Source organism: Heliconius melpomene, chromosome 20 (assembly GCF_056956725.1).
Source record: "Heliconius melpomene rosina isolate 202511_hmr_F chromosome 20, ASM5695672v1, whole genome shotgun sequence".
Lineage (NCBI taxonomy): Eukaryota > Metazoa > Arthropoda > Insecta > Lepidoptera > Nymphalidae > Heliconius > Heliconius melpomene.
Genome location: NC_140408.1, coordinates 266730 through 542286, shown reverse-complemented (window position 1 = coordinate 542286; position 275557 = coordinate 266730). Strand labels below are relative to the sequence as shown.

Here is a 275557-nt window from a genome sequence, read left to right as displayed (position 1 = left end):
TTTTTTATAGCTTGAACCTATAAAAAAATAACAATTCCACTCTAGTATAAAATTCAACTTATTACCCGCAAATGATGCCACAGATCTTTAATTTAGAACACGTCAATCAAATCTAACAAACAAATTCAAACATCGCTCATCTTTCCCCATACAATCTTGTTTGAGAACATACAAAAATACAAAACAACGCTAAACCTATACAAATAAAGCTTATTTTCCCATAAAAAATAGTTCAGCAACATAATTTTTCTCATACTATATGCGTAATTTAGCATCGTAAAGTGGGCAATTTTCGCGGGCGCCACTATACCTAGTGTCATCGGGCTTTATGGCTTGAAATTATACGCTGCGAAATGTTCGCGAGCGATCGGTCAATCCAAATTATGTTCACTTTATGGTGGCACTAACCGCGGCCTTGGTGTTCTCGTGGTGTAAAACACCCATGGGCATCTGTGGGTACCTAATATATCTATAAACGTTTTAAATTTAAGTGGTTCGAGAGTAATTGTTATTAGAATTGAAATTCCGGTCATTTTTAGATATATTGAATGTTGAGGGGAGCTCTACGCAGAGATTTGCTCTGGTAACAATCAGAGCTAAGAGAATAAATCATTCCTCCGAGTGCTAAATGAATCTACACCCTACAACAACAAACAGTACAGATACTGTGCCGCTGCGCCACGACGGTCTCGTACATCTAACAAAATAATTTACTGTTTCTTTCTTTGATTTGACATTGTTAGTAATATTCAAAACGCGATGTCTTGGATTACCGAAATAGGCGAAAATTGAATAAGAAAGTCCCAACCCAACTTTACTCTGGTTTCTCTACGCCTACCAAAGAAGCAAAATGTAATAAATAGTAATTAATTGTAAGTATTCCATAAATTGAATGGTTTAGAAATTTGAGCATAGATATTTTGATTTCTATTGAGATAACACACTATATTTCTATTATGAGAGAGTGTAAATACAACTAGATAATATTTATCAATAACGTTGAATGAGCATATTTTATTATTAATAAAATTTACGTACATATGTTTACCAGTAATAGTTAAGCAAACTGACACACATCGCTAAGGTCAATGTCCGCATAGGTCCTTTTATCCTCTCATAATCCATAAACTACAAACATTACGATAGGATTGTAACAGAGATTGCATATGTTATTTATTTATTATTCCTTTTTAGCACTGTAACCTACACATAGCAAGGTGGAACAAGAGGGGACCTGGGAACCTAGTGACACTCCGTTCCCATTAAGACATTTCCGCTCCCCACTTTCCTTCGAATTCTGGGCACAAGTTGTTGGTTTGATTCCCACTCGAGGAAATATTTGATATTTTTATTTCTTCGTTCTGACAACAAGGCAAAGCGCGGCGTTGAGTTGCAGTACTCAACAAGCAATGGCTCCAGAATTCGGTGGAATCTGGGGAACAGGAATTCTTAACACTAGGTTTCCTTTGCCTATTCTGCTGTGTGCGAGATACAGCGTGAAGCTGACAGTAATAATAGCTGCTTGCGGGAAACAACTCCACGTGAGTTCCAGAAAATCATAATTGTTACAGAATAATAGATTAAAGTAATTTATTACAGCTTTTAAACTACATAGAGATATTTTATAGGCTTAGGTCTATTAATCTTAGCCTAGAGCTAATAGGTTAGGCTTAGACCTAGGCTGGGTATTTTATAATTACTAGGTGAGTTGCAACAAGAAGAAATTAGTTTTGACCGTCCATCATAATATCAATATAATATTGTAGATTTTGATATTGCAGTATCCTGCATAGGTATAGCAAAGGTAACCTGGTATTACAATCCATACTGCACGCGCTTTAAAATATTCCAGATATTACGTGTTGGGTAGTGGAACTCAACACTGGTTTCTTTACCAAAGCGAGGACAAGATCAAACCCCCGGTGTATTCAGGTAGAAGTCGCCCCAGGTCTCGATGCCTCAATACATAATACTTACGCGTTATTATATAAGAGCATAATTAAAAAACAACGCTAGCACAGGCATGGTGGGTAATTAAAGCGGGGCACCAACTTTGTCCGTTCCCGTCGTCGTTTCCCGTTGGTCCGTTGTACACACTATCTAAAGGAAGCACGCGACGTCCCCGGCGCGGCGACGCGCGGACGTCACATTGTTGTGTCGATAACTATTAATCAGGGACATTAAACTTGTTGGAGGAATTGTAGGGGATATGTGGAATACTAGCTTTTGTATACGGCTTCGTCTGTTCGGTTAAAGGATAATAAGTAAGAATTGTATATGACACGGTCTAATTGCGAGGGATAGAAGCTAATGTACGGTGGATAACATGAAAACAAAGTGGGTATAGCGAATCTGTGTACCTAGTGTTAAGACACTCCGTTTCCGTTAAGACACTTGCGTTCCCCACTTCCTATCCTACACACAAATGTTTTATTTATTTTGAGTAGCGACAATTCCTGAGATTTACGCGTTGAACCAAAGAAACTCATCAGCTTATTATAATATAAATCTGTGATCAGCTAATCATATAATATATAATTATAAATAAATATAAATATTAAAAGTCATTGTCATTTTAGTTTATTTGTATAAAATTAGTATTTGCATATAAATTTTGATTTCATTTTTATATGAAAATTATGATTAAATTATGCAAATATTTAAATGCTGATACATATCTAGCTATGTTTAATCAATTTACAATTAATTTATTGATCAACGAAATTTTCTATAATAAAATTTTGGTAATAAAATATTTTGTTGTGTCCACAAGCGTGTGAGTGCAAACGCGACAGTTATGTGTTCGCACTCAGAACGAGGCAAAGCGCAGCGTTGAGTTCCGCCACTCAACTCACAATATGTCAAGAGTTTGGCGGCAAGTGGCAACGTTACGCTGTATCTCACAAATAGCAGCGGAGGAAAAGGGAACCTGGGAGCCTAGTGTTGAGACACTCCATTCCTTAAACACCCTGCTCTACTGGAAAAGATGTGAAACTGATTTTTTTAAAGCATAAATAAACAAGCATATAGCGTAGGCTGTACTGTAACAGTATAACGTTGAAATTTATGAATGGATCGTAAATATACGCGGCGTTCATTCACACCTCGCTCCAAGGTCTCGTGTTTTGGTGGCCTTGTTACGTCCTTAACTTCTTGTCTAACATACAATATAATAATACTAAAGCGAGGCCGCGTTTCACTGTAAGCGCGACAGTTCACGGGTGATAATGTGGGTTCGATTCCCGTTGAGGGGTGCCGTTAAATTTTCCAAACTCAGCAGTGTGTTGGGAACGGAGTATCTCAACGGAAAGGGAAACGCTCCTTTTTTTCCTTTCTGTTGAATTATCGAGACATTGGTATTGAATGGCAGAACTCTACCAGGCCTTTTTAATTAAAAAAAGTATTAAATAAATTAATAGCAAAAACCAAAAACTATAGCAAGCTTAAGTACTAGATTCATATCCAATACATATTGACTGGCTGTCATATGAATGTCACGTAACGAGCAGTGCTCGACGTGTGACCGAGTGAAGGCCGACTGTCGTATATTTTATACAGACTTATTTGGAACTCTGGTTATTCGATTGTGAGTTTATTGTATAGCAAATACTAAATGAAATATGCGTGATAGTTGTAGCGTCAAATCTTAGTTGAGGGTATGTTTCTGTAAGCGCAATGGTTGTGAGTACAGTCCTCGGTCAGGGCAATATATTTCCATTTTCTCGGTGTTAAGTTGCGCCACTTAACGCAAGAACTTAAACAAATTCAGGCTTTTTCAATAACCTAATGTTAAGACACTGTTTCTGGAAATTTGTAAAAGATTTCCTTCAAAAAAATAAGTAATAACAAGTATATTATAAGAATTTCGGCATAATAGTTAAACAATACATTTTTGTTGTGGAGTATTGGCGATGTGTGCTTCAACAGTATCCAATAAGGTCATCATCATCATCATCAACATCAGCCTGTCCTCGTCCACTGCTGGACATAGGCCTCTCCAATGGCACGCCACTGTATATCCAATATTATATCCAATAAGGTGCGGATTCTAATTTTATATAGATTTTCTAAAACGTTTTTCTTATGTTAATACGATTCCATATTAAAATTCTAAAAACTGGTACAAAGCTCTTCGAAAACACAATACAGGAGGGTTACGTAAAGTATGAGGACCCCCAAGGGCATATATTGGCGCTCTACTCTCCCTGACTACCCCGCTAGGGATAAAGCGTGAAGTTACAAAAAAAAATCCTTAAAACACTATCCTCTCATAAACATCCAGCTCAAACGTATTATTTAGATAAACTTCATTAACTAAGACATCGGCTTTTAAAAACGAAATTAACGTAAAAGTTTACGTAATTTACAGCAAGATGGCGTCATTTTTATCAAAGTGATTTAATTCTTACTTTTGCCGAAAAGGAGTTAATTCAGATTCAATGGCTATTAATGTTCATCTTATATAATTAAAATGTTTTTAGTTATTTAAAAGTAAAGCTTTGCTGCCTTATCATTTTTAATATATTTAATTTTCTTAGTTTCACGTTGTGTCCAGCACATGGCAGAGTAGGCAGAGGGAACCTGGGCAACAAGTATTATGTTCCCGTTAAGACGCTTCCATTTACGTTCATTTCCGGGAGTGAGAATAGAACTCACAACCTGCCACAGTTGCACTTGCACGCTTCGCTCTTGCACTTTAATTTTGTTATTAGATTAAATTGTAATTCGGAGGAAAGTGGAGAACGGAGTGTCTTAACACTGGAATTCAGGTTCTCTCTACCTGCTATTCGGGATACAGTATGAAACAAAAAACAATGAGAAAAGAAAGGAAATATTTTAACAACTATTCTTGTAAGATACAGTAACAAGAGGATACATTTCAACTAACCAAACTTAAAAGCTGTTCAAGTGTTTCCTAGAGTTCAGTATAACGAAAGAAAAAAAAATAATCCAAATACGTAAATTACTAGTTATTTATTATTTTAAAATATATATACCATATAATGGCACTAGTATATTCCTCGCTAGTACATCCACTCTATCTCGACGCTATCCTGCGCCCGCGCGTAAACGACCGGCGATGCCTTATTCGATTAATTTATGATAATATGTTAGTATTGAGATAGCCGGTGCGGAGTTACGATTAAACTGTTTTTATGTTAATTTGCCATCTTTGTTTAGAGCGATTTGTGCTGGTGCAAGGTGAAGTCAATACAAAGTTAGTGTAGAATAGATGTAAAGTGTATAATGTATTTTCATATATTATACTTAGATATTGTACGTATATCCATAAGCTTAATATAAATAATAAAAGATACAATAAAAACTTTATATAGATTTTTTATACATATATTGAACGTTAATGTATATTTTAAAAGGGCGCCTCAAATCCAAACTTTGATCGGATCCTATTGCCACGTTATAAGCAACGCTCCACGGCGTATCCCGCATATAGAAGAGCAGTGCCGGTTTTAGCACTACCGGCGCCCTGTGCGAAATTTTTTCGGCGCCCCCTAACTATATTTCAATAATATACAAAAAAGGGAATGGTACAACGAAATAACCATCTATTTAAAAAAATAATGACAAAAACTAATAATATTTCACTTCTTCTAGCCTTTCTACCTGCGAACTCTTTTATTAGGCATTCAAAGTCTATGTTTTCTGCAATTTTGTTTTCAAAGTTAAGATCACTTTGTTTTTCTTTTTTTGAGATCAAAGACGACGATGATTTTGTTTTTTTTTTTTTAGATCTTAGACCATTTTAAAGGGCATCAAGTCCCCTAAGCCGCACCAGGCAGCAAATACCCTAGCTACGCCACTACAGCGAGGAAACATCTTTGCGCAAAGCGCCCTGTACGGGCGTCTACGGCGCTCTTTTTATCCGGCGCCTCTGGGCGATCGCCCAGCCTCGCCCTACCCTAACGCCGCTAGTGTAGTAGAGTAGACAGTACAGTAAGACACTCCGTTCTCCACATTCCGGCCTAATTTTCGAGAGGTTGTGTATTGAGTATTGAAACTCAATATCGCGCTTTGTCTTATTACGTACCAAAAATAATGTATTACCCCAAGTGGGAATTAAGCCCACTACCTTTGTTTACAGCGCCACGACCATCTAAAGTTACATTTAATATTTTTAATATAAATGTCACTTGTCCTATACTAATATTCTTGTATATTGTATTTGTCATTATTTCAAAAAGGTTATGACATAAAATAAACTGTCAAGTAATAAATAAAGTGATAATATGCACTTGTCAGTAATTTTTTTTTTCAGTCGTGTCAATAAATTACTTGCATTAAAATAACAACAGACAGCTGTTGTTGAGTATACAGTTTCATACAATATTTCAATGAAGTTACCTGACGGAGCTTTGACGTGTTTGACCTTACACGAATGTGCCATTTCATACATTTTTTGGAAAAGGTTCTTTTCCTCGCTCAAAGAAATTAGTAAATTAATATTATTATCTTTCAGGCCAGTTGTGGCGCAGTGGCACAAGCGCGTGACAGTAAATGCGACAGGATGTGGATTCCATTGTTAGTCGAGGAAATGAAATATGGAGTATCTTATTCCCTCTGCCTACTCTGCTGTTCGCGGGATACAGCGTGAAGGTAAAAAAAATATATTATTTTAAATTTCACTGTAACAAAAACCGTGCTTTGAAGATCAACTCCGGAACAAGCAATGTCTTGAAATTGGAAAATTAAAATGTCTATTTTGTCGAGGCTCGAAGTTAGTACACCTGTGTTCACTTTGACACCACTACCATAGCTACACCTATACATAGTAACTATATCACCCCAACAACCCAAATTGAATACTAACCAAAAAACACAAAAAACCTTAGAAACCTTTCAAGAACAAAAATATTCAAGAAAGTTTGCTCAATAAACAAGAAGGCAGGCACTCCGAGCGGCGGCGCGCTCGCGGCACATCGGGAACATTTTATACAAACGATGACATAAATACTCATTTGTGAGAACAATATCCGATATTGAGTGAGGCCTGTCTTGGGAGTACACTGCATGCCACAAATAGTATACGCTGGTGCAATTTTAATGGGAATATTAGGTAAGATTAAAATTTCATGATAGTTATAGAATTTAAGTTGTATTTAGAAAATTTATTTCATAAGCTAAAGGTAAATGTTATATTTTTTATAACAGTAAGCAGAGAAAACTTAAGAGTTTAGGCATTCTGTTTTACTCTTTCCTAATTGTTGAAACAATGACTTTCGAGTAGCGAAACTCAACATCCCGCTGTCTTTTGTTGCCAGAACGAAAAAAATAAATATGTTTTCTTCTCTCTCTCTCTCTTACAATTCAACACTTTGGAAAGATAGAACATCCCCAATTCCAAAATATAATAAAAGCTTAATAAAATATTAACATTTTAAATCAAATATCTATTACGTATGAATCACTGACTTTTATAATACCAGAAAACAACGTGTGCTTAATCCTCGTAAAAATCGTAATAGCAATATCTTAACTTAATTGAGTTTTAAATACTGAGCAGAATACTGCGAGAGGCCTAAAAAATTAAATTTCACCAACACTAAAAATGTAACACAAAAAAAGTATTTACTTTCACTATCCAAAATTCAAAAACACAGCCTGCAGTGTACTGCGTGTAGACATTCATGTTTATCCACCGTCCTGCCACCCCCCACCCCCACCCCCTCTACCGATATATTTATTGGTTTGCATCCGAAACCTACGTGGAATTTACGACAAGAACAACTCAAAATTCGTCTTACACTTTACAGCCGTATGCAGATTGACTAGAAGTTATGAAACCTCCAAGTCGAGTCGTATATTCGCCAGGTTATGTAGCAGTATCTAGACGACTGTCGGACATATCTTGTAGAGTTAACGTTTTGATAAGCTCTCGATACTAAATATAGTAACATATTAGTGTTGTCCGGAGGGAATCTATAAGTGATGCTGTTGAAAAATGTTTACTTCAAAATGTTAATGGTTATCATTTTTTTTGCATTGAGCAAAAAATTTCATATTTAAAAAAATATTATTTAATAACATCGTATTGAATTATGTAAATGTTAAAAAATTGAATTGTTTATCTGTCGTGTTAAAGATTGTTTTTTGTTATGGCCTATATGTAAATATATATATATATATATGTAGAAGCATCAGAAGGGGCCTCAAAGCGGTCTTGGCTATCACTATTCATTTGTGGGCGTTGTAGCAACAGAGATGTTTAAATAAAAGTCACACTTATATTCTACAATGTCTTATTACTCGTTTACATAACAGTTTTACAATAAATCTCACAAGATTAACAAAATTACAATAGATTAGGAGCCAATAGGTTAATTGGTGAACATCTCACGCCATAGCTGTCAACCAATGACGTCTGCTATTCTTCGTGGCTACACCTACTACCCTATTCGGGGTTACCCGCTCCATTTTAAATATTCTTCTAATATAATCCATTACATAAATCAATTAAAATCGAAACGTAATAATTGCGAAATTATAATTAAAACTAATACATAGCAGCGCGCCGTCACGGCCGCCCTGCATCGTCACACGCCCTCGTGTGCATAGGTCCAATCTGTGAACAATAAACATAGTGATTTGCAATACTTCCCGTTCGGTCTTCCTGACCACACAATATCTCCCCTTAGTGGATGTAACAGTGAACTCATAGTGATTACAATTTTATAAGTGTATTACAAATACTACGAAATGTTTCGTATAAGGCAAACATAACAATCTTACAAATGTCACATCCGTTAGTCAATACCACATAGGTTAACAGTCACACAGACAAGTCATTGCCACAACGGTTAGTAATTGCCACACAGGCCAGTCATTGCCACACAGGCTAGTTTCTGCCACACAGGCCAGCCATTGCCACACAGTCTAGTACTTGCCACACAGGCTAGTCATTGCCACACAGGCTAGCTGCTGCCACACAGGCTAGCTGCTGCCACACAGGCTAGCTGCTGCCACACAGGCTAGCTGCTGCCACACAGGCTACTCGTGGCCACACAGGCTACTCGTGGCCACACAGGCTACTTGTGGCCACACAGGCTACTCGTCGCCACACAGGCTACTCTTCGCCACACAGGCTACTCTTCGCCACACAGGCTACTCGTCGCCACACAGGCTACTCGTCGCCACACAGGCTACTCGTCGCCACACAGGCTACTCGTCGCCACACAGGCTAGTCGTTGCCACAAAGTCTGGTCGTTGCCACAAGGGCTAGTCGTTGCCACAAAGGCTAGTCGTTGCCACAAGGGCTAGTCGTTGCCACAAGGGCTAGTCGTTGCCACAAGGGCTAGTCGTTGCCACAAAGGCTAGTTTTTCTTTTTTTTTTTTTTGGTTTTTTTTTTTGTTTGTTTTGTTTGTCTTAGCCACACAGGCTACTACAGGGTAAAAGGGGTATGTAACTATTTTACATGGCCGTCATCGGCACATTCTGACTTTATTTTGTTGATTGCAATCTCCCGCACTACTACGGTCTATTAGAATTGAAGGCCGTAGTAATTATAAGGGTCTTTAAAATTTTGGGTCAAGCTTGATTTGGCTACAGCACTCGACCACTCAACACTTTAACTTTGCTTTACGTTTATCAAACTAAACTTTCTCAGAAGAAGCATTAGCTTCTTTTGCTCGTGTCGATTGCTCGATAATAAGATTAAAATCAAATTTATCCGTGGCTAATTACATTAAGTTTAGAGGCATAGAAACCTTTACTACTAACAATTCCAAAGGACTTGCCCTGGTTATCCTACTCATAATAGCTGCGCTAATGGCTAGCTGATTGTCAGGTAGTACATCTTGCCACGACTTATTATTATCTATCTTGACAGAGCTGACTTTATTAAAGAGCATTCGGCAACAGAGCCGAAACAAAATGAAAACTTCTCACCAGATTCATCTAAGAACTGATCCATAGCTGGTTGAAAGGAGCAAACATTCACCCATTGTTCAACCCATTCATCGCTTGCCGTGGTTACCATACTGGTGCAGCGCAGTGCGATGTGGCCGCATTCACCACCCGTGAAGCAAGTTGGAGTAATCACCTCCATATGCACACCAACTTCCTTAGACTGTAGAGATGAAGTAGTATCTGAAATCTCACAACGTAAATAAGAAATTGATATTACAACTACTATTGTTACAACAATTACTGGGTACAAGACCCTGCTTGTCACAGTTATAGCATCGCTGTGATAATTGTATTAGTGGCTTTTTCACTTCCACAGTCGGAATAGTCTTCTCACCAATCGGGTGTCCTCTTTTTCTTTGAAACAGACTGGAGCGAGCATTTCATTCACAAGGCGTGTTATCATTTATAACACCATTAAATTGGTAATAATCTTAGCTGGCAGCTATCCTGCATGACATTCAATAGACATTATTTCCATACATGTTTATCCTCTAAATATTTCTGAACAGTGTAATAAGCTGCGCCCGGCATACGCAGATAAACAGTCGTCCCTCCCTGGACCACCTTTGAGTACTCGCCATAAATTTGCAGCTGGAGTCTCAACAGTATCAAATCTAGCTAAGAACCGATCTCTAAATTGTAGCCATTTAATTCCGGGAAAAACTAGATTAAGCAAGCCAAGATGTCGCCGATCCCTTGAATGCCTGAGCATTATAAAAGGCTTGTTCCCAGGTTTCTCCTTTTACCATTAAAACTGTGTCATCAGCAAAAACACGACTTTTCCAAAGTTTATAGGTAAGTTACACAGGTCATTGATAAATATTAAAAATCGGGTCGGTCCCAATATACTACCTTGTGGAATGCCATATTTGATAGGAAGGTATATGCTGGTATATTCTTTTATTTTAGTGCATTGCCTTCTATCCGTGAGATAGCTTTCGAATAGTTTGTGTTCGTTACCCCTTACACCACAATAACAGTTACATTTTAACGAATTTATAATTCTTACAACTTCAATTTCATTAGTATCTAGTAAAACGAACGACACTTTAATGTTATCTATTTGTGGTTTTCTACTGATATTAGGAGATCTATTTTTTTATCTTCTCAGCAACATTTCCACCATTGCTGACGAAATATTCATTAACTATGTCAATTGAATCCTGCGGGAACTTGAGTTCCGCGTTAAATCAGAAGCGATATTCTTATTGTCGCGAATACTTAATTCACTAATAATACTTAATTGTTCATTCAATTAATACTTAATTCAATTAACTTATTTTTTAATACTTTCCATAATTTCTTATTATTTGATTTTTCTTTCACAATCCAATTTTAATTCCAATCAAACTCGGATTTGTCAAATTCTCTCTTAACTCTTTTTGTACCTTGCTCATTGTAATTATCAATCACTGCCAAAAATAAGTTTTTCTTGTAAACATATGTCACACCAAGTGAGAACGTTGTGGTCTGCAGCATCAGAATTAAACTTTCGTAACATTATTTTTTAAATGTCAGATACTAATGGCTCCCGTAAAATTTGGTCTGCATGTCAAAAATAAATTTTCAATTTCACATTTTTTACAATTTTCACATCTTGTGAAATTTTAACACTCTGTTCTGTATTTTGTTCCTTATTCGTTGCTGGTAATCCCACTTCTGATGTAGAAGCATCAGAAGGGGCCTCAAAGCGGTCTTGGCTATCACTATTCATTTGTGGGCGTTGTAGCAACAGAGATGTTTAAATAAAAGTCACACTTATATTCTACAATGTCTTATTACTCGTTTACATAACAGTTTTACAATAAATCTCACAAGATTAACAAAATTACAATAGATTAGGAGCCAATAGGTTAATTGGTGAACATCTCACGCCATAGCTTCAACGTCAACCAATGACGTCTGCTATTCTTCGTGGCTACACCTACTACCCTATTCGGGGTTACCCGCTCCATTTTAAATATTCTTCTAATATAATCCATTACATAAATCAATTAAAATCGAAACGTAATAATTGCGAAATTATAATTAAAACTAATACATAGCAGCGCGCCGTCATATATATTGTGGTGACAACCATAAAATATTGTGCAAATATCACATCTAGTAGAAGAAACACGAATGACATTAAGTTTAAAGTAAAAAAAATCTTTAATATATTCATATTAAAATGAAAATTACATTCTCAATCACTATTTTTAAAATTTAGGATCGTTCACAGCAAGTAAAAATCATAATTATTTAAGAAATAACAAATATAACAAAGAAAAATTAAATTTTACTTAGACCTTAAAAGGCAACAAAAACATCAAAATCCGGCATCTTCATGGACCCAGAAGCTAATAAATTCACAAGTGGTGTATCAGAATTCGTGTAATGAGGCCGGCGTCGATCTACTGTGCACTCTATTAATTATTACCTGTATAGCGTGTTGTTTTGTTTTTTGGATGTGGTAGTCAACGTGTCAGTTACTTTAGAAGATGAGGCCGTACGGTCGTGGCATCGTGGTCGGGGTCTGTCTTTAAATGTGATGGTTGTGGGTTCGATTTCACTCGGGGGAATGATTTATTTAAATTATTTTAATTTCGTCGATTTGGTAGACAATTAGTGGCGTCGTGTTCCGCCGCTCAATATGCAATGTCTCGAAAATTGGCTGGATGGTGTATGCACTCCACCATTATGGTGTGATGGCCATCTTAGATTTACAATTTTACTGAAAGCGTAGAACATTAAATCAATGATTGTTCACTTGTCTTCCTCATGATGAGTCCAGAGATAGCTTTCACACATCACTTCATTTTGAATTTTTATTTTAAAAAAATACTATTCAACCAAACCATCAACAAAAAAAAAATTTTATATAGATTTTTTTACGGCGTTGAGTTCCGCTAGTCAAGACTAAGAAGTAGTAATATCACGATTTTCCTACCTGCCTGCCCTGCGTTGCGAGACATTAAGTGAAGCCAAGAAAATACATCACATTCAGAACGGAGCCCACAAACAAATGCATAAATTAATACAAAATTATACTTGTATCTTCAAAATAATAATTTTGATACATAACCTTTAATATTTCAACAATCACAATAAATAACTATATTTATTATGCCACAGTGACAGGAGTCAAGTATAAAAATAAAGGTATAAAAGCGTATGTCAGAGGATATTGAACTAAAGTCACCTTTCCCATTGCATTTGTCACATATCACAATTAAGACGAAAATTTGATATTTTAAAAAACAGGTAGGTAGATGGATTTATTTAAGTGTTTTTGCTTAATTTTTAAATTAAACTAATGTGGTTTGAGATTAGAAGGTCCTAGATTCAATATCGGGCAAGGTCAATTCGAGGACTTATAACATATTCGTGAGGCTTTAGTCGTGACGCAATGGCGCAACGTCTGTCTGTAAGCGCGATGGTTGTCTGTTCGATTCCACTCAAGGATTGATTTATTTCCGTTTTCTCGCTCTGGTGACAAGATCAGCCACTCAACACGACATGTCTCGAAAATTTTTGATTTTTTAACAGAGTTGTAAGTGTTACAGCGTGGTACTTTATAAGAGACCAACGTAACTTAATCTCTCCGTTTGATATTTTCTAATACAATGATAATATTATTGTATTAGGAATAACATGGTCTTAAATTTTATATACAAAAACAAAAACGAAAAACTCAAACAAAAACACCAACATATTATTTTATCTTTATAATATTCGTAAAAGACCTCTAATTATATAACGACATAGATATATCATATTGCATTTTTTACATGTTAATCTGCTTTACTAATAAACACCCAAAAAACTATACTTTTAAAATATTCCTATCACATCCAAACATTAGCACGACTCCACACCATCTATCAAACACTAGATTGATGAGTTACACCGTGCCTACATCACACGGCGTTGTTCACTTCCGTGTAAACGCCAGTTCATTAAGATACTATAGCTACGGTGTAAATGCACTCCGTTCAATATGAATTGTTGATTGGTTGTAGTGGCGTAGTGGCAAGCGTGCGACTGTAAATGCGAGGGTTGTGGGTTCGGTTCCAACTCGGGGAATGGAATATTTAATATTTCTATTTTCTCATTCTGCTAACAAGGCAGAGCGCAGCGTTGTACTAAATACTCAATGCTGTATGTACATGATACAGCGTGACGCTATACTAGCAATTTGAAATATGATTTATGTCTGGTTTAAGTAAGAATCGAATTGGGAATCGAACCCAAAAAAATCACGTAAAATTGAACAATTGGTACAATGTTCGATACTCGTGTGGTGTAAATAAAGTGAATTAAATACTACGTTTAATAAAATTGTTCTTCCATACTAAAGATCCACCGTCACGCTCTAGTGATATGAGAAGGGGACGACTGTCTCACGATGTTATACACCGCATATATTAAACTTAATATGATTCTGTTTAAACAATTAGTAACATTTTATATCATAATTCTTAGAATCTTTAAATATTTGTTATACAGTTTACTGTTGTTTTTTTGTTCTTAATTTTTATTAAATTTAGAGGCCGTCGCGTCGTGGTGTATCGACACACCGTCTGACGCAATCTCTGTCTCGAAACGGTTGTTACAATTCCCAAAGCAATTAGGGGAATAAATTATTTTCATTTCCTCGCTTTGATAACAAGGTACAACGCGGCGTTTAGTTCCGCCACTCAACACGCCAAATCTCGAAATTTGGGCGGAATGTCGAGAACGAATTGTCTTAACACCACCCTGCTGTATAGGATAAAGCCTGAAGCATTTTTTTTAATATTTTTTTATATGCGTAAATATAGTCTATTGTGTGCAAGAATTTAATGTTTTAAAGTCCACGCAAACAACACATGCTGACTAAGACTCCTTCTCTTATAAATTAAATATATAATTCAAAAGATAATGTTTTCTATCGGATTCTTGCCACTGTGCCTCCAAAGCGTCAAACCATTTAATTCATTAATATCTATCTAACTAATTTCTACAAAAAATTACATCATTATCTACAATCTACACGAATCCTTAGAAAAGAGCTATCATAATTTTCTGTAAGACCCTCGAGGAGTTGAGTTCCGCCAAAATGCAATACCTCAAGAATTCGGCGGAAAGTGGGGAACAGAAGTGTCTTAATGAGAACTGAGTGTCTCAACACTAGGTTCCCAGGTTCCCTCTACCAACTACGTGCGAAATACAACGTGAAGCGATAAAAACCATTTCTGTGACATGGAAAACTGTTGATATCCATAAATACTTGTTCATAATAACTAGGTAGATGCCTGTGTGGTCCGCAGGTGTTTAAATGTCACGTCCCTACATTAGCGGAACCTTTGATCGTAGATAGTGGTGAATGAATTAATTCCTTTATTTTTCATAATATTGTAGCAACTTGTTAGTATAATGAGGATTTGTCTACGTTGCTCAGTTACTATTGAAATTATAAGTTTTGACGTGTTGGTAGAGTGTTTAGTTTGTAACTTGCGTATGTATCGAATGGTATTTAAAGGTAGTACGTAAAAAAAAGCAATTGCACTCTCTTGGCTGCATTGCATGCAAGCATGCTAGCATGCAAAACCTTGTGTTAAAGTACTCCGCCCCCCACTTTCCTCCTTTTTTCGAGACTGCTTGTTGGGTGATGGAACTCAACGCCGCGCTTTATCTTGTTAGCAAAGCAAGGAAATGAACATTAAGTATTTTTTTAACTTTACGTTGTATCCTGCACGTACCAGAGTAGGCATAGAGAACCTGGGAACCTAGTGTTAAAATACTGCGTTCCCATTAAGCCACTTCCGTTTCAGAATTTCTGATGAATTCTTGTGGCATTGCATGTTGAGTAGCAGATCGAAGCCTGTCCTGTCGCGTTTACAGCCACACGCTTGTGCCACTGCGTCACGACGATTTCATTAAAATGAAATAGCACAAAATTAAAAGATACTACATATTAATATTTAAATTTAAAATAATGAAAATTTCATATATCAATACTTTAAAATGATACGTAGTCGAAAGCATAATTAATAAACGTTACAGTCAAATAGCTGCGGGCGTATCAAAAATAAAATAACTAAATACCGGGCAGGTAGGTAGGTAGGTAGGTAGGTATCCTACATTGTATAAATAAACCGTAGAGTAACAACATGCGAGTACCAACATACAAATTTCATACTTATTACACGTCAATTGCAGAAAGCTCGGTTTTAAACTATCCACAGTTTTACCGCCGTACAATAGGATGAGGAAATATATTTTAATAAATATCTGTTATGCGTTGGGTTTTGATTTGTTTTTGCTGTGTTGCGATTTTTTCCATACTAGCCTTTACCTGTGGCTTCGCCTTCGTGTACTCATACATATTATATATGTACGAGTACACTACTTAATTAAGTAGGTACCTTATATAAATCTTATATTTAAAAACCTAAAACCACATGAATGTTTAAATACCAAAATTAAAACATATTTTTTAACTAATTACAGTAATAACTCAAGAAATCTTATCTTAATTCAATTTACATCAAAACAAGGAGCAAAAAAAGCATAAGAGCTTTGCCAATATAAAAATCAATCTTAACAACAGACAAGGATATGCGCAGATGCAGAATTTAATTTCAAAATTTTAAATTTTGTTTCGTGTAGATCAATATTAGACAGAGAAAACCTATAAATAGTATCTAGACACTCCTCCTTCTGTTTCAAAAATAGATTAATTTGCTTTCAGAATAAGTTCTAACTTACAACAATTGCCGAACTAAATCCCTCAACTACATCCCAAACTATGCTACGATATTGTTTTCACACTCTTTTTTCACGCGTTATCTCGCATATAGCATTATTTTAACACACGGTGAAAGGGTGGAAATCAACGTTTTATTTAAATTATTTAATGCAAAAATCAATTAACAAAGTTATCTAAGCTGTGATAAGTGTATCTTAAAAATCAAGATAAGTAATGCTGTTTTTTATTTCTTTTTAAATAAGTGGTTTCTTAATAAAGTTAAGCGTTACATATTAAATTTCAAGTAATGCCAACATTTTTTTTATTTATTTTCCTTTACGAAGATATTTATTTGTCATTACGCAAATAATGTTTCTATAAAATGAATTTAGTCTTATTTCGCCATCTAATATTTTATATTAACCATGAACAGAGGACAGTCTTGGTGCACGGGCGTGCTGCAACTGTAAAATTGACAGGTTATAAGTTCAATATAATTAATGTGAAAATAAGAAATATTTTCATTTCCGCGCTCTGGTAACGAAGTAAAAGCACGGCGTTGAGTTACGGCATTCAACAAGCAATGACTTCAGAATTGACGCCTCTGCCGCCGACCCCATCTTCTTAAACATCCACATAGAACTTGCACTCTCTCAGGGACAGAGTAACCTCTTACCTGCCTAAGCGATGTCGCTGTGAAGGCTATTGGTCTTTACAGAGTTAACAGCATTAGTATATCCTCAAGTAAAGAAAACCTGCGTGCATTACTTCGAAATAATTAACGTAATGTTATATAGGCTATATTATAAAAGGACTATCCAACACATATAGAACATTGGAATTCAAAGTTCCAGTTGTTTCTGAGATAAGCGAACTCTACCAAACAAACTGTTTAGCTTTATGTTTAGTATAGATACAAGTAATTTCAAATTACAACTGGGCGTGTACTATTATAACAAAGACAATTAATTGATGGCAATAAGAATAATCAATCAGTAATTTGCTTTGGGTGCGCGGGCGCATATCGATCACGGGGACGGGAGCTATTACTTACGAAGTGCGCGGGCAGAGCCGCGGTGTAATTATACACTACTAATTGGATAACGCTATAGAAAACTTTAATATAATGCAATCTTTAATTAAATAATTATGTTGATTTTTTTTATTCTAGACGCGATGGTTGTGTTGTTTTTAACCGACTTCTGTAAGAAAAGGAGGTTATCAATTCGACTGTATATTTTTTTTTTTTATTTTTTTTTTTATTTTTTTTTTTTTATGTTTGTTACCTCATAACTTTTAACTGGGTGGACCGATTTTGATAATTTTTTTTTTATTTGAAAGGTATAGCTTCCCGAATGGTCCCATTTTTTTTTGGTCCATGTCTGACAATGGTATCCCCGAGAAAATCACATAAGTCTTAAATTTGCATTATGCATGTGCGCGACTAATAGCCGAATAACTCAATGTCGCGCCAACCGATTTTGATGATTCTTTTTTTATTTGAAAGGATACACTTCAAGGATAATTTGGGGAAAGTTTGGTTAGGTTTCGATTATGGAATCCGGAGAAAATTGAGAAAGTTTGTTTTTTTTGGTCAAAAATTAATTATACTGTAATAGTTACAAGCAAAAACTTTTTAAATTGATGTCAGAAGTGAGATTCCTGATCGTTGCATTTCTTTTCAACCAATCTCAAAAAAGAGGATGTTCTCATTTTCAACCAACTTCAAAAAAGGGAGATTCCGAATTCACCCGAATACTCTTTATGTTTGTTCTTGTCAATATACCAAAATGTAACTTTGCACAAAAATAATAGCTAATTAAATGAAGTTTTACATAGAACAATCACAACCACTCGTTGACAACCACTACCACCACCATCACCACTCGTTCAAGAAGCATCATTTTAAGATCTACCCATCACTAAAAATCGTAAAATAAATTAATTTTAACAAAAACAAAAACCGACTTCTAACAACGAACTAAAAAGTGAATAAATTAATTTTTAACAAAAAAACAAAAACCGACTTCTAACAACGAACTAAAAAGTGAAAAATAATTATATAAAGATTTTGTAATTTTGAAGTCGGTGTCAAATCTAATTAATTACTAAGCCTGTTTGTTTTACTTTGCACCGACTTCAAAATTATAAAATCTTTATATAATTATTTTGTTGTTAGAAGTCGGTTTTTGTTTTTTTGTTAAAAATTAATTTATTTTACGATTTTTAGTGATGGGTAGATCTTAAAATGATGCTTCTTGAACGAGTGATGATGGTGGTGGTAGTGGTTGTCAACGAGTGGTTGTGATTGTTCTATGTAAAACTTCATTTAATTAGCTATTATTTTTGTGCAACGCCAACAAGTCGTTTTAAACACTGAATATTCAAATATTTTCTTGATTAATTTGACATAATTTTCTAGAATATAACTACTGGCTAAATATATTGCTTTACTTTTAAAACTTTTAACGGTAACATATATACATACATGAAACTTTTATTTACTATTGAATTAACTGACAGAGAATGCAGAAACGAAAGTACGTGGCGTAGAAATATAAAACTTAGCATGTAGATTAATTGAGGAGTGGAGTGGAGTGGATTAGGTATTAGGAATAATGAAAAAAAAAGGAATGCTATTGAGACCAGACGTAACGCAGGGGCATAAGCGTGCGACTGCAAACGCGACAGATTGTGGTTCGATTCATACTCGAGGAAATAAAATATTTCATATTTTCAATGCCTACATAATTCGGTGCAAAGTGAACACAAATGACTTTATTGCAACGGAGTGTAACACTGTAACTCTAGGTTCCCTCTGCCTATCCCTGTGCGGGAAACAACGAGTAGCTCATATAAATTAATTTTTAACAAAAACAAAAACCGACTTCTAACAACGAACTAAAAAGTGAAAAATAATTATATAAAGATTTTATAATTTTGAAGTCGGTGCCAAGTAAAACAAACAGGCTTAGTAATTAGATATTGTAGTAAAGGTGTTGTAGCATTAGTTTGACACCGACTTCAAAATTATAAAATCTTTATATAATTATTTTTCACTTTTTAGTTCGTTGTTAGAAGTCGGTTTTTGTTTTTGTTAAAAATTAATTTATTTTACGATTTTTAGTGATGGGTAGATCTTAAAATGATGCTTCATGAACGAGTGGTGATGGTGGTGGTAGTGGTTGTCAACGAGTGGTTGTGATTGTTCTATGTAAAACTTCATTTAATTAGCTATTATTTTTGTGCAAAGTTACATTTTGATATATTGACAAGAACAAACATAAAAAGTATTCGGGTGAATTCGGAATCTCCCTTTTTTGAAGTTGGTTGAAAATGAGAACATCCTCTTTTTTGAGATTGGTTGAAAAGAAATGCAACGATCAGGAATCTCACGTCTGACATCAATTTAAAAAGTTTTTGCTTGTAACTATTACAGTATAATTAATTTTAGACCAAAAAAAAACAAACTTTCTCAATTTTCTCCGGATTCCATAATCGAAACCTAACCAAACTTTCACCAAATTATCCTTGAAGTGTATCCTTTCAAATAAAAAAAGATTCATCAAAATCGGTTGGCGCGACATTGAGTTATTCGTCTATTTGTCGCGCACATACCTAATGCAAATTTAAGACTTATGTGATTTTCTCATAGATACCATTGTCAGACATGGACCAAAAAAAAATGGGACCATTCGGGAAGCTTCACCTTTCAAACAAAAAAAAATTTTTCAAAATCGGTTCACCCAGTCAAAAGTTATGAGGTAACAAACATAAAAAAAAAAATAAAAAAAAAAATAAAAAAAAAATAAAAAAAAAAATAAAAAAAAAAATACAGTCGAATTGATAACTTCCTTTTCTTACAGAAGTCGGTTAAAAATAATTATATAAAGATTTTATAATTTTGAAGTCGGTGTCAAACTAATGCTACAACACCTTTACTACAATATCTAATTACTAAGCCTGTTTGTTTTACTTGACACCGACTTCAAAATTATAAAATCTTTATATAATTATTTTTCACTTTTTAGTTCGTTGTTAGAAGTCGGTTTTTGTTTTTGTTAAAATTAATTTATTATATCCACGATGCAGCGTTGAGTTACATTTTAATGCCATCAATATCATGAAATCAGGCGATTAGATTAACACTGATCCTAGTGATAAAGAGACACCATTTTCAAAGTTTTTTTAAAACCTTTTTTAGTATATTTGTTTATCCGCATATAGCAAGGTAGTTAAACTTTCTAATTGAGAATTTACTTTTTTAAAAATAAAATACTAATTTAAATTAAAACTATTTAATACGTCTGATCGATTTGGAGATCACAACAATATTAATTCTTAAAGTTAAAAATATTTGTATTACAAAAGTTATAATGTATTGCGACATTTAACATGAATTTCACGAAACAATAAAAGTGCTTATAACAATAATGGGAATACTCCGGTGGTCTCGCTGAGCCAGCGGAATAATCTCGCTTAACCTAATACTGAGGGTTTGGGTGAGTGCATAACTAGGTAGTCAGAGGAATCTTGGGTTTAAGAAACTCTGTTACTGTCCGCCCGATTAAAAAAACATGGTGTGTTGAGTGATTAAACTCAACATAGCATTTTGTCTCACCAAAGTGAAGCAGTGGAAATCATCCTCTTCACAGTGCCTTCCTGTCGAACCCACGACTATCATTCTTACAGTTACATTATCCCACTGCGCCATGAAGACCTCATAAAAAATTAAACAATAAAACTTATATTTATAAACTATATCATTATGCCAATTAATATTTATTATTAAGTTACAATAACTTCAACCTCACCTGCGCTTTAAAGGAAATTAAAGTGTAGACCAAAATTACATTGTCAATATCCTACTAAATATGAATCCACTACCTCGTTACATGTAACGTATTACTAACTATTTTATTGCGGGCTGTATAATATATGTATATTACAGATTGAGTCGCTAGTGTTAATTAACATATATCAATTTATACGAAGGCAGCGCAATGAGTCTTACGTACGGTACAGGTACACAGGTACATAGTGGCTACACAGAGGGAACCTTGGAACCTAGTGTAGACATAACATTCTCATTAAGAAGAGTTCCGTGCCCCATTTTCCGACGAATTCTGGAGGCATTGTATTAAGTTGCGGAACTTAGAGCCACGCCTTTGCTTCGTTACGAAAGCGAGTACCTAAATGTTTTTTTTTTTAATATATAATTTCCTCGAGTGGGAGTCGATCTTATAACCTGTCGTGTTTACAGTCTTACTTGTGCCCCACGATGCGCCTCATTTTTTTTTATAATGGATGTGGGCTTGATAAACCTTGAAACTCATGTTACACTCATCAAGGGATTCGAACCCAGGTCCGTTACAACGAATCACGCAAATACGATTAAACTATTTTGAAATTATATTTACTGTAAAACTTAGATTAATTGAACAATTCAAACTCAATTTTCTAATTATCCGTAAACTAGGAAGCATAATTTATGACTATAAATAACTAATGAGTAAGCAAACAGTTTTTGCGTGGCTTAGAAATTGATTAATCTGTCTATTATTCAGAATTGGCTAGTATATTTCGCAATGGACCTGCCGGTTCAGTGGTCACGCGATCACCTTGTTACAGGTTCGATAATTAATATGCTAATAGTTTGGTGTTGAACTCGTAAGTGAGACGAACACTTCCGCGGCATAGATTACGTTTTATTTAGACTTGACTTAAGTGGTCATTTACGTTAATGAGATAAAACAATAATATTGCGGCGTTAAGATGTGTCACTCACCTACTAGTGGTTTGAATTTAAACGAAAAGCGGTAAACGGAGAATGTTAACACTAGATTAACACTAGAAGTATAAAAGATAAAGTAAAAAAAGGATAAAGTTAAAGATAGCTATATTATATATATGTTACACCCATCTTTTTAGGGAGAACATAGTATTATGTTCTTGCATAGAAGCTTACAAAGGCAATTGAAAGACAGTCAGAAAGCAGACTCATAATTTAGCTTACTGTACAAAGAAAATTTTGTCAAAACGACTAATCTAAACGGAGAACGTAGTATCTCTACACTAGATTCACTCTTCCTATTCCATAAAAAAAAAAAGAAAAAAATGTTTACCGCATCTGCATACACCACCTACCAACGGCTTATTTGCGTGCGCGGGCGCAGGCGCAGGCGCACAAAAACGTCATAATTTACGAGGCACTTTGACGTTTGACTGACAGCGCGGGGTAGTGAGCCGTGTACTATAAATCGTATATCGTGGTACGAGAAGTTCTTTCTTTTTATTTAGCATATCGCTTCTAAACATAGCATTTCATTTATTCAGCCTTAGAGGGGAATTAAATTATATTGTATCATAGGATAAATAGTTGTATTTTATGTGTGTATGTAAATTTAACTAATGAACATATTGTATGTTGGTTTTTAGAAAGGTTATTTTAATGAATTTTCAAAATATACAATTTCGATAATGAAGGCGACCACAATAAGATTTTTCATTTCATTTTTTTTCATACGGTTAAAGTATTATAAAAAAAGATAAAAATATTTCGTTTCTTAAGTCCAGTCCGGTCCACTGCAAAAAAGAAATAAGAGGGTAATGCTTAGGCGGAACGAAGTCCTTTTAACTAAAATAGGTTTACATTTCTACCAAGAAAGTTTTTGAAAAATCTAGGATCCAATTTCGAAGTGACTAGGTACTAGTACCACCTACGAAGTACGTCCTAGAAATGAATCAACGATAGTTCTAGACGGGCTGAGAGAATTTGAGAAACTATAAAAAGATTTCGTTCTTTCACACTCTTCCGTACTTCTAACGCGTAGAAATTACATCTAAACAATTATAATACTTCAATATTTATATATAAATAAAGAATATATATTATAAACATTTTGCACCCCTTCGACCGTATCAATAAACAGGCATTCACAGTCAAACGTCTATTATTAGATTCTCATAGAAACATACTGCTAAGACTCAACTCAACGTGTATAAACCTACACTTTTTGTAAAGTACAAAAAAGATTGAAGACATTGTAGCTCAATAGAAGTGCATGGTTAGATACGACGGTAGTTGTGGGTTTGATAAATTCTCGAAGAAATTATTGTATCAGCTGTACGCTGTATCGTGTGACTGTAAGATTGTAGTGACGCAGTAGAGATGCCCTCTACCTACCCTCCTATTTGAAGGTTATCAAGGTGAAACTGAAAAATGCTGGTTTTAATTATAAAAGCAAGCAATACTTATATCTAAAGAATTATAAACAAAATGTTTTCATTCTTAATGCCAAGCCAAACGAACTATTTTCTGATGCTAATTACATACATTTCTTATTAAAATGTCTTTGTTGAAGTGTTAGTAAGGTGCCGGCCGTCACACCGTTACTTTTTTTTTTATTTTTCAACGTTCACAGCTAAGCAAGGGTATGTAAATTAACATTATATATGCGGTGTAATTAGAGATAATCGCAAATAATTATTAGTTCTCTCGTATCCTTTTATGGCTTATATAGGGGATAGATTAAATGATATTATTTTTTCCTCATATCAATGTAAAACAAAAACACAATTTAACTTCCACCAACAAATATAGGTACAGGAAATAGCCTAAATATAGCGCAGCGTTATCAGTATCGGCATGTCAGTCCCGTCAGTCATGTCGGTCACGGCGACAGCTGTCAAAACCAGCTGACGGCGCACGTCAAAGTCATTACTAAATTCGCGGATTGACGTTGACGCGATATGGAGCTGTCACGCCGCGCCGCCGCTTCCAGCCGCGTCACGTTGACGAGATATTTTGGCGAACAGAATCTGTTTATAGAGTTTCGATATTGGTATAGCTTGAAATAATGATGAAATAATTTTGTATAAATGTTTATAAATGAATATGTTGAGTAGTTTTGAATAATTATTAATTTAATATTTAATAGACAAAATATTAATACAATTAAAAATGTAAAAAGTATAATAAGTATATACTTTTTCGTATTAAAACGAGGTAGGAACATGTGACATTGCATGTTGAGTGACGAAATTCAAGGCAACACTTAGTTTCAGAGAGAGACAATAAATAAATAATATTTCTCAATGACGCTCATATCCACAACTATCGCGTTTACAGTTGGTCGCTGTCTTACTTTGCCAAGACGGACTGCTGCTACTTAACACAAAATTGGGCTGTGCGTTTGAGTCGTAGTGTCTTAACACTAGGTTTCCTCTGCCTCCATTGCTATATGTGAAATACAGAAAAAAAACTAAATTTAAATATACCCTTTAAAAGCACGGGAAAATTAGAAAGCATGTACGCAATTCTTATCTGCATCATTCAGCTATAATAAGGCAGGGCTCGGCTCGGATCGGCGATGGTGAGGGGTTCGAGGCCGGGGGAGGGCAAAGTGAAAGAACAAAACGATAGGGACACCGTGTTGATGTAGATTTACGTCGCTGGTGCTCTACTGGACCGTTGGGTTAACGGTGCTATGGACTCGGCTGTCAGTATGCATTGAAAAAATGAATTTAATTGTTTAATTTTTCTCTTTTATTGAATTATATTCTAAGTTATAATTTAGATTTTTTAAAAACATTATTCACATTGTTGTAGTTAATTTTTTTTTCTTACATCCTAAAAAGAAACAGCAATGCATGATTTAAGAAAAGCAAAAGAAAAGAAACCTATAAAAATGTTATGTAGCTGGATTTGACCTGCATCATCAGCGTTTTTGAAGGGAGTATTGCTAATTTTCGCTAGCCGAAAAAGCGCTTTAAATTATTCTTAAAATATCCATGTATTAAAACTTTAAGATGCCTTAAGAAAACATATCCAATAAAATTACTTCAATCAATCCTACCAATATTCAACGAAATTACAAACGAAATATACCCAAAATAAAACATAAATACTCTACTCCATATATTTCTCTGTGCCATTATTTGAGACAGGATCGCGGGCTGTAGATAGCGCGTCGGCAGACATTTTTTGTTTTACATTTTTTTTATTTCTGTCCTCTTTGTCCACATACTCGTACACTAGTACTAAGGGACTACTGATTTTGATAGCCTGTGTAGTTGTTTCTTTAAGGAATTTTGCTTATACATGTATGAAATATTTAGCTATGTTTATAAATTTGTATTTATTTTTAGGTAAAGATTTTTTTAGCTTCAAGCTATATCCCGCACATAGTAAGGATGATGGTGGTGGATGAAGCTGGACCCTGCATTAAGTTACTGCCCTACAGGGTAGGACACAAAAAGACAGTGTGAAAAGAAATATTAATAATTAATATAAATACCTATTAAATATTACTTAAATACCTTTATTTATACAAATGTATAAAAAACAAAAGCTAATTACTACCACTCGCCCAACGCGTACCTCTGTATGACAGGTAGCGTCGCGATCACCTGTTCATTATAGGATTTCGTTGCCACGACTGCGACAAGGATGCTTAAATTACATGGACTATTGCGATTTATAAACAAAAACACCTGTCTTTTTTACCTAATTATGTTAATTTCACTGAGAATTACGGTTGGAGGGTAAAGATGTATTTTAAACTGTATAGAAAATAGTTATTTTACAGAAATAATGATCATTAGTGCGTTTGTTATACAGTTTTGCGTATTGGTAATGCAAAAATTGTTAGGCATTATAATAATACATGCACCTACATGTTGCATATTTTTCATACCTACACATAAAAATAAAACCATTTTATTTGTGGTCAGACTTGTAGCACAAATGCCCGACTGTAAGGGCAATAGGTCGTGTGTTTGATTCTCACACGAGAAAATGAAAAAGCACGACGTCGAATTCCGCCTCTCTTCACGCAATGCCTCCAGAAATGTTAATGAGAACGGAGTGTCTTAACAGTAAGAGCCCAAATTCCCTCTGCCTTCTCTGACATGTACATGATACAGCGTGAAGGTAAGAAATATTTAATTTACATATAATTTGATATTTTAAGTGACGCCACAGCACCACAACTAGGCTCTTACCATCCATATTATAAAACACGTATCTCACATTAGGCTGAACAACAGTCACCCTCTCACGCACGTAAGCTCAAGTTTAAAAATGTTAAACGCATTTCGTCGCTATCTGTCATCGCGAGCGGACGCGTCGCCGATTAAATCTCGACGCGGTGGTCATTATATTAACCAGTAATATGTACTGATAGTGGCCGAAACGTTTGTTTTTTGGCCACAAGTACGCTGTTTGTTGTTTAATTCATTGTTGAAATATTTTATATTATGGAAATATGATGATTTATTATGTAATATTACAATATCTATGAGGCGTGGCGTACTGGGACAATGTCCGACTGCAAGCACAGAAAACTAGAAATGTGGGTTCAATTCTCACTTGAGGGAATTAATCATTTACACTTTTAAAAAAACGACAATTTATATAACATATGTACTCCTCATGCAACACTAAAAAAATTAATCCTTTAAAGTTAGTTCTTGAGATTAGTACCTATATCCAAGTATACAAACTCTTCATCTTTATAACATAAGTTTAGATAATAGTAAAATTACTATTATTATATAGAAAAGATACAAGAATCTTTATTACTAGTAGCCGATAACAATCGAATTTCATAGGTTAGGGTCCGTACTGATCGTCGTGGTATCTTAATAGCTCCACAGACTCCGTCATCTTTCTAGTTTGTTTGTTCTAAAACAACGAAAACCCGTTTGAATTCTAGAATGGTACATGTTATAGAACACATAATGTTATTAAGAGGCCATTGTAGCACAGCAGCACAACGAACGGAAATCGCGACAGTTGTGAATTCGATACCCAATCGGGGAATTAATATTTACAGTTTTTTGCTCTGGACAATTACTTTAATTATTCTCGCTCTGAAAAAGAGAAAGCAATTTGTTTAGTCTTAAGATATTTCCGTCTCTCACTTTTCGCCGAATCGCATTGCGTGAGTGGTGAACGTCCCGCTCCTTCCCTCATTTCTAGAACGGAGAAATTACAAAATTAAATATTTTTCATTCCATCCAGGTGTGAATCGATCCCACAACCGTCATGTTTACAGGCCTCACTACTAGCGACAGTGTTTCCAGGTTCGAAAAGGAATCAAAGTCAAACAAGAATAAAAATCAAAAAAACAGACAATGGCACGGAGAACGTATTATGTCCGTGGCGTGTTTTATTTAAAGTATTAAAGGGTCAAAATCAATTTCTTAGATTATATTATTTAGTCACAAAGTTAGACAAGTACAAGTACAAATTAGTTTTAATTTAGTTTGAGAGGCAGTGGGTGGGGAAAAGGAGGGATGCCTTGGTAGAGAGATCATATATAAAGCAATGAGCAAAAATCCTACTTGTAGCCTATGTTTATTCTGCTGTATAGGCTATGCTATGCTATGCTATTGTAAAGTTTTACCTAAAATAGTTCAATAATTTTTTATTGAAAATGGAATAAAAATTCCATCCTCACAAAATTTCATATTTTTAATTAATTTATAGTTCCTATCCTACTTTCTAGTAGGATATGTATTTACATTTTTAGTGCAGATAGAATTAAGTCTTACGACTCTGTTCTCCACTGACCTTCCAACTCCGACCCTATTCATATATCCCGCATTATATATAAAATGAGTGACAATAAAAACATAGATTAATATTCGTTTAACTAGACTAGAAGATTAGCATTGTTTGCCAAACGCCATCTTGGCCGTGACTAACTCCATCTGTCTCTATAACGTACGATTTATAGACTAAAAATGTAACCTAGTAATGTCTAGATACAATAAAATAAATCTAGGCAGAAAAATGTACTAAATAATGTTAGCTCTTATTAGCTTAGGGGCGACAAAATGTATTATGACGGCGTCGTGGCGGCGATACCACATTCGATGGTTAGGAGTTCGATTACCAGGTTCGATAACCATTACTTAAATATTTTAATACTTTGTATTTCTATGGTCGGTTGGCTAAAATATTATGGTGTTAAATTGATGATCCAAACTGTATGTTAAATAGGATATTTTGGAGCTTAAAGTTAAAGACCTGAAAGTCCTGGATTCCAATTTCTTAAATAACGATGGTTATGTGGACAGTCAGTCGTGACGCGGGTACCACCTTTAGTTTCTTTACCTTTATATTTTTATTCAAAATTGTTTGGAAATGTCAATTTGAGGAAACATTGAATGAAAATATAGATAATTTCGATTTATTTTTAGATCGCACAGTATTATTTGGCAGATAAGCAAAGTAACCTTGTGGCGATAGCCAGATATGGCAGGTATCAGTCACACGTCTTTATAGAAGCGATATGGTTGTCAAATGTCAATACAATCTTGTTGTGATCAATAAATTAATATTAGTCGTAGTAAATAACTATAACCAGCAGCTTCTATCAACATCTTCCCGGCAATTAATTTTCTAGAAATTGCATGTTGAGTGGCGGAGCTCAGCGCCGCTCTTCTTTCACCATTGCGTCCAGAACAAATAGAAATATTAAGCGAGAATATAATCCACAACTACCGCGTTTAAAGTCAGATGGAATACCACGGCCTAAAATATTATCTTGTAAAAATGTACAGGTATATTATATATATTTTTTCGCACATAGTAGGGCAGAGGGAAGCAGGACCTATGACACTTCCGTTTCTCACTGTCAGCCAAATTTTAGCGGGTTTGCGTGATTGCGTGTTGAGTATGCCTCGTTACCAGAAAGAGGAAATGAAATTGTTAAATATTTAATTCCGAATAGGAATTGAACCCACTGCCGTCGCGTTTACACGCTTTTGCCCTTACACCACTACTCTTCGACACTACTACATTATAATCTTATTATTTACATTTCCTTATACCTACAACATCTACGGCGTTGCGCCACGCAATCTAACTTGTCTCGTTCTCATCCCGTTAGCGAACACTCTACGGCCATAGCGGTCGTCATGGTGGAACTTTTAATGAATTGCTCACATTTTTGTTTTCTTTTTCGGTAAGAACATCTAATGTAGAATATTGTGATATATTTTTATAGTATCTGGAGATATATTTTTTTCACGTGTTTAGTTAGAAATAAATAAATAAAAATAAAAGCTTTTAAAAACCCTTACTTTTTTTGCTGCTTCTGTAAGTCTGACGACTTACATTTTCAATTAATTTTAGAAACAGAACGTTGAACGAAACTAGTAACATTAATGTAGTAACTTTCGTTCTTAAAACTAAAACGAGACTAGCAACGCCATCTATGATTCTAAGAAGTGAACTTTCTACTACATAAAATAATATTAAACCTTGAACTATTATAATTATACTGGCTATTCCTTTGAGTCCAGGCAGACGAAATTGCATGTCTATCCCTCACATAGGATAGGTAGAGGGAACCTAGCGTTAAGATACTCCGTACCCCATTTTCCGCCGCATTCTAAAGGCATTGGGTGTTTGTTGACTGGCAGAACTCAACGGCGATACTAGAGAGAAGAAATTAAAATAATATTTCATTTCGTCAAGTGGGATTCGAACCCACGAACTGTCGCGTTTGCAGTCGCACGCTTTTACAACAATAATATGAAAGGGTAAGTAGGTATATGTTTTTACTTAGATTTCCATATTAGTTTGTTATAAATGGTTTCCTCAACACCTGCAATGACCATGTGACATTGTAACGTGCGTTTTTCATACAATTTAATTTAATTAATTAATATTTTGCTCACGAGTTGCTGTTCAGACATTTAACGCTAGTCTTCTAGTTAATTTATTTATTAGTTTTTTATTTTGTTTAGTAAAGTGTTTGTTTATAATAAATTTATTTATTCCCTTTTTGTTAGGCTAAGTAAATAACAAGGCTAGGTAAGTAATTCGTTTTTTTGTAGCTTCACGTTTTTCTACATAGCAAAGTAAAGACTGTTAAAACACAAGATCTAAGGTTACGTCTATACTTAAGTAGGTACAAACAAAAATATTATATGATTTTAAGTAGGTACACACAAAACTCTCAATTTGCATTAAACACACGAATACCGGTGATAGCTAGTATCTATTGAACCCTTGGTGTTTTTTTTCAGCTTCACGTTGAATCCCGCATATAGAAGTTTAGGCAGAGGGAACGTGGGAACATAGAAGTAAGATACTCTTTCGCATTACGACACTGCCGTCCTCCACTTTCGGCCGAATTCTTTAGGCATTGTGTTGAGGCAGAGCGAGTAAATAAAAATATTAAATATTTCACTTTCCTTGAAAGAAAATAGAATCCACAAACTGTTCCGTCTACAGTCACACATAGTCGCTTGTAATTTATTTTAAAAACATACAAAACTAGGCATTTATCACACAAATACCAGTCTTAGCTTAAATTAGCCCATAGCATAACTATTACTATATTTTAGTATTTATAGTAAAATTAACTATTTATTTTATGTGTTTTTTAATAAAGAAACATATATTGCAAACTAAGTATGTCATTTTTTACAGAACAAGTGTCGCCATCTATTATCGTGTTTAAAAATGAAATTTGCATGTCATTATTGTTTATTTATGACCACAAATTATAAATGGAATTCACATAAAACAATGCTTATATACTGATATAAAATATTAATTATTATATATTAATTTTAATAAATGTTTTTTCGAACTTTACTTAGATAGAAAAAGTAGTTTTTACTTTTTAGATTATTTAATGATTGTACGTTGCTCATTTATTGGTAATATATTTTTACTATGACAGCTTGGGAACTGGAGATGGAATGATTTTTATCGGTGGTAGGACAATCAGAGAGAAACCAGTGTTAAGATATTCCAACCTTGCATTGAGTGGCAACACTACATTTTTTCTCACCAGAACGGTGTATAGTAATTCATTTCTCTGAGTGGGAATCGAACCCACACTCGTCAAATTTACAGTCTAATATGAAGATTTAGATGAAAAAACTGTGTGAATATTGGACTTTATATTCTCTATAATTTTTTTTATTAACTTAAATTATTATTATTATGTAGCTTTACGCTGTTTCCCGCATACAGCAGGATAGGCTGAAGCCGCAGAGGGAACCTCTTGTTAAGACACTCCGTTTTCCACTTTCTGCGAATTCTGGAGGCATTGCGTGTTGAGTGGCAGAACTCAACGCCGAACTTTGCCTCGACACCAGAGTGAAAAAATCGAGATATAAACGTAAATAAATATTTCTCTTCTTCGAGTGGGATCGAACCCACAACAGTCGCGTTGCAGTCAGGCCCTTGTGCCGCTACGCCACGACGGCCTTAAATGATAGTATGTATAATGGATATAAAGTAATCCTACTAACAAATGAAAACAACCTATCTGGAATATCTTACGTTTTTTATTTTGTTTATCATGTTTAATTAAGGGAATCGTGCACTGCCCATTGTCCGGCCTCGTATCTTCGACCAATTGTCAAGTTTTTTTATCCTATTAATTTATTGCACACTAATTTAGTACTAATTTTTTAGCTTCACGCTGTTACCTGTATATAATAAGGTAGGCAGAGAGATAGTGTAAAGACACTCTGTTCTCCACATTCCGTCGAATTTTCGAGATACTTCCTGTTAAATAGGGCTGCCCTATTAAATGCAACGTAATACTTTGTCTAAGTAAACAGATAACATAATTTTTTTATTCATTTCCCTGAGTGAGAATCGCACTTACGACTGTCAGACAGTATGCCACTGCGCCACGTCGGCCTCCTTCGTACACTTTTTGTTATATTTTTTTTAATAAAATTATTTTTAAATAATTTTTCAATTCCATGGATTATATTTTAACGTTTTCATACGTACAAAGCACTGACAGTGAGGTCTGTCTATCAGTACACCGCAGAGGGGCGTGCGGTGGGCCGGGCCTAACTTTGGCTAACTTCGCTACACACTTCACAAGGCGACCTGAGTCACAATTGCCTTGTCGTATTCATTTCGTGTTTTTGTCGAATATTTCACATTTACAACCATTGGTAAGTGATATTTTGATTTGTTTGCATATTAGTATTGCGGTGTTCGTGTAGTTTAGTGTATATTCTATTAAATTGAAGTAAAATAATGTTACACGTTGTTTTTTATAGCGTCTGTAGTACAAGTTTGATTTTGCTAGAAATAATATGTTGTTTAACAAAAATATGGTTATAAGTGAACAAAGAATAATTATTTTTATTATTTTTTAGAAAAACATTAACATGCGAGGGCCTATTTGCTAAATAATTTCTTATTTTGTTAAACATAACCTCAATGTTATAGATGTCAGTTTGATAGCGTCGCCGCTAGATGGCCTTATTCTAATGGGCGGAGTTTAGTGCAGGATGAAATAACGAAAGTGATTAACAAATATTAATTTAATATCTGTAATTTGTATTGGTTTTATTTATAATTTTATTTTTTATTTAAAACAACAAAAAAGATATATATTTTATGTTATTATTTTTCATGTCATTGATTTGATAAGGACAAATATTAGTCATTTCCAATATTACCTAGGTATGTGATATAAAATATAATCGCTTAAAATATTACGTAGATAGGTACTTACTATATTAGATATTATATTATAAATGAAAAATAAAATTTTATTTGGATTAAAAAACTCTATAAAAATATTACAAATCGTATTATAATAGATTTTAATAATTTTAATTATTATTTAATGCAGTATTTAAAGGTAGGTATGTACCTAAATTAAACTGGCAGCTTCGAGTCTCACTTTGAAATATTTTTATTCCATTTTTTAATAAAGTCTAAGACAATTAAAAAGCAGAGTGACATGTCACTAAATTCTTTATGCTTACTTGAAGTAAGAATCAAAAGTAAATAATTTTATTTAAAATAAGAACATTCCTGCTTCATTTTCAAAGTCCTATAATTTACCACCGGTTCACTATAGTTACTTCTTCAGACTTGATGAGAACCTTCGCAACACTGCTACTATTAACCAATTTATCTTATTTTAAGAAATGATAACGAAAAATATGAAATTTCATCTTAATTTTACAATGTTATGCTAAATAATAAAATAAATAAGTAAATACAAAAAACTCTTGAAGTATTGTCGGTTGTGGAGCGAGTTGTGACAGATTTATAGCGTGTAAGGCGGTTCTACGTAACTAGGGTTGGCAACCTTCAAATAAATATTTTAAATATCCTTTTAAATTATTATTTTTTAACTTAATGATATATTATACGAATTTCGTTATTTTTTTCGCTTCAATTTATTGTATTAATTCATTTCATTCATTATTTTAAAATATTGTATTTTATTTTATAAAATGAAACAAGTACCTATGAAGTCAGTCATGGCATAGGCACACTACACACGGACACGGTGACACGGTGTAAGGTGGGGAATCGAGCGATAGTAGGGAAGTGCGGAGTGTCTTAACAATAGGTTCCAAGGTTCCTTCTATGTACTCTACTGTGTGCGGGATACAGCGTGAAGCTATAAAAAATATCTTTTTTATCTTCTGTGAAATATCTTTCTCTGATTGAAATTTGAGCTTATGACTTATTACTACTACTTACTTTATTATGAACTTTCGAATTGCAAAAATGAAATTGGTAACACTATGTGGGACATGGCGTAAAATTATTTTTATAAATTTAAAGACCTACTTATATGGAAATTATTACTTATTAGTCAGAGAAACGAAACAATTTTTTTTTTTATAATTTTGCTGTTGCAATTAATAAGACATTTTTTATTAAATTAATTTAATTATTTATAAATTTTATTTAATTTATTAACATCAAATTTAATTTCCCACAAAACCCTATCACCCCGAGCCCTTCACGAAAATTAAAACATCCCCGTACTTTAAACTCGCACGAACGGATCATTTTATTTATCGCGTTCACCTGAATGCTGGTCGCGCGTTCGAATATTGTTCGAAAGGGAGCTTTAGATTTATATTGTCATGTCTGGAGGTGTCAGATTACGAAGATTTAGATATGTTTTTTTAGATACACGTAACTGCCGAATCGTTGGGTAGCGGAACAAAACACCGCACTTATTTTAACCAGATTAAAGTAATGAACGATTACTTCCCTATAAAGGTATTATAATCATTATCTCGCTCTGTGAAAAGATAAAGTACGGCGTTGAGTTCCGCCAGTCAACACACAATCTCTTGAAATCTAACCATTAGATTTCTTTTGACTATCCTACTAAAAGCTAAAAAAATATATTTTAATCCCACCATTACGTCATCACCGATCAAAAATTGTCTGATTCAAAAAAATATTTTATTATTTCAAAAAATTAAAAGAATCTATTGTAATTATTAGAAATTCCTTTGTTTTTTCTTGTATTTCAAATTTCAAAGAATAAATTGGACAATCACTAAATGAACCTTCCATTATTTAATGTTGAATACAGCATGTTTTGACATTTCTTTAGCTTTGATATTTCTTTAGCTTCACGCTATACCTACCCCGCATATAGCATATAGCAGAGGGAACCTAGTGTTAGACACTTTATTTCTCACTTTTTGGTCAATTATTGCCTATATCAACACCGTTCTTTGTCAACAAGACATGCCTTAAATTCCTTAACGTAAATTCCGAATTGAACTCACAACCTTCGCCTTTGCAGTCATACATTATACCAGGACGGAATTTATTACTATCAAAATATAAAAGAAACGCATCGAAACTCAACAAACACTTACCATCTCGCCTTTCCTACGTATTTACATGTTTAAGAAAACAATTTTTGCACAATATTCCAAAGAAATCTCTTAACAAGTATATTTTTTTATAAACTATTATTGATTTTGCGAACACCCCATGAGTTCCACACTATGAGGCTATGAGGTCGAAAAGGAACAAAAAAAAACTAAATTTACGAGTGTCAAACAAAAGCCGCTGCATCACTCATAAAAGGGGCAGATTACGCACGTCTCACTCGACAGATTTACGGTCACCAACATAATAGTAACATCGTGAGACGATCCTATAATACTATTAATAAATCATTTGGATGGATTTAAATAATAAATATTAATATTAATAATAAAATACTGTGTGATAATTGTTGAAATTGTGGTTCGGTCGAACTTGTTTTGGAGATATGTACAATCGTGCATACGCATGGATTGTAGGTCGATATTATTACAGTGGATGTGACCAAATATGACAGTTGTTAAATTATATCTCTGGATGGAGAGAGAACGGAGTGTTTTTTTTAAATATAATTATAACAAAACACAAAATAGTACAGGTATCTAATGTATTTTTAAAATATTTTTAATTTTTATCTTTAAGGAAGGATGTAAAGCATGTAAGTTGTCACTTTCATAGGAACCGATAGCGCTAATGTATATTCGCAAAGTAAATAAATACTCGAGGTCGTCGTAGCCCAGCGGCATAGCGTACCACTGTAGACGCGAAGTTTATGGGCTCGATTCCTACTCGGGGGATTAAATTAGTATGCCTATGTATTATACATTTGAAACGTTAGTAAAGCTAAAATTGACTTTTCTGACGCGCTCAGATCTATAAAACTTTTTTTGAGACTTACACTGTCTCCGTCCGCGTACCTACAGCAGGGTAGGCAGAAAGAATCTAGTGTTAAGACATTTCATTTCCACTCTTCGCTAAATTTTCAAGACATTGCGTGTTGAACGACCAAACTCAACCCCACATTTTGCCCAGTGGACAGAGCGAGGAAATTAAAATAGTTTGTATAATATATTCATTGTCCCGAGTGGAGAACCCACTACTTTAAATTTGTAGTACCTACTACGCCGTGCTCCTGTGCCACCACAGCCTCAAACACTGATTTCCAAACATTTTTTACAATATTTTCCTAATACTTAGTACCTACCTACATTTAAAATCTACTTTACTTTTATGAAAATAAAAAATAAAAAGCATGTACGCGTTATGAAAACAGCTAATTAATAAATAAATCAAACATTCAGGATTATCCCGAGACAAACGCTTCCGGTGCGGGACACGTTTCATTTTCATTATTTTTATTTACAAAAAATAATAATTTACGGTCGAAGAGACCGCCTTCCGTGAGATTTAGCGAGAGTGTCATAGACTTGGGGCCAGAGTCGATGTATGTTGAATTATGTCCAGGATATAATGGCTCTACGGCAAGTCTGAGCGGAATGATGATATATATTCATATTAATATTATTTTTTTTATGATTAAATTTCGTTTTGTCTGGATATGAATACAGAACAATGGTGGTTTTAAAGCGATTTTTAAATTGTTTGATGGTTTAATTCATTTTACGTATGTACCTACATATTGTGTTAAAGATTATACAGTTTGCATATTATAGCACTGTTACCTACAACCTAGTGTTCAGTAGAGTCAGTCAGTCAGAGTATTTTTGAGACGTTGCGTTTTGGCGTTGTAGGATTCATCCGCATTTTATTTTATTGTCAGAGTGAACAAATGTAATGATTAATTTACCCCAGCGTGAATCGAACCCGCAACTGTCGCGCTTACAGTCGCACCTTCGTGTCTGATCGACCATGTCTCGAAAATTAGCGAAAAGTGGGAAACGGAGTGTCTCAACAACGAGTAGTTCAATCTATCCCGCTTCCCGCCGTATCCCGCATATAACATTGTAATCAATCTAATGATGTGATGATACAGCATGAAGATAAAAAATGTCTCAAATGTGAAGTGTTTTCTTAAAGTAAGCACCAAGCAGGGCTCAGCGGGACATACTATAAATTTAAGTTTCAAATCATCCTTGTCCACTCTTCAAATTACTAACGTGAGGATATTTATTATAATTTCAATATATAATGGTTATACAATGTTAATTTTAACTAGCGTTTTTATTTGACTTGACATGCCCTTTTTAAAATAGATTTAAAAATAGATTTTTATATGATTCAAATTAAACTCGTGAGGCCAGGTTCCCTTATATTTTTAAGCTGTCCAGAAACCTATTAAAATATAAATAATGGGAGTAGCCCATGTATCTACAGACGAAATACTCGTATACAGCTACATATGATAAATAATAATAAAAAATATAGAAAAGCGTGCAATTCAATAGATAATAAATAAAAAAATATTATAGCGTTTTATGCGTTTAATTACGGAGAACATTAACCTTTTCATTATATTCTTAAAGGATTATAATTTACTAGCGGACCCGGACGCGGCTACGCCTGCTTGAAATATAAGAATATAATTTCTAAAGAAATATAATTTCAATCTAAATGAAATGCTAAAAGTGACTATTATATTTATTTTCATAAGGATGAATATCAAAATGACGCGGTAACGAACGCGGTCGCGTAGCGACGACGGTTGTTATTAACATGGCAGAATAAATTGCATGTCAAATTAGAAAGTATTTTAATTTATTAGTATATATAAGTAATGTAATATTATATAGCCTATAGCACTTCTGAAGAATGCAGCTTTCATACAAAACAAAAACAAAGTAAATCGATCCAGTAGATCCAGAGATCTTAGCGTTCAAACAAACAAACAAACAAACTCTTCAGCTTTATTATATTAGTATAGATTATAATATAATGTCACATTTATTAATTATAGATTAAATAGCATATATCTATAGTGTCATTATTTAGTGTCTTGCTAGACAATAAGAGGCGTTAGGTTTTGCGAAGTAACACGACATGTTTGTACTATAGTAAAAGAACCCTGCGAAAGAACATGTCCGAAAGAGACATCATTTTTTAAATACATATTTATAATGGTGTCGCTTATCTGGTCGATTCTGATACGTACCGCGAAAAGTAGCAAAAAATAGGTAAAAATTAGAAACTTAGTAACTCCTTTTCCTAACCCATTTGTTCTATCACGCAGGTGTTTTTATTATTCACATAAAAGAATACTTAGTGTTATGTCACAACACATTCCATTTAACAATTATAATCAATCGATTATTGCTATCGACTCGTAACTCGTAAGTATCGATTCGCATTCTACAATCGATATTACCGAGATATATACTATCTATTGCAATTTATCTCAACTCCACTTTATGTACACACATACACACACAAACACACACAGCAAACAATAAGTTGTAATACAAGGCTGAGTACAAATTTAGTCATCCACCCACTCCGCCGCCACCATTATTTATATTATAAAACCTTTTTATACATTTTGTTTCCGATTCAACGTGAATAAGATACGTTATTTAAAGTCAATATATCACTTGACAGGTGGTAGGCAACTTAGTTAACCTTGATATCGTAATGAACACCCAACACCCCAATGTTTAGAGGTTAAAACTGCGTGCCAGTATCGTTAGGTCGGCAGGTCGAAGCCGCTTCATAAGATTTATAAATATATCAAAGTTTAGCTTTGTGTGAATGTATTGAGAGATTTTAATCAACGTCTGACTGTACGGCAATATCTCGGGGAGTGGTGTTCAAATCCCGGATGGCACAGGATGGTTATTTGTTATTATGTATTTGAATTAATCATTGATGTTGCTTGAACACCTAATGTATTATGTAAGTAAAGCTATGTAAGAAATTCCAAGTATACTCGTATATATAATAATTATAGGTATATAGAAGGAAATGATTGACTGAAAATGTAAAATAAATGCATAAAACAAAAAGCTCCCTATTTAATAGCTGCATCAAGAAAGAGGGTAACAGTACCTATGCTCTTGATCTCTTTTATATTTTTTTTGACTTCAAGCCTAATCCCTATTGGGGTAGTCGGAGAGAACGGAAAGCGAAACGCTATGATCTCTGCATACTTCTTTCTACTCGTTCACTATTATCAACCCCTTCACACATGCCCCCCTCAGAGGGTCCTCATGGTTTTGACGTGACCTTCTTTATTTACGTCATCTTCTCTGGCTGTCAAAACCACCTGACCACGATCTTCTTCTTCACTGTGACATCTTCCTTATGAAATTAAAATATTTTTATTAAATTGGCCTTATAATTAAAAGTAAGAGAATCAAAAGTTATAATAAAGATGCAATAAAATATAATTTAATGTCTTATTGTGAATTGACTGCTGTCGGCAAGCGCGATTATAATGTGTTTTAAATCATCAGTATAGGTATACATATATAGGGAACACTTAATGTTGAGACTCTCCGTTCTCCACGTTAGTAATTTTGATATATTGCGTGTCCAATGGGGGAACTCTACGACGTACTTTATAGCACATTTATTAGGAAACACTATTTAAATTAAATTATGAAAGTATACGATTGTATGAAATTTTGTAATGATCAAAAACTAAGGCTTGGATATAATTTGAAAAGATAGATTTTTACATAAATGCCTTAAAAATATTCATAAATCCGAAACAAAAAAATATATCTAATTAATTCCAAAAAAACTCTATAAATATATAAAAACAAACGGCCTGTATAAATTTGGTTATAAAATCAGTTATTTGTTATTGGGTCTGAGACAGTCCTTCCACAATAATGATATTGTAATTTACTGCAATAATTCGTCACACGACGCACACTGCGCGAGGCCGGTCAGTAAATATTGCTTATGGAAATATATATGTTTACTTTTATTTGTATTCTTCAATATGATTTAGATTATGAGAACACGCGAATATGTTTTATATTTCATTGTAAGTTTACTTTACCCATGAGTTATAGTTATATAAAAAATTGGACATATAGGACTAAATTTGAATCTGCCTTTCTAGAGCGTATCTAATCAATTTTATTACCCTAAATTCATAAATGTTACTTTACAAAATAATAAATAACATTATACCTCAAAATTCATAATAATAAATAAAAAAATGGTAGTAATGATAAAGTTTAGCAGTTACGTACAGCAAAACAAATTAACAGACAACTAACGCCATCTATGGGGCGGCAATAAAAAAACTGCTTTGAATTTGCAGTAACCGTTACACTTCCCCAGTCGGCTGGTGCTAAACGCGAATGCAAAGTGAATTAGAAAAGACATTATATTATATGGAAGCTTAAGGCCGACTCCGAAGTCCGTTGCGTCGGCGGCTGACGGCGCTCGGCGCTAATCGATGCGCGGCTCTGCGCTGTCTTCCGACGTCGGCCATTACGCACCTTTATGACCAACCCCGCGCTCCCCCCACACACCCCCCACCAGCCCCGCCACCCCCTCCAAGGCGGCACATGACGAATCAATATGCCGCCAACCGACTCAACACTTATTTATTTGACACGATTTATTAGCCGAATGCCTGTAAACTTTTATGTGCCCCCTCGCAAGGGATGCTTTATGATGGACGAGGCCGTGATAAAATTCTATGTTTCTCCTCCTTTATTGCTATTCGGAGCAGATGTCTGGTGTTCGTCCTCGTCCGGGTGTCTGTGGGTGAGGTTATTCCTATATTTTAACGACGCGACGTGTCTGCCACCGTTTGTGTGATTTCTCTAGCGTGCAGTCCCCGTAAGTTAGGTTCTATTTAATTATCTCCTAGCGTCTTCCAGTTTTCTTTAACGGTCGCCGCCTTGGAATTGTTATTTGGGTAAACACAAAGGCTCTTCGTTTTTAAAAGGCAACGGCTAAAGCGACCAAGATGCAGCTTTTTAACTATTTTCTCTAATTTCCATAGACAATGTCGCGTGACCTCATCCTCTGTTCCTTTGTTCTCAGAAATATTACTTTAATTCAAAGAATATAACAGTTTGCATTGTAAACTTGTATTTTTATGTACAGGGGTCGGCCATGAAGTATCTACATAACTGATTAAGCATCAACTATTTATTTGAAAATATATTGTATGAGGGTATTCAATAAGGTTCTATATGAGAAAGCTGAAGCAAGACAAGGCCGAGTTATGTCACTCGACCTTAGAAGGAAATCGTCTAAAGCAATAAACTATTTAAACTCACGTTAAACATATTAACTGGCATAAACGTCTTTAAAAACAAAAGTTTTTCCCACATTTTTTCAGCAGAGGAAGCAAAGGGAACCGAATTTAAAGACACTCCGTTCCCCACATTCTGCCAAATTCAAAATTCAAAATTTCGCTTCGTTTTGTTACCAGAGCAAGTAAATGAAAATAATTCATTCCCCTGATCGGAAATGGAACACATAACCACGTTTACAGCCAGACGCTTTCCCATAGCGCCACAACGGCTTTGTATATGATTTTTTAGATTCATGATCTAATCAAGTCGAAGAAATAGTAAACTTCAAACAATTATTTCTCCACTCAACTCGCAAATTGAACGGAGTGTCTTAGCACTACGTTCTTCTGCCTACCCTCTTATGCAGCAAAGAAAGTTATATCGATTATATATAATCGTTCAGTCAATCCCAACCTAACTTATTTGTCTCTATATATTTGAACTTGCATCATAGCCATTGTTCTACATAGTATCTACTAAACAAAAGAATCCTAAGACGGTAGCACGATTCTTTCAAAAACTTTCATTTATAGGTTAAAGTTTTACTCGAACGGGTCCAGCAATTAACATTAGCTACTTTTGTTTGCTTGCGTCGAAATGACTTCGAGCGGAAGCTTGTAATTTTTTCCACAAATATAGCGGAAGGAAAGGCGACGGCTTCCGGCGGTCTGTTTAGATGGTTTTTATGCTAATCGCGGAGATTTGCTGGGTTTTCTTTTAGCACGACAATTATTTACGTAGCGTGGTCGCGGTCTCCCTTTAAGAAATTAGCAGTGCGGTGGCCAGAGTAACGCAGCGTTACGGACATATCCAGTGAATTTGTTTAGGCTCTCAATATGAATAATATATAATTTAAACATAGCGCGGCGTTGATTTCCGTATCTCAGTAGGAAATGACTTGAATACGCTATAACTTTCTAGTTCTTGACATTAGATTTTCTCTGCCAACCATCCTATACCTGCAGGAAAAAGCCATTTTAAAAAGTGTTAAGTGGCTAAAAAATTTTAAAATATCATACTTTTTTGTAATAAAAAATAAAAGATAAAATTTTATAGAAAAACATTTTTTTAATAATAAATGTATCTAAAACAATTTTGCTTTACTCAGTAGAATGTTTATGAATTTAAAATTTTTCGTTGATTCATGAAAATATCTTATCCGATTAGAAAAGATCTTTCCTTTTCACCTCGTATAGCCGGGTAGGCAAAGGGAACCTAGTGCTGAAAGACACATTGTTCTCCATTTTGACTCTTACGCTTGATTTTCAAGACAATGCGAGTGGCACTTTGTCTTACCAGAGCGAGGAAATGTAAAATTAATTAATTATTCCGACCCAGTATAGAATCCACAACTCTCGCGCTTACAATAAGAAAGAACCAATGGCTCTACACTAGAAAAAAGTAGAGAAAGGAAGAATGTACCACTACGTCCACTCATTCCGCTTGCACAAAGCAAAGAGATAAATAAAAAAAATAACAAACACATCGATTCCCAGCACAATGTGACGCACAGACAAAATATATGATAATTAAAAATTACAATCGCTCTCATAAAAGCGGCAATCTCCGCAACAGTGCCCGCGCCCGTACGGACATACACACACATACACACATACACGCAAAATGAAAAGCCTAGTTTATTCAACGACAATGATACTGAAAATTATTTGACAGTACACAAAATACAGCGTATCAAATCTGTCCCGCAGGGCAGGGCGCGCCGGTCGGCGTCCGTAGTTAATTTTTATGAAGCATGGTCGCAGTAACATTTAACTGCCATAGATGTGACCGGGGACAATGCAAACGACTTTGTACTCAAATTAATTTTACAATAAAACACCTTGGGTATTTCTTTTGTTTGTTTGTTAGTGTCGTAATGGCTCAGGATTTGGAGATTAGCATCAATCTCGCGTGCTTGTGGTAAGACCTGATGGATAGTGCCATCTTGGGTGACGGTGCTCAAGAAAAATGTTGATATTAGTTGCGTTTTAAATAACACACCGGCACATTATGTGATTGTGAGCGCTACGGTTGTGAGTTCGAATCCCATTAGGGGAATTAATTCTTTTCATTTTCCCGCTCTAGTCACAAGTCATTCGCGGCATTCAGTTCCAGCACCTAACAAGCTATCTCGAAAATTAGGCGGCAAGTGGGGAACGGAGTGCCATCACACTAAGTTCCCTCTGCCTACTCTGTCATGTGGAGAAGGGTGAACTTGTTTTTTAAATTAAAATGAGACAATTATGTATTTATCTCGTTTAATATAACAAACAAAGTTCAAATATACTCGTAGGTACAGCCGTAAGCAATCCACCGACCGTTGCCTAAAATAAACGCGCTCATGAAAAACCAAACTCCTCGCGCCCTGTAACATTATAATGCAAACTGAGAATACAAAGCTTAGCCATTTACATTTGGTTATCTAAAATTCACTTAACACCCAAAAAACAAAAGGCATCCCAGATATTTTAGTTTAGTTTCGGAAAAACAAACCTTTGATCAATCCCATTGAAGGTGCTTCAACTTGAGAATGCAAATGTGAAACAATTTCGCCTCCCTTGCCTCTCCCCCCCCCCTACTGCCCTCGCTGCCCCCCACCCCCTCTATCATCCTCCGTTCATACTCGGATGCATAACAGACAAACAGGCTAATCCGGGAGTTATCGTAAATTGTCAGTTTATGACGTGCGGAACGACAGCCGGGCAGGGAGGGGAAGGCGGGGTGTTTTCTAATTTCGCCCCTTCGCCCCTTTGACGCGCTAATTCGTGTAAGCAGTTTCTGAACGTGCTTGTTTCCAGCTCACTCCACACCGACATGGATGTTCGTTCATTCGCACTTTTCTTATCACGGCGGTATAGAGTTCGAAACCGTCTGTTCTTTTACCGACAACACAGAGCGAGGTTATCGCCGGCTTTTACATAGAGTTGCGCAATTTACATACATTCGTTTGTTCGGTTTTTAAATAGCGTATTAAGCGCGTTAATCGCGATGCTATTTCGCTAAACGCAAATTAAAAAGTTATGAATGTTCCACCGTTTTCATTTGCGCCGTCTCTTTGAGCTACGAGGACCAGCGTCGTCAGCTGGTGGTGGTGTGGAAGTGAAACGCGATAATTGTGTTTTGGGATGTTCATTTTGGGTTATTATTTACTTAATTATGTAGCTCTTTGTTATTTTATTATTGTGAGGGTAGTTATGAAATATATTTAATAAAGGAGTTAAGTATTTGTTTTAAGCTGTTAGTTTTTATTGAAAATTTTCTGCTATATATCTACCGTGACGCTGAATCCTTATATTCAAAATCAAAATCTAAGAAGAATATTAAACAGCTTTTTTACCTTTACGCTGAATCACTTATATATCCCTAAATAATAAAGTCCAGCCCCCTCCCCCCCAGAAAATATCTCTAGATACGCTTATGATTTTATCTTGTTACTAGGGCTAGGAAACGAAAATAAACCATTCCCCCCACTGCAAATCGAACCCACGACCGTCGCGTTAACATTCAAACGATGTGCCGCTCTCTTAATAACTAATAAATAATAATTAATTACATGTTCAAAAATAAGTTCTAGCCTCACTGGAGTTGAAGTTCTAGATCGAGATACGATATGTGGCACTAACACAGCGCGGATCAAAGGCGCGATGGGCCGTACCTGCGCCCGCGCAGCAATTAATATACTTCATATAATCGATTCCTTCAATTATAACCAGTTGATATACGTTAATCCCTCCGCTCTCTGGGATACCTACGGCGTATAATTACATGGGAGGCGACCTATATTGACAAGTATTGATGTTTTTAATCGTATTCAGGATAAGCATTCGTAAACTTTGATTTGTTGCTGTCTGTATCGTAATTATGGAATTCGGAGGTTAATTTATTGGTGTTGAGGCCAGTCGTGGCGCAGGGCACAAAGTGTGACTGGTTGTGGGTTTGATACCCACTCAAGGGAATCAAATATTTATTCAAATTTATATTTTCATTTCTTCTCTTTGGTGTAAAGGCAAACCGCGACGTTGAGTTCCGCCACTCTGCACGCAATGCCTCCAGATTTCAGCGGAAAGTGGAGAACTGAATGTCTTAACATTAGGTTCTTGCTGCCTACCCAGCTGTGTGCGGGATACAGCGTGAAGCTGATGTTTTTTTATTATAATTATGGAATTCGGCGATATATTTATTGGTGTTTCCTGTTGATTTATAGGTGTAAGGTGTTTTATTCTTCGTTTATTACCGACAGTCCCCTGGGTGTGGTAATACGTCATGCGTCGCTGCGTAGGACATATGATCACCTCCATTAGTGTCTCCCGGCGGATTAGCTCCGAGCTAATGAGATGGTGGAGAGGAAAATATTGGTTATATTATAAATAGGTTGGTTGGTATTGGAAGTGCGGAACGTTTCAATAATAAGGCTGTGATGTGATGGGATGAACACCTGATGTCATGTGGATGTTTATTGAATAATATATTTTCTAAATTTATTTTTTTAGGTTTACGCTATATCTCGCATATATGAGGGTGGGCAGAGAGGACCTGGGATCCTAGTGTTAACATTCCGTTATCTCATTCCTATTAAGACACTTCTCTTCGACATTTTCAGTGGATTTCCGGAGGTATTGTGTGGGAGGTGTGTTGAGCTGTGAATCTCAATGCCGTACATTGTCTCGTTACCAGAGTGAGAAAATAAAATGTTATAAATATTTCATTTTACTCAAGTGGGAATCGAACCTACCGCGTTTACGGTCGTACGCTTGTGCCCTTGTTCCCGACTGGTCTCAAAAGTTTATTTTTTGCCTTGTATATTATAAAACTGAAGAAGTTTGTTGTTTTGTTGAATGCTCTAATCTCAGGAGGTGTAGGTTCAAATTGAAAAAATCTTTTAGCATTGGATATACCATTACATGATTTTATTTTATATATTTATTAAAAGCTCTGTAAGTTATTCTCTTTATTAGATTATATGAAATTATGAACTCATGAATATTTAAACTTAATATGTATCTATATGATTTTATAACGTTACTCCTAACGCCATCTAGTGTTCGATTTTAAAATAGACTTAATATCATTGTTTAGATGTTTTATAAATTTAGTATAAAATGTAAGAAATTTTATTATTTACCTTATACCTATCATATATTATGTATTTATAGGTAGCTGTCTACCTAAATAAATGCCTTTAATACATAACTATATTTGTATGCCAGTAGGTACCACTCTACCAAAAACAATGCACAAACTACTGGACTCAAAAAGTTGAAATCTAAATTAATTTTCACACCTATACACGTAGATAGTTAATATAAGGGGCACTTTTTTATCTTTTTTTTTATTATAATATTTCAGCTTCACACTATAACCCGCTCATAGCAGGGTAGGCAGAGGAAACCTAGAAACCTAGAGTTAAGAAACTCCTTCCCATTAAGACACTTTCGTTCACAGCCTGTCCCGCCACGACTGGCACTCAAAAAACACAATTTTCCATTTTACTTAAATCCAACAAAACACAAGCAAATTTATTAACAACGCCTACTCTATCTACATAGACGAGAAAATAATTTCAAATTAGAAAGAAAAAAACACAATAAATATTCCCCTACCGTTAAAAAAAATGATGGATTAGCGTCACCCGTAGCCTCTTACCCCAACGTAAGGTAAGTCTCACTCTTTACAAATACAGCCTCGCTAATTCCCTTGCCAATCACCGCCAGTCAATTTTCAATTTGCCAGCTAATAACGCGTCGTGGCGACAATATCGTCGGGCTTTTTATTTTATTGGTTTTTCCACTATGAGGCTTAATCCATCTAAGTCGATGTTTTTTAGTATTTTTTTTAAATGGAAAATGTATTTTTTTGTTGATTTTTATTACCTTGAATTCACAGGTAGGCTGAGGGTATCTGAAAACTTAGTGTTATGACATTCGGTTCTCATTCAGACACTTCTGTTCCCTTGCTTATGTCGAATTCTCGAGGCTTTAGTGTTGAGTGGAACGCAAATTATTGAGATAGTTATTATATTATTGTATGAGTGTTAGAATTTTATGTGCACTATACATATAATATGTATTTGCTGTATTGTATAGATATTATGTGTACAAATAGGATTTTTAATTTAACATAATTTTATTGTTAATTTTCTCAAATTTATAATATGAACCTTGACTCTCGTTATCATCAACGTCACAATATGATAAACCACTGATAACAATTACAGACCCATATTTATCAGTAAATTGATAAGATAATATTTTGTAACAAGCTATGATGTATTTCGCAAAACGCATCAAGAGCAGAGTGGCGCAGTGGAAGCGTGCTGGGCCCATAACCCAGAGGTCCGTGGATCGAAACCACGCTCTGCTAAAACACTTTTTTGCTTTTATTTTGTATTTTACTATATTATAATACTTATACTTTTGTGATTTATTTTTTATTCTTTTTCTTTTAATAAATTTTGTTTGAAATCATATCTCTTGTTTCTATATCTTTATACACTCGTTTGTCTTGTCTTATACCTCATCCTGCATATTGTAGGGTTAGAAAAGGAATGTAGTGTTAAGACATTTCGATTTTCTCTCAGTTTTTGAAATATTGAGTGGCGAAACTCAATGTCGCGCTTTTTTTGGTTTTTACAAGAGCTAGAAAAAATATTTAATTAATTTCCCGAATGGAAATCGCACTACTGCACTACGACGGAATATGTTTGATATCTCATTCGTTGTAGGTACTATGCGGGAAATCTCTTTAAAACACTATAAAAAACTATTGCGTCTCCTGCAATATTTCGAAATGTGCAAATGCGTCATTCTTGCACCGAATGAGCGATTCTTATTATATTATTCTTCTTTTGTGTGACCAGTAGCGTCACTTAGCAATTTTTTAAAGCAATATATTTTAAAAAACTGATAATTTCATATGAATGAATATTGCAGACAATTAATTATTTATTTGTATTTTTCTGAGGAAATTATTATTAATATAATTATCGGATGGTTCGTAATTTAAAAATAAATCAGTTTTCCGCATTTCCCTATACTCTAGCAAGGTAGTCATAGGGAACCTCTTAGCTTGGCTTTGACACTCTCTGCTTCAAATAATCCGTCCAATTTTGTATGTACGGTACATTGTATGTTGAATGGCGGGACTGAACGCCGCGCGTCGTGCTTTGTCTTTGATTGTTGATTTTTTATTTATTTAAAGTGAATATTTTATCTTTTAAAAACATGATATTAATATATCACATCGATTATAAGACATATATGAAGAGGTTGATGTCAGTGGACGAAGCGGAAGAGGTACCTATGTAGAGACGGAGGCGTTTCCCGCTCCGTTCTCTCTGGGTACCCTGACAGGGATATAGTGTATACCTAAACAAAAATTTATGACAATTTACAAATATTTCCAAAAAAAATACCATAAAAAAATAAAGTAGCCAGCTATAACCGCGAGCAAAAGCTGAAGATCAAGCTACGAGTAGAGCGCGAGTTTCAACTCCATTAGCGTCGCGTCTGAAAAGATTTATGTTTAATTGAATCTTCGAGTTATTGTGCCACTCGTGATTTATACAGCGCCCTGCCGTCTGCGGGACATGCCTTCACTGGCTTACAACACTAAATATTATTACAACCAAAAATATAAATATATGAGCTTCACGTCGGGAGCCGAGTGTTAAGACACTCCGTTCCCATTAAATTACTTCCGTTCCTCATTTTCCACCGAATTCTGAAGGCATTGCATTGAGTGATAGAACTCAACACCACGCTTTGCCTCCTCACTATAGCGAGAAAATGAAAATGTTAAATAATAAATTTTCCTCGAATAGGAATCAAACCTACAACCTGTTGGGTTTACAATCACGCCACGACTGGCCTCCACTCCATGCACGTCGCGTCGCATCACATGATTGACTCTGCACACCACATTACTCAGGAACAAGATGGCTTGCGGCGATTCGTTTCGAGATCTGCCTGTTAGATTATATTGTATATAAATGTTAAGTTATATTTCATTGCAGTGTATACCAGTTTATAATAAGTTGTAGTTGTTGCGGGCGTGCTTTCGCAATGGTATAGCTTTCTAAGCTCACCTTGTGATTTTGATAGATTTGCTATGCTATTATTGATTGGTATGGCTGTGTGTGGTTCCATAGACGCTCAAATGGCATTAAGTTTGTATAAAAGAATTTATTGAATGTTAGTTAAGTGTTAATTATAATCTATGAGTGTATATCTAGCTTGTATATTATTTACAAATAGGTATGTTATAACAAAGTCAAATATTTACGTTCATTAGGGATCAACATTTTTTTTTTTGTGAATTATCATTTTTTGTCTGCCTCAAAATGCTGAATTTCCTTGGATTAATTGCTATATGCACTAAGTATATATACTTAGATTGAATGAGTTTATAACAAGTAAGTTTCATATAAATAAAATGTTCTTTTAAGGAACATCAAACAAAATTAATCTTTCTAGTAATTTACGAACAATTACTCTTCACTCCTCCCAAAATGGACCAGCTCGTACATCAATAATTTAACAACTAAATTAGAATCTTGACACATAAGTAATTTGTATACAATAATTAACCAAAAAAAAGACATCGTCTTCATACGTTTTCGGTACCAATCAGACTTGGCGATCTATACGTTGAAACCTCTCATACAATAGGTTGAGAAACACGCCTATCCGTCATTGGTTTAGTTGTAACCATCATTACTCCATGTCTGGAGACCAGAAACGATCATTTGGCGGCCAATCGCGTCGCTGCGCCTGCGCACCCCGCCGAGTTCTTTATGACGCGCGCGCACGGATATATGGTGCGTCAAGAGTAAAGGGCTTTTTACAAACGTACCTCTTATTCGTCATCGTTAAGAGCTCACTGGCTTACCAATAAATAATGGGGAACAGGTTATTTATATTATAATATTTAGTTTTTACTTTTTTTCTTTTGGTAATCTTGACACGGATTTGTTGAAATTGATGTGGTTTCCTCTGTTCAGGATTTTACATCTTATTATTAAGAAATTAAGATTTTAAATTGTTTTAAATGGTAAACGCTTATTTAGAAGTCTACTTCAATATTCATAGATAAGTTAACGACAAGATATATTTATCGTATCGCAGGATAAAAACTATTAAGTTGGACAAGTCCGAGAGAGTTATTGGGCAGGATGAGGACTTCCTGCGGTTATTTAATCATCTCTATTGAGTTTTAAGTTTTGTGTAGAGTTATATCTCTATTTCTCGTTGAGTGTTGTAATTAATCAAGTTGTAAGTAAATACTGCCTTATGTATGAGCTTCAGGGTATAACGTGATGGAACAAGTTATTGTTAGATGCAATGAATAATTGCCGGCTTTGGAATGATACAAGTAATCATTCAAGGTCCAGTCTTTAAATTATTTTTAGTATTTAATTTTGGCATGGCGTGCATACATCTTGTTATGCTTTTAGACTCCTTTTGGTCTTGTATCGTTCAAAATATATTTAAAATTAATGAGCATATTTTATATAATTAAAAACTCCTAATCGCTGTCCGCATGTTCGTTTGTGGACTTTAAGACAAATAGAAAATTCCGTATATTTTCTATTACTGACCGAATTTCGAGAAATCCTCTTCACTCATTCTCATTCCCACAACTATTATTTAATTTTAATTAACCTTTACATATTTATATACATACGAGTACAATCAGTATTAAATCCCACGGGATCCATACTCTGTCCATCGTCCAGTCGTTGACAGTTGACACACTACCAAAGATTGATGAAGTCGGAGCATTATCTTTATTAAGCTTTAAAAGCGTTAAATATATGCAAATTATAGTAAATATAAATATACCTAGCGTAGTATATTTATATTATATATACATTGTTTATATATTATTTAAGAACTGTCTTATTATATTAGACTAACTTTTACTTGTGACTTTGCCCGCGTTGAATTGTGTATGTCATATGGTCGGTTTAGAGTGTAAACCTGTAATAGCCTACTAAGCAAATTCTTAAGAGAGACAAAATATTTTTTAAAAAGTATATTGTATGGTTATACAATTTATACAAAATAAAATTAAAGTTCATTTTTTATTTTCCTGTTGTTTAAATATATACGTCACGTACTCGTACATAACGACAAAAAAGGGACTTAGCGGGGTTACATGACACACTCTCAGTGTCCGAGGTACCTTTTTAACATGATGAACAAATGAAGTTTTAGCGACGTTTGATTCAAAGTAGTATCGATGCACCTCCTGAGAAAACTCAGATTCGCTTTGAGACCTAAATAGTACCTAGATATGTAATTACTAGTAAATTATACTTACAGTTTCAAATATATATTTTTATCTTCACGCTTTATCCCGCATATAGCAGGACAGATTGAGAAAACCTCGTTACCCATTTTCCGTCCAATTTTCGAAACACTAGTGGTGGCTGAACTTATGGCAGCATTTTGGCTACCTGAACGGAAAAATGAAGATAGTTTGAATTTAGCCATTGTCCCGAGCGAGATCCACACTACAACCATCACGCATACGGTCCACCGCTTCGCGAAATGGCGTCTGAAACAAATGATGTCGTATCAAAATGAATAACTTCAAGTTGCATCGATCGGGCTAGTTGGGTGGGAATCAATTATAATTCCCATTAGATTCAGGCGTGGCGCTGGATTTATTGCCGGGAAAAATTTCAATGCAGCTTGCTTGCACAGGTACTGTTTGTGGGTAGGTAGTGGGTACCTATAGATATTGTATTATACCCCTGTAGGTATTTTTATATAGAGGTAGGTACCCTTAGGTTCATTGTCTAATAGTATTTTAAGCCTGTGCATTAAGCTGTTTTGCCTGTATTTTTAATGCATGTTTTAATTTATAGACCTTGAGCATCTTGTAAATGTTTTCACACCTAGAAAGAAACAAATACTTTCATAGGAAAATCATTCATATGTTTTATAAAAATTATGTTGTATGTGCTCTAATGAGGTATGTAGAGACCCTAGTAATTTAAAGTAATTTCAATATTCGGTTTTTCACTTTTCACCGAGCTACTCAATTATCATATTAGAAAACCTGCTATTAAAGATCCTACGTCTCACACGACCAGGAAAATATTTTTAAATAGGAAGCCCCACTCCTTGACGGCTAACAAATAAATAACAGGATGTATGCAGGTATAATTTTCCACTGCCCCACGAAGAGGGCTATTATGATTATCATGCAGGGTACGCAGATGAAACTTTATGTTAAGAGATAGGAGTACCATTCTCTACTTTTCGCCCAATTTTCAAGACAACTTGTTAAGTAAAGGAACTCATTAAGTAAAGGAACTATTTCTTAGTGAAACTCGAACCGGCAACTATCGTGCATCTATTACACAGTTACATCTACATCATAACTAGCAATATCAAAGCAACATATATATGTATGTATGAATATTCAATTCTATAACGACCTAACTGTGCGATGTACTCGTCGCTAATTGCGGTACTAAAAAGGCGATGTCTTAATTTACTATAACATCGCTTACATCTAGGCAGACATCTTGTTTATTGGTATTATTCGAAATAGGTTTATGTGAAATGTAAGGTTAATTAAGAGGCCGTGATAGGCATAGTGACTGACTGTATACGCGACGGTTGTAGCTTCGATTCCCACTCGGTGGAATGAAACATTTTTATTTTCATATTCTGATAACAAAAGAGAGCGAGCCGAGTCCCAGAATTTCTAAGCTGAACGGATTACTGTAGAAAAAGGACAATGTATTGGACAATGACAATTCGCATTCATAGTGTTAAGGTACGAGGTCTACGCAGTTTTTAGACCGTGTCTATTATGTGTATTTTCAATTTAAAATGTCTCTAAATACATGGCAAGTTTAAAAAGTCAGTAATACTTGCGAAGGTGACGGCGGGACGGATCGATGTCGACGCCGTTATTAGGGCGACAGCCTTTCACGACGCGGACTTGTCTCGATTCGTTATTTTTAGTTGGTTTTTCTTTTTATTTTATTGTAAATGTATTGTATTACTTTAAAAATGGTTTGGTTGATTTATTTTTAAAGTCATTTTCCACGAAAATATGGTTTTTATTATGGTATTTTTTTTTCTTTCTAAATCAAACAGAACTTTATTTTTGCTAAACTTAAATTTAACATATCAACCCTATAGAAAATAATATTTATGATTTTTTTTGTACGCATTTATGCGTCTTAATCTTAAAAATTGCATGGTTTAATTGAAATCACTTGCATTCTCTTGCAAACAATCGACAATCAATGTCCTTTTGATTAATTTGGCTGTGGATTATCACTTGAGAATACTGTTCATCAATAGTTCTAATTAAAATAATGAACGTATTTCTTAAAATACAAAAGTCTATTCTAGTATTTACAGAAAACTTAGCTAGACTTTATAAACAAAATCATTATATGTCGCATTTATCTACTTCAAACATAAAAAAACCGTGCAATTACAAAGTACCGAATCCAACATCCACCTTGGAGTGGAGACGGTCCAGCGGACACGTGACTGACGGACGTCACACACACAAACTCATATATACATACATGCATACATACATACAAGAATTCTAGGATTAACTTGTCTTATTTGCCTTACTTTGTTTTAGGTAAGATGAACCCTAAAGCGACCCAACATTTCGTTTGTATAGAGGGATTTAATTAAACTAATTGTACTTCAATTTATATACAGACATTTGGTTTTGCGATTGTCCCTCCTTAACGGAATGTCTGCACGGGGAGTGTGTTCGAATCAATAACGCATCTTAATCTTTTCCCGAGCAGAAGAGAATGGATTAGTAATTTATACTAATATTATGAAGCTGAAGACTTTGTTTGGTTAAATGCACTGATGTGTCATGTGTCATGGCATAACTAACTTTTTATTTTTTTCTATAAGACAATGCAGGTACAAACTATGGCAATATTTAATATGCTGTAGAAAATTCTATGTATATTTCATTAAAAAAATAATTATTATTGCAGGCCAATCGCGGTGCACAGGCACAAGTGTGTACGCTCGACAGATTATGGGTTCGATTCCCCCTTGAGAAACTAAACTATTTAATATTTTCACTTGATTCGCTCTGGTAACGAGACAAAGCGCGGCGTTGAGTTTTCCACTATTCGGCGGAAAACGGGGAACGGAAGTGTCGTAATTAGAATAGAGTGTCCTAACACCAACCCACTCTACTTTGTGTGGGATACAGCGTGAAGCCCAAAAATGTAACTTTTAATGTAAAAGTTGCAAATAGTTAAAACTTCAAAAAGCGTGTCTATCTCCACCTTGAAAGCCGGCTACTCACCTGTAGCTCCTCTGGTGTTGCACGGGGTTGTGGGCGGCGGTGATCACTTATCATCAGGTGACCGGTACTCTCGTTTGACTTGTCTTTTTCCATAAAAAAAATTTAAAAAAGAGCTGTTGAGATTCTTGTCGGCTCTTCTCAGCAGCACTGCCTTGCCTTGCACCGGCTCGGCCTGTGAGCTTTATTCATTGACACGCAAATGTCTAAATTTTAAAAATTCTTGCGGAAGTCTATTTGTTATTTTAATTTATTTTATTTTAAGCGGAAATGCGGGGTTTTGTTCCGAAAGGAAAGCGGAGAACGCAGTGACATATTTTTAGATACTCTGTGACGCAAATTCATAGTGCAGTGCGGAAAAAATATAAAAAGAAACCTGAAACTAAAATACAATCGCTAGTGTTGACAAACAAATAATTTAAAGATTTTCTTACCGTTAATATGACAGTAGCGAGTGATACGCGTCATATAACAGACACTGCCACTTTGTCTACGAGATGATGATTGATTATGTAGATGTGACCCTACCTGTGTCATATTTACTTAATATAATAAAAGATATACTTACAATTACATGAGGCCGTCGTGGCACAAGGGTGAGAATGTAACGCGACAGTTGTGGGTTCGATCCCCTCTCAAGGGAAGGAAATATTAATTTAAATTTATATTTCCATTTCTTCGCTCTTGTGTCTAAGCGAAAGGTGACGTTGAGTTCCGCCACTCAATACGCAATACTTCCAGAATTCGGCGGAAAATGGGAAACGGAGTTCCAGGTTCCCTCTGCCTACCCTGCTGTGTGCGGGATATGCGGGATCTCCTCGAAAAAAATGTTAAATTGAGATAGGTACATACAGTATATGAACAGCTTCTTGTATTTAGAGGGTATTTACTTTACATAGTAAATGAGTAGACATGTGCCTACGTATAAGAAGCCAATCGTAGACAATCATACTTACATACCAAACATGCATATGAAATTAATCACCATAACCAGATTCGAACCTATAACCTCTCAAGACTACCACTTCAAATTCCCAGAGTAATTCACTACAAAACTAACATTTTAAAAACTCAACTACAATCGCTACAATAAAAAAGAAAACAGCAAAATATTCATTTTAAAACGATCCGTAACATTTCATTCTTAACGTCGACGTTGTCGAGGTTAAATAACAAAAGTCATGACTGACAGCGTTATCATTTGTCAGTCGCTGTCAACTGTTTGTCAGACTCAGGCGGGGGCTCGTGTCAGTCGGCGCGGGGACGATTGATACGTGTCACTTGTACTATGGATTGTCGAGTTGAATTTGAATTTTTATTTTGTTTATATAGTTATATTATATTTAAATATAATGGTTAGTTATTAGAGGCCATCGAGGCGCATCAGTCCACTGTCTGCTGTGGCTGTGGGTTCGATTTCCACTTGGGGGTATAAAATATTTAAAATTTTCATTTCCTTGCTCTGGTAACGAGGTAAACGAGAAAAAATTAAACAAAATATTTTATATATAAATATAATAATACCATGATTTATTATTTTATTTACAACTTTTTTAGATTCCATTCCGTTTTTTAGAGGCCGTAAGTATAGGAAATTTGGGATCCTAGTATCCTAATAATAGGATCCCAGGTTCCCTCTGTCAGGTCCATTCGGATCGCACTCAACGTTGCTTCTTAATGGTATTTATAACTTTATATACAAGAAATTTAAAAAATCTTTGCGTATTGTGTAAATCATTGCTGCACAAGCAAGTGCTCTTTAAATTAGCCGCCGTCAGTTCTATATCAGGCGTACATTAACCAAAGTTTATGTATTCGATTGTAAAATTGTAAATGCAATCGAGTATAAATCAATTTCCGATCTAATTCCCGTACGACGTCGTGAAAGTGTAGTAGACTAGTAGAGCGGCGAGGTGGTCTGACTGCGGACAGGTGAACGGCATTATTAATGACCCACCGATTCGTACCTACGACTTGTCCTTCACGACGGCGTCACAGCCACCAAAAAACACCCTTTCACAACCGCATTCTGTAATCAACCCCCCTTTTTAATATGAACGGCCATACTGTAGTCCCGTTTATTTATTCCCTAGCCCCCACCAGCAAATCACATTCCTATTAAACTTAGTCTTTGAACTAACGCTAATGGAGTGATAGATAGCCTTATGCAAATGCCAGGTTATGGCGAAACAAAGTTTCTCGGTAATGAGACCGTAGTGACTTGCATATATTATCGATCATCACGAAACTACTATGTATTTCAGTTGAATAATTCGCAATGGAAACGTATTTAATGCCCCAGTTTGTTGACAAGCTCCGAGACGTCACCGCTTAATATCAAACCACCACGCGATTAACGAGTTATTTCCACCCCGCGACGATGTCACCACCCCACTCCACCCGAACTATCAATCTTTTCGGCAACTTCAAGACTTAAGATTTATGTTCTAATTTCAGATGCTGTCGCCGCACGACGACGACGATGACAGCCACCTTTGCATCAAGTGCAATGCCACCATCATTGGTCTCGATAACTATATTAAACATAGGAAGCAGGCCTGTGGGAAAAGAAAGAATGAAGTCAAGGCTGATCTTCCGCCTATCGATCCGTTAGAACCAACGTATAGTCTTGGCGCAGATGTATTTTTTCAATCGTTAGAATTGCAAAGTAGTGTAAAAAAATCTTCTCTGTCTCGTCTAACACCACCTACACCAATAACCAAAGCGAATTTGGCCACTATAGAAAAGAAGAGCGTTTTGACTGTTTCTTCAACATCACATCTCCCGCGTATGAGTCCTATAGAAACTAATTTAAGAGGAGAAGATTGGATAGGTGGACATAGTCTAAGGATTGGTAGCAATGAAGACAATCAGACAAAATTAATTAATGCCGTCGCAAGTATTAGTGGTTCTGTAAAAAAAGATATTCCAAGTACTTCTTACAATATAGAGACTTTTAATGATTTTAAGGGAGATGACGATTCAGAAGAATCAGAAGATTCAGATGATGATGAAGAAGAAGATGAAGTGTCACATGGAGGAAAATGGAAACCGCCACCGAGTCACACAGGAGGTAAGTGGCGACCCGCATCTCCAGAACGCGATGAGTGGGAAGACCAGGATCAACTTGACCGTGACTATGACTATGACGCCCCACCCCCTGGGCATACTAAGGGTAAATGGGTTCCAGGGGCTAATGAAAAAACACAAATAATGCAAACTACAATTCAATCAAAGGGATCCGTGCAGTATTGGTGTGGGCCATGTAATCGCCGACTAGGTTCAAGAATTATTTATGATAAACATCTCATGTCTAACTTACATATGCGAAAGGTTCTACCGGAACATGAATTAGAGTTTTCAGGGCACCTGGAGCCAATAAAAAACATAACTGAAAAAAGAACGACACGCCCCAATTTATTTGTAAACGAATCAGTTTCACAAACACCGCGAAAGAGACAAAAGTTAGAATCTAAAACAAATACAAAAGTTAAGAAAAAGAAAAGGAAAAGGAGGTCTTACTTTATACAATGTGCTGGTTGTAAGTCACGTGTCCGTACGCACTTAATAGGAAAGCATCTCATATCTCACTATCATTTTCGAAAAGCAGCTGATATTAAAAGTGACGTTTATCAACAATTTATTCTTGATAATATGGATGCCATAGTTCACCAAGCGCCTTTTCAATGCAGTCCATGTAAGTTTTATACTAATTTGCTACCAAACTTCTTGCAACATTGGTTTTCTGAAGAGCATATGCGCGTTACATCTTCAATGGATGGAAGGTACTGGTGTTCCTTTTGTAAATCTGAATGTGAGACATCACAAGACATGCTAAATCATATGTCCAGCTCCGAGCACAGTGAGGTAGTGGCTGTAATAAATAGATCTATGCCGATAATTATACGAAAGAAAACAGTACTTCGGTGCGAAACGTGTCAACAGGAATTTCGATATAATATGGAGATTAAGCAACATTGCCTTAAAACTGGTCATGATATTGCACATACAGCCACTGATCATTATCAAGAACTACACAGATGTCAATATTGTAAAGTTAAATTCAAGTCATCAGTTACTTTGGCAGCTCATTTGAAATCTAAACACAAACAGAAAGCGTTTTTCTGTCTTGTATGCTCAAAAACTTTTGCGTCTTCCGAAGAAGCTAAACGTCATCGACAAACTTCAGAGCACAGGATCAGAAGAAAGGAGATACTTTATGAAAGAGGAAACACGACAAAAGATCTGAGTAAGAAATGTCCTTATTGTACAGATAAAGTTGTGTTGAAGAATATTCTCGAACTCAAAGATCATATACGAAGTTTACACCCGAACATAAGGAAGAAGTAAGATATTATTAATATTTTATTTAAGTAACTTTATGCACTTTTTTATAAGTGGAATTAATTTAATTACTATCATTTTTCTTACTAATTAAATTAATAATTTTTCAATAGTCAAATCGAAACATAACAAAAACGTTACAAATTATATACATAAGACAATTCAGAAAAATAACGAAACTACTACCAACTATACTAATAGTACTTCTTTGAATAATTTCCAGGTGTCCAAAATGCGGCAAAGCCTTTATATTTCCACAAGAAGTTTCCCGTCACATTCGAGACAACGCGTGCCAGTTCCAAAAGAACGAACCGATCCATTCATCTATCTTGTGGAACTGCAGTCAATGTTTATTTACCACAGATTCTCAGGCAGAATGTTTTTTCCACGAGGTTCTTCACACAGAACCTATAGTAGACCAAAGAAGTGGAAATACCATAGCTATACAGAAGTACTCATGCCCAATATGCTCCAAGAACTTTAAGAAAGCTTCCTTACGACTTCATTTAAGGCAACATACGTTCGAAAGACCTTTCGTTTGTTCTACATGCGGTGCCAATTTCACGAGACAGTCCAGCTTAGCCAACCATTGTAAGATAGAACATGGGAGCTTGGACAGGCCGAAGTTGTCGTCGATTGATGCTGCTCTTATTAAAATGGCGGAGGAGACGCTTAAGTGTAATAAATGTAAGAAGACGTTTGGTGACAGGTGAGTTTTATTTGCATTTTTTTCTTTTTACTTATTTGAAGCATTAATTTGAAGCTGCGGAAATGGAAATAATTAATAGTTATTAATATAATGAAATTTGCCTTAGGTATAACCTTCGCCTATAAATCAACTATACGTAACAAAAATATTTTTTTACATTTATACAATAGTTCCTGAGATTGATAATTTTTAATTTTGACTACAGTTCGTTTACCGAAGAATGGCTTTAATTTTTTTTTATTTTTGTCACAATCATTTCCAGAGGAAGGACAGACAGAAAAAGAATGAATCCAGTTCGACTATTACACTTTTACAAACTAGAAACATATTGGACCATCGTGGCATTGCATCCAGCATAACTTCTAACTAAGAATGCATTCGTCATGTTTACACATGACGAATGCATTCTTTCTATGACCTCGCTCTGGTAAAAAATCAAAATGCGGTGTTGAGTTCCGCTACTCGACACCCAATTTATCATGGGCTAGTATAGTGTCTCAACACTAGATACTTTTGCCTATCCTGCATATGCGGGATGCAACCTAAGGCCAAAAAATACTTATTGCAAAAACACGACGCAGTCCAATAATTCAGAATCCGGGGCATCCACCTCGTTAGCAAGACAGTCATATTACACGCAGCGTGCAGTACAGCGTGTACCAAAATAACCCGCATCTACCGACTCCGCGTGTCAGCGGATGCGAGACGCGACAAATCCCTCAGAACATGAGGAAACATTCATAATTTGACATTCAACTCTTTGATACTACTTTGCTGTCGACAGTTTTATCTATTATAGAAGAAAGTGAGGCGCGAGACACGTCACTGAAGTGCGCCGGATCTCGGTCCGATCGTAACCTTATAGCGTTTACACATGTTGGTTATGATGAGTGCTAAATTAAATATTTATTGGACATATTTTAGGGCTGAACCTGTTATTATTGTAAAATAATTTGTTGGTTGACATTTGGATCCTTTTTATTAGGTACACCTACTTGCAGCATTGTTATTAATAATCAAGAAGCTATTATGGCGCAGTGGGTCCGATCCCTAGTCAGAGAATGTTTTTCAGCTTGACGCAGCATCCCCTATAGCAGAGTAAGCAAGGGTACCCGGGTACCGTGTTAAAATATTCCGTTCGCCATTAACACATTTCCGTTTCCCATTTTCCGAAATGTCTGAAAAAACGGACTCTAGCTTTCTCTCTCTTAGGCTCCCTCTGCCTTTGCCAGCATGAAGCCATAAAATAAATGAACGCTCCAAAGAAATTCCTAAATATAACTCAAGATTATGCTAAATTTATAACTGACAAGCATCACAAACACTTATGTTTTGACGGATCGAAGCTTAGACTTAAATTTATTCAGCAATCAGCTCGGCTATACACCGTCCGCTCGCAAAGATCATAATGTGTCACGTCGCGTAAATCTCAATTAAACTTCGTCTTCACGTGACGCGGCAGTGACAAATCATTTTGTTTTATTTTTACATTTCTGTTTGACAGCCACTTATTTGGGTGGTGATTAAGAGGTGAGTGACCCAACACTCTCGTTCCCTGATTGTTTTCAAAGTTATTGGATGATTATATTTTTGTGAAAACATGAAGAAAAGTACGTTTAGTAGTCATGGACAGCGATAGCCTAAAAAATATCAAATAAAAGTAATCGAAGTAAATTTTCTTATAAAAATATGTTACAAATTTTTCGTTATTCCACACCTTTTTAACAATTTTAAACGCTGTATGAACATGAAACTTAGAACTTAGAAAGGACCTGTAAACAAACAGAAGATGATTACAATGATTACCACAACCGCGGATAAGACCAAAGAGAGCCGCAGAGAGCTAGCAAGTACCAACGCGGATATGAATCAACTCAACACCGCGCTATTACAGAACTTGGAACGTATCTCGACCGCTGTAGGGACATTCTAGCCCCTGATGATGCAACTTATGCAATATCTTATGCGTTATGGCCTCGTTCTAGGTATTAATGCACTCCGCCTGTACAGCGTGCTCTGTGCAGTGTGCAGCGTGCAGCGTGGACTCCGGGATGCAAAGCGTCAATGGCTTCTAACATTAGGAATAATATCTTCCTTAAAATGAAGTTTGTAATTTCTGTTTTGGATTAGATCTTGTTTTAGTTGGGTGTAAGAAAATCTTCAATAATTATAATAAGTTAATTTTCTCTTTATTTTCTTATATAAGGCTATGTTTTTTGTTCCTCCAATATTGACACGGCGAAACTTAACGCCGAAACTGGAAATACCTCAGGAACTATGGGCTCAAATTGTTTTTTTTTGTTTATGTTGGGCACTTAGAATGTGTCACGTGTCGTACACAAATCTTAGACCCGTAATTAGAAAACGCTCTCAAATCTGAGATTGATCTTGAGAGGCCGTTTTCATTAATAAATTATATTTCTATGTATGAAAACAGCATCTGTAGAGCGATCTCGGATTTGAGAGCGAGTTATAAATACGGGATTATAAATATAGGCTTTAGTTATTATCATTTGTAAACACGGGCAAAGGGGCAGTTTAAAACTATGTAGTTTAAAACATTAAAATTTTCTATAAATGCATACACGAGTCTATAGCTAAGCCTTATATCAACCACACAGGTGCACTAACCTTGCATCGATGCAACTTAAACATCACCTAATTGAAAGGAACTGCCGATATCTCATAGGCTTCTAGTGAACGGCGAAATTCTTGAGTCCAGCTGCTATTGGGAAATTAAGCATATTTATGATATATTCGACGACGAATTGATGGAGATACTTTAAGGCTACTTGCTTCACCTGACCTACATATTATTTTATTATGATATATTATCCATGTACTGCGTTTTTAGGTAGACAAAGAGTGAGTAGAACTTAGTGTTAAAATACTATGTTCACAGTCATATATATGAGTCAGTCGCTGCGGCATTGGACCATGGAGGATCTCTTGTTATTTGTTGCTTTTAAACAAAGAAAAACAAATTTCCTTTCTCACACCACATTCATACTTCGCTATAATTTTAATTACACGTTTGTAATCCTCCTTATTACAATTTTTCAGACTGACTTTGGCTCATCATTCAACAAGTTGTGTTTCTGATGAGAGAAGGTGTCCGTACGAGCAGTGTTCTTATATTGCATCTAGTACCGCACAGCTCAATAGGTAAGTAAATGAAAATATAGTAAATGAAAATATTAAATATTTTATTTCCTCAAGCGGGAATCGAAGCCACAAACAGGCCCACTCTTGCGCCACTATGCCACGGCTGGCATCATGGTACTATCATTATTATTATTGGGTTATTTTTGAATTCGCGCCACTGCGCTACTACTTTTTGCTGTTATCTGTAGAGTGACATCTGTTACTCTCTTAAGAGATTACTTGGAACTTGGTTATGAACATATGATAAGTTTTTCTAATTGTCTTAACAGATGGCAGCACTTTTTTTACTATAAAATATTTGTACTGTCAATATTATTATATTTAATATGAATTGTAAAGTTACTTTTAAAAATTATAATTACTTAAGAAAAAGTTTAAAAAGCACACATATATATAAAAATACTTGTACACAAATACAATAAATGGAAAGACCTTCAGCCTTAATACAACATCTATTAGATATTATTTATTATTTAAGAAGACACATAAAAATACGGCTCTAATAAACAATTCCTTATAATTTCAGACACCGTCGCACACACGGTGATAAAATAAAGAATTATGAATGTCCATCTTGCGAGTTCAAGACTGAACAGGCCAGCCACATGAAGCGACACCTGCTGTGCCATAAAGGAGTCAAGCCGTATTCCTGCCCCCATTGCCCTTTTACTTGCGGCAGTTTGGTTAGTAATAAAAGTTTTATGCAATTATCTTTTAGTTAATTGTTATTATGTATGCAATTTTTTTATTCTATTAACGAAAGGTTACTGAATATATAATGTAAATATTATTAAAAATCTACTAGTACAGTGTGGTTAATGAATCGTGGCTGTTGTGAAGTTTGGTTTCCTGAATTATTCAATTGTTAATAAAGTAAGTAATCAGAAGTAAAATTAAATCTGCGCAGCCATTTACAGCTAATTTCAGATCGACCACGACTCGTTGGCCGTACTTTATATTATTGTTAGTACCAGTTATCATGAACTTAGTGTAAAATAATCAAAATGTCAGGTTAAAAAACGTACTTTTATATATAAAAAAATATATTTAATATGCGTATACAAATATTTACTCGTATAATATTCTTTTAATGTTTATGAAATGCTGTTTATTATTACAATTTATACGTTTTTAGTTTTACTGCTAAAACATCATATAGTATGTCGCTAATAAGCTGTTACAGACAGTATTATAGGTATTTGCTCAGTAGCTGTAGTAGGTTTTTTTTTTTTGGCTACGGTTAAAGTTTTTTAATTTCAGGTTTTTATATAATGATATTCAGCCTATCGCAATAAAGTTTAATTTATGATGCAAATTTATTGTTGCTATTAAACTGAAATTTAGATATATTATTTTTAATTATAATTACTAAAGACAATCAAGAGAATTTATTATAACAATTACATATTTTATTAAGATTATTAACTTATAAAAATTATATGACATTTTGAACAAATATGACGGTTACAACATTTCATTATTTTTTCTTTAGCAATAAATTTACTTATTTATTTTTAGGAAAATCTTCGCAAACATGTTCTACGTAGCGGCCGACACCAGGGTCTTTTTCTCTACACCTGTAATACTTGCTCTTTTCAAACTAACTTGGCAACTCAGCTTCGGTCGCACTACACGAGCTCGCATCAGGACAAGTACGACTCGAAATCAGCTCTGGAAGCCGTCAAGCGACACTTAATGAGGGATAATAATAGTGATTAAACTATTTCTTTATCGTTGTACTATAAGAAAATAAAATAAATAATTTTTATATTTTGATATGTTTTATTTTCTTCTAAATATATATGTACAATAAAATATTAAGTATAGACAAATTTTGGGTTATGGAAAATAAAATCGTTGTTATATTAAATTTTATTTTATGTAAGATTTTAATTTTCGTTACTTTTTATTCACTATCATTATAAATTTAAAATAAATTATATTTTAAAGAGCATAGCGTCATCTATGTCTCAGAAGTAAAACTAAGTATATATCAACAGATGCCGCTAGCTATGAAGATAGCAAAACAATAATATATAAATTATAAAAGTAAGAAAAATATCAAATATGAAACCCTTAACCCTTTAGAGACATAAAAGCTATTAAATATTAATACTTATATAACAATTAGGAAATTGAAAAATATGACACTTATTTAAATTTGTTTTTTGTAGTTTGTAACTTTGTATTATATGGCAACATTTTACACTTAATGTCACTTTGAAATCTGCTATCTCAATTCACAACGGAACGAGGGAAAAAATTATAAACCGATAGGACTTGCGCCGTGCGCTCGTATTTCTATTTATCAATTCACCAATCAAGTATTCGAGGAGCTTCGATCGCAACGCGACAATAAAAATACAGGACGTATTTTAACGTTGTTTCTAAAATAACATTATATAATCAGTGATATAAAAATAATACTGTGTAAACAAATATTTTTACTGTGCGGAAAATATTGTAATTGGACGATGTTTGTGTGTGACATCGTGTTGTAAATTCTTCGATATATCATCTAAGATGTCACTAAAAGTGAGTACAGTATATTATTTAAATAAATATGTAATGTGTGGGTAGATTTATGAGACAGCATTTTTATTACCGCTAGTAATTTTAAATGTGTGTGTCATTTTACCACGTGCATTTATAATTTAAGACAATTTACTTTATGTAAATGTAAAATATGTCCGATTTAATACATTTTTATTATCAGCATCCTGTTATGCCTTCATTAGGATACTCTATAATATTTCGTACTTCATGAATTTGCGTTAATAAAATAATGTATACACGTGTGTCTGTTCTAAAGCTATAATTATTTATAATTACATAACTTTGTTTACTTTTAACGATGAAAAAATGTCACTTTGAATTAGCTTGAGGTATTGTTTTTTATGAACTATTAAAATGTTTGCTGTTATAAAATTTGCTGCTGAAGAAAATAATTTATCTTAATGTATTAAGATAATTTTAATTAAGTATACATTTTTTTGTTGTTTTAATTAAACAACTTAACTATTAAACTAGTAGTTAAAAATTAATTTGTTAAAATTATTAGCTTTGTATAACAATTAAATATTAAATTGTTTTACAAAGCTATAATTTTAACATATCAGTTTCTTAAAATGCATGTTATATATATTTTTTTCTACATATATGTATAAAATTTAAATTAAAATAATATTTGTATATGAACAATATTAAAATAGTCATTCACATACTAAGGAAAGAAAAATATTTGAAAATATATAAAAATAGGAATGTAGTGGGACTTGAACCTACGCCTCATGAAATCCATTAACATTGTCTAAGAAGTTAGCAGGTTTCCTAAGATAGCAAAATTATACAAATATTATATTACTTCGAACCATATCACTTTTTATATGATATTTTATATGAGCAATTGAAAATTTTTTTTTAATTAAATTTCATATAACAAGCTTATTTCACTAAACTTATAGTTAATTTTGTAGTCTTGATGAAATTATTTTTAACATATAGTTTTATTAACACATAACATATTATTTTTAACATTAGTAAAAATAATAAACATAAAATCTTGACTTTGGCTTAATATTTCTTATAAAAACAAATGGGCTGCTGTATGAAGTAAAATATTTTAAAAACAAGTAAACCATTTTACTCATAGGCTAAAAGCATTATCTTTTTTAAATATAGAGTATATTTACAAAAATGTTGAAATAGAAATTTTAAAAAATATATATTAATGATTACTATAAAAATTCTTTAAAAAATGCATTTTGCTTGGACCTATAAGTGATTAACTTATTATATTGAATAATGAAAGATATAAGGGAAAATCCATATTTAGTACCCAGACCTGTTACCAGTTGCTTCTAAGTGAGTGAGCTGCAAAATCATTTATAGGTTAAACCAACTATGTAAATGAAAAAGGTAGCATTAAAAAGGTAGTCGTATTTATATACGAAAACGCGACGGTTGTGGATTCGATTGCCACTCGAAGGAATGACTTATTTTTTTTTAATGAGGCAACACATGGCGTTGAGTGGGGAAGGGAGTACCTTAACAATAGCTTCCTTTTGTCTATCCCGAAAAAGCTAAAAAAATAATTTAAAAAGTTTTACTTACAATTCTTTTTATTTTACATCATAATTTAATCAATGTAGTAACGTTTATCACATCGTATTTTGTGTCGTATCGTAGATTCACTTATGAAGTAACTTTTGAATGATGTAGGTATATATATTATTTTGTAAAGTTTTATACAAACAAATATTTATTTGTAATATTATTTATTTTGGTGAGATTGATCGATTGAGAATCGAACCCGCGTTTACGCTTGTACCCTTGTACGACTGGCCTTGTAAATTAAATTACTATATATTAAATTACTATACTATACTATTAAATTACTATACTATACTATTAAATTACTATATAATAAAATGAAGTAAGATTTAAAATTAAAAATAACATAAAAACGATTATAAAGGAGGGTGGCTTCCGTTTATAGCAGCGGGCGGACCTGTTCTCAACCAGTTTATGTATCAGTCAGTGAACCGTGCAATCTGCAAACCTGATATTGTGTAGACATTACTAGCTTTATACCGTGGATTTGTTTGTGTGTTTATAGCACAACTTTTAATTATTCTAATTAGACCCACTCGGGTGAAACCGCAATTAAAAGCTAGTACTCAAATAAAAGCATCTATTGACAAATTAACAGCCGTTGACTTTTCATTGTAGAGTTCTTCTACTCATATGTAAGTACAGACGACATAACTGACGTTAACGATTTTAAAATCTGTCCATAATATACGTTTGCCTGCACGGCGCCAGCCAGTGCTGCCCTCCTGCAGCACTGGCTGGCGAGTGAAGGGGAGCTTGGGCAGCTCACATTCGATTCAGATCTGGATGGTTGGAACTCCATTAGGTCTACCTTCAGCAGTGGAAGCTGAAAAAATGTGATTAGGATTATTATAGTTCTACATGTTGTGATTTTTTCTTTAAAGTTATACCAAAATCATAAAAAATATTTCTATTCTTTTTTACGTACAATTTAATACTGTATTCAGAATACATTACCATGTTAGATACAACGTAAGTACAGATCAATGTTTTAACAGTTATAGGTCACCTATAAATACTCCACCCACGCTAATTTACGTAGCTATATGCAAAGTGACATACGTATATCCCAGCCTCCTCGCCGCGTCTAGACAGATACAGTTAGTTATTGATTTAGATTGTGTTCTTATTAAATATCTATAACACTTGAACTGTTGACCGTGCCCATTAAGTCACTTCAGTTCTTCACTTTCCGCCGAATTCAGAAGATATTGCGTGTTCAGTGGCGAAACTGTGCCACTGGCTGACTGATTGACGTCTGATGGTGGTGGCGGAGGGGGTACATGTATCTTAGTGTGAACGTAGCGAAACACCAAGAAAAGATATTTCGTAAATCCCACGGGAACGTGAAAAACGGGATTTTTATTTTACGACCATAGCTCCATTGTAAAAATATCAAAGTATGGGTCTCAGAAGCTACAACGTACACTTTTAAACCAACTCTATAAGGTTTTATACTGCTTTATGTTCAATAGCGTAAAATGCACGGTCTTGATCAAAGTGCTCCACGACGGGACGGTCCCTGGATCAATAGAAAAACCGTGTTTCCGCATAAAAGGATATTTTAAAAAGCTTGTTGAGGCCGTCGCGCGTCGTGGTGCAGTGACACAGGATCTGATTGTGGATTTTATTTATAAATTTTATTTTTATTTTCCGATTATTACACATTTTAAAATTCTTTAACCGGATTAATCGTGTATATTTAGTATTATACATTTTTGCAAACCTGTAGTTTTGACACTCAACACGTGATACTTACAAAATTCGGCGGAAGTTGCGAAACGACACTTCGTCTTACCATTAGATTCAGAGGTTCCTTCTGCCTCCTGCTATGTGCGGGACAAAACATAAAGTAAAAAAAATAACAGGTAAAAAAACCTTTACTTGTTTACATAGATATGTCTAAATTAAACCAAAGTCGTGACCGACTACCGAAGGCTGAGTTAAGTAGTAGTAGGTAATTTATTACAAAGACCTTCCCAAGGTCACGGCCACGTGGCTACGAGATACGATCACTATTGTATAGGAGTTGCGTAATCGGTAGATGTGATTTATGTTGAGAGGGAAGTAAGTGGATATCATGTCCTGCCTGACCATTATCTTGTTTAATTGCTTTGTTGACTTGTATTCGCTTTGGAGGATATGGCAGGGTAGGCAGACGGTATCTGGGAACCAAGTATTAAGAGACTCCGGTTTTCCATTGAGACATTTCCGTTCTCCACTTTCGCTGAATTCTTGAATTCTGATTCTTATTCTCAATGCCGCGCTTTGCCTTCTTACCAGAGGAAATAAATAATATTAAGTATTTCATTCTCCTGAGTGGTAATTGAACCCACAACCGTTGCGTTTACAGTCGCACGATTATGCCACGACGGTCTTATTCATAGATGTCGAAAACCAGATACAGATTAGGTGTTAATTTGCACATTTAAAAAGTTTCACTAGCTTTATCTCCGGCTTCACTTGTGTTGACATATCTAATATATTATGTCAAAAATAATTAACGTTTATGTCATAGCGTTCCTCGTATGTAGTAAACTATCCAATACAAATAGAATTTCTCAATTTGAACCAGTAGTTCCTAAGATTAACGTGATCAACCAAACAAACTCTTTCGCAGTATAATATTTGCACACACATTTTTTCTGTATGTATGAACGTTACCAGTTAAATAGGTATATACTGTATTCGTAGATTAACGTCACGTGAGAGGTCTTTATGTAAATAAGCAGCGTCTGTTTATATGTTCTTACAACATAATGTGTTGCTCAGTGCCATCGTTAAGCAAGTAACATAGCTTAAGTAAATATCAAAGGAACACTACTGTCCTCGTATTATGTTAAACAAGTTATAGTAAACGCAAGCGGAGTTAAGGGATAACGTTTTTCCCGTTTCCTTATGATTTAGAGAAATTCTTCTCTTAGTGCTCCCTGCACTTCCTAACATAATTTAAACTTCTAGTAAATAAGGCCAGTCCGTGGCGCAGGGGCAAAAGCGTGCAACGGTAAAAACAACAGGTTGTAAGTTTGATTCCCACTCGAGGAAATGAAATATTTAATATTTTCATTTCCTCGATCTGGTAACGAGGCAATCCCGGCGTTGAGTTGTCTCCGGAGTTGCGGAAAGCGGAAAGTGTCTTAATTGGAACGGAGTGTCTAACCACTGGGTTCCCAGGTTCCCTCTGCCTATTCTACTATGTGCAAGGTACATTGTGAAACTAAAAGGCTCTTTGCCCACCCTGTCATTCGGCATAAATCGTTCATTTCGTATTGCTAAAATAACTAAAATATCCAAAGAATACAGTAAAAGAATACAATTTCGGCCTCCGTCATAGTTTCATTTGAACAGATGGTTTAATAAGTCACAATGTTCACGTGGTTTTTAAACACTAGGGGTTATTGTTCTATAGCATTCGAAATTATTCATACTGTATCCAGCATATGAGTATTCTGCAATTTCTTAAAAATATTTTTTACAAAAACAAGACAGATCGCGGCGTTGAGCTTCACCGCTCATCAAGCAATGTCTGAGGAACCGAGTGTTTTAACACTCGTTTCCGTCTGTCTTCCCTGCTGCATGTGGTATATAGCGTGAAGCTGACAACACAAAAAGACTATTATTGTTTCTTATGTGAAATATGAACGTGAACATCGCTAAGTGCGAAGGTATGAGAACTTTAACATTAAGAGTTGTTGACCTATTTGGCTGTGCTCACCTTTGCTACTGCCAAGAGATAGGTCATATAGTAAAAGTGTACTAGTGAAACTGAATACTTATATGTTACACTCTTCCGTTACTGAGTGAAAGACAGACAACATTTATATTGAGAAATATAGTAAATTTTATATAACAGATTATGCACTTGGTGATATATAATGTAGGTAATTAAATTATAACCTTACTGATAAACAATGGATGTCATAACAATACCCAACTAATGTGAGTTGCGAAGTCGTGGGAGTGCGTCGTTATCGTGATAAATACAATCCAAGGCGGTCGAGGTCGTTTCCTTCCTTCATACTTGCCTACTTAGTAAAGAATATATTGTTAGTTTTTTTTTAGTCTTTTTTTTACCTTCTCGGTGTATCCCGCATAGCAGGGTAGGCAGTGGGAGCCTGTGTTAATACACTCCGTTTCTCACTTCTTAAGACACAATTCTTAAGACATTGCGTATTGAGTGGACGAACTTAACGCCACGCTTTGACTCGTTATCAGAAGGGAAAAGAAAATATTAAATATTCCATTCCATCCAAGGCTGTGTCTGTAAACGCGACGTTTGTGGATTAAATTCCACTTGGGATAATGACATATTTAATATTTTCTTTTCCTCGTTTTGGTAACACGACAACGCGTTGAGTTCCGACTCCCAACAAGCAACGTCCTAAAAATTCGTCAGAAAATCGGAGGAAAGGGAGTAGTCTAAATATTAGATTCCTTTCCTGCAGGATACATTGTGAACCTAATGATAAGTAAATAAATAAGTAATACGAAACGACAAAACGTTAAAAATCCACATCGATGTCGTCATCTTTCTTGTAACTGGAACAATGCTATGTCTTAACCAACACAGCACTTGTCCTTTTAAAGAGTGAAAACCGTTTAACTTATGGCTAATGAATTTGACACATATGTATTTGTAGCTACATACGTCGTGACACAAATTTCTCATTCCTTGGACTGTTATTATTGCAATTTCTCTTTAATACTTAGAAGTATGTAATGCTATGAAAGAATATAAGTATGTTGTGAGTTCGATTCCTATTTGGGGATTGAATTGAGTTTTCATTTCCTCGTTTTGATACCAAGATAGCGCGGCGCTTAATTCCGCCACACACACAGAAGGTGAACACTGAACACTAGGTTCTCAGGTTTCCTCAGCCTACCCTGGTATGTGCTCCACATATAGCGTGACAACATTAGATTCGAGACCAGTACTCCATTATGCGTCACCAGGTTTTCTTTGCCTACACTAACTTTAAAAATGCATGAGTATGCAAATTTAAATGATAACCACGAAACCACCTATCACTCCATTGAAATCTTATAAAGTATTTTTTTTCATTTGAGCCTTGTAACCGTGCGTGAAAAAACACTTAATTTTGTTACCAAATAACGCTCATTAGTTCTAATGACCCGCCCACTGCCTCCCGTCACACGACGTGCTTGACTACTTCCGCCGATAGCTCTTATATGTGCGACACCAAAACAAATAAATATTGAGGCTGTTGTCGAATCGCACTACTTGTCTGATTGTGAATGCGAGGGGTGTGGGTTCGATTGTTAGTCAGGGGAATGAATCGTTCATTTATTCATATCATTCTAATATCCAGATTTTAAAAAATCGAGATACTACATGTATGTAAAGAACATTGAATTTCCATTATGTACCATGTTATATGCGGGATGCCATATTATTGGATATCTGCTACTTTCATGTTTATTGTGGTACTTCCCAATTGCATCACGAGACCTTTAAAATTAATATGACACATATTTTTATTAAGACTATTAGAATCCTCTTAAATATATTTTATAGTTAAGACAGTTAAGCGTAAGTATATTAAAATAATTAATCAGCATTGAACATAAAAATAATAAAGAATAATATAGAATTCATTATTAATTCAGTAACAAGCACAGTCTGCAATGACTACGGAGCGGTATAAATAAATCAAAATTATTATAAGAGCTAACGAAGCAACGTTACTTGCCAAAACCTTACTATATTCCAAGAGCAAGAGCTTTGAAAGAAAATATAATAATAGATATTATAACATAGCCAGTATCAGCACTCAACAGCAATAAGCTCTCCGCCACTCAACACGCAATACCTCCAGAATTAGGCGGAAAATAGAGAACGGAAATTACTTAATAGAAATGACATGTCTTAACCCTAGGTTCCCAGGTTGCCTCTGCCCTCCCCCGCCGATACGGCGTGTGTAGCTAAGAAAACATTATAACAACAAAGGCATATCTAATACCGAAATGATAGTTAAAGTAAAAGTGTACAAAAACCAAGGTTAAGCGCCGTGAACGACTTCCTAAACAAATAAATAAGCTTATCAGATGAATGTCTAAATTGTATTCGAGTCAAGGTCGTTTCTTTATGCTTAGTTTTTGCGGTATCGCGAATGACTTACACTTTTTTGTCTGTTATGCGGATATCTTAAGTTGAATGTTGAATTATTTTATATTATAATTTTAATTAAAAACATATATTTTGTGGCCATCCTGGCGCAGTGGCACAATTGATAATTGTAAAGGCGACGGTCGGGGGCTCGATTCCCATTCGGGGGTGTAAATATTCAATATTTTCATTTTCGTTTCTCTGGTAACGAGGCAAAGCGTGGCACTGAATCAATTAATTACTATAAAAAGGAAATTACATACAGATAATAAAAATTATACTATTGAACAAAAGAAAAAATATTACGGAATCAATAGACAACAGAAGAATCAAAGAAGATAAATACTGTTTCCCTTTGGTAGATTCCTCGTTGAATGGGTAAAAAGTGAGGAGGAGAATGATGTGTCATTATTCTCTTTCTAAATATTACGAAAATCTTAAGTAAATGTTTAGATTCTACCGAATGACAATAATAAGTAGCAATAAATATTTGCCTGCCAAAAATAGAGCATGGCATTTCTTATTTTCAATAAAAATATTTTTCTTCATTAGCATCTAACATTCCAGAACCAAACTCTACAACCATGCACAATTTGTACAATTGCTTCTAAATTATCAACTCATTTATACAATAGAACGTTTAACCTCACAGATAATTAAATAGCAACATCACAAAACATAATGTGACGATTTGTTAACCTGATTGCACAGATTCTATCTACTCTATAACGTCTGTCGGTATCGGTAGTTATACTCGACTGCTCGAATAGTGCATTATGCAACAGTACGGATGAAAAACCAAGGGCTCAGGGACGTTGACCCGGTGCAGCCTTTGTTGCTCTTGTTGGCGCGCAACGGTTGTGAAATAACGTCTTTGGTAACAGTGTAGAACCATTTTAGTGTAAAAAATTGATTATATATTTTTTGTTTTATGTTGTATTAGTAAGATATGTATGTAGTATCTATGCCTCTTTAAGTTCTCCATTCCCATAAAGACACTTCCGTTCTCTACTTTCAGTCGTATGTGAGATGAGAATTTTTTATTTAAATTCCAAAGCGGGAAACTTATTCACGTCTTATCCCAGCCATCTATGAAGCAATGTTCATATTTAAATCTAAATCTAATAATAATAATAGGTGGTCCATAAATGAAATAACAACTTTCCAATGAATCATTTGACCTCTAAGACGTTTGATTGAATCATACACCACGTTTTGAATATTTGTTACCTATATTGTCTCTACAAATATGAACCTATTAAAACATTTTTTTTTATCAATTTCACGCTGTATCCCGCACACAGCAGGATAGACAGAGGGAACCTACTTAAGACACTTCGTTCCCCACTTTCTGCCGAATTCTGGAGGCATTGCCTGTGGAGTGGCAGAACTCAACGCCACGCTTTGCCTCGAGACCCAAGCGATGAAATGGAAATATAAACGTAAATAAATATTTCACTTCCTCGAGTGGGGATCGAACCCACAACCATCGCGTTGCAGTCACACTCTTGTGTCGCTGCGCCACGACTGCCTCAACATATTTTACAACATATACAAACATATTTTTTCATTTAAAAATAACTTTTCACTTATTCTATTTGGGGGTATTGCTAAAATTTAAACTTACTTTACTACATTTTTTTATAAAATTTTCAGCGTCATACAAAGAAGGAGCCTAGTGTTTAGGCATGCATATATTTTTATCCCGATTGTCGAGTCATTGCGTGTCAGAAGTCAATGCTGCGATTTGTCTTGTTACCAAAGGGAAAAAATGACAAATTATTTTAGAGTGGGAATCGAAATTTGGAGTACGACGCTGTGTCGCTGAGCCAGACGACCTCATATTAACTATTAAGCGACCAAAACCCTTTTCTTATATTTTTCTGTTATTTTATAGGTAGGTACTCTTATTCTCCATTTCCCACTCAATTTTTAAAGATGACATCTAAATGTTGGAACAGACACATATATAATATTTAAATAATAATTCCCCTGATCAAACCTCCAACCACCGCGTGCACAATTTATTTTAGGTACTTATCTCAGAATATTGTAATACTTATACTTTATTTACTGTTTATACTTTATCTCAGAATATTTAAATATATTGTAAAATGAGTCACCCGACTTTCACACGGCATTTTATTAAAACAATAGTTCCTGAGTACGCGCCGGTATCACGTAACGGTCATTTAGGTAATCGCGGTTGGGAAAGGTCAGCTTATGTAACTCGATTAATTATAGATACGCCATGTTTCTATTCTGGTCTCTAATAGATAAGTTATCTATTTATAGATGTATAGTATAAAAAAACTGTTCCGTTACTTAGTGACTGACAGAAATGTTGATATTTGGCATATAGCTAGCTTTCTAACGGGATCGCTGCAGGAGCTCGAAATTCCAACAAGAAAAAGAAAACGGCATTTTCCATTTTGATGCTGCGCAACTATTGTTCAATACATTTATTAGTTTTACGTAGGTAATAATATTCTTAATATTTATAACTCTAATCAAATTCAAAATAAATGAACTTTAATTCGAAGTCCTTTCAAATGTGCCACGTAGGTGTCCTTGATGGATTACTTATTTGGAATTGTGTAGACTTTTACTAGTGACTAGTTAGTACCTACATACATTGACCGTTACTAAGCAGTTGTAAGTTTACTTTAAATGTAGTTAATGCGAAATGTGAACATGAAGGTAATGTCGCGTTTTAACAAACAAATAATTATTAGGTAGGTACTCATTTTATAAGTATCTCATGAAAGCCGGATGATCATGGGAAAGCTGCACTGGCTTCTAATACATTGTCTTTACTATAATTAATTTGCACTAAATTTTAGCCTTATTGCAAAAATTGTATGGGGGTAACAACCCTTAACGTTTCAGTAGATTTTCACGATATCCGTCAAATCCGATAATAATACCGAGTATATCAGTTATGCCGTTAATTTAGACAGCAAAAATGCAATATTCTTAAAACTAACCGTAAATGGGGAACGGTGTAGACACTAAGTTCTCTGCCTTCTTATATGTGGAAGAAACGAACAAACACATTATATTATGTAAGGACCATTCATTTAAAGCCAAGCTTGACTATAAGACTTTATTCATATATTAAATAGTTTGGGAGTATATTTTGCATATGAAATATGAAAAAAAAAAATTAAAATATGGGTTTGTTTAAGGGGCGCTGGAAAAGTATTTTCACTATTCCACAGGACCCTTGTGTTAAGACACTCCGTTCCCCACTTTCTGCCGAATACTCGATTCTGAAATATATGTTTTTATCTTTTTATACATTCAATGTCACGAAAAATTATCGGAAAGTCGGGAAAGTCTTATCACTAGATTCTTCTTATCTTGGTAGGCGGGGAAAAGTGTGCAGCTGCGTGTTTTGCTATATTGTTTTTTTTATCACTTTTAAAAAGTCTACGTGAGTGGGTTTTACATTATAAACATATTTGCACGCAAGAGAAAGTTCACATTTGACACCGATATCGCTCCTTTTGGGTCGTATGAATACCGCACCGGCACATCTCGCGTGCTTATCAGATTGTTACTATACAAGTATTTAGGTTAATCACTGTGTGCTTACGTTAAAAACATACTTATAGTACAGAAGATGGGAGGATGCTGTTGGTTTTTTTTATCTGTTTAAATTATTTTTTTTTCTTTTATTTTGATGCGAACAGTAACCTGTATATAAAATCGAAAGGTCACTCACTCATCACGAAATCTCAGAAACTACGAGTGCTAGGAATCTCAAATTTTGCATAGGAGTTACTTATAGGACGTAGGTGCTCGCTAAGACGGGAATTTGCAATATTCGACTTCTAAGGGGTTGTTTTTGGAGTCGAAAGTTTGTGTGAAACTTCGTTACTACAAATGTTACGAGTCTCAAATTTTGCATAGACGTCACTAGGATGTAGTCATGGAGACAGAAATTAATAATAACATAGTTCACGCGGGTGTAACCGCGAGCGGGCCGCTAGTCTTCTATATATATAAAAGGACTTGTCCTCACTGACAGAGGTAAGACGCACGCACTGCCGTAACCGCTGTGCGTAGAAGCGTGGAATTTGGACAAATGTTTACTTTCGTAATCTGGACATCCACTAAGAAGGGATTTTGAAAATTTTTTACCCTAAAGGGGTGAAATAGGGGTTCAAAGTTTGTATGGAAAAAAAATTAAATCGGCACCAATTTTTATAAAATTTGAAATTTAGATTTTTAAAAGTATTTAATTGAACACGTGTTTCATGGTTTTCGAGAATTCTTCCCCTAAGGGTGCAAATAAGGGGTTGAAAGTTTGTATGGAAAAATCTTTAAATCGCCACCGATTTTTATAAAATTTGAAATTTAGACTCTTAAAAATATTTCATTGAACACATGTTTTGTGGTTTATTAGAATTCACCCCGAATTGCGCAAGCGAAGCTGCGCGCGTCCGCTAGTTAAATTATAAAACACAAGCACTTTGCAATTGCTAAATTACTTAGAAAAATGTCAAACAAATGTAAGTCCTTCAGGAAGCATATGGATATAATCGCATTTCTTTATTACTTGTACATTATTTTTTTATGGGAAAAGCGCTTGCTGAAATCGAATCCACAATCTCCGGAACAGAAGCCATTACGAATATCTACGACTTCCTACTACATTGATATTTGATGTGTGCTATATCATACTTTACTGCTGCTATAAATAGATTCACGGAAGACAGATGTGAACTGGATCACTGGTTTTTCATTTTGTTAACTTTTTAAGCAAATTTCCCCCATAGCAAGGTAAGAACACTTTGTGCTAAAACACTCCTTTTCTCACTTTCCATTCAACTATCGAGAAATATCGTGTTGAGTGGCGAAACTCTCGAAACCAGAGAGTTTCCTTGCAATAAAGGTACGAAAGATTTGTTAAAGAAAAATATTGCAATTTATACTCGTATGTATCTTTTATACAGTAATTGAAAGTCCAGATCTGAACTTTAAAAACTGTTTTATCCCGCATAGCAGTGTATGCAAAAATCACCTAGAATCAAAATACTCGTATTTCGTTCTCCACATTCTACCAATTCCGAAGATTGTTTGTTGACTAGCAGAACTGAACGGCGTGCTTGAACCCACAGTCGGGATTGAAAGCACAATCATCGCCTTTACAGTTAAAGATGCCATTACAATAGTTATCTATACAAAAAAAACACTTGATGGATGTGTAAATTATTGAGGTTGCATGTTATTCTATTTGATAAACTATAAAAAAATCCATACTTTTCCTGACCGTTAACCGAAATTAGTCACGATAGCCGGTACTAAATATCCATTGAGAAATATATCGAATACCTTTATACCTACATATATGGGTACACGGAATGCACTCGTTAAAGAAAAAAATAATTAACACGTTAATTGAATGTCCATATTAATTTATTCGTTACTAATTATGAAAAACAATACGACTTGTTAATTATCATTGAATCGCTGTTTCAACTTTCATTGTTGAAACTGACAGAAAAAAACATGTTCAAAAGATAATTTCTTTTTGTTATAGTTTTGTATACTACGTTGGATAGTTTAATTTACATTTTATTTGCGTAGCAGAGTAGGCAGAGGGGATATGGGAACCTAGTGTTAAGACACGTCCTTCCCATTATGAGACTTCCGTTCCCCATTTTCCGAATTGTGAAGGCATGGCGTTTTAAATAGCGCAGAGCGCGGCGTTAAGTCCGCCCCAACACACTTGTCTTGATATACCCAAAAGCTAAAAATAAAGAATTTGGGTTCTTAGTATGTTACACAATTAGGTACTTGCTTTAGTTTAAGTTACGCTGTGAACGTTTTGTAATTATTAAGAAACTATAAAACAATGTTGAAGAAGGTACGATATGCTCCAGTTCTTCTAAACACGACTAAGTGTTATCTTTTCTACATAAAAAGTACTATTATAATATATTTTTTAACCGACTTCAAAAAGAAGGAGGTTATCAATTCGACTGTATTTTTACATGTAATTGAAGGCAATTGTTTAGGTATAAAATTATTAAAGATATAAAAAGTACGAGAATATTTTTTTTACAATTTTAAATATATTTTACTTATTTACTATTTTTTATTCCCCTTTTATTTAGTAGGAATAAGCCGAGAGAAATCACTCTCTTACGGTATTTTTTATTTATATTACAGAGTCGAGGCCGTCGTAGCGCAGCAGTGTCTGACGGTTGATAGGTAGACATTTTATCCCTCCAGGAATAAGACAAAGCACGGTGTTGAGTTCCGCCTCTTACCAAGCAATGTCCCCAAGGTTAGGTTTCTTGTGTCTACTCTACTATATGCGGTTTGTTTAAGAACATGCTGGACTCGTCGTTGGTATAAATCACAATATATTTATGATCTATAATTAATAGCTCCTACTTGAAAGTTGATTTTTTTTTAATCCCGTAATACGTAACGTTCCGTACGAAATGACAGTTATCAACTCTCGAGGGTGCCTTATAGCTGTAAACATAGCGGTTAAATTTAATTATTGTATATACATATACTTATAAACCAATTTACATACATTTGTATACATTGCATAATTATTGTGATACTTTTATAAAATAAGCTGTTAGCTTTTTACCGTCAATATTCAGTCAATAGTCGACACTCTTCTCCACTTTCCGCCCAAATTCAAGACAATGAGTAAATAGAACTCAACGGTTGGCGCTTTAGTTTTTTGCCAGCTCTCCTTAGCAGAACACCTTCCGAGCTGGTGATAGCGATATGCGCATTAGATTAAAGAATATTTAGAATTTGAAGACAGTAAGGGGAAAACCAATACCGTTATCCTTTATGGAGTGTCCTTTGAATCCTTTATTTTAGGATTTATAAAAAAAATAAATAAAGTATAGCAATCCAGTATCGAACGTTATGGATATGTTTTGGCAATGACGATGCTGAACTGCAGCTAACTTGCAGAAGACCATATGAGCTAAGGTCATATGACCACGTGTTACATAGTAACTGTTACGTGTTTCTGTCACATTTTCTTTTAGGGTTGTCGATCAGAAATTTATATTATTTTTTTTATACTGTTGTACTGAAATTATATAAAAAATCTAATTTTGATATATTACTGCGTGCGTTTCACATTCGCGGAACTCAACTCAACGTGCTTTGACTTACCACAGCAATGAAATAGAAAATATATTATAATAATAAATCTTTCCTCAATGATTGATATTTCGATATTTCGTCAAATACATAATTGTAAACGTGTAATTTATTCATATTATTTATTCCGCTGTACAACTTGGCAGCCCTGGTGTTTATCTTCAGATCATCTTAATTCCTTCCTTACTTTTCATCACCAAAATACCGAATAACATGCAATGTAGGTATGCCAAGTTACGTGTACAATAGCTGTTCTAAAGAAACTGTTTGTTAGAGAATTATTTAATAAACAAAATGTTGTTAGATTATTTATTGGGTATTAACCGAACGCGATAATTATGGGTAGAAATCCCGTACTTTATTTAGGTAAAAACGAAAAATACATACACACACATAGGCGGTGGCACCAGCGAGCTGCTGGAAACATATCATGTAGTGGGTTCGATTCCCACTCAAAGAAATTAAATATTTATTATTTGTATGTCCCCGAGTATGAACCACACTCAAGCGATATCTACATTTACAACGAAAAACTTCTAGAAACTAAAGCTTCTTAATATTATAATGTAAGTTCTAAAGAAAAAAGTTAAATATTCCTTTTACGGTTGCATTATATTATTCACGCGTGTCAATCACAACTTTCCAACTATTTGCATATTTTAATAGGAATTATAAATGATCCAGTAGTGGCGCACAAGCACAAGCGTGGGACTGTAAAAGAGCCAGGTTTAACTACTTGTCCTGTACGTAGATGGATGTAGTGTCCCTTGGTGTGGTGATGACAAAGCTGATGCATTTCATATGGTGATATGGTGACTCTTAAATAAAATATGTAAACTCAATAAGTGACATAGTTGTACGGTGGCATTGGATTAAAGTTTCTCACGATTGAAATATTTATTTCATATTTTAATTTCCTTGCTCTGGTAACAAGGCAAAGCGCTCCGCCACTCAACATACAATGCCTTAAGAATTCTGTTGCAAACGGGGAACTGTTGCAAATGGGGAACGGAAGTGATTGAATGGCAACGGAGTGTCGTAACACTAGGTTTCCAGGTTTCTTCTGCATACTCTACTTTGGGCTTCGATCTACCCCGGGCAGATTATATTTCGTATAAAAAATACTTCAACTTTCCCGTTTTTGACAAAACGCGGTATTGATAAAACATAATTAATTAAATATGTGTTCGATTCATAATCAACAAAATGTTAGTTTACGCAAGAAACCACACAATATTTCCTTATAAAACGCGGATACGGTACAGAATACAGATACGTGAAACTCAATACGCGAATATGACAGAGGCGCGCGGCGTGGTGCGCAATGATCGGATTGCCTTTCCTGTCTGATGCCCGTGACAGCGTGACACGCACCGGCGCCTTTGTATCTATTTAAACTTATGATATTTTATATATTTTTTATACCTGCTATATAGCTATATGATTTGTTTGTTTATGTTTCATTAAGCTATATAACAATGACAATGCCGCAAGAATTCCGAAACAAAATCATAAAAGAATAAGTTTTTTTAGCTTCTCGCTGTATTTTGCACATAGCAGTGTTAAGACACTTCGATCCTATTAACACTCTCGCAGTTCTCGAGACTTATTTAATGTTCAAAAATTGATATTTTTAATTGTTTTAACCATTTTAAAGAAGGATATTCTTTTAATGCAATTTTATTTATTTTTTAATTCTCACCTATTTCTTTTTTTTTTGCTAAAAAACCTGTCTAATCGGATAATTGTACTGTAATATTTTTAAGTTCTGCTTATACTTACGATGACCTATAGGATACTAATCTAATGGAGCTGGGAACGAACCCACAACCGTCGCATTTACAGTCGTCGTCACTAAATTTACTGGATTCCAAAATCCGTGAAATAGCGTGAGGGAATGACGAGCGACTGTTATTAGACCATTCCTCGGCATACCACTATTCTATCGGAATATCACGCGATACAAGCCATTTAAGGACTTGGATTTCTGGGTAATCGTGTTTGGTAAATGACCCAATCATAGTAAATAAACTACTTACTTAGGTAATACTTTAGGTAACTTTCTGATGTCTTATTTCTATTTTCTTAGTTTATTTTAGTTAAATAACTTTATAATTGAACGTGAAGTGAGAAAAGCAAATGATATATAACTGCGCCAGTTCTTCTCGGATATAAGACTTTATTAACTTTAGTGAACTGGTGGTTAATTATTTAGATGTCGCTTATACATATCTATACTTGTTCTAATTAATTTGTCCTGTGCGTCATACCAAAGGGGGACACGACCCATATCATTTATATGCATGCATCGTCATAGAAGTCAATTATTAATTTATTACAATCATAGAATTTACATATACCATCATCATTCATGCTTATATTTACTGGCAATGTATGGAATCAGCTTTCTCCAAGAAACATGCGAAATCTTTACAGTAGGTTAGTTCCACGGATTGGCTTACCACGGAGTTGCCTTTGCCTGCCGATTTTGATTTGCGTAATATGCGCGAAATAAGAAAATTCCTTTTTACAATGACTACCGTGGAAAATAATTGATAACCTTGTAATTTACCATCAATGTACTACAAATAGTTCCTTGGGGAGTATAGGGTAGCAAGCAACAAGGGAGCATTTTTCGAATACGGCATTGAAAAGATACGAGATTTCTATCTTATTTTATAGTCCACGAAGAAAGTCAGTTCATCTATTATAGATTCTCAGTTTGACATTAGTTCCCAGATTACATACGCTTGTAGCGTTTAAAATAAATGGTTGCCTCGCGTGAGCGCCACTTGTACGGTGTACCTACTGTGTACAGTTAGTTAACAGTTCACGCAGATTGATAACACGCAGCGGCAATCAGAGATTAGGACGGAATTTTAATTGATTAAAGATGTTTTTTTTTCTGTATGAAGCTAAAAAAATATTTTATAAACTTTTTCTCTTTGTTCACAGAAAGAATCTCGTACAGATGTACAGTTCCACCTCGCAGCGTTGCGCGGCGATTGTGAAAAACTGAAACAGCTTTTGGACACTGGAAAAGTACACATAGACTCTAGAGACCGGGTAAGATATCGATTTTAATATTATAGGGCTGAAGAGTTTGCTTGATTAAATGCTCTTACCTCAGGAACTACTAGGTCAAATACAAAAAATGGATTACGTAGATTTTTCTTCATAATACTTAAATACAGGCTATACATATAACGTCTTTGAAAGAGTAACGACTTCGAATACAACTATAACTTCGAAGACAACGAAGCCCGGCTCGGCCTCTTGTTCATATAGCTATTATGTATCTATCCATTCGCTTATATTGAATCGTTAAACCAATTTCACAGATTCACTATTAAAATTTAAAAAGCAAATAACGTCGGGGTGGATATCACACCGGCAAATGGCACAGCGTCTGAATGTAAACGTGATGGTTGTGGATTCGATTCCAGTTCCGAGAACTAATTAATAGGGAATATATTAATTACTAAGTACCCTCTGCCTACCCTTCTGTATGCGTGATATAGCGTGCAGCTAAAAAATAGAGTAAAACTGCAACTATCTGCGCTAGCCTCTGGACGTGGCAATCGATTACTTTTAAATTGCCAATCACAACTGACGGCTTGACGAGTGGAACGAATAAATAAACATGTATTATATTATATTTTCCATATTCTACAACATAACTGAGTTTTTTAAATCGGTGATGTTATTTACTTTTATAAAAAGACTTCAGGCTGTCGTGGAGCTATGGTCTGCCCCATTCGGACTATAATAACAAAGGTTAGGTTCCCACTTGAAGTGATTATTAAATCGGGGAAAGCTCTGATGTAGCCCACTCCATGTGCTGCTTGCTTAGCATGTGTTGTACAAAACTATTCGTTTTTTTTTCATATCTTTTATATATTAAGGCAAACTAGCGGCTAGTGGATCACCCGATGTTTAGTGACTAACCACTACCCATGAACATTGGCAGAACCAGAGGAACCATCAATGTGTTGCTGGCTCTTAAGGAGTTTGTGAATTCTCCACGTGAAAATTTCAATATTACTTTTGTGGGATCACATCAGGCGGTAGGTGGTGTGGTGGAAAGAGGGGTTTGGCTTACCGAGTAGATTAACTGACCAGAAACCCAAGTTGTGAGGATGATACCTGCTGAGTACAGTTGTAGAATTCAGAAATTTGACCACGGCAGCGGAGCCGTACGTAGCCACTAGAAATATATGAAAAAAATAATATAACAAACCCACGAATGAGGTCACGATCAATAAAATATTCGTCTTGAAATAAATTAAGGAAATAAGATGCCATTTCTACTGTGAATACGGATTTTCAATTATTTAAATTTAGCGAACGAAACTCCCGAGTAATTGAAATTACTTCGTTGTATATACATTTTATTAGAGACTTCTGCTTGAGATGTTCACGTATTTTATGACCATAAGTATATTTAATATTATTAACATTTTTAAAGCGCTATTCCATGAAAACGTGTGACAACTTGAACTTATCGGGAGTTGAACCCGCGTGTCTCGTCAGAGCGCTCTCTGCGTACCCTGCTATAAGCGGAATACAGTAATGCTATAAAGAAAAGAATTGAATTCTTCCCAAATATATAATAATCGTATTTCTTGTTTTTGCTGTTATATTGCAAATTGCCTACAGATAACGGGAGGTCCGGTCGATATGTAAAACTCGTGTGGAATAATACATTTTTACATTGAAAATCTAACCGATTCAACCATTCCTCTTTAACTTTTACAAGTGTTTAATTTGTTAAAACCACTATATTCAGCTTAATGAGCTTCTTAATGATGATTAATTGCTTAAATGATTTTATTGCATTTTTTTGCCGTAGTTAATTAATAAAGTATATACATACAAATTATATAATTTAAAATGTATGTATATAACCTCTAATGTAAATAACATTCAAGTTGCTATAATTTTTTTGTAGTAATATTATTTATGTTCACGCGTATGATAAATGCTTCTATTTTTTTTTAATAAACCAATAGTAATTTTTATAAATGTTTACCGTTTTAGTACGTATGTATGCTAGTGTATGTGAATTCTTGCTTCTTGCTGAATTTGAACCTCTTCCCAGTGTCCGCTTGAGCTAAAACTTTATTACGAATTCAAAAACGATTACTAATTAATAATTTATTTAACTTTTCGCCGAATTCTTAAGGCATTCGCCTCGTTACCATAGCGGGGAAATGAAAATATTAAATTGTTAAGCTCTACGAGTGGGAATCGAACTCGCAACAGTCGCGGTTACAATCCTCCTGCGCAACAACGAGGACGGCCTCAAACAAATATAAATAGTAAAATATACATTTTTATAACGCTGTACATATAAAACCTCATTTAATTATTTAATCTTACACCAACAAGTATAAAATAGGCATTTCTATTTCAGTTTCAACACACTCTGCAGTGTGTAGTCCACACAGACGGTGCAGTTTCCAGTTTTTTAGGTTAACGACGTGTTTGAGAGCATTAGGTGATGGATTGTAGCAACGCTTACTTCCTTTCGAATTACTTTTTATAGGTCTGTACTTCAGTACTACTTGGATGTTATGAAATGTTGGGCAATATTAAAGTTTATGATTACATTCTAAGTGCAAAGAAAGGTACATTTATCTCTATATCGATATATTATATTACATAAATAAATTATACACATTTACCGGTCCGTACGAACCCGCTCGAGTCTTATTTTGAATTAACATTATTCTTAGAGACACTCCGCTCTCCACCGCATTTGGAAACATTACTGGTAGAGATCGACGCTGCGCTTTGTTTTATTAGAGTAAGAAAATTAAACTAAAGATAATAATATAATCTAATGTCTTTCATCATATTATAATCTGTATTTATAATTATACTTCCTGTGGTTATAGAATCCACGACCATCGAGCACAACCAAACACTGCCACAGTACCAATAGCAACATACCCTAAAAATAAAATATAAATAAGTACGTTTACGCGAGCACGCAGCAGGCACTGACACTGTAAGTGTTTCGTCTACACGCGTAACACATCAGCTATGGGACCGCGTTTGCCCTACTTCCAATAATGTCCTTTTTTGTTTCCTCTGCGGGAACAAAGTGAATCAAATGTAGCAATGACTCGTTTTTTGTGTCCAATGTCAATTATATTTAAAAATGCATCTTCATTATAAAAATTAATATTTGGCTTTTCTTAGCTTCACACTTTATCCCTTTATACCCGGTTAGTTAGAGAGAATCGAGCACTAAAGGTTTTGTCCTGTCATGCCCTGGGCGAGTCCTGACGCTCTTTACGTCACCTTCCTCCAGTATCTTCGATGCTGTGTTTTCGAAGGTCAACCGAGTGTGTCTTACTGCCTCTCTTAACACTCACTCTCGCTTCATAAATCTTCTTTATTTTTCTTTTGTCCGTATGAATAAATATTATGTAATAAATAAATTGATAATTTAAATATAAATATTTTATTCGAATATACTTTGTGTATGTATTTGATAAAACTACCGGGATGTCCGTTAAGATAGTAAGTCACGGTTTTCATTTAGAAATGCAGTATTCGTATGATGACTCGTACTAGGTAGGTATATCTGTTTCACTTTTCGTGTGGGCTAAAGGTTTTATTTGGGGATTAATTTTACATTAAATACTATTCTTCAATTTATTGACTTTTAAGATTACCTTTTATAGAATATTTATGTACCTGTAGTAACACATAAATACACAGTTACTACTAGTCTATAAATTAACAGAAATGAAAGACTAAGTAGATTCTCATAGAAAAAGAAACTATCTCGTTCCACCGATTTTAGGATCGAACCCACAACCATTGCTTCATGGGAAACGGATTTGTGGTATAAAATTTTAAAATTAAAACAAAACTAGCAATATTTCTTTTTCTAAAAGTAAAAGGCGACCGTACTACCCGCCTACTGCAAAACCGATACGATATAACTTATTCTCTAAGATGTCTGCAGCAATCATCATTATTACTTTGTCTATAATTGTCTTCATTTAGATATGAGCTTTAAATGCATTAAATATAGACTATCATATATAAAGAGACATTACCTAAAATATAAAGTTTCTTATATGAATGTTCAGAAGGAGGAAGGTTTTGAAACCTGCATTTGCACCGACCTTGAACAGTAAAGAGACGAACGTGAGTATATTTGCATCGCTGTAAAAGCACACACTCGTGTGTATTGTTTTGCCTGCTCTGTGACTCATACGTTCTTTTGAACTTGATTCTTTTTTGTGTTCTGATACAAGAATATAGTTTGACTTTGTCTGTTTTATTTTATAAATATTTGTGTTCAAATAGGTATCTGACTTATTATATACATATTTTTAATATTACCTACATATAATAAAATCTTGAGTTTTTTTTAGGGTTTTTTTTAGGATGTACCTCGAAAGAATAAAACAGAACCATTATATTTTAATGTCTTTCAGGTTCCCAAATTCCCTCTCCCAAGGTAGGCCTTGCTTACGTGCGGGATGCATAGTAAAGCTAAAAGAAACCTAAAATAATGGAGGATTTACTTGTTCGTTAAAGCACATCGGATATTGTACTAAGTACCTATATAATTTTTGTTAAGTAGGTGTAGCTTTCACTTGTAATCATTATTAACGTGGGACGGTAAGAGCAGGATTTTCTATAAATTACTTTATGATATAATACCACCGAGACCGCCTGATTAACTGTTTGACGTCCGCGGCGGTTTAGGGTTCGATTTCCACACAGGGTTTTTTGACATTTGGGCTTTCTTGTTCTGGTAACGTAGGTAGGCTCCGTTTTTCTACCTTGCTAAATGCGGGATACAGCGTGAAGCTAACTTAAATCGCTAATTATGATCTAATTATATGTTAAATGTACACAGGTAATGATAATTGGTGATAATCTTTACACTGTACATGAGTGTTTTGTGTTCGCGGTCACTGGAGCGAGGCCCGATGCTGTTTCGTATTAATTACTATTTACTAATAACAATACATAGGTATAGTTTATTCAGTAAATAAATAATTCACATACACTCTTGGTTGGTTGGTTGTTTCTTTTTGAGCTACTCGCTGTTTCCCGCAGAAGCGTAGGGAGAGGGAACCTAGAGTTACGGTGTTACATTCCGTTGCAATAAAGTCATTTGTGTTCCCCACTTTGCGCCGAATTATGTAGGCATTGAAAATATGAAATATTTTAGTTCCTCGAGTATGAATCGAACCGCAAACTGTCGCGTTTGCAGTCGCACGCTTATGCCCCTGCGTTACGTCTGGTCTCAATAGCATTCCTTTTTTTTTCATTATTCCTAATACCCAATCCACTCCACTCCACTCTTCAATTAATCTACATGCAAAATTTTATATTTCTACGCCACGTATTTTCGTTTCTGCATTCTCTGTCAGTTAATTCAATAATAAATAAAAGTTTCATATATGTACATATGTTACCGTTAAAAGTTTTAAAAGTTCCTTCCACGCGCCACCAAACTATGGAATGGCCTACCCGCGGCAGTGTTTCCAGGTCGGTACGGTATGGGTACCTTCAAAAAGCGCGTCTATCTCTACCTCAAAGGCCGGCAATGCACCTGTAGGTCCTCCGGTGCTGCACGGGGTCGTGGGCGGTGATCATCATCAGGTGACCCGAACGCTCGTTTGCCTTTTTCCATAAAAAAAAAGTAAAGCAATATATTTAGCCAGTAGTTATTTTCTAGAAAATTATGCCAAATTAATCAAGAAAATATTTGAATCATCAGGGTTTAAAACGACTTGTTTGCGTTATTGCTCTCTTAATCTTGTCAGGAACTGTAATAGTGTTTCTATTATTTATTTAAATCTATTTTTATAAAATAGGTACCTTATAATTAACTTCCCGACTAGGTGGAAATTCCGTTGCATTTACAATTACATGTAGTGCCACTGCCAGTGCCACGACGGGGTCATAAATTCGGTTTTCCAAATGAAATTGTAATTAGTATTGTTGTTAAATTCCAGGATGGCACCACGCCTCTGATACTGTCAGCCGCGATGGGGCACACGGACTGCGTGTGGGAGCTGCTCGCCCAGGGCGCGGACCCCGCCTGCTGTAGGACGGTATGTCCCTACCCTGAAAACCTATTACGCGATATATATGTGTACGGTTGTAGCTTTTTGCTCCTAAGTTGTTTATAAGAATGTAATGATGTATGTCCCCTACATTAAAAGAACAAGTATTCTTAAAAATGGTGAAAATACTCATATTTTTAGAGCTCAAATTTCCGAAATATGTATCTACCCACCCTTTTGTAAACAACGTAGTAAAATCAATGGTTTAGAAACACATAGAAAACAAACAGTGATCTGATAGCTGTTCAAGTGTTCACATCTTTGTTCACATTCGGTACGATTACGATTTCGAAAATTTTAAATAACAAATGTTTTTAGAAATATATACGTATTTGCAAAGTCGCATACACACTAACGTCAAAAGCTCTCATTTTAACATATTATTGTAATATTCAAAGAAATAAATTACAGATATTTATATATAAAGGAATGTACGACGAGCTTTAGTTCATAATACAGTACGCCACCATTGTCAGTATAAGAGCCACGAACCATGCGGCGACCCACTCGGCTCTTTTATCTCAAAAATGCTTCATTTTCCCCTCTCAAAGAAATAGGAACGAGTTTCATTTATACATAGAATCATACAGAGTGAGCTTAAAGCCTTTTTTGTATGAAGTTCTGTTGACACAATAACATGTCGAGCTAAGTTATTAAATTTTTAATGTTGTTTTGTGTGGTCATTTTGTTTAGCAGATTTTTATTGTAAACTTCATTTTATAGGGTTATGGTACTCTGTTCCATATTTTTATATTGCGTGACATTGCGTGTTGAGTGGCGAAACTCAACCACTTAATATACACATTTTCTTATGAGCGAGGAAATGAAAATAATTCATTCTCCTAACTTGGTATCGAAACTGTGACCAATCCTCTAAATAAGAGGGTGGCCAGAAAGACCTAGTGTTAGTACAATACGTTCTAATTATACTTATTTGTTTCTCTAAGGTAATAAGGTATATTATAATTATGTTTTGTGTTGTTGGCAGACAGGAACAAGCGCACTTTTCTTTGCGGCACAAGGCGGGTTTTTAGACATTGCAAGATTATTACTAGATGCAGACGCTGCCATCGACGCACCGAGCACGGTAACCTATTATATTTATGTTATTCGGAGGGAATCTCGGTCGAATTCTGAAAACGACCGAAAATATTGCTTCCATTTTCAATATTTCATTAAAATGCAGTTATTTTCTTTTTTTTTGCACAATATTTTTGTATAGTATCTGCTTTTTATTCAGCTTTACGTTGTATCTTGTACATAGCCTTATTTAAGACTTAATATCTCTTGTTTTTGAATTAGGTACTAGCTGAAACTAAAATATATATGTGATATCTATTAAGTCTTATAATTTATCATTTCCAGGACGGCGGCACTCCACTGTTCGTGGCGTGTCAGTGCGGCCACCTGCCCGTGGTGGAGGAGTTGATACGAAGAGGCGCTAATGTTAATTCTTGTATGAAGGTATTTTAAAACTTAACTGTATTTAAATAGGAACTTAATTTTTATTTAATGTTGTAACAATGTTTATTTAATGTTGAACAATTATTTTAACTATATAATTTGTAAGTGTAAATTTGGAAATATTTAACATTACTCTTGGTATGGAGAGGCGATGTAATCTACACTGCACATGCATACTTCCAGGACGGCGCCACCCCCCTGTTCATAGCTGCCCAGAACGGTCACTCCGACGTGGCGCAGGCCTTGCTGCGCGCGGGCGCGGCCGTGGACTCCGCGCGCGCTGACCGCGCCACGCCGCTGTGGATCGCGGCGCAGTGCGGCCACGCACGCGTCTCGCGTGTGCTGCTGCAAGCCGGCGCCAGGGTGGACGCCGTGCGACAGGTGAGTAGCTTTGTCTATAGTGAGACGAAACGCTTACAGGATCACTTTTTTATCTGTCAAGACCTTTTGTCTTGAGATATCGAGTTGAAATTAATAACAAATATTTAAGGTCTATCCCTTGAGGTCAACGCAATCAAAACATACTAACGTTTTTTACTCGTTTTTGTTGCATTTTATATGAAATTGATTACATACTCAATACCACTACACATAGCTATATGGCACTACTTCTCATAAACATATAGCTATAAAATTTAACACAAAGTGTAACAATAAATAAATAAATAAATAAATAAAAATATCATTAAAAATATCTCTTTATATCCCATTGTTTGAAGCAATGAATTAATTAACCTATAAGTATTAGTTATTCTAAATATTTTATTATTTTCTTAAAATGACGAGGCACCTAATGATTATATAATATTATATTTTCCAGGATGGTGCGACGCCATTATTTAAGGCGGCGCACAAAGGACATGCGTCTGTCGTCGCAGAACTGCTCAAATACAGACCCAACCTTGGATTATTGCCTGTAAATTGTTTTCCATTTATCTAACAGATATTAAGCCTTTTTTATATTTTCACTTTATTAATGATATAATCTTAACTTATCTTAATTTTTTACTTACATATTGCTACAAAATATGTATGCGGCGGCACTATTTATCATGTAATGTCTCGAAAATAAGCGGAGTGTCTAACACTATTTTTTTTATCTACTCTGTTGTATACGAGGAGAAAAAATATAGATAGAGGCCCTGAATACCTGTATTCTCAATGTTGAAATTGTGTTAGGACTTTTATGAAAACATACTTATACAGATGGACCAGCATGTAGTATATGCATTATGCAGAATGCGTGAAGTACTTGTTTGCCTCATATACGCACCTGAGATCGATCGAACGACTAAAACATTAATTAGTATTTTCTTTATAATTTAGTTTCATAAGATTACCCTTTACATCTAATTTTAATATATAAAAAAATCTAAATATATATATTTTATTTTTGAGTGTGTATCGTTGTGTGTATGTGTCCTGCAGAACGGTCAGACAGCGCTGCATGGCGCGGCCATGTTTGGGCAACTGGCGTGCGTGCGGCAGCTGGCCAGTGCGGGTGGAGGGGCGGGGGGCGCGCGCAACGCGGCCGGCCTCACGGCGCTGCAGGCGGCGGCGGCGGCCGGCAAGCGCGACGTGGTGGCGTACCTGCGCCAGCTGTAGACGGTAAACCTGCCTGTGCCCCGAGCGTCCTCATGCTGTATGGATGTCTATGTTGTAAGCGAATGGATTGAGGTTTTAGTGTGACCGATAAAAATACATTTATTATAATAAGGGGTTTGTTTAGTTAGAGTGCCTCAAAAAAATTAAATTCTTATAAGATTTACACCTTGTTGCCCGACTGTTTGTATGTCTATTGAGACCGATTAATTTCAAAGTCTTGATATCATATCAAGTCAAAATAATACCAAATATTCGATCTGTTAGAACATGCAACAATTAAATTTAAACATTTAAGTATGTACTGCACTGTTTTTAACTAAATTTAATTCCGAAATTTACGCAGTACTCATTTCTATCTACAAACCATTGTTTATTAACTTTTATATACCCGGTTAGTTTACTAGTTGTTATGTCCTATATCCAAATATCCAGTCTCAATATAAATTTTGTTACAAAAATCTTTATTATATTATAAAAACATACTTCTACATAATTTCGTTTGTCGGTTACATTAAAACATCATTACCTTTTGTAATTTAACACCTAAAATCAGATTTTATTTTTTTAAGTTATACTTTTTTTTCTGTGCTTATTTTTATCTGTTTTTATTTTTACTACTAAAGTTCTATATATATTTAAGTCATTTTAAAATAGGTTTATTGAGAAATGTATACCTAAATACTACATTTTACATTTTTTATACAACATATCTCATATTTTATATTATAAAAGTTTTTTTTGAAGATTTTAAATAAATTAAGTGTTTTTAGTTTTATTTTCTAATAATACTTTTCTATCTTCATGTCTGTATTAAAATGGAAAAACAAGGTCAAAACAGTTTTCACTTTTAGGAAAAAAAAACATAATATAACATATTTTACATAATATATTTTATCACAATATATACCTACTTATATAGATACATACCTATCCTATATGTTAACCTGGTGCTTGGTATTTATGCACGAAGACTGTAAATAATCAAATTAATTTAGGAACATTCTGCAAAAGTAAATGCAATGGATATGGGTTCGATTCCTACTCTGGTGAGGGAGGTTTTTTTTAAAATCTCGTAAACTGAACTGTTTGTAGGGAATACACTGACCCACAGTAAAATAAAACTATTAAACTATAGCTTTATCTCTTTAGCTACACGCTATATCCCACACTTAGCACAAGGGGTAGGCAGAAGGAACTTCAAGAACTAGTTTTAAGACACTCCGTTCCCTTTGAAACACTGCCGTTTCCCACTTTCCGCCAAATTCTGGAGGCATTACGTAATATTTTAAGTGTTACGAATTATTTAAAAGTACATTATTAATGTCCATTGAAAATAAAGAATTTTTTGTTCTGTTCAAAAACGTGTAAATTGTCTTAGAAATATTATAATCTTTGGATGTCGTTAAAGGGTTTCGTCGAATATAACTAGTCAATTGTATAATATAACACTTGCGTTGAATCTTTAATTTAGAATCTCTATATATTGGTTTATTTTTTAATATCTTTTTTAGCGTAAAATATAAATGTATTGATTATATGTATTTATAGTTTATTTTACTATTTAAGTCCTATAGAAAATTTGAGTTTTAAATAAATAACAATGAATTTAACACAATGACTATAGAAATAAATATAGTGAACACTGACAACTTTTAAAGTGTATAATAAAATATATATTTGTCTATATACATATTTTACATAATATAATGAGTAATATATTTTATAACAAACAGTACATGCCTATATAAATATATACGAAACTCCTTATCTATATATATAAAAGGACTTGTCCTCACTGACTGAGGTAAGACGCACGCACAGCCTTAACCGCTGTGCGTAGAAACGTTAAATTGGGACAAAAGTTTACTTTCGTAATCTGGACATCCACTAGAACTCCGAAAAATATTTATAAAAATTTTATAAAATTTGAAATTTAGACTTAAAAATATTTCATTGAACACATGTTTCGTGGTTTATTAGAATTCACCCCTAATTACGCAAGCGAAGCGCGCGTCCGCTAGTATGAAATATATTAAACGCACTTAAATAAAACTTAATAATGAACACATAGACTCGTATAAATGTAATATCTTATTCAAATATTTGTTTAATTTACCAAATATCCTATAAGTTAACTTTGTAAATATAAACACTTTTGTAATTGACGCAATAATGAGTAATTTCTGTCATTGCGGATAACGTATAGCGTCAGATGTCAGAATATCACTTGGTTATTTGCTGTTAAATTGTTTTTAATATTAACAATAATGAACTAAGAACAAGTACGAAAATAACTTGTTGATACTAAATAGTGATATTGAATATAATAACTTGCTTTTCCAAGGTTTAGATATTCACGTTTGTAATTTTAGGGTTTTTTAAATTTTATTTTATTGTAAATGTCTTGTTAATAAGATTTATTATAAAAGAAAAACAAGATGGACAGATAAATGGCGGTATAATACACCGCACTTAGAAATATAATAATAAATACAAATATTATTATGATTATCAGCTTCACGCTGTATCTCGCACACAGCAGGGTAGACAGAGGAAACCTAGAGCTAAGACACTCCGTTCCCCAATAAATGTCAGTTAAATTGTAATTTACGCCTTTGAGAGCAGCAATCAGTTAATTTATAGAATTAGTTTTCTTACTCTAAACATAAATATGGAATTTTCCCATGCAACAATAATTATTTGTTTAACTAAGTACTGTCTACTATATTCTGTATTCCTATCCGTTGTAAATTGCATCCTAATAATGAAAGTGATCAAACTCAAAACATTTAAAAATAATTTATAAAAAAAATATTTTATATGATTAAATAGATATTACATGAACAGTTTTAAAAAAATTGTAAAGAATCTTTTTTTAAGTTAAATCAGTTGCATTATGAAGGCGTTATATATATTTACATATATAATATGTATACTGTACAGTGCAATGTGTATGTCGATGTGTTAAAGTTTTATTTATGTTAATAAAAACTTATTTTAAGATAAAAAGTGGTGTTTTTTTTATTTCATCCCAAAAATATTAGCTAGCGGGATTGAACCCACATCTTCGCTTATCACAAGTTTAATATGTACATAGTTTGTTTTTTTTAGTTTACTAAACTTTTTCCTTTATATTGTTTGGAATGTTAAGATTAATTTAGATTTTCAAAATATATATTAGACTATAATAATTATATTTATTTTAAAAAAATTGAGATCGTCGTGGCTCAAGGACATAAGCGTGCGACTATAAACTCGACGGTTATGGGTTCGATGCTCAGTCCAAAATTCCAAACCTAGGCGGTATGTTCACACAAGATTTCCTCGGCGATTGTGAAGTTAAAACCAAATTCGCGGAGTTGGGTAGTTATATTGAAACAAACGAAATAGACATGAAATAATAACAAGAAATTTAAGCTAATTTAAAAGCACGATAAGGAACCAAGACTAAGTAAATCATGGATATAAAAACTAGAAACCAACAAGGGAGGAACAAAATCAAGAAACAATGTTATTGAGCACGCAACAAAATTCGACAAAAAGTTAGTTGTTATACAGACAAAAAGAAGGCAACAAAATAGAAGTTGTAGAGGTATCGCAGAACAGAAACTTAACAGTAAACTCAATTGAAGAAAGAGAAGTGTTTGAACACATTAGAAAGCTCAAGGTTCGGAAAAGCCCTGGTCCTGATCGTTCGCAAAGCGATGCCTTCAAACTAGGTGCCCCAATTCTACTTCACCACCTAACGAAATTATTTAAGATGGTACTAGACTCTGAAAGAGTACCAGAACAATGGCGCACCACAAACTGTATACTGCTCAACAAAAAAGGCAATCCCAAGGACCTAGGGAATTACAGACCAATAAGTTTACTAGCAAGCATATATAAAGTGCAACATGCATTTACCATGGCTCTTAAGCTAAAGTGTAAATGGGCAGGACATTGGCTCGATATAAAGACGATCAATGGACGCTCCTGACAACCAGGTGGAGAGATCCTGTTATTATTATTGAAACAAATGTACATAGATATTTTAAAATTTTCAAGTTTATTATAACACTCTTACATAATAAAATATACAATTATTTTTAACTAGCAATACAAAGAATTCTAATTATGAATCTTCTTTTCTATTTAAAATCTATAAATAAAGAAAAAACAAATAATATTTAAGACATTGCAATAATTGTCTGTAGTGTAGAATCACTTTTTACACATGGTTTGCATCTTTTTTAAAATAAGTTTTTTTGACACCAGCGCTCAGACATTCCCTCGCGGCAGTGGCGATGAGCGCCGCGTCCGGTCTTCTTTCGGGGAGGGTCTCCGTGCACGCGGCGTAGAGAGAGAGAGAAGTGGAGTGTTCCAGGGTGCTGGTCGCTGGTAGTGGGGGACGAGTGCCTGTGACAAAACAGTTATATAAATATAGAACCATTTTTATATAGGAAACAACAAATATAATATAGGTTTATACCTAGAAGTCTTTATAGACTTCTTATGAACACTAGCTCAAAGTGTGCCCGTAAATGCAACTGGCTGTGGGTTCAAGCCCCACTCGACGTCTCTGGCGTCGAGGCAAAGCGCGGCGTTGAGTTCCGCCACACAACACGCAATGCCTCTAAACTTTTGAAAACAATTGCCAAAACATTTATGTGACTCCTTTAGAGTATATCTATTACCTATCTAATGAAAAAAAAAACATTATTAACCCATTTATTAATAAAAATATATGCTTGTTTAAACAAAAATAAAAAGTACTAGTAAAAAAAAAACGAATACCATATTTGTCTCTAAAAATATCTTCATCCCAACTCTGTTCCATACTTTCATCCAGTGTCTCGTCTAATGAGTGTGGAGCCATCAATGCCATCATCTCCCAGAATGTTAGTCCCAGAGGCCATATGTCAGTTTTGTTTGTTATTTGACCACCGTGAATCACCTCTGGGGCACTCCACGCCTCTGTGCCTGCAAATTAAAATTTGTTGAGGTTTTAATTTGATAATTTAATTATTACATATGTATAGTCACAGGTAAAAGTATTTTTTTTAGTTTCACACTGTAACCTGAATATATGAGGACAGGCAGAAGGAAAACTACATTCTTATTAGACACTTCGGTTCCTGCTTTTCACTGTATTCTTAAGACATTGCATGTCAGGTCTAGAAATAAAAGTATTAAATGTTCGCCAACAATTTTATGTTGCCTTTATAGTCATACACTTATGTCCCTGAGCCACTACTGGCCTCTAGTATAGTGGAGATCCTACAGGCAAACTGATTAACAGTTTTGTAGGACATAGCATAACTTACTATGTATCTTCTAATGTAATAATAAATTTAAAAAAAAGTCAGGTAAAAGCTAATAACTAGTAAAATATACAAACCATAATACACTTTAGTCTTATGGCTCTCTTTATCAAATACACCATTCTCATCTAAAGGCAAGGTCACTCCAAAGTCACATAATTTACAAGTTACAAAATCACCATTCACTAAAATATTATAAGATTTGATGTCTCCATGTAAAATTTGCATTTTAGTGTGCAAATAGTCTAGAGCTTGCCCTATGTCTACAGCTACCTGAAAAAAAATTAAGAAATGATTAAATTTAAACTGATTTTGTAAATATCTTTGTAAATGCACAACTTCAAGTCCTGGTGTAAAAAAAATGGTAAAAGTATTAGAAAGTATAAAGGGAGAAGGACCCTTGAACAGGTAGGAAGATAATATTATTACAATATCTAGAATAAAAGTAGAAAACTGAATGTAATAAAAATGTACATAATATTTTTCTATGAAAAATAAATGTTATGGTATGTTTTTTTGTAGAACATTATCAAGCAATCAATCATGCAAAGATGTATTCTTGGCTCTTCAGGAACACAATACACCCTTCCTTTATGTTTAGTATGATGTTGACAGAGTCAATGCTCTCTCAAAAATATAAACTTGATTTAGTTGATTGACTTTTACCAGAACAGAGAAACAAAAAAAATCATTTCTCAAGTATCTATCAAATGCACAAATATTAAACATATAGTCAGATGCTGTCCTACTGCTGTGCTTGCCATAGCATCAAACTTAAAATAAAATTATATAAAAAATACCTTTAAAATTTGTTTTTCAGTGAAGGGCTCACAACTATCCTCAGCCCTATTTTCAATCATATCTCCTAAAGACAAGTCACAGGCTTCCATACCCAAGTACAATATTTTCCCCTTACTAAATGCTCTAAACCCCACTATGTTTGGATGAGACATATTTTTCAGAAGTTCCGCTTCCACTTGCAATCTCTCTGTATACACTCTGTTAGGTTTTACACGTTTGTTCAACATTTTTAAGGCCCACGGAGAACGTATTTCTCCGGCTTTTGGTGACCTCACTAGCTGCATTACTGATACACCTAAATAAAAACCATTTTAAAAATATTTATAACTTATTTTAGCAGCAATTTTATTATATATTATGTTGGAAATAAAATAAAACAATACCTGTGCCATATCCAAGTCTATTTAAGAATGGTGAAGGCGGTATAGTTATTGTTTCACCGCTTTCAACTGTTTTATTAACTTTAACAGGTGTTTTGAACTCTGCCATTATTACTTTTTTATAAAATACACAAGGTCGTCTCTAGTTTTAGAGAAATTTAATATAATTATTTCACTATAAACCTATAATATAAATAAGTAGCAACTAGTAAGCGAAGCGTTTGCGAAAAGCTTGTTTTAAATTTGAAATTGACATTTCAACGGTATTCGGATGTTTTAATTTTTGACATTGACATTTCAATATCGTTTAAAAATAAAAGTTTCATTTTATATATTGCTTTTATATAATTGATTGATGGACCGACCGGGCGATGGTTGCTCTTTATAGACCTGTTAATGTTAAATTTAAATAATGTCATATGACAATAACATATGACAATAAACAAGTGATTTATGTTTGGCAGTCCCAGTATATTATTTGGTATTTAAAAAATGTTCTAGTGATCGTGAGCTTTTTTAGCCCAGCAAAAATTACTAAGTTAAACCTTGTGAAATAAAATATTGAACTATGAAGTGAGATTTAAGGGCGACCATATATTTTTTTGGGCAGTCAGAAATATTGGATTTATTTACAAGTATTTTAGGAAACGTAATTTGGTGACCATTTATCCATTTTGGTAAACGTTTCGAATTTTATTGGTACTAGGTAAAATAGGGCATTTAGGCGGCATTTAAACATAAGGCTAAATATTTCCATATCTTCGCTGTGGTGTCGAAGCATAGCGCGGCGTTGAGTTCTGCCGCTCAATAAATACGCAATGCCTCTAGAATTCAGCGGAAAGTGGGAACGGAGTGTCTTCACACTAGGTTCTCTCTGCTGTGTGCAGGATACAACATGAAGCTGATTTAATTTAATTTTGATTTTAATATAAAATATTTTTAATTATTATAATATATTGATATTGCGGGCAGTGGCGGACTAAGAGGGGGGCGGTGGGGGCGGTCCGCCCCGGGCCTTGGGTCCAGGGGGGCCTCCAAATGGTGCAAATTCCCTTGATCAAATCTAAATAAGCCCTTGAAAAAACGCATAGTATCTACATAACAGGAAGTTTGAGGTTGGAGGGGGCCTCCAATAAACAAATAAATACAGGGATTAGTGCAGCCTGTACCGGTAGTTTACATTATATTAATTAAAATTACTTTTATCTTTCTAATGTCCATTTAGGTTGCATGTGGTTCCAGTTTCGTAGTTTTTTACTTCAAGTTCCTAGGGCCTCCAGACCGACGTCATTTTATAAAAGTTTGCGTACTCACTAACCTGAAAGTGGGGCCCTTCCAGAAGTAGCGCAAAATAAAGGTACATCTCTATCTGGGAGGATGATTGAGCCATCAGATCGGTTTAGGTGCTTATAAGGGGTCTTAAAATAGTCCATAAATAATATATGTAAAATTATAGCGTAATTTTTCAAAGTGGTTTTGGAAGTTAAATGGCAGTTGCTCCATTTAAAAACCGCCATCCGCCGCTAATATGGAAAGCAACAACGTGTCAAGTACGAACACTGCTTAAAACGCTAGTACCCAGACAGAAACTCCGCTTTGCAACGTGGAATATTGGCTCTCTAACCGGACGACGCAGAGAACTCGCAGATGTACTTATAAGACTTCGGGTCCAGTGTGCTTTCCTCCAGGAAGCTTGCTGGAAGGGCAATAAGCCTCGCAATAACGGACAGGGTTACCGCCTTATATACACCGGGTCACCCTCAGGTAAAAACTGTGTGGCAGTAGTTCTTTCTGAAGAGCTTCAGAACTGGCTTCTTGAAGCTGATGGTCGCTGCAATAGCTTGATGCATAAGGGTGCTGATAACAGGGCGCGAACTAAGGGCGTAACTACAAACTAATTTAGTGCTTATGCGCCGCAGGCCGGCTATAGCGTGTCCAAAAAAGAGTCATTCTGAAAGCAGAATGAAGAGGTTCTACTTGCTATACCGTCTACCGAAATGGTTGTTTGTTGTTGGGGAAGATTTGAAAATTCACGTCAGTAAGGCTGCTGAGCCGTATGAACATGTTCACGGGGGTTTTAGATACTGACTTCGTAATACAGAGGGAGAAAATATTCTGAGAACCTATATTGCGTCTGATCTGGCCGTCGCGAATACGTTCTTCCAAAAGAACCCTCAGCACGAGATTAATGCCAAGAAGAAGTAGAAGAAGTATACGTATTTTGTCCCAATATTAAACAATCTTTAGGACGTCTGGCAAGAGTAAAGCCTACGTAAAGGGTTATAATATTTTTTTTTACATTTTTCTCAAAAATATATTTAAATACGTTTTTACTTTAACGTAGGTGAGCGTGTACCTTAAATTGACGCTATCTTTGAAAGGGCCTCACTTTCATGTTAGTAAGTACGCATACTACCACTCTTACCTACTTATTAGACTAGTAAGTAATCTTCAAAATTTCAGCTTTACTAAAATGACGTAGGTCTACTAGGGTCCTGGGATCTCAGTCTATTTTATTTTATACGCGGAACTAATATTACTATAGCGTGTGAACTTGCTCATGATGATAAATTATTATCTATATTGGAAGTAAGCTTATGATGGAAGCTTCAGATGACGCTCTGGCTGTAGTCCTAGATAATCTGGTAGAAATTTACAATGAATTTGAGAGTGATCAGGTTTTACATCTAGAGCAGATGATCTGCCTCCACCTGTACCTATCTATCGAATGGTAGTAATAGAGAATATCAGTGTTCGTAACATTCTTATTTCGGTTTTGATACAAATTTCTCTTTTCTTCCATACGTTATTTACACGGATGATAGCTTCTATTGTTATCCCAATTCGTCTTTTTATCTCGAGGACATGAGGATTTTTTTTGCTAAATTCTACTACATGTACTTTTGATATTTAGTATTTTAATGTTCTATGTGTAAGCAAGTCTAACTCAAACATTAATTACAAGATGTAAACTAAGTAAGCATACACACTAATTTGTACATTAAAAAAAAATTGATTTATAAAATTTTTTTACACGGGGAGGGGGGGGGGGGGGGGGCATTCGAGGGGCCTCATTCAACGACACCGCCCCGGGCCTCCGACGGGGTTAGTCCGCCACTGATTGCGGGAGCAACTTTGAGTTAGATAACATAACCAGCTAACCACTGGACGTTACATTTCCTGCATACACATTGCGAGAGATGCGCGCGCAATTACGGCATATGTTTATAATTAATGAATAATAATTACACTTTATAAATGTTAATGTTTTGAATAATTTATTTAATCGTTAGTTCCTATTTCTAATTATACTAGAATACTTATCGGATTTTACTTCGGATGGAAATCAAAGAAGGAAGGCCGACGTTCAAAGCCGCGTTATTAAGAAAACTACTGTGTTTTATGTTGTTTATTTAATTTCAATATTTTTAAAATATAGCCAATGATTATTAAAAATTAATGTATTTTTATTTATAAGTTCACCAAACAACCTTCAAAAAAAGATAAAGTTATATTTTTTAACTTTAATTAAACATGTTATCATAATTTTTCATGAAACGATTTTTGCATATAAATAAATTTGGCTAAATGTTAATTTAATTAAAATTATTTTAAAAATATAAATCTCCAATATAGATAGCAATACAGCTTCACACGTTTTCTCGCGCAACAGGACAGGCAGGTTGGACGTAGTGTTAAGACACTCCGTTTCCGACTTTTCTGGCCAATATGCGAGACATTGCGCGGTGACTGAGCAGGGTCTATCAGAGCAGGGAAATGGAAATAATGTAAATATTTAAATTTATTAAATTTATTTCCCCAATTGGGAATCGAACCTATAACCATCGTGGTTTTGGTGAGACGCCACACGACGGCTTTATATATGTATACAATGCGACAATTGTCACGAATATCAACTTATAAGTAAATTTTAGGTTTATTTTACTTATTTATTGCATAGTTAAGAATTAATTTGAACATCACTTTCAGAAAGTAGTGAGACATTAACCAGCGCTTATTGGGAGGCGCCAAAGGGTGCTACCCATTTAAACCATATACTAATTTGGTGCAAAAACGACGTAATTGTACTTTTTTAAAAATAAGTTAAATATGTATGCGGAAACGGGAAAGACCATTCAAAAACTTTGATTGTGTCTCTTGCAACATTTCAAAGTGCAAATGCGTTATTGTTGTATCGTTATCGATTATATAAAACATGATTATACAAAAAAATCCTTTACTCCTATGCTTCCCTAAGTTAAAGGGGGGTTAAATCTGGCTGCGCACAAACCTGGAGATATACAAAACCTACATGAGGCCACACCTGTCTGACCTTACCAGTCCTCGCCAACCCCTGATGCTGCAGTAAGTGCAGAACATTGCCCTGAGGCGTGCCATCAAGGCGCCTCGGTAAGAAACGTTGTTATCAAACGTAACTTCCGTGTCGAGGACATCGACGACCATGTAGTCTCCATCGCAGCCAAGATGTACAGCCGTACCGATGCCTCGCATTCCTATTCCTCGCACTCGAGTGCACTGATAGCCCTGGCAGCACATTTACTCGAAACACTTGCCTGAGCTGGAGCCCTACACAACTCATGCCATAGCCATATCAATGGGCAGGGATCGATTCCACGGCTAGAGGGTTACCCGTCTAAGATCTCTGTCTCTCGGAGGGCTGAGAGCAGAAAACATCGTCTTCGAAAAGAATATACTTATAAATCGTATATTAAAACAAGCACAGTATGGGGCCACAACAAGTATTATCGACTGTATTACATCGATTGTTCTGTTCTGTAGAATAGTATTGTATAGTACAGTATATCAGTGATCAGTGATCTATCGGGCACCGCCGCGAGCGCGCGTGATCGCCACTGTCATGTGATATAGTCTGTGATAGTGACCAGCCAAGATGTCACTGTGTAACACGTTCAGGTGAATAAGTAGGCCGTTACACTTTGTGTTTCGGAATTTTGTGCTTTTTTATGAAAATGTCCAACAGACTTTTTTATTTTAATTTTTGGTAGGTGAAGGGAACTAAGTGTCTAAAAAATATATTTACTTCATTGGAGTTCCAACATTCACGTTTCAGAATCGAGAAATTGATAAAGTCGGTTAATATTTGCGTGCAACTGGTGCAAAAGTACATATTCTATCTATACTTGTACTAATTCAAATCTGGCTACGTACAACTCTACTATTACTATTGGGTCATTGGTGTTACATATAAGTACTAAATATTTTTCACTTCATTAATTAACAGTTATTTATCCAAAATACTAACACGCAGTGTATGTACGTACATATGTAACAAACTTGTCTGAAACACTTGCTGTGTTAGAAGTTAGCTGAAAATGAAGAACGATGATTTAATAACCATTTAGCTTTTTTTATTATAATAAAAAAAACAATGTCGTGGCCAGTGCGGCTGTAAACGCGACTGGTTGTGGGTCCGATTCCCACTTTACAATATGGAATATTTAACATTTTCATTTTCTCGCTCCCGCTTCACCTCGTTACCAACGAGGTAAAATTGAGTTCCGCCATTGAACACGCAATGGTTCTAAAATTCGGCAAAAAATGGTAACAGAAGTGTCAGTGGCGTAGCCAGGGCATTGTTGCCCGGTGCGGCTTAGGGGACTTGATGCCCTTTAAAATGGTCTAAGGTCTAAAAAAAAAAACAAAGTGTCTTCTACTCTCACGTAGATCAAGTGTCAGACACTAAAATGTGACATTGACTACCTTTAAAAAAAATAATCGTCGACTTTGATGCCTTCAACGTGACACTGGCGAAGTGATTAGTGCTGAATTGGCACGCTCGGAACGCCATAAATAAAGAGCAACAACACTTTGATGCCCCTTTCCTTTTGACGCCCGCTCGCATCCCCCTAGCTACGCTACTGAGAAGTGTCTTAATGGTAACCGAACACTAGGGTCGCAGTTTCCCTCCGTCTACCGTAGTGTTTGTTGTAAGTTTTCCATTGAATGAATAGAACAAGTTCTTAAAATGAGAAGAAATTAAAAGAATGAGGTGATCTCCAGATACCACTTTTCATCCCCCGCTACTGACTGACTCACCGGCCCCGCACCGCTAATACCGTTGATATTTGAGAGAGTTGCACACCAAGCAGGGTAGGCAGAGGGAACCTGGAAGCCGTTCCTCACTTTCTGCCGAATTCTGGAGGCATTGCGTGTTGAGTGGATGGAACTCAACGCCACGCTTTTGTTTTGTTATCAGAGCGACGAGATGAAAGTATTAGATATTTCATTTTCTCGAGTAGGAATCGAAACTACAGCCGTTTGCAGTCGTACACTCGTGCCACACGACTTTACTTGTTTATATTTGTTTTACTTATAATATAAAAACTTGAATCGCCATTTAGACGATGGGCTCGCTTCACTAAATATGTAAGGTATGATACGAGGCAGGATGCATTCATTAAATAATACAATACGATTTCGATATTGTTTTCTAGAACACTTCAATTGTCTAGTAATAGTTGTAAAAAGTGTTCTTGAAGTGATTTATACTCCAATATGGATTTTTTCATAATTGAAATCGTTTGGCTGCATAGAGTACCTACTTATTTGTACTAGTTGAAAAGAACGTCCTTTTCTTAGCCTCACTGGCAAAACACTTCGGTCTCCACTTTTCACCGAATGCCGGAGACATTGCGTGTCGAGTGGCGGTATTCAACGCAGCACTTTGCCTGGAAACTAGAGCGAAGAATTCTTTGTTTAGCTTCACGCTGTATTTTGCATGTGGGCACTTCACTCCCCACTTTATGCCCCAGGTTGTGGGTTCGATCCTCGAGTAAGAATCGAATCCCAAACCGAAGTCACACGCTTGTGGACGACGTCTCCAAGTTGAAAGTTTTTTATGTTTCACTGGAGCAGAAAATATTTGTCTGATTTCTTATCACTGCGCCACTACGGTCTTTATACAATAACTAGCGGCCCGCTCGCGGTTTCACCCGCGTGAACTATGTTATTATTAATTTCTGTCTCCATGGCTACGTCCTAGTGACGTCTATGCAAAATTTGAGACTCCTAGCATTTAGTAACGAATGACAAAGACAAATGTCATTAGTAACGAAGTTTCATACAAACTTTCGACCCCAAAAAGAACCCCTTAGAAGTCGAATATTACAAATTCCCGTCTTAGCGAGTACCTACGTCCTATAAATAACTCCTATGCAAAATTTCAGATTCCTAGAATATGTAGTTTCTGAGATTTCGTGATGAGTGAGTGACCTTTCGATTTTTATATATATACGAGTAGATAGATTAGAAACACGATATTTTTGTGGTCAAGTAGATTTGGTTTGGTTCTCAAATATAAATACTAGAGTTGCTACCACAACTAAGTTATGTGAATATTTAGTTTCTATTAAACGACAAATTGAAGAGATGGTAGGCAGAGGGAACCTAGTCTTAAGACACTCTGTTCTCCGCTTTCCGCAGAATTCTGGAGGCATGGCGTGTTAAGTGTCGGCGTTTAAACACTAGGTAGAGAATCTGGTGCTTTCTCTCTGCTCTGCTATGTGTGGAATAAAAGAAAATTGAAATATTTTTATATTTTCCTATCAGTAAAACTGAAAAGCCTGGACAATTGAATTGACTCTCATGATTCACTTTCTGGTTAAACGTTAAAGCTTTAAGAAAGTTTTCTATTCCTTATTTACGATATGTAAGCGTACGTATTCTTATTGTAAGCGCGAAGGTCGTGAGTTCATTTTCCCCGCTTTGTTAAATGAAACGCGGCGCTGTATTTGGAGACACGCGTCAATGTCTCGAAAATTCAGCGGAAAGGAGGAAACCGAGTTTTAACACTTAACACTAGGTACCCTCTGTCTACTCTGTAATAGAGGAAAAAAAGCGAGAAGCCGCTTTCATATATTTACAACTTTTTCCAGTACCTATGTTAATATTATCATTTTGCTCTGTTATAATAAAAAACACGCAAGTAATGTTTGTGTAGCGTTTGTTATAACAACTGAGGACAATAGGTTTATTGTTATAAGTAAAGTATTATTTTATTATTCTCAGGCTCGCCGATGCGTATTGAAAAATGTATATTTTCACATGTTCATTTTTTCCCATCGGTGAGTTCCTTCTCGATACACTATGTCTCGATTATGTGGCAGAAAATACATGCGTCTTATGGCGTGGGTGGAGGGTGGCTTAGACATAAATATATTTACGTCTATTGTGTATTCAAATGTTCAGGTTTTTAAGTTTCACTGAAAATAAATTGTAAAAATATTTTTCAATTTATTTGATCCCGCACTCTGCAGGGAAGGCACAGAAAGAACCGGGTAACTTAGTGTGTCCGTTCCTCACCTTCTGCCGCACATTTCATATTAATTAATAGAATCTAAATTTTATATTTATCTAATTATTAAGATATTATTTACTTTTTTACCTTGCCTTGCATATACCAGGTTTAATAATAACAATTAATATTTGCTTTTGCCACTCCTCATGAATTCCTTTCCTCGTGGTTTGTCAAAGACAGAGAAATTGAAATTAATTCATTATTAAAAAAAGTAACAAAGTAGCATTAAAATTATATGAAATATTTACTCGAGCGATAATCGAATTTACACCCACCTTGTATAATTAGACACGTTCTTACTATAGCATAATATGGTATCAATGTAAAAGTAAAGCACTAAATCATCCATAAGGCAACTGAAGTTTCCATCCGGTTCCGCTGCACAATGATATCTATTAAAGACATCCTTAATTACTTAAATCAGATATATTTTTTGTGATTTGCGAAGATTTTTTTATTTATATATTTTTTATAAGATTATTATAATAATCATATAAAAAAATTAAACAGGATTTAACAGTGTGTTGTTTAAGAATAATTTAAAGACTAAGAATAATTCAGAGGCCATACGTGGCGCAAGAGCACAAGTATGTAACTGTAAAGGCGACTGGTTGTGGGTTTGATCCCCATTGAAATATTTTTATTTCTTCGCTCTGGTGTCGAGGCAAAGCATGGCGTTGAAATCAGTCACTTAATACGTATTGAGTAACGCCTCCAGAATTCGGCGGAGAGTAAGGAGTGTCTTAACACTAGGTTCCTTTTAGTTTTTAAAGATTTATCCAATGTATCGATTAAATAAGTATAGCTGAAGACAGTCGTGGCGCAGGGGTAGAAGCGTGTGACTGTAAACGCGACGGTTGTTAGTTTTCACACTCGGCCGAGTTAAATATTTAAATCATAATTCACCTTCACGCTGTATCCCGCGCAGAGGCAGAGGGAACCCGTTCCCTACTTTCCGCCGTATTCTGGAGGCATTGCGTGTTGAGTGGCAGAATTCAACGCCGCACTTTGCCTCGACACCAGAGCTATTTCATATCTTCGAGTGGGGATAAAATATTTATTATTTAATATCATCACCTCCTCGCTCTGCTAATAATGCTCAATAAGCAATGCCTCGGGAATATAGCGGCAGTGGGGAAAGGAACTGTTTTATCTTACTGGGAACGTAGTGTCTTGACACTAAAATCCCAGGTTCCCTCCGCTTATCCTGCCGCGTGCAGAATGCAGCGTATTGCTAAAAAAATATTTAACTATTGTTGTAATGATATCTAAAATAAAAAGAAAAATAAATAAACAAGTGACTGTTTATTAGCTGTCATTGAAAAGAGACGTTGTTTTATTATAGGTTATGGGCCCGCGCTCATAAATTTCGCGATTTTGTAATTTTAACAAGAATTTTGCATCGCAAGTGTTAAAGGATAATTACAAGTATTTTGCAGATTATAGCAGTGTATATTCCTATTGAAATTTAACAATGTCGACAAACTATTTTGTGAACGTACCAAAGCTAACGGGGCGTAATAATTATAGTGAATGGTGTTTCGCGGCAGAAAATTTTCTAATCTTGGAAGGCACTAAGCACTGCGTGTGGCCAGAAGAAGGAAAAGAAATAACTGCAGATGACGCAAAAACAAAAGCCAAACTAATAATGACAATCGACCCGTCTCTGTACGTACATGTAAAAAACGTTAAAACTTCAAGTGAATTGTGGAATAAGCTTAAACAACTTTTCGATGATAACGGATTTTCACGTAGAATAAGTCTACTAAGGAATTTAATTTCGATTCGCCGAGAGAATTGCAATTCGATGACGTCATACGTGACGCAGATTATTGATACTGCACAGAAGCTCAGCGGAACAGGATTTGAAATAAATGACCAGTGGACAGGATCATTGCTGTTGGCGGGATTGCCTGATCGTTTCTCCCCTATGATTATGGCAATAGAGCACTCAGGAATACCTATTACAGCAGATTCCATCAAAACGAAATTGCTGGATATGGATTTGGCAAGTTATGATGAGAATGAAGTTAGTGGTGCTTTTGCAATTCATTCTAAGTACAGAGGAAAACAAAATTCGAATTTATCTATGGCCAGAAAAAGTGACGTAGGCAACACTACTTTACCGACGTCAAACGTCAAACAGATAAAGTGCTATCGATGTAAACAGTTCGGCCATTATAAAAACCAATGTACAAATAATGAAAATAACTCGTCAAATAAGAAAATAAATAAGGAAAGAGTGCAGTCAAATGCTTTTAGCGCAGTGTTTCTGAGTGGAAATTTCTACAAAGATGAATGGTATATCGACTCTGGCGCGAGTATGCATCTTACAGCAAATGAAAGTTGGGTTATAAATGCACAGTATGAACAATGCAAAGAAATTGTTGTTGCAAATAGTGAAAAGGTCTCAGTATCGTGTACTGGCGATGTAAAAATAACGACAGTAACGGACAACCGTGAATACGACATCATAGTGAAAAACGTATTCTGTGTACCAAGTCTCACCACGAATTTGTTATCTGTAAGCCAACTGATTACGAAAGGCAACAGTGTATCTTTCACGGAAGATGGTTGTTCGGTATATAATCAGAAGAATGTGTTGGTTGCCACAGCAGTGTTGATGAACGGAGTGTACAAAGTCAATCTGTTAAAACAAGAATGTTTGGCAGCATCGGTGGTGTCAGGAATAACATGGCATCGCAGATTAGGACATGTAAACAAAGATTATTTGAATAAGATGAAGAATGCGGTGCAGGGTATGAAACTTGATGAAAAAGTTGACATAAGCAAATCTTCATGCACAACATGTTGTGAAGGGAAACAATGCCGGTTACCATTTAAAAGCACAGGACATCGAAGCAGTAATCTACTAGATATTGTGCATACAGACATTTGTGGGCCTATGGAAAATGTATCTATAGGAGGCTCAAGATACTTCTTACTGTTTGTTGATGATTACAGTCGTATGACATTTGTTTATTTTCTGAAACACAGGAATGAGACTTTAAAATGTTTCAAAATTTTTAAATCTCAGGTAGAAAATCAAACAAAGAAAACAATCAAAGTATTAAGAAGTGATAATGGTCTAGAGTATTGCAGCAAAGAATTTGAAGATTACTTGAACAGTGCTGGTGTAATTCATCAAAAGAGCAATCCATACACGCCACAGCAGAATGGATTGTGTGAAAGATTTAATCGTACAATTGTGGAAAAGGCAAGATGTTTACTTTTTGATGCAAATTTAGGAAAAGAATTTTGGGGTGAGGCCACCAATACTGCAGTGTACCTGCAAAATCGAATTGTAGCAACGGCATTGAATAATAAAACCCCATATGAGTTGTGGACTGGCTCCAAACCAGATATTAGTCATATCAGAATATTTGGAAGTACTGTGATGGTTCATGTGGCAAAAGAAAAGCGCAAGAAATGGGACAAAAAAGCAGATCAATGTATCCTGATAGGATTTCCAGAAAATATAAAAGGATATAGAGTCTACAATCCAGAAACTAGGAGTGTGACAACTAGTAGAGATGTGATCATCATTGAGAAGGAATCAAAATCTGAACATCTCATTGAGGTGCATAGTCAGAATATTGATTCAGTGGGGGATAGCACTGATGATACACAACTACAAGAAAGTGAACCAATCCCAAGAGAAGACAGCTCTGTAAGTTCAACAGAAAGTTTTCAAGATGATGATAAGACATACATGCCAAGCGACTATGAAGACGCAGACAGCTCACTGAACGATGATATAAAAATAAGACTGCAAGATCGGCCCCAACGGATAAAGAAGGTTCCAGAAAGATATGGGATATCAAACCTGTGTGTAGACAGTGAATTACGGGATGATGTGGCAGGTTTATCTCTTGAGGATGCTTTAAATGGACCAGAAAAGGAGCAGTGGAAGTTGGCTGTAAAAGAGGAGTTACAGTGTTTTAAAGACAATGATGCGTGGGAGTTAAGTGATGCTCCAAAAGATGGTAGGGTTGTGCAGTGCAAGTGGGTGCTTCGAAAAAAGTATGACAGTGAAAATAAAGTCAGATATCGTGCGCGTCTAGTTGCTAAAGGCTTTACACAAGTAGAAGGTGTAGATTTTACTGAAATTTTCTCTCCTGTAGTTAGACATACTACTCTTAGGCTACTTTTTGCATTGTCAGTACAACTAGGTTTGGATACGACACATCTTGATGTAACAACTGCTTTCCTGAATGGTTCTCTTGAGGAAACTATTTATATGCATTTACCTAAAGGTTTTACTGAAAGAACAGTAAAGGGTCAAGTACTTAAATTAAAGAAAGCCATTTATGGGCTCAAACAGTCCTCAAGAGCGTGGTACAGGAAGGTAGATGAATGTTTGTTAAGCATAAGTTATTTTAGATCTAAAATAGAACCATGTATGTATACTAAAATGCAAGGTCAGTTGAAAACTATTGTAGCATTGTATGTCGATGATTTTTTTATTTTTTCTAATAATACTAATGAGACTAAGTATTTAAAGCAGGTTCTTGCTAGTCATTTCAAGCTCAAAGACTTAGGTGAAATAAAAAACTGTCTTGGTGTCAATGTTACTGTTGATAAATGTAAGAAAACAATAACATTAAGTCAGAGAGATTATATTGATCAGTTGTTGCATAAATTTAACATGACACAATGTAAACCTGTTCAGACTCCAATGGAAATTAAGTTAAATGTATCCAAGAATGAACATTGTGTAGGTAGTTTTCCATATCAACAAATAATTGGAAGTCTTATGTATCTTGTAGTTTTAACTAGGCCAGATATTGCATATGCAGTTGGATATTTAAGCCAATTTAATAATTGTTATTCTTATGAACATTGTGCATATGTAAAGCGGTTATTGAGATATTTAAAATATACTAGAGACTATGGTTTAAAGTATTCTGCTGATGGAAACTCAGTAATAGAAGGGTTTGTTGATGCTGATTGGGGTGGAAACATTATTGATAGAAGGTCATATACTGGAGTTTGTTTTTCTTTATCTGGCTGTGTTATATCATGGGAGGCAAAGAAACAGAAAACTGTCGCCTTATCCAGTAGTGAAGCCGAATATATGGCGATAACTGAAGCATGTAAAGAAGCAGTGTATTTGCGAAATCTACAATATGAAATAACACATAAATTGTACAGTATTGATCTTTCTAATGATAATCAAAGTGCTCTAAAGTTAACTGTGAATCCAATTTTCCACAAGAGAACCAAACACATTGACATTAAATATCATTATTGTAGAGAATGTGTAGCAAACAATATTGTGAATGTCAAGTATTTGCCAACTGCTGAAATGCCTGCAGATTTATTTACTAAAAGTTTATGTTCCATTAAACATTATAAATTTCTAGAAAGGTTGGGTGTACAAATTGTTTAATGGTTTAGTGTATTTGTATTATTAGATATAGTGGGGGTGTTGTAATGATATCTAAAATAAAAAGAAAAATAAATAAACAAGTGACTGTTTATTAGCTGTCATTGAAAAGAGACGTTGTTTTATTATAACTATAAACCACAGTAGAGTGTTTTACATGTTAGGTCTGTCCCTACTGTCTTCAGCCACAAACAATCCAAATATTTCTGTTAATATTTTATAAAAAAGTTAAAATTCATAAACTTTCTAAATAAAACAAGAACAACGGTGCAATTGGTCAGTCAGTAGCAGTAGTGCGTGACCTAATACAAACATGCTTTACGAGACGTGCGTGGTTACTGGTTGCATACGATTGCAAGTCCAGTCAAGGATTAAGCAATAAGCAATTATGGAAATCAATTATCCCGTTTAGATAAGACTAATGTAATTGCTGTCATATTAATGTAGCTATTTCTATTTCAGGTTTTTCGTGTTGAGCTCGGTCATTGTGCTGTCCTGTATTGACACACCAGCCGCTTTTACGTTACGTCACAGCACCAGAGATCAAGTGCTTGTCCATGAAGAATCCTCTCTTGTAGAAGTTGTTAAAACAAACGTAACAAATAGCAATATAAAAGGGAATTTATCAGAAAACAATCTTAGTAAAAGTTATAATATAGACAAAAATAAATATGGAGATGACGATAGATCAAGTGTTAATTCTCTACAAAGTCCTCTAGATAATGTCTCGACCGAAAGGCTTATTACAACAAGCATACAGGGTATAGAAGATCGAGGATTTGATTCGATAGCTGTTAGTACAGAGAATTTCTCAGATAAATCTACATTCGTTACCGCATCTGTCACAGAGTTCCTGTTAACGAATCCAACGTCAGAAAGAAGTATAGATGTAAATGGTCAGCCGTCATCAGAGAATTATTCAAAATTGATTTTTAAAACAACGGAACCTGAAGAGATTACTTCAGAATTACCTCAATGGAAAAAATATACGACAATCGACCGAAAAGGATCATCGACTGTATCCGACGAAGTTACTATAACTAATAAAATTGAGGAGATGGCCAAAGCAGAAACTAAAGAGTTTAGCGTTTCTTTGCACGATGTAGTTACGTCAGATATACCTTCACTTGAAAAATTAAAAAATGACTTGTTAACATCCACACTTAAGCAAACAATCGACAAAAAGGAGAATATGGGAAAAGGGAAAGAGGGAAAAATTGATACAACTAAGTGGGATACCGTAGAATCAATGAGAGCTGGGTATTTAGACTTATCAGGTAAAACAACTCTCAGCGAACAATTAACTCCTATAGAAACTTTTGAACTTAATATAAATCCGAAAGAAAATTTACGAGCAATGTTCGATACTGAAACTGACATCCCAGAAGAAAAAATTGGTGGAAAAATGGAACCACAAAGTCAAACGGTAAGAAATTGACTGTATTTTTTTTGTAATATTTAAAACCATTTTAGAACTTTTATTAGGTGTTTTTATGTTATTCTTTTCGAAAGAAGCTAATATAACGTGAAAGATAAGGCAATAAAAACAATAACAGTTAACAATTGTTATCTTTTTATTTTACAGAATGATGACATTATTAAGGAAGAACTTCTAAAAGAAAAAATTATAGAAAACAATTTGAAACACATGAATTTGAGTGTTGCAACCATCAAAGAACAAGGGACATCCGAAGACCATAATTCCACAAGTGAAAAGATAAATGTAAAACCCCTCGGCGGAGAAAAATCTAAGGATTTTTCTATATATACAGTTAGTCCTAATTATAAACCATTAAAGAAAATTGAAGTTCTGCCTCCAAAGCAATTTGTTAGAGATCCTGATGACAACAGCTGGAGAAATGAAAGTTTAAGTTCTTTAGGAATAGTATTCAAGCCGTCAAATTCTTCTAAGCCTTTCACTCAAGTATTGAAAAACAAGACAGAGACCGAATTGAACAATTTATCAGAACGTGATAGTAAGAACGTTATACCTGACCTCAGAGAAAGATTACAGAAAATGGCTGAGAAAAGGAAATCTAAAAAGAAAAAGACAGATTCATTTGGCAACGTTGTATATGTTGATTATGAAGAAAATAGTAATTCAGTTGAAAATACAAGTAAAGAAGAACAATCTACTACGTTACTCCCAGAACTTACGGGCCCAGCACTAAGTTCATCTATAGAACCCTTAGGCTTCACGCCACCTGTGTCATCAACATCACAAAAAATAAATAAAGGCTCAGGTACTTCTCGAAAATACAAGAAGTTTTTCCAACTTCCCGAATATTATGATACAGATGAAGATGACACTGATTATTTAAATATGGCTAAAATAGACATTAAAAAATTCTCGACTTCAAAGAAGACAACAATACACACGACGCCTGATATATTCCCAAAATTCACCTTGCCAAGCACTAAGGCCCCTCTTACTAATCCACCCGGCAGAATAGCTACAATACAGTACTTCCCACCATTAACAACTCAAAAAGTTAACTTCAATGATTATGATAATGATTTTAAACACAAAGTTAATTCATTCACAGATACTGAGTCCCCAAACAACATTCTATCAACAGTGAAACCCACTACACCAGTTAAGAACGCGGTACACTATAATATACAAAATACTTTGAAAATGAGTAATGATGGTGTTACTTCCAAACCAAAGTTCGAGAATAGTTTATATCTCACACAATCCCCTCTCACGACTCGAACAGGCTACATTTTGGTTGCTGAAGATGGAGCTTTAGACAGGGACGCGTATGCCATAAGACATTATAAAGATTTTATAAATGTCGCGGCCAAGAATAGTGAATTTGATAGAAGTCTAGATTTTGTTCCGTACACTGCAGCCCCTACACAGGGTGTTACTAAAACGGAAGTTACTTACGAAGCTGAGAAGCCTAAAACGACTGCCGATGAAGGATTTGACTACGATTCACAATTCCGGAAGGACGTCCTACAGAGATTTGTTGATAACTTCAATCAAGACACTGACAGTTTTAAAACGGACTACCCAGTTCTGTTTAATAACAGTGTAATTCACCGTGACATGACTCATGGAGATGTCGCTTCGTCGAGAGCGTTCATGCGAGGTTTTTATAATGATATCAAGCCAAGACGTCCACAGAAGCCAATGTGTGATCCTCACTGTGAAAATATCAATGTAGATCTGTCACCGTCTTATGAGTTACACTATTATATGCCAGAGCAAGAGGAGAAGGAGGCGGCACAATCTGTTACGCTGCCATATCCATATAAGTTAGATAATTAATTAATATACTAGAATAGTCTATTTTAAAGTATCCATAATTTCAGATCATTTTAATTTGTCTTGTCCTCGTAACAAAATAACGGAAAGTGGTAAAAATTCAAATGTTAAAGTAATTATTGTGATTAATTTGAATTATATTTGTATTAAGTAAGTCGTAAGTCTTGATTTATTTTAAAATAATTTTCAGATTAACCGAATAGTAATAAGATGTTAACAAAAATTGATGTAAAATGTGTTGTAACATACATATAATGTGTTTTTAAATATGAAAATTTATTGATATAGTTTAAAGTATAATGTATGTGATGCTTATTATATCAAAAGTGAAAAAATTTATTAGTTTGTAATAACAAATTGATTGATTGTATGTGTTCTTCTAAGCCAAATAGTAAAATAATCAACACAAATACCTAATATTGACTATTGTATATAGAACTTAGCGGTTTCTTGGTTACTTTATAAATATATATTTGCAAATAAAATTTCACATTTCATCTTATTCTTGTAAAGTAGTGAATTATTTACAAATATATGTAAACTATTTTTATATTACTAAAAATGTTCTATTTTAAGGGTTGTGATTTTAGTTTCCTGCTAAATAATGAACTTTATACGGAGTAATGTTAGCAGCTGCGATATACATTCAGTGATGTGTGGTATCTGATTAAAATTTTATAATATTTTTTTTACTTATTGAATATACACCTTTAACCCAAAAGAACAATCTAAACAGTCATGGATATAATATAACGATGAATTACGGTGAATTACAAATGAGAATCTTCAAAAATCACAGTAGTTAATTTTAAATAATTTTTAGAATTAGTTTCTGTTGTTTAAGTAAATGTACAGTTAATATCATTATTATCGTGGTTAGCTTAGAAACATAAACATAGATGAACCTGAAGCTATTATAAGTTTAAATCTCTTGAGACACGATTATCTGTTCATTTTTTTTTAAATAAAATAAATCAGTTTCACGCTGTATCTCGCACACATCAGGGTAGGCAGAAGGAACCTAGTGTTAAGACACTTCGTTCCTCAAGCACCGACCATTTTTCTGAATCACTGTGTTGAGTGGGGATCTAACACGCTTGTGCCTCAGCGCCACGACTTATTATAACATATAACATACATGATGTAATACAGGGAACAAAAGAAAACCAAGCAAAGCCGTTTAAAATACCACTTTATTGACATTTTCATTAAATAAATATGCAAACATCACTCGATCCGTCCGTTTGTTTGAGCACAGTATATATATGTATGTATGTATGTATGGGTGTTCGTTAGTATATAATACGAAATATGTATAGCATTACAGGTGTTAGCGGACAGAAAGTGGAAATGCATATATTAAATATAAAACAAATCAAAAAAATAAAAAGACAATTTTCATAAATGAACACATTCCTCTTTGGATAACAAGCTCGGATATATATATATATACACGCGATAACAACATGTGTGTCCATTCGCAACAATTAAAACAAAGTACATTTTTATTCACAAATAAAAAAAAACATAAAAGAGGCAGGAAGAGGTATTAAACAAGTATATTGCAATAAACGATCCGTAGCTATTAGGAATATCTTATTTTTTTTAAACTCATAAAAGTTATTAATAATTGTAGAATATAGTGATAATATAGACAAAAATAATATTAATTTGTCGCAAACAGGTACGTTTCAAGGTAATTTTAGTGTAAAAAATTCGCTTAAAATTTAAAAAATCGATCTTCCAGTGTAGAAAGTCGTATCTGAATTCCATACATCCCATATAACCCATATTTTTTTACATCAAATACGACTTTATTCACCGTCAGTCAAATTATCATAACGTATAGAATGTATAATCTATATATTTATTATGGACTCAAGATCGCTAGAAGCAAAGTCTAGATATTAAACGAAGACTAAATGTATTTTTTTTCAATAATAGACCCTAGATATTTCAGTGGTCCACCTAGATACCTATTTATATAACCTGAGACTAACGTTCCTACTCACTAAAACGCCTCGCATTAGTTAGTAGATTGATTGTCGTACAAATGTTTAAAAAAATTAAAAATGAACCGTGAAAAGAAACGCAATTCAAATAAAATAAGTAAATAAATATATAAGTTAAAGCAAAATCGAGTCAACGGAACACTCGATTATTTTCAAATCGCGATATATTTCATATTATAATATATTAAACACCTGCGCCGATACCGATGGATTATTACCGGATAGTTACCAGAAAGGTATGGTTTGGTTACCACTTGGTTTTGTCAGTTACCAACAGATATCCAAGTTTCTAAATGGTTCCCGGATAGCTCCGCCGTTTCGCTCTATTACCATTACCGGCTATCCCAGTCGACTATACACCAGTAACAACAATGTTATAAGTCGGCACTAGACAGTTAGAGATTATTAGAAAGTTACGAAACGGTTACCAGCGTGTTACCAAACTGTTATTTCCGGTTACAGTCAACAACGCAGGTGCGTACAGATGTTTAGTACAAGTATACCTAAATATGTGTGTAAATCTACAAGCGATATATACACACCGCGCTTATCCCCTACACTATTACACAGTACGCGCCGCTGCGACACTCTCCTCTCTCCGGTTTCGTCACAAGTGCATTTTAAACGACAAAAATGTATATGTAAATATTGAATGTAATATAAAATACAAGCTTCGCTACTTCATAATATGAAGTTCATATATACATACATATATTAAAGACGGAACGTCGCTGACTTCTAACACCAAAAAATTAAAATAGAAATAAAAAGAATCGTATATTAAAAATATAATAAGTTAGGTAAAATAAATAAGTCCAATATAGTAAACATATCTAAAGCGCCAAATTCACGTAGAAGATGGTGTTAGAAGCCGAGGGCATGAGATAAGAAATAGAAAGCTGGAAGTGTCAAATCGAAGGTGGGAAATGGAGAACGGGAGTTGGGAGATTGCCGCCGCGTGCAACTATCCAGTCTTTCGTTTGCTCTACACTAAGCGCCGTCCATCCATTCCAACAAACCTATCAATAAATTCGTTCATCTTTGTATTAAAACTGAAAACGGAGTCAAACATCATAAAAAAAATCAAAAACAGCTGCTCTCTGAAACAAACACGTGATAACCCATCCCGAGTTGGCACCTCGCATTTGGCACCCGCTCACTGTACTACAAGTGCGACTACGTTAGGAACTTATGGAACTCCGCACCGAAGCATAGACAATAGACAATACAGTGGAGACTCGATTAGCAGGCCCTCAGTTCCACGAAATCCGGATTATTATATAATTGTATATAAGACGCGAATGAACAGTAATGATTGTACTGAATATTTTTAACAAAACATAGAAGTATTGTTTTTTTATGACAACAATTAGTCCGGTTAATCGGGTTTCTACTGTACATAACACATTACACATCGTAACGTGACAGACGGATATACGCCTATACTATTTAAATGCAAAACTAGTTTTAGGCTGAAATACAAGCACCTATTTATTTCAATTACTTTGAGTGGGAATAAAGAAAATAAAGAGCGATAAAAAACAATTTACGACAAAGCGAATTTGAACCTTATTACAATAGTGAGTATGTTCAATTTCCCGTATACTTACATAACCATATCCATAAAGCTCTAGAGGAAGCCTCACTATACATATATTAATTAGATAGATTACAATTAAATATGTTTTTTTTAATATTTAAATATCATTTGTTACATTTACATACACATTCATACAAATTACTAAAATCTAAAGCGTCCTCGGTATCCGCAGCAACCAGTGCACGTTGGAACCATTGGTGTGGTTACAAACCGAAATAACCGAAATCGTATATTTAAAAAGGTTTTTATTTTAACATAATATAATAAAAAATAATAGTTAAGAAAAGACAATAAATAATATTTAAGAAGAGTAAAGGCGCAGTGTAACAATAAATTACTGAAGAAAACGCGATTTTTGTGGGTTCTATTTCCACTTTGGAGAAAGAATGCTTTTCCATTTCCCTTGCTGGTCAGAAGATCAAGCGCAGTGTTGAGTTCCGCCACTTAATGAGTCCCTAAGGTTCCTTTTGTAGACGTGTATATCTCACATACCTTGCGTGAAATGTGAGAAGCTAGAAAAAAAATTGCATAAATACATAAAGATAGTGTACAAACAAATAACCAATAACAATGTTAGTTCGCAACCAGTTCCTTAAAAGGAACCATAACAACCAAACAGCTGTGGTTTCGGATTCGTTTGCAACCACAATAGTTAAGTACCGTGCAGTGGTTGTTTTAGGCTTAGATTCATTTTCGACTAGCAAATATTTTCCGTGGAGGTCGCATTTATTTATGCATAATTGCGGTTTATAAAAAAAAAATCCCAAGAAAACAAAAGGTAATGACCTTACCGTAATATTACGTATATAAACATAACAATTGAAACAAAAAAGAGCACTCAGAAAAAAAATAACGAAGATAAAAAATGGCATGTCCGACCTCCACTAGAAACGTTATCGTAACTCGCAAATCATTCCACTATATATGCAAATTGACGTCATTACACATTTACATACAATATTGTATCATCGGATTCGAACCCGCTTCGATCAATCGCTATCTAACTTCGATAACTAAGTTAACTATTATAATTAAATAATTAATTAATATTAACACATCGATACATTGCAAAAATATTTTAACTCTCTTTCATAAGACCGTTACCATATTTTATTTAACTGAAGTGGGCATATGTTCAACATTATTTTGCAATAAATATTACACAATAACTTAAACTATATACACCACTAAGTTATCCAAGACGGTTGCTAGCGCGTGGTTGCGGTTGTTGGTTTCTAAGGTAATGGTAATGGTTGCTGGTTTCTACGGTGGTGGTTGTTGCGGTGGTGGTTGCAACTAGCTGACGACTTGTTGCGCGCGCGACGTACCGAAGCTACTGCGTAATGATTCTTCCATTAAACGACAGATTTTCTCGCGATCCGCCTGAAATATTATAATGAATTGTACTTTCAATTATAGAAAAAACAACATCATCGCGATACATTTCATACATATATTTCACGTAATTAGAAAATTATGATGTATAATATAAAGTGCAATAGATTAATAAAATAAGTAGTCCAATCTCACTAATCTTTAACACTAGATTCCTTTTTGTTTACTTTTCCCCCCAGACTAAATAAAAGAGAGCAAATGTTACAATTGTTGGTTTTGTCATTATAAATAAAAAAAATGTGGTTATAAGTATTTGAGTGCGTGCGTGTGTGTGTATACGTGTGCACATACCTCGTGTATGAACCCGAGCTGCACGAGCTCTGCGGCGAGTGCGGGCGCGGAGTCGCGGCGCGTCACGGCGCACGTCAGCTGGCGGTTCATCTTGTCGTCCATGCGCAACAAGATCGTCATCTGGGGGATTGAGAGCGAGCTTTAGCTTTATGTAAAACTATCGTTGACGCTGAAGTCAGTTCTGCTGACAAGAAACTTAACAGATGTTGTGTTCAATTTGTACGTTATTTTTATATAATTTTATTACTCAATACAATAAAACAATTTCAGCAATATTGAGTGAATTGAATTTGAGCGAATAATGGTAATTCGAAATATTTTTTCTTTTAATCATTCCTGGACAAAGTAACAAATTAACTTTTCTAATAAACATTGTTTGTACGATTAAATTTTAAATAAAGTTAATATTTTAAATTCCAGTAGTAGACAAATATATAAAAATAGTGTAATGGACATACATACATACATAGTCAGTCCCACTTAAATTATGTTCATTTTGCCCGATAGTCTCTATTGAAACTAATTCCATTGCGTCGGTCTAGTATAGTTGAAGTCATTTTGATAGTAAATATCCAATAACCAAAAATCGCTAGGCTTACAAAAATTCGACAAAAAGCAAACGTTCAGACGACACGCCAGGGACACAACACTCGAGGCGAGTCACCCGACTGCAGCGGCGATCCCTACAGAGCGATAAGGCTCATGGGCAAGTCGATGACGCATAGTTAGTGTATGTTTTCATGGACAAGGTCATAATCTTCCAGTACAACAGCACACAGAAGCAGATATGATCCCACTCACAAGTACCCCAAGGTGGGGACGGCAGCCCCCACTAGTAAGTCAAATAATACTAATAATCTAATAAGATTATGATACTAATAAGGACTAAGACAACTACTACCTAGTAAATAGAAATGAGATACAAGTACCAGAGCTATATAACAAAAAAACAGTAGACTGTGATGAAATTGACCAGCTATGAACACGGTCATGACCCAGGTGAGCAGCACTCACAGACAAGCTGATGACAGAGCGTGGATACCAGGACAGGACTCACCAGCAGGTCGCAGGCGGCGGAGGGCGCGGGTGAAGGCGCGGCGGGCGCCGGGGGCGGCGCGGGCGGAGGCGGCGCGGGCTTGAGGCTGCACATCATGTTGACGACGCGACGCGTCTCGAGGTCGCGCGCGTGCGGCTCGGGCGAGGCGGGCGCGCTTTCGGAAGCGGCGCGCGCTCGCTCGCAGGGGGAGGCGGCACGCCGCGTCGCACCGTAGGCGGTCAGAGGGTAGATGCCGTACCTAGAATGCGAAATTATAATTATTCTAATATGCTTCAATTAACCATAATGTAACAAGTCCAAGCTTCTTCAGATATCGATTGTAAAAAAATACTATTTAAATTAAAATTTGTAAGACGCCTGATCATGCTAAGTGTACCAAACGTGTTGGCCGATGTAAACTATGACAAAAGCATCTCTCGTGGACATCTAATAAATAAGGCGGATGTGTTGATGCGGCGGATCACATATGTGAATGTGATCCTAGTGTAAAAGCGTCAACACATTGTCTCATAAACGGACTCTACGCAAATACGGTTACAGGTGCGATAAGTTTACGCCTATTTCTAGTATTAATTTTATGTACATCACCACAAAATTGGTAAAATCATTAATATTTTTCTAAACATACATAACATTATCATAAATGTATTGAGATGGAATATAATAATTTCTTTAATTTTTTGCCTTTCTTTAGGATGTAACTTACAGATTGCAAGAATAACATAACAACCGGTATTAATTCTTATCCCATTATCCCAAAGTAGAATGCCGTAGGACATAATACTATGAAAGTAGCTGAATAAACAAGGCGAGCCACATCGACATCACTTTGGCCATTTGGATTCAGTGGTGATGCCGAGAAATACTATATACTATATAATACTATACGTAGAATCAACAAGATCCACCATTCAAGACTCAGCTTTAAGTATTTTTGTAATAGGACCCAAGAATAAACCCTTGTGGGACCCCCATACTGATTAATGAACCAGGAGATATGTAACATTACACTAAAGTTAACGTAACACGCACACACACACGCGCGCACTACACTTACTTGACATCCTCCACAAACTTCTCTAATTTCTCCGCGTGCGGGAGGTCTTTGGCGGAGAGCTCGTGCCTCTCTCCGTTGCGAACGCACCAGGCGAGTGCGCCGCACACCTCGTCCGTTATTGTTTCTGATATATTTGCTGTCAAATAAAGATATATGTTTTTAACATCTTTTAAAGTGAAATATATATATATATATATATATATATGGGCCACTGTCTAGTGTAAAATGGAGGTAGAAGTAAAATGCTCTCTTTAATATCACTTATAAAAATTGTTTATAGTATAATATTAATATTTTACGCTCAAAATATATTTTATAATGAGAAAACATACAAAAATGTAATAAATGTTTAAAATGGCAAAGAAATATAAAAATGAAGCACTGAAAAGCAAGACCTTTCACTTTAAACGTTTCAAGGCTCCCTTAATTATAGGGCGGAAACCCTCAACCCTCACAGCGTAAATGCATACTTATGTTTATAAATAGACGAGTTTTTAATAGACTAAAATGTATTTTGAGTTTTAGTTTTACTTGTATAAAAATAAATTAGCATTCTTTACAGTTATGGGATTTTTTAAAAATTTAGAACCGTGTGACCCATCTCTAGGTTCCCTTTAAGCTGCAAAGTAAAAAAATAATTGCTTGACAATAAAAAAACTATATACCAGATGGTTGTGCGTTCAATTCTCATTATTCAGCTTCATTTTTGCTTACACTCAACATACACTAACGCAACGTATTGTATACACGACATGTGTAAAAGGAATACAGAGTGTCTTAAGGTCACTACCTTATATACGCGGGATATCATTTGAAGATGTGAATTATACAACGGCGTATAAATATGTAAAAATTAACTCACCACTAGTATTAACAAGCGTATGCGCAGCTAATAGCTTGAGGGAGTGAACTTCGAACAACAGCGGGTGGAAGAGGAGCTCGCGAGCCGTCGGCCTTAATGCTGGATCTTTGTTAATACATCTGTAATTATATTTTATTATATTTAATATATGAATTCCAATAAAACGGCGCGGAGTGACACTAGGTTCCATTTGCCCACCCTGACATATGCGGGATACGGCGTGAAGCTGAAAATAAAAGAAAAAAAAATCCAAAAAAAATATGGCATATTTTTTTCTTATCTAGATTGAGATCTAAAGAATATAATTTAGTAATTTTATGAAATCTATTTTGACTAAACCTTTGTTTGGCAGACCATTTGGCAAATTATATATATTATGAACTTAAATTTATCTTAAAGTAGAGAACGACATATTTAAATAGTAAATATTTTTAATAATAATAATAAATCCAAAAAAAACATTCTCATGCATTACGTCCGAATTCTAAACTTACCTATAAATAAAGTCCTTCTGTCGCGTTTCCTCCAGAGACTCCACGGTGCGCACGATGTGGTCCTCCGTGACGTGACTGCCAGAGTCGCCGTTGCCTTGTATTTCTAACGCGGCGGTCTCTAACGCGCACATACCGAAGGAGTAGATGTCCATTGCTGGTGTTACCATTTGGGATGCTGGTGAGAAAAGGACTCTATAAGTAAGTTTATGAATAATTATCGGAAATATAAAGAGGATTGATAGTGACTTATCTAAGATTACTTATTAAGTTATTCAACAAAAAAATATAAAAATGTCAGTTTACTGATACACGACAGGTATCACTTTCATCCTCATTCGGAAAAAGAAGAACAAAATTATTTTCATTTCTTTGATGTGGCGACTCACACATTACATATCCAAATTGAGCGGAAGTTAAAAATAAGTATGCAATACTTATTTTTAATGCAATACTGCGCAAAACAAATAACGAACAAATAAACTGATTTATGAAGATGTTACACAAATACAAACCAGGATAGGTAAACGTACAAAACATTTTAAGCGAACATTTTCTTTGGAAATAATAATAAAAGACATTTTAGCCTCAATTATCTTTACAAATGGTCTAAACTGTGTCCACTCATTTTCTATACCCATTTTCATAACCCAGTTTTGGCCAAATAAAGGCAAAATTTACTTCTATAAAATTAGAGCGACCGAGGCCGTTCAATTCCAGAAACTATATTGTTTTAGTTTCTTTTGAATAACTATAAAAACTTATTGTGCTTATAAGTATAAATATTTTTTAATAAAAATACTTTACTTTTTTTATTTAATCGTCAAATGACGTACGAGTCCAAAATATTGTCTCTTGTCGTATTTTTTTGAAAAGTCGTGTTCTGACTTATTGAAAAAATATTTATAATTTAGATGTCTTCAAAGTGAGTAACGTAACTCACATCCATACTCCGGCGCGATGAGATGCATATTCCGCATATTCTCACGGCAGGTCTTCACGTGATGATGTATGGCATCCGGCGCCACTGAACCTATTTTGACGAGGCCGTTGTGTTGTATGAAGATCGTATCGCAGGTTAGGTTCCCGTGCACTATGGGTGGCACGCAGCCGTGGAGATAGCTGCGGAAATAGTAATGTTTCACTTATTACGTATTTATGACAAATCTAGATGGCTCTTAAATGTTATTAGGATATTTAATTGACACGCCAACAGATGATGTGAAAAGATATATTAATCAGGTGTTTAGTACAGTGCATATACTTTCCAACTATCTTTTGATCTACTTTGCTCTTAGATGTTATATATGATATAATAATGTAGCCTTCCTCAATAAATAAATTAACTAATACAAAAATATACTTTCAATTTGAACCTTGATTGAATATCTTTTCAAATTGAACCCCTTTCTGTAATTACAGTGTTCAACCAAACAAACTATATGTTTATAACATTAACTTCCTTACCTGAGTGCAGATAGGATTTGTGTACACCATCTCTTCCACGCCTGCAAGGGCAATCGCTTCACGTTTCTTTTGGTACGTTTTAGGAACTGTTTCAGTGAACCGCACGACATGTACTCTGTTATAAATATTACCTGAAAATATAAACAACCATATAAATAAATATATAAGAAATAGACACAAAATTATATTTTTTAAAATCAAATTTTGTATTATTTCAAACTCGCCAATTGTGAGTTCGGTTCCCAGTGAGGGTAATTGTATTTTACATTTCCATTCTGGTATCCAGACTAAGGAGGGCGGTTGGAAAGAAAAGTAAGGAACCCAATATCCTGACAATAGTTCCCTCTGTCTATCCTACAATATACAGGATATACCATGAAACTGCTTAGTAAAATTTGTAATTTAAAAGAAGTACGATGCTATTTTCTATATAATGTACATATAAAAATGTAGGTCCATACATTAGATAATGAAAGCTCATAGCATATAAGCCTAGCGACCAGTCCATTTTCGACCCCCACTCTGGATAACGAATTATTTCTATTACTTTACTCTTGGTAGTACGCAATGTCCTAGACATTGGGCGAGAAGTGAGGAACGGAGAGTTAAACTAGATTCGCTCTGCCCACCCCTACCATATACGAGATATAGTGTAAATTAAAAAAAAACATACTCGGGGCTTATCGTTATGTGTATCCGTCCAGTATCGATGAAATTTGACGATGTTAGGGTGTTCGAGACGCGTTAGATTGTCGAAAACCATTTGTATTTTGTCCTCTTGGGCTTTGAAGTTCTTTCTTTCGGAGAACTGAACCTCGTTCCAGACCACTTCGACACCTTCTTCTGTGTCCATGGCGAGGTGGGCGCAGTCGATCCCGGGGACATCACGTTGCTCTACCTGGAAATACAAAGGTATACTTAGTAAATAAAGTAAATTAAGATAAAATGATAATTTTCACAGAGTGAAAACGGAAAAACAACTTCGAACGTATTTAACTTTATTCACTCTATTTTAAGACGTAAGACGTATATATGTATATATGTCCAAATGACATAACGACTTCAACTATACGGTCGCGAGTAAACGCAACTTTTGTAGTTTCGCTTATTACGTGAGTAATTAAATAATACTATTTACTGAAGTATTCGTTCGAAGAACTAGAGTATTTGCTTGCAAGGCCGACGCTGACTTCATCATTGTGGCTAAGATATGTGATTTTTCTTTCATTTCACGCTTTCTCGTATATGTAACGCCACAAGCAGAAAGAACTAGACATTATGTGGCGAACAGAGCGCCACGTGTTATTTTACCAAAGTATACCGTATTGGTATACTTTGGTAAAATAAATAGAAAGCAAATATATATAGCTAATGAATGAGCAAATGGGCACTGAACAGACAACCATCGCGTATATAATCACACACAACCCACTACGCCGGTAAGTAACTATTACTTATTTATATGCAAGTCATTAAAAAACTTCTCATTCAAATACTTATTCGTAGAACGAGAGCAAATGCGTGAAAGACCGACAATGATTTCATTATTACGGGTGTAAAACGTAATGATTTCGAATAATGAGTTATGTATGTATAAACAACTTTCCTTTTATAATTAAGTCAATGTTTTATAATGATTATTGAGGCCAGTCGAGGCGGAGGGTAACAAGTGTGCGCAACAGGTCGTGGGTTCGATTCCCACTCGAGGAAATGAAATATTGAATATTTTAATTTCTTCACTCGGAGTACTTAAATCACAACGCCTCTAGAATTCGGTGGACATTGCGTGTTGAGTGGCGGAACTCAACGCCGCGCTTTGTTTCTTTAATAAAAAAAATTGGTCATGTAACTGCGTTCAGCTCCACCGCTCACTTCTCGACACCTCAAAAGGTGTGGAAAGTGGAGACAAAATGCTTCTGTACATGGTAGAGATCGTGCGACTCTATCATCAACTTCTGTTGATGATAGAGTCTACATCAACAGACGAGATATAATATGTGGGAGATGCATAATTGTGTTTCCTGTCTACAAAATAAACATACCTATTGCAATTTCCATACTATTTATTAAAGGCAACAGAATATTTCGAAACAACAATAAAGCTTATTTTATACGATTTGCAAACAATAGTCGTTTATCTTAGCTGTAGGTACATGTAATATACCATACTAGCAACCCACCCGCGGCTTTGCCCATTTAAGCTTATTGTTATATTATAGCCACATTATACTGAATTTTTAAATTAATTGTAACCTTTGTGTTATTCTGATATATAAGCTATCTTACTGTAAAGTTCCACCTAAATCGGTTTAGTAGTTTTTGCGTGAATGTGGCTGAGCGCGCCGCATCAATTGGCGGCCCTGTTTCCTCCAGGGACCAATCATTCAATTCAATCTCCGCGCACTTTGCTGGTACTATTTATATTCGAGGACGTTATTGTCTCACGTGACGTGGACTTTTATGTAATGCTCAGATTGTGGATTAATTTTAAAATAAAAATTGTTTTAGTTACATTTGGTACCATTAAAAGGCTTTGATGACATAATAAAAAGCCACTCCGTCTTCCGTTTTTCGAACGAATATAGTAATTATTATTTTTAGATGAGTTTTTAGAATCAGTTTTACGCTTACTAAGGAGCAAAGGAGAGTAGGTTACTTTAAACATATTGTATAAAAGAAAAGTATAGTAAAACTTATAAGCCCACGCTACATAAATAATCGCGAAAGTGCATCTTTGATTTCTTTTAAGCTAACAGCTTTTAGATCTCAACACTTTTCAAAGCTTTGTACGTGGAATTCTTACCATTAGAATAAGATATTCTTTTCAGGGGACACTATTTTATTTTTATATGTCAATACTTTCTACATCTAGCATGTACATTTCATAAATATGGAATTTAAAGAAATAATACTTTATGTTATCCCAGCTTAAATAATTATAGGCTTAAACAAGGATGACATTATAGAAGAATATAAAATTGGAAAACAGAGAGCGCAGAGATATCGGCTACGACTCTTATAAAAAAAAATATGTATTGGTATTCTTACAAATTAAAATATAACCCTATGTAACTACGATGTAAGTTACCTCGGGTATTTAGAATGTGCCATGTGTCAAATGTGTCAACTCCAACTCCTCTTTTCATTTGACCACTCGGCTGACGCAGCAGGAGCGGATGGTAGTTATAAACATTATTTGAAGCAGATTAACAGGATTTGAATTACCGTCGCGGTAGCACGCATTGCTCGTCATCCTACAGGCATTTAGTTCGTGCTATCGCATCAATTACGAGTATTGTCGTGAATATTTCAAATTAATAACAGAGACATTCAGCTTGTTGTTGTGCACTTGCGATGATATTCTCTAGTAGTTTTAAGATATTAGAAGAATTTCAAAATGTTCACACTGTATCCGGCAATAGAAAAGTACCTAAAGTGAACTTAGCGTTAAGACACTGTTCCTCATCTTGCGCTCAATTATCGTAACCTTGCTTGATGAGCTGCGGAACTCAACGCTTTGTCTACCAGAGCAGGGCAGCGAAAATAAAAATAATCATTCTTCTGAGTTGGGATAAAAACCACTACACTATCATATTCACAGTCAGTCAAAGACTTATACAAAAAGTATATAAATATTGGGGCAATATAATATTATCCAATAAGAAGCTTAACTAAGAGCTTTATCTAAAAAAACATTTTGAAACCAGTGAGCTTAATACAACATTCCTCCGTTAGGGATTTGCTTCAACATCATCTCCTATATTAGGAGCTACTAGTCTTCTGTAAAGGTATTTTATTAATATACGAGTACTCGCTACAGAAATAGTGTCCAATCTATATTCCCTTAGGTATTCAGTCAGGTAAATATAGCATTAATATGAAAGTTTACAAATAGATATAACATCAATAAAATATGTAGGTACAACTTTCAAAAACTTTATCATATAGAAGCACACCTTATTTTCGAAAATTCTTTAATCTATACTAATATAATAAAGCGGAAGAGTTTGTTTGTTTGTTTGTTTGTTTGTTTGTTTGTTTGTTTGTTTGAACGCTAAGATCTCTGGATCTACTGGATCGATTTACTTTGTTTTTGTTTTGTATGAAAGCTGCATTCTTCAGAAGTGCTATAGGCACAGGCTATATAATATTACATTACACATATATACTAATAAATTAAAATACTTTCTAATTTGACATGCAATTTATTCTGCCATGTTAATAACAACCGTCGTCGCTACGCGACCGCGTTCGTTACCGCGTCATTGTGATATTCATCCTTATGAAAATAAATATAATAGTCACTTTTAGAATTTCATCTAGATTGAAATTATATTTCTATAGAAATTATATTCTTATATTTCAAGCAGGCGTAGCCGCGTCCGGGTCCGCTAGTATTATATAAAAGACAAAGCGCTGAGAAAAAGAAAATAAAACTAAATTTTCGTTTTGACTTTAGCCTCTACTTCGATTTAAGGGGTCATTAAATTTATTCGTACCAAATCTTAAGATCAAGTAGTCTCAAACATAAGTTTGTCACAAGTTTGGAAGAACTCTCAGATGAAGCTAACTAAGAGGAAAAGGTCGACCTTTAAGTTTTGTTTACATTTCAATTTATCAAAACTTCTACATATTATGATGTATAGTTTATACACTCGGAGAAATAAATTATTTTCATTTTCTCGCAATTTTAAAAAAACAAAACGCGATGTTGTTTCGCTGCTCAATACGCAATGTCACGAAATATATAAAAATAGGGAACGAAGTGTCTTAGGTTCAAGATTGCTTCTGCCTACCCTGCTATATGCGGTCTAGACTATTCTTCTACCTCTAAAGAACGTAGCTAATATCCAGGTGCCTACCTAAAACTGCCACAAGCAATTACTTATCAAAAGTTAAAAGTAATTTAACCGTATATTTAAATTTTCCAGTCGTATAATCCGATTTGGCCCCGCTCGTGTAGGTGTATCGCAGCGGTGGCAGCGTCGCTCTTGACGCCTTCTTGAAATGGCTACCCCATTCACGATTAACATTTTTATATAAATCCGTTTAGCTTTATGAAATATAGTTTAAATAAGGGGTATATTTACAGAAAATTATCATCATATTTCATTTCATAATATTTTAAAGTTTATCTTAATATAAAATTGGTTTAATAATTTTAATAGCTTTAAATAATATCTTTTATGTAGATTAATAAAAATAAACAGCATCTTTACAAAATAAGCTATATGAAAACCATTTTTTATGGCTTAAAGCGAACAATATAAGAAACGTATACAACTTAAAAAGAGTAGAGTTAAGGAGACAGACAGAACCTATCTAGCTTTAAGACACCATTCAACACTTTCAATACAATGAGCAAAATATAAATAGCAATGAAGAATATAACAATATATAAATAGTTTCACCAGAGCAAGTGCTAACCGCAATCAGTGTTTACCAGTACACGGGTACGGGCCTACTTAGTCGTAGGCGTTATCGGCGCACGCGCAGGGTTCGTTCACACAACTGCACGTTTCACATTGCAACTGCGACATATCTACCTTTACACCTACACCTACTTCGTGTGACGATGGTGGAAAATATCTAATGAGGTTTATGGCTTTTATTTAACTTCGAACTGCCTATATAAAGGAACATAATATGTACATATCGTGGGCTTTGAGTGTTGAAATTGACACATACGAGGTGTGTTCAAAAAGTAAGGTGACTTTTCAAATTTGGCGGGCAACGTACTTTCGATTATCGATTTTTTTATTTTGTTATGTTGGTACACTCTTCCCGAACATCTGTACCAAGTTTCAAGTGTATAGCATTTTTTGTTTGGTTGGGAGAGGCGTAAAGGTTATAAGTGTTTTGCGTGCTCGGCGATTTCTTGCTATCGAAAAATATGGATCAAAGGATTTGCATCAAATTTTGTGTAAAAAATAAAATAAAGTGCTCCGAAACACTTAAAATGTTGACAGTGGCATACGGTGAAACTGTTCTGAGTAAAAAAAATGTTTACAAGTGGTACAAACTCTTCCAAGATGGCCGGAAAGATGCCAATGACGAGCCTCGCTCTGGACGCCCAAGCACGTCAACAACTGATGAAAACGTTCAAGCAGTGAAGAAAATTGTTCTGGAAAATCGTCGAATCACTATCAGAGAAGTTGCTGAGGATGTTGGTATATCGCTTGGCTCGTGCCATGAAATTTTTTCTAACGTTTTGGGCATGAGACGTGTGTCAGCGAAGTTTGTTCCGAAATTGCTAAAATGCCCCTGCTCACTCATCTTTGCTGGTGAGAGATTTTTTGGCCAAAAACAACACCACAATCATGCCTCAGCCACCATATTCACCGGATTGGCCCCATGTGACTTTTTCTTGTTCCCAAAACTAAAGAGACCTATGAAAGGACGGAGATTTGCAACGATTGAAGAGATAAAGACTGCATCGCTGGAAGAGCTCAAGGCTATACCGAAAAGTGCTTATGAGAAGTGCTTTGACGATTGGAAAAACCGTTGGCATAAGTGTATTGTATCTGAGGGGGATTACTTTGAAGGGGACAACATAAATATTGATAAATAAATAAATATTTTTTCTTAAAAATACAAAGTCACCTTACTTTTTGAACACACCTCGTATATTATATTTCGTATTAAAGAAACAAATCAATTTTCTAAATTATTAAAACCTTCTGATAATATATTTAGTCTTTTAAACCGTTTTTTTTTTCTTTTAATTTACTTAGTTTTTTACACTCTAAGCCTACGATGTAGATGCAATGCATTTGCATTTCAAGTATTTGTTGGTCTCACGGCTTTACATTTACACGGCTGCCTACCTTCATTAACTTGATAGCAAAATAATAGATATTACTCATATACGCACGCACAGTGCTGTGGAGAAGTTAGCCGACCTGTGACGTAAGCGGTGCATTTATTTTATAATTCAAATATGTATTATAGCGTTCATTTTAAATTTATAAGAGTAAAAAGAGAAGATATATACATATGAAGGTTATTGTGGCGCAGCTGGCTGCTTCTACTCGTGACATATTAATAATTATCGATTTATTTATTTTTTCTTTTGGACTAGATTATATTTATTATTATTCAATACTAGCGGACGCGCGCAGCTTCGCTTACGTATTTAGGGGTGAATTCTAATAAACCACGAAACACGTGTTCAATGAAATATTTTTAAGAGTCTAAATTAAAAAAAATATAATAATCGGTGGCGTTTTAAAGATTTTTCTATACAAACTTTCAACCCCTTATTTGCACCCTTAGGGGGAGAATTCTAGAAAACGATGAAACACGTGTTCAATTAAATACTTTTAAAAATCTAAATTTCAAATTTTATAAAAATCGGTGCCGATTTAATTTTTTTTCCATACAAACTTTGAACCCCTATTTCTCCCCTTTAGGGTTGAAATTTTTCAAAATCCCTTCTTAGTGGATGTCCAGATTACGAAAGTAAAACTCTGTCCAAATATCACGTTTCTACGCGCAGCGGTTACGGCTGTGCGTGCGTCTTACCTCAGTCAGTGAGGACAAGTCCTTTTATATATATAGATATATTTTAATAGCGCTTCAAATGCTATCTCACAATGCTAGATCTGGTACTAAGCACAAATAAATACTGAACGGATATAACTAGGGTTGAGCGTTTTTCTCAGAAACGCGACATTTCATAGAAGATTGATTCATAACAAATAAGTAAATTAATATTTATAAACGTAAACAGAATATCAATAATAGTGTCCGTGACACAGTAAAGGAAGCCGTCGGATGAAGATGATTTAAAGTCATGCCGGACTAAACATTGCCAAGTCTTGTAGATTGTAAACATGATTAAAGATGATAATATTATAAATATTAACATTTGTCTAAACTTCAACAGAAACGTTCGGGTAACACCTACATATTATATATACAAGCATCTCTTGTGATATATGGTCCTATTTATTAAACAGAGATTTGAGGCCAGTGGTGGCGCAGGGGCACAAGCATGCGACTGTAACGAGACAAGTTGTAGGTTCAATTCCCACGCGAGGAAATGAAATGTTTAATATTTTCATTTCTCCACTCTAGCTAGTAGCGAGGTAAAACGCGGCGTTGACTAACGCCACTCAACACTCGATGCTTCCAAAATTTTGCGAAAAATGGGGAACGAAAGTGTCTTAATGGGAGCGAAGTGTCTTAACAATAGGTTCCCAGGTTGCTTACCCTGCTATGTGCGGGATATAACTGTGATGCTTTAACAATATATTATAAAGCAGAAGAGTTTATTTGTTTGAACGCTGTAAACTGTAGAACTACTGGTTCGAATTGAAAAATATTTTTATGTAGTAATGGAGGACCTACCTGTTTATGGAGGAAGGTATTAATTATTTCATTTTGACCACGCGGGCGAAGCCAGCATGACAATAAGTTATTAATTACATAAATTATAAACCGTATATCTACATACATAACGCTCTTCCTATATAAATATTTGCGAAAGGCGCCGCCGTCAAAATCATTCTCATGTTGGCAAATTGACAGTTACAGAGATATATTATACTAGCGGACGCGCGCAGCTTCGCTTGCGTATTTAAGGGTGAATTCTAATAACCCATGAAACATGTGTTCAATGAAATATTTTTAAGAGTCTAAATATCAAATTTTATAAAAATCGGTGGCGATTTAAGTATTTTCCCATACAAACTTTGAACCCCTTATTTGCACCCTTAGGGGGATAATTCTAGAAAACGATGAAACACGTGTTCAATTAGATACTTGTAAAAATCTAAATTTCAAATTTTATAAAAATCGGTGCCGATTTAAAAAAAATTCCATACAAACTTTGAACCCCTATTTCACCCCTTTAGGGTTCAAATTTTTCAAAATCCCTTCTTAGTGGATGTCCAGATTACGAAATTAAACTTTTGTCCAAATTTCACGTTTCTACGCACAGCGGTTACGGCTGTGCGTGCGTCTTACCTCAGTCAGTGAGGACAAGTCCTTTTATATATATATAGATATAGACTAGCGACCCTCTTGCGGCTTCGCCCGCTTTTACTACTAGATTATTCATGTAATGTATGTTTGCAAAGCACTTAAGATAATGTGAAAATTAATTAAACCTTAATGCAACTCGCAATTTCCAATTGTTTTACACAGCAAGGATTTTTTAGTAGGTACCGTAATTTTAAATCTGTGCTACTAATCTTTTCAAGTACTTATTAAAATATATTTAAATGACTATTTTTAGATAGTTAAATGACTATTTTTAAACGGAAGAAATTATAAACAAAAACCTACCTACTACTAACTACTACAAAAAATGTGAAACCAAATATATCGTGCTTAAATAATACATTCAACTCCAATTATCCAATACGTGCAAACGCTTCTAACTAAATCTTCGTTGCTATAGAGGCAGCCGGGTTTTTTTTTTTCGAGCTTGTGGTTAATGCTGAAGGGGGTATTCTTTCCCTGATGAAAAGAAAGCACGATGTGGCTGCCTGTGAGGAAAATTAAATAGAATGCATGGGCCGGGAATCGAACCCGGGCCGCCCGCGTGGCAGGCGAGCATTCTACCACTGAACCACCGATGCGTGTAAGGCAGGCGGGCACGGCGGACGCATGGCGAGTGGCGAGCCGTTTCGCAGCAAGGATTTTTTTGATATTGTAACAACTTGTAAAGTACTTATTAAAATGAAAAACAGTAAAAGACAGTTTTGGTCTACATTAAATGGCCAACGTAACTAATGTACTTATTTATATGCTGAGAGTAAGGGATAAGTGAAACTTGAGTAACGTACAGCTGATGTGTCAACAATTAAATGCGTTTTTCTGTAAAACTATTCGCAATTTCGAAATATTGTAAAAAGCAAATTTTATCTTCGTTTAACGTAGAAAATTAATAAAGTATTTTAAAGGATAAGGATTAATACCATTATGGAAAAGTATCCCTCAGAATAAAAAATATATTGAAATTATTATTTTTAGACAGAAAAATGATCACTACACGTTATTCTTAAAAGATACAAATATGCTCTCGCGGACTTTTTTGTAGATCTTATTAAGAGGAACAATACTCCAGTACATTTTTTTCATGTAGTACTTACCATTAGAGCAGCGCATGCGCGAAAGTGTCTCAACGGGTAGGACTTTATACACATTTATGGTATTTATGTTAATTTACATAAGAATGTACAAATAATAAACTATATATAAACCTTCTACGAAAAACACTCGACTTAATGGTGAAGACCGCATCAATATTCGTTGGGTGGTTTAGAAGAAGAAGAGTTAGAAACAACAGACAGACACGAAAAGCGACTTTGTTTTATAAGATATAGAATAGGATAGGATAGGATGAAAGCAGAAAATGAAAACGGATCACCTTAATTAACATTACGTTGGATATTTCGAATTCACTCATTCAATATACAACATAAATAAATTGTAACAAGTTCAGAGTATAAGAATTTCGACGCAACTTGTTAGGAACGTAGGTTAGTGGTCAAAAGGTGGGGGTTCGAATCTCGTTTTTTTATAAAAAAAAGTATTTCTTTTTATCTTCATTATTTCTACTCGTACATGTTACAGTCGTAGATTCAGTATGCAAGATAACTGGGGAAAATTGGGAGGAAACCTAACCTACCCTAGTTTAGGTTTAATTTGTCTAATAATAGTCTATCATTTAATAAATGAAGTAAAAACAGCGAAAAAATATTCATAATAAAGATAAAATATTGAACCATCGATCAGCAGCGATAAAGTCAGTGGAGGAAAGAATAACATAGCTCAGGGTCACGGCAATGAACCTTCCCGTAACAAATGGTCCCTCCCAGGGAGGCGCGCATCAAGATCAATGTCAAACTCTATCTATTCTTAATTTGTGGACGTCATCGATGCCGTCATTGCTGATGCCAGGCTTGTTACACGTAAATTATATTTTTTATGTTAGTACTCGGCGTGGTTATCGGTTTAACTCGGAAAATATATTTAGGAAAATCTGTTTTTTTTTACTAAACGAAACGACGAAATATTATCTTAAGTAAAAAATAAATACAATATAGTATAATAATATAGATAACCCATTTGAGTAAAGAATAAAATAGCTCAGGATCACGGCAATGAACCCTCCAGAAACCAACGGTACCTCCCCTGGAGGCACACACCAAGATCAATGTCAAGCCATATCTATTCTTAATTTGTGAACGTCATTGATGCCGTCTTAGCTCATAATTATATTGCTAATGCTAGGGTTGTTACACATTATTTGTTTTATGTACTTTTAAGCGCAGGAAAGATCTACGTCAAGTTTTTTGAGAGAGGCCTGTATCCAACGGAAGGCGTTGAAAAGCTGATGTCATGATGTTGTTTTCGTGATGGTTATAGGATCAATTGTTATCATTTGAGATTATTCTCGGGATCTACTGGTTCGAAATAAACATATATTTTTGTGTTATAATATTATATTTTTCGAGAAATGCTGAATTACGTAAGTTCGGATGTAACCTACTATACCTGTACTACAAACAAAATAGAAAATATTTTTTTTCCTAGTTCTTCATCGGGAAAATGAAAATAAAAGCGTACAGGAAATGGTGACAACCAGAGCTTATAATCAAATTCTTAATCGCACTCCTACACACTTGCACAAATAATATTTTAACGATTACGTAACACTAATGACTGACACCAGTGACGTAGTGACCAAATATTCCTACGCCTGTGAATACTTGGCCCTTCGCCTTTTGGTGGCGTCTAAATGTACTGATGAATGTTGGCTCGTAGTCGGAGATGCTGTCAGCGTAATGGAGAATGCAATAAACATTTTTGTATCATTTTATTATATTGCTGTATGTATATCGCCCATACGACTGTATGACATTGTTTCATTGATTTCAACGTGGGTTGTTATAGCGGATATCGATAAGCTATATATCGGTTATCACTATGAATTTGGACGGCGGTACTCAACTTCATATAGTTATAGATCATTATTATATTACCTAACTGAATACAGTTAGGTATTGCGTCTTATATGGTCAATAGACCATTTCGACTTCCCGAAAAAGAAAAAAAAAGAAGAAACTATATACTGTATAATACTATCGACATAATATATGATACAATGTGCAGTCATTGCGATTCTAGTGTTCGTATCACGACGCGTCCGGTGTCGTCGACCCGGCGCCGGCGCACTGCTCCGCGGCCTGGCAGGACTCCAAGCGACGGTGGACAGTAAACGGTTTGCTGATTTAACTAATTGGTAAGTGAGGTATAGGGGAAACATGTTTGTATATATCCTGAAATTTATGGAGAAATCAGGGGGAAAAAAGTGAGACATTATGTAGTGAGGACCCCCAGTCCCACAGCCTGGCATAGCGCTTGACTGTAAGTGCGGCAATTGTTCGTTCGATATCCATTTGAAGGAGTTAATTATTTCCATTCTTTGCTCTGATAACAAGACAATTGCGTTCTTGAATTCGTTGGAAATCGAGAAATTGAGTTTTGTAACACTATATTCCCTCTGCCTATTCTGGCATATGCTACCACGCAAGTTAGAAAAAAAATTAAATGAGTAGTAGAACCGATGGCAAATCCAGATCGTTTTCAAGATCGATCTCACTGTTGAGAGCAATTTATAAATACTGGTGTTAGACACGTAGCAACTGCGCCACGAACGATGTCAGTTAAAATTATTAACACAAACTATTTCGCTTTGATGTCGCTCTCTGTACCTATAGGAAACATATAGTTAGAACGTTTGAAATAGCCACGCTCATATAAATTCAAATCAACGTAATAGCATTATTTTAGAAGCCATGAAAATTAATGACAGTACAGCACTTATTTAATAGATCGATTTGTAAATGATGTCCAAGAAATAGCGGTGCTTTCGACCAGTCAGTCTTTAAGTTTTACGTTTAACTCGAATGTTTTACTAGTAGACTGAAGAGTTTCACTATTCAGGTTCTGCCTCCAGTGTCGTAAGCTGCGTACAACTGCCAACTTTCGCGATGAAACAAATATTATAAATGGGTCAACTTCAGGTTCTTTGATTTTACTACATAGATAGTTATAAGTTACAACTGACAACCCAACATAATAAAACACGCAGAAGTCTTACAATTTCTAAAGCCTACATTCTACATTCGAATCAACTAAGTTCCAATGTATCAGACAAGTATAGAAGTATAGCAGTGTAGGCAGTATATAACTATATTTTTTTCTTTTCCGCGATATAGCAACACAATGCGTGGCGTTGGATTCCGCCAATCAACACAAAAATGGACCAAAAGTGGAGATCAGACAATTTCAACACTACGTTCTCTTTGCATATCATGACAAACTTATGCTGTACACAATAGATGCGTGAGGCTAAAACAAAGTGAAAGAAACACCGGGCAATGTCAAAGCTATTTGCGAGCGTAAATGCAGTACAATAAAACTAAAAAGGCAACTGTCGCGTTGTCGGGTGCAGCGTGCACCGTGCAACGCGATCCCAGGACATCTATGCAGTAGGGAGTATGCCCGTATATGTGCACGGGGACTGGGGAGAGTGCGACGCTGGTTAGTAACAAATTCTATTTTAAAACTAAGAGATGTTACTTAAGATAACCATGTGTTGCTTGGTTAAGATAATACCTACCTATGTATTTTATACGAAAGGTAGTACGAATTTTTTGTTAGAAAATGTCATAACGTAGAGATATGTTATGTACCTATAGGTAACTAGAGGGTTAATATACGTTGCTAAATTTCAAAGATAAGTAACAAATATCGATATATAAACAAGTCTTCCGTTACTCATATTGACTGACTGATAGCTCCTTGGGGATGGTAGAGGAGCAGTAAAAGAAGGTATCCCAAAATTGTAACATGAATGAATTATAAACGGAAAATTCCGTTTCTCTAACCATACGGACTACAAATAGTACATGGTACGTTATATCCAACGAGCGCACTTTGACGGACTAAGTGAAGTCAGTCCATAAAGGAATACTGTCTCCCGATGACTCATCGTTATTTCGATACGATCCTTAAATTGACATAATGAGACCGTAATATAGTGTAACGCGACGGATGTGGGTTCGATTTCCACTCGGGTAAGTAAAGTGAGTTTTCATTCTCTCGCTCTCGTATGAATACAAAGCGCAGTGCCGTTACTGGTTGAACTGTCTCAAAAATTTGTTGGAACTTGGAAAGTGGGGAACGGAGTGGAAATACTACACCACACTATTTTCCCTTTTCCAACGTCTATGCTGCATAAAGGAAAACTATTAGATGCCAAATAGAGTTATGTTCCAATAATGTTCTTCAAATATGATTCATACATTCGCTCCTCGCTCGTTAAGAACAAAAGAGACTTATCAGAGCCGCTATAAATAGAGCATCCAATAAGGGGAAGACGGTCCCACTGTTACATATGTATGTATGTTTGTAGCTTATATCTAGAATTTATTTATATAAAAAATAAAAAAAATTCTATATAGAACATTTATCAACTAAATATGAACGAAACTGTTAAGAGTTACAGAAGGGCGCAAGTTCATATCCTTTTCAATATCGTTATATTGTAGGTAAATTCAATCATGTTAACTAAACTCTTGTAATACCATGTTTTTTTTTATTATAATATATTTGCTAAAAAAATATGCGTTTTCATAATTTCATATACATACAAAATCAATATTAACAGTATTCATAAACCAGAAAAAACCGTAAGTGTTACAATCAACACGACGAAGTGCTAAAAGTCAATTTAACTTCCCTATTATGCTGTCGATGGAAGTCACACCTGCGTGCGTCAAATCCGGTATTGATATCGAATAGCGAACTGTCGAAAATGCGCACTATGTAAAATATTAATATAAATATTATTCCTTGTATACTGTGCCGTCGACTATCGATTACGCGCGGTGTCAATTTCCGCCTCTCAACATGTAATGTCTCGAAAATTGTGCGGTGCGTCGGGAGCTCTTAATATTAAGTTTTCTCTTCCTACACTGCTATTATTTACGGGATACACACCTGAAGCATACTGTGATCGAATTATGATCCACTTTTAAATATCATTTCAACACTTCAACCCCTAGTTTCTTAAATAATAGGTGAATTGCTTAACTCAGGGGAAGTGAGCTTGACGTTCATTTAGACGACGACCGTTTAGTCGACATAGTAAATAACCATGCACATTCTTTATATTGATTTTCAAAAAAATAATATTTTTTACTTAAATTAATAATTTTATTATTATCATATCCAATATAAAATTCCTATAATTTAAAACATATATACATATTTAGTTTGTTCATTTCTATTTTTAATATTACGATGTCCATAATTAAAGAGCTGAACTAATTACTATTTGCACGCAAAATTATTGATTCCCTAAGAAAAGTATATGATTAGCACGATACTGTGCGATGTCGCCTAACATCGCTGAAGCAACACCTATTATAAATATTAAATGTCAAGTATGTAATACTTTGTTAGCGGTTTCACGCGAATTTATATGTGTAGGTAATATAAAGGCCAGTCGTGGCACAGTGGACATGTGACTGTACACGCGAAGGGTTGTGAGTTCGATTCCCATTCGAGGAAATGAAATATTTAATATTTTAATATCTTTGTTGCTGTTGCAACGCAATTGCTTCCAACGCTTAGAGGTAAACAAAATTTTAACACTCTACCCACCTTGCTGTGTGCGAGATAAAACGTGAATTAAAAAAATAAAACATTAAAAATACAAATATATACAGTTAAACATTTACAGTAAACTTAAATTATTTATAAATAACTTGGGTTGTTCCCGAACTATTATCATCAAAGAATCTCAATAAATTTTACATAATCTAAACTGTATAAAAATGGAAGTGCAGAACGATCATTAGATTATATTTTTTAAAATAAGTACATTAGTATGCTTTTCTAGATCTTTTGTGATATATTGGATTTGGACGTTAATATCTTGAAGTTTCGCAAGGTGACCATGTTTAAAAAACAAATCAGCTTCATCACGCTGTATCCTGCACACAGCGGGATAGATATCGGGAACCTAGTGTTAAAACACTCGACTCGACACAACTAGTCATATTTACAGTCACATTTTGTGCTTCTTCACCACGACTGGCCAAGTCAAGAAGCCTCTGATAAAGAAGACAAAGGGTTTTGTGTGAGTTCCACCACTCAATACACAATGTCTTACTAGGTATATATGCTATTTTGTTAAAATAAACACAGTGATGTGCAAATGAAGAAAACAAACTAATTATAATTACAAAAATAGATGTAACGCAAAAAGACAGTAAAGCAAAATTAACAACGGATCTGTCATGTGATCATGCGAATAAAACGCGATGCAATATCTATACATGATGTTTACGAGACGACGGGCGACGGGCACTGCGCCTGAGATTGTACTGCGGGATGGGCCATATATACATAACAGATTCACGCTCTATCTCGCATATAACAACCCTGTTATGCCCACCCGGGCAGAAGGAAAGTTTTACGACAATCCGTTCCTACTATCCTTTAATAATCAATATGTTGAATATCAGAAGTCTTTGTTTTCTATTAGGGGAATCTGTTTTCACTATAAAATCATAATACATACTAAAGGGATTCACAAATCGTGCCTAATTGCCACAGACGCTGCAATGCGAAGGGGTGGAAGTTACCAATTGCACTCATTGTATGGGTGACTAAAGATGAAACAATTATAATTTACTGTTGATCCGAGAGTGCATTAGTGACTCTAGAACGTTGTTATTACTATGTTGTGAAAAGAAGGAATAATAAAGTAAAGCACTAATCTCTCTTAGATTTCGACCTTCGACAAGACAATAGATATTAGTAAAATTGATATAGGTCTATATTTTTTTTTCATTTTAAGCATGAATATGAATTTCATTTATTATATTTTCAGTAATGTCTTTCATTATTCTATACCACTTTACAAGAAGAAAATTAAGCATATTTAGAATTATTTGACAGGGTGTCAAGCCTAGTATATGTCCTCTAGTTACTGTCCGAAATTTGGGTGCTAAAGAAGGTAAATGAAAAGCATTAACTCCTCCGAGTGGGTTTGTCTAGCTGCGCCACAATTAAATTTTCCAAGTCGTAATCGAACCTGCTATGACCTCACACATGATAACTCTTATCGCAATTATCATACGCTATCTGTGTCGCTGGTATAGTTTGTATAAAGCGAACCAAGAGTAAATTACCTAAGATTAGCGGCAAAATAATGACTGTTTACTTCTAGCAGTTTATTATACTGCTGAATACATAAATATAAACATACATTTTAATTAGTTGCAACACGCGATAGTCACTGGTTCAAATATAAACAAAGAACATTCGTCCGTGTTATTTAAGGATGATTGTGTTCTTTATATTAATTTATTAATTTTCAGCTTCAAGCTGTACCTGGTATATCAGGCTAGGCAGAGGGAAACAAGCGTTTCTCACGCATCCACCTTTTTTTTGAAGATTGCGTCTTTGGAAGGAACTCAACGTCATACAGAGCGAACAAATGAAAATAACCCATTCCCCGAGTCAGAATCAAACCGACGACCGTCATGGTTACAATCATGACTTCGTTCGGCTTCGCTTCGACGAAGTTCTTATACCAAAATACATAACAATAACAATCTTTCACCATTCGGAATAGCAATTTAGCTTTCAATTAAAGTCCTAACCTTTACAGGTTGAGGAATTTTATCATTAATCGCATAGGCTAGGCCCCAAAGCCTCGGCTAATGGCGGGCGTTATCCAGTCGTAATCTTTCCCACAGAGAACGAAATTTATAAGCTTTATAGTAAAGCTCGTAAGGCACACAGAAATAACTATTGCGTGGAATAGAATAAAATAAATCAAACTACCGTTCATTAGATGTATTGAAGCTAGTTTAATTCTGTGATTTTCCTTATATTTACCTTATACTGTAAAAATATGCGTTTTACAGAATTTTGATGACTATACAAGGTGGAAGAGGCAGTGCTTCTTTTATTGAAACTGCATGTAGGGTAATATATTTCGAACCCACACCTAAGAAATTAATCAAGGTACCTCAACAGTTTGGACGTAGGATTTTTTTTTCATTTCACAATTTTTATCCATACCTGTATTTCGTGTGACGCACACATAATAATAATAACACATAAGTGTACGACGTTGCCGCTTTGACATGTTAGGGTGTGCGTGCCTATGTTATACTTTACAAATGGCGTTTTATTTTAAAACGATAATTTTATTATTTATTTTGTTTGAAAAAATAACTTTTTCATTTTTGGGAATTATTTTTTTTCTGAATTATATTAGGCTTTTATAGAGTAGTTATTACACATTTAAAGTGGTGCTGACAATTCCACCCTGTATATTATTCTATAGACTATAAGAGACATTTAACATATTTACGTGTTTTGTTGTTGTTTTGCTTTTTTTTCCACAAAATGATAATCCCGAAGTTGCAAGTGTTTAATTAATTATTTATCAATAACGTATCTTACAAATTATAACGTGATTAAAGTAATTAAAGCAACGTCGGCATGTATTAATAAAATAAGCCATCGTTTATTGAATATACTAACGAGTATGTGTACTGTACAATTAAATTAAGAAAGCTATGGGTCACCTAGTAGTTTGATATTAATGAATTACGAGTCAAAGCCTGGCGTGGAGGCAAAGTGGAGAACGTCAAGTGTCGTAACAGCGTGCGGAATAACAACGTGACATTGGCGAAATGAATTGTGCTCAACTGGCACGCTCGAAACGCCATATATCGAGAAATCAATCAATCAATAACAGCGTGAAGGAAGTGGGAAGTACCCTCCTCCTATGCCATTACTAACCTTCAAAGTTTGAGGAATAACTGTGTGACTGTAAACGCGACAGGTTTTAAGTTCAATTTCCACACGAAGAAATGGAATATGATGATGTCTGATGTCGAGGCAAAAAAATCTACTAATATTATAAATATAAAAATTATGAGGAATGTTTGTTTCACTTTCACGCAAAAACTTCTGAACGGATTTAAATAAAACTTATTATACTAACAATAATACCTATAGCTTATACAGGAGAAAAACAACATTTACTATAATTTTGCTATAAGCGAGCGAAGCCGCGTTTGTGTCGCTAGTATTATACATATATTCAATTTTATGAAGTATAACTACTCAGTTGACAGCAATGTCGCCTTCACAAGCTTCCGGCTTCCGCGTTCCGGCTCTCACCCTTGCAATGAGATCTCAGTTCTCTAGAGTAACACGTCTACATATACTATATTTGAATGTTAATTATTATTCATTATGTAGAGGTACAGTGAATCTTAAGTGTGATTGTAAACGCGATGGTTGTGGGTTCCATTCCCAATCGGGGTAAAATTAACTCGAGCACTATCCTTATAAGTCCTGGGCCAGCCCCTAAGTTGGAAAAGTTCAGGTAACTTGGATCCGTCATGCACGAGTCTGGAGGCATCGATCATAATCTCCTTGGCCGGATAAGAGTTTGGACGGTATCCTGCGATCACAGACCATACCAGTGACCTCTCGCCACTTAGCCCAGGCAACGCTTATCCGACTTAGGGGCTGGCCCAGGACTTATAAGGATAGTGCTCGAGTCCGAGCTCTCGCAGGCCATATACTCGGTCTTTGACACATTGCCAATATGCATTTCATTCATGGAGAATGGTTATGTAACACAAATGCCGCAGCTAGAATGTATCGGAAAAGATACCAAAACGCTGAACGACATCCCGATTATCGTGTATTTCGATTTTTCTCTCTTCAACAAAGAAGTAATTCAGCAAGTGTCGTACCATTTCGGAATCCAGATTAAATGCGCCAACTTTTAAAGTTACTTGCAAAAACAGTGTAGTACATTTTTTTTATAGTACAGTCGGTTAAAGTTGGGTGTAGTAAATATTTTGAATTTAATGTTTGGCAAAAACACCACATTTTATTGAAAACTGATGCAGGTATGTATCAATCTTAAACTGTAATTCACAGAAGGGTTATTCATGATTACATTACAGAAAAAAAAATTAAGAAAGAGTAATATTTGTAGTCCTGGGACTTGAAAAACCATCACAGGGTGTCGGTTTTTCCGATATTTTTTAAAATCAATATAATATGAAAAATACATGACAAAGATTTTTTTTTATATTTTTCTCATAACTGTCACGATTTATATAATATATATATATATATATAGTATATATATATATATAGGACAAACATTCACATTGCACGTTATGCAGAGAAAACCTAGTGTTAAAACACTTTTTTCTACTACTTAAAATACTTAAAATAATTAAATGTACTTATTCAATTTATTTTAATTTCTCTTTTTGGAAGTGACGAAGCTAGTGTTTTAAAACTAGGTTAAGCTTTTGCGCAACCTGCTATATGCGGGATACATTCTTAAGGAATAATGATCAAAAGTAGACAGCTAGTATAGCGATAATATTGAAACATATTTTAAAGAATCTCCATGAAAACGATTGAAACATATTAAATAAGCAAATTCTCAGTAAATATCATACAAAATTTATATTAAATATATTTCGTATAAACTCATAAAGGCGATGTCATTTTCGTGGAAAACTTTTTCATTCTAGCATTCTAGTAGAGTAATGGGATGTAACGGGATGCCGGGCGCGTATCGACCTTAAATATCAAAGGAACTTCACGGGCACATATTATTTACACTCGTGCCCATAACAGGTGGAGGTTTGTGATGAAATTTTGTGGTCTTTGTTATTTATTACATAGCTAGTATTTTTTAATATATGAAATGTATTATTACCACACAGACAGATATGTAAATTTGGTCGTATGGTGGTATTATTTGAACCTCGAAAAGTTCATAATTGAAGAACCTTTCACATGAAAAATAGTCAATTTACATGCATTACATAAGCCTAAATTGTATAATATTTACAGCAATAAATCAAAAAACTGTCATAGGCTCCACATTTTTTATTTTTTTTATCACATAGCAGGGTGGGTATATATTCCTCACATAACAGGGCGGTGTGACGGGTAGACATAATACAAATATATTGGTTGTATGATATATTGTATATTGCAATTTCAATACTCTCAATAACAACCAATGTTTACTTTGCAAACATTTACCTTCGGACTTTGCGTCTTGTGGGATAATAATATTGAGAGACGCGCAAAAAATATTTGCATTCACTCGACTGCTGCGAAACTTTTCCTTTGTTTCTGATATATTATTAGTTTGTGTTTACCTACTGTAGGTATATTATTTATGTATTGTTACTTAATTGCTTTCATTTAATTGTTAATAAAAATAGTGCTGCCGAAATTGAATGAGATTGATCTTAGCCAAATATCTAAGATTTGATCAAATGTTGTACTTCTAGAAATGTAAGAAAAAAAATACAAGTATAATGATCTATTAAAAATGAATGAGAATTCAGCAGAAAGTAGAGAACAGAAGTGAATGGGAAGCGGAGTGTCTTAACTTACTCTGCTACGAAAGAGATACTGCACGTAGCTAAAAAAAATTAAAAAATATATAAGCAAATAATATAAAATATTACCATACAATGACTCAATATAATACAAGCCGTGATTGGGAAGTGCCGTGATTCAGCTTGCGTGACTTACCTGGAACAAAGCGCAATTCGTTTATTAAAATAATTGACATAATTAGGTTATTATTTTTAGGGAAGACGGAAACAACGTAATACTAGGACGTTGGATTTTGTCTATGTAGTGGAGAACATATATTATTAGATATAACTTATTTTTCAACAAAAAGTGTTTTAGCGTCCTTGTTGTACCAAATGACCGATATAAGGGAACAATATGTAATATTAATTAAATCTTATAACAATAGGACTATTCCTACGTTGTTGTTCTTGCTGGCTTGTTCGGTCACAGCGGTGTAACAGTTCGTGAGGACTTGCTTGAATCAATACACGAGGACAATGGTTTGAGAACAGATCGCTTTGACGTCGTACTAACAATGGGGCCTGCCGCTGGCCGGTAGCGCTCGTTCTATATAATGCCTCACTACATTTTGCTCTTGGAAGTGACCAAACAAAAAATGTTTCTTTTTATTTGATAATGTTCCTACGTTCAAGATACCACATACTTTGTACAATACAATGATTGTATCATATCAATGTATTGATAGGAAATTTAAACGTTTATTTTAAATTTATATAATCGATCCTCACTCGGGAGAACGATTCCTATTGTTAGCCACTACCATCAGAAAGACACTATACAGTCTACATATCACCGCGAGCTTATTTCCTTTTCTTATTACGCTGAAAATGAGCTGAGTTGCGGCTTAGCTTTTCGACTTTTACAGCTTATTAGCGAAAGCTCTACGACGTGAGCGCGGCAAACAAAAAAGTCTAAAACGACTAGAGCTCGTCGAAGCGGTCCCTGAGGCCCGGATTGAGAACAAAGCTTTTTAAACGAATAACGTGGAGGTTTTTTTCTTCTTCAGCAGTATCTCGCATATATACCATTGTAGGTAGAGAGAACCTAGTGTTAGGATTCTGTAAAACCCAATTTTCGATACACTGCTTTGCTTTTTTACTTGCTTGAAATATAACTAAAAAGAGAGATAAAGTTATGCGTATGAAAACTTAACATGTTTATTCCGAAAAATATATGACAAATTGAAATCCTGAGATGAACATTGCCAACTGTAATCGTAGTATCGTGTCAATAGGTCTTTAATAGAGAGAAAATTTTATTTTCCATATTTCCGTAAATATTCCTAATACATAACACATATTACTAAACAATTTTCGCTAAAACAGACTGACTAGGCATTTAGGCCGACCATGGTAATTAGGTCAGACCTGACAGTAACAGATACTGACAATTTGGCCAAACCTGACAAAAAGATCCTGGTAGTTAGGCCAGGAAGTTTGGCAAACCTTGTCAATTTTTAAGAATACTCAATATAGTTAAAACAGACCGAAAGAACAGAGGTGAGAAGTAAACGTAGCCTCCCTAAGACAAAAAAATGGACCCCATTAAGTCATACGTCCTTATTGAGCTACGTTGAAATTCTTAAACGGGAACGTTTAACCACCAATATTCCGCCCACTTATGCCCAGCAGTGGGGCTACAATACACCATTATCAAGACGCCTCATTCGACCCTAACCTCGCATAGGTATATAATAGGATAACGTAAGGCGACACTGCGGCTTACCCGCGGCCGCCGGAGCGATGTAGGCCACTGTGGCGCCGCAGGTTCTATGTAACGTGTAACGTGTAATGTGTGTGGGTATAGTGTTGGGTGTATTGGATGTATGTTGTGTTAACTTGTTATATTTACCGATAATAATAAGTATGTCACTTGTAAACTTGTTCTGGCAACACTGTATATATGTCGACGGCCGGCTCAAGCACTGAAAACACATATTAGTGCAATGTAAAGAAATCCTGAAGTCTAAACTTGAGTCGCAAGTCCTTAGGCACTGGTCCGAGCAAGAATATAAGTTTATGTATTTGCTATAAATTTAAGAATTGATATAAATAAAATCCTTTGCAAGAAGAGTTCACACAATTTAAATATAGATAAACAATAATTGTAAATACTGAATTGAATTGAATTGAATTCTTGATATACCTATGGCGTTTCGAGCGTGCCAGTTGAGCACAAATTGTAAATACTTCTATGATTGGAAGATCTAGAACGCTATAGAAGTGTCAAATTATTGATTATAGTACAAAAAAATATTATTTACAAAACACATAGTGCATTAATATTTGTTTCTATTGCGCTTCTTTGTATGTCAGTTAATTTATTGAGTGTTGAAACACTATAACATTATTAAAGTAAAATACTGCCTTTTAACAAGATTTCTTCATATTTTTCCTTACAACAGCGATTTAAGATGTTAAGAATATAGCTAAGCCGTCGTCAGCATAAACAGAGGCACTCTTAGGAGCCTTTTCATTAGCAAACACTTCAATATTATGATGGTCTTTTATGAGACTATTTTCCATTAATTAACGAAAAGAGAGAACAACACTTGGTTCTGACATTCCTTTTTATTAAAGGGAAAAAATAATTGCATATTGCTGTGAATATTGTGTATGAGATTGAAAAAATAAAAAAGTGTACAAAATGTAATCTTCTATCTAGGTTGTACATTTTAAGCTTAATATTTTTCTTACTTGTAGATACATAGAGGGATCTACTAGTTTGAGTTTAACTGAAAAAAATGTTTAAAAATGTAAGTGTAATATCAACATATATTTATATTCGTTCCCCAAATTCAGGCGAAAAGGGGAGAATGATTATGACTGACGAAATCAGCTATGTTACATAATAAGCGATTCGCGATTAATACATTACATTTTAAATAATATCTACTGTTTAATTTTTAATTTAATAAGTTATATTAAACTATGATAGAAAATAACTAATACAATAAAGAAATCTTAGAGATTTTACTACAATTTTTCATACAAAAATGTATTTCATAGACATTTCGCAATATATCTACCTAAATTATATAACACGATATAAATAACACTTATACTAATCTAGGCACCAGGTATAGGTGCACGGCGTGGCGGACCACACGTCGACTTGCGAATGGGCTCTGTAGAACAAGGAACAGGAGAAAGTTGTATTATAGGTGTATATTTTTAAAACTGAATCTATGTTATACAATAAGTTACTTCAATTCTTAAACTATTGTGTAATTGGTCTATAATTGCTGAGTATCTTACATTATTGCTGTTCCGAGTAGACGCTATTATTTGTTCGGTCCATGTTTCGATTGAATTGTTGGTTGTGGTACATCACACCGTATGAGTGATGAGTCGTTATTTAGCTTCACGCACAAAGTAGGCAGAGGAAACACAGTGTTAAAACACTCCGTTCCTATTAAGACATTTCCATTTGCCTCTTTTGTCGGTCGAATTCTAGATGCAATGTGTGGTACGTGGCGGAACTGAATGCCGCCCTTACCTCGTTACCAGAGTGAGGAAATGAAAATATTAAATATTGTATCGAGTGGTTATCGAACCCATAGCCTATAGCGCTTACAGTGCACCCTGCGCCACGACTGGCCTCACTGTACCTAGCAATTTATATTTTCGAGTATTGATCTACCATTATCACATTATTTTTGGAATTGCAACAAATCATTTGTTAGTTTTTTATGACGCGTAACTAACTACACTTCAAAAACATAAGAAATAATAATTTAAGACATGTAATAAACTTCGGACAATCAGTTTCAAAAATCACATAAAAGTCGTTTCGTCTCTCGTGTAGTTAATTATCTTCTCTGATATTTATGAAATTTATTTCTGTAACGAAAACATTTTGCCATGTCTTTCAATCGTGGCGTCTCGAGCGTGCCAGTTGAGCACAAAATCAGTTCGCCAATGTCATGTTGTATGGAGAACACACGAAAGAAAAAATTTTCTCGCAAAGTTAATATAAATCAATCGTCTGTCACATTATTAATTTAAATAAATTCGAAACGTGACGCTCAATTATGTAGTATCAATGATAAATATTTCAAATGAGAAAATGAAGGACGCGTGTCTTATTAAAAATGGAAGCAATATTTTTAATTTGTTAGTCCAAAAGCCAGAGCGCACGTCTCAGGTAAGTATACCCCCTATCCAATGAAAATGAATAACCAAAATAAATTTTTTCAGTAAAAAAATAATATAAATCTAAAATAATCATGAATAGATCGAAATGTGAAACTCCTCCAGTTCTTTCAGACGACAACACAAAAAAAACAACACTATATACATAAACAACAGTTTCAACGTATACAACAGGCACTGTACGTACGCGTAAGTGTCTATTAAACGGTGACGTCAACTCCATCTTGTATTGAACTGTAAATACGAGTGAACGTATCAACAGAGACCGGAAATTCAGATAATGCACTTGTATGACGTAGTAGGTAGACATGCTCACAATTGTTAGTTAAAATTTCAGTAAGTAAAAAATATTCTTGAACATATTTCGTAAGTGGATTTGACGAAGCTTAGCGTGCGAGCAACACACGACGAATTTAATATATCTTCATTTTGAATGTACGACATAAGGAGATGAGGTGTTTATTAAAAAAGGAGATTACCCGAGTTCGTTTCAAATTGTATTTCACTCGTGACGGAATCAGAAAAAATATGCTTCACTACTGTGAAAAATAAAAATCCTGGGCAAATTAAGGTAGACAGAGGGAACCTAGTGTTACGACACTCCGTTCTTCATTTTAAGTTCAACTTTCGAAGCATTCCACGCTAAGTGGCAAAACTTAACGCCGCGCCACATAATATTAGCTAGAATATTAAATATAACACTACCAACAAACTCTTGTCTATAACAAAATATACCAGGCAAAATTCCATACCAACATCCACTCTTGCATTAAAGTACAGAGCTAGAGCGCACAGTCAAGTAGTGGGGTACCTAGGGGGCCTACGTACGTAACCTAAGTAATACATTACGATCCGCCTGTGTACCAAGTCGCTTGGACTCAGGCCAACTTGTTTATTTTGTGACTGTGAGGGAACGAAATTAGAATTTAATTTTTGTTCTAATTTTATTTCAAACTAAGGAAAACCTAAGTTATAGGTAGGTAGGTACGCTTGTATGTGCCATGCAGAGGGATAGGCTTAAAAAACTTAGTGTTTAGGCCAGTCTGTTTCACAACTTTCAAGACATTGTGCATTTAGTGGCGCTTTGGTTTGATGTCAGAGCGAAGGAAATATTTATTCTCACGAGTGAATTGTACCCACACGCAACGCGTTTAGAGTCAAACGCTGTACCATTGCGCCACGAGGACGGCTCCTAACAAAATTACTTTTACTATTTAATCACAAAGTCAAAATAAGGTAATTTTCATATACTGACAAAAACAGATAACTTTTCATTGCACTTTCTATTTTCCGCTTGTCTAGACACTGCGAGTTGGGTTGCGGCAGTCAACACCGTAATGCATCTATAAGGAGAAACGTTTATATTTTCAAACCAAGCCTTTCCCTCTATGGCAATTGAACCGGCGTCCATCAGCGAATAAAAGTAATCAATTCATAAAATTTTACTTATTTAAGATAGTAGATCCTAGAGAACAATATGCACGCCAAGAAGAACAAAGTTCTTACATATATACGAGTATGCTAAGTAAGAGACTTTCATAATCCAAAGGAATTCCCAGTATTGTGTAAAGAAACGTCAAGTTATAAGAGAACAAGGAGACAAAAGTCGGGTTTTAGTAATGCAACATCATAATATGCTCTTCCACAATAGCTTGTAGGTTATAGTAACTGAAGTGGTTGTATGTGGGGTAGTTTACTTGACGTTATAGGCGCATAAGAAAGAATATCCTCCGTTGTGCCTAACCAGCTTATCTACGCTTTGTAATTCAAGTACGATCATTTTTCTGATTTAAATTTGTTCCCGACACTTGACATGGAGTTGCAATTGTCACTTTATAAATATACCTAGGCTATCACAGCATCACCTCTTCCTTATCTGTCACATTATTAGTTTGACTCGCATCCCGCTTTGAGTGCGAATTGAACCTTCTATCATCATATATACTTTACAACTGCACTAACATGCAACTGCAATAATATAGGTATGATATAGGACATTAATAGGTTGCTATTATACAACAAATAAGCGGCTTAGGCTAGAGCTGACCGCCAATGGGTGGTCGGTATTAAATTAATCTGATCTACTCATGTATACATACTAACTGTGTATTTGTGATGATTGGAAACATCGAATCGAATGGATAAAAATAATAGAATAAATCTATTAGTCGATAAGTTTTAGACTTTTATGATATTTTTTTATAACAAGCCCCATTCTTAAATAAATTCTATTCGCAACTTCCTTCATTAAGGACTTACATCTTTGCTACTGAACAAAAACGGATTTTATATATTTTTGCTTAGTAGCAAAAAGGTACAAAATCCCTTTAAAATCCTTTTAAAAATTAAATTTGTAACGTTATTTTAGCCTTGTTGTGAACGCGACCATTTTGGATTTGATTCCCACCAGTAGTAATGAATTATATGAATTATTTCCTCGCTCTGGCAACAATAGATAATATAACGAAGTTGAGTTCCGCCACCTAGTGTCTTAACTCTAGGTTCCCTCTCCTATTCTGCTCTATATGGGACACATTGTGAATCTGCAACACTATTTATATAAGAAAGAATTACAAACAACCATTACAAAGCATAAAAAACGGTATCCATATCCGCTGTATAATATACTTCGCATTCAATTTTTTTTTATGTGGGCTCTTCTATTCAAATATTGATGTTAGAAAGAGTCGTTAACCATCCGTCTGTTTTTCTAGGATATTTTTTTTTATTTTGGGATATATTAGGTAGTTTTTATATCGATATTAATCATATTTTTTGCTGTTCTATGATAAGTATTTTTTTAAACGTCCGCCGTCCAATGCTGACATGGGCCGACTCCCTCGTAGAACGCCAACTTTTCAGGTCTTGGGCTGTATATGTATTATATATATTTATATGCAGGTACCAGGGTTATCCCTGGCAACAAACGCGAGATTAACTCCAGAAAATTACTATATAATTAATATCATTATTGTGAACAAAAATATATTTAACTATTGCACAAAACTAAATGACTGTAATTATCTAAAAAAAATTAAACTAAAATACTAGTTTCTCAATAAATTTGGTAACCCTAGCGTGAAATGACATCCAGTAAGATAAACCATTGTATCATGTTTGAATGAACAGAGGAAAGGACACAAAAACTGTTGGTAGGGCGGACGAGCGTCTCGTCACGTACCCTCGTACCCTCGAGCCCTTACTGCTACACGTCATTTGTCAATATCAACAGAAGCGGCTCTGAGTGACAGACCAAATTATACTTGGAGCTAAATTAGAGATATACCTACCGATATTCTAAGTGTTAAGTAGAATATACTAATACCAATGCAATAATCTCTTTTGGCCATTCTGCCGTCTACGTTAAGTTCATGTAGATGTTTAAATAGGAATTATAGAAAATAGCAATGTATATAAATATTGCTCTATCAATGACGTCATCGCGTTGCAGGATATGAACGACCAAATACGGTGGTTGTGGCTTGAAACCACAACTCATGAAGTTTTTATATAATTAATTATAGTCAAACCAAGGTAATTTGAAAATAAGATTGAACATGAGAAATGTGTGATAACGAAATTACTAATTAATATTATATTTCCATAATATACCTACGTATAAGTACGGGGTACTACGAAAGTACCCCATTAATAATGTTAGAAATAGCCTTTGTCCTTGTCATAGCTTAATGTAGGTGAAACTAAATCCTTTATTTGCCCTCCTGAGGCTCTCGATGACCTCTAGAAATTTGGGAGAAAACTAAGGGTAGATAATTTAGACGAATGTCACTAATTGGTTTAAATAAACAAAATGACAGAGTTCATTATGGATATAAGTTTATGTATGTATAATAATATTCCGCAATCTGTTCCATGTAAGTAAGCTCTAAGTATGTATTTCCACAATTTACCTAGTCCAGAGCAAATATATATAAATATGACATTAACATGTTATATTTACTATTTATTTATTACATAGTGTAATATTATGTAAAATATCAAAACGATTCAATTGAAAATTAACACTCAAAGCAAAGCGATTGTCATACAAGAGCGAAATGATAAGTATATACATTTATATAATAATAAAACCATTTGAATCTGTGTTTCAATAAAAAAAAATGTGTCAGCGTTTAGCGAGTGAAGACATGTTAAAAGTAAAGATGTCTAGCATATAACGTGTTTTCGCGTCGCAGAGCCGCGGGCGCCAAAAGCGTGGGTTGCAATAAGCAATCCTGATTTTTAATGGCATCCTGACCTCATGACACACACTTATAAGAATATAACTGTTAAAATTCTAGAACAGCAACCACAAATTGCAACGGTCAAGGATAGCTGCTGCAATTAGTGGGTGTAATTAGCATTTCGCGAGACCAAGTTTAATACAGTTTATCTTTTAAATGGCCATTAGTTAGATTTAAATAAAGACAAAAACTTACAAATTTATTCCTTATTTACATTGAAATAATAATTAATTCTCATGAGAGTCTCAATTTTCCCAATAGTAAGTCCGGTATCCACCGCGAAAGAGAAATGGGCGGGTAAAACTTAGGCGGAACGGACTCCTCTTAAATAAAATAGGTTTACATTTCCATCTACAGTTTTGTATTTTATAATTACTTCGCTGTGCTCCCTAGAACTGTCCGAGTTCATTTCATTTCTTTCTGCTCGCTCTGACCTTTCAGCCCGACTATTTATTGGTCAACGTAGTCCTTAATGGGCCCACTCCGCTCGCGGTCTGAACTGAGATTTAGGCTAACACAAGTACTTCATCACATCATACATGGTAAGGTTAAGACGTAAGCGTTAGTTAAGAAATATTCATGCTATAAAAACATGAATAAATATGATAAAGAGAAACCTAGGCTGAAAGTAATTCCAATAAGCATTTCGGTTAGCGTAGGCAATACATCTATATGAGTCGTACTTAAAATGTCTGTAGAATATGTTCGTATACAATTCTGATTGAGCATAGCTCTCGTACAGACACGTGCCATAAGTAGGCAACTACAAGACCGGGCGACGCATAAGTTAGAGAATGGAGCGTGAATCACCACCAGCTACGGTGAATCACCGCGCCCCATGCCCATATAATTGGTGAGAGTCTAATAGCTAGTAGTCGCTTACGACTTCATTTGCGACTTTATTATATAATTCCGTTTTTTTTTCGTTTCCGGAGTAACAATCCTCTCTTAGTTCTTTCCTTTGTTATCTTGGCTGTGCGTCGTTTGTTAGTAACAAAACAACTTTATATATTATATCATACAAATAAATAAATATTTAACTAAATATTATAATATGAGATGACGGTTACGTCCCTACATATATGTGTTTGTAAGTAAATACGTATAAATTAGTTTTGGAGGCTGTCAGGACGGAACAGGATGAAATACTAGAATTAAAATAATTGAACATAGCTGATAGTCTCACTTTTTTAAGCCATGTTTGTACATACTTAAACTCGACACTGCTACTATTTTGGATAGCATATTTACACTTTTACATAATGATCAATGTGAAATATAATGCACAAATTGATAATAGAAAAAATAATTAATGCAATAAAACGCACATACCTAAGTGTAAAACGAAATGAACATTTCGGAAAAATGAACGATCCATAACCACTTGCGTCGTTAAGGAAGGGTGCAGTGTAACGACTATAAATAGCTTTTTAGTATAAAGCACGCCTGTATACTTAATAAAGGATGCCTCATGATGTTCTCAAGTGTCAATTAGCTATATGAGAGACAGGCGCTGTCTCGTCTGGGGAGAACGGGAGCGAGTGTGCGTAGTTGTACCATTCCATATAAATTCCAAAAAAATCCATATAAAGAATTTAATCAAATCTTAAATTAATTGTTATTTAAATTAGCTTCTAGAAGTTCCACCACTCAGCGTGCAATGTCTCAAGAATTCGGGAGAAAGTGGGAACGAAAGTGTTTTAAAACTAGGTTCACGGGTAGGGAACGTGCCTACCATGCTATGTGAGGCATACTGCGCGAGTTTATCTGATATCAACCACACGCGCCGGCTTATCTTCCTAAGAAACAGAACGTAATACTTACATAACATACATTGTAATCTATTCAAACAATAAGCTCTCGTCGCGAGCGATAGTGATATTGTTAAATAATATTCTAATTAATTATTATTACATTACTTGTAAAAGTCGCTTTGGTATGGCGGTTAACTTGTTAGTTGAATCATGAGGATCAAGGTACAGGTTTACATAACTCACAAAAAAAAGTATTTTATATATTCTCATTTGCACAAAGAATTTGCTTCAATATCTCGATAATACTACCGATAACAATATTCTATACAAAAATGCTCCGCCATAATAAATAACAATAAAGCGACGAAACGGTCGGTGCGGTGGGCGTGCCGTTAACAGTGTAAAGCAAACCTATTGTTGTCGTATAAAGTGCAACTATATATCATCGAAGGATAATATCCTATTGATAATATTTAGAACGGTAGGAAAGCGCTTCACCCGGGATACATGAGGGAGCACACCTGGGAATCTACTGTTAAGACACTCCGTTCCTATTAAGACATCCCCGTTCCCCACTTTCCGCTAAATTCTGGAAGCATTGCGTGTTGAGTGACGTCGCCGTGTCGTTCTGTGTCAGGATAAGTTGCCAGCACATTTATGCGTGGTTGTGTAACACTTGCAAAAACGATTGTGTAGTGCGAGGAGATAATCGCCTTTCAGTATTTACAAGTGACACTCGAGTGTGTTATGTAAGGTGACCTACTGCAAATGTTCTACACATACATCATTAACAACTGGTCTGTTTGTTACTTTATGAAAGACACTAGGGGAACTGCAAGAGATGAAGGTTTACATTTCATCGGTTCATAATTAAAGTTATATGAATTTAAAGTAATTAGTTCGACATAATTTTGATTAAATTAGCTACAAATTTAGTTTACAATGAATACATATTGTCGTTAAAAAGATAATGTTATTTAGAACATAAATGTAATTCACATAAGTAAATAAATAATAGAGTAGTTCAAGCGGGCGAAACTGCGAGCGGATCGCTAGTTAATTAATATATTTCATTTTAAACAGTTATTGGCGAGTTCATTTCCAATAACCCTCAGGCTGGCGTTTTTAAAGACAAGGAAAATATTTATTAAATGTATTTAATAAAGTAAACGTATTTATTTGTCAGAATGGGCCGTTATTGGTGCTGCCTGGCCGGCCATCTTATCCTTAACGAGGTTGGACACAATTAGGACAGATATCGGGAGACAACTGTGATAAAGGCATATAAATAGAGCCATTGACATGTTGAAACTTAGTTTAAGTCTGTATAAGAAACCATATTGTATATATTTAACACAATCTTTCCCCCGTGTGGAGATAAAACCCACAACCGTCGCGTTTTCAATCCCACGACGCGAGGGCCCGTACATTACATTTCATATATATTTCACAGCCTACGCGACAATTTGCAAGGCGTGAGATATTTATCGCCTCGCAACCTGATGGAGCGCCTTGGGCCTGTTGCCACGGGGAGCTTTTGGAAAGCTCGCGCACTCCCTCTACACTACAAGAGTAAGCTAACACTTGCACTATGCAAGTGTACGCGAGTGCCATATTTTATTTAAATGGTGTTTCTTGATATATGTTTTGTTATATAATAATTTTAATTTATATTGTGTATCACGCACTTAGCGGCTATGTTATATAGCGGGATACAGAGTGAAGCCATAAAAATGTTTGCTAGGCTGAATGATTTGATGACTTGTTGAATTTTAAGTTTCTTTGAGTCTTGGATAATCAATTTAATGAGGCAGACTACTAAGAAGCTATGAGCTATCAAATCTTAGATATTTCCATTTGACCACCCAGACGAAGCTGCGGGTTAAAGCTAATGCAAATATAATAATACACCAAACAAAATAGACGATAAAAGCTAACAAAACACTTTCTAAAGCAAACGGCAGACGAGAAAGGCATTTGTCAATAGCAATTATTTTTAGCGGCACAATGGCAGTACGAGACTACGAGTTACAGAGTAATATACCATGAAACATACATATTATACATGTTTTCAGTACCTATTGCCTTAATAAAGCCACGTGGGCGTCGTCGGCCCGTTCTGGGCGTGAAATGTATGGTATTTAATTAGAAGTGGAAAGCAGGGAAGCGTAGTAATTTAGTTGCGTGGGTGGTGATACCTCGGTAATAAGTCACTCCGTTCTCAACTTTCCGCATACTTTAGGCATAATATATTATATTGAGTGACGGCGATTAACGCAATTTTTGTGCAATGAATTAGTATATAATAAACGAATTTTGCCTTCACCGGCGTTATCAACTAAAAATAACTAATGCGTAGGTTATGACATGTCATTATAAATGCCCCAGATAACTCTTACCGCACACACAGATACGATTATCATTATAATTGTGATGTAGCTAATTCGAATCAGTAGTTAGCACGTTCAAGCAAAACACTCGCAGTTTTACAGTGTATGCTGCCGTAGCCTACTTATTGTACCTTAATAAATATACCTATTTATGTAAAATAATAGCTGTTATGACGTAGTAGGGCGGTGTTGGTAGACTAAGCGCGGCGTTAAGTTCAGCCACCACCGACAACAGCAGTTCTCGACAATAGGTGCCTATCCTGCTATGTCAGTAGCATAAAGATTTTTTTGAACATTATTTTAGTTATAGGAAATAACTTTCTCGTTAAAAAAAAATTTCATGACACTATGATAAAATGTGTCTATGACACATTTAGTAATTAAGTTAGATAAAAACATATTTTTTAATCAAAATAAAAAAGATAATAAACTATGCCGTTGTAAATTTTAAAAAACCAATGCAAGCCCGTTTAGAGTTTAAATCAGTGATAGCGGTGTAAGTAGTCGTAAATATTTATAGGAGGTCGTTAAATCCCAGCTCCATATCCAAGTTCTGCAGAAGGAATACGTAGTTACGTAATAAGTAGCAAGTTTTTATTTATATCTATCTAATTATAGGAAAAGTCCTTCTTTCACGCTTTTTCCCGAACAGCAGAGTAGGCAGAGGGAACGTTGTGTTACGATTCTCCGTTCCCCACTTCCCGCTCCATATTCCGGGATAGTGCGCATTGAGGGATAGGCGGAACTTAACACCACGAAGTGGTTTTCCAATGTATATCATGTAGAGTCGTACATAGAGACAAAGTTCGACTGAGCGAGTTTTCTAAGCTAATAATCTTATGTATATTTTAAGCGATTTAAAAAGGAGGAGGCTGTCAATTCGATTGTATATTTTTGTTATATAGAAGAAAAGTATCAAAACAGGCATAGGTAATATATTAAATTAGTAAATATTGTTGCTTCCAAAATATTTACTTTATTAAATAATAAAAACTCAACTACTAGTAAAAGTTAACAAATTAACAAAATAAATAACCCACCAGGAAAACAGCACAATGTTATAGCAATTCTAACAATAATTAAAACACAAAACATCCTTAAAAGGACTTCCTAAGGATCTACTCAAATTACCATATAAGGAACTGCGAAGGCAGGAACACAGACAATACTAAACAGCCAGATCCGGCGGACCATTCCGCTCGTGTCACGGCCCATTGGCTGCGTTCAATGCCACTGTTAGCAACAATGTTATTTGCATTACGTACCTACAATAACATGTTTCCTTTAGCTTCACGCTCTATCCCGCATATAGCAGGGTAGACAGAAATTACGAGACGAGAACCTAGTGTTATGACAGTCCTATTAAGACACTCCTGTTCCCCCATTTTTCCTTTGAATTGTGTGTTGAGTGGCGGAACTCAACGGATTTGGTTAAATACAAATAGGGACGATACACTATTATTACGAGCCGCTACAAGGGCGCAAAATGAACATAATGTAAATACAATTCCTTCCAAACGAGGATCAAAGTCCCAACCATCGCAATTACAGTCGTGCTGCGCGCCGAGACGTACATACACTATAAATAACTTTCCACTTTCGTACCAACACAGTCGGGTGATCAATAAGCAAGCAAATAGAAAATAATTCATCATCGTCCGTCATTGCTCGTATCACACGTCGAGTTTCATCTGGGCTCTGTGTTGCTTGTATGTTGTAGGTAGGTATAGTAAGGTCGACGAGTCGTGGCGGTCCTATAAGTTAAAAGAAGATGGCTGCGCAGATTTGTTTTTAGGATATTTTTCTGACTTTTCATTATTTTCTCTCCGAGTGTAGGTGCTGTGCGCAAGAACTCGGAAAGCCTGACTTCAAGGCGGCCACGATACATCGGCCGTACTGTACCTACACCTAGTTGTGCCTTTCTCCTATCTGAGCGAAAGCCATAAAATATGCATTAGATATTGTAATCCTTTGATATTATAGACATTACTTGGAGAAAGTCAGTAGTGTAGATTAATAGTACTGATTGGTATAAGTTAATTCACATAATGTGCGTGTTTGTAACTGTCATGAGTTAGAATTAACTCGATTAATTTATATTAAATTTTGAGTTAGAACTAGTAGTGGCCTGAAAATGTGTCAGAATGGATTTTAAGATGTGAAATGGTAAAGCTGATTTATTGTCGCTCCTGTAGAACATTCGAGATACCTTAATTTCAGCTTTTTAAAATCATTTTCAGATTATAATCGATAAAATAATTTTGTTAAAATATTAACTACTCAAACATAGTCCTTAATAACATATTAAGTGCCTAGTTATCATAGATTATACCAGCGTTATCACAAAAACATTCCTAAAGAATCCACGTCTCGGTAACAACTACAAGCACGAGAGTGCGCACAACCACAGACAGCCTGTGCGAGATAAGATAAATCCCGACCATTAACAACCAGTTAAGAAGTGACAAGGGAAACTAGAAGGCCAACAGTGTAACGACCGGAAAACATTAAAATACCTAGGTATCTAGTAGTACGTCTGAGGGTGTCGTGGCGCAGTTGCCAGCGCCCACAGCGCCTTACTATAAACGCGACGGTTGCGAGTTCGATTTAGGGGTGTGAAATATTTATATTTCGTTGCTCTGGTAACAATTCCGCTATTAACCTGCAATGTATAGTAAAGCCGGAAAGTGGGGAACAGATTGTCTTAACAATAAGTTTCAGCTACTGTATGCGGAATATACTGTGAAGTTAATAACTAAAAAATATAGTTTATATAGTAGAAGTTAAAATACGGTATGGGAATATTCTGCTAAATGGGTACCGTTTACATGTTCTTGAGCGACTCACCATGCGTTTCTAAACACAAAACGCGGCGTTGAGTTCCACCACTCGCTGGGCGCTGTATAGATAACGGAGTGTGAACCTAAACGAACATTTCTAAACGCTTCAGCGGGCTATGGGAACTAGTTAGAAGCCGCGCCGCGATCATTGATCCCGCCCTCCCGGCCACTGAGCAGCGTCTCTTTAGACAACCACCTTTCTCTTGTCTGGCGGCCGTCTGGGCGCGTGCATAACACTTTCACAGCCACGCCGCGCCGGGCCGCAGCTAGTTGCATTTCGAGCGATCGGTTTTTATCTATTCTATTCTAATCTATTATTGGACGCCATTGAGTTGTACGGATGGAAAAAAACTGAACTGATTCATGTTATCTAAGAAGTGTGATAATGAATGAATTTGGTCTACCTATGTTGTTCTATGTATAGATAGAGGAAAAACGGAATGATACATTATTAAACAACATTTTATAATCTTTTAATCTCCCCTCACATCCTGAATTCAAGACTCAAGACGCATATTAAGTTGCATAACTGAACGCAGCACTCTGTCTTACCAGAGCGGACAAATGAAAATATTAATTCCCTCAAATGAGAATTGAACCACAACTTTTGCGCTTCCAATCAGATGCTTTCTCACTGAGTCATGATTCCGCAGTATGTGAAGATATATGTATGGAGCTGTTCAATTAAAAAAAAAGAGTTTTAATTATTTAAAAAAACGTTATCTCTGTTTCACGTCATTATGTAAATAATTTACTCACAAATTATACAAAATTTACTTACTTATATAAAATACATTTACTTCTTACATAATATAATAATTAAATAATTTTTATTAAGATATAAGTAGATGGAATTATGTTTTAGTTAGATTAGCGTTGTTTCTGTGGTAGTAGCAGCTTCAATTTTGTATTGAAATAATATTAACCGCGGATAATATTTAATTATTGACCGCAATAAAGGTTATAATAGTTAAGTGAACTTTCAATTTAGCCGTATGTATATAAAAAAAACATAGATTTTAAGGTTCTCCTGCAAAGTTATTGATTTTCACCTCCGACAATGTTCATTGTGATAGTTCTACTATAACTCCAAGTGAAGTTAGACGTTGCGCAGGGGCAGAAAGAAACGTGCGACTGTAAACCGCACAGGTTGTCGGTTCTTAACACTAGGTTCCCAGGTTCCCTCTGTCAACCCAGCTACGTGCGGGATAGAGCGTGAAGCAAGTGTGACGCGCTCCTAAGTTCGAGCAAACCAACATTATATAAGCGGTGCCAATATAATAAATGGGTGTAATTAATTAGACCACTCGAAGGTGAACGTACGGTTAATGAAATGGTTATCGCGTTGAAAAAAGCAGTTATATTCATGCCTTATTAGTGTTTAGACGTAAATATTTATAAAAGTCAGCGAGAGCCTTGACTTTGTAAGCTTGGCTGAACCGAGTTAACCTTCAGAAAAGGTGGCATTTCTTTTATGTGCGCAATGTGAGAGCGATTTTCACTGCGATGGTAGTAGATTCATTTCCCACACAAGGAAAATGAATTAGTTTCGCTTTAAAAAATAACAGTGCAGCATCGAGTTCAGCCACTCAGTAACTCGAATTCGTTTTTGATTCACTATTATCATACATATTTTGTTATGATACGATCAGTGTCAAAGTAAGCAATATCGATAAACGGAACATAAAATTTTATTTCCCATTTCCTGTATTACTTACACTTTAAATTTTAATAATTTTAAAATCTTGCAAAATTTCTCTCCATTATTTCTCGTTCGTCTTTGCATATAACAGTACAGAACTTATACTACGTATCTTCTGTCATATTCACGTATTGGGCACTACCTGTATCTAATGTCACAGTGACTCGATCCTCCACTTTTTGTCGAATTATCAAGGTCAATGTCAATTTTCGCCACTGTATTGAGTGGTTGAATTCAACTCTCAGCTTTGTCTGTAAATATAATTTCTTCATGTGAGGATCGAAACCGTAAATCATAACCATGTGCTTATTATCCTTAACATGTACCTACTGTATATATAATTTTCCCTGACGATTCTATAATCTGAACTAATTATAATAAATATAGAGTAAAAGAGACACTTTCAAAGAGGCCATTAAAATAAAACCCAACGCCATAAACATCTTTAATAAATACAAAGAGGTTTAAGAGCATCCCATTACATGCGAATGGTATAGATGGATATTTAACTTGAAACGAAGCTACCTGTAACGACATATCTAGCAATAGTTGATTTATGTAGGCAAAAAGAACACTCTCACTCTCCACTCCACACTCCGTTCTCTACTTTCCGCTCGAAGTTCGTAATTCTGGGGTCACTGCGTGTTGCGGGCGACGACTAGTAAAATACAAAAAATACAATACTTACCAACATCAATCAATAATATAAGTGTATCTTCTAAATATCTTTCTAGAAGTAATCTGAAGTATACATAAATAATTAAGTATATAATAAGAAAACAAGTTTAATATTAATATATTAGTAAAATTTTCATATAAATTTAATAATGGACTTAAAATTAGCAAGGTATTAGTTACATTACCATAAGACGAGACGACATTGACGCGACCTCGACATTGACGCTTGTGTTTGGGCGATTTGCTAGATTATCTAATTGGATAGTGTTTAGGTCTGCCTGGATTTTAAACTGTTATTATTACAGTAAGGCATTTTTATTACTTTAACTTTTCGTTATTTAAAATGAGCATTATAGAATACTCGTACTAATAAATTTTCGCTACCACTGCATATCTTCCACAGTATGTTTCAATATTGAGTTCCATCTAATCACCTCGCAAAGTCAGGAACCCGAGCCCCTTTCTCTCTGTCACCCTACTATATGTGGGATACAGCGTGAACTTGAAAACCTACTGTAATTGGAAGTTTTTAAGTAAAAAGTTAAAAACACTTGATTCGATGCATTAGGTAAGAGGGGCAAATAACCAATTTTAACACTAGCTGTCACATACAAATAAATTTAAAATATATGTAAATCAAATAGGTAACTACTTACATTCTACTATAAATTTAGAAAAAAAAACATAATTTCATACTCAGAAATCATTTTACTAGTACTCATTCTTAGTAAACCCAAAGGGATTTAATTTTTCTTTACACTTGCGTAGTTGCAATCCATTAAGTGGATGCAAATATGCAGGTAGCTGCGCGTAATTGTGGCGGAGCGGAGGGATGTAGGGGAAACACTGTGCGAGCTTTAATGAGAGCCCAGCGCTGCGGTACTGTGGAGCTATTCCTACAATTCTTTTAGTTAACTCGTCTTTTTATAACCTGCAACACACTTTAATAGTGTAGCTGGTAATATCCACTCAATGATTGTGTATGCGATTTTTACTGGAAAAATTATTTCGCACGTCCCCGCTAGAGAGAACAGATATAACCCTAGAATGATCCGCGCGGCTATTATAATACAAAAACATCCTAATTTGAATAGAGAAGATGGTTGGAAGCTTCTTATCACCTCGTAATCATTCATAAAACTTTGAAGTCTCAAATCTACCACACTGCTTCATGTTTTTTACAATAACATGCCTCTCCTCCAAAATCATCGATACAGTGTTCTCGAAGGTCACTTGAAAGCTTCGACTGAGTGACAGCTTCGGCGCCTCCCTTTGCCTCGTTACCAGGGCGAGGAAGTATAGCGAGGAGGAATATTAAAATATTTCATTTTCTCAATTGGGATTTAAAACCCACAACGTATCGCGTTTACAATCGTACGCTTACCCTGCCACTGGCCTCAGTAAACATGTTACATAATATAATTATGCCGCAAATAATAAAAAATAACAAAGAATGTATAATAAACTAGTGGACCCGTACGCGGCTACGCCCGCTTGAACTATAAGAATATTTATTAAATATATTTATTTAATTATTTTCAGTTTTCAATAGAGAGATGCGTTAAGCAAGCTCATTTTGGGTGACGTTTTCTAACAACAAACTTTGTAAATCGTTGCTTAGCAACGACAGTTGTTATTAACACAGTTGTCAAATTAATAAGTATTTTAATATATTGGTATATATCGAAAATATTACAAATATGAGAAAAAAAAGTATCCTATGTTCATCCCGAGACCCTCAAGTATCCCTGTATGAGTATTATATCACAATTAAATTAGCGGTTTGGCCCTGATTGCGTAAAAGACAGACAGAGTTACTTTCGAATTTATAATATAGGTATGGATAATATGCTACCTGAAATATCGATATGCAAGTTATCTAAAACATTACAATATAAATAACTGAATTATGGAAAGCAGTAGAAAATATCATGAACAAATAAATAGTTCGCTGTTTATGAGTCACATGGCACATTTAAGCGTTAATTACTTACAGCTTCGAATTGTTGTGTTAAGTAAATGCTTTGGATATATATTTTTGTGTTAGATAGATTTTTTGTCGGAGAAGGCCATGGTGCACTTTTAGTTATATCCATTGGAGCACGGCGTTAAACTGTACGTAAAAGCTAGTCTATACATATTATAAAATGATAACTGTTTATACAAGATATATAAACAAAAATAACAGTATTTATCGGTTTTTCTTTGCGTATGTGCACGCTTATTCTAGAAACAGCTTAACTGTAATACTGCAGTCCAAGCGGGCGAAGCCCCGATGAGGTCGCTAGTAATACATAAAAATATTGAGCATAAATACACAGGTAGTCACATTTACAGAGCGCGTTGGTGGTCTTGCGCTCTTACAAATGATAAAGTTGCAAGTAGGGCGGCATTAAATACTCGCTACTCGCTTGGAACCAATACATAAGTTTAATCTATTATAGGTGGAACCGCATTATTTAATATGTAAATAACTCTGGCAGAGCGGGGCTGGATATAGTTGCGTATAAAATACTATGACACTGCAAAGTTAAATATAAGTATAATTTAGTGACACGACGGTGTGGGTTCGATATCCATTTTGGATAAGGTTATTATTGGTACTAAGGCAAAGAGCGGTGTTGACTTCCGGCACTAAAAGCGCGGTTCCTCAAAAACTCGCCGAAGGGCCCTCAGAGAAGATTTAGTACTGGTTCGCCATCAAATAGATACCTTCAATATTAAAAAAGGTTATATTAGTCTAATGGAATAATAATATAATATACTCTTTGTGGACATCCTTTTAAAAGCATCAAGCCTTTGTGGATTAGACTTACAAAGCGTATCATAAGCTTTTAAGCATTATCCATTTACCCTTTTTGTGAACTGAACCCGTACCCATGACCCTTTCATGTTAAAACAAAGACACTTACATAAGAAAACAAAACTTGGCTATAAGTTGCAGATCGCGTGCAACGGTGCCATTGTTTTTGTGCAAAACGCGATAATACCCACACGAAAAGGAAAAGCTCGTAAGATATCACAAATTTTGAGTGATGTCGTCGAAGACTCGGCATAAAGGTTGTTTATACTTGAGGGTGTCATGGCGCAGTTTAACCATAAACACGACGATTGTGGGTTCGATTTCCACAAAAAGGAATCAATTATTTTCCTTTATGATTTTTAAAACTTTTGTCTGTTTGTCTGTGTGCCTGTATTATTTATTACAATTGATTCATAAATAAATAAGTTACATCAATTTAAAATATTTTGTTCGACAAAATTCCTACTTGATAAAATTGTTATTTTTTCTTAAAGTAAACTTAATTAAAAAATCGTATACTTCAAGCGGACGAAGTAGCGCGAGGGCCGCGCGTATTTAATAAAGATATAAATATATCTTCACGGCTTAAAATCTAATGCATGTGTCATCGTTTGAATGACATGCCTACTGTAATGTAGGTATATGCTAATTTATATGTTGGCAACACCGCCGTGTGGACTGTAGACAACTGTCATAGCAATTAACGCGTCGTACATCTTAAAATACAAACAAAACGATAGCACTTAGCGATAGTATTCAAATTAATAATTTAATTTGTCAACTTCTATGACAGCTTCGCGGAAGTCTAATAATAGGTAAAATTGATATAGTAATTTTGTCTAGAAAGGATACTTTACAGGTAAAGGCAACAACAGGCAACATCACTCGTCACGTCTGTACTCAGACATACCTCAAAATAATATACTTTATATTCCATTCCATTCCAATGTTTTAAATTATTATCAATAGTTTTTTTCTCAATATAAATTATATTAAAAAACCATCGGGTCCAAGCGAAGTAAAACATGGCTAAATTTTTTCTGTTTATTATAATCACATCTATTTTTTTGTCAAAACAAATCAACCTATAAGTTCAATAGATTTCGCATACTCAACTATGATTGGTTAACGGAGTCGATAAGAAATGCAACTTTCATCGAGTCATCGTAATTCATAAATAGATTATCATTATAAGTAATTTCACTTTCGGACAAGAGTGCCGTCAAACTTAACTGTTAAAGTTGACCTAGAGACGTGTGGTCAGAGCATGAGAGTCATAGTGAGCTTTAATACCACGTGTTAAGAGCTTAATATAATATTGAACTGACTATAAAAAATGATGGCAAAAAAACAGAACATATCGTGATGAATCATCTGCCGGTGAATAAAATGTGTCACGTGGCACACTTCTTAGGTAGGTGAGGTATTGTGGTAAAATAGAATCTAGATATTTTGTATAGGACATACTTTCACCCGCGGCGTTGTCCCCCTGGTCAAGAGCACACATGACACATTCTACGTCAACCCCCAATAAATGTACTATCAACCTACACGGTGATCATTACTCGGATAAAATCGAATCCCTGATGATGATGTTGTAAGAACGGACAGTGGTGGTCTATCTGTGTATCTATCGAACATGAACATATAAATTACAATGTATCAAAATGTTTCTACTTCAAGCTTATGATTACAGTGTGTATATTTTCAACTTGCATGTATCTATTTAATCTAAATATACGGAATACTTTATATAAATTTTTACATCTAAACATATATAGACATGACGTATGTGTACCTTTAAGAAAATATTTATTTACAATGTACCCCACACATAGCAGGATAGGCAGAGGGAACTTAGACCTGTAGGATTCAATTCCCACTCTGGTAAATGAACCGTGGTGGACAACGGAATGTCTTTACACTAGGCTCCCTCTGCTTACCCTGTTATGCGAAAAAATAGTAACTGTTTTTTTATACTATAAGTAATAAATAGAGATATAATATACCTAACGTACACATAAATATTAAGTAAGTAAAAATTAAACTTGTGGTCTTAACATAGTCAAAATGTTAATTTAAATTAAGAAACCAAAAAGAAATAGCAAGTTTTTACTCTGAACAATAAATCTCAGGCAATTTACTAAGTAGCATTAAACAGATTAGACCAAATGAAGCTATGCCGTCGTTCTTGATGACGCACCCTGAATATTCCTGAGTACACCTACATTAAATTAAGCGGTCCCTCGTTCGTCGGCTTGTAGTGGGTTATGGCACTCTCTAAATTTTACATAATTTTTTATAGTCTACTAAAAATATGGTTGGTCTAGCTTTGATGACCACAAAAGTAAGATATATATTTTCTAGTCGAGAGTATTTGTCAAATTTCTGGGTATTACTTATTATTTCTGGTATTTATATTAGTGTTATATGTTATATAATAATTCTTCTAAAATATAAAGTCAAAAAGTCACTAAATATAATAGCAAAAAGATATTAAATATAATAGGTACTTTTAAATTTTACTTTTATTTTTTTACCGTATTTTTTTAAAAGATTTATATAATTAATAAACAATGTTCTCTAAACGATTAATCAATGTTATCTAACATCAACAGCACCCATCAGTCAATATTAAAATTACTTTTTTTACAAAAGTAAACCTTTTTAGGAAACGTATAAGAATTTAAACGTATTTGAACCCGAGTCTCTTGGAAGCCGTACAAGGGCTCTGACCACTAAGCCGTAACTAAGGTACCTGGAGATTCTCATACGCTTGTTAAAATTTATGTTGTGAGCATCTCTGTAAGGAGGTCTATATAAATTGTCACTACCCAGAGAAAATTGCTTACAATTATCATTTGATAAGATGCTATTCTTAATACATATTTAGAAAAGGTGTGTGTAGAACAACACATAACAAAATTAAAATTATTAAACTCCAAAACAGCGTTAACTTTATATTTCCATTGCATACTCAACAAGTCCTTCAAATCTCTTAAAGATATATATAAACAACTATTCGCAAAGTAACAGATACGACATTGAGTCTAGGTCACAAATCTGACAATTGACGATAGGTATAAGGAAGGCCGGAGAGGAATAGCGCTCAACTGTTGACAGATAGACAGATGTCCGATTGTCATACCGCTAATTATATATAATATACTGGGTTCTACCTGCGGCTTTGCCTGCGTGGTTAAATAGAAATAACATACATACATTTCAAATACCGGAGGTAGCTTGGAGTATGATATTACAAAGTTGAAGATGATGTTTGGTGGAACGGTATAATCTCAGTTATCGAAAAGACTAATTATTAATTACTGATGTAACCCGCTGTACCAGTCAGTCAGTGTCAGAATCACCTATGGTACTTAAAATGTATCATATGTCATATTACATATATTACTTTTAGTAGTTCTATTTGACAAGATCGGACTAACCGAATCGGGAAAAAGAAATACCTATATATTTTTTTTAAGCTTTACGCTGTATTCTGTACATATGCGGATCCTGGTGACCTAGTGTACACTCCATTCCGATTAAAACACTTTTGTTTTTTACTTTCCGTCGAATTCTGGAGGCACTGCTTGTTGAGTGGTGGAACTCGACGCCGCTTTACCTCGGTAACAGAGAACGTAAATGAAAATATTAAATTTCTTCAAGTGGGAATCGAGCCCACAACCTGTCATGTTTACAGTTCCACGCCTGTGCCATTGTGCCGCTAATGGCGCAGGAGAACCCTGCTATAGTGTAGGTACAAATCTCATTGTTTGTTATATTTTATTTTATGTGAAGCGCACTTTTACGCTACATTTACTACCAGAAGTGTTTTGGCAACTGTAAGATGCCTTACAATATTCTTATTGAAAAAAAAATGCTTGATGTGAAAATGAAATTAGTTTTCGTTTCGTTTTGTAATAATAATATAATATTAATTATAATATAATAATAATATCAAATAATTCTGTAGAGAAAATAATTTTGAACTGAACCTGATAAGAATGATAAGTAATTTTAACCAACACTCCATTTGCCTTTGCCAGTCATACACCTAGAGCCAACAAAAACTACCTCCTAAAGTAATAAGTTTAAAAAAATATAAAATCAAGTAATAAACTTTAACAATGCGTACAAGCTACTTTTTTTTTTGTAAACTTTCAAAAGAATCGTGATTATTTATTTAGAACTATAAAATACAGGAAGGAAAGAGTAAGCAAAAACAGCCAGACATATAATTGATTTTCTACGAATATTGTACCGAAGTCGAGCTGAAAACACAGTACTACTATATATTGTTATACGAACATATAGAAATGAGTTTTCGGGCATTTTATTAGGCTGTAGTGTAATTACTTTTCCTACCCTTATTACCCTTTATTACTTGAAACGATTTTTAAGTTGTTATATTAGAACATCATTGAAGCTAGTATTAATAATAATAAAATAATTTTAAAAACATAGAGACGTGGAGATTAGTGTTTTGATACTAGGTTGTCTCTGTTTACCCTCTTACAGGTGTGCTTTAAATTAAACAATAATAAAAAAAGCGTAGGGTCGAGTTCCGCCACTCAACACGCAATAGTAACGGAGCGTCATCACTAGGTTCCCTCTGCCTTCCTTACTATATGCGGGATAGAGCGAGAAACTAAAACGAACATATAAACACAGTGCACACAATTACCAACAATTTGTATACACAACGTCTCAATACTACAGTTTACAAACCGCGTATTCGCAGAAGAATATCTATGTTTACGCTTCAAGGAAAATCGCGGACGTCATTGTTTGACAGTCCAGAGTCGATTAGAAAAGGTGCTCATTAAATTAGCACTCTACTTGACTTGACGTCGACGACGGCACCCAATACTCCATGAAGTCGTTTAATCTTGTTGTATTACTGTAAGATAATATACATTTTTGACCGTATTTTAAGTTATTGGATCTATTAAATAGAAATAATTCTCTTTAGGTTAATATATTCTTCAAAAAGTAGTTTAGGACTGACAGACAACGCACAGACGAAACTGCAGGAACCTACACACCAAATTTTAAAAACTTAAATTAATCTTGATTGTGTTATGGTTATTGCAACAATTAAATTTTAATTGTTTTATTCAGATATAATCAATGCTTACAATCTTTTGTTTATGAATAAATATTATCAAAAGTTTTTTAATGATCATCCTTTATTATTATTTGTTCTTAATTAAATTTTAAAAATAAAATACAATTTTTTATATCTCATAATAATTTAGTGCAATACATAATACATTTAAAAGGTTGCCTTATATAAATTGTATTTAATTAAAATAAATAGAAATATATTTAAAAATAATTTATTATAATAAGTTAAGTAAGCTAACATGACTGATTTAATACGTCATAATGTGAGTAATCGCATAAAAAGCATAATTGCGTCAATTTGATACGCACGCTTTCAAACATTGTTTAAAATACGTCACAACTCACAAGTATTACAGCTGTAGGTAGATTGTTTAATAAAAGTTTCTTATCAGCCTCACGATGTATCCCGCACGTATTGGAGTCGGCAGAGCGAACCTAATTAATGTTAAGTCACTCCGTTCCTTCGACCGAAGAGATTAAAAATATAATATATTATATTTTCTCGAGTGAGACTAGAACCCACAACCGTCGCGTCTACAGTAATTTTATAAAGCTGTAGAGTTCTTTTGGTTGAAAGGGTTTATCTCACGAACTACACTACATACTGCTTAGAATTGAAAATAATCTTTTTCTGTTTGTTAGTCTAGTGACTAGACTCTAGTCATCCACTGTACCAGAGTTATCTCGTCAGAGCTACTAAGATATAATCGATTAGGCATTAAAACTTAGACGAGCCTAGAAAGCGACAGTGATGGGTTGCGCAAGCCGAAACGTCGGTCAGTGACCGGCGCGAGCGCGGGGAAAGTCACTTTAATTGAATGCGTACGCGCAGCCTAATGAGAGACACTTAATTACGTGTACTACTAGGATTGTTAATACTATAATGTAGGTTATTGCTAATATCGTCAATTGATGGTCAAGTTGTAATCTACGCTACTAAATACAGCAAATACGATATATATTGGATGCTTTTCCCTTTTAGAAACATAATTTGAATCTAGAACAGCTTTTGTTTTTGTACGATCGAAAGCAATATTGCTGAAAGATGTTTGGTGAAGTGTTAAGTAAAGACCAAAATTATAAATTGTCACAAATGTAGAACTAAATAAAATGATACGAGGGCAGTCGTGGCGCAGGGGCACAAAGTGTGACTGTAAACGTGACTGGTTTTTGGACTGGTTCGATCCCTATTCGAGAAAATGAAATATTTATATAAATTTACATTTCCATTTCTTCGCTCTGGTGTCGAGGCAAAGCAAGTCGTTGAGTTCCGCCAGTCAACACGCAATGCCTCCAGAAATCGGCAGAAAGAGAGGAACGGAGTATCTTAACACTAGGTTTCCTCTGCCTACCCTGCTGTTTGTTGAATAGTGTGCTGATATTTTTTTTGTAATTTAAATAAAATAATAAAGCTAGAGAAGTGTATTATTTGTTATCATTTCATATGAACATTGAGAATTGTACTGAAAATATCTAACTAATATCTGACTACAGCAAATGCAATATAAGCATGTGGCTGTTATTGTGGCAGTAGGAATCAAACCCCCACTCATTGCACTTACAGATACACTTGTGCCACTGAATTACAATATTAATAATAATCCTTATTAATATTAATAATATTATTGAGCGGATAATAGATAATTAATTATAATTACAATGATATTAATAAGGGTATAATATTCTTATAATATCAGATTTTTTCTGCCCGTCTAGCCGGTGCTGACCTTTGATTGAAAGACAGGTACCAAGTGGGTAGTTCAGACAATACCAAATCCTTATAAATATGAGTGGGATAATCAAGTCTCCATTGCAGTTAAAAAGTAAATATAACATATACCTAGATGATGTTATAAACTGACTCCACAACTATCCATATTAAGTTATACTTATTATCAAATAATATCTTAAAACCAAAAAGAATTTCTCAAAGAAGCATAAAGTGGTATAATATATAATGTGTCACAATAAAACAGATCTATTGAAACAACAGATAAAATTTATAACTTAATGATGACAGATAAACATGATACCTAAGTCAATTTTAATATAAAAATATATTTAACTATTTATACAAGGTTAATGTAGCACACCCAAGGGTAGCATGTAGACTCTCATAGCATGTACAAAGCATTTTATCTAACAGTGATGGCAATTATTCAAAAAAAACAAAAATATTTCATTTTCCCTGAACGGAGATCAAAGTGAAAACCATGTATGTGGTCAGACAAGAACAATGGTCTCAGATTCTTCTTTATTCTGGTAAACTTCAAGAATTACTGTTAGCTACAATTTATTTAGAAGTAAATCAGGTTTATTAGTCAATATAATCTATATTAATTACTTAGATTGGACAATTTCAATCATATTATTCATTTAGGTTGAATTATATGTTGTCAATGCCTTCATAATAATCATATCTTATCTTTAATCTATGTTTAGGGAAAAGTAAGAAAAAAATGAGTTTAAAATTAAGAAATAATTATGGTATGGTATGGTTCTTGAAATCTGGTGTTAAGAAATAATTATATGTACTATGACAATGTTTTAATGTCACAAAAAAAATAACAAGCTGTTGTGGTGCAGCAGGATAACTTATGATTGTAAGTGCATTGATTGTGGATCTAAACCCCACTCAGACATTTGATAATTTGCATTTGTTGTGCACAGCACTGGTAACAATGCAAAACTCAATACTGTATTGAGTTCAGCAACTCAACTTATTTTATAACAAGCTCGTAGAAATTTGTTTATATATTTGAATTAAATGGATATTTGTAGTAAATAAACAGCTTCAAACTTTAATGATATCAAAAAAAGAAACAATCTGTTTCAATTTTTTTACTCAGAGAATTAAAAATATAATTATTCTTCCAAGTAGAAAATTAACCTACAATCATTGATTGTATTTACAGTGAGATACCATCCCACAATAGCTATTATATTAAAATATGGAAATTAACTAGTTAAAATGTTGATTTAATGCTTTTTAATATTCAAATATTTCTTAACTGGTTACATATTTTTATGTAATAATAAGAACATTAATTTGAATTTAAAATAACTAGGTATTTTTACTACATAATAATGTAAATTATAACTATTATGATATAAATACAATAAAATTGTAAAAATTATATAGTAATTTATTAAGAAAATTTCATCCAATGTTTGTACTATAGAAATGTAAAATGCATATCATTATAAAACATATCTTTTCAATTCCTAATGGAACAGAAACACACAAAGACAATTCTATTAGACGTTTTGAAAACAAAACTGCAATTGCGTCTTATTTTTTACAATATTTGCTAACCTTGTAAATCAGCTGATGACATCTTTGTTCTGGCCTACATTTCAAGTGTTTATATTGCGTGTCAATATAAAATATAATATATAAATTGATAAAATACAATTAAAGCTTACCTCTTCCCTGCGTTTCAGCCATCGGCCACAAGGACTCTCTTCCAGGATCTCGCTTTCATCCTCCGAGTCCTCACCACTCTCCCTGGGCGACTTGCGCTCCTTATCAATACTCCGACCACCCGACATAACACCGACTTTACACACGCAGTCTACAACAATACTTCACTAATGTTTTCAACAAGAAAACACAAGGAAATATAATCAAAATACACTTTTTCTTGTAACCATAACCACAAGCAAGGTTGCAAGACTGTATGTCACTAACGTTTCATTCCTATACATTATTCGCAATACACAGAATGGAAAACGTATTTTAGTTTCGAGTTAAACGATTTCACTACACCAAGCAATATAACGCACTGAGGCCAGCGGGCTTAGTCATTATAATTGAAATAAATTGTACACCGGCGTATCTCTCGACGTATTTCTGTTCGACACAAATATAAAACTATAGACACGTTGTTTTTTTTTTTCTGTCTGTATTTTGTTGCATAGACAATATGCAGACAGCTGAAAAAAAGATTATGTATAGTAATTATTTATATAGTTTATTTATTAATTGTTTGTAAAATTATATTAATCATTTAATATTTTTATTTTGTATTGAATTATTATGAATGTATTTTTTATTACAATACTTAAGAAAGTAACCGATAGGTAGTATAATTTGTAAATTTTGTTAGATCTTCCTAAATAAAATAATTTAAAATAGTGCTTTTATTCTTTAAATAAATTTAATTTATAAAAATATTGTATAAATTATTTTTAATATGGGCTTTATATGTCCTTAGTTGTTTGTAACGCCATCTGGTTTTTATTATGGAAACAAGAATGGATATAAGATATGAAGATGAAGTGCATTTTGTTTAAATGTTGCTAGGTACCTATAATGATTCAACAACTTAAGATATAGATGTCTCTCAATAACAAACAATAAAAAAATAATATAAATATGTATAAATAAGTATTATTAGGTAAAAGATATATATGAAGAAAATTAGCACGGTGAATTTATTATCTCCTACAGCCCTAATATTTGTTTTGTAATAATGTATTGTATTATAATACATGCATTTTTATTTCTTCTATTGTCCAATATTTTATTGAAACATATACTTTTTTTTTAGTTGAACTTAATTTTAAAGAAAATAGAAAATCAGCCGAGGGCCTCGGTTAAGAGGCAATTAGTTACGCTTTAGTAATCAAAGTCAAAGTCAAGTAATTTTTTCGGAACAATCTTTGTTCTGTTACAATTAAGTAGGGTATCTACCTATTTTAGAAAAGCTGTTGCATTCAGAGTTCAGACGTCCATATTATTACGTTCTTATTGCTACCTGCTATTGGAATTTGGCTACCGATTAAAGTCCGAGCTTAGGAACTGCACGTAACGAATTGCAATAGTTTCCTTTAACAAATGCTACAACCGCCATTTTCTTGTTGAACACATAAAATAAAATGTATTGAAACGTTCACAATATTATTTTATATGAAACGGTTCACTTGATGGGAAGTGATCATCGCCGCCCACGACCACATGTAACACCAGAGCTGCAGGTGCGTTGCCGGCCTTTAAGATGGAGATGCTTAAGTTTCCATGTCGTACCGACCTAGAAAAATTGCCGTAGATAGGCCATTCCACAGTTCCGTTGCTCTTGGAAGGAAATTCCTACGAAATCATACAGTAGTGGAGTATATTTAGATGTTATAGTTGACATTTGAGATGGTACTATTGAAGGGCCGTCGTCGTGGAGCAGCAGTACAAGGATGTCCGCACTCGGGGATACCAAGGCAAAAGCCCGGCATTGAGTTCCTCGACAAACTGCCACAATAGCGGAAAGTGGGGAACGGAGTATCTTAACACGAGGTTCCCTCTGCCTACCCTGCTTCGTGCAGGATACAGTGTGAAGCTTTTTTAATATTATTGAAATACAACAACATCCTAATTTCCGTAGAGAAGACGGTTGGAAACTTTTTACCATCTGGTAGAGTGTGGATGTATAGGCTCATAAAGATTTTGAAGTCTTTGATGCAAAAATTGACTTTATGATGGATAGGAAAATGTAAGTTTGTATTTTATTTGTACCTAGGTATATTATAACTAAGTAAATAGGTACACCCTCGCACTGCATAGTACACCCACGCCAACCACGCATCCACACCAATTTGTCAATGTGTAATCGACGTGGGTGTAAACAAAATGTTAATTCATTAGCTTCAAGCTATACGCTGTACGCACATATGACAGGGGAGGCAGTGAGAGAATACGACGTTGTGAAGTGTGAAAAATCTCCGTTCTCCGCTTTACGTCAAAAATTGAAATAATGTGATTAGCCTATTTTCGCTTCGCCTGTTTAGGGTGTTTCCTCATTTCATTCAAAAAAGAAATAAAACTCTATAGATGTTGTATTTTTTGTATTATACCATTTTCGACAGTGGCTTACTTCTACTCGTACAACATATCCTCGATTTCACACTGCTATAAAAATTATGAAAATCAAACTTTTATATTATAATAGAAAGGAATAAATTAATACTTCACACATTAGGTATTTGAAGCATAATTATAATTTATATATTGTTAATAAAAATATTGGTATATTTTTTAACCCTTATTAATAGTTATTCTGTATATCTTTTAATAATTTACTCACTTAAAGCGTGGGCGAATCGGCTGGAGGTTATCTATTTATCAGTTTAAGAACTAAATTAAATTGAGACGTGAAGATTGAATGAATATTATCATTGTTTCAATCGTTCATTCATTCTTAGAAAACTTATGAATACTTACTAAATAGAAGACATTTTTTGATACTTACAAAAAATATTAATGGAAAGTTTTAGAAATTTTGTTCGACGTTTTAATATGGTTTTGAAATATTAAGCAGTCATAATTTAATTGTATTAGTTAAAATAATTCGAAAGTTTTGTGAAGTTATATATTTTTTACATATAATGACTTATGTTGTCCATACTTAGGGAAGAAAAATACACAGTGCCCTTGGACAACTTCCAAGAGGAGTCGGTTTAAATCCCGCTTAGTTCAAATTATTAATCGTTTACTAAAAATGCATAATATTTTGACTGGTTACATAAATAGCGAGAAATAAAATAGATATTTTCTCTCTCTTTACAACTCTCTTCAATATTCTCTCTTCAATATATTATAACTTTCTTCCTCTTTTCAGAGAGAGAATTTAAGTAACAATTAGGACTTGAACTAAATATATTCTTAACATCGAAAAATCTTCAACTGTGTGATGGTTACATACTTCAATACACGTGTATGTAATATTTGCGTACGTAACGATACTCCGAGAACGGCTTAGAGACGTTTCACATACCAAATGGTTACTAATATGCCGTCTTCGCTTATGTATCGTTTATTTCGTAAATAGCAACTAGTCCAAGTGTCGGCTGCCAATATGTATGCATCTCATTTAAATTGAGGAAAGCGTAATTTATAAAACTGTTCTTTAGTAAGCCAAAAAATAAAATATAAAAGAAGTGCCATCTTGTACGTACATAACTTTGAATATATTTAATGTCATAATAAAAATAGTGAGAGAAATACAATAGGAACGAGAAATAATGATAAGATTATAATTTCAAGTTTTCTCCTCCCAAAGTTAGTAAATATATTATGGGTTTTAGTATATATTTCCTCGAGTGGGGATAGAACCCACGACTTGTCGTGCTTACAGTCGCACGCTTGTGCCCCTGCGCCTATGACGACTTGGTATGACAAGTGATATCAAAATAATGTAAAATAGTAAAGCAAGTAATCGTCTCTCATTCTATACCTGCTGTTGGTTTGATCCGCCATTTGTAAGCCAAACGTTATCAATCATCCGCGATAAGACAGTGGAAGCCTACCCCCCCCCCCCCCCCCATCCGTACCCTACCCCGCTCGACGCGACGCACTGATTGTTCACAATCGCGATTATTATTCATATTTCATCGAAATCATTAATCCTTGGATTTGGTGTTTGTAACATCAAATTAAATATTAATATGTAGCTTAGATATGTGTAGCTCGGTTTATCACATACTGCCTGCCATTAAACAATGGTAGCTATCCTGCATGAAATTCAAATGATTGAAATCAATGATCTCCAAATATTCCTGGACAGTATAATAAGCTTTCATAATTAATGTTCTTTTTACAATTATTTTAAACTTCAGCAAGGGAAAAATTTAGACATATTGCGTAATAATATTATAGAGACTTATTATTTATTTACTTTTTGGAGACATATATAATTATTTTATTTTTTGGAGGCGATAACGAAAACGAAATATTAGGGAATTAGGTTTCCTGTGTTATAAATCAAAATACAGCGTTCAGTTTTGTCCGAAATAAAAAACGCTGTTGAGTTACGTGTAATAGTAAATACATAACTAAACTTATTTACGCAGACATTTTTTTTATTTAAATCTAAATTTCCATAAAGGGAAAATGTACGTAAATAAGACAAAAGGCAAAAGGTACAAAAAATTTATGATAGCATGTTTATCGAATTCATTAATCCTTTTGATTTACAAGTCCATCGTCGCCCTACGCCGCCCTACATCGCCCTACGCCGCCCTACATACTGGCAGCTAACCCGGTCGCGATGTTTACTCCACAATAGGGGTCAAGAGTTTAGTCCCTAACCTTTCTAATGTCATATTCTGAAAGACAGATTATAAATGTTATTGGGTCATAGAAATTTTACTATGTCCTCGCATTCTTGTTTTTATTAACCGACTTCTGTAAGAAAAGGAGGTTATCAATTCGACTGTATTTTTTTATTTTTTTTATTTTTTTTTTATGTTTGTTACCTCATAACTTTTAACTGGGTCAACCGATTTTGATAATTTTTTTCCATTTGGTCCATTTTTGGTCCAAAATTTGGTCCATGTCTGACAATGGTATCCATGAGAAAATCACATAAGTCTTAAATTTGCATTATGCATGTGCGCGACTAATAGCCGAATAACTCAATGTCGCGCCAACCGATTTTGATGATTCTTTTTTTATTTGAAAGGATACACTTCAAGGATAATTTGGTGAAAGTTTGGTTAGGTTTCGATTATGGAATCCGGAGAAAATTGAGAAAGTTTGTTTTTTTGGTCAAAATTTAATTATACTGTAATAGTTACAAGTAAAAACTTTTTAAATTGATGTCAGAAGTGAGATTCCTGATCGTTGCATTTCTTTTCAACCAATCTCAAAAAAGAGGATGTTCTCATTTTCAACCAACTTCAAAAAAGGGAGATTCCGAATTCACCCGAATACTTTTTATGTTTGTTCTTGTCAATATACCAAAATGTAACTTTGCACAAAAATAATAGCTAATTAAATGAAGTTTTACATAGAACAATCACAACCACTCGTTGACAACCACTACCACCACCATCACCACTCGTTCAAGAAGCATCATTTTAAGATCTACCCATCACTAAAAATCGTAAAATAAATTAATTTTTAACAAAAACAAAAACCGATTTCTAACAACGAACTAAAAAGTGAAAAATAATTATATAAAGATTTTATAATTTTGAAGTCGGTGTCAAACTAACGCTACAACACCTTTACTACAATATCTAATTACTAAGCCTGTTTGTTTTACTTGACACCGACTTCAAAATTATAAAATCTTTATATAATTATTTTTCTCTTTTTAGTTCGTTGTTAGAAGTCGGTTTTTGTTTTTGTTAAAAATTAATTTTTGATAATCTATATCTTTATATAAATTAGGTATTATTATAGCTGAAGTTTGTTTGCTTCAAAGCGTTAATCACAGGAACTATTAGTTCGAAATGAACAAAAACCTTTTTGTGTTGGAGGAATTTATATTTCATCACATTGTTTTGTTTTAGCCCACTATACCTGCGATCATTTAAGGGGTATCACCATCAGCGAGGATAAAGTTGTGACTTTATAGCATATTTAGCTGCACATTGTATCTCGCACATAGTAAGCTAGGCACCTGAGGACCTAGTGTTACTAAGACACTACGATCCCTTTAAAGTTCTGCGTGCTAAACGGTGAAAGTCAACGCCGCATTTTGCGAAAATATTTCATTCCCCCAAGTGTGAGTCGAACCTACAACAGTCGTGTTACATTCGCACCCTTGTGCCTCTGCCGCACGACGCCCTCAGCTACTGCCTAAAAATGGGATCATGGAAGAATTTATATTAGACTTTTTTTATGAATTCTGAACACAGTTTCTTAAACATGGAGATCCTTTATGATACATGTTATGTATCTGTCATGTTGTTGCTTAGATATACATATTTTTTCCCCAAGTAGACTGCTCTCCAGATAGTGTCGCTTAAATAATTAAGATTGATTACAGAGAGGGAAAATGTTTTCTGAAATAAGTAACCAGGAAGTCGTCGATCACGAAGTAAATCTGTCCATCTACAATAAATATCCGCAAGGCGCCTGTAACCTGTGATCTATGACCGTAAATTCATTTTTCTTTATCTGTTACCGCCTATATATTTTTTGTGTATATAGTTGATTGCGCTAATCTCGGGAACTAATGATTTGAATTAAAGAATTCTTCTATTCGCGTGGAGCCATAGGCTATAGCCTCGATTGGTTATATCATGTTACGTAAAAAGTCTTTTATTTTATCTTTTAGTTAAAATAAACTATTTATGGGGAACAGAATGTCTTAACACAAGGTTCCCTGCTATGATATGAGTTAAAAATATGAAGTGGCTTTTGTAAATAGTTATCACACTGTTTCTTACGTGACAGTATAGCTTATAGCTGGGATGTCTGCCCCGAACAAGTAAATTGTGACAAACTGAGGCAGTAGTAGTAGACACCAAACAATCTCTTAAATCCAAAAACGAATTCGAGTGAAATTGATCATATAATTTGAAATCTCCAGAAAAACATAAGATAAAGCGCGACGCTACATTACGTCATTCAAAACGCTATATCTTGGAAATTGGTTAGAAAGGGAGAATACACCACGAGTCTAAAAAAATTATATATTTATAGGCCTTCGTCTCTTGTGATACACGTTAAACATAGACCTCAAAAGACAATGAAACACTTTAAAAGTGTGGCCAAATAAAGCAAATTATATTTTAACGATCACTTTGATTGATTTGACTCATTTTGATTGAATTTATCTTTTTCAAATATTTAGCTAATAAAGCCTCTTTCTTTCAAGTAAATCTCATTTGTTCAGTAAATTACATTATCTTTAATAAATTCTTTTTCGTCGAATGTCGAGTAATTAATAAATATTTGACTTGTTCGGAGATAGACGTTATCGACCTATTTGTTGAATTTGTTAGTAATTAATTAATTTTAATTCATATTGGGACTGTTGTAGCGCAGTGGCTGACTGTACACGACAGTCGATATTTACAACCGTATGGGTTTCTACAGTCCAGGTTCCCTCTATCTTACTTAGCATGCGGAAAAAAACAAAGAAGCTGCAATAAAATCAAGAAGAAACCCAACGCTAGTGTGTCTGATGCTCACAAATATAAATATAGTGTAAAGCGTGTAGGCTAATTATATTTTGAAATACTTTATGAAATTAAATATTTTTTATTTAATTTTATATATTTTTCATGATCGCGGTGTTAGGTTCCAGCACTCAATATGCAATTTCTCTAAATTATTGAGTCAGAAATCAAGAAAAAAGAGCTTAACGAGTATCTTACCATTAGGTTCCCAGGTCCCCTCTGCCTACTTTGCTATGTGCGGGATAAAACGTGAAAATAAAAAACATGTCTACACGACTTGTTACAAAGCATATTTTATAATACAACATTGTTACAATGATAGTTTGAAGGTCGACGCTCTAATAAACGTCTATTAAACGTCCCCGGGATCACTTGAAGCTTAGAACACAAATTAGCCGTTCTATTGATAGCCTACCCCCTGCCCGGACCCGAACCCGAACCCGGTACCCGCGTCACTCTGACACTGACACTTACCATAGTGCTTTGTGGTCAGCTTTTGTAACGACGTAATGTGGACTTGTAAAAAAGGGTCAGCTTCAACAGTGGTGTCCTCCGTCACAAAGTTTATTTGACGCTTTCACTGCTTTTCTAAATTTATTTGCCGTTGTTAAGACAAGTGTTTTATAATATGACGTTGCTCTTTAGATTCATTATTTATTATTAACTAGTTGTCGCCTGTAGTTTCGTCTGCGTGAACTTTTTGAACTATTTACTAGTTATCATCAGAAATTATAAGTCACAGCTTATGTTATTTTATATTTATGTACTTATTAATATTTTGTCTTCACTCTTCTTCACATGGATGTAGGCCTTGGTGGGTTCGATTCTCGGAATAAAAATATGAATTATTTTCATCTTGTCGTTAAAAAAACAAATTGTGGCGTTGGATTCAGCTACCCCGTGGTCTACACGTCTCGAAAATTGTGCGTGGAGGACTGGGTGTCTCAATAGAGCACGACAAGTAACAAGTACTTTAACCCTTAATCAAATATTGGGAAATTATTTCCCACATGCCACTACTGTAATTTTTTTGTTTTATTTCGTCTTTGGCAACTCTAATCAGTACCAACCTTAGGGAAAAATAATCGTACAGAATTTTTTAATTTTATTTATTTGCAACATTTTGTCTTAAGGCGCAAACTGTCATTGTATGTCAATGTCAAAAACACAGTTTGAAATATTTTGTGAAAAAAACCGGTTCAAACGGAAGATTTAAAAGTTTTTGAAGAAAAAAATCTGGTAAGTGCATAAACACAATAATATTGTAAACTAGACTTGTTTTCTGAATGTTTCTTACGGTTTTTGGGCTCGCAGCATTGATATTTGTTGTATTTTCTTAGGTTTTATTATGTGGGAAATTATTTCCCATTGTTTGTTCCTGCATTTGAAAAATACCAATTTCTATATATACAATAAATAATTTGTCTGTTGCACTATATAAGTACCTAAACAGGTATTGTTACTTATAATTTTATCTAACTTACACAAAATTGTCAGCGAGTAACTCATATATGGAGCTTTGTCGAGAGTTATGACTGCGTTTGTGTGATTTCTCACTTGATTTTTATAACTATTATATTTTAGAACTATTTGTACTGCTCAGACTACCAAGTTAGTTTAGACTTCCTTTTATTTGTTTTAGCTATTTAAATATGGACGCTAAAAAGTTACAAAAAGTTCTACCAAAGAAAAAATTGGAGGAGGTGGTGCAAAATTTAGACAACTTGTCTGATTTATCAGCCTCAGATTCTGAAGATGACTCATGCTATGTCAATAGCATTCATTCTCCATCCGATACTTACCTCAATCAGCTTGACGATAACCTAATTGAACAACGTCTTGAATATATCTTCGGCTTCGAATCGAATGAAGATAAACAAGAAACGCCTACTATACAAGCCCAACAGATTTCAACAGATGCCTTACTGACAGCCTTAGGAGAAACATCTCATATCACAAACTCACCAACAACAGACTGTGTTCCGCTTGGAGTAGCTTTGTGTGCTAAAAATTGCTTCAAAACCTTTCACACTGTTCCACCTCAATAATATTATTTTTCTTAGTAATTAAGTTTCAGTTTATATTAAAACTATATATCATTCCTAACGTTGTTGTTTCATTTTATAACTTTATTCACTCATATTACAGTATTTTTTCAATTTTATTATATAAGACAAAAAAGAAACAAGTAAAGTAGGAGCAACTTACATGTATAGAACTTGTAGTAAAAATATATCAAAAGTTGAGAGCTATTCCGGATAATGGGAAATAATTTCCCACTTGATTATATTTTGCTTTGAAATACCGGATACTGGGAAATAATTTCCCACTGCAAAACCCCCATTTCCCCCCTTTTTATAAAAAAAAGGAGTTGTTTTTCGAAATCTACGGCACCCACTTACCTAAAAGCCGTGACCAGATTTCAAATTACTCGAAAAATAAAGTTTGTTTGATTAAGGGTTAATTAAGCAACGGCCTCTCTCTCGTAACTATTCCAATATATCAGTTACATTGACTTGGTTAATTATAGCCGCTTGCAATGTTTTAGTAAAACTGTCTGATGTAATGTAACTTGACTGCTTGTAATGGCCCAATTTAATAAATAGTATTTTAAATGAGTTTTTTTTTTCTATTTGAGGCATTGCATTTTGAGTGACGCAACTCAGCGCCGATCTTTGCCTTGACACCAGAGCGAAGAAACGAAAATATAAATGTAAATAAATATTTCATTTCCTCGAGTGAGGATCGAACCCACAACCGTCGCGTTACAGCCACACCCTTGTGCCGCTGCGCTACGGCGGCCTCACACTTATATTAGATTGTCTAAATAAGCACTTGTGATTGTGAACTTTCAAAATGGCACGCATAGGGACACTTATCTGTCACCAAAGTTAGGAACACTTGGTCGTGAACTCGTGAGTTGTGAAAGTCGTATTGCTTGCGGCTGCTGCTGGCACTTCAGCTAACTTTACGTGGATGAAAACTAAAATAAAATATTTTAATAACTTCACAAATTTTTGAGGTATTGAAACTTTTCAAGCCGCAAAGTTGACCTAATTTTAAGTCTATAAAAAGATAAAATTTTCAAGTATTTCATTTAAAAGTATTGCTGGTATAATTTGTGGTCAAAAAGTTATTCAGTTTTCCTCCTTGATATTGAGTTTTATCAGTTAACGCCCAATGTTAATAATCGATCCTAATCCATAAATTGCTACCATAGATTAAAATATCAATCTATTTTTTGAGTTTAGCTTGCCAATAACCTATCGAAGTACTTCATTTTCAATCTTTAACTTCAATCTATCGTTGGGAGGACTAACTGGAGATGAAGAGGGAACTTTGTATGAAAATTACAGCTTGTGCGTGCCAATAAACGATCTGTCCATTTTGACATTACGGTGGATAGCAAAAATGACAGCTAGTTGCGATCCGACATATTTTGGGGTTTACTTTATCATATCCCCGGATTGCAAAATTGCATTTATATTATATTTGATTTTTAAAGTAAATAAATATGTGGAGTGACATTTCTTCGAGTGATAGTAATGATAGTGTTATGTAGTCAGTGTCAGCTATTACAAATATATGCAGTGATCATATAAAAATATATCAAGAGAGTGCTAAAAACTTCTATCAAGTTGGTGCCTTTCCTGGAGTTATTGCTGCAATTGATTGCACTCGAATACTTATGTGTTTAATCGCCATGTGAGTATTATTAAGTTATATAAAGTTTTCTTTACAAAAGCAGGCAAATTATGGAAACTTTTTTTTGTATAAGTCTCAGTTTAACTTAGTTACAAATTACCATATCATTTCTTAATTTGAGCTCTGGGCTTATTAATTTCAGTTGCTGATTTTCCAAATTACTATGTCATATATTTGTAAAATAATATTTTATATTTTATTATAGGCAGCAAAATGTGATGCAAGACATTATGGTAATCAATGGAAGTAAAGTACCAAATAGACCATATTTATTAACACAAGTTCTTAATCCAAGTATTAAAGCAAAGCTGCAATCAAGCATATATTAAACCAGGAACATAATAGAAAGGTATTCTGTTAACCTAATATTACCTATGGTATGGAAAAAAGGGGACGGACCATATAAAAAAAAATCTTATTATAATTTATTAGTATGATGTGTAAATAGTATTAAACTTATTAATATTCATGAATTATATACCTAATATAGAAATTTTATATTTTTAGAACATTTGCAAGATAATTTCATATTATGGCACTCCATTTGCAGAGATCTTAATTTGGAGGAAGTACCAGGAATGGAAATACCTTCATGACATGATAGATAATGAGGACAGCACTGCAATATAAGATATCACAGAAAGGACGTAAATAATTGTTTTATAAGATGAATAATTATTCAAATATTTTATATTTATTAATTACTTAAGTGAGAAGATTGTTAGTTAATCATAGTTTTACATGTTTTTGGGGGTGAATAAGGAAAACAATGTGTATTGTAATTTTTTTATTATTAAAAAAATGTAATCTATTTTTTTATTTGTCTCTTTATATAAATATTTTTTATTTCTTAATTCTAGCTTGCTCCATGTTTAGTAATTTTATCAGCTTTATTCTCCATACATTTCTTGTAAGCTACAAAATATTTAGTGAATTTCTTGCAATCACTGTTTTGTTTTTACTGAAAAAAATAAAGTATTTATTAGTTCATTGTTCAATAAAGCATTCATCAATATAAGTTAAAATAATAATCTTGCACTTAATCTAAAATTTTATTCTTTGTTATCCAATGTAGCAATAAACAATATGAAATTGAAATAGCCAAGCAAAACGATATTAATAATATAATGAATTCAAAAATTCTATAGAGGCTAACGCCTTTATATAATTTTTCGCATATATATTTAAACTTAATAAACAAAATTATGAATACATACGATACTTACCTTACTATGCCGGACTCCATTAATGAAATTAAAATAATTATCTTTAGTTCAGTTTAGTTGTAATTTTATGGCGTTTCAAGTTATGTTTAATAATTTATACATGAAAATGGGTTAGGAATAAAGTATCTTAAAACTAACAATTAATTATTATATTATAAAAACATATGCTGTCAAAATGACATGTTCAAGTTCCATTGTACGCACCTAAGCATATTGCATTAAGTTTTAAAAAGTGTTTTAATATTATTAATTTTTATTCTTTTTTAATATTTTGGGACTTAAAGATTTATTATTTTATTAAAAATAGTTTTTATAGGACTTTTATAAGTAATAATAATTAATTTTAAATTTAATTTAGCATATATATATTAGGATTTTGTTAATTAAAAAAAGATACGTAAAACGAAACTATCGTTACCGCAGGGAGGGCCCTGCAATCCACTTTTGATGATAAGTTGACATTATCCGGAATGGTTATTGGCATGCAGGTTAGAGATTGGATAGATATGTCGAACATTCCAAGATGGACGTTAACTGGAGATCGGAGATACATTATTAATTTCGGGCGTTAGTGAGTTACAGGACGATACCTTAGCTCCCATAGCCCGGTCAGTGGCGACAGTGGAGTAGCACCATGAGGTTTAGTGGATGTTAGGTATGATCTCTGTCTGCTAGTCCATGAGTTCCACATAACCAAACAGACAAAATTTTAAAAATCATTCGTTTGCATTCTACTATATTAATAAAGGTCCCCAAATATTTTTTTCTTAAATATCTTCCAAGTAGAGACGCCGCTCCGTTACGATTTTGTTATAAGATGAAGCTATATAATTCATATGTAAGAGTACAATAGTATATATATATAATATAATAGTATGCATTATTCTAAATCGTACTATCAGGCATTGGGAGTTGAACAATATGTTATAATAAGTTGTACGAGTATGTCATATACTGTTTATTAGTTATTTTTGGGCAAATACCGTGATAAGACGATAGTCCATCCTCGTTGTGACGGAACCTTCCTCATTATAGTGAACATAGTCTATGAGTTTCAAATCCTTAATAGTTTTCAAATAGTCTTCTTCAAAATCTTCTATCAGTTCCTGCGGTATTTTGAACGGATCGACTCCTCCTATGAAATCTGATTACCAAAAAATTATTATTGTACAAATATATTTGAAAAATATGTTTTTAAGAAAGCTTTGTTATAATCTCAATTGACGATAGCGTCGCATTGTAGTTGCTAAGTAACAATTTTAAAGTATATTCCAGGCGATGTTTGTATAATAGATCAATTTCTTTAGCTTCACGCAGTACTGTGGTCGAGATACTCCCTTCTTAATTTGCGAGACATATTACGTGTTAAGAGGTGATACTCAATGCCGCGCTTATATTTTTACCATTTCATTGAACCCAGCACTATATATATATTGGTACATAAACCTATATATGTAAAATATATAAAATGTACACAAATCAAAAAAAGTTATTTTATCGGTCACGATTGATAGAGCTGAATGCGTAATACTTATTTTACTTTATTTACTCTATATTAAGTAAAAAGAAATATCACGGATTTATGAATGTCAGTAGTATTAAACCAAAAGCTAATGTGTTCTCAAACTTGAGGCGCATTTTAATACTATAAAAAAAATTGTTTTTTTTTTTATTATTATAATAAAAATTATATAGCACAGGTATTGCGAACATTTTACATTGAAATGTGATGTTTTGTCGTCCGTCAGATTATATCCTCCATTTTTACTGTCGGTTAACTTGCTCAAATGACTGTCCGTTATTACTTTTATTGTTTTTATTAAGTTTCTTGTTTTGTTAAGTGTGAAGTTGTTTTCTGTTTTTTTTTAATATTATTTTTTGATTTTAAGACATGAATAAAACATGGATAAATTAAACAAAAAATTAAGTTACATAAAAGTTTAAGAAACAACACTTTTTTGTTTACATTTTGTCTTTTGTCAAAATGAATATATTATTAATATTAAAATATTAATATCTTAAGCACAGCAGCAAGCACACAAAAATGGAGAATACAAAAACATTCTGCTAATCTCACAAAAAGTGATAACAAACATTTATATTCAAGATATTCATTTACTTACTTTTAATAGCCTCCAAGCCGATGAATGTATACGATTTTTCAGTATAAGTTACTACAATATTGCTAAATCCGATAGATGTCATCATTTTCTTTATTTCTTTTTCAGGGTCCTATAAAATAAAAATAAAAAAAATTATCCAAAAGTTAGGAATTATATTTTTGAAATGATGCTTAATTCTTTAATCACCTGACAATCGTGGTATGGTGAGACGATATCTTCAACGTCTCTCAGCCAATTTTTCCATTTATTTTGGCGAGCTAAAGTTCTATAAATAATATACAAGGGTGCGTATCCTGAGAATATAAGTAGACAAGTACCACCAATCGTCAATAAATTGTATATATTTGTAAATGCTATTCTGAAACATAACAACGGTAAATTCCTCTATAATATTTTTTTAGTTGACAATAGATTTTTTTTTTACGAGACGCTTAATTATAAAGGGTTTTCTAATATTGGAAAAAATCTGCTCCTTGCGACATCATCTTTGGCTAGAGAGAACAATCAATGTTTTTTTAGCTTCACGCTGTACGCCGCATATACATACATGTTTGGATTACTCATCACCGTGCGTAATATGTGAGAAACATAAAAATTATTATTTCTGTATTTTATTCTATCCTGAAGTTATTCCCCGTGTATATCTTTCCTGTTTTTAGGGTTCCGTAGCCAAAAACGTAATTCTAATAGCTGCTAATCTGTCTATCCGTAGTCACTATGTCACTGTCATTTTTAAGTACTGTGTATGTGTATAGTGGAAAGTTAGTACTCCTTACGTGTAACACAAAATTAAGAAAGCATGCCTCTCAAGCAAGCCCCTCACAGAGTGTGACTGTAAAACCGACTGGTTGTGGGTTCGATCCCCACTCGAGAAGATGGAATATTTATTTAAAATTTATATTTCTATTTCTTCGCTCTTTTTCTCGCTTCTTCCTAAGAAAGTTTATTCATTATGAAAATATTTTATGCCTCTAAAACAAGTAAAAAAATGAATAAATAAGTATATAGAAAAAAAATATAGAATTCAATGAAGGCTTCAAACGAAAATTGGTTAAAAATTAATTTCGTGGTTTTCGAGGGAGATAAAATAATTTCGATGAACATATTATCTTTCGATCGAATTGAGAACCTCTTATTTTAAAGTTGGTTAAAAGTAGTTTTTTTCTTTGCTGCTACGGAATCTCTCATGGGTCGGTTTTTATTATTTTTGAATTAAGGATATCTCTTGTGTATCCTATCCTATCCTATCCTATATCTTATAAAACAAAGTCGCTTTTCGTGTCTGTCTGTTGTTTCTAACTATTCTTCTTCTAAACCACCCAACGGATTTTGATGCGGTCTTCACCATTAAGTCGAGTGTTTTTCGTAGAAGGTTTATATATAGTTTATTATTTGTACATTCTTATATAAATCAACATAAATACGATAAATGTGTATAAAGTCCTACCCGTTGAGACACTTTCGCGCATGCGCGGCTTTAATGGTAAGTACTACATGAAAAAAATGTATTGGAGTATTGTTCCTCTTAATAAGAGCTACAAAAAAGTCCGCGAGAGCATATTCATATTTTTTAAGAATAACGTGTAGTGACCATTTTTCTGTCTAAAAATAATAATTTCAATATATTTTTTATTGTGAGTCATATTTTTCCATAATGGTATTAATCCTTATCCTTTAAAATACTTTATTAATTTTCTACGTTAAACGAAGATAAAATTTGCTTTTTACACTATTTCGAAATTGTGAATAGTTTTACAGAAAAACGCATTTAATCGTTGACATGTGTCAACCGCCGTTGACACATCAGCTGTATGTTACTCAAGTTTCACTTAACCCTTACTCTCAGTATATAAATAAGTATATTAGTTACGTTGGCCATTTAATGTAGACCAAAGCTGTCTTTTACTGTTTTTCATTTTAATAAGTACTTTAGAAGTTGTTACAATATCAAAAAATCCTTGCTGCGAAACGGTTCGCCACTCGCCATGCGTCCGCCGCGCCCGCCTGCCTTACATGCATCGGTGGTTCAGTGGTAGAATGCTCGCCTGCCACGCGGGCGGCCCGGGTTCGATTCCCGGCCGATGCATTCTATTTAATTTTCCTCAAAGGCAGCCACGTAGTGCTTTCTTTTTATTAGGGACAGAATACTCCCTTCAGCATTAACCACAAGCTCGAAAAAAAAGCCTGCCTCTATAGCAACGAAGATTTAGATGCGTTTGCACGTATTGGATAGTTCGAGTTGAATGTATTATTTCAGCGCGATATATTTGGTTTCATATTTTTTGCAGTAGGTAGGTTTTTGTTTATAATTTCTTCCGTTTAAAAATAGTCATTTAACTATCTAAAAATTGTCATTTAAATATATTTTAATAAGTACTTGAAAAGATTAGTAGCACAGATTTAAAATTACGGTACCTACTAAAAAATCCTTGCTGTCCGAAAATGCGGGTTGCATTAGGGTTTAATTAATTTTCACATTATCTTAACTGCTTTGCAAACATACATTATATGAATAATCCAGTTGTAAAAGCGGGCGAAGCCGCAAGGGGGTCGCTAGTTACAATATAAAACTGACTTAAGTACCTACTCGCTCGTCATTGGGTGGCTCCGGATAGATGCGAGAAGCCCAAGACCGGGACGGTTGGTGCTTGATGAGGGAGGCTTACGTTTAGCAGTGGACGGCGATAAACTGGTGAAAAAAAAAGTACTCACTCTTGATGTGTTATCCAATGTAGGGTGAAATTAGAAAAAATAAGATCAAATTCTCCTCGCAGCTCGTCAGGTAAGGCTCCCTCTATGTCCAGGGTGGTGAAGTTGATAAGGCTGGTCGCATGGTGCTTGTTGGCGAAATCTACCATTCTTTCACTTTTATCACTTCCCACCACTTTAATACAATTACTGGGTAAAAATTTTGTTAGTATATTTTTTGTAACACTTCCATCTCCGCTACCAATATCTAAAACTGTGTTCTTATCTTTTTTCCATTTAATTTTTTGCGCATATTCATCTAAACCCTGCAAGGCATCTCTTTTTTGTAAACTATTACATTTGTGATATAGTTCAGCATTTTCCATGTTGAGATATTTTTTTAGATTTACATATATATTTAAAGGAAAAAAGGTGCGCGTGCACTAGGTCCTTGCGTTCGACGTGGTTTGAGAGATCAGTTTCATCCGGAGCGTACGAGTACATCGTATGTACTTATAGGTGTCGGTGAGCGTCGTCTCCGGCAAAGGTGGTCGACCTAGATAGGTTAGAGTTTTGTACACATCGCGCACGCCTCATTCATGAAACATTACGTTTCTATTAACAAATCTCTTTAATTTTAATTGTCTCAGGCTCTTATGGAGTAGTTAAAACTGTGGTTTCATTTAAAGTGGTGATGACAAAAACATTCTGTAATAAAATAAAAAATGCATAAGATTGTTTTCCGAAGCATCACTTAGAGTTTGACCTTGGAGCTTTTAAGACCTTATATAATATAACAAGTGATCTGCTGGCGGCTTCGCCGTCTTAAAGTACTGAATTAGTTATTTAGTACATTACAATGAATTATTCTTCACGGTCTTAAGCCCGATTTGGCGAGTGTGACCACTGCACATTCCTAAGTACATTAAGTTAAAGAAAACATAAAAAGCATACAAATACAAAATATACAAAAATATAAATAATTTTAACAAACATACAAGTAAAATAACAAATTAAAAACAAGTGTGATTGTGAGGTAGGTTGATAAAAGGTAAGGTAAGGTGTAACTACGCTTACGTTTTAAATGTCAAGCTACAGTGTGTTACTTTTATTATTACATTACATTGCACATTGCACATTGAATTACGTCCGTGTTTATAGGCGACCGTACTTTTTTAGGAAAAGAGAAACCCTATTGTCCGTCCGTACGTTTGTTTGTCTGTCTGTCAAGACCCTTTATCTCAGCAACGCTTGAAGATATCGGGTTGAAATTCAAACCATATTCTCAGATCTACGGTGTTATGATTTCCTGATAAAAACATATTTCTATATTAACTAAGAAAAAAGATATGGCCGTTTATATCACAAAAAAATGCGTATTTCGTCTCTATAAAGGCAATTAAAATTAATTACTTCCAGTAGACTTTAAATTAAGAAATTTAGCAGGTAGCAGCTACAGGTAGTACGTACTTAAGAATTCTATAATAAGAATTCTAATGTGAAAATTATTAAAATCTTGAATAAAACATACAACCTACGTTGATATAAACGATGTAACATTAAGCATTACTATTTGAAATCAGTTTAGCTGTTTTTATTTAATTTTTATTTTGTAACATTTATTCTATTAGGTACCTACTACTTAAACAGATTTAAAGGTGATTGACCGAACTGACCTTGATAAGTACTTATTGGTCAACAGTGTGTTTCGTTGTAATGCTACTCCTCCTAGATCGTTACACCTGCAGCTCTGGTACGTTGTGGAAGACGCGGTGATCCTAGCGAAGTAGTTTGGTGATCATTGGAATTGTAGTTTTTGAGTAAATTGTCAAAATGTGTGCCACCCGGCATGCACAGTATGTCACGGATCCTAGTTCTATATCCTTATTGCAAATTATCACATTTTTATGCATTCTTGTTTTATAAAATTAATTTGAATAAAATAAAATATATTTATTCTAAAATTCGCGAGCGCGTAGCTAGTATTATAACATTATTGAGTCCGTCGTATAAGGAAAATTGTTGGATCGAATATGCATACAGTTCAATTTGAACCCACGAACATACACACATTACATTAAACGGGCTCGAGTTATTTTTTATTTCATATAATACAGTATGTTGAATATATAATGATAATAATTTATTTCTTATTTTAGTTCATCTTATTTTTCCCTGTGTGAAGGATGCAACTTATAAAATATATGTAAGTTTATAATGAAATGGTTAATGTAGTTGACCTTGCTTGTATACTGACTAATCTTTTTTATGTAAATAAAATAATATTTAAACGTAGTACCAGCAAGTAGCAACACTTTACAACTAAATGTATGATATGGAGTCCTCGGCTTAGTGAACACTTTGAAATGTTAATAAGGCCATAATGGAGAAAAATGCAATGAAAAGCAATTATTGAGCAATGAGAGGAAATAAACATCGTTAAGGAAATCAATTAGACGTCAATTATATAACAATCTAGCTCTATACCTATTAACTAGTTGTTTCTTCTTAAGCGGGAAATGAAAACTGAAATGAAAACGAAGGCTTGAGATAAAAGGTAAACACGTCAAAAATAGGTCGTTTCACATGTCACGGTTGACGGAGTTAGTATATCAAAGTTACCTGGTGTGTCATGTAAATGTTACTAAAAGCTACTTTTACGATTTAATCAACACATAATCCTTCAAAATTTGGCAGAAATTGGAGAATAGAGTGTTCTCTCATTAGGTTTTCTTTAGCTATCTTTTTTTTTCATTCGCTATGAGCGGGATACAGCGTGAAGAGATTTAATCCACGGATTAATATCGTGTTCTCATTTAAATGTATATGATAACGAATAAATAGAAATATAAGCTATTCTGTATTCCATTGTATCGTCTAGACATAAACGCATTTTCATTAAAATCAGTCGTTTGTCGTCGAGTTATTTTCGCATTGCCTATCGCCGCCGCCGCCGGGTGAACGCTATCATTACTATTCCGCTCGCCGCAACTGCGCGCTTAATAATTATTCAAACGAAGAATATTCTAAATATTTACCAGAATTTAAATTAAATCCCTCCATCCCTCTATATTTGAAGTGAGAGATTGTATTTTTAGTCACCGTTGTAAATAAGCACGTTTAAAGCAGCAATGCTTCTATCTAGCTTCTAATCACTAGTAAAGTGTCCTCTTCTTTTCCCCTGAATGCAAAATCCGTTCGAGGAGCCCTCGAACGGATTGAAAGTTTGGAGTGAAAGTGTAACTGAGCTAAATGAAGGCAAGAAACGTTTTCTTGACTTCATCGGCTTCTACGGCGACGGGAAGTTTGTAAGATTCATTGATGACATTTTTTTTTATTTATTTACAAAACCAATACAAATTACATTAGGACAATTTTATTTTTTATTTTTTCACCAAGAAAATCGCTTGAAAGTCCTGACATTTGCACCTTGGATATCTCACTAGGATTCCCTGTGCGGAGATATCCAAGGATTGCCGTGCGGAGATATTATTGGATTTTAGTTATAACAAGTGCTTATAAGTTATATAAAGTTAATAAAAATTTTAAATGCAATAAGTATGATATAATATATTAAAATTATAGGAATATGTATATGATACAAATAATGTACATTGAAGAAAGCTGATCCTAAAGTGCTACCGATACTCGTCGCGATATACAGCTGTAAGTATAAATAAAGAAAGAACCCATTAGCTTCCAACAAACCACTATACCTACTGCACACTATACCTACTAACAAACACAACATGATTGTATAATGTTCACACTCCAAGCACACTCGTCGGATAAAGGCAAATACCCGTAATACTGACATCCACGCACTGCCGGCGCCGAGTGCTCGCTCTGCTAATTGAGAGTGCCTAGCACCTACTGGAACTGATGCACTCCCACATATTACCAAAATGGATTATTCATTTATAATACTGCGTGAATAGTGCTGTATAGTGTTTGGTTGGCAAATATATATACTCGTATATGTGTTATTTTAGAACGCCGCACCGTTTGAAAGCACTGGAAGATTATAGGCTGTCGTTTCATTTTATTTTTACTTTTACAGCTTCACCCTGTTTCAGAGGCAGAGGAAACCTATTGTCAAGATAATCCGTTCCCTAGTTTCTGTAAATTTTTTCAGATAGTATATAGTTAATATTTTTGCGACTTGGCCGTTGACTTTTATATGTACATCAATACGTAGTTATGCCTAAAGAATATTCAACGGTGGGTCACATAAAATTTAACTGTATTTATAAACTCTCAGTAAGGAACCTTAGACGTGGTTTGGCTTTACTTAGATATTTCATTAGGTACTTATAGAGAAACAAACGACTTCATCGAAACTTGGTTTGTTATTTTTTGGGGTTTGGTTTTTTTTATTTCATCACCATTCAAGACATAACGCATTATATATGTAATCGACACACAACAAGTGTAAGAAATGCGTAAAGATGAAAAACAAGCGGTCGAGTGCGAGTCGGACACGCCTACCGAGGCCAATTTCAGGATTGTTGGTCTTAGAAGCCTGATTTTCTGTGTTTCTAGGAATCTAGACTTTTTTCCAGTTTTATATTACATGTAGTAGGTGGGCAGAGGGAGCGTAGTGTTAAGACTGCCGAATTTTTAAAGATATTGCTCCAGTTGTCGCGGAAGCGGTGCAGCAGTTTTAGTGTGGAGTTGCATAACTCAATGCTGCGCTTTACCTCGACACCAGAGTGAAGAACTGACCATAGACTTGGATATTTAATCTTAATTTCAGCTTCATTCTTCCACACGATCTTAAGATAAATTGCCTTGAAAGATGTATAAACGTACAACAAAGTGATCTTATAAGGATTCCGTTTTTTCTTTTCAGGCACGGTACCCTACAGAAACAAAAGACTTTGATTAATTTGATTGATCTCTTAATGCGCATACGCAAGTTGGCACGTTATCAATATCCATAATACATGTAAATATTATTTCAACGTTAAGTACGCCGACACCATCCCACTCGCACTGTGATTCATCATTTTATGATTATGTTACACAAATTTTAATTTTAATCCGAAATATCCACCGATTCCGTCATATTATAGCGTATTTACTTTTGGCGTTAGTTACTATCTCCCGTAGAGTGCGTAGGGAAGAAGCATCAAACACTTCAAAGCTTTTAATTTTTTGTTTCAAAATGTTATATGTATGTACTATTATGTATGCTGATTAAATATTTTTTTACTTGGTTAAATAATACTTTCTGCGCCTTACTGCATTTTCTTACATAAGTCCTGCACTTTTAATGGTTGCCTGTAAGAGATCACTTGCAGTGATGAGGCCGCCATTGCACATGTTAATTTAAGTACTATTTACGTACATAAGTATACATAAGTACCTACCTACATGTCCTTTTTATATGTAAATTTTATATTTTTTCATGTGTATTAAATTATAATTATTACTTAAGTATCAGTATATTCTATGAATATACATTAACAGTTACCGTTAAGGATTATTTTAATTTGAGAGTAACATTGTAGGATTTGATTTAATAGATTTTTTAGTTTGACATTGTACGCATGTACAAGCAAGTAGCAAGCAGGTAGGTAGTTGAGTCACTGTGTCTGTAAACGCGACAGTTGTGGGTTCGATTCATACTCGATTGAATAAGCTTTTCCAATTCTACGATCTGGTAATGCGCAGCGTTGAGATCCGCTAGTCATGCAACGTTTCGAACATAGGGCGGTAAGTGCGAAGACGTCATCAGAGAGTACTATAGGATTTTCAAAGATTTTTTCGTATCAACTCTTGTTTACGACAAAAATTCAAAATATAAACTTTACAATATTTATTTCATCTTTTTTACTATTAAGAAAAAAATGAAAAAGCCTGTAACAGCAATTTATTTTTAAACACAAGCAATCTCTGAAAGTGACTCTCATGAATCACCCCGCACAGGTTCAGCGAATTTTAATATTCTTCTATAATGCTTCATTTACTCTTTATAAATTATAATGGCTGATATCATCGTGACGGAGTTGGGATGTGTTTAACTTATACATATACAAAGACGTTTCTATATACCTCTGCCACCGCAGGATTGGTAGAGGGACCCTGGAAATATAGTGTTTAGACACTCCCTTCCCATTTAGACACTTCCGTGGCTCACCTTCACCCAATTCTAGAGGCATTCCGTGTTGAGTGGCGGAATTAAAGGCAGCTCTTTGCCTCGTTACCAGAATAAATATTCAATATTTTATTTCCTCAAGTGGAAATCGAATCTGTCTCGCGTTTACAGTGTGAATGAAACTTTCTCATTTTCCAGCTCCGGTAATATAAAGCGTGGCGTTGAGCTCCGCCACTCATTACGTAGTGTCTCAAATTAAGGCGAAGAACGGAGACAATGGGCCTCAGTCCATTCTACAAAGCGTGATGAAATTAATATACTTATAATGTGATATAAGATGATTAAGAAATAGGGTTAATAGATTCTGTTGTGATTCAATTTCCTTTATCAATTAGAGTGCATTATTGCTTACGATTAGATAAGTAAGAGTCGTCGAGAAGGTTATGGAATTTAATAAGTACGCAAAAGATTCGAGGACGAAATTGAAAATTTTCTTTCGGTCTTCCTTACAATATTTGATAGAAAACAGAGGTATGCGTCGTTGAATATGTTCAATAATAATCAATTGAATAGATTTTATTAAAAAACGATCTAGTGCGAGTCAGTCTCGCCTATTGAGGGTTCCGTACTAATTGCAGGATTATAGGTCAATTGAAAGTATATCTTATAAAAATTGATAAACTTAAGTTTGCCTCAATATGCACACATCTTGTATGAAATGAACTACAAATTTAGTTATGATTTTTTTAATGAAATACCTAGGAATTTTCATTTTTCGGATTTATTCCTTTATTTGTATTATAAGTTCTTCCCTCGTACCATTCATAACTCGTTCATAACTCTAGGTCCACCATAAGGTACCCTATAGGTTTTGATTACGTGACAAATCTCAAAGCAGCAAAAAATAAAATAGCAACAATATCTCACGTTATAAGAGTACGAGTACATACGTACAGTGTATACACTGTATACTTGCCCTCTTTCCATTATAAGATGAAAAACGATCTCTTTTCTGTTAATAAATTAGATTTTCCTGTTTTTTTCAAAGTGGTATTTATTGAGCTTCCCATTGTGTTTATTTAATGATTAAATTTGCGGCATTCTGAGGCGATTGTTAAAGTACTTTTGTTTTTTTTAAATGCGTTTTTGTACGTATTTTTTACTAGCCGACCCGGACGCGGCAACGCCTGCTTCAATTATAAGAATATTTATTATATATATTATATACGGAAAGAAAAATAAGTAGAGACATATTATTAGAAAAAATATCTGAGTTATTGAAATGAACCAACAAAAGAAGTAAAAGTAACTAAAGGACAGGTATTCTTAAATTAATTATAAACAGCAAATAATTACATAAAAATTAACAATAGTTCGAAAATGTATGAAAATTTATAAAACCGTCAACGTCATCTGCCCGTTCGCGTAGGTCATACTATGCCGCCCGAAGGCTAGGTCATTTGGAATCAGTGACATCTCCTTAATTATTTATTAGAATGTTATACAGTAAACTATAATTTCAATCTAGATAAAATGCTAAAAGTGACTATTATATTTATTTTCATAAGGATGAATATCAAAATGTCACGGTAACGGTTGCGTAGCGACGCGACGGTTGTTATTAACATGGCAGAATAAATTGCATGTCAAATTAGAAACTACTTTAAAATATATTAGTTTATATGTGTAATGTAATGTTATATAGCCTATAGCACTTGTGAAGAGCATTCTTTATATGAAAATGAAAGCTGCAGGATATGAAAGCTTAGCATAGGTTTCATACAAAACAAAAACAAAATAAATCCAGTCCATCCAATCCGGACCAGTAGATCCAGAGATCTTAGCGTTCAAACAAACAAACAAACAAACAAACAAACAAACTCTTCGGCTTTATTATATTAGTATAGAAGATAGAATATTTGCTTTTGTTAAAATAACAACTTATTTCCATTTCTTCGTTCTGGTGTCGAGGCAAAGGGCGTTGAGTGGTGAAACTTGACACCACGAAAGTGGTGCAGTGCTAGGTTCCCTCTGCCTATACTGCTGTGTGCGGGATACAGCATGAACCTAAAAAAAACTACTTTAAGGTCGGTCGCGGCGCAGGACTATGAATCGTTTGACTGTAAACGGTTTGATTCCCAAAAATAAATAATAAATATTTTCATTAGCTCTGGTGTCAAAGCAAAGCTCGGAGTTGAGTTCCGCCATTCAACACGAAATTCCTCCAGAATTCTCATAGTCCTCCCCCTGTGGTATAACATAGTGCGGCGCTAACTTTGGCCCAAACTACGTGTTGAGTGGTGAAACCTACTCAACACGTAGTTTGGGCGAAATGGACAACGGAGTGTCTGGACACTAAGTAGGTAAGAGGATTCCCTCACAAATATATCAAGTCATAATAAAAAGTACCTACTAGACTAAAACCATAAACTCAGATAAACAAAAACAAAACTGTATATAAGAAATTAAGATTTAAGTAACAACGGCGGGACGCGACACCAACGGGAAGCAAAGGAAGTCACGAAAAGCTCCCAGTTTAACACAATAAAGCTTTTTACATAAAGTTTACTTTCATTCCAGTCCCGAGCCGACACTCGCTCGACGCCAGCTGTCGCCGCACGCACCACGCATAGAAATTGCTGTATTCCTTTAATCGCAAATATTATTTACTGGAACACTACGTTTATAACACTTTAATTATGATGCATTTACCATCAGCTTGATTATATAATTTATACGGTCAATTATGAACAATTAGTTTTTATACTTCATACCAAATCAGAAGACAGCCAATTTGGAGATAATAAATGATCAGAATACAACGACGCCAAAGAGTACGACCTACTAGATACGTACCGTATATTACCATAATAATACTGCAATTACAATTTTCATCCGTCCGGTTCATTGCAAGGTTGCTCTTTTTTTCGAACCTGAGGGTAATGCTGGAGAAGAGGCAAGCTCTACGTAGCTGGGTTCCCACTCGGGGAAATGAAGTAATATTATTATTTCCTTGGTCTGGTAACGAAGGAAAACGCGGCGTTGAGTTCCATCACTCAACACGAAAGTGCTCCAGAATTTGGTGGAAAGTGGGGAACAGAAGTGTCTTAATAGACACTAGATCCTCAGGTTCTCTCTGACTACTTTGCTATGCGCAGGATACAGCTTAAAGCCTAAAAAAATACATTTCGTTAACTAACTATAAAGAACTCATTACTTCCAGACTATAAAGTAAAAATATTTACATAAATTTTCAGTTATAATAAAGTGTAAGTTAACAATTCTTGGTGTTATTACAGGTCTCCAAAAGGATTGAAGACAGAGACTTGTGTATAATAACAAAGCTCTCGAGGATCGCTGAAGAAATATTTTCCGAACACTCCAACCATAGCTTTAAGTTTTAAAATCTCATTACTGAGAAGTCTCGCTGCTACTTGCTATTTACAATAAAAAGTTACACGCACTTTACATAATATTTAACAATATTTAATCAACTCTGTTTTTGTTAAGATCAGTGGCTCGGAGTCACCAGCGGGGGACTGTAAAGGCGATAGGTTGTAGGTTCGATTTCCACTCGAGGAAATGACACATTTAATATTTTAATTTCCTCGCTCAGGTAACGAGGCATAACACAGTTACGTTGGAATCCAATTCACGACCATGTTCTATATACACTCAGCCATTGCACGGCAACGGCATATGTAATTATTTTCCTGCATTTTTATATTTTTTTCTTGATTTATGATTTTTCTATCAACAATATTAATGTAGGTATCGTCGACAATATCTCACATGAACGCTGTCTCAGCAGTCTCTGAGAGCGCGATACGTTACGGTCAGAAATATATAGAATTCATATTTCTATGTAAATTTGAGTATCTGTACTTTACCAATGGACATTGTGGCAATTTATTTTACTGATATTATATTCTATATATCTATATTTCTTATATATATGTGTGTTACCTATGTACATACCTATGTGATAGAACTCAGGGTCATATGTTGTATGCATTTAAACAAATTGTATTGTAAATGTAAAATAATAAACTATTTAAATATTTATCTGAAAATAATAATATTATGATTTATGAATAGCGAGTGGGCGCGGCGTCGCGGTGCGTGCGCTTATTGACATTTTAATTAATTGCTATTTATAGAGATTTCACGTTGCATTGTTAATTTTGTTTGACAATTTTTTTCGTTTGACTATCATTAACATCTATATATATAAAAGGACTTGTCCTCACTGACTGAGGTAAGACGCACGCACAGCCGTAACCGCTGTGCGTAGAAACGAGAAATTTGGACAGATGTTTACTTTCGTAATCTGGACATCCACTAAGAAGGGATTTTCAAAAATTTTAACCCTGAAGGGGTGAAATTGAAGTTTAAAGTTTGTATGGAAAAAAAATTAAATCGGCACCAATTTTTATAAAAATTGAAATTTAGATTTTTAAAAGTATTTAATTGAACACGTGTTTCATCGTTTTCTAGAATTCTCCCCCTAAGGGTGCAAATAAGGGGTTGAAAGTTTGCATGGAAAATTCTTAAATCGCCACCGATTTTTATAAAATTTGATATTTAGACTCTTAAAAATATTTAATTGAACATGTGTTTCATGGTTTTCTAGAATTCACCGCCGAAGGGTGCAAATAAGGGGTTGAAAGTTTGTATGGGAAAATCTTTAAATCGCCACCGATTTTTCTAAAATTTGAAATTTAGACTCTTAAAAATATTTCATTGAGCACATGTTTCATGGGTTATTAGAATTCCCCCTGAATACGCAAGCGAAGCTGCGCGCGTCCGCTAGTAATATATATATACGTGTAATACAGAACTTCCTTTGGATTTTTCGACTACAACATACGTTTGTTTTGTGATTTTGAAGAAACTGCGTTAGATTCCATCGTTTCCTTTTTCTAAATTGCCTTATCATTGAGGGCGCAATATGTAATCACTGTGTTCTCGCTGCCTATCTACTAAACAGACTTAATAACATTTACTAATAATTATAATTTTTAACATAAAAACCGACCTAACCTAACTTATTTCTCATCAAATTTGTGCTGTTTTGTGCAATTGAAGTGTATTCTTTCCAATAAAAAAAGAATAATCGAAATCGGTTGGCGGGATATTGAGTTATTCTTCCATTTGTCGCGCACATACTTACCTAATACAAATTTAAGACTTATACAATTTTCTAATGGATAACATTGTCAGAAATGGACCAAATTTAAATGGGACCACGCGGCGTTGTGTTACACCACTCTACATTTTAAGTCTTGGATTTTTTTCTACTTTACTTTAAGTATCGATATGCATATAGTTTACATTAACGCTGGACAATTATTTTCTCTTTTTATTATACGTAATACCGACTACTATTTGATATACTCGTAAAACATCCCTTTTTCTCTTACATTTACTTCAATAAATATAAATATAAATAATCAAACGCCATATAAGCCAAGTCAATTGTCAGATGATTGTCAGATAGCAGTAAAATTTTGGTCGAAGTATCAATAACTATACATCCGATTGTCACTCACCGCGAGAGCGACGCGCCTGTCACGCGGAGTGGAAGGAACGCGTAAATAAGCCTCCAGCCTACCGTGAGGTTCAGGGCTGTCGGCTGGTACTTTATAAGTATTTGGAATAAGAATATCTAAAACTTTTAACGGCTTCATGCTTTTTTCCGCATATTTGTGTAGGCAAATGGAAGCTAATTGTGAGACACTCTGTTCTCCACTTTCCGTACTAATTTTGAATATATTACATGTTAAGTGGTGAAACTCAACGCCTTTGTCTTGTTACCATAGCAAAAGCATGAAAATATTTCATCACCCGAGAAAGATGCGATCCCACAACCATCATATTTTTGTCAGGCACCGTGCCATTGCGTCTCGATGACCTCAAAATGTTTTTTTAATTCAAAATACTCTTTATTGAAATATACTTACAAACAAATTTGAACCGTCGAATGGAAATAACGCTAGTACCGACTCGGAAGGCAGTTCTGCTAAGAGCCGGCAAGAAACTCAACAATTGTTCTTTTTAATAGAAAGGTAATATTTTATTCCTTAAGTTGATAATGAATTATCAACCCTAGCGTTTCTTTTTGTTCTTACTGTAAGAAAATTTTTGATGCAGGAACATTGTTAGTCATTAATCACTTTTCCTAGCGGCAGTAACGCCTCTGTGTCTAGCGGCCTCTGAACACTTAGACCAGGCGCTGTCACAGACCGACGGGCTCCTATCAAAAATACATTACGCTTAATATTTTTTTAAAGGAAGTCTTCTTAACATATAAAAAATGAGGCCGTCGTCGTAGCGGAGTGGGATAATGATAGTGGGTTTGATTCTTATTTGTAATATTTTAAAATTTAGTGGAAAGTGTCTAAAAAGAATTACTTCTATTCACACTGTATCCCGTCTATGCCTAGAAGACAAGGCAGAGGGCACCCAGAATTAAGTAACTCCATTCACCAATTTCCGCACAAAATTCTAAAACGGAACGGAACTAGAAATAGTCAATTTCACCGATTGGAATTAACACCCAGAACCGTCACGTTTACACTGATCTGAATGATGACGGCCTCATGTTTCTGAAAAATCAGCTTCACGCTGTATCCCCCAGCAGGAGGCAGGAGGGGACTGGAGGCATTGCGTGTTGAATAGGAGAACTCATCGCCTCGCTCTGCCTCGACACCAGAGCGAAAAAACGGAAATATACATTTAAATAAATATTTAATTTCCTTGAGTGAGGATGGAAACCATAACTAGCCGCGTTTAGAGTCACACTTTGTGCCCCTGAGCCACGACGGCTTCATTTTTCTGTGTGTCTATAGTATTTTAATACTTAACTTCTTTCTGTGTACAACAAAAAACTATTTTCGATTATTTTCACATTATATTCCAAGAAAGTAATTTACAAATTTAATCGAAAATCCGTTTAGAATTATAAAATAAGTTAATCGATGTTCACAACCATTTTCCTGACATATTTCTAAAAGTGATTTAGTTACCGTATGAATAGATTGCAAATTGCACCGTCACTACCAATATTCTATACAATATACGTAACGAACGTGGACGAGATAAATTGCTACGTCTACTGTAGATGTTCCTATTTTATTCTACAGACGTTTTTGGAATCGAGATTTTAGTAATGTGACTTCAAAATTTTTAGATTATTTCTATTTAAATGTTGTAAAGAAAGCTACTCTTGTTTAATATTATGTTTATTCCATCAATTCGTCAATTTATTGCAAATACAAATATTCGTACTCTTGAGCTCGCAGCGGTCTGGGACTTGCGACTCAAGTGTAGGCTTAAGAGGCCTTCCTTTACAACTCGCCTTTACTGCTCGAGCTCCAAATGTCTAATCTTATACTATCTAATCATACCGCTTTTTATATAATTTAATTATTCAAAGACAATGTTCTTCCAAAGTACAAAGAGGAAAGATGCCATCAAAAATATGAATGAGAGCGAAGTTAATTGTTAAGTAATGCGTCGTTCTACGTGGGTACCGAGTTCTGTGTTCACTCAGGATAAAATTCAAGTTCTAAATTTCACTTGACATTTTTTTACGTAGAGGCTTTTACATATTTGCAAGTTAGTGCACTTACAGCCTGTACTGGACTATTAGGTTAATATTTGGTTTGATGCCTGATGGTAAAACCGCCAAATTTAGAGCTGGAATTTTATCCCGAGTGAACACAGAATTCGATTAGATTTTTTTAGCTTCACGCTATGATGTATCCCGACCATAAGAGCGTAGACAGAGGGAACTTAATAACCTAGTCTTCATCCAATTTCCAGAATCTCAACTGCACATTTACTAACTCTCAGAAAACTGTACATAAGAGAAGGAAACATAATATAATTAAAACTCCTCTCACAAAAACTAGATTTGCTCCCATACAACTCTAAGACCAGATAGACACTTATATATAAAAAAAAACATTTCATCCTCTGTTTAAACAAAATGCTGTATTGGTTCTCCTCCACTGAATACTTCTTCCAATGCTTTCACTCAGCTTGTCCAGGAAAATATGTGTGAATATAAAAAACATCGAAAATATAGCTGAAGATTTTCGTCAATTGCACGAAAAAAATAAGAAAATATATGGTTTTCCCTTTTACCCCGCGTCGTGAGGGATGATTTATGTCCAATATTGCAATATGGCGTAGTTTCAGTTGAACATCACGTAAATAAAAACGTAAATTCTTACGTTCATTGATTATTTTGCCTGAGGCTTGGTGCTGTACCGTTGACAGAACATTTAATTTATTTTTATTATTGTATTTTTGTCAACAGTCAACAACAGTCTAATAATTATAATTTGGTAATTCCAACTCAACTTGAACAAATGTTAATATTTGAAAATATGTTCTCAGAAAAGGAAAATAGAGAAATATATAAAGAAATGCCTCTTCAATTGTAAAAATGATAAAAAAAATCTTTTTTACTATTATTTTTTTTTATGAACAAAGATAACATCCTAGCTCGTTGTAAATATTATAGCAAAATATTATATCGAAATTAATAATAATGTGATAAAAATACAATATAAACCGTCCTGTACTGTATTCCCAAGAAAAGAAGAAAAGCTAAACTCAATCAAGCGATGACCACACACAACTGGGTTTGTTGAGAAGGAACGTCCTCCCAAAGCCAGTTCCTCCAAAATTAAATTATATTACCAACCGTACGCAATAACATAATATGAGAACGATATTTTGTAAGTTATTTTCTGCTTAAGTTCCGTTATGTTTACAATTTTGAAATTTTTCACGTTTTATATGTATTATAATAATATTTTGTTGAATCTGTCGTTGTTACAATCAGAAGATTGTTTTTATTAGGTAAATTAATAAAATGAGTGCATATAGGCCGTTGTGGGTTCGGTTCCCATTTGAGGGTATGATTTATTTTTATTTTCTTGCTTTCGTAAAAAGACTTATTGCAATACAAATTTTCGCACACGGAAAACGCGACCACCCGGTTTAATAAAAGTAAAAGTAAGAGCAGGAGTAGTCAAATCTATCTCTAAGAGAAAACAAATGATGTGCATCTTTATGCATTAATACTGGTATATTAGTAATAGAGCACGACAAGTAACAAGTACTTTAATTAAGTAGCGGCCTCTCTCTCGTAACTATTCCAATATATCAGTTACATTGACTTGGTTAATTATAGCCGCTTGCAATGTTTTAGTAAAACTGTCTGACTTTAACATATTTGTATTTTAGGTGGGATTTTGAATGTAGATGGGTCTTGTCACCAGATTTGCCGAGCAGGACTGACACTACTGGCATTTTTCTGTTAATTACAATATCATAAATAAATATTCTAAAAATAATATTAGCACTAGCTTAGACTTATTTGTCCAAAAAGCACTTGTGCACTTTCAAAATGGCACGCATAGGGACAGTTATCTGTCACCAAAGTTAGGAACACTTGGTCGTGAACTCGTGAGTTGTGAAAGCTGGCATTTCAGCTAACTTTACGTGGATGAAAACTAAAATAAAAGATCTTAATACTTTCATAAATTTTGGAGAAAATGAAACTTTTGAAACCGCAAGTTGACCTAATAAGTTTTATTTTATGAAGAGATATATTTTTTAGTATTTAATTTAAAAGTATTGCTGGTACCATTTACAGTGAATTTATCACTATACTATACTATGGTCAAAAAGTCACTTAGTTTTCCTCCTTCATTTTGAGATTTATAACTTTTATGTAACTTATAGGTTGTTCAGTTTAACGCTTTACGCACCGCCTGCATCACACGGTAGGCAGCTGACAGGGCTCACGTTAGGATCCCTTGGCACCCGTAGTCGCCGTAGCTGGCCAGTACTGGTCGTGGAGGAGTACCGTGAGGTTGCAGTTGGTTTTAGAAATGACCTACATCTGCGAATCCATGAGTCTCACATGTCCCTTCTCGGGCAATATATCAATACGACGGTATCCGTACGAAAAAAAGTTAGACCTGGAAGTAGTGCTAACGCTCTGTTTTATATCTACGAGTATAGTCATTTACTCGAGAGGGAACCGAATTCACATCCATCGCTAAGTGCGATACAGTACAGTCAGCCTTTCTCCTACAGGGCCTAAAAGGTCTTTTTATAATTTTTTTAGTGAAGCAAAAGCTATTATATTATATGGATTTTAATTAATATAATATACAACTATTATATTATATAATTAATAAACCATACACCTAGTCCAAATTCTGTTAGTATAGTCAAGCACTCCAAAACATTTACACTATCAACTATCCACTGTCATATCGGTTACGCTGCAAATATATCGAGTAACCGACTTGTATAGAAACATCGTTTTCCTCGAGGAAAGTGGTTTTTACCCAGTATTACAATGTTTACCAAACAGTGACGTCACGGTGACGTCATCGCGGCATGGCGGGCGCGGCTGCAAATATTTTTTAAAGATTTTTTATGTATGTAGACACTGTCAACCCTTTGATAAAGTGGCTTGTAGTAATATTTGCAATATGTTTTTATATGTGGAATAATACTGTCGACTTGATGTGGAACTAAAAAATCCGAGTAATTACGAGACGTCCTGGGCGAACATTATAATAAAGAATATAATTACATACTGTTGCTTTCTTTCATCTTCGAGAAATAGATAGAAGCCAAAAGTTTATTCAATTCTTTTTATTGATTCCAAGAATAAATATTTTAATTTCAAGAATTTTTCGGGACTTGGAAGAACGAAGCCGATATTTCGCCAAATTTAAATTATTAATTAACTTCCTTTTCTATTAATTTACTTTATCATCAGCGTTATTTTTTGTTAATAATTGACTACCTACGCAACTACGTTATTATTAATTTGATTTGTATAACTAATCATACAGACAGACTAGAAATTTAAAAAATAAGTTTTGCTTTCTATTATTCTTTTAAAGTGCTACTCTTATCTATCCATTTTAGTCAAAAATACTAAATGTACAGACAAAATATTTTTGCTGTTTTATTATATATAGAGATGTAAGTTGATATGTGGCACAGTATTTGTGAGAACGGAGTGTCTTAACACTAGGTTCCCAGGTTCCCTCTGCCTATCCTGCTACGTGCGGGAAAAATATTGTTTAATATCAGTGATTCCACGTTTCACACAACTGTGGAATATTCTCCCAGCGTCATTGTTTTCGGGTCGATAACATGTGTGTACCTTCAAATCAACCAAAGAATTTAAAATATGAAATATTTCATTCCCCGTGTGGAAACAGAACCTAAAAAGGTCGCGTCACCTACAGTTACAAATTTGTGCTACTGTGCAACGATGGCCTCATAGAAAATATACTATTTTAAATTTAATAATTCTAAGGTATAATGGTTAACATACTAATACGTTACTCACATAGTAAAAAGACCGTTTCAGTCAGTCTCTTTGGGGAAATATTTCATTTAATATTAAGTAATATCCAAACGGACGACATGTTTTGGTGACTCGTTCTCGTCACTTGTCTGCCCGCGAGGTACTGTATACGTTTTTGGTATAAGTATATGGGTCATAATCAGAAAAGTGGACATTTTCGAATTCGTAACGTAACTGATAAGTAACAACACTGATAATGTTTGTTACGAAACTGATGTCATAAGGCATTATACACAACAAAATAAGGATATAATATTATATGAATAAAACTATTATTTTTTTTTATTTAATGAGCTACAAATTAAAATTTTAAAGATTCTATCGTTGAATTAACAGATTATAAATGTAACAAGAAAACATAACAAAGTGACAATATTAACAATATAATAATGCTAGTTCGTAACGTAATAAACTTATATTTCTAGTTAGAGATCACAAAGTTAATGATAAAATTAAATCCACTTTAAAATACATCAAAATTTGAGTCGTTATCACTGGAATTAAGTTTAATTCTTTGTAAGTGTTTATTCCGCATAGCTATAAGATTGGTCTTTTTAAGACGTTCTCTATATCTTTTATGTTTCAGCATTTGACATAGGAGCCATGACGCTTACTGAAAATACAAAAATATTTATCAAAAAATAATAATCATAAAATCACAACTAATTTCAGGAAGAATAAAAAAATATTTTTAACTAAATCGGTTGAGTTGTTTCTGAGATTAGCATGCACAAACACAGACAAACAAGCAAACAAGCAAAAAACTTAAAAATCATTATTTTTGGTTACTTTACTTTATGAAAAGTCACTAATAGTTTTTTCATATGCCAGCAAATTTTTTTTCTTATATACATATCTTCCATATACAAGCACCGGTTCGATACAATTTTTTTATAAACATATATAAGAAAACATTGGTACCGTAATTGTGAACTAGGCTTCATATTTTCTCAATTTCGTGACGTAACGAAATATAACGAAATTGAGAATGAAATCTGAGAAATTCTAACCCTTTTAAATATTTGCTCATAAGCCACGTGTTGCATCTGCAAGCACTGAAGTTCTTTTTTGAGATTTTGTAAAAAGAAGCAAATAACATAAACAAGAAAACGAAATTATAGAATACTTACCAAAATAAAAGCCGTTTATAACCCTGAGATGTAATTTCACGCATTCCCTCTAACACATTTGAATCCCTCTACTGCTGCGAGTACACTACTTGTTGTAACTACGACAGCATTGACTTTTAGAAATATGGTGCCACAAAAAAAAAAAATATTAAACACCATCCAAAATAATTGCATTCATAATTTAATTGTACGTTACTAGCCCTGAGTAACAAAAAGACAATATTTTGGGACAAATTTACTTAACTAATATATATTATTTATTAAATAATGTATCAATAAAAGTAGTTCTATTTAATATTATGCATAAAGTAAAGTAATATAAACATATCTGAAATCAAATAAAACCATAAATATTCGTAACAAATCAATTTTTAAAAAGTAAAGTGGTGAATGGGACACGAAAAATTGTATGGAAGCATTTTGAAAGGTTTTTTGCAACTAACAACAAATACTATTATTTGCCATAATACATTTAAAATATTACAAAAATCTTTAAGTTAATAAATAAATTTATCGTAAATGGCAAAATATTTAAATTATCTTTAAAATTGTATTTTTAAAACGCATTCAAAGTAGCGGGACAAGAAAAGACACAAAAAGGACACTTTTTCTGATTATGACCCATATAAGAATAATATTAATCCAGTTTACTTCAATAGTTGTTTTTTTTATTTGGATAAATGGCCTTTTAGAGCAATAATGACGTAATTGCATGTTTTTAAAAATAAAAATATATTATCAATCACGAATACGTGAAGAGTCTATGATGATATGTCTTCTATTGTTGCTTTGGTTTCCACCACTCACTACGCAATCGAGGTTAGAAAGCTAAAGACAAGACAAGCCTTTACATAATTTTTTCCCTGCCTACCCTCATATATATGCTAGATACAACAAGCGCGAAGCTATAACAACCACATATACATTTCTAGCTCGTATCGTAATCTAAGCAACATTCCCATACTCGCAGTGTTTTTACACGAAACATAGCAATAGCTACAAATCTTTTATTAAGCCATATTCAAAAGTTGGATCGGATCCAAATGCCCGCACGAACGGCCCGCTCACGTGACTTACTAGTACAGACACAATGTATACATACGAGATATGATGTACATGTATAGATACTCGTATATTCTTTATATTTTGAAGCATTGCACTTTTAAACTAATATAGAACTATGGTACACTTTAGGTTGATATTATTTGAGGAAATCTCTTGATCTAATTAATATTAATATTATTATATTAATATTAATATTTATACAGACTGTTTTTATCTTCACCACCTTAAATGAAAGCACAGTTTTAATTAGCCTATAAAAGCCTAATATGATGAAAATTAAAGATTTTGTCAAAAAATAATCAATAAAATTATCGTAGTATAGTAAACGCCATTTGTTAAGACTGACGCACACAGACACAGTACAAATGCCTCACTCACGAAATCGAGTCGTTGTTTAGGTTTATTATACAAAATAGGTAAAATATAAGAGAGATATCCCTCTCTGCTTTATTATATTTTTTGAAAATGACAAGTGACAGATCGGCAATGTTTAGTAGGATTTTTGTAGTATAATATAGTAGATGTTTACGTTATTAGCGTGTATTCGTAACTGTAACTACTCACACGTAATGCCAATATGATGTTCAAGTAAGTAAGTAAGTGCAGTCGCTTCTATTCTGTATAATACTAGTGGTCCTGGCGCGGCTTCGCTCGCTTCTTTTTTTATTTAATATTATTTAACTGTATTTAGGATAGTTATCTATATTGTTGTTACACAGACTCTGTTTTGGAACTAATGAAATTGAAAATCAATGAAAGGAAATCAAGTATATAATTCAATATTTCTTCCCATAAAGACAGTTCCATGTCCCACTTTCCGCCGAATTTTTGATGCATTGCGTGTTGAGTGGCGGAACTTAACGCCGCGCTTTGCGGCGATCCCCACTCGGGAGAGGTGTTATATTTTCAAAGTGATCTTTCGTAAAGAAGGTAAGAAATTCAGGAGGGAGTGTCTTAGCACTGGGTTCTCTTTGTTTATACTGCAATACGTGAAGACAACTTCTATAAATATATTGTATAAATAAATATCAAAGAAAAATAAAACAGACTACTTAGCCATGGATCAGCGAGTCGCTTATATCGTTTTTTCTGAACCATTAAAGTCCGTAAGCTATTTATGCTAGTGTATTTACGCCCATTTAACATGGCGGAAAATATTATTATACAATATAAATATACATCCTTTGTCTACGTGAGTATATGTCACTGCACCACGACGACCCTATTTAAGAGCTACTTGCAAGAAATATACACTTTACAAGTTTAGAAATTAACATTAAGATTTTTAAAAAGTTACATGTGAAGTAGTTTGTAAATAATTCAATGGGCTTCGGTCTGGAGCTTTTAAAGTGTACGGAGCTTTGCGTCGTGAAATGTGTTTGAGAAATATTAAGTAAATAACATATCTAACATTTCATTGCTGCTGTATATGGCGGAACTCAACGCCGCACTTTGTTTTCTTAACAGAGCAAGGAAATATTTATTTCCCTTAATAAAGATCGAACTCACAGCCGTTGCTTTTACACCTGAAGGTTGTGCAGCTGGGAGAAAACAAAAGAAAATAAATTTGTACCATACCTCAATTTTATTCACAGTCTCTCTTAAATAATTACTTTGTGATTATTTTAAATCACTTTATTCCCAGGCACGAGATATATTCTACAGATAACAAATAGCCTCGATCGCTCTTTTGTAGTAATCTTGGCGTAAAAAATGGCGTCCATCTGTTGGTCTGTAATGAATTTAAAAAAGAAAGTTTATGGATTTAAATAATTATATATTTTCGATGTAGACTGCAGGTATAGTAGCTTAACTCGCTATAGCTATATTATTACATTACGTTAATTGTTGTTATAATATAGCCCCGAACTTTCCTCCATAAATGTAAATGTAACTAAGGCTTCGTGGCTGAGTAGCATCAGGGAATGGACCGGTATAAACCTGTAGAACAACTATTCCAGCAGAGCAGAGTTTGGGAAGAATTGCCTAACCTTAAGGATTGTAGAGAAACTAAAAGAAGAAGACGAGTTCTTCTTTCTTTTTGCGCATAATATTAAAAATAAAAAATGCCATTGGTGAAGAAGAGGGAGGGAATTTATCCTTGCTTCAATTAATGAATTATACTATGGCAAGACACGCGGCGTTGATATGATATGTTCTACCTCAAAATGATGTAACGTAAAATTATATTTAATAAGTACTCAATTAAAACGAGGTCAACAGACATGTAGCTGTAAAGCTTTTGAACAAATAACTTAATAAATAACAAGCACGATAATTATATGAAACTGACATACAGTAAGGAATTAAATATAAAATGATAAATATATTTTTCAGTTATTACTTTGTATTTTTGACGCCGCGCTCTCTTGATGCGTTCGTCGCTCAATAATGTCTGACATAGTCGCGGTGGTTTTAGATTTAAATCTTGCTCGTGGTAATAAATAGTCCAAGTCGAAGCCAAGTGTGGCTTTCAATTTCGTCATTCAACACGCTGTATCTCGAAACTTCAAGGGAGAGTGGAGAATGGGAGTGTCCAAATAGGAACGGAGTGCTTAGACAGGTTCACTCTGCCTACCCTGCTCTGTGCGGGACGCAGTTTGAAGCTATAAAACAAATATTTCCTATTATGATACGACAAAGTATGTACTCTCTTGTCAAATCACGTTTTAAAATAAAACGAAACTAAACTGGCTGTATCTCTGATTGCGTGTTCCGGAGAAAGCGTCAGCGTTCAGCTCTCTTTTTGCAAATGACCTCGAAGAGTAGTTCAGTCGATACAGTTTTCAGTTACAGTGCGAGATATTTAATGAAAATATCTTGGTAATATTGTACAAATATAGCGACGAATACTCAGAATAACGATCAAAGTGACAATAATAAACAACAAGACGGCAGAGAAGAGGAACGGAAGGAGAGAGTCAGCGTATATTCATCATTGCTCACAAATATTGCTTCACTCTTCATTTTCATGTCCTTCAGCATTTCCAAATATTCTGTAACATTCAACCAAAAACAATCTTATCTATTCTTCTTGTATGAAAATCGCGTCATTGTTTTTGAATATTAGAAACGATTTCCATTTAATATCTGCTGAACCTTTCAGAGATATTGAAATTGAAATTTAAAATGAAAATAGGAAAATAAGAAGAGATAAGAAGTGCATTAGATATAAACGTGTTATGAAAGTTGCTGATGCTCACCGTACTCGTACTTAGATATCACTACGAGATGGATCACGTATTCCTTTTATATACAAGTTTTGTTTTTCATTCATACACAATATACATACATACCTACGCGTCAGACTTTACTTTATAAAGCATGCATGTCCTTTCTAAAAGTTACAAATGGATGCTATTGATGATTTTGTACAACAATATTAGTATAATATTAAGCGGGGAGCGGAGTGGTTTAACACTAGGCGACCTCTGTCTACCTTAATACAGTGTGAAGCTGGTAGTGGTCTGGTGGAGGCGTGGTGGTAGCTTGTTTCTATTGTATGTTCGTTTGACGATTCAAAAGTGCTTTAATAGTCTATTTGAATAAACAAGATTTGAAATTTGAAAATGAAAAAAAAAATTGTAGGATATACATTTTTCCCACCGTTTAAAAATGAATACTACTGTAGCGTAAGTACAATAAGTAATGTATACAGCATATAATAACAGTGCTTCGCCATTCCGCCCGCTCCCAGCCGCCGCCAAGTTTCGGATATGGCTTAATAAAGGATTTGCTCGTAACGGGCCGAGAGCTCACGACCGACTTACTTTCTATGTCGATGTTGAAAGCTCGACATAATTGTTATTGAATATTAGCGAGCGTGGTGCGTTTTGCGATATCTGATATTCTTATATGAAACTATAGTAATAGGTTGTATGTAGAATATGTCGGGGGAAAAATGAGATTTTAATAAAAATATTAAATATGAATATTTATTTTCAGCTTCACCCTGCATTCTGCATAAAACAAGGTAGGCAGAGGGAACCTAAAGGTAGAGCACTCCGTCCTCCACTTTCTTCCCAATTTTCGAAACATTGCTTGTTGTGTGGCGGCGCAACGCCGCGATTTGATTTTTATCACATTCGCTATGTGAAATGAAAATAATTCAATTTTCTAAGTGCGAATCGAACCCGCAACAGTAGTGTTTAAAGTCTGACTGCACCACTACGATTGCGTAGAGTTATACGGGCAAATATCGATTTTGAAATATAAAAATACTCGTATATTTCTATGTGTGATATAAATGTGTTTATATCAAAAATGATTTATTATAACTATATCTATGTTCACATCGTTAATCAGACCATATTTGTTTCAATACACCATTAATCCTAATCAAGATAAATATGTAGGTGATTAGTTATAACAGTATTTTAGGTCTCGCTAATACAGTAAGTCTCGAGGCCAGTCGTGGTGCAGGGGCACAAGTGAACGACTGTGAACGCGACAGGTTGTGGGTTCGACTCCCTGTAACGAGGCAAAGCGTGGCATTGAATGCCGCGAATCAACACGCAATGCCTTCAGAATCTGACAGAATGTGAGGAATAGAAGTGACTTAATAGGAACGGTATGCTTTAATACTAGGTTCCCAGGTTCCCTCTGCCTACTCTACTTCACGCGGGAAGCAGCGAGAAGCTGAAAATTTTAATTATTATGAAACTTTCATAATAATTAAAATTATAATTTTATTTATTTGTGTTATTTGGTTAGAGTTAACTGAAGTATAATACTCCGTTACTTAAAACACAAATGTATGTTTTTATAAAAACCAAGGTCGGGCTAGTGTGAGTCGGAGCCCCCCTAGGGTTTTGTACCACGTTCATGTCTGTTGGTCAGACATGAACGTGATGTATAAATATATAGGCATATATAATATATAAATGTTGACAAAATTAAATTGGAAAATAAAAGTTTGTAATAGTTTTTTTTCTGTTATTCAAAGTCAAATTCAAAATTATATTATTCACATAGACTTTTGTACGCACATATGAACATCTCTTCAGGATCTTGAGAAAAATGATCTTGTAAGACAGATTGATAGTCGGAGAGAAAGACAGATAGATGGGTAACAAATATAAGTATAAGGGTCCCGGATTTTCTTTTAAAGTACGGAACCCTAAAAATTAAAGAGTGATCTCTATCGTAAAAGAAATAGTAAAAAGATAGAAAAACAACACAGATACATAGATTATACATGTATATTTCCTAGAGTTTCAAACAAATAAAATGTGAAGGAACAAGTGTGGAGAACTAAACTCCCTGTCCTGTCCTGTCCTGTCCTGTCAGGTTGTCAGCGCTTAGAGGCGACATTGCTCCGAAACAGATATGCGCCGTGAGGTGTACAGATGTAAATAGTGACCAATATTTTTAAAGTTGTAGAACGTTATACATGTTCACTTTTTGTGTTATTTTATTTTTTCAATGTTCGTTATTAGTTAGATAGAGAGGGGAGCGTGGATAGTATCAATGCGCAAAGGGGGGAGCCCTACAATTGGGCCGTAAGCCCTAGACGGACTCTGCAACCCCATGAGCATTGAGCACCCATACTGTGTGAATTCATGAAATGTTGAGTAACTTTTTAGTTTCACCATAAATGATGTAGAGACGTTTATATATATTTTTTGATCCTTTCAAAATATTAATTTATTAGAAGTACAATTGTATGAAAAAACAATATTATTATTCTGGACGATCCCACAAACACCAGTTACATGGTCTTCCCTAAGAGCTCGCAATAAATGTTCCGTCTGAAGCTCCTTTCAGTGACTGCTTGAAATCACGTAGAAAATGTTTTAAATGAAATATTTTCAGCTACGAGATAACACTCTTTACTCACTATTTATACTTAGGATGGAAGTAATGTGATATACAAAAATAAATAATAAGAAATACCTGCAGTTGGATATTTTATTTTTAATTTTTATAAATAATCCAGAAAAACTTCGGTGGAAAGTGAGGAACGGTGTGTCTCTACTAAGTTCCCTCTGTTTACCCTGCTATGTGCGGGATACAGTGTAAATCTGAAGTATTTTTATTTAATCTCTATGTCTAGAAAAACTTAACTGTATATTAGTACTAGATATTATTTGTGACTATGAAGCCACAGTGGGGATGATCCCGCGGTCTAATGGAAGTAACTAATGCTCTGAAAAGATTATAACAGAAAGTCTGACATAAACGTCATAAATTAATGTATATACTGTACTTCACGCAAAAACCCAAAATAGCTTCACGCACAGAGCAGGGTAGGCAGAGGGAACCTGAGACTCTGAGCCTATATTAGGGATTCGCACTCAGGACTCTTTTTACATAAAACAGTCGAGGAGCAAGTGCGCCGACGGCGTTTACAAGGTATGTACGTTATAAAAGCGTGTACATCATAAAACATCATATCTATATACGACTAGAAGATAATACCAAATATGGGCAATAAAAAATATATGAAAACGCATAACGCAGTCGATCTATTTCACTCCTCATAGACTGGAGCTTTATCTTTTTATTGCGCACGTTACGAGGTTGATCCCAATCGGACCAACACTCGTAGCGGCTTAGGGGGGGATTTGGAAACATATTTTTATAGAAAATACAGTTATTGCTAGTTTTATATGCCATAAGAAAATCATGGCTGAACTATTAAAATTCATAGTTGATATCTAGTGTTTGATATTATATTATACTAGCGACCCCCTTGCGGCTTCGCCCGCTTTTACTACTGGATTATTCATATAATGTATGTTTGCAAAGCACTTAAGATAATGTGAAAATTAATGAAACTCTAATGCAACCCGCATTTTCGTAGTTTCAATAAGGATTTTCCAATTGTTTTACTCGGCAAGGATTTTTTAGTAGGTACCGTAATTTTAAATCTGTGCTACTAATGTTTTCAAGTACTTATTAAAATATATTTAAATGACTATTTTTAGATAGTTAAATGACTATTTTAAAACGGAAGAAATTATAAACAAAAGCCTACCTACTAATAACTACTACAAAAAATATGAAACCAAATATATCACGCTGAAATAATACATTCAACTCCAATTATCCAATACGTGCAAACGAATCTAAATCTTCGTTGCTATGCCTCTATAGCGGGCGGGTTTTTTTTTTTCGAGCTTGTGGTTAATGCTGAAGAGGGTATTCTGTCCCTGATGAAAAGCAAGCACTACGTGGCTGCCTGTGAGAAAAATTAAATAGAATGCATTGGCCGGGAATCGAACCCGAGCCGCCCGCATGGCAGGCGTGCATTCTACCACTGAACCATCGATAACTGCTTATGACGCGCTTGTATAAGCAAAACGTCGCGGGGCGCGTTTCGCAGCAAGGATGTTTTGACATTGTAACAACTTCTAAAGTACTTATTAAAATGAAAAAACAGTAAAAGACAGTTTTGATCTACATTAAATGGCCAACGTAACTAATATACTTATTTATATGCTGAGAGTAAGGGATAAGTAAAATTTGGGTCGGCACAGCTGATGAGTCAACGGCGTGATGTGTCAACAATTAAATGCGTTTTTCTCTAAAACTATTCGCAATTTCGAAATAGTGTAAAAGCAAATTTTATCTTCGTTTAACGTAGAAAATTAATAAAGTATTTTAAAGGATAAGGATTAATACCATTATGGAAAAATATCCCTCACAATAAAAAATATATTGAAATTACTATTTTTAGACAGAAATATGATCACTGCACGTTATCCTTAAAAGATAAAAATATGCTCTCGCGGACTTTTTTGTAGATCTTATTAAGAGGAACAATACTCCAGTACATTATTTTCATGTACTTCTTACTATTGAAGCAGCGCATGCGCGAAAGTGTCTCAACGGGTAGGACTTTAGACACATTTATCGTATTTATGTTAATTTACATAAGAATGTACAAATAATAAACTATATATAAACCTTCTACGGAAAACACCCGACTTAATGGTGAAGACCGCATTTAAATCCGTTGGGTGGTTTAGAAGAAGAAGAGTTAGAAACAACAGACAGACACGAAAAGCGACTTTGTTTTATAAGATATAGGATGATCTTGTCTTATGGTACGTTACGCGAATAAGAACTATACATTGACTATGAACATTTGTTAGGTATATTAAAAACTTAATAGTGTATTTTTCGAGTAAAAAATATTTGAGGCTATGTCGGAGTGGTTCCAGGGTCCGAACAATAATCATAAAAAAATGCCACAAATCATACGTGTGCGTCCCAGTCCGTCAGGCGTGAAATGGTAGAAAAAAAATGTTATGAAAGTTGTTCATAAAAATCTATTTAAAAATTATAAAGCCGAAGAATTTGTTGGCGTAAACGCACTAATCTTAGGAACTAATGGGTGCCAAATTATTTTTTCGTGTTTTTTTTTTGAATTAACTGAGAAAGCCTGCAGACCCACTCTACCTCCGGTCAGAGTTACTTATAGTGCCGCGTGTCCCATCACAAGTCTGTGTTTTATTTTATTTAACGACGTGAGCGAAGCCGGATTTAAATGTTAGTTATCAATATAAAGTCAACTTTTAAGTAAAATTTCCAAGAATAATAGAATGAATTAAAAAATAATAAAAGTAACTAAATTTTCGCCGAGACATAAAGCCCATACAAAAAAAAACCGTAAAGACTTTACCTATAATGACGAAGCGGGCGAAGTTTTCAGTCGAAATCAAAGTCAATATAAAAGTTTGTTCGTATTCATCCTCGCGTGTAATTTATTCTTGTTAGAATATAATAGAAGCTAATTGAGACGCGGTTGTTAACACTCCTATTGAATATTTTATAGATAACTTTGCTCGGGCGGTGAAAAAAATTTACTTAACTTATAAAAAATTGAGAAAGATTATCTTAAATATTTTTTTACATTTACAACAGTTTTACGTTTTTTCTATACAGTAGGGTACGCAGAAAGAACCTAGTGCTAAGTCCCCACTTGTTCAGTAGCGGAGCTAAACGCTACACCACGCCACTGTGTCTACGAGACCAGGAGAAAGAATGAATGAATCATTGCCCACGTGCCCGGCTACGACGCTATGACGACCTAATAAAAATAATAATAATATTTTTTTTATTTATTTGTAATCTTCGCCCCTTAGCCCTTCTGTAGTAAAAAGAAACAAATAGAAGTATTTGAGAGAAAATTATTTATTTTTTTGTGTTAAAGCACACTAATACTCAATCACACCAGCCTACGATGGTATAATTCTTAGATTTTTGAATTAATTTAAAAGACATGAAAACGTCTTCCGATTTTTAAAATGTTTAATGCGTATATTACAACTTATTATATTTGTATTGTACTATCTGAAACCACAGTTTCATCCCCAATGGTGAAAAGGAAATAACTAGATTTAGACTCATTGATATGTCTCATTCGAAATATATAAAGCAACTCTAACCGCACGCACAGTGAAAAGATGACCGTAACTTATAGCCTTTCTCAATAAATGGACTATGCAATTTGAACCAATAGTTCCTGATATTAGTGCGATCAACCAAATAAACTCTTTAGTTTCATAGTATTACGTATTAAAATGATGAAATACGTTTGAAATTGTATTTCCTTTTAAAATGAAGGGTACATTCAAATCGAGTTATTTTTAGTATCGCTGTAAAGTGGTAGCTAACTTCATTAGCGGGCGATCACCGGCCCCGGGCCGCTCTGGTTGAACAGAACTCACTTATGTACCTTCATGGACCGCGACTGTGAATATTGAAGTAGGAATATGTCACTTACAGATGACGATACATATTTTAAATCAATTCATATAAACAGTAATTAATTTTAAATATGTATATTTTTTATATAAATGCTGCACCCTATATCCGGCATATAGAGGGTAGGCATTAAGAACACTCAGTTGATGTTCTTCTTTCTTCGTTTTTCTTCTGAATTTGGGACAATGCGCGTTGATTAATAAAATTTTGTTTTCCAGGGTAGAAAAATGAAAAAAACTCATTCCCTGAGTGGGGTCGAATCCATAACAACTTTCTTGTTACTTTAAATAATAAATACTTTTTATTACTCAAGGTTTATGAAATATTTACTTTATATACAATTGTATAAAAGTATCTTAGCTTTTATACCTTTCACTGAACTCTTAGATGAGTTCAGAGTCTGTTTTCTAGAGTTATATTTGTTTCGGGTAACCTAATATTCGTTAGCTTTGGGCAGTACTGATGTAGTCAATAATAAGGCAGACCCTTAGAGGCTTCAAGTAAACTGTTTTCATCCAATTCACTTAGAACATGAACAAAAACAATCTGGGAACGTCTCGAATTGCTTTCAATAGTAAAATTTATTTTTAGCATTTCCTGATTACGTTTTACTCAGTGCAGTGTTTAATTATTGAGACTATGACAAATAAAAAAATAGGAAATTTTATAATTTATTTTGATATATAACAATTTAACTTTAAAGCAATGTTCATATATTATTTAGTTCCTAATCCTGCATTGCGGTAGGTACCTCAATGCACGTCGAATCTGTCTAAAATTGAAATAAATTGTTCCTCATATTTTTCATTTTTCAGTTTTTTTCTTTGTTTATATTGTAAGCTCTTCCTTTTAATTTAAAAATAAAAACAGAGTAATAGTCTTGTTTTTCTCAGCAGAGTAGACGGAGGCTATGTATAGTTAGACACTCCGTCCTACGCACCGCTCACTTTTTGACACTGCGTGTTGAGCGGTGGAACTGAACGCCCCGTGTATATAATAAGTACTAATTTGATTGATTTTGGTTGTTTCGTTCGTTCTTTTAAATACTATTTGCAATTTATTTCGAGTCTGGTGCGAAATCAAGTAATAAATGTAAATTGTGTCGCCAATTATCGGCCGCACTGCGACGAATGAATATTTATTGCTTGACAAACGGATAACGTGTTTGTTGCACGAATCGTTAATAGGAGAATTTGTATATATATTGTACATTTTTTGTTTTTCTTCAATTCACGCATTTGTTTTTGATTCACGCTTTATCCCGCATACCACGGTAGATAGAAATAACCTAGTATTAGAAAAGATAATGAAGCTCTCCACTTTCTTCTCGATACTCCCGATTCGAGACATTGTATGTGAATGATTCGTGGAACCCAACGGCGCGGTCTACTAGATTGGGTTAGTTAACACAATTTGTTACTTCAAAGAGGGATTGAACGCCGTACCAACGTCTTTCATCGTCATCATCATAATTCAGATGCTATTACACATTTTTATCGAAAATCTCGTACCAATACAGTTTACTACCATTTCTCTATTAAATATATACTATAGCAAAAAATACACTTTCAATAATATTGAGGCACAGGTGCCACTTGTAAATACAATACAAAATGATTAGGTACATTATTCCTATAATAACATGATACTTTGAAATATTACAAGCTTTTTATATTCTAAAATTCTTCAAACACCTGTTGTCTAATAAAAAGATAACTAAGTAAGACGTATTCTATGTTTTTTTAATAAATAAATTTACTTAAATTTTCAAAACTGGAAAATTCCCAAAACAGATAACATTCGTTTTACAACATTAACGGCGTTAAACTTAAATGAACTCGTATTACGTATACCGTGATTCTGATTATATGACTCAAATAAAACGGGGATCAGCGGAGGGCTCCATACAATAATTAAACTTCCGCTGTTTCACTTTTATGGTTACGTTATTTTTTCTTTCTTTATTTCCGATTCAATTATCGAATTTGTAACCATAAGGCACATTTTGTCTTATTCTGTTAATTACGTGCCTACTATCTAATTTCATTTATGTAACTGAAATTAGGGGCTGACAATTACTCAATGGGGCAGCGATTGTAACAAGACAAAGCGAGGCGTTGAGTTCCATCAGTCAACATGTAAAGTGTCTCCCCAGACAGAGTGCCTTAACACTAAGTTTTCAGGTTCCCTCTGCCTACCCTGCTATTTCCAGGATATAGTGTGAAGTTATAAAACAAATACGAATAGTGATTTGAACCCACTGTTATTGTGTATTCAAGCAGACCCTAAATTCGTTAGTGAGTCCCATCTTATTGTGCAAAGACAAATTTTCTCTTAGAAGAAACATAGTGACTTTACGCGCTTAATATTCTCATCTTGTCTATTTCCCGCGGCAAGGAGCCAAGGAGGCAGCAGGCCGCACTTACCTGAAAACAACAAAATCCCTGAGCCGATTTACATTAGTTATTCAAGTGAGACATTGACACTTCAACTTAAGGTAAGCTTTCGTAGACTGGAGGTCTCCAGTAAATAAATTATGTTGTCTTTATATTTATTAATTTATTTTAAGTCTAAAAAAATAAAGATTTGTTTAAGCTGTGAAAATTATGTCATCTACTCATGAGATATCTTCTTCAAAATATTGTATCATCATTTTATTAACTTTACAAGGCATTGTGCGCATACATGTAAATTTCTAAACTAAACTAGTTTCACGCTGTGTCCATAGCGGGGTAGTCAGGGAGAACGGAGCGCCAAACCTCTTCATACATCCCCTTCGGGGGATCCTCATGCTTTTTATGTGACCTGCCTCCAGTACCTTAGATACTGTGTTTTCTCGCTCACTTTTCCATCATAAATCATTTTTGCCATTCTTTCATCACTCATTCGTTCGACGTACCCAAACCAGCTGAGCACGTTCTTCTTCATTCTCACCGTGACATCCTTTCCATCGCTGGTACCTGCCATTCTGTGTATCTCTTCATTGCGGATTCGATCAGCTAACGCCCAATATTAATAATGTATCTCCTATCTCCAGTTAACGTCTATCTCGTACTGTCCGACATATCTATCCAATCACTAACCTGCATGCCTACCTCCATCTCTGTCTATTTCAATCTATGGTAGCAATTTTTTGGTTTGGGATTGGTTATTAACATTGGGCGTAAGCTGACTCCGCATATCTTACGAAGAGATATGTTTGGGGTCCACGTTGGAAGACTTGTCTATTGATCTAGATTATAGTATAATATCATAAAAGCATAATGCTATATGCAATTATATACGTGCGAGTATAATACGTGGTGAAGTCGTAAAGATGACCGCACACTTTACGACACATTAAAATTAACTTCCAACAGGGATTCGTACTCAGTCCCTCGCGGGAAGCGTCATATAAATGAGTTATTATATTTTTATATATACCATTAAAACGCGTAATGGATTTAGCTTTGTAATATACTCCTTATAAATATTTATGTTTGTACATGCTTTAGACAGTTTGTGTCAGCACAAACATACTTATTTATTATATATATATACAGTATATATTTTTTGTCTTTCAAGTTCACTTTGTATACCGCATATAATAAGATTGACAGAGGAATCACGTCCCCACGGATTGCCCAATTACCGAGACATTTTTTTTGAGTGGCGGAACTCAGCCACGCTTTGTCATGCTACCACTGCGAATCAATCTTTTGCGCCTAGTGGGAATCGAACACACAACCGACACGTTTACATGAAGACGCTGTGCCGCGCTACGGAGGCCCCAATTGATTATATTAAATCATAAAGCGATACGAGTATTACTGCGTATACGAGAAATCGTATTAATCAGATTCCACTGAATATATAAATCTAATAAACCACGAGTTTTTAGGTTAACAAGTATTTTTGGGTAAACAAACTCTAAACATCATTGATTTGGTGATAAGCCTGCCTTTCTTTACTTTTTCAAGACTGCGAACTCCAATTTTCCACTTCAGTTACTATGCTCTTAAATAAGCGAAAAATGGCGGTCTTAATAACGAGGCATTATACATGTTTTATTTTGTTTTTGTAGCCTCGCGCTGGCTTCTGTATACAGAGTAGGACCCGTATAAAAATTAATATGGGATAGGTATTAATCTCAGCTTGATAGAGTCTGGCCAACAAAAGCTGAACCCCGTTATTTATTGAGCAGCAACACTGTTACAAATTTCAGTTTGACGTATCTGTCAAACTGAAACCCGTGTCAAAGTGAACAGTATACCTCACTAAAAATATTTTCAAATTTCCCACCACCGTTACCCATTTTCCCCCCAATCAAAAAGTGTTTAATGTAACCTTTGTTCTACTAAAAGAGACGCGTCTTTTGAGGTATCACTTCCCCTCTTCTACTCCTCCATTTTTCCTCCAATCAAAAAAAGCCCATGACATTCGCTAAGTTTTTTTAAAAGGAACACGTGTGCCAATTTTCGTGCAAATTCCTTGAAAACTGTGGTCTCTAGATCAAAACAAACAAACGGACAAACTGACGAAAGCAAAATCAGCCTATCTTGTCGAAACGGAAACCTCGCTTTGCTCGGTCAATAAGATTAATATCTACACCATGGGTTATATAAATTCATCAGAAATATATAAAAAAAAAATAATAGTATCAAAATTTTAAATTCCTAGTATGCATTGTATTACCAGCATAACTTTATTTGAATTTACCGCGCTTTGCCGGGTTCAGCTTTTGTTGGCCAGACTCTACCTCCACACGTTCTCGTGATAACTGGTTTTGACTGATCTGGATGTACATACTCCAAAATACGGCGGAAAGTCGGGAACGGAGTGTCTCAACACTAGGTTCTTCCCTCTGCCTAACCTGCTGCGTGCGGGATACAGCGTAAAAAAAAATAAAAAGTTTCTTATAAAAATATTGCATCCTTGTAAATAAAAAATATCAGTAACAAATATTGACGATAATTTGAAAGTTATTTTTGGCAACTGCGCAAACCTCAACGAGTTTCAAATTAAGTCATTTATATTCGACGTTATATTATAGTGGTCATCATCCACCTCTCGATGTGACGTCGTCTCTCAGTACTAAATTCATCTCTGATGAAGTGTAACAGAGAGAGAGAGCCAATAGTAGGACAGTAAGATCAGAGCTTTGTTATTTTATTAAGCTTGACACTCAACACTGGTAAGTATATTTTCTAGCTTGGTAGCGGGCTAGGGAAGGGAACCTTGTTTTAAGACATTCCGTTTAACACTTACCGCACAATTATTATTTTTATTTATCATAATAAATAATACTTTTAAACAAATGTACATTTAGTTTTACTAAAAATCTTTCCCTTTCATTCTAGGAAGTTGTAGGTGAAAAATCTTTTCTCTATAAGAATCACGTGAATATATTTTTTTTATATATATGAAATTCATTGAATTACACAATTGTAATTTATATTTATTACTAAGTTCAATAAAACGTATGTAAAAAAATAAAACAAAGGATTTTTTAAAAACTTTTACTTACAAAAACAAAAACTTAAATATTAAATTTACGTTTCTTTAGACGAACCACAATATGCAAGCATATAGCAACTATAACTACTACAGCAGTTAGTTAGGTGCTATAATTGCACACATCTTATTAAGCCATACTCCAGAGCACGCGATATTCTAAAACTATCCAGACGTTGCCGCAGAACATTACTTGGCAGATAATAGCTTGGGAGCATCCACATTGGACCAACTTACGTTATTAAAGTTGCAATTGGGTAAATATCTTTGTAAGTAAATACTCGTGATTATGCATATATATGTAAATGTTATTTTATATTTTACGCGTTGTATTTCGCACAACGAACAGGACAGGCAGAGGGAATTTAGAGCTGAACTCCGTTCTCGTGCACCACTTAATTTCAGAGACATTTCAGAGAGATTTTGACTTTGAGTGACCTGTATCCTGCACATAGCAATGTATGCAAAAAGGACCTGGGAACCTAGTGTTGAGATACTCTGTTCTCATAAAGACACTTCCATGATCCACAGGAATAAAATGATCAAGGCTGCGGGCAGCCGTTAGATGTGGATAGCGCAGGATCGACAATCTTGGAGATATTTGGGAGAGGCCTAAGTCCTATAGTGGGCGTCAAATTATGAAATAAAATTGATTTAAAAAAATATTTATTTAGACGCTGTCATGGCATCATGGCACCACGTCGACTGTAAGCACGACGGTTGCGGGTTTGATTCCCATTTGGGCGATAAATTATTTTTATTTCCCCTCTTGTAAACAATACAAAGTGCTGTAATGAATTTCGCCATTTAATTCACAATGTCTCTTTGAAAATTTGACCGTGTGTTTTAACACTAGGTTTTCTCTGCTTACCCTGCTAAATGTACAATAGAGTGTGATTGAAAAAAGTAAAGAATTCAAACATTTGTTGTACAGGTTGTACAGAGTATACTGCTGTATAAAGCAGGTTACAGTGCAGTACAGTAAAGTACAGCGGAGTAAAAGTAAATGTAGTCTGTTTATGTGTACAGAAACGGATACTGCTGGGGTGGGCGTTGGACACGCGATGGGTCACTTTATATCAAAATGTATTTAAAATATCTAAATGTTATGTGTTCATAAACTTTTTATACGCTTCCCGCTTTATCCCGCATAGTAGGATAGGCAGAGAGAACCTAGTGGTAAGACACTCCAATTTTACGGCATATTCTAGGGGACGTGCGTAGTGAGTGGCGGGACTTAACGCCGCGCTTTGGCTCGACACCAGAGCGATGAAATGAAAATATACATTTAAATTCTTATTTCATTTCCTCGAGTGAGGATCGAACACACTACCAGTCTCGTTGATAGTTACACACTCCTCTTATAACGTGATTTTACAATTTATATGATTTAAAATTTTGCGCGAAACTTACTTAAGTATTTTAATCTAGCGACAAGCTCGATAAAAGCTTATTTTCTCGTATACATTTTTTTAGTTTTCGTCTACTTCAATATACGGTGACTCCCGCACGAGATGTTGAGAATCCAAAAATAACTTATTTTACTTAAAATTGTAACCTACTCTTACAAAATAGCAGATTTCGCTTAATTACGAAAGTGCATTACAGAGGAACATGATGAAACAGTATATCTTGTACATCTCTCGTGCTCGCTGCATGTAGGTAGCAAATTATGGCATTTTTTAATTCTTTTTAATTTTTTATTAATCTACCGTGTATATAGCAGAGATAGCTGTCGGGAACTACGAGTATATGCTAGAATTTAGAAGTTATATTTATTTATAGTTACAGTTATATATATTTTTAATTTTAGATTTCTTAAATAAGGGGCTTTTATTTTTTTTTCTATTTGTTTCTATATTCACAAAACAAAAAATTACACAGTAGAAGCAGTGGTGAATCGTATAACAGCGAAATCTCTATAGTTTGCGAAAAGGTGTCGGCCCATTCATGATCATCAATTCATTTCTAGAATGTGATTGATGAAGGCTCTTTTAAAACATTTCTAAATTGGTGTTGGTAGAAAAAGGAGCTGGGACAGTATACGTGAGCGTTATTGGAAATTTAAAGAGGCCCCTATAATCTACCCTTGGGTCGCAACTCCTAGGTACTGCTCTGAACTCCACATCCTGTAACACCCTCACATATCTGCACGGAGAAAACATGGAATCCTAACTAGTTTTCTCTTTATTTTCAGTATTAATATATCAGTTAATAATAGTAACTATGAACACCGACAAAGTGCGAATAAAAAAAAATAAAAAAGACTACAAACCAATAGGTACCTTATATAAATAAATGATTCTTATTTAGACGAGTGCTTTTTGTTGTTTTCTTTATCCCTCTATATATTTTATAGCTCTCTTTATACTTCCTTGCTCTTTATTATCTTAAAGAATTCTTATTATATTCTTAAAGCATTTTTTATAGGTACATTCTGAAGAGGGAATGATAGTTGTGGGTTTGATGTCCATTCGAGTGGATAAAATTATTTTTGTTTCCCCGCTCTTGTAGACAGTTCCACTCAACATGGATTGTTTTAAAAGTTAGGTGAAAAATGGAGAAGAGAATGTCTTGATGAGACACTTGGATCTCTCTGCCCCCCCCTGATATATAAGCATTATTTTAAAGATATTTGTGGATTCGATTTCCGTTACGAAATGGAACTACGAAGTTCGCGTAGCTTAGTTATATTCAAAATATATTGGATTTTTTATCATTGGTAAGCGTAAAAAATGCAATATAATTCATTCAGAGCGTGGCATTGGGCATGAGAGGAAAATGAACGGCGGAGTGTCTTAACACTAGTTTCTCTCTACGTTCTACAAATTTGAATTAGTAATCTTCATAATATATTATGTGCCGTGTCTCAATTGTAACAATAGCGTGGGTTTCCTTATTAGATTTCTATTATTAGAGCAATATTGCGTGTACAGGTCACTGAACTCATATTGTAATTGATCTATGCACTATCTAATTAATTTTGACTAAGGCTTCGTGGTTAAGCTGAGGAGTACGTGACTGCTGTGGTGGTTATAATTTTGATTTCCACACGAGATCCTCTAGTGTCAATAGTGAAGCTGTAAGTTTTGACTCTGCTTATTTTGTTATCACCTAGAACAAAGACTCTATCTAACAACACTAGTATCTGAAATAGTTGAATTCAATTTGATAAGTTATAAAGAAACTTTTGAGTAAGAATAAGTATAAATAACCAATATATGTCAGTACTGCTTATATCCATTAAATACTATTTAACGTCTCTGGGTACGGCCTTTTTTAGGATGCGTATCCTGCATATAGCAGGGAACCTAGTGTTAAGGCTCCATTTCCCGGTTTCCGTTCTTTCAAAATATTGTATATTTCACAACGCGCGAATCAACAGAACGGAATGGAACGGCAGAGATCAACACCGTGCATTCATTCCCGTCAGTTGCAATCAAACTCACAGCCGTCGCGTCTACCGACAAATGTCACGGCCAGGCACGGCCTCAATTCTAATCTTATCTTCTATATTTCTTTATTATCACATGATTTACATAATTACGTGATAGATAAGCAGCTAATTTATTCCCATCAGGCGTGTACTTGCACGTAATGTAATGTAATTACTATGTTAACATATATATTCATGAGAGGTCGCATTTTGATTGAAGTCGAGTCGAGGCGGGATATGTTAAGTTTAAGTTAATTTATGTAGTTTTAAAGTGACATTAAGTAGTGATCACTTTAGCATATATAGAGTAATTCATTATATATTTGTTATAGTATGTCCTCGCTCTGGAAACAAGATAAATCGTGGCGTGGATAATGGTGTTTGGAGTATCTTACACTAGGTTTCCTATAATTACCCTGCCCTGTACAGAACACAACGTGAAAGTAATCAATACTTATCCATCAATTACTGCTTTGACATTTTTCTCTTAAAATAACAAATACTTGAATCCGTAACTTTTCCATACCACTGTATTAGAACACTTCACTACTGCACTACAGGCACATGTACCCATTAAACTTACATAGCGAATAAAGTGAATAAGCATGCATTTTTAAAATGCACCTCCTGGTCTACTCGTAGTTTAGGGTACGCGAGGCTCGCTGCAGCTGCGCGATCAATCGCTGCAATTTACTCCGCGTCAGTTCTTTAATCAACGTCGCTGAACAAGTAGCGGGCAGGATTCTACCTCCTACTACGAGGTTACATATGTATAGCAATTAGACTCTTTTTCATGTTAACTTCACGCTATGTTTTATTGAGGTCGTCGTGGTCGTGTGAACGGAATGGGTTTAGGTTCGTTTTCCACTATTCTAATCATTATGTTTGTTTAGTTTTCTTGGACATAATCAACAGTCTAGGCAACCTCACTGTGAACTAACCGTACACTACACTGACGCTCGTTGCATGCATTTTATATGTAAATTGTATAAAAGTTCTGATTAAATTCTGCATATTAGGGACAGTGAGGAGAAAATGGCTTAATTAGATGGCGTTTGTTTTTTCATTTGTTGCAAGATTAGATTAAAAAACTGACATTGTTGGTTCGTTTCAACAGTAATACATAAGTTTTTAATGCTTTGCACAGGAAACTTAGTTTGAGCTTATTATTTACATTTTTAAATATTTTTTCTTTACTTAGGAAGAAAAGTTTGTGGTAGCTTTTTTGTTTATATATTTATACGGCGATTCAAAAGTGCTTATAATAGTCTATTTGAATATAGAATATTTTGAATTTGAAATATTTTATTAGAAAACGTATAAAGTACCTATATCTGTTATGCAATGTCCAAGAGAGAGGTTCCAAGTCTCGCAACATTCAAATATATATTTATACGTTATCTTTTCCAAGTATGTAATATCACTTAAAAAATGTTAAAAACAATTTAAACATTTTTTTTGTACTTATTGTTGCGCTTACTGTAATGCTGTATTCCGCACATAGCATGGTAGGCAGAGGCAACCTGGGAACCTAATGTTGAGACACATCAATCTCATTAAAACACTTCTCACCCACTTTCCGCCGAATTCTTAAGATATTGCGTGTAGATTGGCAGGACCCAACACCGCGCTTCATTCATTCATACAAGTCATATAATAAAATTACATTTAAAAATAACGCACCTTGCAGAAGTTTTTATCTAAAATTTTAGCACAATTGGCTTCATTTCTATCTTAATATAGATTTAATAATATCCTTGCAACCATGGAGATGATCGAGATAGATCGTTGCGGGCATTACGTGAAGCATCTCACATCCTCTCATCAATCACTATCTATTTCTGAAACGCTGACTGCTCAAACTATTTTACACTTCAATTGAATTGCTCGAAAGAGGACAAGGATTTTACTACGAGATAATATTAGGGGATTATGAGGTCGGACATTGTGGATAATTAGGGTAGCTATGTACATAAAGTTGTGGGCTAAATATATAATATACTTGATTTTTTATTTCTTAGTTTCATGGTATGTTCCGCGTATACCAGAGTAGGTAGATGATTTTGTTTGGTTTAATGCTTTAGTAGATTTCACAAAAATACCAAATTTTAGGCAATTTTTCATATTTTATTCGATTTAGTACCATCAGTCATAATTACTTTAAGCTTTATAAGTACTATTTAAAGGTCGATGAAACCCTTTACATAAGACCCTGCTTAAATTTGTAAAATACTTTGAGGACATTATTATAATGATTATATAAGACTTCCTCTTGTTACCATTTTATACTCGAGCTCGAAATTTTGTTTGCGGGGACTATAAAAAGAAAAATCTTGCTTTTGTATCTCCCGAACAAATTTTAAAAAAACCTCGGTCCGCAGGTTACTTCCATTTTCCTCACTTAGGTAACAAGACATTGCGTGGCGTTGAGTTTCGGCACTCAGCAAGCAATGTCTCGAATATTGGGGAATTAAGAAAAGTGGCAGACAGAGCGTCTTAAGAGAAGTGTTTCCCACGAGCAAGGCAATGGAACCCATAACCATCGTGTTTAAAGTCGCATGTATGTATACATTTCGTACCTTCCACTAAGCATATACAAGTCAACCAATAGAATAACAGAATCACAATGCCGCTACTAATTAGTGCGGTTTCTGTAGGGCTTGTAGGCGAGTCGAGTGTATGATTGAATACCGCAAGACGCAGCTCGAGCCTCTTGTGCATGGTTACGATAACTCGGTATACTACATTCTCAGTGAAGTACAGTGTGCACGCTTAGACAAACAACATAAATTAGTTGTAACAAGCGTATAAGACGTATGGCTTAGCGGGCAGAGCGCTTGGACGTTTTCCAACAGGCGTAGGTTCAATCCCGCTACGTTGAAATTTTTATATGTTTTCTAAATAAGTAAGTAATGATTTGTTTAAATTAACAGCGTTGCAACGCACTTGGGAGGTTGCAGACTTGATTTTCATTATATCATTCAACTTCTTGAATAAAAGTTAAAAGTATATTAATATTATCTACTGGCAGCTTATTTACACATTGTATCTAATGTGAAAAGATTCAACCGTTACGGTTGTAAATCTTTGATTCACTCGTGTTGTTTTACAGTTTGGATCCAGAACGAAACCATATTTTGACAAAGATTAACAGGATATCAAATTGTTTGCTTAAATTTGATATCCTGTTAATCTTTGTCTAATTTCGAAATATTGTGGTGGAATTCAATTTAGATGCGCTTTGTTTTCATATTTGTTGAAATTGATTTAAATAACATCATATGAAACTAATAACTAAAAATATTTGAATGATTGTTTAAGTTTTTCAAATATAGTTCCCTCGCCAACTTCCTTGTGATGTGTTCATTCATATCATAGAAGGGAATTAAATAATTAATTTCTCCGAATGGGAATAGAAACCACACCTATCGCGTTAACAGTCAAACGCTGAGCGTTGCGAGCCCACAATGACCACATTTTTTTGTAAAAAAATAAATATAGATACAAAAAAATCTATTAATTTCTTATTTTCATAACATTTGTTTGTAGTAAATTGTAGGCACGATCTAGGCTAGTACCATCGAAGTACCAAGAACGTCTAAATAATGTATTTATTGTATCGTTGTTTACTAGAAGGCGGTAAAAAGATCGACAATAAACCGATTTGTAGTGAAAGCTTTATGTTCTCGACGTGAAATATTACCGCAAATAATTTATTCCCTCAACCCTTTTATCAACTAGATTTATCTGCGCAATTTATTGTTTATGATGGAAGTATTTACAATTATCTTACTAGCAAGCATTTTTTTTATTTATATTTTGACATTTTTTATTTACAGATAATTTTTAGGGTTCCGTATCTAAAAGGAGGCAAGTCGTGGCACAGGAGCACAAAATGTGGCTGTAAATGCGACTGTTCTGTCCCCGCTCGAAGAAATTAAATATTTATTTAAAATTTATATTTCCAGTTCTTTGCTCTGGTGTCGAGTTAATCGCGGCGTTGAATTTCGCCACTCAACTAAAAGGATAGGTGTGATACGAACTGTGATAATGCGTGTGTGTATACGATCCTAAAAAACATTTATTTTTAGTTGCAATCTCTTTCTCTAGCTTTATCGGAATACTGACAGTACATACAGCTTGTTTGCTACTCCGCATTTCTTCTTCCTTTCTATGCTACTCTTCTTCCTTCTTTATAAATTTGTTCTATATCAATGTCAATTTCAATGTAAACACTGCTGCATCTGACGTAGATGCGACGGTGGTGGGTTCTATTCCCACTTCTACCGAGAGTGCATTATTTTCTTTTGCTCGTAACAAGACAAAGCGCTGCGTAGAATGCTGAAATTTGGCACGTACCTTGCTTAAGGAACTCTAAGACAGGTTTTCTGAAAATTCTTACCTGAGCGGGAAAAACGGAATTTTCTGTTTTACTTCACGCAAAAAGGAATTGCGGGCGGCGACTAGCATAAGGCAGTTAACACCAGAATCTTAAATATAACAGTTTCCTTCTGCCGCCATTAAATTCAGACTTTATAATTTATATTAAGCTTTAATACCTCATCGTAATCCACACCTAATGCTTTCACTCCGCTTACGTTTAGCGGAACTTTTAATAAGTTTCTTTCAAGTTCAAAGTTACGATTTATGAAGCCTTTTTACTTACACAAAAGACTTTATTATTCTTTTTATCTATAGGGAGGATATCTAAGCATTTTGTTTTGAAGAAAAGTAACAAAATGTTTTAATTTTTTATTATACTGTAAATAAATAATGTAATATTTGAATGTACTTTTTCAACATAACTAAGTATTTTTCAGTTTTTACATATTTATATCGTCATTTTGTATGCCCCCATACAGCAGGTTAGACAGAGGTAACCTGGCACGTAAGGGCACTTCCTATCCCCTTTGCTTACATATAAATAAGTTTTTTTTTCATCTTCACGCTGTATTCTGTACATAGCAGGATAGACACGGAGGACCTGAGAACCTAAACACACTCCGTTCCTATTAAGACCCTTCCGATCCACACTTTCCACTGAATTCTGGAGGCATTGTGCGTTGAGTGGCTGACCTCAACGCCACGCTTTGCATTGAACGAGGTGATGAAAATATGAAATATTTCATTTTAGTAAACATAACCCAGTCCTCTGCGCCACGACTGGCCTCGTATTTAAAGATTGCTTTAAAATACAACTTCAATATATAAAAGACTTAAATCACCAGGAACTATATCACAGCATTAATAGTACACGAGAATGTGTAATAAACTGTTCACTATTGTTCCCACGTTCAATACAAATAAGCATTGTTTCATCCGCATTGATACCAAAACTTGTATTAAAAGGTAGCGTGTGGTTCGAATTATTTCTGAAATATTAGTTTCTACGCTGACAATATTGGAATGAAAGTATTTAATAGATATTTTGTAAATAAATTTGAAAATAAAAAGACATTATCGTTACGCAGCAGGGGATTGAATTATTTTCATTGTATCTTTGAAGGGTTGAATTATTTTCGTGTCTTGGCTCTGGTAAGACAAAGCGCGGAGTTGAGTACCGCCTCTCAACACGCAATGTCTATAAAATTGGGTGCCAATAGAGGTTCTTATTTATGTTAAAATGAAATACATTATTTAACTATAACTGTGTTTTAAGAAAAAATCAACGACCTTCCATTTTATTTTTTATCAGCACACTGACCGATGCGAGCGCCAGGGTCAACAAGCGAAGCGGGCAGCACTAATAAATTATTATTATTTATAATTAATTAAATTATATAACTTTAAAGTTGTACAATTTAATAATGTAAATTAACAGAATAGAATAGAATTAGTATTCCACAGTGAATCGCAATAACGGCCACAATATTTGTATCAGAATTGAAATACGCCGCAGACTATAAGCCAATAGGTCGCGGCAAACTCCGCTTTAATTGATATTAGCGGAGTGCCTTCGGGTGTTACGTGTATATTAGAACGTAACACCCGAACGTAGATATTGGGACTTGTAGTAATGTAATATTATATCATTGTAGTGTAGAATAGAATTTATTTTTCTTCAGCTTCATGCTGTATCTCGCATATAGCAAGGTAGGCAGAGGGAACCTAGTGTTATGTGTTATTGTAGACACTCCATTCCCCACTTTCTGCCGAATTCTGGAGGCATTGTGTGTTGAGTGGCAGAACTCAGATTTTTTTTATTTTAGTCAAGTCAGTTGTAGGTATTTGCGTATTTATTTGAACGGGACTTAAACCAATCGTGCGCTACACGCGATACGCCCGGGATACGAGTATGTACGCTTCAACTGACTGACCGTGACAGCGTCGGATACAATTCAATTATTTCTTTGTTTATTTTTGAACCATTTTTTTACGTTTTACGTCTAGCTGGTGGCACGGGAGAACGGAGTAACAAAAATATTTAAATTATAATCATTCTCTCTCTGATAGTGCCACTATAATAGTATATGCTGTTCTTTGATTTTGGCGTTCTCTCGTACCGAAGAGCGAGTATGATATTACAATACTGAGCCGGATATAAGTGACGTGCGTGTGTGGCGCGCGGTATGACACGTGTCGGAATTTCTCTTGAGACATGTCGATACTTCCTGTAGGAAGAACTAGGAGCTTAAAAGCTTATTTTAAACTCTTTTACATTAATATTATAATATTATGTCGGTTTATTTTTATCTGCTCTATAATAATAAAATACCACTCAAGTAAATGAAATATTTAATATTTTCATTTTCCTTGCTGTGGTGATGAGGAAATCCGCGGCGTTTAGTTACGCCACTCAACACGCATTGCCCCAGAATTCAACAGAAAGTGATGAAGAGTGTTTCAACACTAAATTACCTCTGCTTAGGTTAGGTTTTAATTATTGAAAGACAAAAACTTAGTCTATATTTTGCTTTTGTCACTGTAAGCAAATTTATATTTTATAGCACAAATGCGCGCGAAATTTATTATTAACCTCCACTTTCAGCACATTTTTTAATATTTTTACGTACTCATAATAGCGTGAATTTATTTGTATCGAGGGTGAATATTTTATAAAAAAATAGCTAACAAAAATTGAACACTTTGGCTTTTACCCAAATGCCGAAAAAATGTTTAGAATAATTTTACTCTAAAAGATAAACGCCATCATGGAATAAAAGTTTCTGATTTAAACTTAATATTACAAAAGTAAATAATTTATTTTTTTGAACTGTTTATCTCAGGAACTACTGGCTCGAGTTGAAAAAAATATTTTCGTAATGGATGATCGCATAGCATATACTGTATTCTGCACATAGCAGGATAGGTAGAGGGAACCTGAGAATATAGTTTTAAGACACCTCATTCCCATTAAGACTCTTCTTCTTCTCAAAAAACTTAAAATGTGCGGAAAGAGAACAGCGAGACAGAAATTAAACAAAGTAACATAGCATCTTCTAGAATAGCTATAATAATATGTAATGAACAAGTACATAGTTTGTATCTAAATACATTTTGGTCGGGCTTTGAATAGAATATTATTTTTGGATTCAGGCCAAATTTGTGATATTCCGTTTTAATTAGGAATATTTATATACATTCACTGTTAAGTTTAATCACTTCTTTCCTTTTTAAATATGTATATTCTTTTATTAAAACTTTTGAATTATTTCTTTTGTGGGTTCAATCTTCAACGAGTGAATTCTATTCGGCGATGGCATGTATTTATGTTTCTTTATATCTCTAAAGATGTTAAAAATGAAATTAAAATAATAATATATTTTCAAAATTTCTTGTTTTTTTCAGCTATTACCTATTTTTGCATAGTCCCCTGACTAGTAGTACATATACAGGTACTCTTCCAAATTACTAAGAATTAATAAAATAAAATCAACTCAAATAGTGTATATTTCACTCCTATTTATGGAATAGGTTAATAAAATACAATGCACTATTAAGCGAACTTTCCTTTGTTAATGCAATATCTATTCATTTTCAATAAGCACTGCGAGCATGCAACCTCGTTGTGGCTCGTCACGCGATTTGTGCATTTCTCTTCTGTATGCAGCTCATTTGAATTTTACTGATGAAAATACTACATGATTAAGTTTTAGTAATACATCTTGATTTGCTTGATGTTTGAGGCCAGGCGTGTATTCAACTTTCACCTCTAAAAGCAATATTCACCCTACCCTATTCTACCTTACGGAAAAAGACAGCAGTTGGAGGATGTTTTTGTATATACTTCCGACGCTTCACTAGTTTTTTAAACAAAGAATATTTTAAATAAGAATTTGATGCCACGTCCATAAATTAATAACTAATATTCAATTCTAAGATAAAGAACTAATAATTACATTATTATAACAAAGAAATGTCCGAGACCATTAATTTAAGAATTATTTTTCGCGTAAGAGCACTTACGTGTTTGGTTAGGACCATTCCCATGTCTTCAAAGGGCACCAACTAAAAGCATTTTCTTTATGTTCTGTTAATATTTTACTTTTCCATTGTCACTGAATTGTTATCTTTAAATTATATGGAATAACTTTTTTAGACGCCGCTGTCGTAACGAATTCACGACGTGACAAAATTTACGTGATCATCATAGCTACCGTGAGAGGCTCCCAGCAGCAGCAGATTGTGCTGGAAAATGAAAGTAACCTATCATGATTTATGACATACGGCACTTTCTAAATCCCTGCAGAACTATGATCGCAGGTATACACTGGACTAGTGCATTTAACCATATAATTATATAGAAATATATATTATATTATATGTATTAATATTTCCTCAAGTAGGAATCGAATCTACGAACATTACGTGTACAGTCAGATACAAAGCAAGTTTTAGGCGCACTACAATATGGTTTTAATTAAAAATTCTAGTCCAGTATGTAATTACGGTTTAATTTAACGGCCGCCTGCGCCGAGAGACACACGCCGTCAGCGCCACGCGACTACACTCAATTTTCCGGACTTGACTTTAATGCTGTTAGCCTTACTGGCCTTTACAGCGACACCGGGTGGGTAGGGAAGAGGGTACTCTGTCCCTGAAAATATGCAGGCACTGTGTGGCTTAATGTGGGGAGTGCCGACGACGCAAGGGCGCCCCCTGCGGGGCTCGAACCTCGGCTTGCGGTCGTCGAGCGGGCTGGGAGTTTCCCTATTCTAAGCAAAGCCGGCCGCGACACAGAAGCCGCGACCGGGGGATAAAATTAGACTAATCTAAGGGAGCTAACGGTCCCTAACCGCTGGACCCGACGGCGCCGAGGCGCCGCCGGGCCGTGAGATAAGCTAGACTACGTCGTCGATTCCGGCGACGACGGTGTGTGTGTCGTGCGTAGTGTGTTTCCTACCTACGTACGGGCCGTTTGCTACGGTAATGGCGTCATCGGGGTCTAAGAGGACGCTACGCGGGCGTCTACGAATCGCGTGAGGCGTGTAATTACACGCCTCAGCGACGAGGGGGTTCGCGTGCGAGCCTGCGCGCTCAAAGTAGCGCTTCGCTAAGCGTTTGCAGTGCTCGTGAATCGATTCCAGTTCAAAATCTCTATGTAGGTCGACATTACGCACGTACCAGGGGGAACCTGATGCGATGCGCAGGAATTTATTTTGCACTTTTTGCAAGGGAGCAAGCTTGGTGTGCGCGAACGCAACGCAAGCGTAAGTAAGGACAGGTCTAATACAAGCTTTGTATAGTGTCAGCTTATTTCTAAGTGACATTTTACTATTCTTGTTTATGAGATAATATAATCTATTGAGAATGTACTTTGCTTTATTGCAGACTTTTGTAATGTGGGGTTTGAAAGTTAATCTAGAGTCTAGAGTGACACCTAGATATTTGACCTGTTTTTCCCAGGGAATGGGTTTGTCTAAGAGATGGATGGTAGAGACTCTTATATTTTTATTGAGAGGGAAGAGTATTGCTTTACTCTTCTCGGGATTGACTTCGATTTTCCATTGGCGGAACCACTCACCGAGTGCGCGGGCCGCTTTCTGGAGTCGATCTTTTAATAGGATAGTACAACGCGAGGTTGTGAAGAGGGCTGTATCGTCGGCGTACATAGCCAGGTGAACACCCGGAGTGAGCGGGATATCACTGGAGTACAACGAGTACAGGATAGGACTTAGCGTAGAGCCTTGTGGCACGCCTGCGCGGAGGAGGCGGGGGGAAGAGAGAGTGCCTTCGACTTTATAGCGAAAGTATCTATTCGAGAGAAAGTCCCGCAGGATGTGTACGAGACAGTCTGGCAAGCCGTAAACGGCGCGCAGCTTATAAATCAAGCCGTTATGCCAGACTTTATCGAAAGCTTTCGCTATATCGAGAAAAATAGCAGCTGTATTGCTGTGAGAAGGATCCCTAAGGTTGTATCGAGCTATATGCTCTACAACACGGTGGACTTGATGTATGGCGGAATGTTTCTTTCTGAAACCGAATTGCTCATTGCAGAGCAGAGAGTCGGCCTCTACCACCTCTGAGAGTCTAACGAGAATGATTCTCTCGTAAATTTTACCTAAACAGCTGAGAAGGCTGATAGGTCGATAACTGGACGGGATATTACGCGGCTTATTAGGCTTGGGAATGCCTATGACTATGGCCTCCTTCCATTCGTCGGGGAATGAGCACGACTTAAGAAGGGAATTGAAAATAATGACCAATAGAGATATGAACTGAGCCGGTAGGGACTTGAACATTCTATTAGACAATTTATCGGGCCCCGGGGCCTTCCTATCTTTGAGGTTTTTGATGATGACTTTGACCTCGTCTTCAGAGGTCGGGCGGAGCGGTTCCCCTTGCGGGGGCGTCAGCGCCCATTCTGCGACCGCGGAATCCACACGCGCAATGTGGCTCGGATCGCAGGGCTGACTACTCGGGGTACATTGAGCCTCTAAACTGTCAGCGAGACATTCCGCTTTTTCGGTGTCATCGGCGGCAATTGCACAATCTGACCTAACTAGAGGAGGCATAGTCGAGAGACAATCGACTCTAAAAGCTCGCGACAGCGCCCAGAATGCCTGGTGCGATGGAGCGAGCCCCTCGAGCTTCTTATCCCACGACTCACCGCGCAGAAGTTCGAATTCGAATCGAACTCTCCTCTTTAATCTGTAAAATTCCCTACGATTGTTGTCAGTCGGGTAGGTATCGTGTCGTCGCATAGCTACGTTCCTGCGTCTAATCAATCACCTGAGCTTTTCTGAGATATCAAACCTACCGTCGGGCAAGTTTGTTACCTCTTTCGAACAACTCTGGATTGTATTTAAAATATAATCGGTAAATTTATTCGCCGCGTCTATCGCTAGCGCCGCGGAGTCGGCGATGCCAGGTATTAATTCCTTAAGAGGGGATTCATTCGAGCGGAGGAGCTTTGCAAATCTCCTCCAGTCGACCACAGTTTTGGTGGGAGGGCCAGAGGGGCGCTCGTCACCTAACTTGAGAATGACAGGACGATGGTCCGAATCTAGGTCGAGAATGGTATCTATTGAACGTTGCGACAGTGCAACGTTCGAAAGTATGGCAATATCGAGTACATCGCCTGTGCCGAGGACACTAAAGCGAGTGGGAGAAGGCGGGCCTATAACACAAGCGTTATATTTCTCTGTGAAGGCTAGAAGCCTCTTGCCGCTGACATTAGTCACCGACGAATTCCAAAGTCTATGTTTGCAATTGAAATCCCCGATCAGAAGGACCGAGTCTCCCATACTAAGTAGCGCCAAAATGTCGCTTTCTAATAATTGCCTAGACGGCGAACGATAAACTGAAGCTATAATTAAAGGCTGATGGCCTGTGAGGAATACCTGACACACCGACGCCTCGGCTGCTTCGAGAGACGGAGGGTCGAGTGGTATACAGTGTAAATTCTTCTTGTAATAAATCATAGTGCCTCCACCGTGGGTGGCTCTATCATTTCTTACAATCCTGTAGTTCTCAATGCCAGGACTACGAACAGCAGGTTTAAGAAAAGTCTCCTGTATACATAAGATATCTATTTGATGGGCGTGCGCGAAGGCGCTCACAGCCTCTTTTTGGCGTTTGACACCGTTTGCGTTAAAGGTCGCTATTGACAGGGCTCTAGGTTTAATACGCGCGAGTTGCGAGTCAGCGGGCCGTGGGGTAAATCTATTTATGACCGCCATTGGAAAAATTTAAACCGCGACGAAGCCTTGAATGGCTTCGATGAGATCTATATGATCTATAATAACTTGAGCGCGATCGTCGGAACCGTTCGTGTTCCTAAGTTTCGCCGCGAGGACTTTGATTTCTTTGAAATCAAAACATCTAGCGAATCTTAGCACAAGTGCTAAGTCGCTAGCGTTAGAAGAGGGGGCGGGCGCGGCGCGGGAATGCGCGGGTGCGGGCGCGGGCGCGGCGCGGGAAGGCGCCGGGCGCAAGGGCGCGATCGCGGTCGCGCCGGAAGGCGCGAGCGCGGGGCGGGGAGCCGCTACCTGAGGGGTAGGCGGCTGTACCGGTGCCGCGGCGAGGGCGACGACCGGTGTAGGTGCGGATTTAAACCACGCATTCTCTTTAGGGAGAGGGGCGGGCTCATATTGAGTAGGAGCCGGCTCCTTTTTATTGGAGGTGCGCTTTTTGCCTCCGCGCCTAGTGCGTCTGCGCGGCGCGCGGGAACATCCGCGATAGTTCGCGGGATGGCCCTGCGTCTCGCATAGCACGCAGCTTGGGGGCACAGCGGGATCGGGGACTTTGCGGGGACAATCCGCAGTCGCGTGATCGTCTAGGCACTTAACGCACCTAGGCCGCGCGAAACAATTGCGGGCAGAGTGCCCGTATAATTGGCAGCGATGACACTGCCCTATGAGACCCCTCGTATGTGGGGGTTCGACTCTGATGCCGGTGAGAGAACACACCGACCTCAGGTTGAAAATTTCCTTTCCCTCCTTAGTGAGGTCCAGGATAACAAGAACAATGTCGAATTTCGCTTTAGTGCGAGAATTGTATAGACGGTGCGCCTGGCGCACGGGGAAGCCCTTGCTTTTGAGATCGTCAAGGACGAGATCGACTTCGATCTCTTTTGGAATGCCCTTAAGGACGACGCGCAGTTGGCGCTCGTCCTCCAGGGCGTAAGAGTGGTACCCTATCTGGTACTCACGAAGGAAAGAGGTGAGTTGTCGGTGTTCCGACGAAGACCTGACTTGGATTTTAATACCTACCTGCGTTAAACGCGCGGTAGTGTATTGAATATTGTGGCTATTAAGCCACTGGGATACTTTTCCCCATTTGTGCTTCTCTTGCACATAAATGGGTGGCGGCGGTTTAATACGGGGGGCGCGGGGCGCGCGGGGGGAGTCGTCCTCTTCCCGCTCAATCGCAGAGGCGGGGGCAGGGGAGGGGAAAACCGTTAAGTCGTTCGCGCGGGAACGGCGGCCGTCGGGCTTGTTCGCCTTTTTGGGCGGGGGGGGGGCCTTAGGGGCCCTGGCCTTACGCTTGGCCGAGCGTGATCCGACGGTCTCGAAACCGTCATCGTCCGAATCGGAGGACAGGCAAGTGCCCTCCTCCATCTCTACCTCAGACTGGATCGGTGTAGGGGCACGAGAATGCTCCCTCGGCGGGGCGACTCCGAGGTCGCAAGGCCCACCGGAGAACATCGGCTCATCATCGGCACTCGGGCCGGCAGCTGAAGGCTGCATATCGGCATCCGGGCCGACCTCTGGCGCGCTAGGCGAGCTAGGCGCATCATGTCGCGTTTGCGCGAACTTCATCACGGCGTTGAACGCCTCCCCGTGGAAGGTCTCTAAGTACCTCAGCAGCTCGGAGCTACTGAGGCCGGCCATGCTTTGTCTCTCCCCTCACCTTGCGGCGAGGGACGGGGTGTGTGCTTTAAGACTAACACTATATATAACAAGCAAAATCTACCGTCGGTGAACGGTAGGTGAGTACCTATCTAATAGCAACTGTGTATCCACTTACTGAACAACAATCCGGACGCTGGAAACGAGCGATGCGGGACTCGGCAACCACAGGGCAACGCAGCGCAGCAGGACGCCACGCAGCTCAGCAGTCGCAGGAATCCGCAGCACAACACTAATATAAATACAGTAGCACTTCGACAAGGGATCGAAATAAATATAATAGCCCAATTGTGCGACCTCACCGAAGCAAGGCCGAATCGGATCTCGACTACACTCAATTATTAAGATCTCATTTATGTACTAATGAGACTGTACCCCGCACTAGTAGGGCAGGCAGACGGAACCTGGGAGTCTAGTGTATAAAGACACTGCATTCCCATTAAGATATTTCTGTTCCACACTTTCAGCCTAATTCTAGAGGCATTGCGTGTTGAGTGGCGGAACTCAACGCCGCATTTTGCCTCGTTACGGTTACGTTAAATATGTAAAATATATGTTAACAAATGCAGTGTGAAGTTCCTACACTAAACGTGTCCTTGCGATCTATCGTTATTTTTTAGAAAATTGTCACAAAGCATCGTTTTTGAAGTATTTTTTTCAATTTTCAATCTTTTACTTTCAAAGATAAAATAATAATGGCACAGGAAGGAAATGTCTGACTGTAAACGGGATGGTTGTGGGTTTGATTCCCTCTCAGAGGAAATTTTAATCATTAGATCGCCCTTATAACCAGACAAAGCGCGGGGTTGAGCCACGCCACTAAACATATAGGCCACTCGTATACTACTGAAAATCATTTCTTAAACTATAGTTATATCTTTTTCTCTAATTTTATTTTAAATCTAAACTATTTTTAAAACAAACAGTCCTGTACGCGTATATATATGTACATAAAGTTCACGTTCACGTAAACTTTTATAATGGAACAAGTGTGAAAGCTTTTGGTATTTTGTTTTAAAAAGCTCACCGAGCGAGTAGAGTGCTTGGTTCGAGTAAAAGCTCCGAATGTGATCAAAAAATTTAAATTTTATTCGTTCAATCGGAAACCTCTGTCTATTATAGTTTTGTCCGACTATTTGGTTTGTAGAACTCCTTTGAACATGAAATTTGTGAAACATAAGGTTTTTTGGCTCTTGTTTAATACTATGCATATAGTACTGCTCTGCGTACCCTGCTATGTGTGTGAATAGATTATTTTATTTACATCTGAAATTTTATTATTCCAATTCCAATTTATTGGAATTATTGAATGAAATATTTATATTTTCATTTCTTCACTCGGTTGTCGAGGCATAGAAGCACACAATTGCTCCAGTATTCTGCGGAGGTTCCCTCTGCCTCTGCCTCTGAAAATCTCATTTAATTTAAAAAAAATTTTAACAAAAAAATACAGTAATAAAATCATGTTTCGAACTTACTGTTTCCGCCCGAATATTATCTGATGTGGAAGTTTTCATTTGTTTCTGATTGTTGCCCGCATCGGTGGCTTCCTTATGTAGAATGGAATAAAATAAACATTACATGTATGTATACACGGCCGTTATTTTTTACAACTTTGGTTTGTTTTCATTGATTTTATTTTGAAAGCCAGTCGTGGCGTAACTCGTAGGGGCACTAGTGTGGGACTTTAAATGCAATAGGATGTGGCATCGATTCCCATTTGAAAAAATGAAATATTTTATATTTCCATTTCCTGTCTCTGGTAACGAGGCAATAAAACGATAGCTTTATAGTTTTTGCGTATATAGCTAATATAAGCATTTCCGTGAGTGAGCACCCACTAAGGGCACTGTACGACATTTTCTATAGTATCATAAATACTTATCAAAAGGCAGCTTCATGCTTTTTTACTCATTGCTGGGCTGGCTGAGAACCTAGAACCCATAATCGAGAAATCCGCACTCCACTTCCCGCTACAATTCCAGACTATGCTATGCCAAAATTTTATATGTGAACTCAGCGAATATTATTTACAAAGGCCTATGTTTACTTAATACTTTCAAAAAGTTTGTTCAATTTTGTGTTAGCTTGCCGCTGTACGCACTTCCAGCTTTGGGCGCGAGCCACTTAACTAACAGAGTAAGTTACTTCTTTTATTAACATATTTGAAAATTAATTAAATTTAAAAATACTACCATAAAAAAGTTCTTAAACAAAAATAAATTGTGTAAAATTAGTTTACGCCTTACAACGCATAACGTACCTTCTGTCACTAAAAATATTACGAAAATGACACTTTGCTGTGTTGAAACCATTCTGGCCAAGTTAATATGAATTATAAGATCAGGTTTAAATTATAAAAAAAGGTTTTGTTTCTTTTGGACTGATATCGCAAAAATATGGCACTGTTATTACCCGATTTATTTTAGAATAAACATGTATATTAAAATATATTGTAATAAGTTTTCTTACAGCAGAAAAAGCTGTAATATAAACTATATTAGTTTAGTTTATTATTTTTTTTCAGTTTCACGCTCGCATATATCAGGTTAGACAGAGGGACCTCAATATAAAAAAACTCCATTGCCGACTTTCCGCCCAATTCGATTCAGTGCAGGGCACGGGGCAGGCTTCCTCTCGTTACCTCAGCGGAGAAAATAAAATAAAGTAACCACTGCACCATCGCATTTACAGTCAGAGACTGTGCCGCTGCACCACGACCGTGTCTTGCTCTAGAATTCTCATCTATCAATCTCTCATCTATCATCTTAGAAAGTCAGTCAGAAAGTCAGTATTGATACAATGTATGCAGATATATGCATGCAACAAAGTCAATGTGTATGTACGTACGTAGCGTAGTAATGGTGCTATGAATGAATTACGGACTCAACTTCATTAGCCGGCGATGTGTTCGTGCAACGACCTGCATAGTTAGCCAGGACTGAGGTTAAATTAACATTGTTATACTGGATTAAGAATTATAATGTATTTTGGAGTTTGTGTTCTTTTTTTATATGTACTAAGGAACGAGTTGACGCGTATAATACGCATTGCGTTCTCTAATTGTGCAACGTATATGTCGATTTATACAAAAATATGTACTCAGAATGAAGTATTTACTTACTAAGGAGATGAGTAAAGAAAAAGTATAAAAAAAAACTAAATCAATCTCATCAGTATAGATCATACAATCCAAACACATCAGTAACACATCCACCAGTCCCCCCCCCCCCAGACCTAACTGCAGTAAAACTCCCTATTTAGTACACATTACTCGAACATAAAAGGCAACGATTCGTTAAACTCACCATCGACACAAAGTCGAAGTTGAAGCTCTCGTGACCAAATCACCTCGTTAAAACTTCTCATGTCATGTCATTTACACAGATTTATAGACAAATAGCGTCGGGCTTGGAAAAATTAAATGGATTTAAAATGATAGCTTCACGCTGTATCCCGTACAGCAGGGTAGGCAGAGGGAACCTGAACATAGGTGTTCAGGTTCCCTAGGGTCTTAAGACACCCCGTTCCCTTTAAGATACTTTTGTTCCACATTATCCCCACAAGTGTGGAGGCGTGTTGAGTGGTGGAAGTGGAACCCGCACCACGCTTTGCTACGTTACCAGCGTGAGGAAATTAGAATATTCAATTTCTTGATTGCGCTACGACTGACCTTAAATAATTACTTTGTAGGTATGAACTAATATTCGACGGCAATTTTGTTTACGTAGAATATAAGACGTAGGATAGAAAACCCCGTTTTTTTCTTATTCTTAGGAATTTTAAGAAATCCTTTCTTAGTGTTCCTCTCGTAATAGTTTCAATAATTAATGGCATGGCTTATAGGCTTAGAATGGCGTAACGATCTGGTGTGATGATGGAGCCAGGAGCTCAATATTAATATCACAATTACATTTAATCAAATGAAATATATGAACATCTTTGTAGGAGTTAAAATAAAATGATTTTTCGTGAGAATTTGTCGTGTAGGCGTCGCAATTTGATATTTTCAAAATATAAAATAAGCAGACGCCCACTGAGCCTCGTCCACGCGAGAGGAGAGCCACAACTAGAGAGAACCAAACGGTGTGTAGGACGGAGTCATTTAAATCACGTTACATGTCGAATGATATCTCTAGAGGATGGAGCCTTCGTGCGTGGGCGTTAGATCAGCGTGGTCGGTATTTAATAGTCGATTATAATTATGTTTTTGTAAGTAGATATTTATCGTAAAGAAAAAATAATTACAAAGCTGTCTTTTTTAAGCTTTACGGCTCATCGCGAATTTGGCACGAAGCTAATATTAAAAGTTTTTTAATTAATTCAAACGAATATTTTTTTAACAAGTATACGAGTATAGAGATTTATAGATTGTTTATATTTTAAGTAAATTTAAAGTAGGTTCATAAATATATGTTACTTTGCAAATATGAAACTACTTCACTCAATGTCTGTTTAGACATTTTATAAAGAAGTGTTTGAAAAGCCATCGTACACCGAGGAAGTCACGAAGCTGGGCTTATTGCGGATCCGGTTAAGTCCGCTCTATATGTGAAGTTTATTAAAATAATAAAACAAAGAAGCAATTTCACGTTCTTTGAATGTCTTAACACTAGGTTCCCTCTGCCTACCCTACTAATATTAAATTTAGAATATTATTATTTCCAAATCAAAATAATCCATAAATATAGTAGAGAATTCACAAAATTCAGCTGACGTGTAATAAAAACAGGATAATACGATATTTAAAGAAAAAAACAATCAAATGAAGAGTTTTGATAAATCCATTGTAGGGCGGGAATGTATAATAACGTACATTAATACGTACCCACATCAAACAAACTCACGGAGTCTTTTTGATGAAGTTACGTATAAATATACGATAAAATTGAGAAGGTACATATAATGTTCCCTGTAAGAGGCTTATCAAATAGAAATTCCTTTAGAACTGATGGCGTACGCCTTTATAAAGGATATCATTATTGTGGGTTAGATTGGCAAACCGGAGCTCAACTTCCGTAGCGGAGCTTGGATAACATGGGGATTAATTAAATATTAATTTTCTTTCCACGGTATTGTAGCGCAGTACCGTGCCGCGCAGAAAATAGCTGACTATACGTGATGGTTGTAAGTTCCATATTTATATACGGATATATTATATATTTTTTGCTTTATTTCCGATACAAATATCGCATAGCATAGCACATAGCAGAGTAGGCAGAGGGCACCCAGGAGCCCAGTGTTAAGATTGTTTTTCTCACTTTGTTGACCTAATGGACATACACAACAAAGAATAATTCAAACTAGTCCAGTACTTTAAAAGATGTACGTTGTATACAAGAGAGACACCATATTTTTTACGATTTTATTAATATATAATTTAGATAAATACAATAAATTTCAGAATAGCTCTTTTAATCCGCGTCGTCTGGAACACGATTGCCCTTCAGTTAGCTAAGCCCTTCTAAGTCCTAGACGTAGTGAAATATACCGAAATATACTAAGGCAGATAGAACATTACATTAATATATTATGTTATTCATCTAAATGATGGTAAATCATAGTGTTAAATAAAAATAAAAATTAAAGAAACATATACATATTTCAGCTTCACACTATATACCCTATATAGCAGAGTAGATAAAGGATACCTTGTGTTAAGACACTCACTTCGTCACTTACCAAAAACAAAATGGAGATCTAAATAGCATTCTGCTGTTTTCCCAATTTATAGTATCAATGACAATACTGTAAGTGTGTGGATACGCATGAGATTGAAGCCCCAACTGTGTCCATAATTTCTACTATTTCTATCTATTTCAAGACTCTGAATACAAAACATATGAAACAAAAACATCTGGAGGTATTCTACTCTGTGTATTTGTGGAAAACTAAAATTGGAAAAAGTAAAGCTAGATTTTCCGTTTTATATGACGAAGGTCCAAAGTAGCAGGCGCCTACTTTTACCTACTATGTAAAGATAAAGTAAATATTGACAATAGTACGTATTGTACTCGTTTTGACAACGCTATAATATTTTATAAGGAGCTCTCTAGAGAAATGTTCAGATATATACGTTTCAGAATATTAAAAGAAATCTCGATCAAGATAGCAAATATAAAGAACAAAAAACATATTAAATTATAAAAGAAGTAATGGCAGTGAAAAAGAAAGTTTCCAAAAAAATATGTTAAATAAGTTTACAAAAAAATAGTTTACCCTAGTAGTTAGGGAGGGAACCTAGTGTCAAGGAAAATTTTCCCTTTTTCACCTTTTTTCCGATATAACACGTGTTGAGTGGCGTAACTCACTTTCACTACAAAAGCGGGAAAATGAAAGTTATTTAAATAGAAACAAATTTTAATCGTGATTGGATTTATGTTAGAAGTGCGTTATTATTCTCTACGTCCGCATACCCACGTGGAAACCGGATAGTGATGACCCTTTATACGACTATATAATAACAATAATATATATCTGAAGGCCACCCGGGCCTTCATTATCAGAATCAGCCATGTAGAAGTTACTAAAATTCGGAACAAAAGCGATTCGTCGCAAATCTGGTTTGCTCGCCATTGACGTTGAACAACAACAGCCGTCCAACATGGCCGCGCTGGCCATCAACACGACGCTCCGCCAGACTGACAGCTGTCAAAATCTCGTTACGACGTATTTCTCAAGAAATGGCGCTAGCGATGCGCCGTTATATATAATATATATATAATGTCAAATAATTATCCTCTTCTCGTCCCGACAAATTCGGAAACCCTTTACCCCGCAGGAAACTGCTCATTTCCTCCAAAAGCTGTTTTACTCTACCAGCGATCTGAAGTTTCATTTGTCTAAGCCTTAGCTTTTGTATTTTTATTTTCTTTCTTGTTTTACGCTGAATCTTTTCATTTGCAAAAAATATATATACATACATATATATCTTAGAGTCAAATCACTTCGTTTTCCTCTTTTCACTCATTTATATTTACATGTATGTATAATGTTAATAAATATAAGCTGTGTGCTAAGTAAGTTACATTAGGGAATATTATTATATTTAAATTATTTTTATTGTTCCGCTCTGGCAAACAAAATTCGACGTTGAGTTGCGCCACTAAACACACAATGCCTAAAAAATGGACTGAAATTGGGAAATGGAGTTTCTTAACAATAGGTTTCATTTGCCTAATCTATACTAATATAATAAAGCGGAAAAGTTTGTTTGTTTGTTTGTTTGTTTGTTTGTTTGTTTGTTTGTTTGTTTGTTTGTTTGAACGCTAAGATCTCTGGATATACTGGATCGATTTACTTTGTTTTTGATTTGTATGAAAGCTGCATTCTTCAGAAGTGCTATAGGCTATATAACATTACATTACACATATATATTAATATATTAAAATACTTTCTAATTTGACATACAATTTATTCTGCCATGTTAATAACAACCGTCGTCGCTACGCGACCGCGTTCGTTACCGCGTCATTTTGATATTCATCCTTATGAAAATAAATATAATAGTCACTTTTAGCATTTCATCTAGATTGAAATTATATTTCTATAGAAATTATATTCTTATATTTCAAGCAGGCGTAGCCGCGTCCGGGTCCGCTAGTCTGATATATGTCTACAGGATACAAAGTGAACCTTAAAAAATATAATTGTAATGAAACATAAGAAAAAATATCATATTTTTATTAAGAATAAAAGGAATTACTACTAGTACTAGTTAAAACTTATTAGATTAGTTCCTCTGTCGCTTATGTCAATTTGGATGAGCTTGTGTGTATAAAACTTGTATAGATCTCCAGGGAAATTGTCTCTCTGACGCTACGATAATTACAATTTATGTGTATATATTACTAATTTAAGCGTTAAAACATTATTAGTCGTTTTTAGGATTCCTGCTTTATCCCGCGTATAGCAACCTGGCGGCAAAACTTCCCGCTTATTGTCCGTTCAAATTAGTTACATTACGTGTTTAGTGGAGGAACTTAACGGTGTACTTGTTTTATATTTATATCTTTCTAGCTGGTGCTCAGTGCGTTAAGGTATGGTAGTACTGTAGTAGTGAGGTCAGATCCCAATTTCCGTCCTGTATTTTCAATAGTCATGAACTACTCCAAACAAAACGAAATATCTCGTGACAAGCAACTATTACAGAACGCACCATGAGCCGTGGACAGAAGACACAAAAAGACCTCACGTTCTGTAGGTACTCGTACATAGGAAATTACACGGCGTCGGAATCGGGTCGCGTCACTCAAACTGAACGCATGAAGTCCCACAAAAATATATCGAGAATGGAAGAGATCTGTGTGAACTGAGACCAGTCACCGTATTAGAGGATTCATTGTATAATAGCGGAAATAAGCCAGGGTGGCTCGGTAGTGTGGCGTGGGATTGTTAACGGATGGTTGTCGGTTTGATTCTTATTCTAGGAAATTAATTATTTTCATTTTCCAGCTCTGACAAAGCACAGCGTTGAGTTCCGCCACTCATACATAAATAAATAGCGAGGAAATGAAATTGAGTGTTTTAACATTTGATTTTTCTCTCTGACTTTCCAGCTATAAACGTGAACCAAGCTGAAAACTAATAACTATTTGTAACATATTTGTATAGTTAATAGATATTAATAAATGTTTGCGCTATGTTTGGGAATTGTCTGTGGTTATAATTCTTTAATTTTTTATATTTTCTGAAGAAATTCAAATTAAAATTAAAAATATAATTGGATGTACCAAAAAATCCTGGCTCAGCTGAATTGTAGATTAGAGCTGTCTACCAAATTTCGAGTCTAATCTATCTGGCGGCTCGAACTGTTCTTTATTTGACGTATTGAATTTTCTTATTTTATACGATGTGAAGATTTATTTATTTTTAGTTTCACACAAGCAGGGTAAAGCAAAAGGGAGCTTAGTGTTAAGTTACTTCGTTCCCCATTTTTTCCCAATTTTCGGAACTTCGCATGCTGAGTGGCGAACCCAGAGTAGGGAAATGAAAATAATTCATCCCCCAGATTCCCCAGCGAATCGCACCCACAACCGTCGATACTGTGCCTCTACACCACACTATAAAGATACAATTAATAAAGAAAAATATAAAGAAGAGATTTGAACTATAAAGCTACTATATTATAGGATTTGAGCCTTCATTCATATATGCTATACATATACATATCTTCATTCAATGATATATACTTATACATACGTACATAATATATACTCGTATGTAAGAAGAAAGGTTACAAAATCGAAGTATTTTGCCGTTTGAATACAAATAGATGATCTCTGCGATCACGCGCGCGAGATTAATGATGGATGATACTTGTGATTAATGGAATCTTCAAAGCTGATTCAAGATAATATTTTTATATGATATCATAACTAGAACTTTTGTACTGAATTATATACAGGTTATTTTTATCATCACCCCTTGAAATGAAAGCACAGTTTTAACTACTCTATAAAACCCTAATAAGATTGTAAAAATGAAAAAATATTTTTTCCAAATAAAATAAATAATAAAATTATCGTTGTTAAATAAAACGCCATTTGTTAAGCTTGTCGCACACTTACACTAACCTTTTTAGATATGGGTTGGAAATATTATACCCTATGCTGCTGCTCCTGTAAAAGGAGCGCTGACGCTTCCATCCGGTATAGTTAGCGATATTTCTATATGCGGGGGGAATCGATACCGAGTACGGTAGGATCTGATGACGCTGGAGCGTAACACCAGACATCTGGAATGGTATGCTTGTGAACAGCAGTCCTACATCAAATAAATTGAAGATCCAGTATATATCTTGCGGCAGCCGGAGACTATTCACATAGCTCGTGAACCAGCCAGATAAGTTGAAAAAGTTCAGACACATTGGATTTGTTATGCGTAACTCAGGAGGCATCAATCATGATGTCTAAGCTCGGATAAGTGCGGCCTGGGTGAAATGGCAGTAGCTTGCTGATGTCGTTTGCGATCGCAGAATACCGGGTGATATTCTATGGTATCCAGTGTGCTCACTATAGAATGTTAAATGCACAATGGACTTGAATTTTCACATATACGAGTATATGAGCCTTATCTCAAGAGGTCTTCCGAGTGGAACTATTCAGAGGTTATTAACCTCTAGCAACCACAAGTCCTGGTTTCATCACCAGACCAGCTTGATGGTACCATATTGTTTTAGTGTCACTTAAGTAACGTCTTACTGATAAGTTTTATGGTGATACAATTATTACTATAAGTTTCTTACATTGTATTACAAGTTCACCTAATAATATAAGTGTGTTAAAAATAACGAAATTAGCGAAGCACTCAAGCCAATCACTCGATCACGGATCCGACGTGTCATGATTTGCGTTTTCTTCCCCCTCTTCCCTATTTACATCATTAATTTAATACATCTCATTAACTTTCGACCTGCATCAGCCTCTTTAAAGAATTGTTCTACTGTATTATTGAAAATATCCAGTATTATATTAGCTTATATTTTTGGTACATTATAAAATATATAAAGCTGAAAATTTTTATTATATACAATAAATGAAACCATTTTTGTTTTGTCGTGAAATTCATTATAAAGAAACTCAAAATAAAACAAATTATTTTCTTAGCTTCACGCTGTATCCCGCACATGGCAGGCAGAGGAAACATGGAAATCTATTGTTAAGACACTCCGTTCTTATTAAGTTCCTATTAAGTAACTTCCGTTTGCCAAGTTCCGCTGAATTCTGGAGAAATTGCATGTTGACTGGCTGAACTCAACACTACGCTTTTCTAATTACCAGAGCGAGGAAATGAAAATATAAAATATTTAATTTCACGTATATTTATATATTTATATCAATATATCACTGGAAAATTGAAAAGTCAGCAACCATTACATTCCGTTTAACCGCACCCACTCAATTATCGCATTCGTGACTGTACGCCGTGAAACGGCAGCGTAACGTTTTTGCAGTGAAGCTTACTCGTATCTAGTATATTAGTAGGACTTCCTCCTTATATGTGCCCTCTTTTGCACGACACTTGGTATAGAAAATCTAGATATTGTTTTTTTTATGTTTGTCTGTCGATTACGTCTTTCGAATATAATATTTAGAATGTGATTAGTCCGGTTAAAGAATTTTGCTTGAAGTATATAAATAAATAAATAAAGATTTCTTTCTACTTATTAAAGGTGTAAAAGAATATTTCACATAGATTTTTTATATAAAATGTATGTCTAAAGTAAACTGTCTGCGTCTAAGAGGACGAGGGTACTAATTATACTGCCATCGAACAAAATAAATGACGTACATTAATGGCTCTATTATGTTTCTTTGTGTTTTATATACAGGACTTATATGAAATATCATTTACTTTATATAAAATACAATTATATAACTTTTTATAAGTTCTTGTAATGGTTGAAAGAGATGGAAATAGCAGAGTCAAGTTAGTTCTAGAAAATTAAACATTAATGCTGCAGATTTATACGAATTTTTCAGAAATTGTTCATATAATTTTTAAAGTAAAGTATTGAGGCCTCCTGGCCTACATCATTAGCACAGTGGCTTACAAATATTATTTCATCCCCGCTCTAACTAGACTCAGCGTAGTAGAGTTTAGTCCCACGCAATGTCTCGAATTTGGGTGGAAAGTAGAGAACGGAGTATCTCGACACGGTTGTTTTTTTAAAACATATAATTTATTTTATTGCGTAAGCAAAATAAATATCACAAAAGGTGGTATGTTTCTATCGGTGTCTAGACTCGGATGTGCCCAGGTGAGGCCAGACGACGTGGATTAATAGAGCGTTCGCTTCGCATTGCTGCTGGAACGTTTATTTGTTTATATATTTGTTTGATACTAGTCCTCGCCCACTAGTTTGTTTGTGTTACCTTTCATATGTATGATAAAAAAATCTGTTTTTACGGCTCCCGTACGCTCCTACTTCATACCTACCTTCATGCCAAATTTCAAAATTATAAAATTTTGTATAAATTAAGTAGTGATTATATGCATTTAAGATAGAGATTTTTTATATATTAAGATTGTAAAAAAAAAATTATTAAAAAATAAATACTAGCGGCCCGCTCGTGGCTTCGCCCGCTTACTTACAGAATTATTACCTTAATACACGAATTACATAATGTATGCTTACAGCGCACATAAGATTTATAATTTGAAAATTATTAATGATTATTTCTAGTGTAAAAGATATCCCGGAAAACAAAGAACATACATATGTATTATTTTTATCGTCCTGTAAAAGAGACTGTCATCAGAATCACAGCTGCCGCGCGCTATGGAGCCAATCAAGTTCGTTATGCAAAACGAACACTTTTCCGATATTAAATTTTCATCCTTTTTATATTGTGTCATAAAAACGCACATAAAATACGACAATATTGTAGTGAGAGCAATGTTACACTTTTTATATCAATATTGTGCTGAATTTGAAAAAAAATATTACCTTTATAAAAGTTATAACGTAACGGGATTGAAACCGCACTTTCTTGAAATTTTTAACATAGAAGAAGTGCGGGACCGAGTCCAGGTTAAGTAAACGGGTTTAAACTTCGCTAAAATTGCTATAATATAATAGTGACTATAGCATTTCAATTGGTTAGGTCTTTTTTGAGATTACCGTACACAAATGCAAAGACAAACAGACAAACCGATAAACAGCCAAAAATTTTAAAAATAATTGTTTGGGGTTCTATTACAGATAGCGATTGGTTATAATTTTACTATATTAACAATTTATACAAATATTGTATATTATGTATATTGTAAATAGAGACTGTCATAGTGCAGCGTGCGGCGTGTAATTAGACGGTTACGAGTTTAATTCTTACTCGAGAGTATGAATTATTTTAGTATTTTCTCGCTCTGGTAATAAGATGAATCACGGCGTTGAGTTCCAACCAACCTGCTCCAACCAAAAAATCGAATCTATTTCCTCCTAACATATATAGTTTACTTCCTCTCCTACTGCGCAGAGACCTCTCTAATATTGTTATATAAAATGTTTCCACGTCCTTTCTCGTATGTCTTAGAGGGGTTATGGTGGCTTTATGGGCAGTTAAATATCCATTACAATCACTTTACCGTTTTCAAAAGAAATACTGTCTCCGTGCTTTATATTTTTACTTCATAAAGAAGTTGCGTAAAGTTTTTAAAGTTTGTATAGGTCGTTGAATTTGTTTACTAGTTTGTAGTGATGAGTCACTATTTTTTGTTCAGGATTTTATGGATTTTCTGGAAAATGACCTGTTAATTGTCTTTTTATAGGAATATAAATAGAATTATGTCTAAAAAAATTGATACTCTAGTGGGATTTTTTGTTGACCGCCTGTCTATCTGTCAAGTTTATACAAAGTAGTAAGTTCACCATAGAAGTAACCTATTTCGATCAATGGACTACCCAACAGAAAAATATTTTTTAATCAGAACCAGTAGTTTGTGAAACTAGGCATCCAATTAAAGAAACTCTTCAGCTTCATAATATGAGTATAAATATAGATTTTAATTTATAAATTATAAATGAAGAACTTCAGCTAAAACAGTCCTTAGATGACTCATTCCACATTTTTTCTTTGCCGAATTTAATTGAATTATATTTTCTGTGTAAATTGAGCTCATGAAGAAAGTTGTAAAAGATGAATTCATGTTTTTAATTAAACTTTTTGAAGGCAATCTAAAAGATAGCGAGATATGGTTTGTACTAATAATATTTTAGCCGTCGTCACAATTGTTCTTTGATTGTTTATCTATCCAGTGGTATAATTTATTTTGGGTACTGTAGAGGATAGATTCGAAAGTAGGCCAATCTGTATCCCATGACTTATTATCACTAGACTTTTTGATTGCCCTCGTATGGTTTTATAGACTTTTACACGACAAAAAAATCATTAGACTAACATACTTACATTACAGGTATTATATATACAAAAAAAACGTAAAACGTAAATTTGATTTATTTCCCCAAAGCTACGTATACCTACGGCTTCAGGTAGCGCAAAGGTTATTATAAAACTCAATATTTGCTCGTGACAGGAAAATAACCTCTTACTTGATAGATCTAATAAGAAAGCGATATTCACACATTGAATAATGTCGCTTTCTAAATTACCTGTGGCAAATATTATCAAATATCTGTTGTTATGTACAAGTACTAACCACAGGCACGTCGCGGCGCAGAGGCACAAGCGTGCGACTGTAAATGCGATAGGTTGTGGGTTCGGTTCCTACTCGAGAAAATGAAATATTTAAAAATTTATTTTCCTCGTTCTGGTAACAAGGTAAAACAGGGCGTTGAGTTCTGCCACTCAATACGCAGTGCCTGCAGAATTCGGCGGAAATTGGGAAATGGAAATGTCTTAATGGGAACGGAGTATATTAACACTAGGTTGTGCCACGACAAGCCTCCATATTTATAACTTTCCAAAACAATTAAAATCAAAGTAGCTTCACAGGGTATCCCTAATGTAACAGCTAGTATTGTTAAGATTCTCAGTTACCCATGCACCACCTATTATTATTTATTTTTAGACAAATATATACATTAGAGTCTTTTCTAGAAAATTCAATTTTCAGACAAACAAAACTGGCGGAGCCTGTCTGTACATAACTGCAATATACTGTTATTACGGGTTCAATTTCCGTGCGTTGTTTATCTAAGGCGGTATCTTATATAGGCATACATAATACATAATCTAATACCGAGTTACTGAGTTCTGCAAAAAAATCTTTAAATTTTCCACTTACTAAATAAGTGTAATCGATAGAGTCCGACCACCCTCTGTAACGCGTTCGCAAACACTCGTAATGACATTTGCTGTCATCAATCACTGTTTCTTTCTTCAGTTTTCTTTTTTGCTTCACTGAAACTCGCATAACGGAATCACTTTATCGTTAGGATAGATGGCGGTATTACTATCACTCGTTTGAACGCAAACTGTTATATTTGAAAATAGCGTAAACATTTAGTTTTGTTTATTTTTATAATTATTTTCATTGTATCGCTGAGATGCGTCATTAAGCCCTAGGTTTCCTCTGCCTCCGCGGCGAAAGTTCTATGTTCGACAACTTAGTTGTAATACCAACATTATAAAAAAGAATAATCATTTGCACGCACAAGAATGGAGTGACCTACTGTATACACCATTCAATATGCTTCTTCTGTGAAATTAGTAGAGTCACTTATAGATTTCTACCATATTAAAAATGAAATATGTATATAAGGATAAAATAAAAATATTTAATTACAATGATTATAGTCAACCTACAAAAAGATAATTAAGAAAATAAAATATATGTTTGGAAATAAAACGCTAAGTAATAAAGTAAATGAAAAAGAAACTATTTCATATGATGGAGTAGAGTACTTATAATCTAGAAGTAATATAATAAATATATCTTTTGTGAGACTTAGTTTCGGTCCCGCAACAAAAAAAACTGATTATAATAGAAATACATGACGGTGCTTATCCTGTTGCCGACTGAACGAGCCAACTAAGCCACATTACATTTATTACCTTTTTTTACCCGCGGCTTTGCCCGCCGCCGATCAGTGGAAATAACTACGAGTTTTGTATGACACAACACATTCTAAGTGCAGTAACTATGGCTCTTCAATGCCTCCTCTTACTCGGTGGTAAGTCTGGAACGGAGTGTCTTAACACTAGGTTCCCTTTGCCTACCCTGCTGTGTGAGGGATATGTATGTATGTATTTACATTATGGGCGTCGTGGCGCAGCGGTACAGCATCTGACAGTACGCTTCGGAGTTGTGATATCAATACTACTAGAGGGAACGAAATATTTTAATTGGAGTGTCTTAACACCAGCACTCTCTCAGCCCTCTGTCAACTCTGCTCTATGCAACAATCAGCGTAATGCTATATAACATACATAGCAATCAAAAAAAATCTATAATTCTAAAAAAAATTACATTTCTTGTCATAAAAAAACTTTCAAAAGTTATTCATGAAGTTTGTAATAAGTTTCATGGACTTCATTGAAGACACAAATTTTGTTTTCTATTTTAGTATTAGCATATTACTGGCATATTTGGTAGATATTAAAAAAGATATATTAAAATAGATAAGATATGCTAATATATTATTATATTTATAATTAGGGTTTCGTGCTTTTTAAGGAAAAATGGAAAATAGAACTAACAATATTTACAGAACCATCTTTTCAAAAAAAGAAGTAGGTAAAAAGTAAGAACCCTCAAGCTAATTTCCAAATACGCGAGCTCACCGGAGCGTGAATAGGGAAGATTTTTTATTTTCACAAACTTATCGAAGGGGAGTCACTCGAGCGGCGTAATAACAAGATTTTGGACATTTTAATGCAGTTTTGTTATTACAAGTTGAGAAAAGATATTTGATATTCTTCAACGGTTTGGAAAATAATGGGAAAACTTTGTGTAATATGGTGATGAATGTTATTGTGTACGCTGTGGTATCTTTGAGGTACAATCATTGTTTATTTCTTTTTTATAGTAGCTGTCTTTAAGATTTGATATACAACGATCTTACATACTGAGATCCTAGGGCCCCCAGGGCTACGTCATTTTAGCAATTTATACATACACACATTCTTAATGCATACTTACATAAGTTTACTTAAAGACGTATTCCTGAATTTGAAGAGGAATGAATCTATAAATATTATAATTATATAATAAAGAGGTATTAAGTTTTTTACAATTTATTTCGCGCTTCAGCAATAATGCCTTTAACAACTTACCCTTCCTTTGGTACCGAAGAATTTTCTGACACTCAGACACATAAATAAACTTTAATGGTTTTTAAAAAGCGATTACTAAAGAGCACGTCGTTTGATATATATTTTAAAATATGTATCATAAATACCATTGAGTCCTTGCAAGGCAGATTTTTCTTCTTCGGTTACATTTCGGTTATACGGTTGTCGCGACAGTTGTGGTTTCGATTTCCTCTCGCAGGAATAACCCCGTGTTCGTGTGCCCCGCTCTGGTACTAAGCGCACTACTTAACGCACACTCGCGTTTCAGATTTTGGCGGAAAGTGGAGAACACTAGCACCACCACCAGCGTCGACGCACTGATATAATAACGCGCGGAATAATTAAAAAAAACAATTTTGTAGTTAAGTCCACGCCCAAATCCATTTTATTAATTAATCACCAAATATAACCACAAAATATTGTCAATGTATAAAGAATTTACATATTTATTACATGTCAAGATGCAAAGCGAGTAGAGTAAACAGTGCGAGGAGGACGGTGGCATTCCAATTTGCTATAAAAAAAAAACTAATTATGTTTACAAAATTAAATATGGATTTTATATAATAATAGCATCTTTTTGGGTGAATACAAGTTTTTATAAAAAATATTTTTTTACTACGTACTCGTATATCGGGTATACCAGAGTGGGCTCAGTATTAATATGTTCCGTTCCTCATGCACCGTCCATCTTTCGTGATATTGGACGAGTCCCAGCAGGTTGGAATATTTCTGTAGCTTTTCACTTTCTATTTTCGCCACTTAATTAAAGTTGAGGCGTTCGTGACGCATCGGTTACATGAACTGACTATAAATGCGACGGTGATGGGTTCGATTGCCACTTATAATTAATTATCTTCATTCCTTTGCTCTCATAAATAATTAGGTAAAGCGTGACGTCCATTTTCGCCACTCAACACGCAATGTTTTGACAATTAGCGAACAATGTATCTACTAAGGGAACTAGCTGTATAGTTCCTTTAGTTGCTCCAAACGAAAAACATAATTAAAAGTCCAAATGTTGAAAATACTAACTAAATGTATGTATATCTGAAGTGGCAAGTAATTTCTTCAAACGTCCCTTTAATCCTTTGTCTGGACCGAACCCAGACACCCCTCCGTTATTTTCACGTAAAGCTCGGCTCATATATTTTGTACCCACCAAATACTTGTGTACATTACAAAGGAAAAAGTAAAGAAATAGTAAGTAAAGCCGAAAAATACTTCCCTTACTACCCTGTTTCCAACATTCCTTAATGTCAATGCCGCATCTTGTCTTACCAGAGCAGGCACATGAAAATAATTCGTTCCTTCGAATGGAGACTGTACCCACTACCACCTTCATAACAGTCACGCCATCCCGCAGCGTCTATCCTTCATGATGCGACTAACACGTAAATAAACTATAAAATAATTTAAAATAAAGTCTCATTTCATGTCGTCGCGTCCATTTAATATTTTTTTGCGTGTTGTAATTTACTTCATAGTAGTCGTGTTCAGAATAAAGTTGGAGCCGTCCCGTTTCGTTGCGAATTTATTCAATTAAAAGTTTTCTAGCAGTGTAAGTCGCTGCAACCGACTTTGTTATGGGCAACTGAGTATTGGCATATTTAATTATACTCGTATTTACACAGGCCGCTGTGGCACGGCGGCGGCGTGTGGATGAGAACGCGACAGCTTAGCGACGTTTAGTTCTACTACTGCGGGATGCAGCGTGAAGCTTAAATATAAATAAATAATTTGAACTTTCGGCATACATACATATACATTTATTGGGAAATAAAACTTATCCTATAAGTGTTTGTTTCAATTAAGCTTCTTGCATTCACATCACGTAAAGATTTATATGATAGTTGAAAAATCGAAATTGAACGCAATATCCCAATATGATGTCAGCTCGGGCCTCTGCACTGACGTGGTAATATGCTTAGATAATTATTTATTCATTCATATTCATTTAATGAAACATGTTTCAAAAATATATTTATTTTCTTTAGCATAGAATTATCGAGATGTTTCTAGAATATAATAACTTTGCCCTGGCCAAGTGGAGCAGTGTCTGCCTATACACACCATGGTTTCGAGTTCGGAATTCCGTTCCCCACGCCCAATTATTGAGGCATTGTGCGGTGAGTGGCGGAACTTAATCGTCGTCGTTTGTCTTGTTACCAAAACGGGGAAGTGTAAGTTATTAATTCACCCGATAGGGAATTGAGTCCACGTTCGTCGCATATACAGTCAGGCAATGAGCCGCTGCATCAAAAGAGGCCACGGTCTCGTACAAATATATAATATACACTAGCGGCCCGCCCGCAGCTTCGCCTGCGTGAACTACGTTATTATTAATTTCTGTCTCCATGAGTACCTACGTCCTATAAGTGACGTCAATGGAAAATTTCAGACTCCTAGCATTTGTAGTAACGAAGTTTCATACAAACATTCCACCCCAAAAACAACCCCTTAGAAGTCGAACATTGGAAATTCCTGTCTTAGCGAGTACCTAGCTCCTATAAGTGATTCCTATGCAAAATATCAGATTCCTAGCATATGTAGTTTCTGAGATTTCGTGATGAGTGAGTGACCTTTCGATTTTATATATATAGATTTAGCAAATATTTTGGGCTTACTTTTCATTCCAGATATACCAAAGTGATCAGAGAGAACATAGTGACAAAACGGTTTCTTTCATCACAGAATAATTCAGTCTTCCGAGCAACCATCGAACCCACAACCACTGCACTATGATTGCTGTTTAGGACAACATAGCAATGTATTTACGCAGTATCTACAAAGTAGATAGCAAAATGTTTTGTTTGTGTTTCTACTATAATTTCCTATCTGTTTAGTTTCTTTTCAGATAAGTTTCATCAAAATTAGCTCCTCTTTAATCTAAAGCATAAACAGCAATTCATGTTTTCTATTCATGTTTAAACTCGATCGAGTTTCAAACTTATCAGCGACGAAGTTAGTGCAAAGTGATCGTCGTCGGAATTCCCTTTTATAGATAGGTACTTCAGTAGGTATTGATATAATTTATGTATATTATTTTGTATTTTGCTATTTGGTATTTGTACAAAGCTTTTATTACTATGTCCTTTGTCTCGCGTTTATTCTGAGCTTAGATAATTATTTATTCATGCTAATATAATACTGGAAATAAGTATGTCTGTTTGTTTATATTTCGCAGTTATATTACTAACCAGAGACGCTCGCGTTGTCGCCGCGCCGGCTTGAACCACACTATTATTTATTTACTAATCTGAATTGCTTTTGTATTCTAATAGCAATCATTTTAAAGACTATATACATTGAAATCTCAAGTTTCAATTCATTCAAAAAACTAGTTTGTTTGTAGCTATTGTCCAACAATATACATCTTTATATTCATATGACTTTTTGAAGTGATAACTTATAATGGGAGGACAAATCGCTTCGTTACGTAACGCGTCGTTACGGCGCCTGTCTGTCTGGCTTCCCTTTTTCTCACGAATACAGCAGAGGCAGGCAGGCTCCTCCTCTCTCACTGTAACACAGCGGTAGCCGTGTTTTGGAAAGACGCTCCTCTCTCCTCTGTTCTCATTACTCCAGTATGAGGCCAGTCGTAGCGCAGGGGCACAAAGTGACTGTAAAATCGACTAGTTGTGGGTTCGATCCCCACTCGAGGAGATGTAATATTTATTTTCGAGTTAATCCCGATTCCATGGGAAGTTTAGAATGAAAAGTGACCTATATGTTGTTCCACAACCCTTTCTATCTTTTTAGTGAAAATATTATAAAAATTGGTTCATCTGTTCCGGAGATTAGCCCGGACAATCGGACAGACAACATTTTTAAACTGTTTGACTATGTTTTAGTATCGTGTAAATAATTATATCCATTTGCATTTGCATAATTATAATTATACCATTTGAAATCACAGACAGACATTTAAATTTTATTTATGTACAAAGAAGTGTATCCGCCGATTATATTATAGTTGAAATCCTAGTAACGCCACCAAAATATATTTAAATATACGCTATAACAGGATAAATTCCGTTAAAGTGTTTCATTTAAGACTCTAGTGACGTTTACGATTCTTGTCATAATTAGAATCCAATACAGCACTGTACAGTCAACTTGTCCACTCAGACAAATCCATTTTAATAGTGTCATGATGGTGTTAGCGTAGCCATTATATTTACCTATTTTCTGCCCAAACCCCAGAGAACACTCACAAACTTCAACACTTTAATTTAAATAATCATACCAATGAATTCCGTTAAAAATAATCACAAAGAAGTTAAAATAGAAGATACAAATTATAAAATTAGTAAAGAAGCTAAAAATGGTGTCAGAAAATGTATGTATTTTTTATATACGAGTAGGTATACAAGTATAAGAACGTCAAAGTGACTTTGTCGTCGAACTCACGTTACCTGTTTACAATTAGCGATCAGTGCTAACTAGACAGATTCTATTTCAAACGTAATTACAGAGTTATTTAAGATATTTGAACTTTCACTATTTCTTTATATTTTTTAATGATTCAATTATAGCTAAAGTCCATTGAGGCTCAGTGCGTTTCATGTTGTTGATGTTGTTGAAGAGGAACTGTTGAGGTTAGCTCCGAGCGGGCGGTAGCATCCTGTAGGACTGACACTACTGACATTTCTTTGTAACTTGACGATTGAAAAATGTATATGTGTATTGATATTGATTCACAATATTTTTTTTTTCCGGTCTGCTAAGATAAAGTTAAGTTCCGCCACTCCACTATCTTAAATTCAGAACGGAGTGTTTTGACAGCAATTATTCTTTGCTTACTCTCCTGTAGGTATACGGCGGACGCGTGACATTGAACAGGGCAAGAATATTTTATTAAACAATTAACAATTTGCTATATCGAGAATATTTCATCAAACCAAGTGCCAATGGACTTTACTCGGAGCTTTTAGTAAGCTTTCCTCGAGTTAAACGACTTAAGTGATTTTCATTTTCGTAATTAATTTCTCGCAAATTCTGTTAAACGACAACTTTTGTAGTTAATTTTAAATTTGTGAGTGATTGCTCTTGAATTTGTGTTAAATAATTTACTCAAGTATCAGAAAATGAGGCTAAATGAGGAATTTTACCACATTACTACACTAAATAATATCTGTTGTAGTCTGGACTACTCTGCTAGCCCTGGGGCTTGGGGAGTAATGAGTAAGTATTTGTTTTTTCAGCTTTACACTGTTTTTGTCATAGCAGGCTTGGCAAATGGAACCAAATAAAACACTACTTAAAGCCCAATTTTCGAGACATATTGAATGTTGAACTGAAACTTTAACTTTTAATGGGAGATGTAAATCAGTACGATAGTATACATCCCGACAGAACCTCTTTAAAATATTCTACCGTAAAAGGAGGAACCTAAGAAGGCAGGAAGGAAGGAACCCACAACCATCCCGTTTATAGTCAGACGTCACTGAGCTATAAAAGACACGACTTAAATAATGTCCTAATATAACTTTACGAAATTAAGTTCCAGTAAAGGAGCTTTAGGCTTTTCTTACGAAAGTTAAGCTTCTGAATGTAATAGTTCTCTAATAGTTGTTTTGGAGAAAGAGGTCAATAATATAACGATGACAAATTGATGTTTTCTTCACATTAGCATCGCTGAATACTTTGAGAATATTCCTTTTCTTATAATGTTATAAACATCTTAACTTGTCCCATTCTGTTGAAAAACACGACGAAAATATTATAAAAGAGTTTAATTTGGCGCCTTTTCGGCACCACTTTTTTAGCTTTCGCCACTTTCCAACCAATTTTCAAGACATTTTTATTGTGCTTGACATTGCTTTGTCTCACCAGAGCAAGGAAATAAGAATAATAATTTATTCCGGAATGGGTTGTAACCCACAACCGTCACGATTGCAGTCAAACGTGTGATTGCTCCACAACGGCCTCTGATCCATTGGTTTTTGTATTTCATTTGTTATCCTTTTAGGGTTTCGTATCTCAAAAGGAAAAAACGGAACCCTTGTAGGATCACTCTGTTGTCGTTTCAAGACCATTTATCTCAAGATCGTGTGGATATATCGATCTAAACTTAATATTAAATATTAAGTTCTAGGGTCTCTTAGAGCACAGAAAAATCTAGCTTCTAAGTTACTTGCATTTGATCAAGTTTTTTATTTGCACATGTCACTCGGTCTCTTGTGATGTCAAGATGGCAGAAAGAACTTAGTCATGTGTACATGTACTCGTATAATATAATACAGTTTTTCACTCCTTGTTCATTTTTACGCCCAATATTAATAATGTATCTCCTATCTCCAGTTAACGTCTATCTCGTACTGTCCGACATGTCTATCCAATCACTAACCTGCATGCCTACCTCCATCTCTGTCTATTTCAATCTATGGTAGCAATTTTTGGATTAGGATTGGTTATTAACATTGGGCGTTAGAGACACATCGAGGCGATTCTGTGTGCTGTACCACGACTGACCTCAATAATAACATATTTGCGATAAAAATGTAACACAAATATTAGCAGGGGAGAGCGGGGCTAAAAGGTACCGAGGTAAGTTGTTCCGATTGAAATAATTTCGCGGGGAAAAGTGATAGGAATATTTAGTAAACATATAGTGAAATGCAATGTGATAGCGCACCCATGGTAATCATATTGAACAATCCAGTGGCACCCGAAACCAATGAAATAGCACACGTGTGTCGTTGGTGCACGATTGTAAATATTTTTGCATTTCATATTTTTGGTCTCACAAATTTTAACGATTAGCCTCGAGTATCTCAGTGTTTTTTTTACATATATTGTCTACTATTTCGCAACACTATTTGTAAATTATTTATGTTTCCTAATCTTGTTTATATTTAATTTTTTTTCAACATGTGTTTTTGGGGCTAGATGTTCCCTTTTTTTGGGGCATGTTGTGACCTCGGAACAACTTTCGCTAATTCATTTGTACCAATAATGGGATGTAAATATTGTAATTTTGCATTAGTAACATGCGGACTTATGCCCGAAAATCAACTCGAGGTTATGTGTCATATGAGTTGATGCAAAAAGCAGCGGATGAAGTTTTCAAAGATTGCAGGAATAAGATAAAAACTGTTACCAAAGAATTACATACATATTGAGCGCGAAAAGCTAAAGCTATAAAATTTTTTGTTTATTATTTTGGTTTAACAAAATCAAAATACGTTTTATTTTATGTAAAATTATCTTTTACTTTTTAGTTCGTTGTTTTTCGGTTCGGTTTCTATTTGTTCAAAATTAATTCTTTTTACGATTTTAATGATAAGTAACCTTAAAAGGACACTTCTTAAATGAGTGTTGGTTGTGGAGGTAGTGGTTGTTAACGAGTGGCATTTGTGGTGATATGTAAAACTTCATTCAATTAGGTATTATTTTTGTGGAAACTAATATTTTGGTATATAGACAAAAAAATACATAAAAAATATTCGGGCGAATTGGGAACCTCTCCCTTTTTTGAAGTCGGTTGAAAATGAAAACACCGTTTTGGAGGTTTGGTTGAAAAGAAATGGAACGATGGGGAATATTACTTCTGACAATAATTTTAACAAAGTTTTCCCTTGTAACTATTCCAGTATAATTCAAATTTACCAAAATAAAAACTAATTTTCTCAATTTTGACCGGATCTTATAATCGAAACCTAACCAAACTTTCATCAAACTATCCTTGAAGTGTATCCTTTCAAATGAGAAAAGAATCATTGGAATCGGTTGGCGTGATGTTGGGTTTTTACCCCGGTCTGTTAACAACTTGCCCCAAGTCGGGGTAAGTTGTTACTTTCCGACTTCAGTCATAAAAAAATTCACAACAAAAAAATCTTACAGAGAATGCCCCAAATTACTGTTTTAATTGCAAGTCTAGATATGTAAGTTGAATTTGATCATATTGTATAAATACTGAAATCAAGTATTCGTAGCAATATTTGAGGTTAAAAAAAAATCGGAACTTTTGGCCCCGCTCTCCCCTACCTATGTAAGTGTATTATTTTCTACAAGTTTATACATGTTTGTATCTACAAAACTATAGTTTTGAAATCGGTCTTATTGTTGATTTTAAATATTTTCATTTTATTTCTCTCTACAACTCGACTTTTTAATATTAATTTTGTCCAAAAAAAAAAATAGTAGGACTGTGACTCTCCTCCTCACGACTTCGTGGAGAGACTTCGTATTAGAGGATAAATTGTGCAATTATACAATTGTGAATAATTGTCGTTTTTATTTTCAATTTCTTAGTTCTTTTATCTTGTACTTAAAATTATAAATTTGCGTAGCAATTATAACCAACATATGATATTGAACACTAGATTTAGATTTAATTCAAAAAATATTTTGTTATTTTTATCTTGTCCTTAAAAATGTCATACAAACAGTCCTTTTAAATTGTCGCAAAATAGAAAGTAGATCTGTCATCTCGCTCAATCATTATTTAACAGAAGTGACAGTTCCTTGGTACCCTTAAAGTAACCGAGTTTAATAAAGCAAGTGACAAGACGAGACGATACTGTCAAAGATAATTTATATAATTACATTACTGGGTCTTCGTGAGGGTAAATACGCGTCTGTTATATAAATAATCTTTGATTCAGTATTTTTATCACGAATTTAATAAATTAAAGAAGGTATTTACTTGTTTAGTAGTAGTAGTATGATTTCCCTCGGTTTTCATGGGATTGCATCTGATTTGGTGGTAATAGGACCAATGTGAAAGTGCGATCTTTAAATAAAAAAATATTTTTACTAACGGTCCCGCATGTACTTTTTGAGTCACTGTAAATAGGCAAGTCCTGTGACTTGCTTTTGTCTGTGCAAAGATAATAAAAATAAAGCTTATGGCAACTACAGACTGTACTACTACAAATATGTACTCATATAATAGAGCAAATAAATGTAAAAATATATTTATGTATCTCATCATACATGGCCGGCAAGCATAAGGTTATAGCAAATAATATGTATTTTTTAAAGATTTGCGTAGGGTGACTTTTTCATCGTAATTTCCCCGAGGACATGTATGAAGTACTCGTATAATTTATATACCTATACATGTATCTTTAAAACATGAAATAGATGACATCAGTGTTCGACTGTGCCACTCAACATGCAATGTACAGTACATTGCAAATACATTACATGTGTGTACATTAGAAATTTCGAGACATTACGTGTTGAGCAGTGAAACTCAACGCCGCCCATTATCTTGTTACCATAAGGAACTCACAACCGCCGCGTTAACAGTCCTGCGATCTGCCACTGCGTCACAACGGCCTCAGTTCATTTACATACCATTTATTGAACTAGTGACCGCGTTACCTCTCACTGCCTTCCATTAAGAAATTCATCGGAAAAACTGTTATTTTCACACAAAAATCGTGGTAATAAACGTCTCTAACGTCTACGGAACATTGAAGGAATGAAATCCTTTGTCCTGACTATTTATAAAGGTAGGTAGGTACGCGTCGCTTTACTTTATGGGCCTGTTTTTATAACCTTAATCGACACTGGGTCGGGGTTTATGCTATTGGCCTATATACGATATATATAAAAAGTATAAAAAAAATTTTAAGTTAAACGGTTTTATATTGCAGATAAATGTACTAAAAGCTAAAAAATAATTTCATAGAAATTATGATTACTAAAATTTAATCGTGGGGCACGTCCAATATCTACAATTGAAAGACATAGCGTGAGACTTCACCCACCTAGTGGTAAGTAGCAAGTGTCCCCACGATTTTAAAAAATTTGAAATTATGATTTTAGTAATCATAATTTCTATGAAATTATTTTTTAGCTTTTAGTACATTTATCTGCAATATAAAACCGTTTAACTTAAAATTTTTTTTATACTTTTTTATTTTTAAGTTTTTAGTTTTTATTTCTCATGCTATTCAATTCGTTGAAATGAGGCTCGATGTCTCATTATTGCAAGGTTAATGGAGAATGTTACGAACGACCCCCCCAGAGGTCCAATAGAGGGACAAGGCTATGTACAACAAGATGTGCCTGAATCTTGAGGGGAAAACGCTAACGACATATCATTTTTATCCACCTAGTGCCATACAGTTCTCGGCGCGCTTTTACCTTTTACCTTGGGTGGTACCCCTAGCGACGTATCATTTTTAGGCACCCTATAGCCACACAGTCCTCGACAGGATACCAGATCTTGACTTAGGTGGGAGATTCATATTGTAATTGTGTATAGTATACTGTATTATACTTACCAAGCCCTTTATTTTGATACACATATTGATGGGATTGAAAACTACATTATCCGCCATTTTGTAGCAGTGGCCATCTTTGATTTTGATTTTGTATAGTGCACTGAATTCTACTTGACAAGCCCTTTCATTTGATACCCATATTGATGGGATCGAAAAAACTAACTTGTCCGCCATCTTGTAGCGGCGGCCATCTTGGATTTTGATTTTGTATAGTCCACGGAATTCTGCTTGACAAGCCCTTTCATTTGATACCCGTATTGATAGGATTGAAAAAAACTAACTTGTCCGCCATCTTATAGTGGCGGCCATCTTGGATTTTGATTTTGTATAGTCCACTGAATTCTACTTGATAAGCCCTTTCATTTGATATCCATATTGATGGGATTGAAAAAAACTAAGTTGTCCGCCATCTTGTAGCGGCGGCCATCTTGGATTCACAATAATATTGAATATGGATAATTGTATTGTCACCAGAATCAAAGGCGTATACCAAATTTCAGATCAATCGGTTAACGGGAAGAGGGTTAAATTTCAATTACTAAATTTGACCCAAACAAACAAACAAACGGGGTGAGCTAAATAAAACCGTTTAAAAAATATTGAACCCGTCGTGGCGCAGCGGTCAGCGAGCAGCGGATAGTGGGGAACGGCCTCTGCCTACCCTGCGATATGTAGGGTACACTGAAAAGCTAACAAGAAAAGAAAAAATAATTTTAAAAACTTTCGTAAAAACGAGATTTTAATATAATATGCTCTAATATGTTTGAAATAATCTTTTTTAAAACTCATACTATCAACTTATAACGTCTTATTACTATTCATATAATGTATAAGAACTGGTCGCGAGATTTACTTGCGCAGATAAACAAATAATTAAAATACTAATTTGGTCCGAAACTGAATCTACACGAGTGAATAAACCTCATGACAAGATTTTAAATCATATAAATGTGTATAAATTGTTATTTTATAAAAAAAGTTCCTTTTTACTTTTTTTTAAAATAATTTATCTTTTATTAGGTATACTCTACCACTGAGCTAGACTATCATAAATTAAATTTCCCGCATACACTATAATAAAACAGTTCAGACAGTTCGTATAAAATACCTGCAGTCGTAAGTATTATTGAACTGCAATAAAAAACCATTATCTTAAGATTTAGGACGTCTCAATACGCTGACTTATACGAGTGCGAGTAGGTATGTATTAAAATGGTCCGAATGGTTTTAAAAATATTTAATGGATTTCCTTATTTTTGCGTAGTCAGTAGAGCAAACTAAGAGATAAGTCACTTCGTTTTCGCCTTTTTCTGGGTTCCGTACTTATAAAGGTAAAAAGGGAACCCGTATAGGATCACTTTTTTGCTTGTGTGTCCGTATGTCGAGACCATTTATCTCGCAGATCGCATGGAGCAGTCAAGCTGAAATTAATATTAAATATTCAGGTTTACGGTCCCTTAAAGAACAAAAACTTATCAAGCTTCAAGCCAATAGAAGCAAAAGATAAGAGTTTTTGTGCATCGATTTTGCTGTATATTGTGTGCTTCCCGTGGACTACACTTGTTAAATTTAGTACGATATAATTTTCCATCAAAAAAGTCCTAAGCATTATGATCATTATACTTAATACAAATCTCATAAAGCTAACAGTCACATCAAAAATCACTCAAGTCCATTACAAATAGGAATATAATAAGGGCGATCTAATTTTAATAAAATGTAAATAATACCGTCGCCTCGTAGTATGAAAAATGACTTTTTTACTAAGAAATTAATTTATTTTTGCGACTGATACGGTGGCTCTTTGATGCTGGTAATGGAGTTTCTTAAAAAATCTCTCGAAATATTTTTCCTTTTTCTTTATTGGTTAAATAAATTACTTTCGCTTTTTTTATATAAGTAGATTTTATAGGATATCAAGAAAAGTATGATATTCATGTAAACTATGTAAGTTGATGACAGTGGAAGAAACCTTGCAGAGATCCGTGAAGATAAAATTCATAATTTATTGACGTTTATACGCTATTCGTATAGCTGCATTTTCTTTCAAATTTAGATTAGACTGAACTCAACGCTGTGCTCGTTTTAGTAAAGCGAGGAAATGTAAATAACTTATGCTCCAAGTGGGAATCTCATCCGCAACGGCCTCGGCAAATATTTATATTTATTTCTCTAATCATAATATTTATTTCAAACAAATTCTGAGTTTAACTTGCAATCGACAGCTCCAGTGTCGTTCCGATTGCGCCTAGATAAAGTTTTGCCATTATAACTTATATTATAACGAGTTGCAGCCCGCAGCTTCGTTTGT

The 275557-nt window shown here is 34.8% G+C and overlaps 7 protein-coding genes, 1 long non-coding RNA gene and 2 other non-coding genes across 10 annotated transcripts; 7 read left to right on the top strand and 3 right to left on the bottom strand.

Annotated features, from left to right (window-relative positions):
• The first annotated feature begins 32488 nt into the window (after positions 1-32488).
• LOC146527425 (uncharacterized) lies at positions 32489-64761 on the top strand. The gene is made up of 6 exons (XM_085205129.1): positions 32489-32585; positions 57228-59116; positions 59338-59823; positions 62887-62988; positions 63515-63671; positions 64507-64761. The coding sequence occupies exons 2-6, from the start codon at positions 57228-57230 to the stop codon at positions 64705-64707; spliced, it is 2835 nt and encodes a 944-aa protein (XP_085061255.1). The 5' UTR covers positions 32489-32585; the 3' UTR covers positions 64708-64761.
• On the top strand, positions 47745-47816 carry TRNAM-CAU (transfer RNA methionine (anticodon CAU)). The gene has a single exon. It is a non-coding gene; the product is annotated as a tRNA-Met (tRNA).
• A 445-nt stretch (positions 64762-65206) lies between the features above and the next one.
• LOC146527424 (uncharacterized) lies at positions 65207-95562 on the top strand. The gene is made up of 8 exons (XM_085204690.1): positions 65207-65523; positions 83333-83443; positions 89374-89472; positions 90473-90571; positions 90850-90948; positions 91132-91329; positions 91769-91864; positions 92377-95562. The coding sequence occupies exons 1-8, from the start codon at positions 65512-65514 to the stop codon at positions 92551-92553; spliced, it is 891 nt and encodes a 296-aa protein (XP_085060816.1). The 5' UTR covers positions 65207-65511; the 3' UTR covers positions 92554-95562.
• Positions 94578-99298, bottom strand: LOC146527423 (lymphokine-activated killer T-cell-originated protein kinase-like). The gene is made up of 5 exons (XM_085204689.1): positions 99041-99298; positions 98657-98952; positions 97934-98129; positions 97330-97515; positions 94578-96951 (listed from the first exon to the last, which is right to left on the bottom strand). The coding sequence occupies exons 1-5, from the start codon at positions 99144-99146 to the stop codon at positions 96764-96766; spliced, it is 972 nt and encodes a 323-aa protein (XP_085060815.1). The 5' UTR covers positions 99147-99298; the 3' UTR covers positions 94578-96763.
• Positions 99299-103841: 4543 nt separating this feature from the next.
• Positions 103842-116723, top strand: LOC146527422 (uncharacterized). Its single transcript, XM_085205414.1, has 3 exons — positions 103842-103972; positions 113227-114190; positions 114350-116723. The coding sequence occupies exons 1-3, from the start codon at positions 103950-103952 to the stop codon at positions 116039-116041; spliced, it is 2679 nt and encodes an 892-aa protein (XP_085061540.1). The 5' UTR covers positions 103842-103949; the 3' UTR covers positions 116042-116723.
• Positions 116724-117213: 490 nt separating this feature from the next.
• Madm (MLF1-adaptor molecule) lies at positions 117214-177327 on the bottom strand. The gene is made up of 10 exons (XM_085205415.1): positions 176878-177327; positions 126944-127168; positions 126271-126401; positions 125747-125925; positions 124807-124981; positions 124313-124431; positions 123451-123586; positions 122394-122631; positions 121337-121456; positions 117214-121033 (listed from the first exon to the last, which is right to left on the bottom strand). The coding sequence occupies exons 1-10, from the start codon at positions 177001-177003 to the stop codon at positions 120947-120949; spliced, it is 1536 nt and encodes a 511-aa protein (XP_085061541.1). The 5' UTR covers positions 177004-177327; the 3' UTR covers positions 117214-120946.
• Positions 177328-185327: 8000 nt separating this feature from the next.
• Positions 185328-186462, top strand: LOC146527420 (uncharacterized). The gene is made up of 2 exons (XM_085204769.1): positions 185328-185595; positions 185999-186462. Exon 2 carries the CDS (start codon positions 186009-186011, stop codon positions 186402-186404), a length of 396 nt encoding a protein of 131 aa, XP_085060895.1. The 5' UTR covers positions 185328-185595; positions 185999-186008; the 3' UTR covers positions 186405-186462.
• Positions 186463-187523: 1061 nt separating this feature from the next.
• On the top strand, positions 187524-189019 carry LOC146527419 (uncharacterized). Its single transcript, XR_014879177.1, has 3 exons — positions 187524-188061; positions 188267-188410; positions 188569-189019. It is a non-coding gene; the product is annotated as an uncharacterized LOC146527419 (long non-coding RNA).
• Positions 189020-189287: 268 nt separating this feature from the next.
• LOC146527417 (juvenile hormone acid O-methyltransferase-like) lies at positions 189288-194752 on the bottom strand. Its single transcript, XM_085204768.1, has 4 exons — positions 194123-194752; positions 191597-191768; positions 191411-191519; positions 189288-190431 (listed from the first exon to the last, which is right to left on the bottom strand). Exons 1-4 carry the CDS (start codon positions 194482-194484, stop codon positions 190253-190255), a joined length of 822 nt encoding a protein of 273 aa, XP_085060894.1. The 5' UTR covers positions 194485-194752; the 3' UTR covers positions 189288-190252.
• TRNAG-GCC (transfer RNA glycine (anticodon GCC)) lies at positions 193426-193496 on the top strand. Its single transcript has one exon. It is a non-coding gene; the product is annotated as a tRNA-Gly (tRNA).
• Positions 194753-275557: the final 80805 nt, after the last annotated feature.

What these genes read in the sequence shown, in the direction of transcription:
- LOC146527422 (XM_085205414.1), top strand. Translation starts at nt 103,950, where the DNA reads ATGTCACTGTGTAACACGTTCAG. An exon ending in TCACTGTGTAACACGTTCAG is followed by an intron (nt 103,973 to 113,226) that starts GTGAATAAGTAG and finishes TTTCTATTTCAG; the next exon opens with GTTTTTCGTGTTGAGCTCGG. An exon ending in TGGAACCACAAAGTCAAACG is followed by an intron (nt 114,191 to 114,349) that starts GTAAGAAATTGA and finishes TTTATTTTACAG; the next exon opens with AATGATGACATTATTAAGGA.
- LOC146527420 (XM_085204769.1), top strand. Translation starts at nt 186,009, where the DNA reads ATGGACGCTAAAAAGTTACAAAAAGTTCTACCAAAGAAAAAATTGGAG.
- LOC146527425 (XM_085205129.1), top strand. Translation starts at nt 57,228, where the DNA reads ATGCTGTCGCCGCACGACGACGACGATGACAGCCACCTTTGCATCAAG. An exon ending in AAGAAGACGTTTGGTGACAG is followed by an intron (nt 59,824 to 62,886) that starts GTGAGTTTTATT and finishes ACAATTTTTCAG; the next exon opens with ACTGACTTTGGCTCATCATT. An exon ending in AGTACCGCACAGCTCAATAG is followed by an intron (nt 62,989 to 63,514) that starts GTAAGTAAATGA and finishes TTATAATTTCAG; the next exon opens with ACACCGTCGCACACACGGTG.
- LOC146527423 (XM_085204689.1), bottom strand. Translation starts at nt 99,146, where the DNA reads ATGGCAGAGTTCAAAACACCTGTTAAAGTTAATAAAACAGTTGAAAGC. An exon ending in TAAGACTAAAGTGTATTATG is followed by an intron (nt 97,516 to 97,933) that starts GTTTGTATATTT and finishes TTTAATTTGCAG; the next exon opens with GCACAGAGGCGTGGAGTGCC. An exon ending in TATTTTTAGAGACAAATATG is followed by an intron (nt 96,952 to 97,329) that starts GTATTCGTTTTT and finishes GTTTTGTCACAG; the next exon opens with GCACTCGTCCCCCACTACCA.
- LOC146527424 (XM_085204690.1), top strand. An exon ending in ACCCCGCCTGCTGTAGGACG is followed by an intron (nt 89,473 to 90,472) that starts GTATGTCCCTAC and finishes TGTTGTTGGCAG; the next exon opens with ACAGGAACAAGCGCACTTTT. An exon ending in CCAACCTTGGATTATTGCCT is followed by an intron (nt 91,865 to 92,376) that starts GTAAATTGTTTT and finishes TGTGTCCTGCAG; the next exon opens with AACGGTCAGACAGCGCTGCA.
- LOC146527417 (XM_085204768.1), bottom strand. Translation starts at nt 194,484, where the DNA reads ATGGAAAATGCTGAACTATATCACAAATGTAATAGTTTACAAAAAAGA. An exon ending in CATTGGATAACACATCAAGA is followed by an intron (nt 191,769 to 194,122) that starts GTGAGTACTTTT and finishes GTTATGTTTCAG; the next exon opens with AATAGCATTTACAAATATAT. An exon ending in CACCATACCACGATTGTCAG is followed by an intron (nt 191,520 to 191,596) that starts GTGATTAAAGAA and finishes TTTATTTTATAG; the next exon opens with GACCCTGAAAAAGAAATAAA.
- Madm (XM_085205415.1), bottom strand. Translation starts at nt 177,003, where the DNA reads ATGTCGGGTGGTCGGAGTATTGATAAGGAGCGCAAGTCGCCCAGGGAG. An exon ending in CAAATCCTATCTGCACTCAG is followed by an intron (nt 125,926 to 126,270) that starts GTAAGGAAGTTA and finishes CTATTTCCGCAG; the next exon opens with CTATCTCCACGGCTGCGTGC. An exon ending in CAGAAGGACTTTATTTATAG is followed by an intron (nt 124,432 to 124,806) that starts GTAAGTTTAGAA and finishes ATATAATTACAG; the next exon opens with ATGTATTAACAAAGATCCAG.